Below are 277,235 nucleotides of genomic sequence, written 5' to 3'. Positions count from 1 at the left end.
ATGATCCTTTTGTCCCATTTGAAAAAAAGTACCCGGGGAGAACTCAAAAACTGTTTTTCAATTGCTTATCTGAAGGAGACATCTTGGTACCACTGTGACAACACCCCTCTGCAAGAGAAACAGCACAGAAACATCTCTTAAAGGTATATTGTCATCACAGTAGAAACACTTACTGTTTGTTTTTATACCTTTAGCTCGCTTTCTTTCATTCTCTATTTTTACCCTTCTTATTAATATTATATTAATTGCTGTTTTTAATAATCTGTCGAAACTCTGATCTGCCATCCACATTGGTGCAATTCTACGCCTTTTTCTCAGCCTAATACTTTATGTTGATTAGATTAGATTAGTTAGATTAGATTACTTACAGTGTGGAAACAGGCCCTTCGGCCCAACAAGTCCACACCAACCCGCCGAACCCACCCATACCCCTACATTTACCCCTTACCTAACGCTACGGGCAATTTAGCATGGCCAATTCACCTGACCCGCACATCTTTGGACTGTGGGAGGAAACCGGAGCACCCGGAGGAAACCCACGCAGACACGGGGAGAACGTGCAAACTCCACACAGTCAGTCGCCTGAGTCAGGAATTGAACCCGGGTCTCAGGCGCTGTGAGGCAGCAGTGCTAACTACTGTGCCACCGTGCCGCCCACTTTTATCAGAATTGATAAAAGAATTCCAATTTCAAAGGAAGCAACAATTAGATTTAAGATGGTAAAGAGTCCTCTGGTGCTGTGAATAGTTAACTGAGATTAGTAACCTATGGCTCACATTTACCTGTCCTTGAAACCCTGGTTTATCATCCAGGGGTGAAGGAGTTACTGCTCACTCTAAATGGCCCCTCGCTGCAATTAACAGGTGCCCAATCACAGACTATTGCCACCCCACCTACCTTTCCCCCAGCCCTACCCCCCCCCCACCCCTATTTATTTCTCAGTTCCTTTTCCCTCCCGAGTCCTGACCCAAAATGTAGACTTTCCTGCTCCTCCGATGCTGCCTGGCCTGCTGTGCCTTTCCAGCTCCACTTCTTATTGACACAGACTCATATGTGTCTGTCTCGTCTGGTGGTGTACACATCACCTCTGTGACTGCCAAGTGGCTTCACATCCTGTGATTAACATTCAAGGTGGATCAAAGAAATTTGTAGTGAGATTACTCAACACAGCTCAGACTGACCAGACAAACCCAGACCAGTTTAGAGTCACTTAGTCCCTTTTTCACATGCCAATTCCCAACCTAATACTAGAAGCCTCTACTGGAAGTGCCTTCTTCAAAGCTGCCCTGTCATTTCTATATAAACAAACATCGACTCATCATAGCACAGTGGGAGATGTAAGTGTTGAAAGGAATTTAACAAGTTACTTTTGGAAATCTGAGATGGCTAAATATAAAGACAGAATTTGAAGGCATGTTAGTGTCAGAATTAAATAAAAATGTTTGATTTCTGTTTAAAAATATTATAAGAATATTTTATTAGATAGCAAAATTTCTCTAACTCATGAAAAGATAGAATGTCGGTAATGAAATACCACAATTAGAAGAGAAGATGGAAACATTGAATATTTTATTGAATATATCAGTTTGGGACTTACATTGGTAATAGTGAAGGAAAATGCTGATAAAACTAATGTATGGGATGATGTCTGGATGATTAAAACTTTGAGCCCTATATGAGAAATAAATAGGGGTGGGGGGGGGGGTAGGGCTGGGGGAAAGGTAGGTGGGGTGGCAATAGTCTGTGATTGGGCACCTGTTAATTGCAGCGAGGGGCCATTTAGAGTGAGCAGTAACTCCTTCACCCCTGGATGATAAACCAGGGTTTCAAGGACAGGTAAATGTGAGCCATAGGTTACTAATCTCAGTTAACTATCCACAGCACCAGAGGACTCTTCACCATCTTAAATATAATTGTTGCTTCCTTTGAAATTGGAAGTTGCATACTGTCCAAGGAAAAGGGAACTATAGGATCTTTTAAGTTAATTTGATTTGGTCGTTAAAACACTTGTGCTTAAATGCTAGAAATTAAGAATTAGCAATAGTTTTATAAGAAAAGGTTATTGAATGAGATAATCTCTAGAGAGGCAATGCCATTACAGGTAGGCAGTGACCACTCCCATTTTCAGGTCTGGAGAACCTTGAAAACAAACTGAAATGTTGGGTACAGATCATTACTCCTCAATGTGCTACCGCACTCAATGGGTGAATATTTATATCGATAGTGTGTATGCATTTGGGGTCATAGAGTCATCGAAAGTTACAGCATAGAAAAAGACCATTCAGCCCAGTCAAAAACAACCACCTGACTACTCTAATCCTATTTGCCAGGATTTGACCCATAGCCTTGCATGACTTGGCATTGCAAGTGCACATCTAAACACTTTTTAAACGTTATGCGAGTTTCTAGCTCCACCAACGGTACAGGCAGAGTTCTAGATTCCAAACACTCTGGGCGAAAAAAGCTTTTCCTCATGTCTCATCAAAACCTTCTGCCCCTTATCTCAAACCTTACCTGGTCACTGATCTGTCCACCAAGGGGAAAAGTTCCTTCCTGGCCACCCTATCTTTGCTGCTCAAGACTTGTGCAGTCAACCAAACTATTTTGTTATAAAATGGGACCTTGATCAGGTGGGCTAATAGACAGAGGAGTGCTAGATAGAGTTTAATTTAGATAAATGTAAGGTGTTGCATTTTGGTAAGAAAAATTAGGGCAGAACTTACACACGTTGGGCCCTGGGGAGTGTTGCCGAACAAAGACTGAGATGTGCAGATGCGTAGGTCCTTGAAAGTGGAGTCACAAGTAGACAGGTGGTGACGAAGGCATTTGGCATGCTAGCCTTCATTAGTCAGAGCATTGAGTATAGAAGTTGGGATGTCATGTAGTGGGCTGTAAAGGACATTGATGAGGCCATTTTTGGAATACTGTGTTCAATTCTGGTCTTCCTGCTATAGGAAAGATGTTGTTAAACTTGAAATATTTACAACAGTGTTGCCAATGTTGGAGGGTTTGAGCTATAGGGAGAGGCTGAATTGGGCTGGGGCTATTTTCTCTGGAGCATCTGAGGCTGAGGAATGACCTTATAGAGGCTTGTAAAATCATGAGGAGTATGGTTGGGGCAAAGTGAGGACTGCAGATGTTGGAGATCAGAGTTGAGAGTATGGCACTGGAAAAGCACAGCAGGCCAGGCAGCATCCGAGGAGCAAGGTGTTTTTTCCAGGGTAGGGGAGTCCAAAACTAGAGGGCATAGCTTTAAGGTGAGAGGGGGAAAATATAAAAGAGACCTATGGGCCAATCTTTTCACATGGAAGGGGCTGCTGGAGGAAGTAGTGGAGGTGAGTATAATTACAACACTTAAAAGGCAACTGAATGGACAGGAAGGGTTGAGAGGGATATGGACCACATGCTGACAAATGGGACTAGATTAATTTAAGATATCTGGTAGGCAGAGGCGAGTTGAACTGAAGGGTCTGTTTCATGCTGTATAACTCTATGATTCTTTGATATGCTATCATTCGGGTCAACAGTGATAAAGGTTAAAGTACATCAAAAGGGAACAAACTGCATTCAATTCAGAACTCAGTGGGCAAATGAGGCAGCTAATAAGGCAGTCATAACAGACCCTGAGCATTAGATAGCAGCAGCAGCAACTGGGTTGGAGGAAATAAACATGGCACATTCCCTTAGGGAGATGGAAAGGAAGAGTAAGCGATTTGCAAGAACAATGGGCAGTAAAGGGTGTCTATTACATCTGGCCAAAAGATGAAAGGACGGTAGCATCACGCTGTGGTCAGCATAACCTCATAAAATAAACCACTAAAACACACACTATGGACGGGAAAAAATGTTGGGGAGGATGGGTAGATGCTGGTGGCAAAGAATGGGAGGAGACAGCAAAACATTACAATGACGCTTGGTATGTGCTCAAAATAACCCAGGAAGACCAGTTAAGGTCCAACGTACCTTCAGCCCTGACCAAAGGGACAATGGAGTTAGTTACTAACAGATTTCACAGGGACCTCTCCCTCTAAGCTGAGGAAAAAATATTGTTTGGTCAGAATTAACCAACTTCTGGGTGGGCAGGTGGAAGCAAGTCCCACATTAGATCGTTCAGTGACAAATGCCAGTTGAATAATTTGGAAGTAATCCCTAGATGGGGAACACCATTACAGACACATTTAGATCAGAAAACATATTTTAAAAGGCGCGTGGTTCAATTGCAGCAAATACTTAAGAAGGTGATAGGGTTAGGAATTTTGGTCTTTATTATTAGAAAGCTTAAAATTTGGAAGTCCTGCTTCAGAGTGTTGGTGAGTCTGCTGCTGGAGTATTGTGTAGAAATTTGGCCCCTATATTTAAAAAAAATAATATATTGGCATTGGAGGCTGTCCAAAAGAGATTCACCAGGCCGATTCCTGAGCCAAAGAGGCTGTCTTATCAAGAACAGTTAAACAGCTAAGTCCTTTATTTATTAGAATTTAGCATGAGGGATGAACATATTAAAACTTACACGATTCTGAGGGGGTTGGCATGGTAAATGTTGAGAAGATGTTTCCATTAGTTGGGGTTCTTGAGCTAAGGAACATTGTGACAGGATACAGGGAATAGAGAATATGTATAATTCTCTACAGAGGCTCCATTACTAATAAGTATTTAAAAAGGAGGTAGAAAGATTTTTAAAATAACGAGGAGTTGAGGGCTTTGAGGAGCGGGCAGGGAAAAGCAGTTGAGGACTGGGGCAGATCAACCATTCTCTTACACAATGTTAAGCAGCCTTAAGGGGCCTACCTCTGCTCCTGTTATGTTTTTAAGAGGTTTGTAAGGGGTGGCACAGTGTGGCTCAGTGGGCAGCATTGCAGCCACACAACACCCGGGGCCCAGGTTCAATTCCACCCTTGGCAACTTTCTGTGTGGAGTTTGCATGTTCTCCCTGTGTCTGTATGGGTTTCTGCTGGGTGTTCTGGTTTCCTCCTACAGCCCAAAGTGCAGTTTAGGTGGATTGGCCATAGCATCCAGGGAGATTAGCAATGGGAAATGCAGGGTGTGGATCCAGGTGGAGGGTTGGTATGGGCTGAATAGCCTGCTTCCACAGTGTAGGGATTTTATGTAAGTTTCTGGCAATCAAACAAAAATTTTACATCCCCTACAACCTACAGAGTTTAGGCATGGTAAACAAAGTAATAAGACATTAAAGAGAGCACCGACTGAAGCCATCCAGGAAATGGCACAGGGATGACAGAGATGTTGCCTTAAATCCTAATGACTAAAGCCAACACCCAGTGGATTGACTGAATTAATTCCATTTAAGTTAATGACAGGAAGGGTGATGGGGATATTGCCAGGAGATGCCAGTAAGTAAGTAGGACCCGTGAGACAGCAAGTTAAATGATTCGCAAGAAAACCATGCAAGTGACTGCACAGCGTGAGGCAATAACTTTGAGATCAGCTGATCAACATGACCAGGAAGCAAAGGCAGGAATGGAGCAGGTTGGGGTGTACCCAGAGGAGAAGATAAGGTTATGGTAAGGGTAGTGCTGGGGGAGTTAGGATTTGCACAGCAATGGGTAGATTATTATGAAATGATCACAATTAGTGATAGATACTCCTGTATAGACACAAAAGGCAATGGTCATTGAGAGCAAGTGGAGCAAATAACTAATTGATTTAATTGTTCCAGAATACTTGGTTACAGGAGTAATTGAGGAGAAAGTGAGGTCTGCAGATGCTGGAGATCAGAGCTGAAAATGTGTTGCTGGAAAAGCGCAGCAGGTCAGGCAGCATCCAAGGAACAGCCCTTCCTGAAGAAGGGCTTACGCCCGAAACGTCAAATCTCCTGTTCCTTGGATGCTGCCTGACCTGCTGCGCTTTTCCAGCAACATATTTTCAGTACAGGAGTAATTGAACCATATTAGCCCTGATAGCAATATTTGCTGTGGTGTTACTGCTCCCAAAAGTATTTCCTGAGGAGCTATCAACAAAAAGACAGTTAATATATAATCAGTCTCCTCACTGCCTGGACCAAGGGTAACTAAATCCAACAATAAAACCTCTATTGTGCTTGATTTGTGAAGGTTTCCTCACTATTGCACTAATAGAAGGAGCAGCGAAGTGATTGTGATCTGTTTAAAGTTATGATACACATTTAACTGTGTACAGCTTATCTGCATTGCCACCATAACTCATCTATAGTGAAGCAAAGGTGTTTTGATTTGGACTCCAGTGGTGTGCTGTGTGCCAAAGTGGCCCAGCAGTGAGGTTGGTAAGACTAGGAATGTTAATGGGACAGAGCAACAAACTTACCACAACAAAGCTAATGACAATGTTGGGTTGAGAACGGGGGGCACCAATAATTGACCCACTTTTTAAGCCCAGGACCAGAAAATGCCCAGATCATTAATGATAGGATCAATGTGCAGACAATTCTCTCAAATGATGCAGTCAGGAATAACCTGTGCAGTACTTGTGGATCATGAATACTTGAGCAGAAGAGGGAAAAGGAGAAATGCATTCTTGAAGATGAAGGACCCCACTAGGTAAATAATGTTCATTTGTTTAACCTGTCACAGCACAGGGAGCATAGCTGGACTGGCTGAGAGCCCTAGTTTTGAAACCTGACATAAAATTGATGCAGTAAAAAATGAGGTCTGCAGATGCTGGAGATCACAGCTGAAAATGTGTTGCTGGTCAAAGCACAGCAGGCCAGGCAGCATCTCAGGAATAGAGAATTCGACGTTTCGAGCATAAGCCCTTCATCAGGAATGAGAGAGAGTAGCCAAGCAGGCTAAGATAAAAGGTAGGGAGGAGGGACTTGGGGGAGGGGCGATGGAGGTGGGATAGGTGGAAGGAGGTAGAACGTGGCTGAAGAGTTTCTGTGCAGAGGAGATAACCGGGGGGAGTGCAGTGAGAGAGAGACTCACTGAAATCCTTGTAGAGGGAGGAAGAGAGCTTCTTCAAGGAAGGCATCCTTGTAAGAGGATTCGCAGTAGGTTAAAATCTTCGAGTAAAAAATGAGGTCTGCAGATGCTGGAGATCACAGCTGAAAATGTGTTGCTGGTCAAAGCACAGCAGGCCAGGCAGCATCTCAGGAATAGAGAATTCGACATTTCGAGCATAAGCCCTTCATCAGGAATGAGAGAGAGTAGCCAAGCAGGCTAAGATAAAGGGTAGGGAGGAGGGACTTGGGGGAGGGGCGGTGGAGGTGGGAGGCTTATGCTCGAAACGTCGAATTCTCTATTCCTGAGATGCTGCCTGGCCTGCTGTGCTTTGACCAGCAACACATTTTCAGATAAAATTGATGCAGAATGTGTTATATATGTTAACACCTTAATCATCATTGTTCTGGCAATCCCTGATATACCTGAGCCCATAGCCACCAAAACATTTTATGGAAGAGACAGTATTGTGGTAATTTGGATTATTACACAAGGAACGTTGCATATACAGTAAAGATGGGGAATATAGACAATCACCACTTTACGTAGATGTAAGGTAGCAGCCCATTCAATAGTATGTCCACTTCAGACGTATGAGACAGAAGAAGCTTTAACACATTGGCCAACTGGACAATGGAAGCTAAATGGGCTGCAATGGAACCATCTGATCTTGCATATCTGGGTATGGGGAGATATTGCATTACCACAACACAAAAGAGTATCAATATGGGAACAACCGATCCTGTCTGAAAACTAGCCATGTGGTGTTGTCATATATCAGCTAGGGAGGAAAAGGCAGAGCTGATGGAAACCCACAGGAGGGAAACAGTTAACATGTAGGTAAAGAGAAGCATATAAAAAACACCTGTCACAGTATCTAAGCAGTTCTTCTATACAATACCACCCTGCTGAATACCTTGTAGATATCCAAACCAAGGCCCAGTGGATACGTTGAATGTATTACCCCCTACAGCAACAAGTTAGGGCATTGACTAACAATATCAAACAAATTGATACCACCATGTGGCTGGAGGGCCTGCAGAATGAAGGATCAAAATGTACAGATACACCCATGGATCAGGATAACGGCTTATAGCACAAGAAGGATACACATGGGAAGGCTAGTAGTTTGGAAGTTGGATATGCAAGGTCAGAATGTATAAGGCAAGGACCCATTTTACAGGGATAACCTGTACAGCTGCTAGAACTAAGTAACTTTACAACCCTAAGCTCAATATCTGGGTAGTGTCAATAGGCCGTATAGCAAAATGATAAAAGCGTACCGTTAAGTTGGGCTTGGCAAAGGAACAGAATGGGGAGGTAAAGGGGTTGAATCACTTGAAGCCAGCTAAGAGTGATGGGTTGTTTAACTTAGTTGGCTGGATATCTGGTTTGCATTGCAGAGTGATACTAGTGGACTAAGTTCAATTCCAATACTGGCTGAGGTTACTATGAAGGGCACCCTTTCTCAGCCTTTCCCCTTGTTTGATGTGAGCTGACTGTCAGGTTAAACCACTGCCAGGTCTCTCTAATGAGACAGCAGTCTATGGCAGGACCTTTTAGTTAAGGGTTACATTTTCAGTCATATGGTCAGCATTAGAAAAAGCAAAAGGAAACCAATGGCAAGTTAATAGCGTAGGAAATGCAATGTCAGTAAGATAGCTCCAACCGCAGGTAAAATACAGACAATGCCTGTGTATTCTGTGGGTAAACAGGAGATAACATAAGATACCTGAGACATGAAATATGGGAGTTTCAATAATTAATATTGACATACTTTGTAAAAAGCTCTGAGGTGTCTGTAATCCTGTAGAGTTGGTTTTATATTTCTTGGTAATAAAACTAACTCTAAACACATGAAGATAAGCAAACAGTGGTCCTGGATCTAAGACTCTTACAATTTGTTGAGTTGTCTAACAGCAATATCGAATGAGATGCACATGGTAAAACTGCATGAGAAAATTAGATCAAACTCTCGGTCAAACCCTCAAGAAACTCCCCAAAATTGACACTTAACTGATTTTTTTGGGGGGAAAATTCAGTCTTTAGTGTCAGTGATGGTGAATATGAAACTGTTATTGATTATTGCTAAAAGTCTACCGCCCTTACCTGTGCCATGTGACTCCAGACCCACAGCAATGTGGTTGACTCTTATCTACCCTCTGAAATGGCCAAACTCAGTTCAGAAGCAATTGGAAATGGGCAATAAATAATGTTCACATCCCATAAAAGAATTTAAAGTAATTCTGGGTAATACAGCCCTAGTTTGTATAATCTTTCCTTGCGATTTGATGCTTGGAGATGCACTTTCCAAACCACTGAACAACTGGGAAAACATGGTGAGATTAGAGATTCTGAATGTCTAGGAGAAAAAGAATTTTTCATCAGAGTTTAAAGGATGAGACAAGAATTTTACTTGTGAATGGTGAGAAACCTATTTGCATGTTTTTTTCAACTTATTATCTATTCTCATGTTACCTATACAGTTTCCCATACACCCATGTGATAGAGATCAACTAGATTCCCAATATGAAAGTCAGAATGGGTAATTGGTGGATCCCAATCACCTCTTGATCCCCCTGGCCCTCCAACTTGGCCAGTAGTGCCTGAGACCTCCAGGTATGCTTCACGGTCAGCTGTTCTGATTCTGACATTCCCCACACAGATTCCTTGGAACGGTGACCCAGTCACAGCACTGCGCATTGTTGCTGTTGCGGAGATACAATGAAGGTAAAGAGAAATTGAGGACGAACAGATGTGCAGCAAGCCCAGGATCAGCACCAATCTCTAGGGGATGCAAAATAGTTTCCACAGGAAGAAGTCACAGATGAAAGTGCCCAGGGATGCTGAAGATAGAATCTCTCATACTTAATGCCATGATGAGCAAGTCAGTGTCGCGACAGACTGAGGATGTCCCGCGACATCATCACAGAACTATGCCAACTGCTGATGCGGAACCTGCCATCTGGTGGGTTGGCTGGCCAGCAAGATGACATCTGTTTTGAATATGACAGGCTGCTTTCAGAGATCCAGTGTGTGAGACTTCAAAACCCTCAACCCACAAATGTATCAAGGCTATTACCGATGTTATTTGTGCTAGATCACGGTGCTTCATCTCATTTTCCTGTGATTAGGTCTGTACTACAACCCAGGCAGCAGCTTTGCCAACATAACTGGCTTCCACTAGATGCAGAGCGTTCTAGCCTGGACTAACATTACATTGAGTGCACCATACCCCCAACACAGCTGCCTTCATCAACAGGAAAGGCTTTCATTCCATCAATGAACAAATTATTTGTGATTGTCAGTCCCATAACCTCGAAGTCTGGGAGCTGCCATAAAAGTATACATGACTGTATACTTTCAAGAATTCCCATGTTCCTGCTTCATTTCAAGGGTCAGATGCCTTACAGATGGTTTATTGGGAGATAAAGACCACTATCTGAAACCTTGGCTGATAACTCCATGATACTGAGTGTAGATACAATACAACCCATTCTCCAACCTAGTCCACGGTGGAGTAAACAATCAACTTCCTGCAGATGAGGCTCCAAGACTTGGATTGTTGTGAGGCGGCCTTGCAGCACAGTCCAGACAGAGTGTGCCACATAATTCAAGCCCCCTCTGCCCTATATAGCTGAGTCAGGTAGAGGGGATGAATGGTCACCAAAGAGCTGGAAGAGTGGCAAGGAGGAAGACGATATTGAGCAGGAGGAATACCACCTTCAACATGATGGAGCAGTACAGAATCAGGAACAACAATCCTGACAGAATCTAACTGACACTTGCTTCCAACAGACCAAGACAGCTCCGGTTAGGAGAGCCTTAGACTGAAAATCTTAAATCCCCAGTTCAATCCCAGGTTTCGGGAGTGCGTCCATTCTCTTTGGGAGGTGCTAGCCTTCTGATATTATCACTCGGCTATTATTCCAGAGACCCAGATAATGTACTGGGGGACCCAGATTTGAATCCTGTCATGACAAATGGAACTTAAATTCAATAAAAATCTGGAATTACAAGTCTAATGATAACTGTCAGTTGTCAGGAAAAAAAACCTCTCCAGTTCACTAATGTCCTTTAGGGAAGGAAACTGCCATTCTTACCCGGTCTGTCCTACATGTGACTCCAGATCCACAGAAACATAGCTGACTCTTAATTGACCACTTAGGGATAGGCAATAAATACTGGTATAACTAGCAATGCCCATATATACTAGGAGCCGGGTACAATAATCATTCATTGACTCAAATTTATTGATGTTCAAAAGGCGAGCAGCCCCTTTCTATTCCCAAAAGCAACTGCAGATTACTTTGTTTGTTTTTCTCTCTTCACTTTTACTGTTGTTGAATAAAAGTTAACATTTTTGACTTTTGAATGCCCCCCCCCCCCAATAGTCAGGGGGAAATTGAGGAGCAAATTTGTAGAAAAATCACAGATAGCTGTAAGAATAATAGGGGAGGGGATTTTAACTTTCCAGACATAGACTGGGACTACTGTAATGTTAAGGGCTTGTATGGAGAGGAATTTAAGTGTGTACAGGAAATATTTCTCAATTAAAATGTAGATAACCCTATGACAGAAGGGGCAAAACTCAACCTCCTCTGGGGAAATAAGATAGGGCAAGTGACTGAGGTGTTAGTAGGGGAGCACTTTAGCACCAGTGACCATAATTCTATTAGTTTCCAAATAGTTATGGAAAAGGACAGGTCTGGTCCACAAGTTAAAGTTCTCCATTGGGGGAAGATCAATTCTGACGGTGTTAGACAGTGGCACCACAGACCTGGATTCGACCTCGGGCGACTGTCTGTGTGGAGTTTGCACATTCTCCCTGTGTCTGCGTGGGTTTCCTCTGGGTGCTCCAGTTTCTTCCCACAATCCAAAAGGTTCAGAAAAGGTTAATAAGGATGTTGCCAGGGTTAGAGAATTTGAGCTTTAGGGAGATGCTGAACGGGCTGGGGCTGTTTTCCCTGGAGCGTCGGAGGTTGAGGGGTCACCTTATAGAGGTTTACAAAATTATGAGGGGCATGGATAGGGTAAATAGACAAAGTCTTTTCCCTAGGGTGGGGGAGTCCAGAACTAGAAGGCATAGGTTTAGGGTGAGAGGGGAAAGATATAAAAGAGACCTACGGGGCGACTTTTTCAAATAGAGGGTCGTATGTGTATGGAATGAGCTGCCAGAGGAAGTGGTGGAGGCTAGTACAATTGCAACATTAAAGAGGCATTTGTATGAGTATATGAATAGGAAGGGTTTGGAAGATTGAGTTGGGATATCTGGTCGCATGGATGGGTTGGACCGAAGGGTCTGTTTCCATGCTGTACATCTATATGACTATTACTCTATGTGCAGGTAAGGCGAATTGGCCATGCTAAATTGCCCATAGTGTTAAGTGCATTAGTCAGGGGTAAATATAGGGTTGGGGAGTGGTTCTGGGTGAGTTACTCTTTGGGGGCTGGTGTGGACTTGTTGGGCCGAAGGGCCTATTTCCATACTATAGGGAATCTAATCAAATTTTCAAAAGTTGATTGGGGGAGGTTGTTCACAGCTAAAAGAATGTCTGGCAAATGGGGGTCTTTCAAAAGCGAGATGAGAGTTCAGTGCCAATATGTTCCTGTTAGAATGAAGGGCAAGGCTGGCAGAAGTAGGGAACACTGGATATTGAGGCTCAGATCAAGAAAAAAGAGGCAAATATCGGGTAAAGGCAGCTGGAATCAAGCAACTCCCCTGAGGATTATAGGGGAGTCTGAGTACACCTAAGAGGGAAATCAGGAGGGCAAAAAGGGGAAATGAGATAAGGTAAAGGAGAATCCAAAGAGATTCTGCAAGTATATTCAGGGCAAAAGAGTAACTCTGGAGAGAAAAGGGCCCTTAAAGATCAACAAAGTCATCTATGACTGGAACCACAGGAGATGGGAAACACATTAATATTTTGCATCAGTATTTACTGTCAAGAAAGGCATGGAAGCTAGGGAAGAGATTGTAAGGCCCCTAGCAGAGATACTTGTATCATTGATAGCTACAGGTGAGATGCTGAAAGACTGGAGGGTGGCTAATATTGTGTAATTATTTAAGAAAGGCTGTAAGGAAAAGCCAGGGAACTTGGACTGGTGAGCCTAACTTCATAGCAGGTGAGTCTTTGGAGGGGTTTCTGTGAGAAAGAATCTACATGCATTTGGAAAAGCAAGGACTGATAGTCAGCATGGCTTTGTGTGTGGAAAATTGTACCTCACAAATTTGATTGAGTTTTTTTGAAGTGGTGGCCAAGAAGACAGACGAGGGCAGTGCAGTCAATCTCTACATGGAGCTGAAAATGTGTTGCTGGTTAAAGCACAGCAGGTCAGGCAGCATCCAAGGAACAGGAAATTCGACGCTTCGGGCCAGAGCCCTTCATCAGGAAATCCACACATTTTCAGCTCTGATCTCCAGCATCTGCAGACCTCACTTTTTACTCGAAAAACTCTACATGGACCTTGGCAAGGCCTTTGACAACATACCACTTGGTCGGCTGGTTAGTAAGGTTAGATCACTTGGGATCTGAGGAGAGCGAGCCAACTGGATATACAATCGGCTTGACGGTAGGAGATGGTGGTAGAGAGTTGTTGGACAGACTGAAGACCTGTGGCCAGTGGTGTACCGCAATGATCAGTGCTGGGTCCACTGTTGTTTGACATATATATAAATCATTTGGGTGAGTATATAGGAGACATGATTCGTAAATTCACGGACAACACCAAACTTGATGGTACAATGGACAGATAAGAAGGTTATCTAAGAGAACAATGAGATCTTGATCAACTGGGCTGGTGGAGTTTAATGCAGCTAAATGTATCACATTGCATTCTGCTAAGACAAGCCTGTGCAGCACTTACACAGTTAATGATAGAGCCCTAGGAGTTTTGTTAAACAGAGAGACCTAGGGAAATACATGATTCCTTGAAAATTGGATCACAGCTAGACGGGTTGTTGAAAAAGGCTTTTGACATACTTGGCTTCATCAGTCAGAGCACTGAGTACAGGAGTTGGGGCAAAATGTTATAGTTGTACAAGACATGGTAAGGTCACACTTGCAGTAGTCCATACAATTCTAATTGCCCTGTTAGAGGGAAAATGTTAATAAACTGGAAGAGGTGCGAAAAAAGATTTACCAGGATGTTACTGAGGCTGGAAAGTTTCAGTTATTAAGGTGAGTGTGGATAGGCTGAGACTTTGTTCCATGCAGCATCGAAGACTTAGGGATGAACATAAGAACACAAGAATTAGGAGCAGGAGTAGGCCATCTGGCTCATTGATCCTGCTCCACCATTCAATAAGATCATGGCAGATCTTTTCATGACCTCAGCTCCACTTACCCACCCTCTCACTCTAACCCTTAATTCCTTCATTGTTCAAAAAATGTCTATCTTGGCTTTAAAAACATTTACTGAAGTGGTGTCAGCTACTTCATTGGACAGAGAATTCCATAGATTCACAACCCTTTTTGTGAAGAAGTTCCTTCTCAATTCAGTCCTAAATCTGCTCCCCTTAATTATGAGATCGTGCCCTCTTGTCCTAGTTTCACCTGCCAGTGGAAACATCCTCTCTACTTCTGTCTTATCCAATCCCTTCGTAATTGTATCTGTTTTTACAAGATCCCCCCCCCCAACGTCCAATTCTTCTAAAGTCCAATGAATATAATCCCAGTTTACTCAGTCTTTCCTCGTAAACCAATCCCCTCAACTCCGGAACCAACCTAGTGAACCTCCTCTGCACACCCTCCAGTGCCAGTACATCCTTTTTCAAGTGAGGAGACCAAAACTGTGCACAGTACTCCAAGCATGGCCTCACTAGCACCCTATACAGCTGCAACATAATCTCCCTGCTTTTAAACTCAATCACTTTGAGGATCTAAAATCTGGAATTAGATTGTTGTCAGGAGTAACCATTTATGCATGCTTTTATTCACCACAAAATGGCTTTCTAATGCAAAGTAACATAACAAAATGGCTTCAGGCTGCAAATTAACACTATGTTTAAATGACTTCTCACCATGCTCAAGACTGCATTCCTGCCTTGCTGAGCTAATTAAATCAAAAGATAAAGCAGACAATGGATCCTTCACAATATGGAATTAACTAAGTTAGATAGGACATTACTAACCATCCCAGCTAACCTTCAAATGCAGGTGGGAAGAGATAATGTGTGGTAAACAACTTTTTTCCCAGAAAATATCATTGGGATAACCTGCTGTCCATTATGTCATTTTATTACACTTTATTGGATTTATTCTGTAATTAAGGCTGTACTATTTCTTAAGAAACATATAAAAATTGCCTTTGTCCCACGTGAAATTGCGCAGTTTCTCCAAGGAATACAGAAGCTTTTAACTTCTGTGTTGCTGGACAAACTCGTGTCTGGCGTCATAATAAACAATGAAATCTTGCTGAAGCAGACCACATTCCTGTTGATTATTTGACTGATCATGGAACTGAGAGACCCCTCCCCGGGGTTGAGATCTTCACCTTTAGTGATGAAGGACAAAATTCCATTTTCCTTCCTAATTACCTGTTGTGCCTGCATGTGATTCATGCACAAGGACACCCAGGTCCCTCTGCATAGCAGCATGCTGTAACTTTTTACCATTCAAATAATAGTCCTTTTTACTGTTACTCCACTTGGATGACTTCACTTTTATTAATGTTGTATTCCATCTGCCAGACCTTTGTCCACTCACTTAAGTATCTATGTTACTCTGCACAATTTTGCTCCACCACCCATCTTGGTTCATCTGCAAACTTTGACACACTATACATGGTTCCCAACTCCAAATCATCTACATAAATTGTGAATAATTGCAGTCCCAACACTGATCACTAAGGCACACCATGGGCTACTGATTGCTAATCAGAATAGCACTCAGTTATCCTCATTCTTTGCTTCCTGTTAGTCAACCAATCCTCTATCCATGCTAATACTTTACCTGTAATGCCACGCATCTTTATCCTATGCATCAGCTACGTTGTCAAAAGCCTTTTGGAAATCTAGGTACACCACATCTACTCGGTCCCTGTTGTCCACCGTGCTCATAATGTCTTCATACAATTCCAAAAGATGAATTAAGGATGACCTGCCCTTTATGAACCCATGCTGCACCTGCCCAATAGGACAATTTCTGTGCAGATGCCTTGCTATTTCCTCCTTGATAATGGAGTCAAGCATCTTTGCCACTGCAAAAGTTAAGCTAACCAGTCTATAATTCTCCATCTTTTGTTCACTGCCCTTTTTAAACAGAGACGTCACATTTGCTGTTTTCTAACCTGCTGGAATTGCCTCAGAGTCCAGCGAATCGTGGAAAATTACCACAAATACACTTGCTATATCTCCCACCACCTCTTTTAGTACCCTGTGATGCATTCCATCAGTCCAGGAGACTTGTCTATGCTTAGCTCTATTAGCTTGCCCAACACTAACCCTTCCCTCATAATGCCTTCTTCCAGGTCCTCGCCTGCCTTCGTCTCTTTGTTAATTATGGCATGTTATTAATGTCCTCCACCTTGAAGACAGATGCAAAATACCTGTTCAATGTTAGATTAGATTAGATTACTTACAGTGTGGAAACAGGCCCTTCGGCCCAACAAGTCCACACCGACCCGCCAAAGCGCAACCCACCCATACCCCTACATTTACCCCTTACCTACGGGCAATTTAGCATGGCCAATTCACCTGACCCGCACATCTTTGGACTGTGGGAGGAAACCGGAGCACCCGGAGGAAACCCACGCAGACACGGGGAGAACGTGCAAACTCCACACAGTCAGTCGCCTGAGGCGGGAATTGAACCCGGGTCTCTGGAGCTGTGAGGCAGCAGTGCTAACCACTGTGCCACCATGCTGCCCTAATCTCGGCCATTTCATCATATCTCATACAGAAAGGGCACAGCAGACATGTGGAGACTACTTCAGGAGCAGTTGTTGCGAGTGATGCACAAATTTGTTCCTCTGGGGCAGGTAAGAACAGGTAAGATTAAGGAATCTTGGATGACGAGAACAGAGGAACTTCTCATCAACAGGAAGAAAGCAGCTTATGTAAGGTGAAGGAAGCAAGATTCCTGAAGAAGGGCTTATGCCCGAAACGTCGATTCTCCTGCTCCTTTGATGCTGCCTGACCTGCTGTGCTTTTCCAGCAACACATTTTGAAGCAAGGATCTAACAAATCTTTAAAGGATTACAGGCTTGCTAGAAAGGAGCTCAGAAATGGACTGAGGAGAGCCAGGAGTAGGCATGAAAAAGGCTTGGCGAGAAGGATTAGGGAGAACCCAAAGGCATTTTACTCATACGTGAGGAATAAGAGAATGGTCAGGGAGAAGGTAGGGCCGATCAGGGATAGCAGAGTGAAGTTGTGCATGGAATCTGAGCAGATAGGGAAAACCCTAAATGAGTTATTTGCTTCTGTTTTCATTAAAGAAAGGGACCTTGTTGTGAATGAAAACTTTGAGGAGCTGGGATACAGGCTTGACCAGATCAAGATTAATGAAGTTGATGTGCTGGAAATTTTGGAAAACATTAAGATTGATAAGTCCCCAGGGCCAGACCAGATTTATCCTAGGCTGCTCCGGGAAGCGAGAAAGGAGGTTGCGAAGCCGCTGGCAAGGATCTTTGCCTTCTCACTTTCCACGGGAGTCGTACCGGAGGATTGGAAAGAGGCGAATGTTGTTCCTCTTTTCAAGAAGGGTAATAGGGAAATCGCCTGCAATTACAGACCAGTCAGTCTTCCATCTGTGGTCAGCAAAGTTTTGGAAAGAAGGGATAGGATTATGACTATTTGGCAAAGCATAGTGTGACTAAAGGCAGTCAGCATGGCTTTGTGAGGGGCAGGTCATGCCTCACAAATCTTATTGAGTTCTTTGAGGAGGTGTCAAGACAGGTCGACGAAGGTCGAGCAGTGGATGTGGTGTATATGGATTTCAGCAAGGCATTTGATAAGACTCATTCATAAAGTCAGGAAGTATGGGATACAGGGAGATTTGGCTATCTGGATTCAGAATTGGCTGGCTGACAGAAGACAGAGAGTGGTTGTAGATGGAAAGTATTCTGCCCGGAGGACAGTATTGAGTGGGTCCCGCAGGGCTCTGTTCTTGGGCCTCTGCTCTTTGTAGTTTTTATAAATGACTTGGATGAGGACGTTGAGGGGTAGGTTTGTAAATTTGCAGATGACACAAAGATTGGAGGTGTCGTCGATAGTATTGAGGGCTACTGCAGGCTGCAGGGCGACATAGACAGGATATAGAGCTGGGCTGAGAAATGGCAGATGGAGTTCAACCTGGATAAATGCAAAGTGATGGATTTTGGAAGGTCGAACTCAAATGCTGAATATAGGATTAAAGACAGGATTCTTGGCAGTGTGGAGGAACAGAGGGATCTCGGTGTGCAAGTACATAGATCCCTCAAAGTTGCCACCCAAGTGGATAGGGTTGTTAAGAAAGCATATGGTGTTTTGGCTTTCATCAACAAGGGGATAGAGTTTAAGAGCCATGAGGGGGGGGATCTAAGATGGCGGCAATCTGAGAAGATCACACTGTAGAGCTTCGCATCGCAGCAGGAGCAGGACGGTCCTTTAACCCACCCAACCCAGGTCATCAGGATTTCTTGGGGCGTTGGAAAGATTATGGAGCCCCAAGAAACATTTAAAAATTGACTTACCTGTATTTTCAGCTGTCCAGAAATGCCTAAAAAGAGAGGAGGAGCATCTGAGGCCGGGCCTGCAGCTCAGCCTGCAGCAGCCTTGGAGCCAATTACTCTCCAGGACCTGGTGAACCAGCTCTCGAAATCTCGCAAGATGTTGGGGAAACAGATTGAAGAGAAGCTGGCTCCAGTCTCTCTCATGCTGCAGAAGCATGAGCAGCAGCTGGGACACCTGGAGAAGAGGACAGATGAGGTGGAGCACAGGATCACAGTGGTGGAAGCTGACGCCAGTTCATTTAAGGAACCTTGAAGACGCAGGTTTGTAATTTACCTGACCAAGTGGATGATCTTGAAAACAGGGATAGGAGAAAAAACATTCAGATCATCGGTCTGCCTGAGGGTAAGGAAGGTGAGCGGCTTGCGGAATTTGTTGAAGATTGGCTTCTGAAATTCCTTGACTTGGAGACTGGCATGACAGGATTGAAGATAGAGAGGGCTCACCGGGTCACAGCACGGAGGTCGGGTCTGGGTCAACGCCCTCGTCCTTTCTTGGTACGGTTCCATCATTGCCAGGATAAAGAGAGAGTCATGGAGGCTTCCAGATTTCAGGGGAAGGATCCAAAGGCCCTAATTTACGAGGGGTCTAAGATCATGTTTTTTCAGACTTTTCAGCGGCGGTGATCCAGAAACGAAAATCATATGATGGTGTCAAGAGAAGATTGAAGGAGCTTGGGATTCAGTACTCCCTGAGATATCCGGCAGTGCTTCGGATCACCTCAGATGGATCCATGCATCTCTTTGTTACATTGGAGAAGGCAAGAGACTTTGTGGACAAACTAACCTAATTTAAACAATTGTAGTATGTATAAATATTGTTGCTTGGGTATGTGTTTATCATTCTGTAAAAGAAATGGAGGAAATCCGGTTGGAGCTTTGTTTTTCCCCTTTTTTTTCCTCTATTGATAATAATTTGGTTCAAACTATGTCTGGTTAAGATGTACATTTTAAATTTCTAAGTTAGGACATACCAAAGGATGGGTGAGGTATTTATACCCCCTTTTATTATAAAAGAATGTTTTTTTAAATTCATATTGATATTCTATGGAGGGTTTATTCTTTTTAGCTTGTGCTTGCGATATGGCTCTAGCTGGGAGAGATGAAGGTGGTTGAGATGGTTACATGCCTATTTATGGGCAGTTCGGGACGGGTAGTTGCCCCCTCCGGGCAGGGAGTGAGTTCCCCTACTCAGTGCTATTGGCGCTTTATATGTTGGTTTGTTTTCTGGTTTTTGTTGTTTTTTATTTTTAATAATTGTGTATGTTTGTTAAATGTAGTGGATTTAGTTTATGTAGTTTTTATATTTGGTGGACTATGCGACACTAAGGTTCAGCAATTTGTGGTTTGGGTTCCTCTTCTCTGGAATTTAAATGTAATTGCAGAAGATTATGGCTAATGATTTGATTAAATGGTGTACCTGGAATATCAAGGGAAGTCACTCACCAATTAAGAGGAAGAAGGTAGTCTTGAGTCTTAGAAAGGAGAAGGTGGATATTGCTTTGTTATAGGAGACACATTTAGATGACAATGACCATCTGAAATTACAGCAGAATGGCTTTGACCAAGTTTATTTTTCATCATTTAATAGCACAAGTAGGGGAGTGGCTATATTGATAAGGAAAAATCTCTCATTTAAATTGTTGGAATGTGTTAAAGACACATACGGGAGGTTTGTAATTCTTAAAGCCTTAATAAATGGGGAAGAATATGGCATTTTAAATGTTTATTGCCCCCAGCTCCTCCTCTTAAATTCTTGGTAGATGCTTTTTCTAAACTGATAAGTCTCAAGTCTCGGCACATCATTATAGGGGGAGATTTTAACTGCCTCATGGACCCCACAGTAGACAGGTTGCCTAAAGGTCCCTTGATACCCTCTGCACAAACCAAACAGTCATTGGGTTTGTCTGGGGAATTAGGATTGGTGGACGTCTGGAGGTGTCTCCACCCTACAGGTAGGGATTTCATGTTTTTCTCCAATCTGCACAGATGTCACACGAGGATTGATTTTTTTCTGACCCCTGCGGTAACCCTGGATCTGGTGGCATCCTGTACGATTGGTAATATTGCCATCTCTGATCATACTCCAGTGTACCTCATGGTTAAAATTAAGGATGTTACAGTGGATTCAAGGTACTGGCGAATGGACCCCTTTATTCTCATGGACAGCAAGTTTGTGGAGTATTTCTCTAGGGAATTTCTGGCATTCCTAGACATCAACACAGGCTTGGTTGATAGCTCATCTGTTCTCTGGGAAACTGCCAAAGCTTATGCCAGAGGGTTAGTTATTTCATATTCCACAAGTAGGAAGCGGCAGAAGGGTGAGCAGCAATGTCTCCTTGAAGCACGGTTGAAGGCAGCCGAGAAGGCCTATTTTGACAGACCTTCGTTGGTCAAACTACAGAGGGTTACGGCACTGCGGTCTACACTAAATTCCGTGCTCACGCAGACAGCAAAGAAGGAGCTGCTTTTGCCAAGCAAAGGTTATACGAGCATAGTGACGAGGCAGGCATATACTGAGCATACCTTGCCAGAAAGACAAGTGCCCCACAAACCATTATAGTGATTAGGGAAGGGTCTGGGAACCTAACATGTGATTCTAAAAAGATTAATGTGGCGTTCCAGAGATTCTACTCTAAGTTATATCAGTCTGAGAATTGTGAGGAGGGGCAGGCCAAAATGGAATCATTTTTGAGAGATCTGAAGCTCCTGGGTGTGACTCCCGAATATCAGTCCTTTCTCAATGCCCCATTATCAGAACAAGAAGTGCAGGAAGCTGTGAAGCAGCTTCAGAGTGAAAAGGCGCCCGGTCCTGTGGACTTCCCAGTGAATTCTATAAGGAATTTATAAGTATACTGTCAGGCCCGATGCTGAATATGTTTAATGATTCATACAGTCATGTTTGTCTCCCACCATCTCTGAGAGAGGCCAATATTTCACTTATCCTTAAAAAAAGGAAGGATCCAGAAGACTCTGCTTCATACAGGTCAATCTCGCTCTTCAATGTGGACTTTAAAATCCTCTCTAAGGCTTTTGTGTTAAGGCTGGAGACTGTGTTACCCTCCATTATTAAAGAGGGTCAGACGGACTTCATAAAGGGTCATAGATCCTCCAATAACGTTAGGAGGCTGCTTAACATAGTTTAAGCATGCCAACAGCAGTCAATACAGGGATTGGTGATTTCTTTAGATGCAGAGAAGGCATTTGACCGAGTTGAGTGGCTGTACCTTTTCTATACTCTAGACCGGTTTGGTCTGGGCGAAGTTTTCATAAGATGAGTAAAGATTTTCTACAGTGTACCTCTCGCTGCGGTCATTACCAACAGGGTACAATCAAGCAATTTTAATATTTCTAGGGGCAGCCAGCAGGGCTGTCCCCTTTCACCACTTCGTTGGCAGAGGCCATTCATGGAGATCTCAATATATCAGCTTCAGAAGTGGGGTCAAAATTACATAAGATCTCGCTGCATGCAGATGATGTTCTAATTTTCTTGACAAATCCAGCAGTCTCAGTGCCTTGCCTGATACAATGCATTCACGCGTTTGGCATTTTTTCAGGATATAAGATTAATTTTGCTAAATCAGAGGCTATACCTATGGGTGGTCTTACGAAAGAGTTGGCTCTTGAGAGTGAGTATAGATTCCCATTTAGGTGGTCATGAGGGGGAGGGGGGGTTGTGTATTTGGGCATATTCATTACTTCAGTTCTGGATTGGCACTTCCAGTCTCATGGTTGGATCGGATAGCGCTTATTAAGATGAATATTCTCCCTCGTTTGCTACACCCTATACGGGTGCTCCCCCTGATTTTCAATCAACAAAAACTCAGGAGACTGAACAGTTGGTTCAGCTCCTTTATCTGGCACCGTAAACGGTCCCTCATTAAATTAGCCAAACTGCAGTTGCCTCACAAATTGCGGGGAGTAGACCTTCCGGACATTAAAAGTTACCAATTAAGCTCGCTCTTGACCTATGTAAGTGATTGGGTTTGTGGGGACCCTCTTTCAATATGGCTAGATATCGAAGTCTCCCAGGCAAAGTGCCCCCTTGCTGTTTTTGGACAAGGTGAGGACAGTTAGGGAATATTGCCATAATCCAATAGTCATCAATATTGTTAAAGCATGGAGGACAATTCGGCAGAGGGAAGGTAATATTGGCAAAACATCTTTGTTTACACCTTTAGTGGATATGCTGAGTTTTCAACCAGGTATGATAGATTCAGGATTTAAACGTTGGGCAGCTAGGGGTATATCTTGCATGGGTGATTTATTTGAGGGAGATGTAATGATGTCCTTCAATCAGTTAGTACGGAAGTACAAGTTACCTAATAGAGATCTCTTTCGTTTTTTTCAAGTTAGGGATTTTATTCAAAAAAGGACCACACTTTTGACTGATCCCTACAAATCTGACATAGAAAGAGGGGTACTAAGGGCTAGGAGTACACTCTGTAAGTACTCGATATCACCAATTGGGGGGGTGCCACCTCAGATGAGTCTGATTGACTCTGCAAGATGTAGGAAAGAGAGCTGGGTGTTGAAGTTTCTTCAGAGGCATGGGAGAATATTTGGGAGAATGCAAGGAAGATATCAATTTGCAATAGGACCCAGGCTTTACAGTTGAATATTCTCCACAGGGTCCACTTAGCCCCAGACCGTTTGTCAAAATTTTGTACTATTTTTGTGTGGTTTTGAATTGCATTGTCTTGTATTTGTTGTAATATTTAAAAATCTATTTTTCTTAATAAAAATATATTCTTTAAAAAAAGAGCCATGAGGTTTTGCTGCAGCTCTACAAGTCCCTGGTGAGGCCACACTTGGAATATTGTGTCCAGTTCTGGTTGCCCTACTATAGGAAAAATACAGAGGATTTGGAGAGGGTGCAAAGAAGGTTTACCAGGATGCTGCCTGGATTGAAGGGCTTGCCTTATGAAGAAAGGTTGAATAGGCTCGGACTTTTCTCTCTGGAGAGAAGGAGAAAAAAAAGAGACCTGATCGAGGTATACAAGACAATGAGAGAATTCCTTCTTTATGGTCATTTAAGCGGGCATTGGATAGGCATTTGGAAGTTATTGGGCTAGTATAGGTTAGGTAGGATTCGGTCGGCGCAACATCGAGGGCCGAAGGGCCTGTACTGCGCTGTATCCTTCTATGTTCTATGTTCTATGTTCTATAGAGTCAATAGCCAGAGACTTTTCCCCAGGGCAGGATTGACTGGTACGAGAAGTCAGAGTTTGAAGATATTAGGAGGAAGATATAAAGGAGACATCAAAGATAGGTTTTTTACACAGAGAGTTGCAAATGCATGGAATGCGTTACCAGTGGTGGTGGTGGAAGCAGAGTCATTGGGGACACTTAAGCGACTGCTGGACATGCTCATGGATAGCAGTGAGTTAAGGGGTGCATACGTTGTTACTATATTTTACATTAGGATTAAATCTCAGCACAACATCATGGGCCAAAGGGCCTGTTCTGTGCTGTACTTTTCTATGTTCTATAACTAAATGCCCCTTCTCACCTCGAAAGGATCAACGTTTATGTAAGCCACTCTTTTTCATTTTATATATTTATAGAAACATTTGCTATCTGTTTTTATATTCTGTGCTAGATTTTTCTCATGTTCTATCTTACTTTTCTTTATAGCTCTTTTTGTGGCTTTCTGTTGACCATTAAAGTTTTCTCAATCTTCTAGTTTCCCATTGATCTTGGCAACTTTGTATGCCTTTTTATTCAATTTGGTAGCCTCCCTTATTTCCTTAAACACCCATGGTAGATTACGTAGTTTCTTATACTCCTTCCTTCTCACTGGAATATACTTTTGCTGAGCACTTTGAAAAATTGCTTTGAAAGTCCTTCACTGCTCATCAACTGTCCCACCATAAAGTCTTGTTTCCAGTTTATTTTAGCCAAGTCCTCCCTCATTCTATTGTAATCTCCCTTGTTTAAGCACATGACCCTGGAATTGGATTTTATCTTCACACTGGTACGACCAATTGACATGTAGATTAAAATCCCCCCATGATAACTGCTTTACCATTTTTACAGGCATTAGTTATTTCTTTGTTTATTGCCCACCCCAATGTGATGTTATTATTTGGTGGCCTATAGTCTGTCTATCGGTGACTTTTTCTTCTTAGAATTTCTAATTTACACCTAAATGGATTCAACTGTATTCTCCATAGAACCTACATCATCTCTCAGCACTGCCCTGATGTCGTCCTTGAATTTCAGAGCTGCACCACCTCTCCTACCTTCCTGTTTGTCCTTCCAAATAAGTAGTCTGATACCCCTAGATAGTGAACTCCCAGTCATGACCACCCCCTAACCACATCTCCATAATGGCTACTGAATCATATTCGTTCGCAATGATTTGTGCCGTTAACTCATCGATCTCGTTATGAATACTACAAGCCGTCCCTATGCTAGTTTTCATACCTTCATGATTTCCAACATCTCTAATAATATCTCCTGAGTTCTCCTTCCTTTTTACTTTTATCATAGTCTGCCTTGTAGTAAAACCCTCCTGCACACATGCTGCTTACCTTTTTATTTACCATCATACTTCCTGTCATTTTCCCCTTCCCTTCCCCCCAACTCGCTAGTTTAAAGTCCTAGTAACTACCTTATTTGTCGAGAACACTGGTTCCAGATCAGTTCAGGTGGAGACTTTCCCATTGGTACAGATCCCTCCTGTTCCAAAACGTATGTCAATGCTCCATGAAATGGAACCCCTCTTTCCCACACCAAGGGTTATAATCCGGAGATTATAACCCTTGAGGACCTGTTCCTTAATTTCTTTCCTAGTGCTTGATGATCCCCAAACCAGTCCACCTTCCTAGCCTTGCCTATGTAGTTTGTCCCAATGTGGACCAAGACAACTAGATCCTACCCCTCCTGCTCCAATATCCTTTCAAGCCGGTCAGAGGTGTCATGTACCCTGGCACCATGCAGGCAACACATCACGTGGAACTCCAAATCCGGCTTGCAAAGGATATTATCTGTCCTAATTATACAATCTCCGATAACAACTACTTGTCTTTTTGCTCTCCCCTCTTGAATGATCTCCTGCACCATGGTGGCGCAGTCAACTGGCTCATTCTCCCCACAGTCCTTTTCCTCATCCACACAGGGAGCAAGCACCTCATACCTATTAGACTAGGTCAGAACTGAGGCTCCTCCATTCCTGATCCCCCTACCTACCTCACTTGCAATCACTCCCTGCTGTCGCTGATCACTGACTGATTTGAATTACTTTATCCATCAGGTGTGACTGCCTCCTGAAACAAAGTGTCTGGGTAACTCTTCCCCCTCCCAGATGTACCACTGTTTGAAGCTCAGATTCCAACTCATCAATTCTGATCTGGAGTTTCTCCAGCAACCAATACTTGCTGCGGATGTGGTCACTGCAGTTCCTTATAGAGGTTTATAGAATCACGATGGGCATAGATCAGGTGAATAGCCAAGGTCTTTTCCCCAGGTTAGGGGAGTCCAAAACTAGAGGGCATAGATTTAAGGTGAGAGGGGAAAGATTTAACAGGGATCTGAGGGGCAATGTATCCATCCAGAGGGTGGTGCGTGTATGGAACAAGCTGCCAGACCAAGTGTTAGAGGTGGGTACAACTACAACATTTAAAAGGCATTTGGACAGGGACATGAATAGGAATGGTTTAGAGGGATCTAGGCCAAATAAGGGAAAATGAGATTCATTCATGTTAGGAAACCTGATGGGCATGGATGAGTTGGGACAAAGGGGCTTGTTTCCAAGCTACACACCTCAAGATTCTATGAAGGTTTTCCAGCAAGTGATACTTCCACATTGAACAGTGAGAAGATGTTATGCTATGATGGGTGTCAGAGAAAGAGTTTCCCTCTCTTAGACAGTGTTCTATCATGATATGGCAGTAGAGATGGGGAGTATCTGCAGCCTGATTCTTGTTGCTGAAGTTATAGCAAGTTGATCAGATGATGTAAAATAGCAATACATTTATGAATCTTAGATTCTGTTTGCAGTGAGCTATCCCTGTGTCCCCTACATGCCATCAGAAGCTTTATTTCATTTCCCTCCTACTGTGTATTGTATTTTTCTTGGCTGGCACACAGCTCAAGTTTGAATATGGAGCGTATGGTGGAAATCCCTGAGGTCTATGCAGTGGCAAGGAACTCTGCTGCCAATGAGTACACAATACCAAGGGATCATCAAGGTGTGGTGCATATACAATGAGGCGAACAGTGTAACATTACCTGAGGTAACTCACTGGAGAAAAACCATCCAGGCCACTCCCCGAAATTGACACTTAGCTGAGTTTCGGTACAATTCACCCCTTGATGTTTAGGTATCATGATGACGAATTTACATTGCACTCTCTCCAAGGGCAATACCTCCTTCTTAATGTTCAGTGCCCAGAACTGCTCACAGGACTCCAGGTGTGGTTGAACCATGGCAAAGTGCTGCTCAAACATAACTAACCCTCTCATATTTCATTTCTCAACATATAAAGGCTAGTGGTCCGTTCTTTTTTGGATCATTTTCTGTACTTACTTCTCACAAACATATTAAATGTCAAACATTTTTGCCCTGTCACATTATTGGAAATCACAGCCACCAGCATGTAGCATCTGGTTGGGGTGATTTGCTGCCACCAACCCTCCTACCTATACAAAATACAGAGCAACCTCAATTGTTCGGCATTCGATTATCCAAATTTCGGATTATTCGAACAAGATCGTAAGATGCTTGGCTCAACTGTGTTATCTGGCATTGACTATCCAAACATTCGATTATCCCAACAAAGTACCTCCCACCTGTGTCGTTCGGATAATCAAGTTTCCTCTGTAACTCAAAGAATTGCAGATGCTTTAAATCAGAAATAAAAATAAAAATTGCTGGAAAAGCTCAGCAGGTCTGGTAGCATCTGTGGAGAGAGATCAGTTAATGTTTCCAGTGACACACTCAACCTGAAACATTAATTGATTTCTCTCCACAGATGCTACCTAACCTGCAGAGCTTTTCCAGTCATTTCTATTTTTGTTTCTTCCTATCTCCATCCTAGTCAAGGACCTGTCTAATCATCAGCAGAAGAGATTGGACCATTGGTGATATAAACAGAAGAGGCACTTGTCTTACATAACAAGGTATTTTGTTTCATGACAGCAACAGACAGTTTATATTAACTTGCTCAGCATAATTACTAAGGACTCTTTTGGAGCTGTACAGAATATATTTGCTCTCTTCAGGTAATTGTTCAAAATTGAATTGTCTCCATCCAAAAACTGAGCAACTTCATCAGGTTGTGTGGAGTTCAATGCCACATGAACATTAACTCCTTCAGGTCGTTTACCTCGATATTTAAAATAAGGGTTCAGGAGGGACACCCCTCAAGGCCTGCGGCATGACTCTCCGGCCAAACTCAATGCAGGATCTCTTTATTTAAAAGAATGAGGAGGATTTCTTATTGAAACATATAAAATTATGAAGGGATTAGATAAAATAGAAGCAGGGAGGTTGTTACTACTGGCAGGTGAAACTAGAACTGGGGCATAAGATGTCAGCGGCAGGTTCTTTACTCAGAGAGTGGCAAGGGCTTGGAATGCCCTGCCTGCCAATGTAGTCAGCCACATGAGGGAGATTTAAACAATAAGCACATAGATGATGATGGGATAGTGTTGGGGAATCGGCTTAGATTAGTTCACAGGTCGGCGCAACATTGAGAGCTGAAGGGCCTGTTCTGTGCTGTACTGTTCTATGTTTTATTTAGCCTCAAAATAAGGGGGAGTAGATTTACGCCCAAGGAACTTCTTCTCCCAAAGGCTTGTGAATCTGTGGAATTCCCTGCCCAGCGAGGCAACTGAGGGGCCTTGTTGGATGTTTTTAAGGCAAAAATAGGTAGATTTTTGAACAGCAAAGGAAATAATGGTTTTTGTGAGCTGGTAGGCAAGTAGAGCTGAATCTACAGAAAGATCAGCCATGCTATTATTAAATAGCGGAGCATGCTCGACAGATGGCCTGTTACTGCTCCCATTTCATATGTTTTTTATCATTGTCTTCTTCTGATTGTCATGTTGGAGCAGATGCAGCGACAAGCAGCAAGAGTTAGACACTGCCACCTGGGCGCTGTTGATTATGATTGTGGACCAGTGGCAGGCTTCAGATCAGGCTATTGGTGAGGTTGGTGGGGGAAGTTGTCTGTCACTGCGCTGAGTACCCAGGGTTGTTTAAAGGGTAAGCCATCAGGACTGAGATTAGGAAGAACTTCTTCACTCAAGAGAATTGTGAGCCTGTAGAATTCTCTCCCACAGAAAGCTGTTGGGGCCAACTCGTTAAATATATCCAAGAGGGAGCTGGTCACAGCTCTTGCCGATAAAGGGATCAAGGGGTATGGAGAGAAAGTGGGAATGGGATACTGAGATTGCATGATCAGCCAGGATCTTATTGAATGATGGTGTGGGCTCAAGGGGCCAAATGGCCTATACCTGCACCTATTGTCTATGTTTCTAAGAAACTTGCATCAAAATCCAGTGACTGAACGAAGGTGTGAGGGGCAAACCAGCATTGGGGGGAGACATAACCTGATATAACTGAACAATGAGAGAGGCTGGGGAAAATGAACACGATAAGCTTCACAGAGTGAATATTTCATCCCCATTTGATGGGTGGGAGGTGTTGGGGGGGGGGGGGGGGGGAAATGTGAAAAGACAAGCATTGAATCCCCTGCAGGGTAAATCAAAAGCAGGAAGAGTGCTTTTGTGCTGTATGTAGAGCTGCATGTCACTGGGATCAATGGAATGTGAGGAATGGGTGGGGAAGCCTGAAGGTTTGCCAGAATTCCCAGGGGTGTCTGTTTTGATTCTGGGAAGGGGACAGAAGTTAGCTGTGACTGTGTGTGTAGAGAGGACTGGGAGCTGTCAGCAATCTCCGTCGCTCCAATGAGAGTGAGCAAGGAGACTGGAACACCAGTCACTCACAGCAAGTGCACGAAAGCCCTTTCCCTGGATGATGTTGACAAAGTGCCAGGAGAATAGGGACTTGACTTTGAAGGCGGAGTGATCAGCCACTTTGCGTGCAGGAGGACCTAACAACCTTTGTTTCTAAATATGTAGCGCTCCCCACGCCTGATTATCTTTGTTCGGTTTAATTGATTTTTTGCTCCTGATGCTTGTTCTGGGAGGCCAGCTGCTGCCCTGAGATGTTGCATGAGGTGCAATGCACGGACTGCAATCGCAGCGACCGTGTTTTGAACTCTTTCTCACGATGCATTCGTCAAGTTAAGTATTTGTCCCCTAGATCTGACCTCACCTCTATTGGTGACGTCTCCATCCAGGAAAACTGCAGGATTGAGATTAACCCTTTGCACCCCAGATTTAAAGCTGTACCCCACTCTCTCCTTGGTCATTGCAAAAGTCCCATACCTGCACTCAAGTCTTTGCGAAGTTGCAGGAAGAGCTGCTAATCCTTTCAGATACCCTTCTCTTGCAACTCTTCAAGCTACATTCACCCAAGTGATACCTGTATGGTGCAGTCCACTGTCTCAGTGTAAATCCATCCATTCTCCAGCTGGAATCAGTGTAAACAGTAAAGGCACCCAGGAATTCTGTCTCCTTTGTAACCTGTCTGTCATTACTCGACATTCCTCTCTGGTTCGGAAATTCGAGGCCAACTCCAGAGACTTTGCATATTGTACTGTCACGCCCTTTCAGGAACTGCTGCACTGTTGCAGGTTAATCTGAGGTGTTCCCTCCGCCCTCGCTGCTAAAATAGGCCCCAGAGCAGTCTTCCCAGAACAGCTGTGGAAATTCTCCCTGATTCTATAGGCTAATACCTATCACTTAACCTTGATATCCCTCAAACCAATGATGTGGAAAGCCATGGGAATCTGAAACAAAAACAGAAATAGCTGGAGAAACTCAGCAGATCAGAGCTGAGTGGTTAGCACTGCTGCCTCACAGCACCTCAGACCCGGATTTGATTCTACCCTCGGTTAACTGTCTCTGTGTGAAGTTTGCACATTCTCCCCATCTCTGTGTGAGTTTCTTCCACTTGTTATTACCTCCCACAGCCCAAAAATGCGCAGATTAGGTGGATGGGTCAAGTTACACTGCCCATAGTGTCCAGGGATGTGCAGGTACCAGGAAATACAGAGAGAGGGTGGGGGAGGGGGGGAAGTGTCAGTCTGGGTGGGATGCTCTTTTGAGAGTCGGTGTAGACTTGATGGGCTGAACGGCCTGCTTCCACACTATTGGGATCCTATGAGTCAGAGCTTCCAGCCCAGTGACTTTTCTTCAGAACAGAGTATTACAGCTATTTCTGTTTATCTTTCAAGCCCTTCAGAGACCTCTGTAAGATGCTGTATAAATGTGGGTCTTCCTTGTCTAACAGAACTGCTGGAAAAAAAGTGACAATGGGATGTGGAGCATTGTGAATTTGTTCGGATTCATTAAATGAAGGCTCTTCTTCTCCTGGGTCCAAGTCCAGTTTTGGGTTTCTTGTTCTGGCTTTCTCCCCATACCCTTCTATCCCTTTAGACCAAAGGAATATATCTAACTCCTTCTTGAAAACATTCAAAGTTTTGGCATCAATCACTTGCCGTGACAGAGATTTCCATGGGCCCACCATTCTGTGGGTGAAGACATTTCTAATCTCAGTCATTAGACTGTGATCCCTGGTTATGGACTCCCTGGTCATTGAGAACATCCTTCCTGCGTTTAACCAGTCTGGTCATCAAGCAGACTCTTGAAAACTGAGGACCTTGTCTTAAAGGACTATTTTTTGAAAAAATCATGGGTGTGTTCAGGGTGTGCTCCTGATCTTATTGTCTCTTCTATTTAAAACCCTATAGAGTCAAAATTTCCCAACAAAATATTAGTTCACCTGGAGTGCCACAGCCTGTTCCGTAGAATCAGGGAGTCATTATTATGGGAGAATTATAAGTCTCCAGTTTGGGTGGGGCAGAAGTGTCCATGGCTAAAACCTTACAAACACTTTTGAGTTGGAAAACTGGCAAGGATCCCTGACGTCTGTGTTTAACTGGGACGTATCTCAAACGACCTGGGAACTCCCTGTTGATCAGACAGGCCTGTTCTTTTAACATGGAGAAAGAAAATTAATTGAACTGAGGGATTATCCCTGGATTGGGACTTGCAATGCCAGAGTCATCAGATCAAGAGGACAGCAGGGATTGGTCTGTGATACTGACGGGCTGGAACACCTTTCAATTTGTCAGCCCTCCCTCTCTTTAAGAGAACAGCTTTTGCATTTGTTGTGCAGCCAAAAGGAAGATGTCCAGGCATTGCACTCCTTTGAACTGAACAAAGGCATAAGGGACTCTATTTCCCCAGTGTGTTCTCCATGGCAACACTTTGACTTTGATTTACTTTGCCAACTGCTCTTTCCGCATGCAGTATCATTTTTACTCTCTCTGAATTTTGGTATTCTTGCAATTCTGTTCTGATGCCTGCAATGTGATATGCCCTTTCTTTCAACAGCACTTACGGTCTGAATATATGCATTTCGCTGCCTTGGAGCTGATTCTCCAGGACTCTGGAGCCAATATCTGCTTTTTTGACTTTGATCTGCACATTCCAGGCATCAGCTTTCACTGCATCATGGGAGCAACTCGACCTCAGATGGGAAATCAAAGGAGCAGCACCAGTACCTCCTTTTCCCTCGTCCCCATCACTCGCGCAGAATCCCTACAGTACAGAAAGAGGCCATTCAGCCCATCAAGTCTGCAGCAGCTCTCTGAGGAGCATCTCATCCAGACCCACTCACCCCCATCCCTGTAACCTCACATGGGGCTTTTACCAAGGCTAACCCACCCAACCTGCGCAATTTTGTTTCAGCATGGTCAATCAACCCAACCTGCAAGTCTTTGGGAGGAAACCGGACCACCCGGAGGAAACCCATGCAGACACAGGGAGAATGTGCAAACTCCACACGGACAATTGCCCGAGGTTGGAATTCAACCAGGTCCCTTGGTGCTGTGAGGCAGCAGTGCTAACCACTGAGCCACCATGCCCACACACAAATACACACACACACACACACACACACACACACTCTCTGTTTCACTCTGACACACAATATGGTATTGCTCTGAAGCAGTCTGTCTGCAGATGAACCCTGCCCACTCCCTGCAAGATGCTCAGCATTCAGCTGAGTAAAGTGTGTCCCCTGACAGGGCACTGCCCCTGTTCCTGCTCACCATGTGACCATCCTGTGGATTCCTTCGAAGTCCCCACTGGGGGGGATGCAAATCTGAACAGTACTTCCTCGGAGTGGAAGGACTCCTTTTCTGAGGATGAGGCTGCTCCTCTGGTTACCAATGCCTCAGTCATTGGAAACATCTCTTTATTTTCTCCATCCAAGCTGTTTGTGATTTTGAACACCTCAATCAAATCACTCCTTGCCTCTTTTGCTCTGGGGTGAATATTGTTGCCCTGCAGCCAGAGGCAGAGGGGTGGTGGGGGGGGGGGGGGGGGGGGGTGGGGAGGGGGGTTATGAATGTGAGAAACAATGTGTGGGAGATGGAGCAAAGAGAATATTTTTGTGAAGGATGACCACAAGGGCAGACTTAATTCAATGGATGTACCTGTCAAGGGTGACCATTCTCATGGGAATGTGACAAAATGAGAGAGGGAGAGAGAGCTGTGTGTGGAATTACAGGTGGACAGTACAGGATAAGGTTAGAACAGGCAGACGATGGTGTTGTTTTGCACACAGATGCCACTTCCCTTTCCTACATTGATGACACCATTGAACATCTTGTGGCACTGAATCCGTGGCAGTGGGACCCCCACCCCTCCATCTGTTCATTACCTCCATGATTTCCAACTATAGATGTTTACTCTCAGATGCATCTTCCTCCCATCCACCAGGAATAGTATTAATCCCTTACAACTCCAGGTATCCAGCAGAGCTCAGAGTCTGAGGCATCATTTTTGACACATTGGGACTGCATCAGTAATGTTCTTACCATTGCCAAATGCAGGATGTATGAAACTCCAAGATGGTGCCAGCATGGGAGGTAGTTTTCGGACTCCTTGGTACCTGTCCACTCCAGGGCGGCAGCATTGTTTTCTCTATGTACTTTTCATCATTTTTTTTAACCTCTTCCTTTATTCCTCATCTTTGAGGCCAGAACAGCGTTGGCAGGGCAGTGACTATAGTGTTGGCAGCGTGGATCAGGACTCCTGGTGCCGGACCTTGGACCCTTGGCAGTGGTAGGCCTGGAGCTTGGACTCTCGTCAATGGTAGGCCTGGAACCTGGACTCTTGGCAGCAGTAGGCATGGAGCATGGGCTCTTGTCAGTGATAAACACGAAGCCTGGACTCCTTACAGTGATAGGATCGGAGCCTGAACATTGTCAGTAATAGGCAAGGAACCTGTACCCTTGTCAGTGGTGGGCCGGGAGTCTGAACTCCCAGCGGCAGTAAGCACAGAGCCTGGACTCTTGGCGGAGTTAGAGTCTCCTGGGGTATTGGCATAGTCGCTGCTGTTCACAGAGTGGGACTCCTTGAGGACCAGAGGACCTAACAATGACCTTTCAGAAACCCTGAAGCCATGTTTGAGACCTCAATTTGAACTGAAGATGAACTCTTATCTAATTAATTTACTTTTATCCTTATTGTAACTCAAATGGCACCAGATTGGTGACAAACACATTTTACTCTATCTTCAAGATAAACGAAGTGGCACAGTGGCTAAGTGGTCAGCAACACTAAGTGCCTCACAACACCAGGGAGCTGTGTTCGATTCCAGCCTTGGACACTGTCTGTGTGGAGTTTGCACATTCTCCCCCTGTCTATGTGAGTCTTTTCCAACAGTCCAAAGATGTGCAGGTTAGTTGGATTGGCCATTGACCCATAGTATTTAGGATTTACAGGCTAGGGATAGCAATGGGAAATGCAGGGTTAGTGTAGGGGTTTGGGTCTGGGTGGAATGCCTTTCAGAGAGTCAGTGTGGATTTGATGGACTGAATGGCCTACTTCTACACTGCAGGGATTCTATGATACTATATGTGACAATAAATAATTCATTCATAAAATGATCAATCTGACATATGCGAGGATCCCCCTAACTACTGACATCATCACGCCTGCACACTCTGATTGAGCAGAAAACAGGATTCTAAAATTCTGACCAACTTCAATTCCACAACAAATCCCAATCCGTTATTTCCCAGGTTCCTGACATGTGGGTCTGGAATTTTAAATTCTACCCAGAGGAATATTGCTCCAGTTGTGGGAGAAACTGCAGTGGGGAGGGTAATAAACACTAAATAATCATTAAAATCAATCAGAGAATCAGGAAAAAACCCGTTAGCCACAGAATGGTCCGAAGCTGATCCTCATTGTCACAGGGAGGAGTTGAGGATAACAACTAGATGTTAGCGATTTTTGAGAAGATTTGTAGCTTGGGTTGATGGTAAGTCTGTAAGTTGGTTCGCTGAGCTGGTAGGTTTGTCATCATACTGGGTAACGTCATCAGTGAGAGTCTCTGGTAAAGTGCTGGTGATATGTCCCGCAACTCTATCTATAGGCCTTGGTTTCTTAAGGTGGGTGATGTCATTTTTTTTTCAAGGGGAATTCTGGTTAGAATGATGTCTGTATTTGTCTGGGATAACGCACACATCCTAGGACAGGTGGAACAAAGACACGTATGAGATTTCTTCGAGGCATGCAATTCTAACCAGAACTCCATCAATAAACACATCGATTTAGATCCTATCCACCTCCCCTTGAAATAAAGAACTGGAAATGACATCACCCACTTTGAAAAGAAACCAAGACTTATAAATAGAGAGGTGGGACATACCACCAGCGCTTCACCAGAGACTCTCACTGATGATGTTACCTAGTCATGGTGACAAAACGTCTGAAAGCAAACCTTCAAGCTCAGTGAGCGAACTTACAGCCACAACTAGATGTATAAAGGGTATCAAAATAAATTAATGAAGGAGAAAGGTAAAACTGAAAAGAAAACACATGCAGTTGAAGCTTTTCATCTTGTACCCATCAAGACAGAAGTGCAAGATTGCCAAATTTCAAATGAGGGAACAATGGTTTACATTGCATGAGAAAACGATATTGATTAGTTTGCAAGCAGACTCTGAACGGTCGAGAAGTTGCGATGGGAATTATCTTCCATACTTTTGTTTAACTGGAAAATATACAACGGCTTGAGGTGTCCTTTAAAGATGATAGGGTAAACAGGGAGTATGAGGCAACTATCTTGTTGGCTTGAGGTGTTCCCCCAGTGAGTGTTTGTGTATGTTACACTTTACTCAGTGAGACCAACATATCCTTATCCTTGCAGGTTGTAATCTGGAATGAGAGATGGTGATAGTTGAGGATTAAATGTTTTTTCTGTTCCTTGACTGACCAGAGAACTCTACTGCTGTGTGTTGGGAAGAATTTACAAGTTGATCCTCGACCTATTTAGCTGCTTCATGAAAGCAACTTAATTTGTCCTGGAGTGAGACTTGAACCTGGAGGTTCTAGTGCAGAGGCAGGGACACTACATATTTCACCACAAACCCTTTCTTTGTGAGGACCTGCCTACATAGTCAGTTTTGAACTGGTGGCCTCCCTGCAAGTGTTTGATCAGGTTTCTTCCACATCCTACAATCTTTAGTGTCACAACAAATAGCTCATCACAGAAATTGTCCAGGACAGCTCAATAAGAATACAGAGGTTTACAGCTCAGTCTGAGAGAGATCACGGACGAAATGGTCTGTTGGGTTAGATTAGATTATTTACAGTGTGGAAACAGGCCCTTCGGCCCAACAAGTCCACACTGACCCTCCGAAGAGCAACCCACCCAAACCAATTCCCCGACATTTACCCTTTCACCTAACACTATGGGCAATTTAGCATGGCCAATTCACCTAACTTGCACATTTGTTGGACTGTGGGAGGAAACCGGAGCACCCAGACACGGGGAGAATGGGAAAACTCCACACAGAAAATTGCCTGAGGCGGGAATTGAACCTGGGTCTCTGGCGCTGTGAGGCAGCAGTGCCACCTGCCACCATGTAGAGGATGACAGCCGAGTCCGATGGGTAGAGGTGATGGCAGCTGTCAGTGCAAACAGGAGAGAAGGGGAGGCCAATTGATGTCCATAGTTTTACATTTAACTTTTAAAAGTTTATAACGTGCAGGCTAGGGTTTGGGGGTGGGTCTGAGGAGATTGCGTGGTGATGGACTCCACCAGGTTTAAGCTGTTGGAAAGACAAGTACACATTGAGACAAGTTGCTCTTGCATGCTCTGATAAATCTACATAGCCCAGATCAAATGTAGGCAATGAATAGCAATACACACATTAGCTGTCTGATTCGGCATCGTTGGAGAAATGCAGCAGCCCTGGCAGCAGAACTGAAGAAGGTTCACTGGACTCGAAACAATAATTCTGCTTTCTATCCACAGATGATGCCAGACCTGCTGAGTTTCTCCAGAAATTTGTCTTCTCCTTTGTATGCTTGCCGAGCTTTTCTTAAATCCATTTATTGTTCACTTCGCCCACTCCCTATGATAGCAACGTCCACATACTCACCACTCCCTGAATAGTTATGTGCCTTCTGAATTATCCATTGGATTTCTTGATGACTAACTTATATTGACGGCCTCTACTTACTCTCTTCCCTACAAGAGATAAACCCTGGTTCAATGGAGAGTGCAGGAGGGCATGACAGGAGACGCACACCAGGCATACCTAAAAATGAGGTGCCAACCTGGTGGAGCTACCAAACAGGACTACTTGTGTGCCAAACAGCATAAACAGCAAATGATAGACAGAACTCAGTGATCCCACTACCAACAGAACAGTTCCTAGCTCTGCAGTCCTGCCACATCCAGTCATGAATGGTGGAAAATCAAACAATCCTCACTTGAGGAGGAGGGACCACAAAAATCCTCATCCTTAATGATGTGGCAGTCCAGCACATCAGTGCAAAAGATAAGGCTGAAGCATTCGCAACAATCCTCAGCCAGATGTGTTGAGCACATGATTAATCTCGGCCTTCTCCAGTGGTCCCCAGCATCACAGCTGCCATCCATCAGCTAATTCAATTCATCCCATGTGATGCCAAGACTCACTAGAGACACTGGATACTAGAAAGGCTAAGGGCTCTGACAAGGTTCCGGTAATAATGCTAAAGTCCTGTGCTCCAGAATTTGCTACTCCCTTAGCCAAGCTCTTCCAGTACAGTTACAACACTGACAATGTGGAAAATTGCCCGGGTATGTTCAGTGGACAAAAAGCAGGACAAATCCAACCCGTCCAGTTACTGCCCTATCAGTCTACTCTCAATCATCAGTAAAGTGATGTAAGGTGTCATCAACAGTTCTCTCATGCAGCACCTGCTCAGCAATAACCTGCTCAGTGACGCCCAGTTTGGGTTCCGTCAGGGCCTCTCAGCTCCTAACCACATTACAACCTCGGTTCAATAATGGACAGAAGAGCTGAATTCCAGAGGGGAGGTGAGAGTGACAGGCTTTGACATGAAGGTCTCATTTGATCAGGTGTGACATCAAGGAGCCCTAGCAAAACTGGAATCAATGAGTATCAGGGGGAAAACTATCCACTGATTGGAGTCACACCTGGCACATAGGAAGATGGCTATTGTTATTGGAGGTCAGTCATTTCATCTCCAGGATATCTTTGCAGGAGTTCCTCAGGGTAGTGTCCTAGGCCCAACCATCTTCAGCTGCTTCATCATAAAATGTAGGAGCAGAATTAGGTCATTCAGCCAATTGAGTCTTCTCCCCGTTCGATCATGGTTGATATGTTTCTCAAACCCATTCTCTTGCTTCACCTGATAACTCTTGATCCGCTTACTAATCAAGAACTTATCTAGCTCTGTCTTAAATACATTCAATGTTTTGGCCTCCACAGCCTTCAGTGGCAATGAGTTCCACAGATTCACCATCTTGTGGCTGAAGAAATTCCTCCTCATCTCAGTTCCAAAGGTTCAATGAGCTTCCTTCCATCAGAATATCAGAAGTGGGATATTCGCCGATGATGGCACAAAGCTCAGCACCAGTCATGATTCTCCAGATATTGAAGCAGTCCATGCTTAAGTACAACAAGATTTGGACAATATCCAGCTTTGGGCTGAAAAGTGGCAAGTAACCTTTGCACTGCACACATGCTAGTCAAAGACCATCTTCAATAAAAACACAAATCGAACCATTGCCCTTTGACGTTCAATATTGTCACCATCACTGAAGCCCCCACTGTTAATATGCTGAGGTTACCGTTCACTACAAACTCAGCTGGATTCACCACAAAATGACAGTGACTACAAAAACAGGTTGGAGATTAGGGGAATACTGTGGCAAGTAACCCACCTCCCAGGAGCCTGTCAGCAGTGCAATGAAACACACCCCATTTGCCTAGATAGGTGCAGCTCCAACAAGACTCAGAAGCTCATCACCATCCAGGAGAAAGTGGTGCCAGAGTGTGGCAACACTTGAAGCTTTCCATTGTATACAAGTGACCATAAATCATTCAATTCAATTCAATACTTGATTAGCATCACACGCACAAGCATCCACTCCTCCACCATCAACATTCAGTAGAGGCAGTGTGTGCTGTCTACAAGATGCACTGTAGAAATTTACCAAAGACCTTGAGACAGTACTTTTCAAACCCACAAATATTTCCACCTAAAAGGACAAGGGCAATAAATACAGGGAGCAACACCACCTGTAATTTCCCCTCCAAGCCACTCACCATCCTGTCTTGGAAGTACATCGCCATTCCTTCACTGTCACTGGGTCAAAATTCTGGAATTCGCTCCTAATAACATTGTGGGTGTACTTATTGCACATGGACTGCAGCGGTTCAAGATGGCGGATCAACCCCACTTTTTCAAGGCCAACTAATAACAGGCAATAAGTCCTAGTCCAGCAATGACACCCACAGTTGAGTGAATTTTAAAAATCATATCAGTGTTTTGCATCTGTTAGTGTTTTCTATATGTGGATGTTTTGTATATATTGGTGGTTTGTCTATGCCGATGTTTTGTACATACTGGTATTTTGTATAATGTGTACCTATACATAAGGGAGAAAGAGTGACCGAGGTGGGGAGATGGAAGAAGGATTTGATTGAAGGACACAGAAGCTGAAGAACCTTGTATCTGAGGGATGGGAAACTTGGGGATGACGGGAATGAGGGAGGGAAGACAGACAGAAGGCTGAGAGAGGAGAAATCTCTCTCGGGCCTGGACCCACCACAATACCGAAGAAAATGCCACATGGAGTCACATGAAGATGACAGGGGAGACTCATGGAAGGGGAGATTAACAGAGAGGAGAGTAAAATGGGAGAAACTCAGAAGGAGGAAGAGGAAAAATGAGGGTGTGGAAAACAAACCTTTGACAGATAGACTGAGGGAAGGGGAGATCGAAGCGAAGGGAGACTAAGGGGGAAGAGACTGAGGGAAGGCAGAGACATGGAGAATAGACTGAAAAGAGAGACCAAGAGAAGAAAGACTGAGGAAGTAGGAAATCTAAAACACATACAACTACGTTATGTATAATTATCTATATCTGTGTGAAAGTATAACCCAGTCAATGTAAATGTAGATGTTCCCATGTTTATGTACTCATTTATCTGTGTTTATGTTTAAATGCTCAATATCTGTGTTGATATCAGCACATAGCTAGGTATAAGAACATAATAAAAGTAGGGTTTATACCATTCGGCCCATCAAACTGCTTCAATGACTAATGACTGATGATCTTGAGTTTCAATTCCACCTTGTCACCTGTACCCGATTCTTGATAGATCAAAATTTTATCTCAGTCTTGAATCTATTTAATAATGGAGCATCCACCACTTTGTGGGGTGGGGATTTCCTGAAATTCACAACTTTCTGAATGAAAAGCTTTCTCCTCATCCCAATCTTAACCAAGCGATCCTTTTTCCTGAGTGTGTGTCCCTGAGCTTTAGGTTCCCCAGCCCAGGGGAAATAATCCCCCAGTTTTGGCCTTGACAAATTCCTTCAGATCAGGGTATGTTTTAAAATGAGCCCCTCTCTTTTTAGGTTTATGAGAGAATGGGCCCAACCTCTCATCATAGGACAACCTTCTGATCCCAGGGACCAATCAGTGACATGTACATGGACTGCATCTAAGGCAAATGTATGCTTCCTTTAATATGGAGACTGGAAATGCACATGGTATTTCAGGCATATTCTCAACAAGTAGGATTTATACAATTACAGCCAGATTTCCTTAATCCTTAACTCCAAACCATTTGCAAAAGATCAGTATCCCACTTACCTTCCCAATGACATATTGTATCTGAATGCTAACCAGTTGTGTTCTTTGTATAAGGATACCCAGTATATTTGAATATCAAAATTTTCAAGTTTTTAAAATAAATATTCTGCTTTTCTGTGCTTATAACTAAAGCAAATAATCCCACATGATTCCCTTCCCCCTGCCATCTTGTTGTTCGTGAGGAGGTGCTGGTGCACTGGTTATGTCACTGGGTTCATTATCCAGCATCCTGGGGACATGGGTTGCAATGGTTGAAGGTGAAATTTGAATTCAATATTTTTCTTAAAAAGTGAATTAAAAGCTAATATATTGTTGCTTAGAATCCCTTTTTGCTTCAGTAATGCCTTTTAGAGAAGGAAATCTGCCATTCTTACCTCTGACTCCAATTCTCCATCAATGGCTTAACTAAAAACTGAAAGAACTGTGGATGTTGCAAATCAGAAATAAAAACAGAAATTTTTGGAAAGCTCATTAGGTCTAGCAGCATCTATGGAGACAAATAGGACTTAACGTTTTGGATCAATGACCCTTCCTCAGAATGTTCTCGACCCAAAATGTTAACTCTTAATTGCCCTCTTGGCAATTAGAGATGGGAAGTAAATGCTGGACAGCCAGTAATGCCCAAGTACCATGAATGATTTTTTAAAAATGCTTAGTGAATCTAACTACATCTCTATAGTCCCTATCTCTCATCACATTTACTTTCCCATCTCACATTGTATTGTTAGCAAACTTGAATATGTTACTCAGTGGCTTCATCTAAGTCATTGGTATAGATTGTAAATAGCTGAGGCCCGAGCACAGATCCTCCTGGCATTCCACTCAAGACTGTCACCTTACAAAATGACTCTGTACTTCCTGCCCAGTCATCAACCTTCTGGCCATGACACCATGTTACTCCCCAACTCAATACACTTTTGCCTTGTGTATTAATACTTGATGTGGAACCTTATCTAATGCTTTTTAGAAGTCCAGGTGTTCTATATCTTCTGGTTCCCCTTTATCAACCCTAGTCAGAGTCAGCCAGGGCTCACTTGCTCAAACTTTCACCTCTGAGTCCCAAGTGACTGTGAGTTTCATTCATTTTCCAGGACTGAATACAAAAATCCAGGCTGATACCCCGGTGCAGTACTGATGAAGCACTGCTAAAGGTGTTGCCTTTTGGATAAAACATCAAGCCAAGGCCTATGTCAATGCCCTCAGATATATAAAGATATGAAAGCTCCGAGGGCACTATGCTAAAGAAGAGCTGGGGGACTCTCCCTGGTGTGCTGACCAATCTTTACGCTTCTGTTTGTGGGAGCTTAGTCTGTATTAATTATGTACCATGCTTCCTACGTCACAACATTCTCCACACGTCAACTAAATACTGAATTGACTGTAAAGTATTTTGAGACATCATGTGGTTGTGAAAGGAGTGATATTAATCCAAGCTGTTTCTTTTTCTTTCACTCATTACACCCGCAAAGCCTGCTCTAAGAAATCTGTTCAACGCAATCTCCTTTTCGTAAAAAACATGTTGACTTGGTTCAATTCCATTTTGATTTTCTGAGTGCACTGTCATCGCTTGCATAATGATATATCCCAGAATTTTCCTGACAACTGATGTTAGACCAATAGGCCTGTAGTTCCTTGTTTTCCTTCCTCCCTCCTTTCTTGAATAGCTATGTTCCATTTGCTGAGTTCCAAACTTCTGGACCATTTTAGAATCAAGGGAATTGTGGGAAATCTAAACCCACCTTTTTCTGCAGCTCCCTCTTTTAGAACCCGAGGATGTAGGCCTTTGGTTCCTGGGGACGTCTTCTCTTTCAGCCCATGACGTTTCTCTGACACTTTGCTGATATTAATTACTTTAAGTTTCTCACTCTTAATAGTCCCCCAGTTACCCTCTATTTCTGACACATAATTAGTGTATTCTATTGTGAAGACAGAAATGAAGCACTTGTCTAACACATCTGTCATTTCTTCATTTCCCCATGATAACTTCTCCAATCTCTGCCCCTAAGACATTAAAGTAACGCGGAGGCATGGTGCAATAACTGTACAGAGGCCAGTTTCCGGCACCAAGTCACTCTTTATTTACATGTGAGTGAGTCTCTCTCGCTCCAACCTCCGGGTCAGCTTCTCTGCCCTGAAGCTCACTCTCAGCTACCTTCCCACACCTCCCCCACCCAAGTCCCACCCCCCTCCCATTTATCTCTCCACCCACGAGGCTCCCAGCCTCATTCTTGATGAAGGGCTTTTCCCCGAAACGTTGACTTTCCTGCTCCTTGGATGCTGCCTGACCTGCTGTGCTTTTCCAGCACCACTCTCTTGACTTTATTTACACGTGCACATTTAATGTTCCTGGCTAGTTTACTGTCATTTCTTTTATTTAACATATGTATTGGCTTCAAAAACGTAATAATTACTATTCTTCATCATATTATAACCTTCTCTTTTGATTTATTTTTGAATAGTTTTTTGTGAAATTTTTGAATCATTTCTTTTCCCGCTATTGATTTACCACAATACTTGTTAGTTTGTTTATCCTTTCAGTATTAGTCAGCTCTGTCTCATGTCTATGTTTGTCATTCTTTCCATTCTTGTTTCTGAGGGTTAGACCATGTTCTTCTACTTACGGGCAATGTACTGCAGAGGTTTGCCCCATTGCTGACCAGGAGACACTTAGTGCCTGCCTTCAGGTATATTGGAATTCTAATTTCCCGGATGACAAACTATCTTTTGGCCACATTATAAACTGACCTTTCTCACCCACTGACCCAGAAACACTCTGCCATTTTACCACATGATCGCCATTGTATCTGGATAATTGTCTTTTAGATTATTGTTTTGTACTTGAATATATCACTGTTCAATTTAAAATATAATTTGTATTATGATCAATTTTTCTCAGATGATCTTTTCTTATGACATTGTGAATTAGCTCTACCTTGATGTACAGTACTCAATTTAAATTAGTTTCATCCCTAAATGGTTCCATAGTTTAATATTCACAGAATCCCAAAAGTGTGGAAGCAGACCATTTGGCCCATGTGACCCTCCAAAGAGCATCCCACCCAGACCCACCCCAACCCTGTAATCTTGCATCTCCCAAGGGCAATCCCACTCACCTACACATCCCTGGACATTATGGGCAATTTAGTATGGCCAATCCGCCTAACCTGCGCATCTTTAGATTGTAGGAGGAAACCGGAGGAAACCCACGCAGACACGGGGAGGAGATGCAACCTCCACATCGTCACCCGAGGCTGGAATCAAACCTGGGTCCCTACTGCTGTGAAGAAGCAGTGCTAACCACTGAGCCTCTGTGCCACTCCTTCAGATGATCAAGGTATGACATCATGAGTTAACTCTACTTTGGTCCAAGGTACTCAATTTTAAATAGCTTCATCCCTAAATGGTTCCATAGTTTAATATTCAAGGTAAATGTCACACAAACTTTCAACAAACTCACTTTCCAGACATCTTTAACAATTTTAGTATGTCCAATTGAGATCAAGAGAGAAGTCACCCACAATGTGTCCATTGCCTTTGTTACAAGCTCCAATCATTTCTTGTTTAATGCTCTGTCCAGCAGTACAACTACTGTTTGGGGTTTGGGGTGAGGTGGGGACGGGGGCAGTGGTGACGGTGTCCATAAATTACATGCACTCATATTTCCTCACCACTGGTATTCCTAATCTCTGTTCATACTGATTGATCTACCTGAATTCCTAGCATTTAAACTTAATTCTGCCGCGATTTTTGTAAAGATTTATGGTTCAGGTTGTGGCACTGGTTGTAAGTTTGCTCACTGAGCTGGTCGATTTGTTCTCAGACGTTTTGTCACCATGATAGGTAACATCATCAGTGAGCCTCTGTTGAAGAGCTGGTGTTCTGTCCCGCTTTCTAGTTGTGTGTCTTGGTCTGTGGTGGTGGATGATATCACTTCAGGTTCTTTTTCTGAGAGGTTGGTAGACGGGGTCCAAATCGATGTGTTTGTTGATGGAGTTCTGGTTGGAATGCCAGGCTTCTAGGATTCCCGTGCGTGTCTTTAGTTAGCTTGTCCTACGATGGATGTAGTGTCCCAGTCAAACTGGTATCCCTCTTCATCTGTGTGTAAGGATACTAATGATAGCTGGTCATATCTTTTGCTGGCTAGTTGGTGCCCATGTATCCTGGTAGCTAGTTTTCTGCCTGTCTGTCAGATGTAGTGTTCGTTGCAGTCCTTGCAGGGTATTTTGTATATGATGTTTGTTCTGCTGGTTTAGATTTATCAATAGCTATTTCAGTGGCACAGTGGTTAGCACTGCTGCCTCACAGCAGTGATTCAGGTTCAATTCCTGCCTCAGGCAACTGTCTGTCTGGAGTTTGCATGTTCTCCCCGTGTCTGCATGGGTTTCCTCTGAGTGCTCCAGTTTCCTCCCACAGTCCAAAAATGAGCAGGTTAGGTGAATTAGCCATGCTAAAATTGCCCGTGGTGTTAGGTGAAGGGGTAAATGTAGGGGAATGGTCAGGGTGGGTTGCTCTTCGGAGGGTCGGTGTGGACTTGTTGGGCCGAAGGGCCTGTTTCCACACTGTAAATAACCTAATCTAATCTAATCAATGCGTTGGTAGGTTTGTGGGCTACTATGATGCTAAGGGGCCAGAGTAGTCTGGTTGTCATCTCTGAGATGACTTTAATGTATAGTAGTGTGGCTGGAGTCTCTGGGCGTGTTGTGTCTTCTGGTTTAGGTTTGTTGTTTAAGAATCGGCAGACTGTACTTATCAGTTACCCATTGTTCTTAAATATATTGCATAGGTGTTTTTCTTCGGCTTCTCATAGTTCCTGGGTGCTCAGTGTGTTGTGGCTCATTTAAATAAAGTCCTGATGCAGCTCTGTTTGTGGGTTATTTCTGCTGGTCTGCCCCCAAAACGTATCTGAACTTTGTGAATTGTAGGAGTGAGATGAAGGAGTGTGACATTTGTGTGTGCTTATGGTTGGAATGGTGCAGTTGGAATGGTCAGTACTTTGGGTTGGGATCGTGCAAGTGAGGTTAGAGTGGGAGAGGAGTACAATGGGTGTGGCACTGCGGATTGAGCTGAGGGAAAAGCAACAGACAGAAGAGTTTAGAGCAAGGGAGTTTAAACCTAAGGGAAGGGCTGTTGATAGGAATGAAAGGGTAATCAGGGGTTGTGGAGTCTTGCTTTGATTGTACAAGAGCTGGATTGACTGCACCTGGAGTGCTGTGTGCAGTTTTGGTCCCTTTATCTCAAGAAAGACATTACTGCGGGAGAGCCACAAAGCTCCATTGGACTTGTTCTGGGGATGGGGGTGACTGGCCAATGGAGAGAGATTGGAAAATCTGGGCTTCTATCTTCCAGACTTCTAAAGAGTGAGAGGTGATCTCATACAAGGCTCCAAAATGCTGCAAGAGATAGGAGAGTGGATATATATGTTTCCCCTAGTTGGGAAGACTAGATCCAAGGGATCCAGGTTTAGTAATAAGGGAAATGCTATTTAGGACTGAGTTGAAAGGTCTTTTAAAAACTCATGGAGTTGTTTACCATTGGAAATCTCTACCATAGAGGACTGTGGAGGCTCATTTTTCAGTATGTTTAAGGTTGAGATTACAGATTTCTGATTCCCAAAGGTATACATGGTAATGGGGATTGGGAGTGTAAAAGGCATCGAGTGTTTGGCCAATCGTGATTGTATTGAATGGCAGGATGAGCTCAAAGGGCTGAATGGCTTGCTCCGGTTCCTATTCCTATACAGGAGAAATGAATTTTAGTGGAAAACTGAGAGGATTAAGAGACTTTGGAAGCAGAAAACAGGTGGAGGCTGTTTTTCTTCTTTATTCAGTTCTGCCAAAATGCTTAAGGTTGTTTTAATGTTTTCTTTATGCCTTAATTTAATGGATGAAAAATGGCCCAGGTTCATACTGTTTTCTTGGAACATGCCACTTTTGTTGGCTTGACATTCAAGTAATATATTCAGTCTTATAAAACAACTGTGGTGATATAAATTCATATATGAATGAAAGATGCTGAACATATTTGGGAATACAGAATGAAATGTAGAGCACTTTGGACTTGGTATTTAATATAATTAAATGCAAGATGTACCAGAAGAAAATTAGTTTTTGAAGAAGCTTTGATGAGTTACCATCATCATATAGTTGTTGGAAGTGATGGATGGGGTGTTGATCAAGTGGGCTACTTTGTCGTGGGTGATATTGTCCTGAGTGATTTGGAGCCAAATCCATCTCGGCAAGTGGAGAGTATTCCATCACATTCCTACCTTGTGCCTTGTGAACAGGCAATATAGAGGCATTGGATGAGTTACCAAAGAAGTCTCAGCTTCTGGTCTCCTCTTGTAGCGACAGTATGTATGTGGCTAGTTCAGTTCAATTTCTGGTCAATGATAACTCACAAGTTAATGTTGTAAACTCAACTGATAAATGTTTGGGATGTAGTGATGTCAAAATTGTATAGAAAATGAAGCAGCCCAGCACACAGGTGGAGGGACTTGTTGAGATTCAACAGCACAACCCAAATTAGTTCCACATTTTGCGTCCTCTGCAAGATAAATTAAAGTATAGTTAACTCTGGGGAGGGTGGTACACTCTTCAAGAGGACATTGAATGGAATGGACAGATAGATGGGAGGTGCAATTCAATGCAATGAAGAATGAAGTGATTTAGTCCAGGAGAAAGAATGAGAAGAAGAAACATCAATTAATTCTTAAAGGGGTTCTGGAACAAAGGGAATGGGTATTTGTCTGCAAGTAAATGAAAAGAGGTAGGAGAGGTTGAGAAAGTTGTGAAAAAGACCTATAGATTCCTGGGTTAATTTAAACAAGTCATAGATTACAATATAATCAAGTATATTAACCAAAACATTGGTCTGGCTTGAACTGCATTCAACACCAGGAGGAAAGTTGTGAAGGCAATAGCTGGAAAGAGAATGTTTCCAAGATTTTTTTGGATAAAGTGGAGAGTTTGGGGGGCTGTTCTTCTTGGGGAAAAGAAGATAAAGTGGAGAGTTGATTAAAATCGTGAGGGGTCTAGATCAAGTAGATGGGGCAAGATCAGGGAGAGAAGACACTGATGAAAGATGAATGCGAAAACAACTAAAAACCTTATCTTATGCAGCAAGTATTCATGACACGAAATGCCCTGCCTCTGAGACTGTGTTGGAGGCAGGTTCAACTGGGCTTTCAAAAGAGAACAGGATGCAAAAACAGTCAAGGAACAGTAATTCAATGTGAGGTTTTCCTTCAAGAATAGGACGGCAGTGGGTAGCACAGTGGGAGGTACGGTGGCACAGTGGTTAGCACTGCTGTCTCACAGCACCAGAGACCTGGGTTCATTTCGCGCCTCGGGCAACTGTCTGTGTGGAGTTTGCACATTCTCCCTGTGAATGCATGGGTTTTCTCACGGTGCTCCAGTTTCCTCCCACAGTCCAAACATGTGCAGGTTAGGTGAATTGGCCATGCTAAATTGTTGGGGTAAATGTTGGGGAATGGGTGTGGGTGGGTTGCTCTTTGGAGGATCAGTGTGGACTTGTTGGGCCGAAGGGTCTGTTTCCACACTGTAAGTAATCTAAATAATGGAGCATATTTTTAAGGAGAAAGGTTTAAAAAAGACATGAGGCAATTTTTTTATACACAGAGAGTGGTTTGTGTGTGGAATGAACTTCCAGAGGAAGTGGTGGATGCAGGTACAGTTACAACATTTAAAGGATTTTGAGGTAAGTACATGTACATGAATATGAAATGTTTGGAGGGATATGGGCAAGGAACAAGTAGGTGGGACTAGTTTACTTTTGGGATTATGGTCAGCATGGGCTGGTTGGACCAAAAGATCTGTTTCCATGCAGTATGTCCCTCTGACTCTGGGATGCATTTGAAGAGGAAAAATACTACATGTCTGTGGGGAATATATGAGGTGATAGTGGGACTGAAATAGGTCACACTTAACAGAGGGCTCTCACAGAAATGACAGGTTTTTGCATTGTAAACATTCTGCAAGCCACAGCAAAGAAACAGAGATTTTCAGATCAAACTTGATGAGAATGGAATATGAGAGCCATAATAGGCGGCACGGTGGCACAGTGGTTAGCACTGCTGCCTCACAGCGCCAGAGACCCGGGTTCAATTCCCGACTCAGGCGACTGACTGTGTGGAGTTTGCACATTCTCCCCGTGTCTGCGTGGGTTTCCTCCAGGTGCTCCGGTTTCCTCCCACAGTCCAAAGATGTGCAGGTCAGGGTTGATTGGCCATGCTAAATTGCCCGTAGTGTTAGGTGAAGGGGTAAATGTAGGGGTATGGGTGGGTTACGCTTCGGCGGGTCGGTGTAGACTTGTTGGGCCGATGGGCCTGTTTCCACACTGTTAGTAATCTAATCTAATAGGGGATCTGAGGAGTATGAATGAAGGCAGTGGAGAGGAAAAATGGGCATTGCATGAGAGAGGATGCTGTGCAGATTCACCAGGATATTGCCTGTGCTGGAATGTTTCAACTATGAAGAGAGACTAGATAGGCTGGGGGTGTTTTCAAGAGAGTTAAGACTAGAGAAAAGATCTGTGTGAAGAGTACAAAGTTGTGAGATGCATAGATAGAATCCCACCCCGCACCAGCAAATAACAAGGGGGCACGGTTTTAAGGCAAGGAGGTTTAGAGAGAATTTGAAGGACTTTTATTCACCCCGAGGGTTGTAGACATTCGGATCTCACTGCCTAAATGAGTGGTGGGGCAGGGGCCCTCAAGGCACTGAAAAAAGTATTTAGATGAACCCTTGAAACACCATAGCAAATGAGGCTACGGGCCAAGTTCTGGAAAATTGGATTCAAATAGTTGGATGCTTGTTGACTGGGTTGGAAAGTGTGGTGCTGGAAAAGGAGCAGTATGCTTGCCTGACCTGCTGTGCTTTTCCAGCGTCACACTTTTTCGACTGATATCCAGCATCTGCAGCCCACACTTTATCCTGCTTGTTGACCGGCACAGCCACGATGGGCTGAAGGTCCACTTTCTGAGCTGTTGAAAACTCTTCGCCGAAAAATATAAATATTTGAAGTGGGAAATTGCAACGAGCTAGCACAAGTGCAGTGGGCTGAATGGCCTCTGTCTACGCCATGTACCATGCTACAGGGCACGAAGCGAGTACTGTCGGCGAACTGCTGGTACTTGAGCGGAGCATCCTCCGCGAATGCGGGTGGGGGGTGAAGAGAGAGAGTGTCTAATTATAGTTGTACAACTATTAATTGGCCAAGGGCGTCTCGGCTTTAAGGCAGTGGTGACGGCCGGGTGCCGCCAGGCGGGGTCTCCATGGAGACGGGAAGCGGGAGAAGCGCCGGCGGCGGCTGCTGGGCGACAGACACGGCGCTGAGGAGAGGCAGCGCTAGGCCGCAGCCTGGGCTTCGTATTGAGAGGCCGGCTCCGGGGAGGTGCGGGAGTGCCAGGCAGGACCGACTCTCGCTGCTACTTGAGGCCCAGGCCTAGGCCTGAGGGGGGTGGGGAGGAGAGGGCGGAGTCTCTGACTGGGATTTCCCCCCGCCCCCCATCTCTCTGACAGCCCGAGCCCGGAGCCGAGTGCGGCCGGAGATTGCCGAGCGGGGAGCCGCTCACACTCAGCCAACGATACCGAGGAGCCGGAGCCGGAGCCGGAGCCGAGGCCTCAGGCCCAGGCCGCGGGAACAGTCACCTCCTCCGGCAGGATGGCAGCAAACATGTACCGGGTGGGAGGTGGGTACCGGGCCGCGCCGGGACTCGGGGGGCGGGCTGGACAAACGGGGGAGAAAGAGTGAAGCCGGCGCCGGGGGAGCCGGCCTCTCCAGCCGGACCCGGCTCAGGCCCAAACCCCGCCGTCCCCAGGCTCCCGGCAGCGGCCTTCAGCTTCCAGCGGCGGCGGCGGGAGACCAGCAGCTGGAGCCGCTCTGTGAGGGAGGCGACAGGGTCCCTCATTGCCCCGACAACCCCCCCCCCGGCAATGAATATAACTCCCCCCTCCCCTGACCCTGGGCCTGTCCCTCATCACCCGATCTCACCCCAGCACTTGTCCCCCCACAGGCAGGTCCCTCTCCCCGCAACCCCCCCCCCCCCCCCCGGCCTCCCGGTTCTCGCCCCGAGTCGCTTCCCGCCCCCCATCTGTCTCTCTCCCGTTCTCACAACCACCCGCCTCCTTTACCCCCGTTCCCTCTCCCCTCTCTCCCCCCCCCCGACTCTGTCCCCCTTCTCCCCCCCCCCCCGACTCTGTCCCCCTTCTCCCCCCCCCCGACTCTGTCCCCCTTCTCCCCCCCCCGACTCTGTCCCCCTTCTCCCCCCCCGACTCTGTCCCCCTTCTCCCCCCCCCCGACTCTGTCCCCCTTCTCCCCCCCCCCGACTCTGTCCCCCTTCTCCCCCCCCCCGACTCTGTCCCCCTTCTCCCCCCCCCCGACTCTGTCCCCCTTCTCCCCCCCCCCGACTCTGTCCCCCTTCTCCCCCCCCCCGACTCTGTCCCCCTTCTCCCCCCCCCCGACTCTGTCCCCCTTCTCCCCCCCCCCGACTCTGTCCCCCTTCTCCCCCCCCCCGACTCTGTCCCCCTTCTCCCCCCCCCCGACTCTGTCCCCCTTCTCCCCCCCCCGACTCTGTCCCCCTTCTCCCCCCCCCCGACTCTGTCCCCCTTCTCCCCCCCCGACTCTGTCCCCCTTCTCCCCCCCCCGACTCTGTCCCCCTTCTCCCCCCCCCGACTCTGTCCCCCTTCTCCCCCCCCCGACTCTGTCCCCCTTCTCCCCCCCCCGACTCTGTCCCCCTTCCTCCCTCCCTCGCCCATTCCTCCCCCGCCACTGACCCCCTTCTCCCCGCCTCTCACCTACCCTCCCACTCTATTCGCCTTCCCTTCCCCCCCCCCACGATTCTGTCCCCCTGCTCCCTCCTTCCCTCTCCCCCTCCCCTCTGTCCCTCTCCCCCTCCCGCCGACTGTCCCCCGCTCCCTCCCCCCTGACTCTGTCCCCCTGCTCCCTCCCCTCCCCCTGCTCCCCCCTCCACCCTGACTCTGTCCCCCTTCTCCCAGCCTCCCCACTCCCCCCGCCCCCCAGACTCAAACCCCCTTCTTCCCACTCTCCCCCACTCTGTCTGCCTTCTTGCTCCTCCCCAACTTTGCCCCCCATCTCCCTCCCTCCCTACCCCCCCGACTCTGTCCCCCTGCTCCCTCTCCCACCCACCCCGACTCTGTCCCCCTGCCCCCGGACTCTGTCCCCCTGCTCCCTCCCTCACCCCTCCCCCCTCCCCCAGCCCGCCACTGTCCCCCTTCTCCCGCCTCTCGCCTTCTCCCTACCTCCTTCCCACCCAACTGTACCCCTTCTCCCCCTCCCCCTCCCACTCCCCCTCCCCCGAGTCTGTCCCCCTGCTTCCTTCCCCCCCCCCCCGAGTCTGTCCCCCTTCTCCCTCCCTTGCCACTGTCCCCCCGCCACTGTCCCCCTTCTCCCTGCCTCCCCCCTGATTCTGTTGGCCTTCGCCCCACCTGACTCTGTCCCTCTGCTCCCTCCCTTCTCCCTTCCCCCCCCCCCCCCACCGAGTCTGTCCTCCTCCTCCCTCCCACCCCCGAGTCTGTCCCCCCTGTCCCCCTTCTCCCTCCCTCTCACCTCCCCCCGACTCTGTCCGCCTTCTCCCTCCCCCCGACTCTGTCCTCCTGCTTCCTCCCGCCCCCAAGTGTGTCCCCCTTCTCCCTGCCTCGCCCCTCCCCCCGCCTGTCCCTTCTCCCTGCCTCTCACCTCCCCCCCCCGACTTTGTCCACCTTCTCCCACCCTGACTCTGTCCACCTTCTCCTTCCCTTCCCCCCCACCCCGCCAACTCTGTCCCCCTTCTCCCTGCCTCCCCCCAACTCTGTCCTATTCTTCCTCCCTCGCCCCTCCCCCTGCCACTGTGCCCCTTCTCCCCATCTCTCACCTCCCCCCCGACTCTGTCCCTCTTCTCTCGCCTCCCCCCACCCCCCCGACTCTATCCCCCTTCTTCCTCCCTCACCCCGACTCTGTCCGCCTTCTCACTCTCCCACCCCCCCTCCGTGTCTGTCCCCCTTCTCCCTCCCTTCCCCCCGACTCTGTCCCCTTTCTCCCTCCTTCCCCCCCCCCCCCAAACTCAGTTCCCCTTCTCCCAGCCTCCCCACTCCCCCCGCCCCCCCAGACTCAAACTCCCTTCTTCTTCCCACCCTCCCCAACTCTGTCTCCCTTCTCCTTCTCTCCCCCCCCCCCCCCCCCCCCCCCCCCCAACTCTTTCCGCCTTCTCCCTCCCTCCTCCTCCGGCTCTGTCCGCCTTTCCCCCCCCCCCCCCCCCCCCCCCCGACTCTCTACCCCTTCTCCCTCTGACCGACTCAGTCACCCATCTCCCACCCCCCCCACCCGACTGTCCCCCTTATACCCCCCGAGTCTGTCTCCCTTTTCCCTCCCCCCCCCCCCCCCCCCCCCCCGACTCTGTCCTCCAATCCCCTCCCGGTCTGTGTCCCCCTTCTTCCTCCCTCACCCCGACTCTGTCCGCCTTCTCACTCTCCTCCCCCCGACTCTCACCCCCTTCTCCCCCCCGCCTGACAGTCCCCTTTCTCGCTCCATCTCTCCCCCCCCCCCCCCGACTGACCCCTTATCCCTCCTTCCCCCTCCCTCCCCGACTCTGTCCCCTTCTCCCTCCCTCCCCCCACCGTCACCCCAAGACTCTATCCCACTTCTTCCTCCCCCCTCTCTGACTCTATACCCCTCCTCCCTTCCTCCCCCTTCTCCCCGCCTCCACCCTTCCCCCCCCCCCCAAACTCTAACCCCCTTCTTTCCTCCCTGACTGTCCCCCTTCCTCCCTCCCTCTCTCCCCCCCGACTCTGTCTCCCTTCCCCCCCAACTCTTTCCGCCTTCTCCCTCTCTCCTCCTCCGCTCTGTCCGCCTTCTCCCCCCCCCCTCCCGACTCTCTACCCCTCCGACCGACTCAGTCACCCTTCTTGCTCCATCTCCCACCCCCCCACCCGACTGTCCCCCTTATTTCCCCCCCGAGTCTGTCTCCCTTCTCCCCCCCCACCCCCGTGTCTGTCCCCCTTCTCCCGCCCTCCCCTGACTCTGTCCCTCTTCTCCCCGCGGTCCCCTCCCCCCCCCCCCCCCAGACTCTATCCTCCTTCTTCCTCCCAACCTCCCCGACTCTGTCCGCCTTCTCCCTCTCTCCCCCCCCCCCCCCCCCCCCCCCCCACCCCCCCATCTCTGTCCCTCCCTCTCCACCGACTCTGGTCCCCCTTCTCCGTCCCTACCCCCGACTCTGTCCCTCTTCTTTCCCCCCCCCACCCCCCCAGACTCGATCCCCCTTCTCCCTCGTCCCTCTCTCGCCCTCTTCCCCCTTTGCCCCTGACTCTATTCGCCTCTTACCTCCCTCCCCCGCCCCCTCCCCAACTCTGTCCCCCATCTTCTTCCCGACTCTGTTCCCCTTCTCTCTCCCTCACCTCCGAGTCTGTCCCCCTTCTCTTTGCCTTCCCCCCCCCCCCCCCCAAGACTATATCCCCCATCTCCCTCATCCCCTCCCCGACTCTGTCCCCCCTCTCCCTCCTCCCCCTCCCCGACTCTGTCCCCCTTATCCCTCCCTCCCCCCTCCCTGACTCTGTCCCCCTTATCCCTCCCTCCCTCCCCCTCCCCGACTCTGTCCCCCTTCTTCCTCCCTCACCTCCGAGTCTGTCCCCCTTCTCTTTGCCTCCCCCCCCCCCCCCAGACTATATCCCCCTTCATCCTCCCACCCAACCCGACTCTCTCCCCTTCTCCCTCTCCCCGACTCAGAACCCCTTCTCCCTCCTTCCCCCCCCCCCCCAGACTCTGTCCCTCTTCTCCCTCCCCCCTGACTCTGTCCCCTTCTCCCTTCCTCCCTCCCTCCGACTCTGTCCCCCCTCTCTTCTTCACCCCCTTCCCACCCCCACCAAGACTCTGTCCCCCTTCTCCCTCCCCCCCGACTCTGTCCATGATCTCTCTCCCTCCCTCCCCCCTGACTGCCCTCCCTCCCTCCCTTCCCTCCCCCCCCCATCCCTTCCCCCCCATCCCTTCCCTCCACACGACTCTGTCCCCCCTCCCCCCCAAGACTCTGTCCTCCTCCCTCCCTCCCCCCCCAACTCTGTGCCATTCTCCCTCCTCCCAACCTCCCCAACTCTGTCCGCCTTCTCCCTCTCTTTCTTCCCCCCCCGACTCTGGTCCCCCATCTCTGTCCCTCCCTCCCCACCGACTCTGGTCCCCCTTCTCCGTCCCTACCCCCTGACTCTGTCCCTCTTCTTTCCCCCCCCAGACTCGATCTCCCTCTCTCGCCCCTCTTCCCCGTTTGCCCCTGACTCTATTCGCCTCTTATCTCCCTCCCCCGCCCCCTCCCCAACTCTGTCCCCCATCTCCCTCCCGATCCCCCGACTCTGTTCCCCTTCTCTCTCCCTCACCCAGACTCTGTCCCCCATCTCCCTCCCCCACCCGACTGTCCCCCTTGTCCCTCCCTCCCTCCCCCCTCCCCGACTCTGTCCCCCTTCTTCCTCCCTCACCTCCGAGTCTGTCCCCCTTCTCTTTGCCTCCCCCCTCTTCCCCCCCCAGACTATATCCCCCTTCATCCTCCCACCCACCCCGACTCTCTCCCCCTTCTCCCTCTCTCCGACTCAGAACCCCTTCTCCCTCCTTCCCCCCCGACTCTGTCCCCCCTCCCTTCCTCCCTCCCCCCGACTCTGTCCCCCCTCCCTTCCTCACCCCCTTCCCCCCCCCCCCCCCCCAAGATTCTGTCCTCCTCCTTCCTCCCTACACCCCAGATTCTGTCCCCCTTCTCCCTCCCCCCAGACTCTGTCCGTGATCTCCCTCCCTCCCTCCCCCCTGACTGTCCCCCCCCCCACACGACTCTGTCCCCCTCCCCCCCAAGACTTTGTCCTTCTCCCTCCCCCCCCAATGCTGTCCTCCTTCTCCCTCCCTCCCTCCCCCGACTCTGTCCCCCACTGCCTCCCTCACCCTCTCCCCCCAACTCCCCCACCAAGACTCTGTCCTTCTCCCTCCTTCCCCCCCGACTCTGTCCCCCTTCTCCCTCCCCTACCCCAACTCAGTCCCCCTTCTCCCTCCCTCCCTTCCCCCTGACGCTGTCGTCCTTCTCCCCCCGCCCTCCACCCAACTCTGTCCCCCATCTCCCTCCCTCCCCCAACTCTGTCCCTCACTGCCTCCCTCCCTCCCCCGACTCTCTCCTCCTTCTCTCTCCCTCCCCCCCGACTCTGTGTCCCCCACCCTCCCTCACCCGCTCCCCACCCGACTCTGTCCCCCTTCTCCCCCCCACCCCTTCCCTCCACAACTCTGTCCCCCGTCTCCCTCCCCTACTCCGACTCTGTCCTCCTTCTCTCTCCCCCCTCCCCCTAACTCTGTCCCTCACTGCCTCCCTCCCCGCCCTGACTCTGTCCCTCTTCTCCCTCCCTCCCGACTCTTTCCCCCCTTCCTCCCCCCAAGACTCTGTCCCCCTTCTCCCTCCCCCGACTCTGTCCGCCATCTCCCTCCCTCCCCCCTGACTGTCCCCCCCGCCCGTCCTCCCTCACTCCCTCCCACCCCTTCCCTCCGCAAGACTCTGTCCCCCCCTCCCTCCCTCACTCCCTCCCCCCAAGACTCTGTCCTTCTCCCTCCCTTCCCCCCCCCCAATGCTGTCCTCGTTCTCCCTCCCTTCCTCCCCCCTCGACTCTGTCCCCCTTCTCCCTCCCTCCCCCGACTCTGTCCCTCACTGCCTCCCTCCCCGCCCGACTCTGTCCCTCTTCTCCCTCCCTCCCTCACCCCTCTCCCTCCCTTCCCCCCGACTCTGTCCTCCTTCTCCCTCCCTTCCCCCCGACTCTGTCCCTCTTCTCCCTCCCTCCCTCACCCCTCTCCCTCCCTTCCCCCCGACTCTGTCCTCCTTCTCCCTCCCTTCCCCCCGACTCTGAACTCCTTCTCCCTCCCCCCCCGACTCTGTCCCCCCACGACTCTGTCCCCTCCCTCCTTCCCACCCCGACTCTGTTCCCCCCCCTCCTTCCCCCCCCCTCCCCAGACTCTATCCTCCTCCCTCCCTCCCTTCCCCCCCCCCCCACCACCCCGACTCTGTCCCTCTCCTCCCTCACTTCCCCCCGCCAAGACTCTGTCCCCATTTTCCCTCCCCCTTCCCCTCCCCCAAGACTCTGTCTCCCCCCCTCCACTCCCTCCCTCCCTCCCCCGTCTCTGTCCCCCTTCTCCCTCCCTCCTCCCCCCCCCCCCACAAGACTCTGTTCCTCTTCTCCCTCTCCCCCCGACTCTGTCCCCCTTCTCCCTCCCTCCCTCCCCCCCGACTCTGTCCCCCTTCTCCCTCCCTCCCTCCCCCCCGACTCTGTCCCCCTTCTCCCACCCTCCCTCTGTCCCCCTCCATCCCTCACCCCTATCCCCCTCCCCCTCCCCCAAGACTCTGTCCCCCTTCTCCCTCCCTTTCCCCTGACTCTGTCCCCCACTGCCTCCCTCCCCCCGACTCTGTCCTCCTTCTCCCTCCCGCCCTCCCCCGCCTCTGTCCTCCTCCCTCCTTCACCCTCTCCCCCCCCCAACCCCCTCCCCCACCAAGACTCTGTCCTTCTCCCTCCCTCCCCCCCCGACGCTGTCCCCCTTCTCCCTCCCCCCCGACGCTGTCCTCCTTCTCCCCCCCCACCCAACTCTGTCCCCCCATCTACCTCCCTCCCTCCCCCCGACTCTGTCCCTCACTGCCTTCCCCCCCAAACTCTGTCCTCCTTCTTCTCCCTCCCTCACCCTGACTCTGCCCTCCTTCTCCCTCCCTTCCCCCTGACTCAGTCCTCCTTCTCCCCCCCCACCCAACTCTGTCCCCCCATCTATGTCCCTCACTGCCTCCCGCCCCCCCGACTCTGTCCCCCTTCTCCCTCCCTCCCTCCCCCCCGACTCTGTCCCCCTTCTCCCTCCCTTCTTCCCCCCCCACTCCCTCCCACCTCAAGACTCTGTCCTCCTTCTCTGTCCCTCCCTCCCCTCCCTCCCCTCCTCCCCCCCCCCCCCCAAGACTCTGTCCTCACCACCCTCCCTCCCCTCCCCCTCACCCCCTTCCCCCCCCCCACACCCTCCCCCAAGACTCTTTCCCCCTTCTCCCTCCCTCCCGACTCTTTTTCCCCCTCCCCCTCACTCCCTCCCTCCCCTCTGACTCTGTCCCTCCCTCCTCCCCTCCCCCCCAAGACTCTGTCCCCCTTCTCCCTCCCTTCCCCCTGACTCTGTCCTCCTTCTCCCCACCCCTGTCCCCCATCTCCCTCCCTCACCCGACTCTGTCCCTCACTGCCTCCCTCCCCCGACTCTGTCCCCCATCTCCCTCCCGCCCCGACTCTGCCCGCCTTCTCCCTCCCTCCCCCTCCCTCCCTCTCAACTCAGTCCCTCTTCTCCCCGCCTCCCCCCACCCCCCGATTCTATCCCCCTTCTTCCTCCCGCCATCTCCTTCTCCCCCCGACTCTGTCCCCCTTCTCCCTCCCCTCCTGAAGACTGTCTTCCCCGCCACCCTCCACCCCCACCCCGCCTCCCTCCCGACTCTGACCCCATCTAACCTCCCACCCCCTGACTCTATCCCCCTTCTTCCTCCCTCCGTTCCCCCCGCCTCTGTCCCCCTTCTCCCTCCCTCCCCCTTCTGACCCATCTACCCCCCACCCCCCTCCCCGATTCTGAACCCTTTCTCCGTCCCCTTCCCCCCCGACTCTGTCCCCCTTTACCCTCCCTCCCTCCCTGCCACACCCGACTTGTCTCCCTTCTCCTTCCCCCCGACTCTGTCCCCCTTCTCCATCCCGCCCACCCTCCCCGACTTTGTCCCCATCTGCTTCCCATCCCCCCGACTGTCCCCTTCTCCCTGCCTCTCCCCTCTCTCCCCCCCCCCCCCCGTTTCCCTGAGTCTGACACCCTTCTCCCCCCCGTTCCGCGCGTCTGACTCCCTCCCCCTCCCCACCCACGCGTCTGACACCCTCCGTCCCCCTCTCCCTGAGTCTGACCCCCCCCCCCCCCCCCCCCCAGTCGAGGTTGCCATCAGAGAAAAAGATCCTTCAGCTCATCAATTCAGCACCCATGAAAAGTATCCATGTAACTATTCTAATACCATTTCACAGCACTTAGCCTGTAGCATTGTCTGCCTTGGCATTGCAGATGTACATCTAAATAGTTTGTAAATGTTATGAGAGTTTCTGCCTCTACCAGCCATAAAGGCAATGCCTGTTCCTCTTTTCTCCTTTCCCTTTCTGTGTCTGTGTATCTCTCTGATCTGTCACCCCCTTCCTCTCAGTTCTGGAATTCTGCCTGATAGGGTGTTGAAATGTTATCACCCATCTGCTCCTCTCCCTGTCTTCTACTCAGTAGGCCGCCTCCTACCTTACCTCACTGTGTTTTTGTATAAGTTCACTTCCTCACTTGTGATTTTAGTAGCATTTTCAATACACTTGCGGAGGTGCATGTGTATGGTAGACAGTTAACCCGGGGGTTTGGATAATGCTGTTTGCAGGTGGATATAAGGGTTATGGTGAGCCGAGCTGCTGTCACTTGTGCTATACCAATGCAGTGTTTAATGAATGGGGTAATATGGAAACATGGCACTTTTGAAGAGAGTCAAGTGAATTTGTGTTTTATTAAAACAGAAATTGCTGAAAAACTCAGCAGGCTGGCAGCATCTGTGGAGACAAAGCAGGGTTAATGTTTCGGGTCCAGTTTTGGGTTACTGGTCTCTGATTTGGGTCAACTCTGCTTTATCTCCACAGATGCTGCCAGACCTGCTGAGTTTTCCATCAACTTCTGGTTTTCTTTGATTTCCAGCATCTGCAGTTCTTTGAGTTTTTTTTTTGGACTTGTGTGTGAGTTTCTCAAGAGCTTGTCAATTCCATTGTAGGGATATGCTGATTTGATTTGGTACTTTGTACAAAGCAGTGGTGTAATCTTGTACAAAGCATTGGTAAAGCCTTGATTCAATTACTAATGAGGGATAGCAAGAGACTGTGTTTTAACGTTCTGCTCATCTGGGAACCAATTTAAATTCTGACAGTTGGATACCCATTCTATCCTGACATTGTACTATTTTCATGAATGCTGAACAGCAGTTCATGGCTAGAACATTGCACAAAATTCTTCCTCCTCATTCCTGACTCTATTCCTAACATGCAGTCCATTTTTATATTTAAATTGAGTCAATAACTATTCTGTTCAGGTGCCGGGGGACTTTTACTCAGACACTGTTGAGGTTTTTCATTTTGCGCTCATCAGGACGAGGGAAAATTGTGGACTGCAGATGTTGGAGATCAGCGTCAAAAGTGACGTTGGAAATGCACATCAGGTCAGGCTGCATCCGAGGAACAGGAGAGTCAACGTTTCGAGCATGAGCTCATCAGGAATGTCATTCGTGACGAGCCCCTGCTCGAAACGTCGACTCTCCTGCTCCTCTGATGCTGCCTGACCTGCTGTGCATTTCCAGCATCACACTTTTGACTCTCCTCAGAACAGACTCAACATTGGTAAATTTCAAAATTGTATTGTCGCACCTCTTGAAATTTGGCATTCTTGCATTTGTCCTCGTGAGTCCAAGACATAAAGATTGAACAGATTGTGGAATGGTATTTTTCAGCATCTTTGGAGTTTGGTATTGCCAGGCAACTATTTTGTAGGAATTGTAAATGTTTAAAGTTGGGGTAACGTATCCTAGTAAGTATCAAAGTGGTCTTCAGTTGTGATTTGTCTTGTTGCCCTGGGTGGTTTGGGGACAGATTGGATGTAGGAAGTTGATGGTGGTGGTAACCTGGAATTTGCGAATCTGTGATGTGCCTAGTCACAGCCTTTTGTCATGAAGAATTAGACGATACAGGAAACTTCCATTTGAATTTCACAGTAATAGTTGTCTCTTGGAGCAATGTTTTAAATCATGCCAAATGTTGCCCCTCAATAAAATGTGAAATGGCTTATCCTCAAGTCATCTTTAACCTGTCCCAGCTAGTATTATCTCTTCTCATACTGTGCATCTTTCTTCTCACAAGTCATCTATTGTTGTCTTTTTCCCCAGTGGTGTTCTTTAACAAAGGATATAAACAGTTTGTATGGTTGAAAAGTGGAGTTTTGCTGAGATGTGAAGTTATTTTCGTAAAAAGGTATTTTTAAAAAATACCATTTGTGGGAAACATGTATTGATATTGGGGCCATCATTTATTGCCCATCCCCAATTTCTTTTGAGAAAGTGGTGGTGAGCTGCCTTGAACTGCTGTAGTCCATTGGTATAGGTAGAGCCACAATGCCGTGAGGGAGGGAGTACCAAGTTTTTGATGGAGTGACACTGAAAAAAATGGCAATATGTTTCCAAATCAGGAAAGTGAGCGACCTGGGAGGGAGCTTGCAGGTCGTGACATTCACAATTTTTGCTGTCCTTGTTCCTCGAGGTGGTTGTGGGTTTGGAAGGTGCTGCCTCAGGAACCTCTGAGTTCCTACAGTGCATCTTGTAGCTAGTACACACTGTTGCTACTGATCATTGGCGAGGGAATGAATGTTTGTGATGTGTCAGTCAAGCATGTTACTTCGTCCTGGATGGTGTCAAGCTGCTTATGTTATTGGAGCTGCTCTCAGCCAGCCAACTGGGGAATATTCCATCACACTCCTGACTTGTGCTTTATGAAGATGCTTTGAGTTAGGATGTGAGTTACTCACTGCAGGATTCCTAGCCTCTGACCCCTTTGTAACCACAGCAATTATATGGCTGGTCCAGATCAGTTTTTGTGAACTGGTGACCTTCTGGATGTGATTATTGTTAGTAAGGCCAGCATTTTGCTTCGTAAACCAGTTGAAATCATAAATTGGAACAGAGGAGGTCATTCTTCCCATAGAATCTCCTGTGCTATTTGATAAAATCATGGCTAAGTTTGATGGTGGCCTGAAACCCACTTTTCTGCCTGCCCATCTTAACTGTCTCTTGCCCAGCCTTGAATACATTCTATGTCCTAACTTCTGCACTAGGGAAAAGAATTCCAAAGATAGACAAATCTCTGAGAGTTCAGGAGGAATTTCTTCTTTCTTAAATTTAAAAATCTCTTAATTCTCTTAGTCTGCCTCAGTTCTAGATTTTTCCCAAGGGAATCATTCTTTCAGCATCTTCCATGTTTTCTTTTAAATATATTACTTTTCTAATAATTCTCATTTTCCCATATTGCACATCATCTGCCACAATTTTTTTGCTCAGTCAGTTAACCTATCTATCAGTTTGTGGACTCCTGCATCTTCCTCCCGACTTGCTTTCCTTCTTATCTATGTAAGATTAGCAAATTTGATTATGATACAGTTGACCCCTTAAACCAGGTTAGTAATATAAATCTAAATAGGTGAAGTTTGACTGTTGATCCCTGTGGCATTCTCCACTAATTACAATTTGGCAACCTGAAAATGATCCATTTGTGCTGACTCGCTTTATTGTTAGCCAGCCAAACCTTTTATCCACACTAACACAGCTACCTGATAAAGGTGCAACGCTCCGTAAGTTGGTGCTTCCAAATAAACCTGTTGGGTTATAACCTGGTGTTGTGCAATTTTTAACATTGTCCACTCCAGTCCAACAGTGGCACCTCCACATCATTATCCTCAGCACTGTAAGCTCTTATGCAGTGACCTTTTTATGTAGCATCTAATTAAACGTCTTTTGGAATCAAAACAATTGCATCTCATGGTTCTCTTTTATTCACCCTGTTTGCTTCATCCTCCGAAGAAGTTCCATAAATTTGCCATTCCGAGTTGTATATGTGAAAGCCCTCTGTAGTCTGGGATGAAGGTGCTCCCAAAGTTGAACAAAGTTCCAGGAAAAAGACTGAGTGACAAATTAAGGAACAGTGATCTCGTTCAGGAGGCTAAGGTCATAGCATCAGTAACTGCTTCCGAAGAAGCTTGTTTCTGAGCTGTAGAATCACTTTGAGCTTTGAAATGTAGCAGCTGCCTCCATGTACATGAATGGAGAGTACACCATTCTACTCAGCTGGCTCCTAGCCAGGTCTGCTGCCTGGGGACATGGACTGTTTCATTTTGAGAAATAGCAAATGCAGTCAACTTCAGTTGTCCATAAGCAGCCCCACATCTGACCTTTTATAATGGAGAGAATAATGATCTGAAGTTAGTTAGGCTGAAGGCACTCCTTATGTGATATCCTGGGCCTGAGATGATTAGAGTCTGACAATCACATGCATCTTCTTTTGTGCTAAGTATAATCCTAACCAAATGGAGAGATTTCCATTGGCTCCAATTGTTCAAGAGCTCTTTGCTAAAGGCACGTTAGTCCATTGTGCTGCTTTGCCAGTTGTTCTAAGTTCGGTCTGGCAGCATTATTTTTCAGATATTGACCACTTTGTGTGTTCTTCTGTCCGTGCCACACCTCACTGCATCCTGGGTCAGTTTAGCTCAATTGGCTGGATGATTGGTTTGCAAAGCAGTGTGATACCAGCAGCATCGGATCAATTCCCATCACTGGCTGAGGTTACTGTGAAGGACTCTCCTTAACCTCTTCCCTCACCTGAGGTATGGTGGCTCTCGGGTTAAATAACCGCCATTCATCTCTTTCTGAGGAGAGAGCAGCCCTGTAGTGTGGTAAGACTATGGCGGTGCAACCACATGCCATCCTCCAAGAGACTTGGGATGGCCACTTCCTGTCATTTCGAGAGAGTGGTTGTGGGAAATCAACACTGTTGGAGGCTTACAGCAAAGTCAATCCCAGAGACCTCACAGCTGGACTTCAACTTGATATTAAACATACAAAGCAGTCCTGGCTGGTGTACTTTAACACTAACAAGAATAGTAGAGGTATGGGTTTGAAGTCTAGATGTAACTGCTAGAATTATTTTGGGGCTGGAAGGTCAGTGTTTTTGTTCAAAGTACAAAACTGCTGGAAGAACTCAGGCCTGGTTGCATCATTGGAGACAACAACCAAGTTTACGTTTCGATGTGACTTTCCAAATGTTGCTGGACCGGCTGAATTTCTCCAACACTGTTTATTTCAGATCTCTAGTACTTTGCTTTTACTAAATTGTCTTAGTCTCAATCTGGGGTAGGCAGTCTGAGATAAATGGGTTGTGCTGTGACACTGGAAATTGTTCACAATTTCAAATGGCTGTCAGGCTGTCAAACTGTCTTTCAGTGGGATTGGATCCAAACAGTAAACCTTTTCATGTTGTGCAGTGGATTATGCCCTGTTCTTCCTTGCAAATGCTCTCCGGTGGGTATTGTTGACTCTAATACACAGCCCATCACTGGTACTTCTTATTTTCTTTTTTCCTCCTTTTTTACTGGAGATTGACTGCAAGAATATTGTCAACTAGGAGAAAGTGAGGACTGTAGATGCTGTAGATCAGAGTCGGGAGTGTGGTGCTGGAAAAGCACAGCAGGCCAGGCAGCATCCGAGGAGCAGGAGATTTCTGATGGAAGGGCTTTTTCCCGAAACGTCGATTCTCTTGTTCCTTGGATGCTGCCTGATCTGTGCTTTTTCAGCACCAGACTCTCGACTGCAAGGATATTGTGTTCATATTTTCACCACTAGCTATCTGGATGAGAGCACAGTGGAAATTTAAGTTGCTCTTGAGAAGGTAATAATTAGCCTTGAGCTACTGCAGTCCTATATACCGGAGGGGCACCCATTGTGCAATCAGGGATGGCATTGCTGGCTTTTGACCCAAGGAAGGATCGGTATATTGATCTAAGTCAAGAGAGTTGGTGACTGAGGGTGACTTTTATTCTGATATGTCCACTGTCTTGCCGTTATAACTGATCACGGTTGTTTGTTTTGTAGCTGTTCTGAGGAGCAGCACTATCTTACAGTCATGGTGTGCAAGTGCTGGAGGGAGCTATTGGTTGGACTGTCTCTCACTTAAGTTGCACTGTGTTAGCATGCTCTTTGATCCTGGACAATATCCTTAAATTAAGAATGAGTGAGTTCCTATTGTCAATGAATCTATCTGATGCTCAGTTTTTTGACATTTTGACTGTTTCCTTATGGAAGGATGATGGAATGCTAGCAATGTCACTGGACTTCAGAGGCCCAGGCTAAGTCTACAGCCCACTGTGGAATTTAAAACTAAATTTTGTAATTACAAGCTAGTCTCAGTAAGATTATTGTGAAAGTCCTTCTGGCTCATGGAAGACCTTTAGGGAAGGATATCTGCCATTCTTATCCAGTCTGGCCTACATGTGACTTTGGACCCCACAGTAATGTGGCTGACTCTTAGTTGCATTCTGGAATGGCTTAGCAAGCCACTCAGTTGAAGACCAATCAGGGATGGGCAACAAATGGGACAGCACAGTGGCTTTGTGGGTTAGCACTGCTGCCTCACTGTCCCAAGTTCAATTTCATCCTCTGGTGACTCCCTGTGTGGGCTTTGTACACTGTCCCCATATCTGGGTGAGTTTCCTTCTGGTGCTCCGGCTTCCATCCACAGTCCAGAGATGTGCAGGTTAGGTGGATTGTCCATGCTAAATTGCCCATAGTGTCCAGGGATATGCAGGCTAGGTGGATTAGCCATGGGGATAGATTGGGGGTCTGAGACTGGGTGCGATGCTCTTTGGGGGGGGGATATTGTGGATTCAATGGGCCAAATAGCCTGCTTCTACATTGTAGGGATTCTATAATTCAATAAATGCTGGCCTTGCCAGAGAAAGAATAAAGAAGCAAGTATTCAGTTCAATTTTAACTGTCTCTAATATGATATTTGCTTCTCTTGCCTTGCTGACTCCTTTTTGTGTTCATAGGGAGGAAATCATTCCGCATCTGTTTCTAACTGAGTTCAGGTTTTCTTTGCTTGTAACTCCATGCTTTAGTTGGAGGTGCTGTTCTGGATTTACATCATTTGAGTGTTTGTTTTTACCTGAGACTTCTGACTATTGTAGAGCTGAAACATCTCCAACATACTCACTTCACAGTTGAAATCTGCCTTCTTGATCATGGTATATGTAGACATTTTGAGATGGTTACCACTATGTCTAACAGGTTTTGTGTTCCTTATTGAATACTGCATGTATTTGCTGTTGTTTCATTTGTCCATGCAGCCAAGGCTACAACTAATTTCTGTAGGGCAGAGCAAAGATCTTTCTGAATTGTTTGCATTAATGAAATGGAGATTATCATTTGGAACTTCCTTTCAAAATCTGTCTATTTAATTTGAATTGTGAATGTAGAGAGCCAGCCATGCAGGTCGTCAAGCCTGCTCCATCATTCAACCAAATCTAATCTAATCTTCCTGCATTATTCCCTGTTCCTTGATATATTTGAATATGTAGAACTCTTATCGATCTTCAACATACTGTGATTGAGAATCCACAGCCCCCTTGCATAGAAATATGAAAAATTCACCACTGTCTGGGTCAAGAGATTCTTCCTCATCTCAGTCCTAAATGGCCTTCCCCTTCTGGAAGTAGGTTTGTTCGCAGAGTTGGAAAGTTCATTTTCAGACGATCCATCACCATACTGGATGACCTCTTTAGTGAGCATCCGAATGAAGCACTGGTGGTGTAGGCTGCTTTCTTTTTATATGTTTGAGTTTCCTTGGGTTGGTGATGTCATTTCCTGTTCTTTTTCTCAGGGGGTGGTAAATGGGATCCAAGTCCATGTGTTTAAGAGTTCTGGTTGGAATGCCAAGCTTCTAGGAATTCTCTGTTTGGCTTGGCCTAGGATGGATGGTACAATTACAAAATACCTTGCAAGAACTGTAACAAACACTACATTGGACAAACTGGCTGAAAACAATCCACCAGGATACATGAACATCAACTAGCCACAAAAAGATATGACCCACTCTCACTAGTATGCTTACATGCAGATAAGGAAGGACACCACTTCAACTGGGACAACCCATCCATCCTAGGACATCCCAAACATACGAATAGAAAACGGGCCATACCACCAGTGCTTCTTCCGGAGGCTCACTGATGTTACCTTGTGTGGGTGTCAAAACGTGTGAAAATGAATCTTCCAGCTCGGCGAGCAAACCTACATCCAAAACCTCAACCTGAGCTACAAATCTTTGCAGAATTTTTGTATATTTGACTGAGATCATCTATTGTTTATAAAGTAAACACACATACAAGAATTCAGTGTTGATTTTTAATACTTCTAATCCTGTCAAATGCTTGCTTCTCTCTTCTGACTCTTGTACTAACATCAGCAAGTCAACCTTTCTTGTCCAATGTACTATGTCCAATATTCCAGTAAGTGTCACTGAAAGGTAGATTGATACCAATAGGGTCATTCTCTAATTCTGAGCTCCATGTAGATTCCAGCAGCTCAATTCTGATGTTTCAGTGAGCAACACTGCTGGAGTCTACCTCATTTTATGATTGCAACCCCATGTTTGAACTTCCTTTGGGTTTTTTCTTTATCAGTGCTGCGGTCCCTCATCGAAACCAGATGTACCATGAGTGACAGACGATTGTAAAGTACCCCCCAAATGTTTCTCTATTCTCGACCTGTCAGTAGCCTCTTGAGATAGTTGATCACATCACCACCTTGCCCCATGGCCAGCTGGGTGAGATTGCTATCACCTGACTTCAACTTTTATCTGATTGTCTGCATAGGATCTTCTTCAATGAGTTCTCTTTCTGTTCCCACGCGGTTATTTTGTGGAGCCGCTTGAGGACTGATCCTTGGTCCCTTTCCGTTTCTCATCTGTTGCTGCCCTTTGGTGACCTTACCTGGGAAACAGCTTTAAATTCCAACTGTGCATTGATGACACACATGCCACTTCATCACTAGTTTTCTCAACCCTCCATGGGAGCAAATAGATTTGTCGCAGGAGGAAGCAACCTGGCCTCATGCATTCCCCATTAACCTTTTGCCCTTTGTTTGTGAAAAGTCTATCTACCTCTGCCTTCAAAATATTCAAGGACCCTGCTTCCATTATTGTTTGAGGAGAGAGTCCCAAAGACTGACTGTCACAGTAGCATGTCTGGGTGAAGTGTAGCAATGCTTTGGGTAGAAAAATGCTTTTCAAAATGATAACTTGGGACAAAGTTAATGGTCCACTTTGAAAATGAAGTTTAAGTTATAATTCGCCAAAGGCAAGTTATCTTTTACTAACATGATTTAGTTTTTTTTTGAGGTAATTAGAGTTGTTGAGGATAATGCAGTTTGTGCAATATGCGTGGTTGGTTAAAGTGCCACACACCTTGTCAACCTGGACAGTGACTATAGCAGCATTAATAGAGGTTCACTGAATGACAGAAACAGTGAGTGTTTTTTTTCAGTCTGGAGGATGGTATATGGTGGTATTGCCTCAAGATCAGGACTAGGATCAAGGCGTTTTATAGAGTCAGAGTTGTGCAGCACAGAAACTGACTCAAAAAAGGACTAGTGGGTTAATTTTTTCCCACAGAGGAGGTGCGAGCATGGAATGAGCTGCCAGAGGACGTGGTGGAGCCATATAAAATTAGAACATTTAAAAGGCATCTGGATGTGTACATGAATAGGAAGGGCTTAGAGGAATTTGTGCCAAATGCTGGCAAATGGGACTAGATTTATTTAGGATATCCAGTAGCCATAGGCAAGTTGGACTGAAGAGTCCACGTTGGATTTGTTGCTGGTATGTCCGCCGAGCTGGTCGGTTTGTTGGCAGACGTTTCATCCCCTTCCTAGATGACCTCATCAGTGCTGTGTTCCTCCTGTGAAACACTGCTGTACTGTTCTGTTTTCAATTTATGCGGCGCTGTTTGTGGTTGGTGTTGGTTCTGGGTTTCCATTGCAGCGGTTTGTATATTGGGTCTAGGTCAATGTGTTTGTTGATGGAGTCTGAGGGTGAGTACCCTGCTTCCAGGAATTCCCTTGCTGTTCTTTGTTGGCCTGTCCTAAGATGGTTGTGTTGCCCCAGTCTCTCATGTTCTTGTTGAGCTTGTTGGGTACGAGGGACAGTTGGTCGTGTTATTTGTTTGCTAGTTGGTAGTCATGGGCACAAGTTCTGTCTGTCCTGCTTTGTGCAGCCGTTGCATGGGATTTTGTAAATTACATTTGTCCTGCACATAGTAGATATGTGGTCCTTGGCCAAAAATGGATGTCCCCACAGCTTTGTCCGCAGATACCTGGCAGACAAGCAACACCAAGAAGAGAAGACACCTGCCAATGCACTGGCTACTCTCCCATACATTAAAAACATTTCGGAACTGACAACCAGACTGATCTGACAACTAGGGATCTTGAAAACACAAACCTGCAGCCACTCTCCGACAGCGGCTAACTAATATAAAGGAGCCGATACCCACTACTTGCAGGACAAATGTAATTTACAAAATCCATGTAGCGACTGCACCAAGCACAATATCAGACAAACAGACAGACAACTCCTGACCTGCATCCATGAACATCAACTAGCAACCAAGCAATGTGACCAACTCTCCCTGGTATACATGTGGACAACAAGAAGTGAGAGTTTGGGACAACACAATGATACTAGGACAAGCCAAATGAAGAAGAGCAAGGGAATTTCTGGAAGCACGGTACTCCTGCTCGGACTCCATCAATAAACATGTTGACCTGGCCCCAAAGTACAAACCACTGCGATGGAAAACCGGAACCAGCACCAACTGGAAACAGTTGAAACAAAATCACACCAATTCAAAGCAGAACAGTACAGGAGGCAACACAGCATTGATGTTATCACCAAGAAAAGGGTCAAAATGTCTGTTAACAAGCTACAGATCAACAACGAATCCAACTGTCTCCCAAGCTACCATTTTCATCAAAACTTTAAATTTGATAAGTTTCTTTTGAGATCTTGAGGGGTCAAGACATGGTGTGGAGAGAGAAATCCCTTTTTGGTGCAAGGGTTGAGACCTAAGGTCATTTAAGGTGATGGGTGAAGAAAACATAGGCACACGAGTTTTTTTTTCTGAGTGGTTGTGATTCAGAATGCACTGCCTAATAATGTGTTGTTGACAGATTTAATCAGGTGTTCCAAAGGGCTTGGTTAAACCTCTGGAAATGATAAAAAAAATTGTAGAACTCAAATGAAAGGAATCAACTAGTGAAAATTGATGTGGACCTCGTTAGCCTCCTTCAGTGTTGCAGCCATTTCCTGAATTTATGTTTGTGCTCTTAAGGGTGGGAGGTAACCACATTTTTTGAGAATAGGTGAATATCTGCAATCAGTGTCAACTTCAGTATGGTAGACATGCTCACTGGGGATAAATGCAAACTAGTTATAAAGTTCCAGAGTTTTGTCTGGGAACTTTTAGAACAGTTTGGAATTTGAGTGCCTCATTTTTCTAGCTTCAGATCTGGTTTATATCAAGAACTTTGCATTGAAAAATACTATAAAATGCAATTCAGCCAATGGCTTAATTTTGGTACCTGTCTTTATTTCACAGTCAAATCATTTGTGAAGTAGTTTGGACTGAATTCTCTGCAGTTTTTAACTGCATGGCAATCCTTCAAATTGTAACCATCACAGAAAAGGGAGAAATTGAGAGATTTTCAGTCCAAGATCAGGCTAACTTAAGAGCATGGACATGAGATAAACTGCCTTGATTCTGCCCAAACTCGAATGAGGTCACAAATACAAACCATCAACCATGTAGTAATCATTCAGCCACAGTTGCTCGTAATCACTGGTGGTGCGATAAGTTTTAACCCAGTTTAAACCCAAGATGCATTTGGACTGACTTGCATGAACAAAGAGGCTTGCAGAAGTTGATTGACTTGCATTAAAGCTCCTATAAATAGGTTGCAAGTCATTACTGGGCTGCTGAACTGGAGGCTGTAGGTTGGGAGCTTGACAATAAGGCACTGCTCTCTGATCGGCTCAGTGATCATAAGGAAGAACAATGAGCCGAATTGCAGTTGATTAAGTGCAGTCTTTTGTGAGAAGTATGTCATAGGCTTGACCTTGCTCTGAAGGACCACTCAGAGTAAATTGTAATTTCTCTTGTTTGTTGGTGTTTAGCTTAGCAACATAATGGGCTCAAACAGAGACCAATGTCTGCTTTTTTTCTGGAGGCTGAGAGAGGATTTGGAGATATTGGGGAAACATTCCAAGAAGCTGCCAAGTGTCTACACTAGATTTGTGTGATTACCTGCATAACGCAGCAATCTCAACTAGGATTTGCAGGAACACACTGAACTAATTCACTGATGGAGTGATAGATTGCAGAACAACTGAGAACTGCATCAAATACTCCAGCTTTGGACAGTTGCTGGAGCAAGTGCCAAAGTGATGGTATTGTATGCTGGTTTTCTGGAATGTATTTGTCACTTCAAGGATAGTGTGATTCTTTCACCATTCGATCTCTTATTGTCGGTAGTAGGTGAAGTGCAGTAATCACTAAGTTTAGTTCAATGGCTCTTGTCGGTTTCTAGTACTGTTCCTGTCGCTCTTTGTATTTTTAGCACAGCTGTTTGCTGAAGCTGTTGTAAGTTTCAAATGCTGAGCGCTTACCCTTTCTGATCTGGAATAATACAAAAGTTGCCTTTTTACGTTGCTGCTCGTATGTAGGATGTTTCTCTTTCAAGAGTGGAAGAGTAGATGTCAAACAGGGCTGAGGTGGAAATAGACTGACATAATGGCAAAAAGAAGGTAATCGAAGAAAGCAACGTTTTGTAATTAGGAATGTGTGGGAGCTGAGTTTGCCTTCAAGTTAGATTTCATAGCTCCTGGGCAGGTTAGTAGGATCTAAGCTGGAGGTAGGTATGTGTTGACAGGCGGAGATTGGCCAGTATCAAGTCCAGATGTTCATGGCAATTTGTTAGAATTTGTGGTGAGAGAGGCTGGTCTTCAGCATATACTGCTGACTTTGGGAATAGGGACAGGTCTTTTTAAACAATACTGCTCGCTGGATAGAATTGACTTCAGTCAGTCTTGTGACAACTTGTGGTAATACGTTTATTGCAGCAACAACATGATAGTGAGCTGTGACAATATATTGAGAAGGTTTGGGTTCTGAAATAGTGACACACAATCTGTAGCAATCACACTGTGTTCCTATATAACAAAATGCTTTTCATCTTTGGAGAAGGCAAATTCAATCCAATTCAGGTTGTCAGGGCCATTGGGTCCATTAAGCCTGATCCAATTTATATTGTTCGCTTTGGTATAGGGCTTTTATCCGGGGGGCAGAGGAGGAATTTCAAAAGTATGCAGTTTCAGAGTATTAAGGGAAATGGGAGTAATTTCTTCACTAGATTTTATGGAGTATGTTATCAGAGATAGTGTCTTAGAATGGAATAAGGAGGGTTTGAGGGATCTGATGGGTAAATGGAATGACCTTTTGAGATGATATTGGACTTGATTGCAACTTGTGTACATTTCCCAATCAAATAATTTATAATGTAATTGAAACTAAATTCTCTGGTTGTTTTCAGTTATGTGGTGAGCCTACCTGAGAGTGGATTGTAATTTCTCTTGTTTGTTGGACGTGATTTTTAATTGGTGTTGCTTGGCAATGTAATAGGCTTAAAAGTTATGCTATGTCTGTTCATTCAAGTTGACGAGGCATTTGTGATGTTTGATAAGTGCATGTTTTATTGTGCTCCAAGAAGTTGTGCACTGTCATTACATCCTGGATAATATTCTTAAGTAACTTGTGGCAATTACGGTATTGAACTGGCATGGATACGTTCATGGACACAGCAGTGGATTTTATTTGTATTGAGATGCACTGCCACTCAAGCCAACACATTGTCTTTTGTCTGACCCATAATGGTCAGATGTTCCTACACTGAAGATGCAAAATAAAGTGGTGTTTCTGAAATCCGATCTTGAAGTTCAGACAGTCCAAGATTAACGTTTGTATCTTGTTTTTTTTCACCCTTCAGGATATCCACCTAGCCAATGAATTACTTTTTGAATTGTTGTCATATATGCAATCTCTGATGCCAGCTGATGTTATTGCCAGACAAGTCAGATTCTAGTCTGGAACCTTTACAGATAGACCATATTTCATTTGTTTTGGTTTTAATGAAGTGGTCTATTGCTGAAACGTAATCATCCAATGCTGCAGGTTTTGCTTTAACAGTAAAGTGGAAGTTATTAAAAACAGCAAAGATAAAATCGAATAGTCCAAATTACTTAAAATATAGGTTCAAATATTTTAAACCATTTAATCCCAAAATATTAGTACTTTTATAAATCAGAAAGAAACAAAAACGCTGTTTTTAGTTAGCTAAATACCATTTGTATAATACTTTCACCAGAGTTCCTGTACCTAACTCCTCAGTAGGTTCAAGTCACTTGTGATTTCAGCTTGGAGATTGGAACTGCAGTAGCTTCTTCCTGGAGCTGTCATGCACCTGAGCTTCACTGCACTCCACTTTCAGTAACCTTTTCAGGGTTTTATCCCAACACTTCTGGTCTGGGACTAACAGCTCTTGATTCCAAGGTAATCTAGTTCAATAGCTCTTTCATTTGCTCCTCACGTGCATGCTCTCTCTCATCCTGATCATGAGCCTCCAACAATCACCTCTCGTTTTTAAAAAAGAAAAGCAATATCCGCATAGATTTATGGGAATCTTGAACCCAAGATCAATACTCAGGGGCTTAGTGGTGCATGGGAGTGTCCCTACCTCTGAGCCAGACAACCTGGATTCAAACTCTCTCCTGCTGAGGTGTGTAATAACATCCCTGAACAGTTTGCTTCAGAAGTATCATAAAGAAAAAAAAGTTTCCTTTTTCTACTATATGCTGTGCAGCCACTGAGTGTCTGTGCATGCTGACCAGCATGTGGGTGCAATGACTTGCAGAACCTGGAAGTCACTGCTACAGACCGATCTTGGAGGTCAGGCAACTTTAGAGGAAACCTAGCCCAAGGTAACCAAAATTCCATTTCTCTCTGTCAGGCTCAAATGGAAGCCAAGCAGTACCAATTCAAGGATTGTGTGAAAATCTGATCATGCCATAGAGTCATACAACATGGAATCTGGCCCTTTGGTCCAACCAGTCCAGCCAACCATGTTCCCAAACTAAACTCACTTGACTCACCTGAACTTGGCCCATATCCCTCCAAACCTTTTGGAACTTATTCAAATGTCTTTTAAATGTTATAACTGTACCTGCTTCCACCACGTTCTCTGATAGTTCATTCTATACAACAACCATTTTCTGTGCTTTAAAACGAAAAGTTGCTCCACTCCCCACTTCACCAAATGCCCAGGGCTGTCTCCACCTGTGGCAGGCTGTGCTGATCCAGCGTTGGTCGGTTTAGGCACTTCAGGACCAACAAGTCCAAAATTGGAAGGAAGGTTTCTTCCTCCCCCACGAGACAGTGGAAAAGATTTTCTTCTTCTGTTGTGCTGCAACCCATCTGAATTGCCTAACCTCTGTTGTTTTACCAAAAACTTGCTGTTTATGTGAGCTAAGTGAAATTGAAAGCAGGAAATTTGATTGATTATTATAGCTCAGTCCAGGCTTGCCCCTGCCGAATATTCCCTTGCATGCATTGTCCAGCAGCAGTAGCAATGGCAGCTCACATTCTTCTTTTCCTCCCCACCTGTAAGCTAATATATTGAACCTTCCTCCTGAGACTAGTTTTGCTCTCTGAAAGCCAGTGTGTTTTAATGCGCTCGTGGTAGTTCATGGCTGCACTTCCCCGTTCTAAACATTTGAATTTGCAACAGAAGTAGGCCACTCAGCGCCTCAAACCTGAGTTGTCATTCAGTAAATTAATGGTTGATCTGACTCCATATTCCCACTGACACACAACCTTTCATCCCCCCCCCCCCCCCCCCCCCCCCCAACTTCCTGATCAAAAGTTCATCTGTCTTACTCAGAAATGGTCAAGTACTCTGTTTCTGACTTTTGAGGGAAAATTCCAATTGCTTACAAACCTCTGAGAAGATTTTTGAATAAGCAATGATCTCTTGTATCCAGAGGTGCTTTTGTATACCACTGAACATGTTTTCACCCACTGACAAATCACTCGTGTTACTCTTCTCCTTTATCCTCTGCTGCTAAATCATCAGTGTTTCTTAACTAATAACAAATTTAAGCAATAGTACATTTACTTTTTGAATTGCTCGCATATACCAACACCTCTGCATCTCGTCCATCTCATTTCTCACCATGTGCCTTTGCCATCATGGATCTTCCACATTTGCGCAGATTGTTTGATTTGCCAGACCTTTATTCATGTCATTAACCTATCTATACGCCTTTGAAGCTGCCTCAGGTCCTCTTCACAGCTTTCTTTCCTGCCTATCTTTGTGTCATTGGCAAAGTTAGCAACCATATATCACTCCCTTCACATGTCATTTTATATACATTGTAAAATGTGAAGGCCCTAGTACTTGCCACGAGTACTTTTATTGCCAACAGAAAATGACCACCTTCTACTTTGCTTCCTGTTAGCTAGCCAATATTATATTCATGTAAAAAGTGAGGTCTGCAGATGCTGGAGATCAGAGCTGAAAATGTGTTGCTGGTTAAAGCACGGCAGGTTAGGCAGCATCCAAGGAACAGGAAATTCGACGTTTCGGGCCAGAGCCCTTCTTCAGGAATCAATATTATATTCATGCCAAGACTGAAGGTGTTCTATCTGAATGCATGCAGTATAAAGAATAAGGTAAATGAGCTTGTGGCGTAGATTGACATTGGCAGATATGACATGGTGGGCATCACAGATGTGGCTGCAAGATGGTCAGCTCTGGGAGCTGCATATGCAAGGATACATATCCTATCGAAAAGATAGGCAGTTGGGCAGAGGAGGGGTAGGGTTGCTTTACTGGCAAGAAATGAAATTCAATCAGTAGTAAGAAACAAAGTAGGGTCAGATGGTGTACAATCTGTGTGGGTAGAGTTGAGGAACTGCAATGGTTAAAACTCTGTAGTTTGACTTGTGTAGAAGGCCTCCAAACAGTAGTTACAAGCTAGGGCGAAGAAACGTATAGTTAGTAAGTAAGTAGATGACACCGAAATTGGAGGAGTAGTGGACAGCAAAGAAGGTTACCTCGGATTACAACGGTATCTTGATCAGATGGGTCAAAGGGCTGAGAAGTGGCAGTTGGAGTTTAATTTCGATAAATGCGGGGTGTTGCATTTTGGGAAAGCAAATCTTAGCAGGACTTATACACTTAATGGTAAGGTCCTAGGGAGTGTTGCTGAGCAGAGACACCTTGGAGTGCAGGTTCATAGCTCCTTGAAAGTGGAGTCGCTGGTAGATAGAATAATGAAGAGGGCCTTTGGTATGCTTTCCTTTATTGGTCAGAGTATTGAGTACAGGAGTTGGGAGGTCATGTTGCAGCTGTACAGGACATTGGTTAGGCCACTTTTGGAATATTGATTGCAATTCTGGTCTCCATTCTATCAGAAGAATGTTGTAACATTTGAAAGGGTTCAGAAAAGATTTACAAGGATGTTGCCAGGGTTGGAGGATTTGAGCTATAGGGAGAGGCTGAGCAGGCTTGGGCTGTTTTCCCTGGAGCGTCGAAGCTGAGGGGTGACCTTATACAGGTTTATAAAATCATGTGCATGGATAGGGTGAATGGACAAAGTCTTTTCCCGTGGGGGAGTCCAGAACTAGAGGGCATAGGTTTAGGGTGAGAGGGGAAAGATATAAAAGAGACCTAAGGGGTGACTTTTTCACGCAGAGGGTGATGCGTGTATGGAATGAACTGCTAGAGGAAGTGGTGAAGACTAGTACAATTGCAACATTTAAAAGACATCTGGATGGGTATATGAGAAGCTTGGCTGTCTGGCAGAAAGCAGAGAGTGGGGATAAAAGGGTCTTCCCCAGGATGGCAGCCAGTGACAAGTGGTGTTCCACAAGGCTCTTGAGTCAACAACCTTTTTACTTTATACATTAACGATCTAGATGAAGGAACTGAGGGCATTCTGACTAAGTTTCTAGATGATCCCAAGATGGACAGAGGGGCAGGTACATTGAGGAGGCAGGGGAGTCTGCAGAAGGATTTGGGCAGGTTAGGAGAGTGGGCAAAGAAGTGGCAGATGGAGTACAACATTGGAAAGTGTGAGGTCATGTACTTTGGTAGGAAGAGTACAGGCATAGACTGTTTTTGAAATGGGGAGAAAATTCAGGAATCTGAAGTGCAAAGAGCCTTGGGAGTTCTAGTCCAGCATTCTCTCAAGGTAAAATTGCAGCTTGAGTCAGTGGTTAGGAAGGCAGGTGCAATGTTGGCATCTATTTTGAGAGGACTTGAATACAAAAGCAGGGATGTTCTTCTGAGGTGAAAGTGTTGCTGGTTAAAGCACAGCAGGTTAGGCAGCATCCAAGGAACAGGAAATTCGACGTTTCGGGCCAGAGCCCTTCTTCAGGAATGAGGAGAATGTGCCAGGCAGGCTAAGATAGAAGGTGGGGAGGGGCGATGGAGATGTGATAGGTGGAAGGAGGTCAAGGTGAGGGTGATAGGTTGGAGTGGGGTGGGGGTGGAGAGGTCAGGAAGAAGATTGCAGGTTAGGAGGGCGGTGCTGAGTTGAGGGAACCGACTGAGACAAGGTGGGGGGAGGGGAAATGAGGAAACTGGAGAAATCTGAATTCATTCCTTGTGGTTGGAGGGTTCCCAGGCGGAAGATGAGGCGCTCCTCCTCCAGCCGTCATGTTGTTATGTTCTGCCGGTGGAGGAGTCCAAGGACCTGCATGTCCTCGGTGGAGTGGGAGGGAGAGTTAAAGTGTTGAGCCACGGGGTGGTTGGGTTGGTTGGTTCGGGCGTCCCAGAGGTGTTCTCTGAAGCGTTCCGCAAGTAGGCGGCCCGTCTCCCCAAAGTAGAGGAGGCCACATCGGGTGCAGCGGATGCAATAGATGATGTGTGTGGAGGTGCAGGTGAACTTGTGGCAGATATGGAAGGATCCCTTGGGGCCTTGGAGGGACTAGAGGGAGGAGGTGTGGGCGCAAAGTTTTACATTTCCTGCGGTTGCAGGGGAAGGTGCCGGGAATGGAGGTTGGGTTGGTGGGGGGTGTGGACCTGACGAGGGAGTCACGAAGGGAGTGGTCTTTGCGGAACGCTGATAGGGGAGGGGAGGGAATTATATCCCTGGTGGTGGGGTCCGTTTGGAGGTGGCGGAAATGACGGCGGATGATATGCCGTATGTGGAAGTTGGTGGGGTGGTAGGTGAGAACCAGTGGGGTTCTGTCTTGGTGGCGATTGGAGGGGCGGGGCTCAAGGGCGGAGGAGCGGGAAGTGGAGGAGATGCGGTGGAGTGCATCGTCGATCACGTCTGGGGGGAAATCTGCGGTCCTTGAAGGAGGCCATCTGGGCTGTACGGTATTGGAACTGGTCCTCCTGGGAGCAGATGCGGTGGAGACGAAGGAATTGGGAATATGGGATGGAGTTTTTACAGGGGGCAGGGTGGGAGGAGGTGTAGTCCAGGTAGCTGTGGGAGTCAGTTGGTTTATAGTAGATGTTACAGGGGGCAGGGTACAGCCCAGATGGCCTCCTTCAAGGACCGCAGATTCCCCCCAGACGTGATCGACGATGCCCTCCACCGCATCTCCTCCACTTCCCGCTCCTCCGCCCTTGAGCCCCGCACCTCCAACCGCCACCAAGACAGAACCCCACTGGTTCTCACCTACCACCCCACCAACCTCTGCATACAGCGTATCATCCGCCGTCATTTCCGCCACCTCCAAACGGACCCCACCATCAGGGATATATTTCCCTCCCCTCCCCTATCAGCGTTCCGTAAAGACCACTCCCTTCGTGACTCCCTCGTCAGGTCCACACCCCCCACCAACCCAACCTCCACTCCCGGCAACTTCCCCTGCAACCGCAGGAAATGTAAAACTTGCGCCCACACCTCCTCCCTCACTTCCCTCCAAGGCCCCAAGGGATCCTTCCATATCCGCCACAAGTTCACCTGCACCTCCACGCACATCATCTATTGCATTCGCTGCACCCGATGTGGCCTCCTCTACATTGGGGAGACGGGCCGCCTACTTGCGGAACGCTTCAGAGAACACCTCTGGGACGCCCGAACCAACCAACTCAACCACCCCGTGGCTCAACACTTTAACTCTCCCTCCCACTCCACCGAGGACATGCAGGTCCTTGGGCTCCTCCACCGGCAGAACATAACAACACAACGGCTGGAGGAAGAGCGCCTCATCTTCCACCTGGGAACCCTCCAACCACAAGGGATGAACTCAGATTTCTCCAGTTTCCTCATTTCCTCCCCCCCCCCCCCCCCCCCCCCCCCCACCTTGTCTGTCGGTTCCCTCAACTCAGCACCACCCTCCTAACCTGCAATCTTCTTCCTGACCTCTCCGCCCCCACCCCACTCCAACCTATCACCCTCACCTTGATCTCCTCCCACCTATCACATCTCCATCGCCCCTCCCCCAAGTCCCTTCTCCCTACCTTTTATCTTAGCCTGCCTGGCACATTCTCCTCATTCCTGATGAAGGGCTCTGGCCCGAAACGTCGAATTTCCTGTTCCTTGGATGCTGCCTAACCTGCTGTGCTTTAACCAGCAACACATTTTCAGCTCTGATCTCCAGCATCTGCAGACCTCATTTTTTACTCGATGTTCTTCTGAGGATCTATAAGGCTTTGGTCAGACCACATTTGGAGTATTGTGTGTAATTTTGGGCCACATGTCTCAGGAAGGATTTACTGGCTTTGGAGCGTGTTCAGAGGAGGTTCATGAAAATGGTCCCAGGAATGAAAAGCTTAACATACGAGGAATGTTTGAGGTTTCTGGATCTATACTCGATGGAGTTTAGAAGGATGAGGGGGGACCAATTGAAACTTAAGGAATATTGATTGGCCTGGATAGAGTGGGTATTGGGAAGATGCCTCCAATGGTAGGAGAGTCTAGGTCCCAAGGGCACAGCCTTAAAGAAAAGGGAAGACCTTTTATAACTGAGATCAGGAGAAACTTCAGCCACGGTGGTGAATCTATGGAATTAATTGCAACACAAAGATTGAGATCAATAGGTTTCTCAACCCCATTCTCCTGCTTTCTCCCTGTAACCCTGGACAATCAAGAACCTCTCAGCCATGATTGAATGGTGGAGCAGTTTCGATGGGCTGAATGGCTTAATTTCTGCTTCCATGTCTTAAGGTCTCAATACGTTCCCTCCTATGCCACAATTTTCTGCAAAACTTTAATTTGGTACCTAATTAAATGTCTTTTGGAAATCTAAGTACGTACATCTGCCAGTTCCTCTTTAGGCTGAGCACGTGTTAGCTTGTTAAAGAACTCCAGTAAACTAGTGAGGCATGATTTTCCTTTAACAAAGCCATGTTGTCTCTGCCTGATTAACTTCAACTTTTCTCTGTCATGCTCTCTTTAATAGCTTCAAAGTCTACATCTTCACTATGACAGATGTTAGGCCTGTAGTTTCCTGTTTTCTGTCTCAATTTTTGAAAAACTGATTCATTAATTTCCAATCAAAAGGAACTTTTCCCAAATCTGCAGAGTTCTGTAAAACGGAAGCCAAATATAAATTCTCTTGATAGGCACTTTTAAAATTCTACAATGAAGTCCATTCAAGACCTAAGACTCGTCAGCCCACAGCTCGATCGTCATAATTTATCATTTATCTCATGATAATTTTCTTGAATTCCTCTCATCCTTCCATTTCTGAATGCTTGTTTTTCTAGAATGATACTTGTATTCTGTACTGTGAAGGCCAATGTGGAATATTTGTTCAATTACTTTCTGTTAATTCCACACATTCACTTTCAGTAGGGTTAATGCTCACTTTAACATTTTTCTTTTATTGAATATCTACAGCAACTCTTTTATATTTCTAGCTAGCTCTCTTGCATAATTTGCCTTTCCCTCCTCAGTCTTGTCTGTCTTCACCTAATTTTACAGTCTTTCCATTTCAAGTTTCCAACACCTTTTTAAGTGACCACAACCTAGTGTTGCACTTAAATCTGTAGTTAGCGTGTGCATATGAGAGTTTCATTTTTTTTAATGCCGTGACTAAAACATGGCCTGCCAGAATATTGACAGACTTTGCCTTCTGCAAGATCATCTTATTGCACTTCTGTTTGTATCAAGTCTCTGTTTCTTGGTAAATGAAAATAGTTGTTTCTGCTGCCTGTACCGAATGGCCTTCATTTCTTCCCAGGCAGTGTTGATGCACTGAGCTTTGGAAGCTCTCTGTCTGATGTTGGAGGTCCACTTACACCTTTTGGGGGACTTCTCATGGAGTCCTCGTATATTTACACAACTCCCCTGACTTATATACTGAAGATTAAAAAAAGGCCTCCTGGGAAAGAGTATGGTTTGACTTGAAAAGATATAGGTAATTGCCTGCTGTGATACTGGCATGTCATAGTGTTGAAGATGCTGCACATCCTGAACAGGTTGAGCGTAGTATCTGGCGAGAAGGTCATTTTCCAGACATAAATCTTTCTGATCAAGTAAAGAATTTGCAAGCGGGAGGATTTAGATGGTGGTGGGGGAGATATGTCAGATGGACTTTGCAAGGCAAATGGGTTAAGAATGAGCTGTGATGTGATTTGGTGTGAAGTTATGCAATAGTTGAACAAGACAAGTGAATAGTCGAAGCAGTTTCATTAAGTTTGAGGTGGGAAGCAAAAAGGCCTGGCACAATGAACAAGGGTGCAGGAGTCTGGTGGGCGTCTCCTATGTCATCACGAGGGGTGTAGGGCCACTCAACAACAATGCACCAACAGTATTGCCCATCATATGTTCTGAACTGCTCCCTCCATGTTGCTCTGTTTCTCCTTAGAATCCCTTTGTTATTGTCATTAGTTGTCAGCCTTGATTCCGTTCTCCCCTCAAGTCCTACTACAAAGAATAAATACCTAAGCAAAATCAATTTCAGAACTACGGTACTGTCCTTCAGATGAGACATTAAATTAATGCCTTGGCCACCCCGTTTGGTAAATGTGAAAGAACCCAGGCACAGTAAAGGAGAACAGGATTGTTCTGCTCGTCTCCTGGCCATTATCTGTTCCTCAGTCCTTCTGTTAGGTTACTTGTTAATTATCATTGTTTGGTCTTGAGAACGTGTATAAGGTATGAGCAGGCAGGGAAAGAGTTAAGTTTAGGGTTGATGACAAAGGCTCAGCTTGCATGACTTTGACCAGATGAGAACTTGTAGTAAACAATGAGGTGCTAGAGGCAAGAATGGTCATTTAACGAGGTGAAGAACATCCATTGTGTAATGCCAGATGGCTTAATCTTTTCAGTTGATGCAAAGGTCACCCAATCAGTATAAATATTGCCTTATTTGGATGCTGCTCCCTGTAAAAGACTAGATAATTCCTTAAGAATCTGCTGTTCGAGGGAAGACTGAGAACTCGTGTCCTTGTGTACGTGGGTGATCATTCTGTCTCCAGGGCTTGGAATAAAGATCAGGAAGGTAGAGCCATACTGTGTCTTGAGTGTTTACTTCAACTGATGGGGAAATGGGACGACACTCTCTTATTGCTATGTTTCACTCTCTGGTGCTTTGCTACATTACAAAAATGAAACTTTTTTCAAAAATACTTCATCTTTAATGCACTATGAGGTGTCATTCAGTTTGTTATTTTGGTACTACCTTTGTCAGATGTATTTGAGGTTGAAGCTGCTGGCCAAAGGTTAGGTGGAGGTGATGTCCTTGTGCTAATGTTACCAATAGTGACTCAGTGGTTAGCACTATTGCCTCACAGTGCCAGGAACCCAGATTCAATTTCACCCTTGGGTGACTGTCTGTCTGTTTCCTCCAACAATCCACAGATGGGCTGGTTTAATTGTCCATAATGTCCAGGGACGTGTAGGTTGGATGGATTAGTCGTGGGAAAGGGATAGCATAGTGAGTTGGGTCTGGGTGGAATGCTCTTCAGAAGGTGGTTGTGGGCTCAATGAGCTGAATAGCCTACGTCCGCATTATAGGGATTCTCTGATTAATTCAGAATCCCAAGCTAATCTTCTAACCAATTCCATGATGGCAAATGGGAAAATTTGAATTAAAAAAACCATCTGGAATAAAAAAAATAATGGTTTCTTTTTGACTGTTAAAAACTGATCTGATTCACTAATGTTTATGATTAACTCTTAGCTGTGTGATGGACATTTGCTGGCTTAACCAGCCATGCCCATATCCAATGAATGGATAAATACATTCCCTTTCCAGCCTGCCTCTTTCCTTCCATCCCTCCAACTGACCCCTCCTTCCAGCTACCAACTGGTTTCATTCCTCCTGTCGACCTACCAGAAGAGCTATCACCACCCCACCACTCCGCCCGTCTCTCCACTCACCCCACCCCTGGCTTTTTGTGTGACTCCCCCTTACAATCCTCGCCCCATTTCTAAAGAAGTTTTACACCTGAAATGTTGGACCTCTCCACCTCCTGATGCTGCCTGTCTTGCTGTGCTCTTCCAGCCTCCTGCCTGTCTACTTTGGTTTCCAGTTTTTTTTGTCTCTAACTAAGAATGGGTAAATAAAGCAGTAATAGGTTGAGAGTTAATTATGTTCTTGCATCAGTGATGTGTATGGGAGAGATGATATTGGCATGTTTGGCGATGTTAGGTATAAATGCTGAATTCTGCTACACATGCCTTAATGGAATGGTAACATTATGTCATATTGTTAGATTTTTTTAAATCCAGCGGCCTGGATCAGTGATCAAAGACATGAGTTCAAATTCCATCACTGAAGAATTTAACTTCAATTAAAGCTAAAATAAAAAGCTAGTCTCAGTAATGGGGACCACATAACTACTGTATTGTTAAAAATAAAATTTGTTCAGTAATACCCTTCAGGGAGGAAATTCTGCCTTCATTATCTGGTCTCGCCAATATGTGACTGTGGTATTATCCAAGCTACTCAGTCAGTGGGAGTTAGGGGTGGATGAGTCAGCAATGGCCACATCCTGTAAATGAATAAAGTTTGTCTCCTTGAAGATACTGTTGCACTTGCAGCCTCCAGGTTAAGGACCAAATGTTTACAGCAAATGTTATGGGGATTTAATTACGCAATTCTACCTGTGACACCTTGTTTGCAATTGCAAATTTAAAGTTCTCTGCCTGCGGTACCCTCTGATTTTAACCCTGCTGTTCCATGTGCTGATTCCAATCTCTTGCGTAAGATGCAGTGGTCACTACCTCATCCTGTAGCCTGCACTTCAGTATATCTGAGCAAAGGTGTTTTGCATCACGTTTTTCTTGTGTCAGCAGCTGTTCTAAGGTGATGACTCATCATTCCAGATTCCCTCAGTAGAGGCAGTTGTCCCTCATTGATCTGTTAATATCCTTTTTCTATTGAGAAAAAGTTCTGTTAAGTCTCCTACTGACTTTCTCTACTTCAGTAAGTATTGGTGGTGCAGTGTCTTACTTGCTGGGTTCAAATCCTTCTATGGTGTGTGATAAAGTTGAACTCAGCAAAATGGCAGTTTCTGAGCTGTCAAATTCTTGTGCATATTCAATAACATTAAGCTTGTTACCCTTATCCTGATTGTGGGCTATGCTGTGGTGGTTCATGGCAGTCAAACTTTCAACCATTGAGCAAAATATTTGGAAGCAATTAAACCCAATATATAATGAATCTTTCAGACGATAAAACTATTATCAATGCATTTATAACTGGCCTTCTAAACCCCTTCATAAAGCATTATTTCGACCACTTGGTATTCACCTGTCCCAAGAGGTGACTGTCTTTGTGATCATGAAGAATGAGCCTTGCTAGGCTGTATGTTTAGCTGTCTATTACAAAGAAATAGGTGGGCGGCACGGTGGCACAGTGGTTAGCACTGCTGCCTCACAGCACCTGAGACCCGGGTTCATTTCCCGACTCAGGTGACTGACTGTGTGGAGTTTGCACGTTCTCGTGTCTGCGTGGGTTTCCTCCGGGTGCTCCGGTTTCCCACAGTCCAAAGATGTGCAGGTGAATTGGCCATGCTAAATTGCCCGTAGTGTTAGGTAAGGTAAATGTAGGGGTATGGGTGGGTTTCGCTTCGGCGGGTCGGTGTGGACTTGTTCCGAAGGGCCTGTTTCCACACTGTAAGTCTAATCTAAGTCTTAAAAAAAACATAGAAGGTAAGAAGAGGCCCTTTGAGCCTGCTCTGCTATTCATCACCATCATGGCAGATTGTCCAACTCAATAGCCTAATCCTGCTTTCTCCCCGTAACCTTTGATCCTGTTTGCCCCAAGAGCTTTATCTAGCTGCCGCTTCAGTACATTCAATGTTTTGGCATCAACTACTTCCCGTGGTAATGAATTCCACAGGAATTCTATGGGTGAAAAAATGTCTTCTCATCTCCATCCTAAATGATCCGCCCTGAATCCTCAGACGATGGTTCTGGACACACCCACCATTGGGAACATCCTCCTGCATCTACCCTGTCTAGTCTGTTAGAATATTCTAAGTTTCTAAGAGATTCCCTCCCTCATTTGCCTGAACTCCACATTGTGAAAACAATCCTGATCTAGTCAATCTGTCCTCATAGAGCAGATACACCATCCCTAGAATCAGTCTGGCAAACCTTTGCTGTGCTCCCTAGAGGGCAATGCCATCCTTTCCTCAGAAAAGGATACTGAAACTGCACACAATATTGCAAGTATGGCCTCACCAAGGCCCTGTATAACTGCAACAACACATCCCTGCTCCTGGACTTGATACCTCTTGTAACGAAGGCCAACCTGGCATTTGCCGCCTTTACCACCTGCTGCACCTGCATGGTTACCTTCAGCAACTGGTGCACCCAGGTCCCACTGCACGTCCCTCTCCCAATTTCCATAGTAACCCAGAAAAATCTTACCGGCTGTTGCTTGCACTTTTTGTACTGGTGGATGAAATGTCAACTGGGCAAGTCACCACTTTGAGAATCTCAACAAGGAGGAAGGTTTTGAAGCTTTCATGACTTAGCCAGGAATTGACTGTTGATGGAGCTAAATTGTAACAGGTTTGGGGGTGAGGGAGCAGTCTGGTGAAACTACTTCACTTGAATTTGATGGTCATGGATGAGGGGACCCATGAGAAATACTGAAGTGTGCATGGGGTTGAAAGGACCCCCTTACTAGAATTAAAAGGGCGAGTTTTAGGAAGAAGTGGGATGCAGTGAGAATGTTGTGAAGAGGAAGGTATTGAATGTGAATTGTGGGGAAGGGCAGACATTAAGGCCAAGACTGTTAAGGCATGGCTTTGGATTCGAACAGTCCTTTCTGATTGTTCAAATCCTCCTGTTTTTGTGTTGGAGCCAAGTGCCTTGATTATCCTATCGTCCTCCCTTGACATGCTGCTGATAGTCTGGCAGGAAGTTAATCTGTTCCTTGGTAAAATGGTCTAAAGTGCTATCGGGAGCTATTGGTTTGCTGTAACATGCTTAATGTTTTGCAGTTGGAGGTCGGCTGAGGGAGCATTTTGACTACAAGTGGCAGGAGACTGGGTGTACAAATGTGAATATGCACTCTGCACAGGCCGACCCTTGGAACGCCTTCAGTCTCCTGTTTGTAGCTGTTTCTTTTGAATTGTTGTGAAAGGATTTACGTGAATCGCACTGCAGCAGCTAGCTTTCTTGAGCTTGCATGTTTTAAAAATAACTCTCTGGGCAGCCTGGTGACAAGTGCAAAGGTTCCAAGGTGAGGACTGTGATCCTATTTCTGCTTCACTGGCACTTTATTCAGGGGAAGGAAGGCGTGTGGGGGTTAAGTTTGGCAGTTTCAGCCAAGGTGAGGAGGAAACCACTTTCATCCTAAATATGTACTTTATCCATAACATTTGTAAAATTGAATTACAAAACATGTCAAAGTTGCCAAAGTTCACTCAAGATTGTTACTTTTGATACAAAATGCAAAGTTCCTCTGAATGGATGTGGATGTCCCTAGCTTAGCAAAGTATTGCCCATCCCTAATTGCCCTAGAGGAGGTGGTGGTAAACTGCTGCCTTGAGCCATTGAAGTCATTTGGGTGTAGGGACTCCCTACGCTGTTATGGATTTTATGCTAAAGGAACAAAAATCTAGTTCTATATGTGAATAGGTTGGTGTATAGCAAGAAAGGGAGCATTAAGATGATGTTTCCATATTTTTGCTGACTGTATTTATAATGTACATTTGTATTTCATGTCAGATGCTCCTCTGCATTGAGCTCAAGGGGTTAACATGGTCTGCAGCCCCTCAATGGCCTCCTGAATCCTGTTTGTCGCCCTGCTACAGGAAGCAGATTACTATTGAGTAGTAAACCTGACCAATGCAGCTCCTTTGACAAAGGAGCTGAATACAAGAGATCAAAGAGAAACTGCAGGCTTTGTCAAATGACCACTTATTTCCTCTGCCTCTTCCAGGTTTCCACGGTTGTATAAATACTGCCAGAAACATTGATAACTATTCTCTTCAGTACCATATCCACCTCAGCTCAGTTTATAGACTTCCCCGAACATATTTTACTGTATTTGCTTTTGACTGGAAAACAAAATTGTAAGACACCGAATTTATAGCACAAGTTTACAGTGCGATGCAACTGAAATTATATATTGAAAAAGACCTGGACAAACAATCCAGGTGTTTTTCAATATATAATTTCAGTTGCACCACACTAAACTTTTGCTATAAATTCTGTCTTACAATCTTATTCTCCACGACCGCTTGATGAAGGAGCAGTGCTCAAAAAGCTAGTGCTTCCAAATAAACCTGTTGGACTGTAACCTGGTGTTGTGATTTTTAACTTTGTATACCCCAGTTCAGCACTGGTGTCTGCAAATCTTGACTGGAAAGGCTTCCCATGGTTTTCCTTCTATTTTTAATTATCCACCCTGAATTCTATGGACTTCGCAGCACAGTAAACAGTTTGCCTGGATCATTTTTGCTAATCCCCTTCATAGTTCCTGTGGTTCTTGAAAAAGGTTCTTTACTCTTGCTGAACGATAAGGGTTTGCAGTTGACAAGGCCTGCATTTGTTGTGTAAAATCGCAGGGGCAAGGATCACCACGCTGTGTTACTTTAGTAAGTTAGTATTTTGTTCCAAGGATTTCAGAGTAGTGATTGAATCCAAGATATGCTGAAGGTGTCTGGTGTAAGTTCCTAGATCATGCCACACTTCACTGAGTCCCTGAGTGGGGGTTGCCAAATTCTGACTCAACGCGAGCTACTTTGAAACACTCACGAGTGTCTTTTTCGAGTCTTTATGTTGCTCGTTGATGTTTTGGACTCTAGCATCACCACAGGCCAAGGGCTGGGGTGGTACTGATGTTATGAGTCTCGGGTATTGCTGGTCCTCCATCAGTCTGGAGTCAGACTGATCATGGTGTGGGTGGATCAGCGCCCCCCGATTTTTATTTTATTTCATTTTTTTTTGGTGGGGGTTGGCTGATCTTTCTTTGTCTCCAGCCAGAGCTAACTAATGGTAGTTTCTTCACTTATCATTGAAGAGTTGTGACAATTCGAGCGTCGGTGATAATGTGAGTCTTGATGTCTTTTGGGTGAAGGGATGGAATCTCATTTATGCCCAGCCATTTGCCTCATGCGCCCATCACTAAGCTGAAGTGCTTGGATTCCGAGCCCCTCATCAATTCCTTTATCTCGGCAAAAAGATATTTACATTTTTCGCTTTTCTCACACCATGCCATTTCCAATGCTTTACTGTCATTCTCGTACTCCACTGTGACATCTACTACCACAATCTTTTGATCTTTCTTGAATATAAGATTGGGTTTCCACAGTGAGCCGTCTTTTGCAAATCTGGGCTCCACTTATGATGTCCAGCCATACTTACTGACATGTTTTTGCAGCTGGTCAGTGATCTTATTATGGCATTTTATCTGAGCATTTATGAAAAATGGGCAGCATCCTGAGATGTGAGATTGGTCTCGACTGCCATCTCAAACCTTGGGCATATTTTGTGTCTATTTGGTCTTCCCCTAGATAAGGTGGCTCTTGTCATGTATAAACCGCTGTTTATAAACAGAGAGGATTTCTGTTGAATTGCTGCTTTTAGCCATGAATTAGCGATCTTGTCATATCTAAAGTGCTGGATGCCTGCTCCTTGACATTCCAGCTTTCGCCACTTTTCAAATTCCCACTCTCTCCATCCTGCATACCTGTTGGTCAGTTTCTGTTGCTCGGTGTCTTCCTCCTGAAGTGCTGGCATGATGGCCTGGATGTGGGTCATCGGGTCCATTTCCTCGTCGCTGCCGTTTTGACTGCTCGATAGGAAATCTTCACTTTCTTTAAGGACTTTGTGTTCACGCAGTCCTGCAACAGTGTCTGTATTGCATTCTCCTTTTATACTGAAAGGAGGCCCAAATTATAACATCACTGGACACCTCAAGTGCCTCGTGTTTGCGAACAATCGTGGATGGAATTTGCACCTCCAGTTTTGGAGCGTCCAGACAGCCGTTCCTGTTGCTGATATACAGGACTCCATCAACGGTCTGAGGTGGAAGGGGGAGAAATTCTTTTGTGGCGTTATGGATGATCTGGTCCAGTTTTAGTTGAGCAGTTGACTCTTCTGCCGCCCAGAGGCATGGTGACCCCTGAGTTGGCCTTCTCCAGAGAGCATACCAGACGATCCAGAGCGATGGTAAATAAAATTGGTCAGAGCGCCCTGCTTTACGCCCCCCTCAAAGTCTTTTGGGGTGGGACACTTACCGTTCCCTTCCACCACGATTGTGTTGCCAGTGTAGAGATCTTTGATCAGACCTACAAAGGCTTTGGGGAGTTGTGTTCTCTGTAAAGCTTTGAATAGAAGCTTGTGCCCAAATGAGTCGAACACTTTTGCTAGATCGACAAAGACAACTGCAAGGTCCTTGCGGTTATGCTTTGCTCCGTTAATGATGATTTCGAGGATGACAATGTTTTCTTTGCATTTGGGAGTGTCTGCTAAGAACCCCTTTCGCCTGGTGTTAATTTCAACTGTTTCACTGAGGCATCTTGCCATTATTTTCGTCAACAGTCGTAGCAGCATCAGACCAATAGTTATTGGCTGCCAGTTGTCTGTTTTTTAGGCGGTCTTTATCCTTGCGCTTGGGAATCAAGACCATTTGACTCTTGTGTGCAGTTCTAGTTGCTGTACTATAGAAAGGATATTATTAAACTTGAAAAAGTGCAGAAATCTTTCATGAAGATTTTACCTAGACTTGAAGATTTGAGTTATAAGGAGAGGTTGGATAGGCTGGGATTATTTTCCCTGGAGTATAGGAAACTGAGGGGTGACTTTACAGAGGTTTATAAAACCATGAGAGGCATAGATAAGGTAGCTAGCCAACAGCCTTTCCCCATGGTGGGGGGCAGGGCGGGGTGTCTAAAACTAGAGGCATAGGTTTAAGGTGAGAGGGTAGGGATACCAAAGGGCCCAGAGGGACAATTTTTTTTTTCCCACACAGAAGATGGTGAGAGTCTGGAACAGGCTGCCAGAGGGAGTGGTGAAGGTGAGTACAATTTTTAAGAAACGTTTGGACAAGTACATGGATGGATAGGTATGGAGGGATATGGACTAAACGTAGGCAAGTGAGACGAGATTAATTGTGAAAACTGGATGGCATGAAAAAGTCAGGCCATAGGGCTTGTTTGTGTGCTGTAGACCCCTATAACTCAACAATTCTATGACTCTTTTAGCTACTCCACCTCCCGCACTACTAAGATGTTTAGTCTGAGCACGTGTAATGTTTAAAATGACCAGTTCTTAGTCACTTTCTGGCCATGGATTTGCTAGCCATGGGTCCATGCATTCAGGATGTTGGCTCCAAACCCCATTCTTTCTTGCTCTGTAGTTGACTCACCTGGTCTGATCATGTGGTCTGTTGGGGTACATAGGAGAGTTACACGGGAGCAGTATATGCGTTTTTGTTATCTACAGGAAGTCTGTTTCCTATCCCCTGTGCATATTGAAGATTTGCTATTTTCCATTTTCCTTTTGTTGTTTCATGGGATGTGGGTGCAGAGGCCAGCGTTTATTGGCCACCCTGAATCGCCCTCGAGAAAGTGGTGAGCTGCTGTCTTGAACAACTGCAATCCACATGGTGTCGGGATGCCCACAGTGGTGTTAGAAAGTGTTCTCTGCTTTGACTTTAACAGTGAAAGAACGGTGATACGTTCTGGGTGGTGTGTGGCAATGAGGGGAATTTTCAGATTGTTGTGTCCCCACATATCTGCTGACCTTGTCCTTGTAGATGGTAGAAGCCAGATGCTGTTGGGAACAAGTACGATGTGAGTATCATCAATGTATGAAGCTGGGCTGTGTCCTATTAGGAATAGATTCTAGTGATGCACAGCAGTGGAATCAGTGGATAGGGCCACATGTTTCTTGGCTTGCTCATGGCATTATTAACTTGTTAGCGTGTGGTTCAGTTCAGAAAAGCCAAGTGTTCACCCAGAAACCAGAATGGAGGAGGACAATCAGTCTGTCCTCTGCCATCCATCTCGGGCGCATTTGCACATGTCATGCAGTTGATTTTGAATGATTTTCTTTGCTTCTCTACTTGCTTACTCTGTGAAGGAGATTTTCCTTTTCTCAGTCTTGGCAACTGATGCCTTTTGGCTTAGTAGATCTATAAAACCCTGTCTTGCATTCTCTCTCTCCAATAGTTTTCCAAGCAGATTAGTCCCTGGTGCGTGAAAGGATGAATAGCACCATCTTATAAAGGGCAACAAGGGATGGGCACTACGTGCTGGCCCAACCCGTGGCATCCACCTCCCACGAATGAATACAAAATATCTCTTTGTATTCTGCTGGTTATGATTTGAATGAAATAATTGTGGACTGAGAGTGATGTAATCATATCTGTGTAAAATCTGGATCAACTTGAGCTGTGAAATCACTTTTTATGTTTATACATTTTATCATTATTGGATGCTCAATCCGGAAAGAGTATTTTGAGCGCTGTCATCCTCGGATGAAATACCTCTGGCCGTGCCAACCTGTGATGATGGAGCAATCTGCAAGGATGATCTTCTCAGACCACTGTACAATATGTGTAATTGCTGCATGTTGGTTTAAATGCTGTCCTACCAAAAGCATCTTACTGTGATGCAAGTAACATTATTTTTTCTGAGCTGTGATGAGCTCATCACAAATTGCATGATAACACCAGCTCACTTGTGGGTGATTCTTGTAATAGTCCATTAAAAAGAGATGTACGAGTTTGTACACTTGGTAATAAAGTCTTATTGTCTTAATTCCAGATTATGTCTACTTTGAGAATTCATCAAGCAACCCTTTTCTAATTCGAAGAATCGAGGAACTAAATAAGGTACGCAAATGTAAAAATCCACTATTTAAATGAAAGGGTGCCCCCAATACTTGAGAAACTAATGACCGTGACCATGTGCTTGTCATTCAGGATACTACCCTGCTGAACTGGTTTCAGTTGCTCCTCTTCGTTAGAAATCACACAACACCAGGTTATGATTACTTAGTGTGGAAACAGGCCCTTCGGCCCAACACGTCCACACCGAAGTGCAACCCACCCATACCCCTACATTTACCCCTTCACCTAACACTACGGGCAATTTCGCATGACCAATTCACCTGACATCTTTGGGCTGTGGGAGGAAACCCACGCAGACACGGGGAGAATGTACAAACTCCACACAGTGAGTCGCCTGAGGCGGGAATTGAACCCAGGTCTCTGGCGCTGTGAGGCAGCAGTGCTAACCACTGTGCCACCGGGCTGCCCATAAATAGTCCAACAGGTTTATTTGCAAGTACAAGCTTTTAGAGCACTGCTCCTTCGTCAGATATCTGGTGGAGCAGAATCATAGGACACATGATTTATTGCAGAAGATCACAGTGTCATACAACTGATGCGATATATTGAACGGGTCTAACTTGCTGTTAAGTCTTTCAGCTTTTAAACTGGGTTGCTGGTTTTGATTCATTTAATATGTAAATCCTAGAACTTCTTTCAAGTCACATTCCCGAGATAAGTTAAGGTTTTATAACAAAAGGTGACATCTTGGCTCAGACAGTGCATTAAAGGTGTGAGGTCAGAGTCCGTCTGTATTCCAATCTTGAGTCAGACTCGTTCTATTTCCAAAGTAGGAATTTATAAAATGTTACGGATTGACTGCCTACAGATTGCGTGCTTTTTGGACAAAATACAATGCATCTGCAATAACAATTCTGCAAATGCATGTCATTCCATGAACTTATAGGTATGTGTATGTGGTGGGGAGAGTGTGTGTGCTCTGCACGCGTGCTTAATAGTGTGTGATGGAGTGTGTGTGTGGTGTACTGGGGTCACCTGAGGTGTGACATGAACCGAAGGTCCCAGTTGAGGACACCCTCGTGGGTGCCAAACTTTGCTATCAGTCACTGCTTGGCAACTCTGCGTTGTTGCGTATCCGGAAGTACGCCTTCAAGGATGGTCACCTGAAGATCTGAGACCGATTGTCCCTCTCCGCTGAAGTGTTCCCTGACTGGGAGGGAACATTGCTGGCTGGCGATTGTTGCGTGATTTCCATTCATCTGTTGTCATCGCACCTGCTTTGTTTCACCAAAGTACCATGCCTTTGGGTCATCACAAGCACCCAAAAACACACAAACTTACATACTCTGTCACACAGATCCCCCCTCATATGCGCGCACATCCACCCCCTGCACTCTCACCCATGTACACACCCTCTCCAAGCATATACTCCATCACTGGTGCACAAATGCTATCGTGCATGCGCGCGCACTCTCTTGTCTCTCTCACTCCATCTCGTTCGCTCACTCTCTTGCATGCTTTCTCTTTCTGTCTTGCGTGCGTGTGCTCTTACATGCACGCACGCACATAAGTCTGTGGGGTGAATTTGCATTTGCAGATGCACGCTATTTTGTTCAAAAATCATAAAATCTTTAGGCAGTCAATCCATGTGACATTTTATAAATTCCTACTTTGGAAATAGAATCAGTCTGACTCAAGATTGGAATATAGACAGACTCTAACCTCACACCTTTAATGCATTGTCTGAGCCGAGATGTCACCTTTTGTTATAAAAACCTTAAATTATCTCGGGAATGTGACTTGAAAGAAGTTCTGGGATTTACATATTAATGAGTCGAACCTGCAACCCAGTTTAAAAGATGAAAGACTTAACAGCAATCTAGGTTTGTTCAATACGTCACATCAGTTGTATGAGATTATGATCGTTTGCTATAAATTGTGTGTCCTGTGATCCTGCTCCACCAGGTATCTGACGAAGGAGCAGTGCTCTAAAAGCTTGTACTTCCAATTAAACGTGTTGGACTGTAACCTGGTGTTGTGATTTTTAACTTTGTCCACCCCAGTCCAACATGGGCACCTCCACATCATTGCTCCTCTTAAACTTTTGCTTTTCCAATTGTCGTCTTCTGTTAGAACCTTCTATTAGCCTGAGGAAGCATGATGAACAGTTCAGTGTAGTTACGATACCTCTTAACTTTGTGGCTTGAGTGTGGTGTTCCAGCAGGTACTGTGGTGGTGGAATGTGTGTTACTTGGGTGTTGACGAGCACAGTGATTGTGCGACTCCTTTGCTGCTTCAATAATGCATTTGCCATCAGGTGACCATTACACTGAGTCACTAACTGTCAGCAGAATGTGATGGATTTTGATTCCCAATTTACTGAACTGTAATCCGTCAGGCAGTGGTTGTCAATTTCTCTCTTGTCAGGACTTCCGTGCTTGTTCCTAATTGGCATTTGGTGGTTCCTGTCTAGCCTGTCTGTCCATGAATTAGGAAAGCTTCAGTTTAGCTTTACTACCTACAAGGTGACACATCCTGTGGGTACCAGCTTTGCACATTCATTTGTCAAGCCTGACTGTTTAGGTGAGGTGTCGCAGTACCCATGGTCAGAACCCGACCAGGAGTTTGTATCCTTGGGAGGGCAGCTGATGAGATTCTAACTGTAATCCAATTGCTAAGACTATTGACATTTTAGCCTCGATTTAATCTTTTTTTTAATGTAAAAGATTCAGGACTTCAAATTCTTTGAGAACCTTTCTGTGCAAATGACACCCCTAGTAGTATCTGAATCAGTGGCTTTTGCTTGAAACGTCGATTTCGCTGCGCTTTAGATGCTGCCTGAACTGCTGGGCTCTTCCAGCACCACTGATCCAGAATCTGGTTTCCAGCATCTGCAGTTATTGTTTTTACCCCAGTAGTATTTCAGTTTATTATTGCTTCTATTTCTTGTCATTTATGGTGAACCTGACTGCCTGAAACAATTGTACAGTTGTACCGTGCCTTCTGGAGACCAGATCGTCAGTTGCTGTCTGCAGTGTTTGCATTCTTTTTACAAAGATTATTGCATTGGTAGTAGTAGTAGTAGTAGTAGTACAGAGAAATTCTTACAACTCATTCCTGGGACGAAGTCTGTCATGAAAAAGGCTGGACGGTTTGGGCCTTTACCCGTTGGAGTTTGGAAGACTGCATGGTGATCTTATTCAAGTATGAAATTTTGCGGAAACTTGGAATGTGCACCAGGGAATACCCTTTCTTGTGGAGGAGACTTAAACCTAGGTAAAGAATTGGGGGGGGGAAGGTGTGTGTCAGAGGTGGTGAGGGGTAGGGAGCCCCGCTAGGAGCGGGGAGAGGTGAGGCGGTGCTGAGGCTACCGCAGTCAGACCAGCCTGATCTTACTAAACCGTGCAGGAAGCCCAGAAGTCTGAATAGGCTACTGCTCCAATGTTCTGTCTTTGGATTGCATCTGGGACCCCACAACAGCCTTTATTCTCCCATTTTGTTTTGGCTTTTGGGATTTTCCCTGCTGTGTTAAAACACACTGAATTTTCACGATAGGTTTTCAGAGCTGATTAAAGTGCACTCTAATCCCCTGGTTAACGGCTGCAGCAGATGGAATCCTCTGCTGCTGGCTGAGGAATTGTGTGTCCCTACACACGTGGCACATTGTCGAGCAGCAACCTGCATTGTCACTGAATGACCCCTTTGTCTTTCGAGGGTTTTGTCGCTGCTTCAGAAATGTGGTTTGCATAGATTGTTTTGAAGGATGTTGCAATAGTATACACGCAATAGTATACTCTTCCCTTCAAGACCCCCTGGTGGTCAAAAAAAAGATAAAATCCTGTTCTTGGAAAGATTGTTTTTTGGCGGAGGAAGAAAGAGTTCAAATAGCTGTGTCTGTGGAGCTCATTCTGTGTAATACATAATTCACCCTTTTGGTTTTTGTGCTTCATTTGCATTTATAGTTGTTTCATTGTTTGGATGCATCAGTTACTGTGTAGATGGGCTTGTTACACTGGCTGCATTGTCAATTATTCATGGTATCTATGTAAAGGAACTGAACTGTGTTGCTCTTCCATTCAGGGTATGACTTTTTGTGGGTCTTATGCAGAAGGCAGTGCATAATGTGGCCTTTTCTGTGTTTAGTGTTTATGTATACTTGGATGAAAAGCTGTTTTCTTGCATTACATCTCTCTGCATCAATGCCACTTTCTGTATCAAACCACCTTTTGGGTTCCTTGCAGTGTTTACATGTGGATTCAGTTAAAAAGCTAAAAACGAGTTAGCCTGAAAATTGAAGGAAGTGCCTGGCCTCCAGTTGGCAACTATCCATTGTGGCAAGATTGAAATCCGGAGTTGGTTGTGGAGAATTGCAGACCCAGACCCCAGCAGTGTTTTGCAGCATTCCCTGGAGTAATTGTTGAGTTTGTCATTAGTTGTGATTGTGGCTGCCATTTTTTTTTTAAAGTTGGGAACATTGCTCTTCTTCTTATGTAGCTAGCCTTCGTTCTGACAGTGATGTCTGATTAGCAAAAGGCCCATTGCAAAATCAAGCCAGGAGCTGGCATTGCACCGTACATTAAACAGTTAAATGAATGTGCCCCTGCATAGTATTGTTCTGTGTTCTGCCTTTTATATAATGGTTGATTCTTTCTTGTTAACTTGACATCCTTTAGGCAGACCTTTTTAATCCTCTCATTTGGAAGATGTATTTTTGACATTGTCTTTCAAAGTTGCTATCTCTGAGAAATTAACCATTAACTCACTCAGTAATCTTGTCAGAGCCATTGAAACATGTGGCACTGAAGGAAGTCATGTGACCTGTGCAGTGTGGGTTAATTGGACATCGTCTTCCCAGAAGGGAGAAGGTTGCGAGCTGATACACTTTTTTTTCTGTTTTTGGAATTCTGAAGGGCCTGGACAGTGTGGATTATGATAAGTTGATTTACCTTGTCGAGTACAGTGGTCCCTGAGTATCCGACCTGCACCTGGCAGGAAAATGCTCAACCAGTGTACAGAAACAGTAGTTTAGTGAACCTGTACTGGTTAACTAATACTGTTAACTAATACATGCTCCCGTGTCTGCATGGGTTTCCGTCGGGTGCTCCAGTTTCCTCCCACAATCCAGAGATGTGCAGGTCAGAAGAATTGGGCCATGCTAAATTGCCCATAGTGTTAGGTGCATTAGTCAGAGGGAAATGGGTCTGGGTGGGTTACCCTTCAGAGGGTCAGTATGGACTTGTTGGGCCAAAGGAACTGTAGGGAATCTAATCTGAGATTGTAAGTGTGGTGCTGGAAAAGCTCAGTGGGTCAGGCAGCGTCCGAGGAGCAGGAGAATCGATGTTTCGAGCAAATGCCCTTCATCAGGATGCTACCTGACCTGCTGTGCTTTTATAGCACCATACTCTCGACTCTAATCTCCACCATCTGCAGTCTTCACATTTGCCTAATATAGTACTGAGATTGGTCAATCCATGGAACCAGTTTCTTTGGGAGAGTGGCGGAAACAGTCAATGCTTATTTAGTTGCAGCCATTACTTTCAGAATTTAATCTTTTGGGATGTACATATGAATTGTTTGAGATGTATTGCAGGCTTGAGGGGGAAAATGGCTTTACATTTACAGTTCCCAGAGCGCACTATCATTGGGGCTTTCCTCATGGTATATCTCAATCTGTTGTCGATTTAATTGATGGAATTGATAACTGTGATAAGTTAACACCATTAGCTTTGTAAATGTGACTACGAGGACACTGGAAGATAGACTAATGAATTTATCTTTCCTCATCGCAATAGAAATTTTCACATTGTTATGTTTTAAAAAGTAGCCATTGCATAGGAGAGTAAATACAATGATTAGATTAGATTAGATTAGATTACTTAGTGTGGAAACAGGCCTTTTGGCCCAACAAGTCCACACCAACCCACCAAAGCGCATCCCACCCATACCCTTACATTTACCCCTTACCTAACACTACGGGCAATTTAGCATGGCCAATTCACCTAACCCGCACATCTTTGGACTGTGGGAGGAAACCGGAGCACCCGGCGGAAACCCACGCAGACAGGGGAGAACGTGCAAACTCCACACAGTCAGTCGCCTGAGTCGGGAATTGAACCTGGGTCTCGGGCGCTGTGAGGCAGCAGTGCTAACCACTGTGCCACCGTGCCACCCACAATGGTATGAAACCACATCAGGAAATGGTTAGTAATTATTTACTGAGACACTAAGAAGGTGTATGATTGAGGAAATTAACTTATTCTGAATAGAGAATATGTGAACAACTAGGGTTAGGGAAGTGGTACCTGAAAGGAAGGTCTGAAATCAGACTACCCAAATAAAACCAGATCAGGCCTTTGAAAGAAGAAAGAATGTCAGCATCAATTGCTTATGGCTTAAGTGGTGAGGATGAGGATAAGACAGCTCAGCAAGGCTATCTGTTGAGGGATGCGGAAGTCAGTACAAGGAAAGCAGAGAAGTGATAGTCGGCTGAACCAGCAAGGGGGACCTAGTTTTAGACTGATTTGGAGGAGCTGGTGTTGGACTGGGGTGGACAAAGTTACAAATCACAACACCAGGTTGTGGTGCAATAGATTTAACTGGAAGCACTAGCCTTCGGAGAGCTGCTCCTCCTTTAGGTGATTGTGGAGTGCACAGTTGTAAGACACACTTTATAGTAAAAGTTTAGTGTGATGTAAATGGTCATTTGAACAGACGAGAGACTTAACAAATAATCAAGATATTTTTCAATGTATAATTTCAGTTACATCGCACTGTAAACTTTCGCTATAAATTCTGTGCCTGACAATTGTGTCCTCTACAACCACCTGATGAAGGAGCGGCGCTCTGAAAGCTAGTGCTTCCAATTAAACCTGTTGGACTATAACCTGGTGTTGTGGTTTTTAATGTTTTAGTTTTAGACTGGTGGCTCCCCAAGTCGAATAACCATCTGTTCTCTTCTCCCTCATTCTTGCCTAGCATCTCTGAAATGTGTTCAGTGCTATTCATTTTGAGTCACTCCCATGTTTCAGTAATGACTTGGCGGTGCCGGTGTTGGACTGGGGTGGACAAAGTTAAAAATCACACAAGGTTCATTTGGAATCACTAGGTTTCGAAGCACTGCTCCTTCTTCAGGTGGTTGTGGAACAGAATCAAATGACACAGACTCTATAGCAACAGGATTGCAGTGTCATTGAATGTAATATTAAACAAATTTAGCTGAGATCTTACATCTTTTAGAATGATCATGTTAGTTTCAGTTCCTTGATGTGTAAATCCCAGAACATTTTAAAGTTACATTCTCAAGATAGCTTTTAACAATAGATGCCATCTCAGCTCAGATATTTCATTGAAGGTGTGAAGTAAAAGTCTGTGTGTCCCAATATTAGGTCAGACTGATTCTATCTCTAAAGCGGGAGTTACTGAATTTTACATGGATTTATGCAGTTTTTGAGCAAAATAAAATGTAATTCTGCAAGTACAAATTCACCCTACAAACTTGTGTGTGCACAGTGGGGACAGTGTGTCTGTGTTTGTCTGTGACCGTATAATGAGGTATAAGTCTGTGTGTGTGTGTGGGGGGGGGGGAGGGAGAGAGAGAGGAGAGGAGGTGTGAGAGCATATGAGAGAGGGTCTGTAGGAGTATGTGTGTAAGAGTCTGTATAGTGTAGTGGGCTCACGTGTACTGTGACATGAACCCAAGGTCCTGGTTGGGGCCATCCTCATGGGTACTGAACTTGGCTATCAGCCTTTGCTGGGCCACTTTGCATTGTTGCCTGCCCTGGAGCATGGTCACCTGAAGGTCTAAGGCTGAATGTCCCGGACCGGTGAAGTGTTCCCCAACTGGTAGGGAACACTCCTGGCTGGTGGTAGTTATGCAATGTCCATTCATCCGTTGCTATAGCCTTTGCTCGGTCGCGCCAGTGTAACCTGCCTCAGGGCATCTTTGCCTGCAGCGTATGAGATAGACAACATTGGCCGCGTAGATGGTTGGTGGTGCTCCACATAGAATGGTAGTATCTGTGTTGGCACTCTGACACATCCTGCAGTGTCTGCCGTGACAGGGTTGTATGGTGCCATCCTGAAGGCCAGGCAGTTTGTTTCAGTAAGTTTGATTTTCTCATCACTCTTTCATTTGAAAGATTATTTCTGAATTTCCCATGGGATCTCATGCTCCCTAACTTCTATTGATGGCCTCGAGTTATCATCTACTCCACAAAGTGGGAACATTCTCTCTGTATTCACTCTAACAAAACTTGTCACTTATGAAGACATCGGCTGAGGTGACTTCTCGGCCACGTTTTCTTTTCCAAGAGAAAAATATCAGCCCTGTCGATTCTTTCCAGATACATATTCTCACATGTTTTTGGAATCTTGTACATTTTCTCTCCATTTTCTCCATATCCCATCATGTTATGGTGAGGAGAACTGCATGCAGCAGTGATGAGGAGGTGGTGTAGTGGTAATGTTGATGGGCTAACAATCCAGAAATCCAGATTAAAGATCTTGGAGACTGGCTGGAATTTCATCATGGCAGATAGTGAAGTTTGAATTTAATCAAGTGCTGGAATAAAAGGTGGCCTAATAGTGACCAGGGAGCCAGTGTTGAATGTCATAAAAATTATCTGGTTCACTGTCCTATAGGGAAGGAAATCACTTGCCCTTTCTTGGTCTGTTGTATGTATCGCTCCAGATCCACAGTAGTGATTGACTCTTAACTGCCCTCTGGTCATTTCAGGCTGGACCATGAATTCTGGCCTGGCCAGGGACATCCTGCGTCCCATGGACAAGTAAAATAAAAGATGTAATCTAAAGAAGGCTCGATGCAGGTTTAGCATAACTTATCCCAGTTTAATTCCATCTGAATAAATAAATAAACCTTAGTGGTTGGTTTCTGTTGTTTATGGCCTTGATATTTGGTGATAATTTTGTTTAAGTTTATAATATAAGATCCATTTTGTTCCTTGCCTTTCACCTCGACTTGCATATTCCACGTCATGAGCGTTCTCCCTATCTCTTACTAAAGTATACTTCCCCACAATTATCTGTGCTGAACTTTTATTTGCTAATTATTTACCTATTGGAGTCAGATGTACAGCATTGAAACAGACCTTTTAGTCCAAGTTGTCTGTGCCAACTAGATATCCCAACCCAATCTCATCCCACCTGGCCCATATCCCTCCAAACTTTTCCTATTCATGTACCCATCCTTTTAAATGTTGTCGTTGTACTAGCCTCCGCCACTTCCTCTGGCAGCTCATTCCATACATGCACCATCCTCTGTGTGAAAAGGTTGCCCCTTAGGTCCCTTTTATATCTTTCCCTCTTGCCCTAAATCTATGCCCTCTAGTTCTGGACTTGTCCACCCCAGGGAAGAGACTTTGTCTATTTATTCTATCCATGCCCTTCATGATTTCATAAACCTCCATTTGGTCACCCCTCAGCCTTCGATGCTCCACAGAAAATATCCCTAGCCTATTCAACCTCTCCATACAGCTCAAACCCTCCAACCCTGGCAACATCCTTGTCAATCTTTTCTGAAACCTTTCAAGTTTCACAATATCTTTCCAATAGGAAGGAGACCAGAATTGCATGCAATATTCCAACAGTGGCCTAACCAACATCCTGTTCAGCTGCAACATGACCTCCCAACTCCTGTACTCCATACTCTGACCAATAAAGGAAAGCATACCAAACACCACCTTCGCTATCCTATCTACCTGCGACTCCACTTTCAAGGAGCTATGAACCTGCACTCTAAGGTCTCTTTGTTCAGCAACACTCCTGAGGACCTTATCATTAAGTGTATAAGTCTGCTAAGATTTGCTTTCCCAAAATGCAGCACCTCACATTTTATTCTGCAAGTTTTCTTCCTTAATTTGTTGCAGTCTTTCATCCCACCCCTTATTTAGTGGGATCTACAAATTTGGAAGTTGTTTTTGACTTCAGTCCAAATCATCAGTGTGAATTATGAATATCAAAGGTACCAACTAAGGTCTTTGTGGAACACCACTTTCCACCTTTTGCCTCTCTGAATAACTAGCCTTTATTCCTGCGTTGTGCGCTCTGTCTTGAAGTCAGCCAGCAATCCATTCTGCCACTTGTCACCTGACCACATTCCCTGACCTTATTACTATGTTCTAGGTCATCTTATCAAAGTCCTCTTTGAAAACGCTGATAAATTCCATCTGCAGCATTACTATTTGCTAATCTCTCTTTTCCTTCAAAATCTAGGTGTTAGCCAAACCACGTTTTTTTTTGCATTTCATGTTACTAATTGTAATTATTTTTCATTTTTGAATGTTCTGTCCTGTCCTTTAGAAAGGATCCCATTATCTTCCAACAACGGTTAAACTGACCACAGTTTCCTGGGCATGTTCTGTCTTCCTTCTTAACCACATGAATTGTATTAGCTAACCACCAGTCCTTTGGCATGTTTTTCTGTTGGATCCTAAATAAGTTGTAATGCCACTGTTTTCTCTTAGATTCTGTTAAAATACATAGGATGCAATTTTTCTGGATCAGAGCTTTCTACTTTTAGTTTATTCAATACATCATCTTTATTTAATATTAAAATCACTTGCTCATCCAATCATTTAATATGACTGCCTGATAAACACTAAAGTAAAATAATTAATATGTTTGCTATCTGTGTTACCTGTCAAATTATCATTCTATTTCTTAATGGTCTTACTCCCATCATTGGCTGCCTTATTCTTGTTAATGGTACCTCTAAGATACTTGGCCATTTTTTTCCTCATCCATGTTGGTTCAATTTCCTTGTTTCTGTCTGCCATTTGAACCTTTCTAAAAATACTGCTCTCTAACTTTCTCCGTATTCCCTTTTGATGTATGGTCCTCTGCTGTTACTGTCTTAATTTCATGTTTGCCTCTTTCCTAACCCTCAGTTTCTTAAGTCTTTATTCATCCATAAAGTCTCTCTCATGTTCAATTTGTCCTTTTCTAGTTCATGGAATATGTTTTGCCTGCACTTTGTTAAACACTTTTAAATGTTTGTATTATTGTTGTACATCGTTGTCTGCCAATATAATTGCCCATTGTATTTTCCCCAAGTTCTAATTGCAGCTCATCAGAATCTGCTATTCTCCAGTCTATTAACCTTATTTTATCATAGTTGTGTAGTTGCAATTTCCTACAATGCCTTATCCGCTTCTTACTGAATTATGTAACTTCCCTGCATATTCCATCACTCTTTCGTTAAGTGGTTTATAGATCACACTTATTCAAATGATTTATCTTTCAACTTGATTCGAATGGATTCTTTATCTTGCTGATAGCTTTGTCCATTTTCTTCACTGCTATTAAGTTATCCTGAATTACTTGACCTCCCCACTCTCTTTTCCCTGCATTGCTTAAATGTGTGATGCACTGCAATGTTTAGTTCTTAAGTCCTGGTTTTTTGTTTTGTGGCCATGTCCGAGTAATCCTGAGGTGTGTCTCCATTCTTCGCAATGCATAATTCCTTCCTCCACCCTTATTTTATTGTGGGCATCGTGTGCAGAAATTTCAACTAATTTTTAGTGGGATTTTCCCCTCACTGTTCAACCAGTCTGAGACTCCTGTTCCATGTTATTTCTTCTCCTGTGATTGTCTATCTTTTATTCATTTTTGGGTTCGGGACAATATTAATTGATTGTGCAGCCCTAATTGCACTTGAAAAGGTGTTGGTAAGCTGCTTTCTTGAACTGCTGCAGTCCATTTATCAATGAACCCATAATGCCATTAAAGGAGGGAGTTCTGGACTTACGACCCAGCGACATTGAAGGAACAGCGAGGTATTTCCAAGTCAAAATAGTGTTTGGCTTGGGGGGTAATCTTGCAATGGGTGGAGTTACCATATGTTTGCTGCCCTTGACCTTGTAGAGGTCATGAGTTTGGAAGGTGCTGTCTAAGGAATTCCTGCTGTATTTTTTGTAGATAATACTCATTGTTAGCAGCATCCTATCTACTTTTGTGGTTGTGTCTCCTCAAGATCTATACAATTCTGGAATTGGAAGTTAGTGCCCTGATTGGGCTGCTGATGTTAATTGCAGCATGCAGAACCTTGGAGTGACTTACACACTCGTGTGCATACACAGCTGTGCAGCTTCGAGAGAATGGTAACTGCTGTTACTGAGCATCTCCTTTTTTACTTTAGTGATGGAGAGGGATAATCGTGTGCCGCAGGGCAAGAGCTATAGCTGGGGGCAGGGAAATTATGATGCAGTGAGGCATGACTTAGGATGTGTGGATTGGAAAAACAGGCTTCAAGAGAAGAACACTAATGAGATGTGGGGAGTGTTCAAGGAGCAGCTACTGCGTGTCCTCGATAGGTATGTACCAGTCAGGCATGGTGTAAAGGGCCTTGTGAGGCAGCCGTGGTTTAGTAAGGAATTGGAGTCCCTTGTGAAAGGGAAGAAGGCGACATATGTAAAGATGAGGCGTGAAGGTTCAGTAGGGGCGATTGAGAGTTATAAGGTAGCCAGGAAGGAGCTAAAGAGGGAGCTAAGAGAAGCGAGAAGGGGACATGAAAAGTCTTTAGCTGGTAGGATTAGGGAAAACCCAAAGGCTTTCTATAGGTATGTCAAGAATAAAAGGATGACTAGGGTAGGTATCGGTCCAGTCAAGGATAGTAGTGGGAAGTTGTGTGTGGAGGCGGAGGAGATTGGAGAGACATTAAATCAGTACTTTTCATCAGTATTCACTCAGGAACAGGACACTGTTGCTGATGTGAATATGGAATCACAAATAATTAGAATGGATGCCCTGGAAATATGCAGGGAAGAGGTTTTGGGAATATTGGAAAGGATGAATATAGATAAGTCTCCTGGGCCTGATGGCATTTACCCCAGGATCCTATGGGAAGCTAGGGAGGAGATAGCAGAGCCATTGGCCTGGATTTTTATGTCGTCGTTGTCAACAGGAATAGTACCAGAGGACTGGAGGATAGCGAATGTGGTCCCATTGTTCAAGAAAGGGAGTAGGGATAGCCCTAGTAACTATAGGCCAGTGAGTCTGACTTCAGTGGTGGGCAAAGTCTTAGAGAGAATGGTAAGGGATAAGATTTATGAACATCTGGGTAGGAATAACGTGATCAGGGATAGCCAGCATGGTTTTGTGAAGGGCAGGTCGTGCCTCACAAACCTTATTGAGTTCTTTGAGAAGGTGACCAAGGAAGTGGATGAGGGTAAAGCAGTAGATGTTGTGTATATGGATTTTAGTAAGGCGTTCGATAAGGTTCCCCATGGTAGGCTAATGCTAAAACTTCGGAGGTATGGCATTGAGGATACATTAGAGGTTTGGATTAGGAATTGGCTGGCTGGAAGGAGACAGAGGGTAGTAGTTGATGGATTATGTTCATCTTGGAGCGCAGTTACTAGCGGTGTACCACAAGGATCTGTTTTGGGACCATTGCTTTTTGTTATCTTTATAAATGATCTAGAGGAAGGACTTGAAAGCTGGGTAAGCAAGTTTGCGGATGACACAAAAGTCGGTGGAGTTGTGGATAGTGAGGAAGGAAGTGGTAGGTTACAGCGGGATATAGATAAGTTGCAGAGCTGGGCGGAAATGTGGCAAATGGAATTCAATGTAGCTAAGTGCGAAGTCGTTCACTTTGGTAGGAATAACAAGATGATGGATTACTGGGCTAATGGTAGGCTACTTGGTAGTGTGGATGAGCAGAGGGATCTTGGTGTCCATGTACACAGATCTCTGAAAGTTGCCACCCAGGTAAATAGTGCTGTGAGGAAGGCATATGGTGTACTGGGCTTTATTGGCAGAGGAATTGAGTTCCGGAGTCCTGAGGTCATGTTGCAGTTGTATAAGACTCTGGTGCGGCCTCATCTGGAGTATTGTGTGCAGTTTTGGTCGCCATACTATAGGAAGGATGTGGAAGCTTTAGAACGAGTGCAGAGGAGGTTTACCAGGATGTTGCCTGGAATGGTAGGAAAATCTTATGAGGAAAGGCTGAGGCACTTGGGGCTGTTCTCATTGGAGAAGAGAAGGTTTAGGGGAGATCTGATAGAAGTGTATAAGATGATTAGGGGTTTAGATAGGGTAGATACTAAGAACCTTTTACCGCTAATGGAGTCAGGTGTTACTAGGGGACATAGCTTTAAATTAAGGGGTGGTAGGTATAGGACAGATGTTAGGGGTAGATTCTTCACACAGCGGGTTGTGAGTTCATGGAATGCCCTGCCCGTATCAGTGGTGAACTCTCCTTCTTTATGGTCATTTAAGCGGGCATTGGATAGGCATTTGGAAGTTATTGGGCTAGTATAGGTTAGGTAGGATTCGGTCGGCGCAACATCGAGGGCCGAAGGGCCTGTACTGCGCTGTATCCTTCTATGTTCTATGTTCTATGTTCTATCTCTGGGAGTGGGAGTGGATGTTTTCTATGTGCTAATCAACGGGGTGCTTTGTTCTGGACTGTATCAAGTTCTTGTGTTGTTGGAGTTGCACTAATCCAGGCAAATGGAAAGTATTCCATCACACCCCTGATTTTGCTTTCTAATGTTCTGTTTACATTGAAACTGTTGGTATTTGTTGGAGATCTCCCGTCCTATTAGTTTAAGATGTTTTCCATCTCCCAACTTCCCCTTTCCACTTGAGCTTCATGGAATGACTCCCAGCCCCCAACCAACCCACTTCCATACATCTTTCTGCACGTGATCTTTCTGCTCCTATGCCAATTTGCACAAATTCAGGCAAAAATCCAGCTACCAGATGATATCCTGAACTCTTACCATCAGGTTTCCAGTAGACTGTGGTGATGCTGCTCCTTTTAACAAGATTATGTTGTCTCTCACCACCTTTTTTTCCCAGAGAGGTCATAGAAGACACAGACTCCAAAAAGTCAAAGTTTGTAGGGTTTTTGGGCCAACTTGATTATCACTAGCAGATACTACCTTAGACAAAAGGCTTTCAAGTTTTTAAAAAAGCACTTGTACAATGAAAGGGGAGTGGCCAGTTCTCCCAGCTCAGCTTTTCCCTGGTTTAGTCTGGCTATTCACTGAAAGCAATCAGGCAAGTATTGAAGCTGCTGGACCCAAAGAAGCAGGTCCATGCTGGTACTCTCTCTCTCTGACATCTCTTCTATAAGACACTGGGTTTGATTTTACCTTTTGTGCCAAGGAGTGTTTCTGGGGATTGTTGCAAATATTGGAACAGCATCATTTTCGGGTAGGTTAAGTTATTCCGTGTTCTGTTCTCTTTTGTTTGTGTTTCATTTGGTAATCATGTAAATAAATACAAGTTTGTTTAAAATGAAGTGGTTTGACCAGCTGCATCTCCTGGAATATCCACTATACACCTGCTTAAAACAATTCGCAAAGTTAGGTCTGGGCTACTTTCTTGAAATGTTTTGAGGTGGTTTGGCTTGCTCCATAACAACCGTATTTGAGATTCTCATTCTTTGCTATAAGAGGACAGTTTCTATTCCATCAATTATCCTGTCCTCTGTAACTACCATTCTTTATTCTTGATTTGGAGATGCCGGTGTTGGACTGGGGTGTACAAAGTTAAAAATCACACAACACCAGGTTATAGTCCAACAGGTTTAATTGGAAGCACACTAGCTTTCAGAGTGATGTTCCTTCATCAGGTGATTATGGAGGACTCGATCGTAACACAGAATTTATAGCAAAAATTTACAGTGTGATGTAACTGAAATTATACATTGAAGCCTTTCATCTGTTAGAATACAGTGATAGTTTCACTGTTTTCATGTGTAAATCACACAACCTTTCTTTAAAAGTTGCATTCTCGGGTTAGCTGTTAACAATGGGGATAGCTAGACAATATGTTGAAGGTGTTAGCTCCCTGTGTTCAGGTACAGAGAATACAGGGGGCTAACACCTTCAGCATATTGTCTAGCTATCACCATTGTTAACAGTTAACCCAAGAATGCAACTTTAAAAAAAGGTTTTGTGATTTACACATGAAAGCAGTGAAACTATCACTATATTCTAACAGATGAAAGGCTTAACAGACAATCAATTTTTCAATGTATAATTTCAGTTATATCACACTGTAGAATTTATAGAAAAAATTTATGTGTTAGGATTGAGCCCTCCACTACCACCTGATGAAGTAGCGTCGCTCCAAAAGCTAGTGTGCTTCCAATTAAACCAGTTGGACTATAACCTGGTGTTGTGTGATTTTTAATTATTTATTCTGATCTTCTGGCACTAGGCAATCTACTATGTCACTTTGTCTTAATCTGCATTCTGGCTATCCTCCCTGTGGTCATCCTTTTGTGACCTCTTGATGCAACACTGTGTTCGCACTGTTGGTCAAGACCCATGGGGTTCCTTCTCAGTTTCTCCTAATTCCCTGCTACCTGACTCCTGTGCTGTTGCACACTCCCAGCCCTGAAGTTGTGTGCTTCTCCCTCTTCTGGACGATATATTCTGGATAAAACTACGTAGAAACTGTTCCCCTTGTTTCCTCTGTCAAATTCTCTCTGATACTCTCTCCAATTCAATGATTCTGAGCCAAGAGTTATTCAAAAGTAGAGACTTGTAAAGGCCCATTTGCTTGGGATGGTCTCACTGCTCTCACATTCTGCTGCTTCAGATGCCGTGGTGGCAGTGACTGATGTCGAAAGAAGTTGACAGTCATTGTAATGGGGAAGGGTTTGAATTGGGAGCTTGGATGGGATTTGAATAAACCACCACTGTTGTTGATCCTGGTCCACATTTGCCTGTTTCTTGATCTGTTTGGATGTTGTCTCAATCCAGTGGGATTTACAATCTCTTTGTCTACTTCCAGCTTTGTAGGTGCATTTTACCAGAGCACTGAGCCACGTTTGGATCATTTTTCATGCTAACAATTTGAGTCTGCCCTTTCCCACCTATTCTACTCTTACCTTGAGCTTCTCAAGTATTAAGTTCCTTCAGTGGTTATGAACAATTGATAAAGAATAGTTTAGGAGGTAAAAACAATGACTGCAGATCCTGGAAACCAGATTCTGGATTAGTGGTGCTGGAAGAGCACAGCAGTTCAGGCAGCATCCAAGGAGCAGTGAAATCGGCATTTTGGGCAAAAGCCCTTCAGGAATACAGGCAGTGACCCTGAAGCGTGGGGGGATAAGCTGGAGGAGGGTGGGGGGTGGGGAGAAAGTAGCATAGAGTACAATGGGTGAGTGGGGGAGGGGATGAAGGTGATAGGTCAGGGAGCAGAGGGTGGAGTGGATAGGTGGAAAAGGAGCTAGGCAGGTCAGACAAGTCATGGGGACAGTGCTGAGCTGGAAGTTTGGAATTAGGGTGAGGTGGGGGAAGGGGAAATGAGGAAGCTGTTGAAGTCCACATTGATGCCCTGGGGTTAGGTTAGATTAGATTAGATTAGATTACTTAGTGTGGAAACAGGCCCTTCGGCCCAACAAGTCCACACCGACCCGCCGAAGCGCAACCCACCCATACCCCTACATTTACCCTTATCTAACACTACGGGCAATTTAGCATGGCCAATTCACCTGACCCGCACATCTTTAGACTGTGGGAGGAAACCGGAGCACCCGGAGGAAACCCACGCAGACACGGGGAGAACATGCAAACTCCACACAGTCAGTCGCCTGATTCGGGAATTGAACCCAGGTCTCAGGCGCTGTGAGGCAGCAGTGCTAACCACTGTGCCACCATGCCGCCCCAAGTGAAGTTAAAGTGTTCCAAGGCGGAAGATGAGGCGTTCTTCCTCCAGGCGTCTGGTGGTGAGGGAGCGGCGGTAAAGGAGGCCCAGGACCTCCATGTCCTCGGCAGAGTGGGAGGGGGAGTTGAAATGTTGGGCCACGGGGTGGTATGGTTGATTGGTGTCCTAGATGTCACAGTAGAGTGAACAACCAATGGGGAACTTCAAGCCAGCATCTACAGGAAAACAACACATACAGACCAAATACTGAACTACAGAAGCAATCATCCCAACACCCACAAACGAAGCTGCATTAGAGCATTATTTAACAAGCTACCACACACTGCAGTGCAGAGGAAAACTACCTACACAGTGTATTCAAAAAGAATGGGGACCCGATGAACACAGTCCACCGATTTCTCAGCAACAAACCCCAACAAGCTGACAAAAAAATGTCCAGAAACCCTAGCCACTCTCCCCGACATCAAAGGCATCTTGGAAGTGGCTACCAGACTACTCAGACCTCTTGGCGTCATGGTAGCCCATAAACTCACCCATACACTAAAACAGCAGCTAATGAACTTGAAAGACCCTAAAAAGACGGCCAGCAAAAATAATATCATTTACAAAATACTTTGCAAGAACTGTAACAAACACTACATTGGATAAACAGGCAGAAAACTAGCCACCAGGATACATGAACATCAACTAGCCACAAAATGACGACCCACTCTCACTAGTATCCTTAATACAGATAAGGAAGGGCACCACTTTGACTGGGACTAACCCATCCATCCTAGGATAAGCCAAACAGAGACACACACGAGAATTCCTAGACACATGGCATTCCAACAGGAACGCTATCAACAAACACATTGACTTGGATCCCATTTGCCATCCCCTGAGAAAAAGAACAGGAAATGACAACACCAACTCAAGGAAACCTAAATGCATAAATAGAAAGTGGGCCATGCCACCAGTGCTTCGTCTGGAGGCTCACTAATTGTTACCTAGTATGGTGATGAAAAGTCTGAAAGCAAACTTTCCAGCTCAGTGAGCAAACCAACATCCAGAACCTCAACCTGAGCTACAAATCTTCTCAAAACTCACTAGGAAGAGCAAAGTGCTGGACAAATTTAGTTCTGCCATCATCTGTGGAGGAAGAAAACCATTCGCGTTCTCAATTTTGAGTTACAAAGAAGAGTCTCATTCAATTCAAAATGTTAATTCTGTTTCTCTTTCCCTGCAGATGCTGCCAGTCCCACTGAGTTTCTCCATTTTCTGTTTTCATTTCAGTTCTTTGGCATGCATGGTATTTTATTTCTGAAAGGAGGGAGAGAGTGAAGCTGTCAAATAGGGACATAGAGTTGAGCCCATGCTTGGCATTGATGGCAGTGATTTGAGGAGATTAATTGATAACGTCTGGCCAAGGAGCAAAGAGCAGCTCCCATTGCTTGCTCTTTTGTCCTAAATATGATAAATAATCCAATCACGCCAGCACCAAAATAAAAATGAACTCCGCTGAGCCAATTCGGCAGGTTAGAGGAGTTGAGAAGCTAGTGAGGATGAATTGCAAGTATTTGGGTTTTGAATGTTTGACTGAAATATTGACATATTTGAACCCTCTGTGGCCTGCTGTGTTAACAAACACTGTGCATTGTAAAGGTTGATGTGAGCATGCAGTCTGCTAGCCTTGAATTGTGTAAGCGCCTGGTGAATAATAGATATCTTGTATGTTTTCACCAATTGCAGACTGCGAACGGCAATGTTGAAGCAAAAGTGGTTTGTTTCTACAGAAGGCGAGATATACCGAGTACTCTTATTGGACTGGCAGACAAACATGCAAGTAAGTGTTTTGCCGACTTATTGCATTCTTGTGTGTTTTTATTATAACTTCAGAAAGGGAGCAATAATTAGTGTTCCAATCTAGCTCTCTGTTTCATCTCTCTTTTATTTATTCTTAAATAATTATTGGAGAAAACTTGAAACTGAAGACCTAAGTAAATATTGGAGCTGTGCCTCTGTTGTAGGAACAAACATGAAATCTAGCCGGAATCATGAGCAGATAATTTTAGATTTTAAAACTTGGAATCAAGCACTTTTGTGGTGCTGTTGGTATACTAAGTATCTGATAAATTTGTAATATCCGGGGTGGACTGGCCCTTTTACCCGATTGGAGTTGTATGGTGGTAGTCGCCCTTGGTATTAGGCCGCTAGCAAACTGATCACTCTGTTCTAGAGGAAGAACAACACAGATGTCTTATCTGCACACTCGGACAAGGAAATTTAGGGAACTTGGGACAGTGGGAAGCTCACGTGTTCAGCAGGGAATGTGTTCACTGGATGTAATGAAGCTGCTCTTAATGATTTAATTCTCTTTAATATGACCATTTAATGACAGTGAACATGTTTATCTTGATAATCTAATCATTATTACTGACTCTCTTCTGATTTGATTGTTTCACCCTCACCTGTGTTCTCACCTTGTCTGTTTCATGTTCGTATTCCCACTTTTGTTCTGTGTCTACCTTGCTTTACTCTCTCTTTCCTTCACCTCCCCACCCCCGTCATGCCCCTCTCCGCCTGCCCACACCCCCCTTGTGCATCTCTCCTCACCTGCACCTCTTTTGTTGTGCGTCTCTCCTCCTCCCCACCCCCACTGTCGTGTGTGTCTCCTTTCCCCAGCACCCCAGTCTCTGTCTGTATGTCACTCGAGTGCGCTCTCGCCCTTGTTTCCCCCACCCACCCATTGATTTATGGTGTCTCATCTCAAGGGAGATGCAGTGAAAAGTGTTCTGCTGTAATCCAGTACCATTTTGAGGCACAAAAGCGTAAAGAGAAAGCACTTACATAGAGTTCATCCTCATTGGCTGAGGTCCCAAACATGGCTCCAGGACTTATGCATGGTCTCTGCTCACAGCCTTCCCTAGCCAGGATTCCCACTCCCACCCTTTCTGCAGCTGATGCCTCACTGCAATTCCCTGGAGTCCCCGTATTGAGCCACCAAAGCCAGGAGTCTTCACTCTGGCCTCCCCACAACGGAGGGATGTTGAAGGAAAAAATTTAAAAAAGAGAAAAAATGAATAGGGGAGAGAGAGAGGCAAAAGAATGTGGCTGGTCTGGAGCGGATGGGCCAAATGTTCCAGTGCCACCAGCCATCCGCTCTCCCCTTAGTGCCGCAGGGTAGTTATAACCTGAAACTTTTATTTGTGAAGTTTGGTATGGATAAACATTAAATGTGGGAAAAATTCTCAGATGAATTATCTGGAGTGCACCAGAAAAATACAAGCAACTTTAATACTGATGTTCAAAAGAGAATGGATCAGTTCTGAATTCAGGAACTTGTGTGGTTGTTTTTGTGAAGAGCAGAGAGAAGACATATTGTATTGGTTCTTTATCCAGTGATGATGGCTAAAAGGCTATTACAGTACAGAAAGAGGCCAGTGATTCAAGTTATGCAATAATCATTGTATTCCTCGCTCTGTTCCATTATGGTATGATCTGCCTGGACAACACAGAGCAAAACCCTTCACTGTACCTAGGTATATGTGACAATACTAAGTCAAATCAAAATGAAGAGAACACAACCCTAATTTATATTGTATTTCCTTGCAATCACAAGTGCCATTTTTGTAAATGTCTGCCATACTCCCTCCTGAGTGAGAACACCTTTCCTTACATTGTGGTGCCCTGTACCGCAGATCTGGTCAAACCGGGGATATCCTGCAGCCATTGGGCTCCCAATCCTCTTCCCCTCGGATTGTAGATGTTACTTGTTGTACTCCAGCTGCAAGAAAGCTGGCCCCTCTGGTCTTTTGAGGAGAAAGTGAGGATTGCAGATGCTGGAGATCAGAGCTGAAAATGTGTTGCTGGAAAAGCGGAGCAGGTCTGGCAGCATCCAAGGAGCAGGAGAATCAACGTTTCGGGCATGAGCCCTTCTTCAGGAGCCTTCTTCCTGAAGAAGGGCTCATGCCCGAAACGTCGATTCTCCGGCTCCTAGGATGCTGCCAGACCTGCTGTGCTTTTCCAGCAACACATTTTCAGCCCTCCTCTGGTCTGGCTGGCTGTGCTTTGTATTTCTATTACCTGCCAAGTGTCATGTCGAAACAAAAATAGAAATAGCTGGGAAAAAGTCCGCATGGAAGGAAGCTTCTGTGGAGAGGAAGCGGAGTGACCCTTCTTCAGAACTGGTTTCTGATTTCCAGCATCTGTAGTTTGTTCATTTTAAAAAGTGTCATGTTGACTTGGAACAATGTGTAAAATTGCTGATTTTCTTGTGCTGTCAGCTTTAGAAGATGGTGTCACTGACCCTTCAACAGTGATCTGAAGAAATCTTACAAAGGTTTGAATTGTGACTTGGCGAAAAGGTGGAGGAACAGGGGCAAATATCTGTAATATAGTTGTTTCTGGGAAGATTTCACACCATGGAAGACTTTTTTTGGGGTGGGAAAAGAGAAATTCAAGTCTCTTTGAAGTGAAAACAGGGCTTTCCTTGAGTGGGAGCTGAGATTGCTTAGCATGTGTATGGCACAATTGCTATCACACCCTTCAGACCTTTTAAGGAAGGATAAAGCAGCTTGCCCTGGTTTAGTGTCCCTATAACAATGCCTTGTGCTTCCTGTCAGATCTGCTTATCAGCATAGTAATCATTTCCACAGGACGGAGGCAGAGACCAGATTGGCCCAGCATCACGTGACATTCAGCAGCAGGTTTACCTGCCAGCTACCATTTCGTACTGTCTTTAGTGCTGTATTGACAAGAAATGAGATGAGGATAGTTAATGGATGCCATTCAGTGGAGCATTCAATATTTCATTAGCCTTGATTGCTGTCTCAGAAAACTCAAACTCACCTCCCATATTGTCACTTTTTTGTGTTTTAATTTAAGAAAACATATATTGTGGGTCAGATTTAAGCTGATGTGGCCCACAAGTTCCTGCCTTGTGCCTTGTAACAGTGGGCCCGGATGTTTACTGCAGACCAGTGGTTGCACGTTACACTTTTCACAATTGGTTTAAGATTTGAACAGATCTGTTGTTGATCAATGCTTGCCTTTCTGTTTCTCCATCCATGCTGCACGCACGGCCAGATGTCTGTCACTGGAATGTGACAATTTTTCCTGGTGTTCAGCCATTGGATGACTTGACAGTTTTGCAGCGCTTGAAGAAATTTGCTGCACTTTGAGAACTGCGGAGAAAGTTTTCAGGAGATTCCTAAAGCTGATGGGAAGAGTCAGCCAAATCTAGTCCTTCCACTTGTGGGATCTTGCTGTATGTAAGTTGGCCCTTTCCAACACTGCAGCAGTGACTATACCTCAATGTGCTGAATTGCCTGTAAAGCACTGTCGAAATCGGTCTTTTATTACCTCAGTTACAATCACAACAAGGTTCTCTGGTCCAAACCCTGCTTTGTGCTGTTTCTTGGAGAAGAAAGCAACTCCAACCCACTGCCCATCCCTCATTTAATTTCTCAACACAATGGTGGCCCTTCCTCGCTTTTGCCACCCAGAAGCTGAACCTGGGGTCATGCTTGTTCCCTTCATTTAAATGATAGTGAGTTTAGTCTTCTATTTGCTTTACCTTGGTTTTATCCTGAATCCAAGGAAAGGAGAGTGAAAGATATGTTGTTCCTGGTATCTGGCCCTTCGGTGTTTTTTCTGGGATTTTTGGAGCTGTTGGGGGTTAGGGTTTCGGTGAGGGGAGAGTGCTGAACTTCATTCATTGTTGGTGAAGGTAACGAGTTCCCACCATAATCGGGCACTCCCCAATTCATTCATTGTTTGTTCATTGGTGGGGAATTTGTACCAAGCCTTTGCCATTCAGAGAGCCAGAGACTGCTGATGTCAAGGAGGGAGTCTATCCCTGTCCTCAGCTGCCATCCCTACCAGTCCTCCTGACTTTCCTCGATTAAGACCAGGGCTGTCTGAATGGCATTGTATCTGCTGTTTGAGAGTTAACAGCTTGAAGGCTTTGATGGTAGTAAGTTCTAAAAGGAACAGCTCCTTAAATGTCAACTTAACTGAGTTCCATTCTTCTTCTGCCCTCGGTTACTCGTCATGCTGTATCTGAACAACAAATCCTTACTTCACTCAGCAGCATCATTCCCCCACACTCTTCTCTGCTCTCCAACTCTGCACATTGAATTCCTTTATGTTGAATCTGCTGTGTTGGCTGTTGAAGATGAGATGTAACTTTTTTTAGCGAGGGATGACCAGCACTGTCTATCCAAGTTAAAGGCATATTGCAGGTTACTGATACTTTTATTACAGCTTTATTTGCCAGGTGCTTTCCTGATTTTCAAGTATTACTCATTCAATGACATGCATTGTCCACGAGGCATGGAAAAATTAGCAGAGGACCCACTTTAAGGTGGATCACTACCACATTTTTCATGTTGACAATGCTTCTGTGTGAGGCAAGAAAGAAATTTTATGAAACTAAATAAATGAATTTTCAAAATCAACTAATGTCTGGAAACTTTCAGCTGTAGAGGAAGAGTTACACAGCACTAACACTGGATGTTTTGAGTAATTGTCATTTGTCTAAGGTACTATGAATAATCAAAAGCTGTGCCGGAAGGAGATTGAAGGTTACCCTGTCTCTGGGGGTATGTCACAAGGGCATGGGAGTTGGCTGCAGTGGCTGAGGTGAGAGTCGGTGAATATACTGGGTGGCTGAAACTGTGGTTGGTAGAGGTGTGTCTCTTCCCCAGGACACTGCTACAGTCAAGAAGGCATGCAAACATCCCTACTTCCTCAGAAAGTTTAAGGAAATTCGGCATGTCCACATTGGCTCTTACCAAGCTTTGTAGATGCACCAGAGAAAATGTGGATGCATCACAGCTTGGTATGGTAACTGCTTTTCAAGATCGCAAGCAATCAAAGTTGTGATTGCAGCCTAGTCTTCACACAAACCAGTCTTCACACAAACCAGCCTTCATTGATTCCAACATGATGATACTTTCTTCCACCGGGCAGACGATACAAATGTTTACAAACACAGGCCAAAAGATTCAAGAACAGCTTCTTCCCTATTATCTGACATTTCTGAATGGACCCCTCATATATTTGAGTTGATCTTTCTCTGCACACTCTGAAGTTATGACACGATATTCTGCATTCTGTTCTGTTACCCTGATGTACTTATGTAAGGTATGATTTTCCTGGATAGCACACGCAACAATACTTTTCACTTTGTCTTGGTACATGACAATAATAAATGAAACCAAGCGATGAGCGGAGACATCAAGGAGAGAAATCTTGCAGGGAGAAGTAAATGAAAATGACTTCTGTTGGCCTCTTTTTAATTAGTGGGAATGCAGTTCAATCACTGTCATTGAAGTGATAATTTTGATTGACTGGTCTCATGTCCAATGCTTGTGTTGTGTGCAGAGAAGTTTCATAAAATGTTGTGGGGGTTCTTATAGTACATTTGAATCAGCAGGATGTGCAGCTGATGTCACAGCTTTGTTTGGTGCCGTTTCTAGCAACATCCTTTCCTAAACTAATGTGTGAAAGCTTCTGCTTTCAGGGAGGGAAATTGTTGCCTGGTGTCTGCATCAATCTGAGACTTCGATCTGCTTGGTCTGTCCGTCCAAAATTGCTGCCTGGAGACTCCACTGTTGCTGCTGTTCTTCCAGAAGCTTATCCTGCTGCCCATGTAACCAATGGGAACTGAACAAGAACAGAAACCACGTGACCCAGTCTCCCCTGAGTTGAAGCCCCGATAGGCTTGGTGTCTGATGGATTAAGGAAGAGCGAGAGATCTTTGAAGATACCTTAACCTTTTGTGGTTGGGAACTTTTTCTCCTTGTCAATGGATAGCCATTTGCTTGGTTTGAGCAACTGAAGCTAAGAGACAGTGAACAGAAGAGCAGTGTTCGTCTTGAAGCTCCTTTGTATTAATTGTGTGGGGAGGGAATTTTGAAGTCCCTGCTTTACTACACCTAGCACCTTGATCATACATGTGTAGCTGGAGCACTAATTAACCTAAAACACAAAGCTACTTAGGGGGATATTTATTCAGCGGTCCCACAAGCAGCCATTTGTAAACCAAAAATATATTGGGATTAGATGGCCATGTAATCGAAATACTATAGAACAGATCCAGTTGCTGTGTTGACCAGTTGGAACTGTTCTTTTCCTCCAAGCTGCGGTGAAGTTTGTGTCTCTTTCTCTCGCACATGCTTCCAGCTTTCTCCTCCTATAAGTTCCATTTGAACTGGCAGTTGACAGTTCCTTCAGATAACTTTGTCCTCTGTGAGCTTGGTGTCAGCAGAGTACGAGACCTTGAAGAGTTACCACAGTGTAAGTCTACATTTTGGAAACGATCAGGGTAGCAGTCCTGCCTAATCTTTTTATTGTTCTCTTTTTTTTTTTGCCCCCTCCCTTATTCTGTAAAAACCTGCAGGAGACTCTGCAATGAGAGTTGTAGAGAGGCTGTCAATCAGTGCAATGCAGGTACCTTACCCCAGCTGCCCATCCCAGTAGCCCATCTAAATATGCTTCTGCTTTGCAGCTTTAAATCGGTTTATGCACCAGCATTGTGTGTCAAAAATTTCCATAGCTTTTCGCCTGAGGGCACACTTTTTTGCCATATTATTAATTACGGGGGAGATGATGATGGGATGTTAGTTGGAATATCCATTGATGGATTCCAGAGACATTGACTGGAGAAATTAGGTTCTTTCCATGACACTTTTTCATTGGAAGGTTGGGGTGATGTGTTCTTCCGAAGTCTGAAACGAATGGCCACAATCCCACTTTGCACTGCCCATTATATTTTCATTTGTTGAGCAGGCACGCACATTGTTATTGGGTGTGACTGAGTTCTGTCCACTGTCATCAAGGGAGATGGAAATCAGGGACTTTTGCTGGGTCAGTGATGGGGTGTTGGTTCTTTGTGCTGGTACAATGGCTTCCAACATTGATCTCAACTTCAGGAATATTAGCCGGTTTTCTGGAAAAACGCAATTGATTTGGAGTGCTTCCTGGTGGGTTTTTGAGGATGGGAATATTTGTGACACTCATTTCACAGAGCAGAACATTCTTCAATGTGGGAAATGCTGGAGAAACTCCAGTCTGGCATCATTTGCGGGCACAGGAACAGAGTTAACCTTTGGAGTCTGGTATGACATTTTAGATTACTTAGTGTGGAAACAGGCCCTTCGGCCCAACAAGTCCACACTGACCCGCCGAAGCACAACCCACCCATAACCCTACATTTACCCCTTACCTAACACTACGGGCAATTTAGCGTGGCCAATTCACCTGACCCGCACATCTTTGGACTGTGGGAGGAAACCGGAGCACCCGGAGGAAACCCACGCAGACACGGGGAGAATGTGCAAACTCCACACAGACAGTCGCCTGAGGCAGGAATTGAACCCAGGTCTCTGGCGCTGTGAGGCAACAGTGCTAAGCATTGTGCCATCGTGCCGCTCATTTGTTCAGTAGCAACAGGTATTTTGCCTTTATATCTCTGATACCTACCTTTTATGGTGGTGTTTCATTATAATTCTGCATTGTTGTGTAGATGCTGCAGAACAGTGAAGCAGGGTGTAGATGAGGGCCATTTGAGCATGATGAAGGCTTCTTGCTCTTCAGCAATATTCCAGATCAGGTTAACCTGAAATTTCACACTTCAGCAAGTGCTGCTGGATTTTGAGACTAATAGGTTAACGTCCTGTTGTTTTGAGTGGCTTGGTGGGTAAGTTGTCTTCTGCAGAAGGAACTGTTGATTTTTTTTTGTTGTTGGTGATTTCATTGTTAAGATGGATTGCCAACTGCCCTGTCTTCTGTCGATTTGGGACAGCAGCATCACTTCTGGAAATAGTAATCCTGTAGGTCAATGCTGCTAATGAGTGTCCTACTTTTGACCTTGAGCAGTGATGCTTGTGTCAGCAACTTGGATGAATTCCTGGATTTGGTGCTGGGCATGTGCCCTGTATTGACATTGGACAAGGCTGCAGTAAATGACAAGTATATCCAAGTTGCTTGGTCAAATCAGAGCACAGTAATCCTAGTTAGATAAGAGTAAGGCACATGATGGGGTTTTCCCCTTAAGTGGGTAAATTGAGCTGTTTCACCATTTGTTGTTTGTTTGCCATTTGTACAGGCCAAGAGCTGGATAATTGTGACGCAATACTACCGACTGAGGTCCCTGATGTTCCACAAGAAACACTGCCTAAAACTGGTGAGTAAATTCCCATCTCTGGTAGTTTCGGGCTACAATCCGCGGATGTCAGGACCAAGTTTTACTTAAAACTTCTTAACTTTGCACTTTGGACTGAATGGACAGACCATAATGCTGCAGTTGCAGAGACAACGAGATGAATCCCAGATGTAGGAATTTTGACTGAGATTCTACTCTTGACCAAGGCCAAGGTGTTGCATGAAGTTTATTGCCCTTGTGACTTGGCCTCTGGGACACCCAGACCAACCAACCCAACCACCCCGTGGCTCAACACTTTAACTCCCCCTCCCACTCCACCAAGGACATGCAGGTCCTTGGACTCCTCCATCACCAGAACATAACAACACGACGGTTGGAGGAAGAGCGCCTCATCTTCTGCCTGGGAACCCTCCAACCATAAGGAATGAACTCAGATTTCTCCAGTTTCCTCATTTCCCCTCCCCCCACCTTGTCTCAGTCGATTCCCACGAACTCAGCACCGCCCTCCTAACCTGCAATTTTCTTCCTGACCTCTCCGCCCCCACCCCACTCTGGCCTATCACCCTCACCTTGACCTCCTTCCACCTATCACATCTCCATCGCCCCTCCCCCAAGTCCCTCCTCCCTACCTTTTATCTTAGCCTGCTGGACACACTTTCCTCATTCCTGATGAAGGGCTTATGCCTGAAATGTCGAGTTTCCTGTTCCTTGGATGCTGCCTGACCTGCTGCGCTTTAACCAGCAACACATTTTCAGCTCTATTGTGGACCTGCTGTTCCAGCTACAATAAGTTTTGCTTCCATTGACTAGATCAGTTGTACATGGATACTTATTTTCCTTGCCAGCCTACCTAATGGGCTCTTGTGTTGCCTGTTCTGTTTTGTTCTATTTTTGTGTGCTTCATAGAAAACCAAGCTGACATTTACTGGCTGCTAGAAGTAGTTATTTTGAATGCATGTTTCAGGTATGATATGAAAATATCTCTGCATCAAAATGTGTGCTAATGACTATTTTGAGTATTAATACTCTTATGTTTCTTATGCTGTTAAAATGTTGTCTTGACTGGCGAAGTATAGTCCAAAATGGATGTGTTTAACTGTTCTGTCCCATTGCCTACTGAAGATTGCAGCAGAGGCTGGAGTCTCAAGCCTGCAGCACCTAAAAACAAAAGCACTGCAAAGTATTTGGTGCACTTTGAGATTTTTTCAATGTTAGGTAGGCACTGTATAAATGCAGTCTCTTTTTGCGTCTTTCCCATGTGTTGACCGTAGCTGGGCTTTGAATGGCAATGCTCTCTGGTAACTCTCTGTTCAGTGTGCCTGTAGTGAACGCTTGATTTTTTTTCCCAATCAGCATTATTTTTGTAGGGGACCACTGCTGTCGCAGTTACATGACTAACAAAAATTAATTTTCATAATTGGAGGAAACCATGGAGCAAAGGGCAACAACTGACATGGAGTGATCACTCTGGAGGTCTAAGCTTACCTATTTTTGAACTGAGAATACCAAGCCTATTATTTCATAATGATGAGAATTAGGAACTGTGGATAAATTTGTGTCCTGTCCCAGTATCTCAACAAAGCGTGTATCCAGGTGCAACAAGTGACAAAAGACTAATGAAATACGAAAGGTCGCAGTTTTTCAATTGTACAGATCCTGGCCCTTTGAAGTGCTGTTTAAGTTCAGCATGGATTCACAAAAATTGTACAGAGGTTAATGGATTAAATAATGAGAATAGATTCTGTAGACATTTAGATTACTTACAGTGTGGAAACAGGCCCTTCGGCCCAACAAGTCCACACCGACCCGCCGAAGCGCAACCCACCCAGACCCATACCCCTACATTTACCTAACACTACGGGCAATTTAACATGGCCAATTCACCTAGCCTGCACATCTTTGGACTGTGGGAGGAAACCGGAGCACCCGGACGCAGACAGTCGCCTGAGTTGGGAATTGAACCCGGGTCTCAGGTGCTGTGAGGCAGCAGTGCTAACCACTGTGCCACCGTGCCGCCCAACATTATTTCCATTCACTTCAGAATCGAAGATTTGAGTGATTAGACTAGACTTAGACTAGACTTACAGTGTGGAAACAGGCCCTGGAACAGTGTGGAAACTGGCCTGAGTGAAACATTGAAAACCTTTTGTGGCTTCAGTAAAGTTCATGCAATGTACTTTGTCAATCCTCGCTCAGATCATTTCAGAGTGAAGTCAGGAGCACTTTAACATTCAAAGGGCAATAAAAACCTGGACTTGCCTCTCAAAGGTTGTGAATATAGTGACAATGGAAGATTTCATGCGTGCCATGGGCAGAGGAATTAAGAATGTTGGAGTGAGAGCTGTGAGGGCACCCAGAGTGTTACAAAGGGTGATAGACTGGTTAAACGATTTGACAAAAAAAAGTGGCAAATGGAATATGATTTGGGGCTGTGCAAAATATTCACGGTTTGGATAGCAAAGATGCAACAGTAGGTGTCAGGGTAGAAACTTGTGCTTTGGATACTATATTGTAGTTGAGTGAGAAAGTGAACATGGACTGGGTACCCCACAGATCCATATTGTGCATGTCAGAGTGATAAGCAGCAACTCTTCAACCACTGAAGAGTTAATCTTTGTTTTGAAAACTTAGAACACATCTGAAGAAGTGAAAGATCATCAGCTTGAGATTTGACAGGGAAAGGTGAGTTAATGTTAGTATTCAGAGAGGTTTGGTATGCTTTATGTGAATCTCAAAGGTAACATGCGAGCACAGCAAACCATTAGGAAGGAAAATGTTATCTTGTTCTTCATTTCAAAAGATTTAGCATATGAGTGAAATTTTGCTGAAATTATATAGGACCTTGGAGTACGAGTCACACCTCGAAAGCTATACACCGTTTTGGTCTCCTTGAGTGCCTCAACCAGAATGCAATCAAGGTTAATGAGAGAGATTTGAGCACAAGAGGATTGTGTTCTGAGGAGAGGTGGAGCATGATGGTTGAAAATTTTGTAGCGTTTAGAAGACCTTTTGGAAATGTGTAGGCTACTTGGAGAACCTGACCAGGTAAATCCCTGCACGAGTGTTTTAAGCTAATGGTCATAATTTCTGAATGAGATGGTCAGCAAATTGCAGCTGAGATGAGAATTTATTTCAATTGAATGGTTGTGAATCTTTGGAATTCTGTTTATGTGGCTGCTCGATTGACCGTTTAATAGTAAATTATTGAACACTAAGGGAATCTAATGATATGGGAATAATGTGGTAGAGTGGAGATTGTTTAGAAATTAACTTGTGATTTTGAAGGTGAAGCAACCTGATGGACTTTAGGAATGTTGAATTGTTATTTTTATTAAACCTTGGATTGAAATTTGGTCTGTCAAATTGGGCTCGCTGCAGTGAAGAAAGCTGAGTATCTTTGTTGATTCTCCATGTATCTCCCTATCCTGTTCCAGTCGGGTACCTTCCTATTACTGTAGTTGGCAATGACGCACTCCACAGGCTTGCAACTGAGTTTGGGACTTTTAATCTGTCTTAGGTTAATAAAATGGGGGACAATGAGTGGAGAGACGAGATGAACATTGTTCCACTGCCTTGGTGCACAGTACATGGAAGAAACATTGCCTTAGGAATGGGGGAGCAGCAGGGACTTTTTTTTTGGTCAAGGGTTTTGACATTGGTCATAAAGTATTTTCCACTTGAAGCATCCAGCATATCCCTGATGCTATAGAATGTGGGTCGAGATTGAAGCTCCCTTCATTTAAGGATGATACAGATCGTTGCATTAACCTTTGGAACACGGAAACTATTTTCAACGTAGAGCTTGTCAAAGAGGATTGGAGCAGCAGATTGTATGTATTCCTTGGTGGGTCCCTTTTAACTGTGATTTATAGCCACCTCTAGTCATACAATGTATCAGTATCTCTGAAGAGTTGCAAGTGCATTATGGAGTTTACAAACTGAGGTCTGGCTCTTGACTGTCAAACTAGTAATGGAGCTCCAGTGCCCCAAAGTGCTTTGTTTTGGTCTTCACCTACTCTGAGCACCCTGTAACTTTTTTTATTGCGTCTTTAATTGCAGAGGACCTGGAGGAGGAGATGGAAACAGAAACAAACCTGGATGGCCCACAGCAGTTGACAGAGAAACAGCAACACCAGCTCAAACATCGAGAGCTGTTCCTATCACGCCAGCTTGAGTCCTTACCAGCAACACACATACGGTCAGCATGAAATATTCTTATGAACTATTATTTTTATGAACTATACTTGCTTTTGCCCTATCCTCTCTTTCAGTCATGTACAAGGTGGGAAGCCCCTCCTTTGGGAACAGCGTACCCAGGCAAGAAGCTGTTGGAAGCAGCATGAAGTCTTGTGGTGCTGTACTATAATTAATCCATTTATTCGGGTAGTCTGCTGCCTTGTCACAAGATGCATTAACACATTGTATCTTGGATGAATGATATCCGAAGCCAGTCACCAGGCCATTTATCTTGCACAGCCTTAAGGTTGCCCTTCGTTCATTTAGATCCAAACTTTGATTGTAGTCTAAAAGATAGCTTCACATGCACCACCACTTGGACATAAAGAGAACAGAATGTAAACCCACCCAATATTTTGCTCTCCAATATGACTTTCATTCTCAGGTTTTCCAGAGCAGAACTTTGCCACTAGGAGTTTAAGGGTAGATTTTCAAATGTCTGAGAGTTGGTCTCTTCCATCAATAGCCTTCCCATTAGAGTCATAGAATTATACAGCATGGAAACAAGCCCTTCGGTCCAACTCGTCCACACCGACCAGATATCCTAAAGTAATCTAGTTCAGTTTGCCAGCACGTGGTACATATCCCTCTGAATCCTTCCTATTTGTGTACCATCCAAATGCCTTTTAAATATTGTAATTGTACTAGCCGCCTCTACCTCTGGCAGTGCGTTCCAAACACTCAACTCTCTGCGTGAAAGAGTTTCCCCTCAGGTCCCTTTTTAAATCTTTCCTCTCTCACCTGAAACCCATGCCCTGTAGCTTTAGACTCACCTGCCCTGGGAATAAGACCATGGTTATTAACCCTATCCTATTCCCACAGCCTACTCAGCCTCTCCCTTTAGTTTAAACCCTCCAATCCCCAGCAATGTCTTTCCTTTGTAGATCTTTTTGAACTTTTTCAGGTTTCACAACACCTTTTCTGTAGCAAGGAGACCAGAATTGAATGCAGTGCAGAGGAACCTCGATTATCCGGCATTTGATATCTGAATATATGATTATCTGGCCAAATCGCAAGGTCCCGATGCTTGGCTAAACTATGTTATCTGGCATTCGGTTATCTGGAATTCGATATGAAGTAAATACTCCCTGCAGGAGCCCTTCATCAGGAACTCGAATTTCCTGTTCCTCGGATGCTGCCTGACCTGCTGTGCTTTTCCAGCACCACTCTAATCTTGGCTCTGATCTCCACCATCTGCAGTGCTCACTATCGCCTCATCAATGTCTTGTACAGCTGCAACATGTCCCAACTTCCACACTTAATGCAATGACCAAAGAAGGCAAACCTGAAAAATGCCATTTTCACCACCCTGTTTACCTGCAACTCCACTTTCAAAGAATTTTGCATCTGCACCCCAAGTCTCTTTGTTTGGCAACACTATGTATTAACACATTGAATGCTACAAACTATGTATAAACTGCTTGCACAGATTTTTTTATTAGTTACTATTTGCATGTGGCTGGACAAAGTCATTCACGTATCAAGTTTCACTTTTGTTTTTACTGTAGTATTACTTCTAACTGTTGAATTAGCCATCTAATAACAGATTTTTGAGCTGCATAAATTGCATGGTTCCAGTTTATTACTGGACCAGAAGAGTATAAGGTTTCCTTAGAAACTGTTTCTTTTCCTTGTGTATTTTAGGAATGACTGTCTTGTTGTGATGTAACTGTCCTAATTTAACTTGCATCTGGAGCAGAAAGGGGATGGGTGTAGGGATAGGGGGTGTGCAGTCAATGTAAAGTTGGTAGGCAGGATGGAAAGGAAGATGTTTTCCAGTGTGTGGGTCAATGACAAGATTATGACCCTGTTGTTAAATTCTGGTAATGACAGAAGGAAATGAAATGCTTTGAGACTGTCCCCCTCATTCATATTCAATTATTCAACATAAGTGAGGGATTGAACCAACTCATTTCCTCAGTGTCTGCTTCAGTCCATTTAGTCAGAGGATACATTTACCAACTGAGTCAGTGAAAGGAGTGCACATGCCAGGTGGCTTGGGCGAAAGGGACGAGGTGAAGAGTACAAAGAGAGAAAAAAAAATTGCTGGTCTCTGGCCTCCAACAAGACAATGATAATCCAATTTGATTCCTCCTTTCAATGCCTTTGGCCTGTTAAACAGAATAGTTGAATGTATTAAGATTTCCCTTTATATACAAAGACATCTGCTGCTTTGAGTGGCATTGAGGTAGGAGATCAACCCTGATCTATGATTGTGGAGTGGGCTTTGCTGACTGGCCCAATCTTGCTCCTGTGATAGAGACTGGTATGGTTGCTTCCGTCGATACTGCCATCAGTTTGAAAAGAATTGGGAGGCAGGAAAGAGAATGCAGTTACATTTGGTAGACCTCATTGTTTTTAAATGTTAGTATGATTCTCTCACGATCAAAGCAAGGTTAAGTCATGTACATTTTCTCCAATAATGGAGAAAAGCAAATTGTTCCAAATCTGTGTAAACAACGTGCTCATCCTTCATCTCCAATTGCAAAATGCAGGTATGAGGCTAATAAAGATAATGAAAAGTGCAAAGACGGTTAAAAAGGATTCAGTGACCTATTTTGTTGGAAGCCTTCTATTGTGGGATATGGAATATACTGAAATGCTGAGTTAGGTTATGGTTTGTTTGGCCTACGTGGAAGTCGAAGATTTGGAGGCCCACAGAGACACACGGAGTTCCAGTCACAGTCCAAGCAACATTGACTTGTTGGTGGAGAAAGCTTGAGGGGTGAAATAACCTGCTGTTGCTCCTGTTTCTTATTTACTTGCATGAACTTAGAGGTAGTTACCACACAGCTGAAGAATGTAAAAATATGGGACAAAAACGACAATCTTTTAATTCTACGTTTTGTGGGTCTGGTGACTAGGTTAATCTGACTGTAATAATGCATGGTGTGGACAGGAGTATTATAGGGAAAAAAATCACAAATGGATGGAAACTGATTTTGGGGCAGCAGTGATAATGAAGGGGCATTTGCAAATGAGGAACAATAGCATGAATATCTCACTTGTGGGTACCGTGTACCTCAGATGCTTGGGTGCTTTGTGATGAAAGTCCTAAGGAACAAAATGCAGTCAATAATGAGCTTGGCAGTGGCATGAATTAGTGATACAATGAAACAAAGGAAGCAGGAGTCTAATAGAAACAGATAACCTCGGATCGTGAAGTTTTGATGGCTGCAATAAATTTGAGGATAAACTACGAGGAGACCAGAAAAATGCAAGTACTTTGACTTTTTGAGTTACTCTGAGATACCTGCGAACCAGCTTTGCTGTGTAAGTTGATTTGTGTGGGAAAAGTCTTTGTGGATGAGACTTGAAGCTGAAGTGACACTAGTTAAGAAGAGTTTTAAATAACAGTTGGATAACTCAAATGCTTGAGTGGGCTATCTTACAGCTGGAAAAAAAAATTCAAATATTTTTAGCTTTTTTGGCTACATAACAATGGATGTTGATCAACTGTTCAAAAAGCTGCATTTCTGCAAAGTGATACTAGTTAGAGCTGCATAACCAATGTGGATTCAGAAGGAAAGCCGTGGGTCCTATTGAAAACGGCCTGTATCTGGCTTTTTTTTTAGTGAGACCTGTTTTGCTGAAACAAGTTGCTTTCAGATAAAAAGCAGATCTCGCCATGCTTTATTGATATCTTTAGGAAAAACCTTCAGGAATCTATGATTTCTGATGAGGCAGAGCTGCATATTTGGAAAGATGTGCTTAGGATTTGAATAGAACTTAAAATTTGGAACCTGGCTTGTGGGCTTTTAAACATATCAGTTTAGATTCTAACCTGAACAGATGTGAAGCAAGTTTAAAATCAACAGTGCTATTGACAGATTATTACTCCAATCATTGTTAATTGTCCCAAGTACTCACCAAAAGGTGAGGAACTTCAATTATATGCATACAGGTTCCTCTGTATACGAAAGATAACAAGAGAAATTGTCAAGTTTGATTGGTCAGTTGGACCCATTGTGCACTTAGAATGGGCCAGATGCTGCTTTTGATCTGTTGAAGTTAAATACTGTGATAAATACCCTGAAATCTAGAACATTTTATGGGCAAGTAAAATGTTAAGGTTTAAACCTGATAAATGCACAGTTAATTTTCCATCCATAAGTGAGCTAAAGAACATGGAACTCACTACGTTGCTTCATATTTTATTTCTGTTGATAACCTAGTGTAGCTGGTTTCATAATATTTCTTTCAGTGAAAATGGAAAAGGCCCTTTTTCTTGGAAAGCTAAAAAGAAAAAAAATGTTTAAAGGTTTGGACTGCAGGTATAGACTTTGAGACAGTGGTATTGGAATTTTCTTTCTCTGTCAACTGCAACCCTGCATTTCTTTCATCAAAATCACCCCAACCCCTAAATACTATAAATGACCATGCAAACCTATTCAGCTGTCTGTCCTTTGTTGATATACTGCATACCTTCTCTTGGACCTCTGAATTTACGTAGGGATCACAATCATTAACTGAGATCAGTGTTGTTCATGCCAGTTATTAATCTAAATAAGTGTTCTGAAATTTGTAGATGGAACAGCAAAGTGAAGTATGTTGGGAAACTGCTCCACTTATCCCTTTGTTCAGTTTTGTTACATCTGTGACTGTTTTCAGTTATTTTACAGTAAGTTTTAAACATGTCTGAAGTTTTTAAAACCAATTATACAGCTCTGCACATAGCCAAATTGAACAAGATCAGTTCAATATCAGCTCTGTTACATAGAACTGTACAGCACAAGACCAAGCCCTTTGGCCCACATTGTTGTGCCAAACATGACGCCAAATTAAACTTATCCCTTCTGCCTGCTCTTCGTCCAAAGCCCATCATTCCTTGCATGTTCATGTGCTAAAAATCCATTCAAACACCCCTGTCTCTATCACCACTCCTAGCAGCGCGTTCCAGACACCTACCACTCTGTGTAAAAATAAACTTGCCCCTCAGATTTGCTTTAAACTTTCCCCTGTCATCTTCAGTGCATGCCTGCTAGTATTAAACATTTCAACTCTGGGGACAAGATTCTAACCGTCACTCTTTGCTTTTTCTGAAGTCAACCTGCAACTTCATTTGGGCTGCATTTTGATCTTCAGACACAAATATACACACACAGGAATAAACTGAAGAGCTGCAGTTTATTATCATGGCCTCAGTAATTTGCAGATGCACTCAGATTCTTTGTAAACAACGATTGCAACTACTTGAGTCAGAGAAGTCAGCTTCTAGATGAGTAATGATTTCCTTGTATCTGTTGGTTTATACTATAGTTTTTCGTTTGCCGTCACGCCCTGCCCCTCTCCCTGCAACCCCGCCCCCGCCCTCACCCTCACTTTCAGAGATCTGCAAAATTCTGCTAGTCTGCACGTGAAGCTCTGCTTACTGTGAAAGCTTTAGACGTGGAGTATTATGTTGACAAGTACAGTTTTGATAATGGAACAGCCAAACTACCTCCTCACACAGAATTATTGGATTGTTACTAAAGTCATAGAATCTGTTTTACAATTTCTTCTAAGTGTACAATTAGTGCCGTTGCCCACTTATCAAGGCTGCATTATCCAGCATCTATCCTACTTGACCAAAAGACTTTTTTTATTTGTACATATTGAACAATTTAATATCCACATCATTTAGGCATCAAAGTCACAATACAGATGAGACTGTGTTTTAATGCCTCCCCCACCTGTGTGTTGGGAGGGAGACTTATAAAAGATATGCACTTTTTTTTTGATTTCCCTGATTAATCAGCATTTTCTCCCAAGTTTTCAAAATATGTGCATGTTGGGCCCACTCACAGCTACATCTTTTGCTGGTGCCTCAGCATTCCAGTAAATATAAACCCTGTCCAGTAAGAGGTACTGGACAAAAGGAACAGCATGAATTAGTTGACCTCTTTGCTGACATTGCTGCAGCAGCAGAGCTCGGTTACTAATTTGGACTGAATTTGTGTAGTATCCTGCTTGGGCAAATCCTGTTTTAAGTGGAAAGTTGAGGGTCCGTGGCCGATCGTTCTACTGAGTTCTTACAGCCAGCCAATTCCCAGACGTGAATTCTCTTGAAGTTTGACTTCAATTAAAGACTATATATCAAGTATTGGATGGATACCGGCAATTGGAATCAGGCATGAGTATCCGTGTATATGTAGTATTCACAGGAGGGTTCTGAGCCTAATGCGTGTTCTTTCTGCTGGTTTCAATTTGAATGTTTGCCTGCAGTAGGTTAAACTTGCTATAGGCCCCAGAGTTCCAGGGTTAATTTGTATAATAGGCTTTATGTCTCACTGCATTTCAATATAACAAGCTCTCTTTGTGTCCTCACAGAGGTAAATGCAGTGTGACTCTGCTGAATGAAACTGAAGCGGTCTTTTCGTATCTGGAGAAAGAGGTACGATTTCTTCTTTTTGACATTTTTCATGAGAGGAAGTTCAATAAACTGCACAGGGAGCAGTGACGTGCGTTCTCCAATGTTCCCTGAGCTTTGTCAGTGTGCATTAAAGTGTGTCTGAAAAAGTATGCGTGCAACATGGGCTGCAAGTTTGCATAAGGGTGCGTAAGCTGGATGAGTGAATGCATTTATCAGTCAGCAATATATGCCTATACCAGTTATCATATTAACAATCAGCAAACTTAAGGTGTGATAATAGGTAGTGGAACGTTAACAACCAAATATGCGAAAGGAGAAGACAAAAAATAGAAATGGTTGGAAAAGCTCTGCAGGTCTGACAGCATTTGTGGACAGATTCAGAGCTAACGTTTCGGGTCAAGTAACCCTTACTCAGAACCGGGTCGTGAGAAAGGAATGTGTTACAGGCAAGAAATGTGACCACCTACAGGATGTACATAAGCTGATGCTACTGCACTATGATTTCAGGTCAGCATGCAGATAGGACTGGTTACAACTTAACCCTGAATTGCTGCAACCTTCTGCTACTCCCTTGTGCTGAGGGTGATATTCATGGTGAAAGAATTTCTCATCCTAAGAATAAAAACAAATTGCTGGAGGAACTGGGGTCTTGCAGCATCTATGGAGACAAAGCAGAGTTAACGCTAGTGACTCCCTTCAGAACTGATATTAACTTGGAAAACGTGATATATATGCTGAAGGTTGGGTGAGTGGATTGGGGAGAGGTAAAAGGAGTGAGCAGATAGGTGGAGATGGAACCCAGAGAGTGAGCATGACATTTAGGAATGCAAGGGATGGATGGTGAAAAATGTTGAAAATGGAGACCATAGGTCTCATGTCCAAATATGTGCAGGGTAGGTGGTTAGGCCACATTAAATTGCCCATAGTGTCCAGGGGTGTGCAGGCAAGGTGGATTAACCATGGGGAATGCAGGGATAGCATTGGGAGTAGGATGCTATTCGGAGGGTTGGTGTGGATTGGTGGGCCAAATGGCCAACTCCACCACTATAGGAATTCTATTATTCTATGATAAGTCGGTGAAAATGGATTGGCTGTGCTGTATGCAGCTGAAGTCATGATAGGACCTGGGGTAACAGGATAGATAAAGGACATGCATGGGAGCTGTTCATGCTCTAAAGTAGAGTTCTGAAGGCTGCAGAACCATCAAGGGGAAAATGAGATGCTGTTCTTGCACTGAGCCTCTTTTGGAGTACTACAGCAGGCTTGAGAGACATCTTCCAAGAACTTTAGTGTGTCGAATACAGACATCCCTGTCTACCTATGTCAACCTCTTGCACTGTCTAATGTGAGTCTGAGCATATTATGGCATCATGCTACTGAATGCACTTGCCTTCTTGATAGGGTTTCGTTTCCGATATTTGGCCGGTTGCCTTTTGGGAAAAGGTTTGACAAGCTCAGCTTGTGTCCGATCCAGTTCAGTAACAACTTTACTGAGATGTGAATGTTGTTGACAGGATGAATATGGAGAGATGATTCCTCTAGCAGGAGAGTCTAGAGTTGCCGTTCAAAAATAAGGGGTTATTCATTTAAGACAGAGATTAGTTGAAATTTCCCCTTGCTCAAGATTATTTAAATGTTTAGAGCTCTCCTCTTCAAAAGGTAGTGGAAGCAGAATCTTTGAATCCTACAACAGAGTTGGCTACGTTCTTGTTAAGCAAGGGGGTAAAAGGTTAGTCGGGAAGCGGGCATGTAGAATTGAGTTACAATCCAGTCAGCTATGGTGAGCTATTATTAAATGGTGGAGTGGACTCAAAGGGCCAAAGACCTTAGCAAGTTCTGAGAAGATTTGCAGTTTAGGTTAAGGTCCTGATGTAAGTTTGCTCACTGAGCTAGAAGATTTGTTTTCAGACATTCTGTCACCATACTAGGTAACATCGGTGAAGCGCTGGTGTCATGTCCCACTTTTGATTTGTGTTTAGGGTTCCTTGAGTTGGTGATGCCATTTCCGGTGTTGATTTTTTTTCTCAGGGTGGTAAGTGGGGTCCAGGTCGATACTTGTTGATCAGAGATCCACTTAGGAATTCTCGTGCATGTCTCGGTTTGGCTTGTCGTGGGATGGATGTGTTGTCCCAATCAAAGTGGTGTCCATCATGTGTATGGAAGGATACGAGCGATAGTGGGTCATGTCTTTTTGCAGCTAGTTGATATAACTACCCTCTGGGGGGAAAAGAACAGGACATGACATCACAAACACAGGAAATGACCTCAACACAGGAAATGACATCACCAATCCAAGGAAACCTAAATACATACACAAAATAAGACATAACATCAGCACTTCACTGGAGGCTCACTGATGTTACCTAGTATGGTAACAAAATGTCTAAAAGCGAATCTTCCAACTAAGTGAGCAAACTTACATCCGTGACCAAAGGCCTTCTCCTGCTCCTGATTATGTTAAATTCTAGAAAGAGTTTGAAATTTATTATGCCGGTCAGAGAGGTGAAGCAGTCAACATTGTAAAGATGTTCACACATGCTTGCACATTTATTGAATCTCCTGGTGGGTATGTGTGCAAATCTTCTAGTTCCATTTCCTTGTCTCAGTTTCTTCTGATGATAGAAAATAGAAACTGAGACTCACTGCATCAGAAATGTTGTCTCGAGAGAGAGCCAAAACTCACTTTTTAAAAAAAGTCAAATTTTGGAGAAACAATAGCGAGATAGTTTAATGAACATATTTCCATTTTAAACAGCCTGTAAAGAGTCTGTAAAAAGAGGATTTGATTGAGATTGTGTATGAATTTCACACTGTTTAGAGTTGACTCGGGAATTCCTTTTAAAGTGGAAAGGAAGTGTCCAGGGGCCCTGGAATCCCTCACGTGGGTGAGAGAAACATTTATTATGTTGAGCTGGCTCTCTGAAATGACCCTTTTTTTGTTTTTCTCCTTCCTTTCAGGATTCCTTTTTTTATTGTCTAGTTTATGATCCACAGCAAAAGACTCTTCTAGCAGATAAAGGCGAGATCCGTGTAGGTCCCAGGTACCAGGCAGACATTCCGGATTTACTAAAAGAAGGTGGGTGACATTTGCAATTGGCCATTCTTTGGGTTTAGTCTAGGAATTGAATATTCAGAGGTGTCAAGATTTTACTCTTGCCTCATTTAAAGTATGTGGGTTGGGAGAAAGGTGAAGGAAGTGTCAGCAATCCAGCACAAGATGGTTATTGATGCACTTGGGTCACCTAGTTGAATCTCTTTCCCTCCCACCATTTTATTTGAGAGAGTAAGGAAGGCAAAAGAGGAAGCAGGATTTTCTAGACTTTTAGGTTAGAACTTGATGTTAGAGTTTGGCCATCTTTTATCTCCTTTTACTTTTAAACATTTCAACCAAGTAGCCACGTTAGAAATGTAAGAGCAGGATTGGTCATTCAACCCACCAAGACTGCTCTTTTGTTCGTTAGATCACGGTTCATGTGTATGTCAATTCTATTTCCCTATCTTAACTCCAAAATCCATCACCATGGGCGGCACAGTGGTTACCACTGCTGCCTCACAGCGCCAGAGACCCGGGTTCATTTCCCGCCTCAGGCGACTGACTGTGTGGAGTTTGCACGTTCTCCCCATGTCTGCGTCAGTTTCCTCCAGATGCTCCAGTTTTCTCCCACAGTCCAAAAATGTGCAGGTTAGGTGAATTGGCCACGTTAAATTGCCCGTAGTGTTAGGTGCAGAGGTAAATGTAGGGGATTAGGTCTGGGTGGGTGCGCTTCGGCGGGTCGGTGTGGACTTGTTGGGCCGAAGGGCCTGTTTCCACACTGTAAGTAATCTAATCTAAAGACTATTCCCAAACAGAATTTGGTCAGTCTGTAGGTCACGTTGACACACTGCTTCCCCAATCTATCAATCTATTTCTTTAAAATGGAGGAAAACAAAAAGCTACAATAAAAAAGGGACTTTGGAGTACTTGTGTATGATACACAGAAAGCTAGCACACAGGTGTAGCAGGTCATCAGGAGGGCTCATGGAAGGTTGACCCTTCTTTCAAGGGGGTTGGCTGGAGTTGGGAAGTCTTACTGCAACTACATAGGTGCTGGTGAGACCACATCTGGAGTACTGAGGGCAACTTTGGTCCCCTTAATTCAGGAATGATGTTTTATTGGAGGTTATTCAGAGAAAGTTCATTAGGATGATCCCTCGTATAGAGGGATTGTCTCATGAGTGAAGATTGAACAGATTAGGAGTCTATTCACTGGAGTTTAGTAGAATGAAGGATGATCTCCTTTAAACATAGGATTCTCAAAGGGCTTCACAGGAGAGGACGTTTTCACTTATTGGAGAATCTAGGACCAGAGGGCATAGTCTCAGAATAAGGGGACTCCATTTCAAGACTGCGATGAGGAGGAATTTCTTCTGAGGGTTGAGAGCCTTTAGAACTCCTTGCCTTAAAGAGCTGTGGGGCCAGAGTCTTTGTGTATGTTTAAGACTGAGAGATTCTTGATCAGTCGGGGAATCAGTTACAGGGAATGGGTAGGAAGGTGGATGTGAGGAGTGTTGGATCAGCCATGATTCTGTTGAATAGCAGAAAAGACACAAAGAGCTGAATAGCCTTTTCGTCTTCCTATTTCTTTATGGTCTTGGACCTTTTCTTTTCTTTTTGTGCCCGATTGCACAGCTTTCATCCACCTAAGCTGAGAAAACTCAAATTTTCTTTAAAAGTCCTCCACCTCCACTTTCCTCCTGCAAATTCTTCTCAAGTTTCAACAGTTGTGACCAAGTTTTGGTCACCTCTTCCAGTCTTTCATTCCTTGGCTTGGAATTCTTCTATGTTTGGCTGACCCGTGTAAGGTGTCTGTTAATTAAAAACTCTACTGAAGTACTTCATAAGTCCTGGAAGCCTGCAATGCTGCCTTACGTACAAGATCTTTATCTGAGGTCTTATCTGTCCCCTCCGATAAACGTAAAAGATCTTGTACTACTCTTTTGAGCAGGGGAGTTATTCCTGCTGTCTCAATCAGTATTAATCCCTCAACCAGCAACAGGAATCTTAATGACCATATCATCTATGATTTTATCTCATTGCTGTTAGTGGGAGCTTGCTGTGTGCAAATGACTACATTTCCAACAATAGCACCGATACTCCAAAAGTACTTGATTGGTTAGAAAGTGCTTTAGGGCATCCTGAGTTTGTCAAAGGTGCTGTAAAAAGGCACGGCTGACTTTTTTTAAAAATGATTTCTTTTTTGGGAAACCAACAAAAAAAAATGGAATGCAGGTTGATCAGATCAGAACGACAGCAACTAGCATTGTGGGTCTGAGGGTCTTTAAGGAGTACTTGCTGAAGCCAACTGTGCAGTATGTAGCACTGAGAAGGAGTGTTGGATTGTATAGGCAGAGGGTTAAATCCCAGGAAGCAAACAAGGTATTGAAACAGCCCTACCTGGGTCACAGTGCAGTTGGGCATTAGAGACACCACAGAAAATGGCAACCAAAATGAGCTTATCTGCTCTAAAGAGAAGATATTCAGTTGTTGAGCATTCTCGAGGAGGTGGATCAGCAGAATAACTGGTGACGTGATTGAGGATTGCCATAAATTGTTCCAGTCCTGTTGCCAGATGCACTGTTTTGGCTGGCCCACTCTTACATTCATTTGTTCTGATTTCTTATGCATGTATTTGGTTCCTTGTGCCTGCTGCACCTTCAATAAGATTAATCATGCACCTTAACCCTCTTTTTCATATCCCTAGATTTCAGTAGTGTCCAAAATTCTTTAATGTCTGTCACAAATGTATTCAACAACCAAGTCTCCACAGCTGTCTGGAGCAGAGAATTCCAGTTCATTCTTTTGAGCCAAGTAATTTCTATTTATCTTGTAGTTGCCAAATTCCCTTCCGGAGAATGTGATCCCTCATTTTAGATTCCCTGTCAAGGGAAAACTCTCCCAATATGTGTTGTTGAGCATTTTAGAAATATGCTCCATGAGCTGATTTCAAATACTTGAAAACTTCAGATGGTACAGGCTATTGTACTCATCATTCTTCATAAGATAATCCTGTCATCCCAGAAATCAATCCAGTCAACCTTGGATGCGCTTCCTGTGAAATAGATACATTTCCACTTGGACCAGAAAACCAAAATTATACATAATACTCCACGTGTGATTTTGCCAAAGCACACACTAATTGGGTTGGCTTTCCTTGCAACATGCAGATGAGGTTTCAGTAGTTTGTCCACTGGGCATCTAGTCCCCACTGAACACAACATTCTCCTGTCTGCCTCTTAAAGACCATTTAATTGATTTCTCTTTACACGTTATCACAATTGTTTGTAATTGTTTTTATTGTTAGTTATAAGAGTCGTACAGCACAGAAACAGACCCTTTGGACCACCTCATCTATGCCGTCCAGACATCCCAATCTGACCTAATTGCATTTGCCAGCATTTGGCCCACATCCTTATAAACCCTTCCTATTCCTGTACCCGTTTAAATGTTGTAATTGTACCAGGCTCATCCAGTTCTTCTCTCGCTCACTACCCTCTGCGTGAAAATGTTACCCTTCAACTCCTTTTTAAATCTTCTCTGTTTCACCTTAAACCTTTGCCCTCTAGTTTTGAACACCTCCACCCTAAGAGGAAGACCTTGGCTAGTCATCTCTATTCATGCCTCTCATGATTTTATAGACCTGTTTAAGGTCACCCCTTAGTCTCCATTCCAGGGGGATCGTCGCAGCCTTTTCAGCCTGCCTTAAATTTTATCCTTGTTGTGTCTCAATTTTACCACTTTGCTTAGTGAGTTCAGTCCCAACTGTGTACTTTCCAGAGTGTCTGCACAGGCCCATCCACTCCTATACTTTGCTCTCTCCACTTGTCTTTGATGTTTTTTTTCCCTGTTTTACTTATTCAGATCAAGAGGATGAAAGAGATCAGTTAAAACTTGAAGTAAAAATCTGGGATCCGGACAACCCCCTGACCGACAGACAGATAGACCAATTCTTGGTCCTTGCACGGTAAGCTGTTTCTGCAGTTTTATAGGCTTGAGACCTGTTTGTTCTGATTGTCTTGCTGCTCTTTTATAATACGAGCATTTGGGTGTGGTGGAGAAGTACTGCTCAGTCAACGTACAAACTTTTTAAAAGTTCTATCTGGAGTCTTTTCTATCAATTGCTATTGCAATGACAGTGCTCATCCTCCTAGCTATAGTCAGAGGGAATTGTGCTGGACATTTTTGGCAGCTTGGACAAGGGCATTGTTTTTCAAAACTTCTGAACAGTGATTTGACAATATGCACAGCTTCTGGTTCGTCTGTTGGGAACTTAGCACAGGCACCAACCTTGTCTACTTGTGTCGCTTCTGTATCAAAGCCCTGAACTGCATTTGTGGTTGTCAGCAAATTATTTCTCTCTGTCTCACTGCCAAAAAGAGAAATGCTCCTGGAGTGCTATTTATGCAGAGCACAATTACTTTGTTTGTTTAGGATTCATAGAATTGCTACTCGTGATCGGTCAAATGCTGATTCATGTGGAACTGCACTATCACTTTAAGAGAGTAAGTCGGATGACACTTCTCGGTTGGATTTGATTGTAACAATTTATTCCTATCTCTCCTAGATCTGTAGGTACATTTGCTCGGGCCTTAGATTGCAGTAGTTCCATACGACAGCCAAGTCTACACATGAGTGCTGCAGCTGCCTCTAGAGATATCACACTGGTAAGGAAGAAGCAGTTTTTACGATCCTTCAGTACATTGCAATTGTAACATTGATTCCTGAAGTGATCTCATGTACTAAAAACTGGATCAATGTGGAGACTACTTGTTAGGCAATGAATATGTCTACCATGCTTCTAATCATAATTCGAGTTTAATTCCTGCATGTATTAACAAACTCAGTCCTGATAGAAATGACCGTTACACAGCCCTTGCACTGCACCCTCCATTGTGTTGTGTGGCATTATCATTGTGTTAAATGGGATAGTCTTGAAATAGCAACACAAAATTGTGTATCCATTAAGGTGCTGTGGGCCATCAACAGCAGCAAAATTGTAATCTGTTACGTCAAGGTCTGGCATCTCCATCACTTTACTGTCACCATCAAGGCTGGGCCATTGGCCCTGATGCAATGAAGAATATAGGGTGTTATGCCAGGGATGCACCACCAGATATACCTAAAAATGAGGTCTTGATTTGGAGATGACTGGGGTGTCCAAGGTTAAAAATCTCTCAATACACAAAAAAATTAGTTGGACTATAACCTGGTGTGGTGTGATTTATAAAAATGTATGGTGAAGCTGCAGGAGAGGATAACTTCCATTCCAGATAATGAAAGTAGCATGCCACAGACAGCTAAGCAATTCCACAAGAAACTGATCGTGTTTAAGTTGTGCAGTCCTGTCACATTAATTTGTGAAGAGCAGTGGGCACTTAGCTCACTAGAGGAGGAAGTTCCACAAATATTACCACCTACAATGATGTGAGAGCCCAACACAACAGTGCTAAAGACAAGAAGGAAACATTTATAGTCATATATGTGGTGCGTGAATGATCTACGTTAGCCTCTTGGGTCTCAATAGCACAGATGTCAATTCAATTCAATCCACAAGATACCAAGAATTGGCTGAAAACACTGTCCATAGCAAATATCCTGACAACATCCCAGTAAGTAGTACTAAAGACTTGAGCCCAGAACTAACTGGTACTTTAGTCAGAAAATTGCTCTAATATGACCTCTCCAAAAAAAATGCAGGATAAATCCAGCCTGATCAATTATTTGCTTATCAGTCCACTGTCCATCATCAGCAAAGTGATGCAAGCTGTAGTTGACAGATCTGTCAGACAGTGCTTGTAGCAATAATGTGCCTGCTGATGCTCTCCTTGGGATTTGCCACGGCCACTCAGCTGCTGATCTCATTACACACTCAGACTAAGCAAAGGCAAAACAACAGAACTTGAGATTAGAATGATTGCCTTTGGCATCAAGGCAGCATTTGACAGTGTGGTGTCCAAGAACCTGAGCAATGGGAATCAGGAAAATCCTTAGACATGTTTTTTAAAAAAAGCACAAAATAATGTGGGCTATGATTGTTGAAGGTCATTTATCCATACCTCGGAATTCACTGCAGAGTTTCTCAAGCAAGTGTCCCAGACCCACCCGTCTTCAGCTGCTTCAACAGCCACCTTCCCTCTATATTAAAGTCAGAAGTAGGATGCTTCCTGATGGTTGTACAATATTCAGTACCATTTGTGATGGTTCGGATATTGAATGCATCTATGTCTATAAGCAGCACTCAGGCTTGGGCAGATTCAAATGACAAATGACACTTAATCCTCACAAATACCAGACAATCTCCAACAAAGTAATCTAACTATATTGACATTCGAAGGTATCACTGTTGCTGAATCTCCAAAAAAGTCCTGGAAGTTACCGTTGACCAGAAATTGAACTGGACTAGTCTTATAAATATGAGAGCAGGTCAGAGACTAGGAATCCTGCAACAAGAAACAAGTAAGACAACCTGTGACACTCCAGAGCAAGTCCTCCTCCAACAAGGCACACGTTAGGGTGTGATGGAATACTTCCCACTAGCCTGGATGAGTGCAGGTCCAACACATGACTCTTAACACTCCATGAACTCGACCAGACCAATCAACCCATTTGGCCAGCACCAATTTATATATTTACTCTGTCCACAACTGGCGTGGTAGCAGAGCACTTTATATTCTGAGCTTTGCAGACTGATTGCAGTTGCTTGCTGTGCTCGGGGGTCATTGTAACTTTGTGCTCCTTGTCCTGCTGAGGGGATATTGTAACTGAGTAGGTGCACATTTGTTGTCTTGTGTGGATGGAAGTATTGACACTCATTCTGTCTGCTTGCAGTTTCACTCAATGGACACATTGCATAAAAACAACTACGATGTGTCGAAGGCAATCTCAGCATTGGTGCCGCAGGGAGGGCCCGTACTCTGTCGGGATGAGATGGAGGAATGGTCAGCCTCTGAAGCCAATCTGTTTGAGGAGGCCCTAGAAAAATATGGCAAGGATTTTAGTGACATTCGACAAGACTTTGTGAGTATAGCCTGAAATTATTAACAATGAATATCCAAGGAGAAGACCTTTTAAGTCTGAGTTCTGTAACTATCTTATTACTTGAGGTTAATTAAATCCTTAAATCTATTTTGAATGAGACATCTCTTGCTTTAAGTGTTGATATGTCGGCTCTGAATTCCTGGGTGATGCACGGAGCTGGTTTAACCACTGACTTTGCACTTCTCAGTTGGAAAATATTGGGCAAGTCTTTATTTTACCAGTGTGTGGTACTGTTTGTGGGTACAGCGTCAAATAAACCACATTCTATCTAACCAAAAGCCCTTAAAGCTGATGAAGAGTGGATACACTGAGGGAGACATGTAAATTCTGAAAGGAAAATGAGATGCGAATATGTAGTGTGCTGGGGCTAAATGCTGTACAGTAAAATTGGATATGGGGAGCAAACAGAGTTTTGCATACAGTCCAAAGCACCATTTTTGAAGTTATATTTCTGTTCTGCACCCTTCACCATTATAGATATAATGTGAAGTTGAATTCTTGCAGCTACACACTGTGCCCCAATTTGGTGTGATTAAAGTGCACGTTGATGTATTGTAGTAGCAGAGCGTCACTAACATGCATAATGTGAGGTTGCTTAATCAAGAAAACCTTTCCAGCCAACACACCGCTTCCTGGGTATTCTCATTTCCACACTAACTGTGGGCTTTGGGGCTATGGTAATCAGAAGTTATCGTTCAAATGGTACCTCAGTACCTGTGGCATAATCTATGACTGTAATATCAGAGACACCACCATTTGAATGAAGTCAAGACCTCATCTTCCAGTTCAGGTATATATAAACATGGCAGGGATTTTGGTGATCTGTCTAGTGAGTGAATAATGTTGGAAACATTGAATTTTATTGTTATTCAGGATTCAGAAATGCTTTTTCTTTGTTGCAGCTTCCGTGGAAATCATTAACCAGTATAATTGAATACTATTACATGTGGAAAACAACTGACAGATATGTACAACAGGTAAGTGATTCTATACCTTTATGGTACTGAACATTGTCAATAAACCAGTTATCTTCTCACTGCCTGGCATGATCCAGTTGACTGGCTTCTTCGTTGTTGTCACTGGGCTTATTTGGCATATTGTTACCAAATCCCACCCTCAAGCCATAATGTTGTATGATGTGATTCTGATGCATTGGTCTTCCTAATATGATATAATGGAGAAGAATGAACAGGTAACGTACTTAAAAAAGGGACTGCATAGTGTTGAGGTACAGAGGAATCGGGGTGTCCTTGTATGTGAATCACAAAAAGACAGTGTGTAAATACATGAAATCATTAGGATTGTGAGTGGGAGGTGGATGATATAAGTAGGGAAGTCTGGCTTAGTTGTATATAGGATATTTACCAGGCTGGTGGGACTGACATTTGAGGAGAGATTAACTAGGTTAGGATTGTTTTTGCTGGAGTTCAGACAAGTGAGAGGGAACTCCTAGAGACTTACCAAGTTCTAACAGGACCAGACAGAGTAGATGCAGGGAGGATATTCCTGTTAGTGTGTGCATCCAGAACCAGGGGTCACAGTCTGAGGATTTGGAGTGGACCATTTAGGAAGGAGATGAGACATTGCTTCACCCAAAGAGTTGTGAGCCTCTGGAATTCATTGCCACAGGAAGTAGATGATAGCAAAACATTGAATGTATTCAAGGGACAGCTAATTAAAACACTTGGGGTGAATGGGACCAAAGGTTCTGGGGTGAAAGCAGGAGCAGGCTGAGTTGGATGATCAGCCATGATCATGATGAATGGCAGAGCAGCCTCAAAGGGCCAGATGGCCACCTCCTGCTCCTATCTTCTACGTTTCTGTATTTGTGAAACAACACCCAAGAAATTGCATATTAGTTTGCATATCCTCTTTGTTTGCGGGTTATCCATCAGGAGCAGTTCAGAGAGTGGGTGTATTAAAGGTAAGGCTGGGCAGGCTGAGTCTAATCTCAGGGTGTATGGAATTCTGTTTCTTTTTGAAAGCAGTGGAGACTGGGTCACCAAACATACTCATGCCTGAGTAGGACAGATTTTTGATCAACATGGGAGTTAGATGTTAATGGGAGGGCAGGCAGGAAAGTGGCATTAAGGCCGCAATCGGGTCTTTTATTGAACAATAGAGCACGCTCGACAGTCTCTGAATGGCTGACTCTAATTTCTTATAATCTTTGGATAACTCCTGCTCATTAGATCACATTAGCCTTATAGGCCTATAGATTTGTTCCCTTTCAAATATTTATCCAAGTCTCCTTTTGAAAGTCACCATTTAATCTGTGTCTAACACCTCTTCAAGCAGCTCCTTGCAGGTCATTATCTGGATAAAGAAGTTCCTTCTGGTTATTTTGCCAGTTTTCATAAATCTGTGTCTTTTGGTCACTGACCCTCATCTCCTCATTGAAAGCCTGCCATTTTGAGCATTTCCATTCATATATCTGCTATGGGAGCAATTCCAGTTTCTTGGGGGGTCTTGATATTAATTCATTAACCAGTATTGTTAAAACTAGTACTGACCTGTGTAACACCAGCATCCCCTTACAAAGGTTTGAGGGCTTTCTGCAGTTGCAGCTGGAATTGTACTATCACCATTTTCAAGCAATGCTGTGCTAGTGATGGGACTGCTGTTCCGTTTAGGTTCTGTTTAGTGGTGGTGTTGGCACTTCATGCTGTCTACTTTGTGATTTACTGTTACTTCCCAACTGTCCTCACCTGTGAGCAAAACCATTGTCATTGCTGTTGCCCCAAATGAACACCTTAAGTCATTCGTCACAACCTGTGATACGGGACTGTATATCAGGGAGGGGGTTTTGAGTTTAGAAATAGCTAAGAAGGTTTTGAGGTTCAGGGTATGTATCCTTTGCTCAGGTGGAGTAAGGAGTGGGTCTTTGGAGCTCAGGAGGTATTGGGCTGTGGGTTTTGGGATTCAAGAGGGATTGGGAATGGGCTTTAGGCTCAGTCTGATCATTGAATGTTCCTGTGTGTCAAACAAGTTATGGGAAAAAGATTGCAATGCAAGGATAGTCAGAGATTTTTCCACTTCTTCTGCCTTGGGCAGCCCTAAGGTACCCCCATCCCACTCCTGGTCCCACTTTTTGGTGGTTCCTATGTTCACAGGAAGCTTTTTTTTTGCTTCCCTCTGTTCCTCGTCATAGGGATGCAGAGGCAGTCTAAGCTGCTGTTCTGTGATGGTGAGTGAATTACTACAGAAGAGACTTATTACTGCTTTCATAATTAAAAATCTGCACCGCAGCAGCATCGTATGCAGACCAAAGAGAAAACCGCTGTCCCAACTCTACCTGTGCAAGTCGTTTTGACTCCGTGTCAGGTACCTCATATCCTTCTCAGGTACCCATCAAGGTGAAGCTCAGCAGGGGTTGCAGCAATATATGTGTTTGTGGTGGTGCTTTGGTACAGATGTCCTGTGGATATAGCGTCCAGCGATTTAAATCTTCATGGATCCCAAGTGCTATTGTCCAAGGCAGTGATCAGTTGTGAGCAGTGGCATTTTGAAGAATAATCTGCCCTCCAAATATGAGTTTTTAATGCATGGGGAGGTCATGATGTCGTGGTAATATCACTGGACAAAAAATCAGAACCCTAGGTTAACAGTTTGGAGACATGGGTTCGCATCCCCACCATGGCAGATGGTGAAATTTGAATCCAATGAAATCTGAAATTAAAAGCTCTTCTCATGATGGCCACTTAACCATTGCCAATTGTTGTAACAATCCACCCAACTGGGGTCACCCGTGTCCTTTCGGGAAGGAAATCTGCCATCAGTACCTGACTTGACCTGTGTTGTGACTCTTAACTGCCTCTGAAATGGACACTCTGCTCAAGGCAATGAGGGAAGAGAACCAGATACTGGTTTGTCAGCTATGCTCATATCTCTCAAAACGAGAAAGGAAATAAAGTATCAGTCAGGAAGGGAGTGCTGGCTAACCAATATCATTCTGTTTTCACAGAAACGTTTGAAAGCAGCTGAAGCAGAGAGTCGACTAAAACAGGTGTACATCCCCAACTAGTAAGTACTCCCACAAATTTTGTCACCTTAGTGAAAAAAGAATGAGGTGTCATTGTCAAGAAAACTGGGTGGAACTGTAATGGAAGGGAACAGTTGCCACTAATCCTAGGCTGAATCCACTCTCACCCATGAGACAGATAATTCTATGTTCGATTTAACACAAGTTGTTTAATAACATTTTGCAAGTTCTCTAAGTGGAGGGAGTGTCAAATAACCTGTGGTCCAGTCTTTACTTGCTGGTGACATCCTTGCTTTCTCAAGGATGTTGGAGTTGGAGCCCATAGTGTTTTTGAGACACTGATCCATTTTAAATATTATTGCATGTTGTAATGCGAGTAGATGCTTACCTGCAAAATCTTTCTACTGACTCTAAATTTTCTTTCTTTGTTTCTTCTGAATGTTGCATCTTGAAATACAATTTCATGGGTTCCCTCGCCATGTAATCTTTCTATATGTGTGAACAGTAATGATTGTCAGAAGGGTGGTTCGTTGTGGGGAGCCTGTTTGAACCAGTTGTTTTGTCTGCTCTCCATCTTGTACCCATTCTTTCGGGACTGGTATTTTTTTGATCAGTATATTTGTGATTTTTGGCAGCTCAGCCATTAAGAGCATTGTTTTTCTGTTTGCAACTGTAGAGCCTGAAAGTAAGATCCACATCACCAGTTTTGCCGCAGTGAGATTCATTTTGTGCAAGATGTGGTGTCATGCTAATCAGATGCCATCACCCTGTCTGTAGCTTTCAATTTTCGTCACTTTTATTTTCTTTAGCAACAAACCAAACCCTAACCAGATCAATGTGAATAACACAGTCAGCAAACCAGGAATGGTGAATGGAGCTGGGTTCCCAGGACAGAATGGAGGAGCTGGCAGGGCTTGTGAGAGCTGCTACAGTAAGTAGACCATACTGCTGTTCCCTATGTGCTCGATGCTGATGGTAAAAATGCCATTTTGTGATGTGTCTAAGAGCAGAAAATGCACACGCATTTAGGAATTTGCTTGGCCAGTGAACAGGATTGGAGACCCTTGGGCTCTGGTAAACTGTCTGGTTCAATCCTACATCCAAGCTATTAACGGACAGTGCAGGATTATTTTCAGTAAGACATCAGGTACCAGTTCCTAGTAGAATAGCTAGTTGACACCTGATTGAACTCAGACATTGCTAATTGCACTTCTGGACACTTCTTCTAACCTCTTGCCACTGATATTTTGTGTGGCATTTTCCTTGCTGTGAAGATTTGCTAATGCAAGTTAAGGAAACCTCTTGGGGCTAGGAGTTCCTTTCAATTTAGTATAGTGAATCAGGAAGAGACCTCTCACCTCTGCATTGATTTTCAATTGAACTCAGAATGCCTCAAACAAAAACAGAAATTGTGGGAGAAACTCAGTAGGTCGGACAGCATTTTCAGGTGACTAAGGAAATTTCAGCATGTCCACAAAGGCATTTTGCAATTTTTATAGATCACTATAGAAAGCATCCTATCCAGATGCATCACAGCTTGAAATGGCAACTGCTCTTGCCAAGACTGTAATAAACTAGAGAGTCGTGAACACAACCCAGTCCATCATGCAAACCAACCTTCCATCCATTGACTCCATCTATACTTTCTGCTGCCTTGTAAAACGACCAACATAATCGCAGATCTCTCCCATCCTCTTCTGTCGGGCAAAAGGTATAAAAGTTTAAGTACACTTTTTTTAATGAACAGATTCAAGAACAGCTTCCTCCTCCTCCTATCGGACTTTTGAATGGACCTCTCAAATGTTTATGTTGATCTCTTTCTCTGCACCTTCTCTGTAGCTGTAATGCTCTATTCTACACTCTGTTCTGCTACTTGATGCATTTTGTAAAGTACAATCTGCCTGTACAGCATGCAAAATAATACTTCTCACTGTACCTCGGTACATGTGACAATAATAAATCAAATCAAAATTTGTGGAGAGCAAGCTGTTTTAGCATTTCAAGTCCAGTGACCCACCTTCAGCACGGAGATCATAGAAATGTACAGTATGGAAACAGACCTTTTGGTCTAATGTGTCTATGATGACCAGATATCCTAAATTAATCTGGTCCCATTTTCCAGAATTTGGCCCATATCCCTGTTAAACCCTTCCTATTGATATACCTAGGCAAAGGCGGCACAATATACTGAAGACAGGGTGAACTGGCTAAAAGGAACCAGGCAGAGATAGAGCTCAGAGGGAGAACAACAGTTAAGGAGACCAAGGGATGAATGATATTATGCTAAGGAGAAAGAAAAGGTGATAATGGGGAGGAGATATGGTAAAAATGGGTTGGATGTGCTGAAAGCAGCCCATGTAACAATATAGCCTCTTATCTGGTGGGAGGGTAAAGGGACATAGAAGATGTTCAGATTGTAAAATTACTGAAATGGAAGCTGACATTTCTGGAGAATTTAACATGTCTGGCAGCATCTGTATTTGTTTCAGACCTCCAGCATCTGTAGTCCATTGTTTTATCTAAAATTATTAAACATGATATTGAGTCCTGGTGGCTGCAGGGTCCCCAAGTGGAAAATGCAGTGGTGTTCTTCCAGCTTAACTGAGCCTCAGTGGAGCATTGCAGCAGGCCTGAGAATGGAATTGCTGGCCAGGATGCATGGTGGTGTGTTCAAGTGGCAAGCACCTGGAAGCTGAGGATCATTTTTCTGGACAGAACATACATGTTCTGCAAAATGGTTGCCTGTCCTGATTTCATCTCCCTATGTGGAGGAGACCACATTGTGATGAAATGCCTCCTCTGTCTTCTGATTGTAAGGGATGCTATGTTTGGTTGCTACTTAGACTACATCTGAGTGGTTATAGGCTAAAGTTGCTACCAATAAACATGGAGGCAACATACTGCCTGATTAGATTAGATTAGATTACTTGCAGTGTGGAAACTGGCCCTTCGGCCCTACAAGTCCACACCGACCCGCCGAAGAACAACCCACCCACACCCCTACGGTTACCCCTTACCTAACACTACGGGTAATTTAGCATGGCCAATTCACCTGATCTGCACATCTTTGGACTGTGGGAGGAAACCGGAGCACCCGGAGGAAACCCACGCAGACACTGAGAGAATGTGCAAACTCCACACAGTCAGTCGCCTGAGGTGGGAATTGAACCTGGGTTCCTGGCGCTATGAGGCAGCAGTGCTAACCACTGTGCCACCGTGCTGCCCACCTGATTGGGACTGGAGCATTCATTTCATGGGGGAGTCTTGGCTGAGGCTGAATGGAACAAGTTTCTCCAGCAGTCTTGAAGTGCCTTACTTCATACTCAACCCGCATTGTAGTTTCTGTGGGATTGTTAAATGGGCCGGCAGAGAGAAACACTTTCTGTGGCCAACCCATGCTGTACCAGCCCAGGACTGAAGAGAGAGTTTTACCTGTACTTTACTCAACCTTGGTGCCTGAAGTGGTAAGTGGTCCATCCATCTGCCTCTGGTATCTTTTAGGTTCTGCTGCAGCCTTACCTGGCATCCTGAGCAATTACGTTATCTGTGCCCCTTGCTCCCCCACCTTGCTCCAGTGAGGCTCAGCTAAGCTGGAAGAACATCACTGCATTTTCCACTTGGGGACCCTGCAACCACCAGGACTCGATATCAAGACTTTCTTAATAAGATGACCACAGATGCAAATAATGCTGAAGTGAGAGATCTGTTTCTGGTACTTTTGTCCTGCACTCTGATAAATGCAAGAATACCAAATTGCAAACCATCAGACCGTTTATAGCGCAGCAGGAAAGGAACTGATTGCTTGGCAAGTTGACTCTGATTGGCTCAATTGTTACCATGGAGAAAGCAATAGAAAAGTATGGACCCCCCCCATCCCCGCTAAGTATTTTCAATAATACAAGACACTAGAACCTATTCCTTTTGTTTGCAGTTAGCAGATTCCAGTGTATTAATGCATGTCACTTCTAGTAAGTGTGAATGAGTAAGGTTACAAGCTCAATTAGTTATCTTAAATTGGTTGTTTGTGTATGTTAGTATAAGGATTAGGCAGAGTACAGACCATACTCTGACAACCCATGTTTGTTAAACTCAAAATAAAACATCTGTCAATTGTGTGGCGAAGATGCTCCTTTAACAAGGTTGTGCAGTCCTTGGTTGTTTTTCCCAGAGGTCGTAAATGACACAGACTCTGAAAAGTCTGCAGGTTTGAAGGGTTTTAGCACCAAGTTGATAATAGCTAACAGAGACTGCATCAGGCAGAAGGCTTTCAAGTTTTTCTTTAAAAAAGACTTGTACTATGAAAGACGTGTGGCCAGTTCTCCCAGTTCAGCTTCCCCTGGTTTATTTTCAGCATTTGTGTGAAAAAATGACTGCTGGACCCACAGGAGTAGGTCCAGGCTGGTACTCTCTCTTTGATTTCCGACCTGTCAGAATTTGTTTTATTTTACCTTTTGTCGCAAGGGGTGTTTATGGGTATTATGACAAGTATTTGGAACAGCGCCATTAAGTTGGGATGATCTGTTGGATTTTCGGATAGGATGAGTTATTCGGTGTTCTGTTTTCTGTTGTTTGTGTTTCATATAGTATTCTTGTAAATAAATTCTGTTTTGTTTACAACTAAGTGGGTTGACCAGCTGATTCTCTCCAGCCTCTCTTGGCAGCATGGTAGCTCAGTATTTAGCGCTGCTGCTTCACAGTGCCAGGGATCTGGGTTCGATTCCAGTTTTGGGTGACTGTGTGGTCTTTGCATGTTCTCCCTGTGTTTGTGTGGGTTTTCTCTGGGTGCTCCAGATTCCTCCCACAATCCAAAGGTTTGCCGTTTAGGTGTATTGACCATGTTAAATTGCCCATAGTGTTCAGGGATATATGAATGATGTGCATTAGTTAGGGATAAATATAGGATGGGGAGTGGGTCTCAATGAGTTACTCTTGGGAAGTTAAGTGTGTACCTGTTGGCTGAAGGGTCTGTTTTCACACTGAAGGGGTTCTATTCTGTTCTATGGAATATCCATTTTACATCTGCTTGAAACAACGAGCAAAGTTAGGGTCTGGGCTACCTTCTTGAAATGTTTTGAGGCGATCTGGTCTGGTCCATAACAATTGGGATTCTGCAATTGGACAGCAAGTATTGCTCAATCAGTCATTCAGCACTCACTCCTTCTTGGTATCGATTATTGAGATTGTTTGTTTGAAATTTGGCATTCTTGCATTTGTACTGAAGTGAGCAAGAAAGAAGTCCTCAGCAACTTGTTTCTCTTTTCAACTCCGTTCTAGTGCTGTACTACCAAATGACTGTGTTTAATCCAACTAATATTCAAGATATTGCAGTACCGTTGGCAATGATCTTTTCGTCTTCACTGTCAACGGGGGTGGTACCAGGGGACTGGAGAGTAGCGAATGTTGTGCCCCTGTTCAAAAAAGGGAATAGGGATAACCCTGGGAATTACAGGCCAGTTAGTCTTACTTCTGTGGTAGGCAAAGTAATGGAGAGGGTACTGAGGGATAGGGTTTATGAGTATCTGGAAAGACACTGCTTGATTAGGGACAGCCAGCACGGATTTGTGAAGGGTAGGTCTTGCCTTCCAAGTCTTATTGAATTCTTTGAGGAGGTGACCAAGCATGTGGAAGAGGGTAGAGCAGTGGATGTAGTGTACATGGATTTCATTAAGGCATTTGATAAGGTTCCCCATGGTAGGCTTATGCGGAAAGTCAGGAGGCATGGGATAGAGGGAAATTTGGCCAGTTGGATAGAGAACTGGCTAACCGGTCGAAGTCAGAGAGTGGTGGTAGATGGTAAATATTCAGCCTGGAGCCCAGTTACAAGTAGAGTTCCGCAGGGATCGGTTCTGGGTCCTCTGCTGTTTGTAATTTTTATTAATGACTTGGATGAGGGAGTCGAAGGGTGGGTCAGTAAATTTGCAGATGATACGAAGATTGGTGGAGTTGTGGACAGTGAGGAGGGCTGTTGTCGGCTGCAAAGGGACTTGGATATGATGCAGAGCTGGGCTGAGGAGTGGCAGATGGAGTTCAACCCTGCCAAGTATGAGGTTGTCCATTTTGGAAGAACAAATAAGAATGCGGAATACAGGGTTAACAGTAGGGTTCTTAGTCAGGTGGAGGAACAGAGGGATCTTGGGGTCTATGTACATAGCTCTTTGAAAGTTGCCACTCAGGTGGATAGAGCTTGTAAGAAGGCCTATGGTGTATTAGCGTTCATTAGCAGAGGGATTGAATTCAAGAATCGTGAAGTGATGTTGCAGCTGTACAGGACTTTGGTTAGGCCACATTTGGAGTACTGTGTGCAGTTCTGGTCGCCTCACTTTAGGAAAGATGTGGAAGCTTTGGAGAGGGTGTAGAGGTGATTTACCAGGATGTTGCCTGGAATGGAGAATAGGTTGAGTGTTCTCGGCCTTTTCCCGTTGGAACGGCGACGGATGAGGGGTGACTTGATAGAGGTTTATAAGATGATCAGAGGAATAGAAAGAGTAGAAAGTCAGAAACTTTTTCCCCGGGTACAACAGTGTGTTACAAGGGGACATAAATTTAAGGTGAAGGGTGGAAGGTATAGGGGAGATGTCAGGGGTGGGTTCTTTACCCAGAGAGTGGTGGGGGCATGGAATGCGCTGCCCGTGGGAGTGGTAGAGTCAGAATCATTGGCGACCTTTAAGCGGCAATTGGATGGGTGCTTAATCTAGGATAGATGTTCGGCACAACATCGTGGGCCAAAGGGCCTGTTCTGTGCTGTATTGTTCTATGTTTCTAGGGGGATATTATTGCTATCTTGCCCTTAACGTATGCTTGCCTGTATTTGTATCATTCACATATTGATGGCTTGCCTTAAACGATTCTTGTATGCGACCAGAGCATTTTGAAGATGCACACTTTGCAAGTTCATGTTTTTCATTTCTGTTTATCAGGCAACCATTCCAAAACTACACTGACCCCCCCCCCCCCCCCTAAAGTGGAAGGCTGGCCTTCTAAACCAGTCACTTCGGGCACATGAAATGGCAATTGCTAGCACTTGCTGAGTTGTATTTAAACATCAGTGCCCAGAGTCAGTGATGTGTTACCACTCAAGACAGGTTGATGCTTTTTATTTTGTTTTTCCTCTTCCCCTAACACCCTAGCAACCCAGTCATACCAGTGGTATTCATGGGGCCCTCCGAATATGCAGTGCAGACTGTGTGCAGCTTGTTGGAATTACTGGAAGAAATATGGTGGCCTGAAGATGCCAACAAGGCTGGAGGGTGAGAGACCTGGACCTAACCGTAACAGCTCGGTAAGATGTTACAATTTCCAGGGAAGCCATTAGTTAAGGAATTTCTTCACGTCGATAAATCTTTGAGCTTCCACAGTGCCCCGGGGTGGGATATTCCATTGGTTGAGCAGAATTAAGATTGTAATTGATTAAGGGCGCAAGGGGTATAGAGTGTGTGTGTGTGTGTGTGAGTGCAGATGTGTGGCAGGATCAATGGGCTGAATGGTTTCCTCTTGTTCTTGTGTTCCTGACGGAAGGAAATTTTAGGGGCAACATTGAGATTGTATTGAAGGTTTTTGTTTGATTTCAGTGGAGTGACATTTTCTTCCTAGAAAACTGAAGTAACTGTGACTCAGGAGTGTACAATAGTTGGGGGAAAAGAAACAGATTCATGTTTGCAAATCAGGGAAGGTAAAGGTGAGAAGTTTGGCAAGATGTTTCCTCCCAACACTTGTAAAATGTTATTAGGCACTGCCATACATCAGCCAGTACAGACCCAAATAAGAGACAATTGGAGAGAGATTAGATTTGGGAGAGTGAGATTGGAAGTTTGGTTAATTTATGATGGAACTGAATTGTATTGCTATTTGGCCTATTTTTTCCTTTTGTTAATTCTTTTGTACTTGAAGCTTCAGGTTTAAATCTGCTTTTCAAGTTGACCTTGGCCAGAAGTGGGGCAGGGAAGCAGGGAAGTGGTGAGATCCCTGGAAGATCTCCGCACAGAAGATAGTATTTGCAGGGTCTGTAGAAGTGTTTTTAATTTTGAAAGCACTGGCAGGTTGTGTATGAACAATTCTCAGCCTATTACAAACAGCCCAAGGGAATGTTGTTTTGAAATAATATTCCTGTTATGCCACGTATGACCATGACTAACCAGTGATATCTAGCAGCATGCCCTTGGGCTGTCCATATTCCAGCCTGTGCTTTCAAAGTTCAGAACATGATGTGTAACTTTCGATGTGATTCTGTGTTTGGGCAGCACTTGCAGAAAAATCCTGACTCATGAACAACCAATTTAAGTTTATCATTTGAACTCATTATGGCTCACACATAGTAGCTCTCTGTACTCCTACACGGAGATCTCTGCAGTAAAATGAACATCTCCTGGCATCAGACCTTTTAAATTAATGCATGGAAAATGAAAGCCTCCATGGCAGTGACTTAACCAGTTAGCTTTCCTCATGAGTATAAATTATTGCTATCTCTGAAATTCGACCTTCTTGCATCTGCCCTGATGAGTGCCCGATTAAAGGTTTCAACAGCATTTTTCAGTATTACTCAAGTTCTGTACTACTGAGGGACAACTTGCCTACTGTTCTTACGGCCATTTCCATAGATTTGTTTATCCTGCCTGCCTAATTTGAAAGCTTAGGTTTCCTCTATTCAACTGCTTTACTATACATTTTTGATGTTCTGGCTGCGTCACTGTTTCCTGAATGTAGAATGTCGTTGAAGTCTTGATAGTTTCTCTTATGGCTTCTGCAGCATTAACCTTATCCTTGGATTCAATGTGAACTACAGAGGGAGAGGCTGTAATGCTTTTATTTTGTTCCATGTTTTAAACTTCTAATGCGAACTGCAGAGTTGAAACTATAAGTAAACTGTATTGTGTGCAGTGATGAATGTATTTCCTAACTGTGACTGTTCTTATCTTATAGAATCCCCATGGGTATTGGGTGAAAAATGCCAACCCCAAGTTTACACTGAAGACACGGCAGGCATTCTGTCTTCAGACAACGAGACTCACTAAAATTGCACGGTATTTCTGTCAGAACCTGTTTCGCCCACGGCAGGCAGCACGGCGACCCTTCATACCAATCAACAGTGCGGCAATCAAGGCAGAATGTGAGTCCCTCCAGAAATGTAATGGGTTTCTTCTCTGTAACTGGCCACTCGCTGAATACTGTAACTGAACTCTTCCAACTCTTCTCAACTGCAGCCTATCCAAACTTTGCTGCCCGTATCCTTACTTGCATGTGACTCTTTCTCTGTCCCCTGTTTACATTGAGACACTCGTTTATGTCTGGCACAGTTTTTAAATTCTCGGACATGTTCAAATCCTTCCAAGGCCTCGCTCAACACACGGAAGGTTGAAACCGATGGATGCTTGAAGTTGGGGTGAGGTCAGATCAGCCTTATTGTTATTGAATGGCAGAACAGGCTTGAGATACTGTATGTTCCGATTTTGTTTGCTTTTTGAGGAAGTTAAAGTGAGTGGACAAAAATATGGCAAAAGTGGAGAAAAGTGAGTTTATCCACTTGGGTAGGAAAAACAAAAATACAGAGTATTTCTTAAATAGAGAAGAGTTGGAAAATAGTGAGCTTCAAAAATACTTGGATGTTCTTTTCATGAATCATTTGGGAGTCAACATTCGGATTCAGCAGCCACTTACGAACGTTAATGATATGTTTGCCTTTATTATAAGAGGGCTTGAGTTTGGGAGTCCAGGATGTCTTGCTGCAATTATATAGAGCCTTGGTGAGATCATATTTGGGAGTATTGTGCAGTCTCTTTATCTGATAAGTAGTCGAAGGACTCAAAATCGAAGCAGTTAAATGCGTGGCTACAGGGATGGTGCAGGAGGGAGGGATTCCGGTTTCTGGACAACTGGGGTCCTTTCTGGGGAAGGTGGGACCTCTATAAAAAGGATGGGCTACACCTGAACCTGAGGGGCACCAGTATCCTTGGGGGGAGGTTTGCTAGTGCTCTTTGGGAGGGTTTAAACTAACTCCGCGGGGGCATGGGAACCAGGACTGTAGCTTTAGGGTACAGGACCTTGAGTGTAGGGAGGTTAGGAATAATGCAGCGATCTCTAAGGAGGGTGCCTGTAACCAGAAGGGTGGATTGAAGTGTGTATACTTCAATGCCAGAAGTATAAGGAATAAGGTAGGTGAACTTGCAGCGTGGGTTGGTACCTGGGACTTCGATGTTGTGGCCATTACAGAGACGTGGGTAGAACAGGGACAAGAATGGCTGTTGCACGTTCCAGGGTTCAAATGTTTTAGTAGGATCAGACATGGGGGTAAAAAAGGGGGAGGCGTGGCATTACTTGTCAAAGATAGTATCACAGCAGTGGAATGGACGATGGAAGAGGACTTGCCATCTGAGGTAGTTTGGGCTGAGGTTAGAAATAGGAAAGGTGAGGTCACCCTGTTAGGTGTTTTCTACAGGCCTCCTAATAGTCCTAGAGAAGTAGAGGATAATATTGTGAGGATGATTCAGGAAAAGAGTGAAGGTAGCAGGGTGGTTGTTATGGGGGACTTTAACTTCCCAGATATTGACTGGGAGAGCTATAGCTCGAGTTCATTAGATGGGTCGGTGTTTGTACAATGTGTGCAGGAGGGTTTCCTGACACAATATGTCGACAGGCCAACAAGAGGGGAGGCTATATTGGATTTGGTTCTAGGTAATGAACCAGGCCAGGTGTTAGACTTGGAGGTAGGTGAGCACTTCGGGGACAGTGACCACAACTCGGTGACTTTTACTTTAGTGATGGAGAGGGATAATCGTGCGCCGCAGGGCAAGAGCTATAGCTGGGGGCAGGGAAATTATGATGCAGTGAGGCATGACTTAGGATGTGTGGATTGGAAAAACAGGCTTCAAGAGAAGAACACTAATGAGATGTGGGGATTGTTCAAGGAGCAGCTACTGCGTGTCCTCGATAGGTATGTACCAGTCAGGCATGGTATAAAGGGCCTTGTGAGGCAGCCGTGGTTTAGTAAGGAATTGGAGTCCCTTGTGAAAGGGAAGAAGGCGGCATATGTAAAGATGAGGCGTGAAGGTTCAGTAGGGGCGATTGAGAGTTATAAGGTAGCCAGGAAGGAGCTAAAGAGGGAGCTAAGAGAAGCGAGAAGGGGACATGAAAAGTCTTTAGCTGGTAGGATTAGGGAAAACCCAAAGGCTTTCTATAGGTATGTCAAGAATAAAAGGATGACTAGGGTAGGTATCGGTCCAGTCAAGGATAGTAGTGGGAAGTTGTGTGTGGAGGCGGAGGAGATTGGAGAGACATTAAATCAGTACTTTTCATCAGTATTCACTCAGGAACAGGACACTGTTGCTGATGTGAATATGGAATCACAAATAATTAGAATGGATGCCCTGGAAATATGCAGGGAAGAGGTTTTGGGAATATTGGAAAGGATGAATATAGATAAGTCTCCTGGGCCTGATGGCATTTACCCCAGGATCCTATGGGAAGCTAGGGAGGAGATAGCAGAGCCATTGGCCTGGATTTTTATGTCGTCATTGTCAACGGGAATAGTACCAGAGGACTGGAGGATAGCGAATGTGGTCCCATTGTTCAAGAAAGGGAGTAGGGATAGCCCTAGTAACTATAGGCCAGTGAGTCTGACTTCAGTGGTGGGCAAAGTCTTAGAGAGAATGGTAAGGGATAAGATTTATGAACATCTGGGTAGGAATAACGTGATCAGGGATAGCCAGCATGGTTTTGTGAAGGGCAGGTCGTGCCTCACAAACCTTATTGAGTTCTTTGAGAAGGTGACTAAGGAAGTGGACGAGGGTAAAGCAGTAGATGTTGTGTATATGGATTTTAGTAAGGCGTTCGATAAGGTTCCCCATGGTAGGCTAATGCTAAAACTACGGAGGTATGGCATTGAGGATACATTAGAGGTTTGGATTAGGAATTGGCTGGCTGGAAGGAGACAGAGGGTAGTAGTTGATGGATTATGTTCATCTTGGAGCGCAGTTACTAGCGGTGTACCACAAGGATCTGTTTTGGGACCATTGCTTTTTGTTATCTTTTATAAATGATCTAGAGGAAGGACTTGAAAGCTGGGTAAGCAAGTTTGCGGATGACACAAAAGTCGGTGGAGTTGTGGATAGTGAGGAAGGAAGTGGTAGGTTACAGCGGGATATAGATAAGTTGCAGAGCTGGGCGGAAATGTGGCAAATGGAATTCAATGTAGCTAAGTGCGAAGTCGTTCACTTTGGTAGGAATAACAAGATGATGGATTACTGGGCTAATGGTAGGCTACTTGGTAGTGTGGATGAGCAGAGGGATCTTGGTGTCCATGTACACAGATCTCTGAAAGTTGCCACCCAGGTAAATAGTGCTGTGAGGAAGGCATATGGTGTACTGGGCTTTATTGGCAGAGGAATTGAGTTCCGGAGTCCTGAGGTCATGTTGCAGTTGTATAAGACTCTGGTGAGGCCTCATCTGGAGTATTGTGTGCAGTTTTGGTCGCCATACTATAGGAAGGATGTGGAAGCTTTAGAACGAGTGCAGAGGAGGTTTACCAGGATGTTGCCTGGAATGGTAGGAAAATCTTATGAGGAAAGGCTGAGGCACTTGGGGCTGTTCTCATTGGAGAAGAGAAGGTTTAGGGGAGATCTGATAGAAGTGTATAAGATGATTAGGGGTTTAGATAGGGTAGATACTAAGAACCTTTTACCGCTAATGGAGTCAGGTGTTACTAGGGGACATAGCTTTAAATTAAGGGGTGGTAGGTATAGGACAGATGTTAGGGGTAGATTCTTCACACAGCGGGTTGTGAGTTCATGGAATGCCCTGCCCGTATCAGTGGTGAACTCTCCTTCTTTATGGTCATTTAAGCAGGCATTGGATAGGCATTTGGAAGTTATTGGGCTAGTATAGGTTAGGTAGGATTCGGTCAGCGCAACATCGAGGGCCGAAGGGCCTGTACTGCGCTGTATCCTTCTATGTTCTATGTTCTAAAATGTTAACTCAGCTTTGTGCCCACAGATGCTGCCAGACCTCCTGAGTTTCACCAGCAATTCTGTTTGTGTTTAAGGTTCCAGTATCGTTTTATATTGGAGTCTAAGAATATAAGGATAGACCATTTAGAACTGAGATGAGGAATTTGTTTTCCACTGAATAGTGAATCTTTAGAAATCCCTGCACCAGATGGTTCTGGAGGTTTCCATCTTTGAGCATATTCAGGACTGAAATTGAGATTTTTAAATTTTGAAACTGGGGATAGTGCAGGAAATTGGTGTTGAACTACAAGACCAGCAGGATGATGGGAACCTGTGGTGTAGTTCCAATGCATGGATGGATGTGAGAAGGGAGGACATGGGCAGGATTTCAGTCACACGAGTGTGCTGGCAGACAGGAAGCTGGTTTGAAGGGTGTCTCCTTCAGTGCCAGGACTGTGCAGAATAAGGTAGGAGAGCCTGCAGCATGGATACGTACCTGGGACTTCAATGTTGTGACAATTTCGGAGACATGGATGGAGCAGGGTCAGGAATGGATGTTGCATGTTCCAGAGTTTAAATCTTTCATTCAGGTCAGGGAAGGTGGTAAATGATGGAGAGGTGTGGCTTTGATAGTCAAGGACTGTATGATGGTGGCTGAAAGAACTTTTGACAAGGACTCACCTACTGAGGTGGTATGGGCTGAGGTTAGAAACAGGAAAGGAGAGGTCACACTGCTGGGAGTTTTTTGTAGGCCTCCGCAGATTCCAGGGAGGTGGAGGAGAGGGTCAGCAAAATGGTTCTGGTTAGGAGTGAAAGGAACAGGATGGTCATTACAGGGACTTTAACTTGCCTGACATTGACTGGGAATGCTATAACTCTAGTACATCGGATGGATCAGTTTTTGTCCAATGTGTGCAGGAGGGCTTCCTGACACAGTATGTCGAAGGGCCGACGAGAAGGGAGGCCCCACTGGATCTGGTGCTTGGCAATGAACCAGGCCAGGCATTTGATCTAGTTGTAGGTGAGCACTTTGGAGAGAGTGACCATAATTTGGTTACATTTAGTTTAGCGATGAAAAGGAATAGGTGCATGCCACAGGGCAAGGGTTCTAGATGGGGGAAGGGCAATTATAATGTGATTAGGCAGGACTTGGCAGGCATAGAATGGGATAGCAAAATGCAGGGGATGGGGACAATTGAAATGAGCAGCTGGTTTAAGGATCAGATAGTGCGTGTCCTTGACAGGTATGTCCCTATCATGCAGGGAGGAAGTGATAAGGTAAGAGAACCGTGTTTTACTAAAGAAATTGTATCCCTTGTTAAGCAGAAGAGCGAGGCTTAGATGTTGAGATGAGATGGTTCCGATGAGGTGATGGTGAGTTACAGGTTAGCTAGGAAGGATTTAAAGAGAGTTAGGAAGAGCAAGGAGGAGACATGAGCAGTCTTTAGCAGGTAGAATAAAGGAAAACCCTAAAGCTTTCTATAGGCATGTGAGGAATAAAAGGATGACTAGGGTGGGAATGGGGCCAGTCAAAGACAGAAGTGAGATCGGAGAGGTGCAAACAAACATTTCTCATCTGTTTTCACTCAGGAAAAGGAGAATATTGTAGAGGAGAAGACTGAGACACTGGCTGTGAGACTATAAAGGATTGAGGTTAGTAAGGAGGTGGTGCTACCAATTCTAGTGTGCAAGTCCCCTGGGCCAGGAAGCTAGGCAGGATGGCAGAGCCTTTGACCTTGATCTTTGATTGTCTACAGGTTTAGTACCAGAGGACTGGAAGATTGCAAATGTTGTGCAATTCAAGAAGGGCAGCAGAGATGACCCAGGTATTAAAGACCAGTGAGCCTTATGTCTGTAGGAAGCGTTTTGGAAAGGGTTATAAGAGAGGATTTGTAATCATCTAGCAAGCAACAATTTGACTGGATATGGTCAACATGGTTTCATCAAGGGCAGGTCGTGTCTCTCAAACCTCATTGAGTTTTTTGAGAAGGTGACCAGGTGGATGAGGGTAGGGCAGGGCATTTGACGTGGTGTACATGGACGTGGTGTAAAGCCTTTGATAAGGTTCAAAATGGTAGGCGTTTGGAGAAAATGTGGAGGTGTGGGATTGAGGGTGATTTAGCAGTTTGGATTAGAAACTCTCTTTCTGTAAGAAGGCAACGAGTGGTGATTGATGGAAAATATTTAACCTGAATTCTGATTACTAGTGGTATGCCACAAGGATCTGTTTTGGGACCACTGCTGTTTGTCATTTTTATTAATGACTTGAATGCAGGCAGAGATGAATGGGTTAGTAAGTTTGCAGATGCCACTAAAGTTGGTGGAGTGGTGGACAGTGGAAGAATATGGCAGATTCCAGGGGGACGTGGATAAACTGCAGAATTGGGCTGAAAGGTGGCTAATGGTATTCAGTGCAGCTAAATGTGAGGTGATTCACTTCAGGAAGAATAATAGGAAGGCAGAATACTGGGGCATTGGAAAGATTCTTGGTAGTTTGGAAGTGCAGAAGGATCTTGGAGTCCGTGTACACGGATCCCCTGAAAGTTGCCATCCAGGTTGATAGTGCTGTTAAGAAGGCGTCCGGTGTGATAGGTTTTATTGGGAGAGGGATTGAGTTCCGGAGCCTTGATATCATGCTGCAACAGTACAAAACAGTAGTGCGGCCGCACTTGGAGTATTGTGAACAGTTCTGGTCACCGCATTACAGGAAGGATGTGGAAGCATTGGAAAAGTTGCAATGGCGATTTCCCGGGATATTGCCTGGTCTGCAGGAATGGTCTTGTGAGGAAAGGCTGAGGGACTTGGGTCTGTTCTCGCTGAAGAAAAGGCGGCTAAGAGGGGATTTAATAGAGACATACAAGATGATCAGAGGACTGGATAGGGTGAAGAGCGAGAGCCTTTTTCCTAGGATGATATCGACTTGTATGAGGGGGTGTAGCTACAAATTGAGGGGTGATACACTGAAGACAGATGTCATAGGCAGGTGCTTTACTCAGAATGGTAAGGGTGTGGAATGCCCTGCCTGCCAATGTGGTTAACTCAGCCACATTAGGACATTCAAACGGTCCTTGGATAAGCACATGGATGATGATGGGATCGTGTAGGGGGATGGGCTTGGATTAGTTCACAGGTTGGTGCAACATCAAGGGTCGAAGGGCCTGTTTTGCACTGTATTGTTCTATATTCTATCACCGTGATCACATTTGAACAAAGTTGCTTGATGGGTGTTAACAACAAGCAGCTGGTCCTGAACAGCAAAGCAGAAACAGGTGGTCAGTTCAGCATTCCGGAGATGGTGACCAGAACTCCAATTGTACCTGTCCACCATTGTCACTTGGGGTCTGAGCTCTCTCTCAAACAACTCCACACCGAATTGTGCGCCAGAATCATATTGTTACAACACTGTAATTAATGTAGTCACCCTCATCAATGCCGTCTAAGTTGCATGTTTTGCTGTTTGTGGTTCATTTAACCCTGTTGGACTCTAGGACATGTATGCAATACGAGGACAGATGCTTTCTTTGAAATCTCTTCTGTCACTTCAAGCAACTCTTAAATGCCACTCAGCTATTGAAAACTGTTGGCCTACCTATGAACCATGATTCCCCTTGCCCCTGAGATTCATTTCACAGTCTGTTGCCATTGACATTGGAGACTGAGGATTGGGGATGTGTTTAATAGAAGGTACAAGTTTTAAACGTGCAAGTAAGTGTTGCTCCCTGTTAAAGCTCAGTAAAGATTGTGGTGCTAATAAAATCCAACATTACAGTCATACTGCAGGCAGGGCCGTATTGTTCTTAAACAGTTCTGAGCTCCCTCAAAGTTCTGACAAGGGATTGTTTTCCCCAGTTCTTCAGATATCTCTCACTTTCTTGGAAACTAATGTGTTTTGATTAGTTCTTCTATAAGGTGTAGGACACTGATGGGGTATGGGCTGTCACTGCCAAGGACAGCATTTGTTGCCCTTCCCTAGTTATGGCTGCAAATGTGTTGCTGGTCAAAGCACAGCAGGCCAGGCAGCATCTCAGGAATAGAGAATTTGACGTTTCGAGCATAAGCCCTTCATCAGGAGTTCCCTAGTTATGGCCCATCTGCACCAGTTCAGAGGACCAGTCAAATGATTATTGATGTGGATCTGAAGTCACATAAGGCCCAGAATGGGGACGAATGGTAAGTTTCCTTCCCCAAAGGATGTCCATGAACCATGCTAGTCTCTATATCAGGATTTCATGGTTATCATTACTTGGAAAACAATGGCCTGGAGGTGTTATTGCTGAACTAGTAATTCAGAGACCCAAGTTCAAATCTTGCCAGTTAAGAGTCTAATGATGATCCTTTGCCAATTGTCAGCAAAACTCCTCTGGATCACTCCTGACCTTTCGGGAAAGAAACTGCCATCTTTACCTGGTCTGGCCTACAGTTGACTCCAGACCCACAGCAATGTGGTTAATTCTTAACTGCCCTCTGAGCAATTAAGAATGGCCAATAAATGTTGGTCTAGTCAGTGACACCTTCATCCCGTGAATGAATTTTAAATATTGATTTATTTATTAAGTTGGGTTCCACCATTCCTAATTGGAGGAATTTGTACTTGTCAAATTTTTCTTCAAGGAATGTAAGGCCAACATTTATTGCCAATTAGTAAGAACCTTGAGCAAGTGGTGATGAGCTGCACTATTGAATTGCTGCAATCCATGGGTGGCGATAGACCCACAGTTCTATGTGGAAGGGAACTCGATCATTTTGACTCAGTAACAGTGGAGAACTGGTGATGTAATTCAAAGTTAGCATGGTGTGTGGCTTGGAGGAGAGACGTAATCCCTCTGAACTTTCTGTCCTAACAGGAGAGCGATTCCAACTCCTCCTATCTCCACAGAGCCCAGGTCCCTCATCCCTGGCACCAGTGCCCAAAATTCCCTCTTTGCTGATTTTAGATTTTGGGCAAGAGATGCAGGGGCAGTGTTGGAAAGAATTTTTTTTCCCCCACGTTAAGTAATAATAATAACCTGTAACTTGCTACCTATAAAGTTGACTTTTAACAGTCCTCTGGGCATTAAGGGGTGACTAATAAATGCTGGCCTAAGCCAGTGACATCCACATCCTGTCAATGTAAAAATCACTAAGTATTAATTAGTGAAAATGGACATGATGACTGTTTTCAAAATGAAATTGGACAACCACTTGGAGCAAACAAACTTGGACTCCAGGGACAGAGCAGTTAAAGGACTGACTGGATTGTTCCACAGAGAGTTGGCAGGTACATGAAGAGCTGAATGACCACTTCCTGTGCTCTGAGTTATGCTGTTACCTTGACACCCTTCCAAAAGAATTTTGCCCAGAATTCAGGAGAATGTTTGAGCTTGAGGCCTAACCAGTGATCCATAACAATTTAGTGCAACTCCCTTGCTTCTGCCTTTTATCTCCTCTATTGCGAAGGTTGAGAATCCACATAACTTTATCAACTTCCTCTGCCATCTTTAAAAGTTGTGTATGTTCATCTCTTGGCCACTCAATTTTAACCACCTCCCAGCATTAAAACCGTACTGTTTAATTATATTTCCTTAGAAAACGCTCCTTTGCAAGGTATTTCTCTGTGGTAGCTGCATTTCTGTCCAGTCTGTGTATTGGAATACGAGTGCTATACCTAGCTTTTGAAATGTTTGATGGAAAACATTTAAAGGGCCAGTTTTGCTTCTTTATTTATGAGATTATTCTTTCGTACCTGAATTTTATAATTGAGTGCAGATACTTGCAGAATTATATGCCAGAATAATGTATTTTATCATTGGCTTCTCCCATTCCCCTCAGCAACCTGTCCTAGTCCACTCATGGCATTACAAATTACGCTGCTGCTGATGTGTGTTATGATGAATGTTTTGTTGGTTCCTGGTTCACAGTTTGACCGAACTGAAGTACAACTATGTTGCTATCCTTGGCTCCTGCTAACATGGCATTCTTATCCTCATAGGCACTGCTCGACTTCCAGAAATCGGGGAGAAGGCAATTAAGCTCAAACCTTTCATCAGGAAGTCATTGGAATCCATAGTCAAGTACCTGGGTAAGCAATCACATGTACAATCTAGTTCACTAACTTATGACTCATGTACCAAGTTTCATCTGTACAAACTTCACTGGGAAGTGGTGGCATTGTGTTTATGTCACTGGGTAATTTACATTCAATTGTAGCAAACTTTTAATTAACCAGCACCTGTGGGACCAGGAGTGTACCACGTGATCAAGAGTTCCTTCCAGTCAATGTAAAGCATGCACAGCGTAATAGAAATGTAATGCAGGGGGTATATGTGTTGCTTGTTATACCTTCTATTTACAGTATAAATCTCTTGAATAGTAATACAACCTTTGCCTGAAATAAAACTTAATGGCAGAGAGCTTTCTTATTCAAACTCTCAACTGACTACTCCAACATTGTGGAGATCATGATAATGCAGTAAACTTCCTGTATTTCAGATGTATAATTTTTGCTGGTTTATCAAGGGTGCCAGTTTATAAGATGCTGTTGAAATGAAGTTTGCTGTAATAAAATCTGGAATTGAAAACTAGTCTCAGTAAACCCAACTTGTCCTTTCAGGAATCCTACATGTGACTTGAGACCCACAGCAATGTGGTTGACTCTTAACTGCCCCCTGAAATGACTTCGCAAGTTTATTTGAAGGACAAATAGGGATGGGCAATATGTTAATCTTGTCAACATGTCCACATCCCATAAATACATAATTGAGTTGCTCATGACACAATGTGTAATCTGTCACGAGCAGATAGTAATGGGACCTGAAGGTTGGACAGATGGTTCACATCCAGGAACCATGTGTCTCACCACAGGAAAATTGGAGATGCCAGTGTTGGACTGGAGTGGACAAAGTCAGAAGTTACACAACATCAGTTTATAGTCCCAACAGGTTTATTTGAAATCACAAGTTTTCGGAGCACTGCTTACCCGATGATTTCACATAAACCTGTTGGACTATAACCTGGTATCATGAGGTGTTATTTGTACTGTGTTTTGAACAATGAGCATCATACCTGATTGACACCTTTTCCAGGTCACTTGTACAGTGTTCATGCTCTAGAATAAGCACCCACTGTTCTAGAATTGAGAAGGAGCTGACAGAGGGTGAAAGTACCACTGCATGACGACAGGTTGACTGTATTCTTCCCATTGGCAAGAATGTCCTACTCAAATTTGTTTAAGTATTATGATTCAATTTCTCCAGCAATTGCCCATAGCAAAAAAAATACAAGCCCCTAGTTCAGCCAAGACTCCTGAGTACTTCCATCATTTTCTGTTTCAGATTTTCAACATCTACAGAACGGTTTTGCTTCTAATTAGGGGAAATATCAGCCAGGTGTTCTGTGTTTGGTATTGTCTGACCGTCTTACTCATGAAGTGGGTAACACTCTGGTGTGATGCAGAAATTGTACAGCAGGCAAGACCCGTACTTGTAATAATCTGTGGGACTGTTGGGGTTGTAACTGAATACATTATGAAACATATTCCTTTTTACCCTGCAGAGCTCCATCCGCCTGTTAAGACTGTTCCCAGTCTGCCTGTACATTCAGCCAGTGTGACTCCTGCCAAGATGCCCCCTGTCTTAAACCATGGTTCTCCAACTATTCTGGGCAAGCGAGGATACGAGCAGCACAATGGCATTGATGGTCAGTATATTGTAAAGAATAAGCGGGTATCTGGGCAGCTCAAGTACCCACTTTGGCAGTCCTTAGCTGTAGTTCCTGACAACATCCTTTGTGATTTGTAAACACGAAGTTGGTGATTATCAGAGTTGTAGTGATGGGCATGTGGGACATGAGATCTCCTTAACAGTAACATGTTCACGCTGACTTCAGACCAAAGATAGTGACTTGGGTGCCCAGCTTGAGGCTCTCGACCATTGAGCTGAAATGATTCCATTTCTTGAATCGGAATACATGCTTTCACTTGAGTTGACATGACGTCAATATCCCAACAGTTCTCCCATTCATGCTTCTCAGTTTGCCGACAACTCATGTTGCAGCTCAGACTGCGTGAAGTGCTTGTGTGACTGAGAAGCTCCAGCTCGTATCTACGAGTTTACAGATGGTTTGCCCTTGCTCACTTCAGTTAGGTCATGTGTCAGCTTAACTGTACGTGGTATTCTATAATGTTCTTCATCACTGTCTGTTGGTCCTTGTTTACCAGGCACTATGAAGAAACGTCTGTTGATGCCGTTTAGGGGTAAGACAATCGCGCAGTCGTGCTCACGGCTACACGCTCATCGTGAGTGCTTTGTGTTGTTGCTCCCCTTGCAAACCACCCCCTACCCCTTTCGGCTTTGATAACCTCCAAAACAGCCGCCTCATGGCATTTATTCGCTAATCAGCTTGAGAACTCCAAAACCCCATTGAGGCTTCTGCTGGATCTTGTGAAGGGCATGTTGAATGACTCTGATATTTCCATCTGAGTTTATGCAGTGAGAGACACCTTCGTAAAATATGTGGGAACAAATTCCTTCTGCATTCAGGATCACGTGGTTAGAGTATGTATTTCCACTCACGAGTACTGTGTGCTGCTCCCCAGTTTCAATAGGTCCAAGCAGCCTTAACTAAATTCTAGAAAGAGTTGTTTCTTTGAGGTGTTATTTGTACTGTGCTTTGAACAATGAGCATCAGACCTGATTGACACCTTTTCCAGGTCACTTGTACGGTGTTCATGCTCTAGAATAAGCACCCACTGTTCTAGAGTTGAGAAGGAGCTGGCAGAGGGTGGAAGTGAAGGGTCTGAGATTGGCAGATTACAGGCTCAGCCTGTCCTTGTGCCAGAGTTCCTGCAATAAAACTTCAGTCACAAAGATCTTGCACAGCCTAGAAATATTGGTCTAATGTCTGGGCTGCACTCTTGCACACTCTTTGGCAGAATAGCTAATAGTGAAGTGGGTGATCACTTACACAGAGCAGTTGATGCTTGTCCAGTCCAGCACAATAAGTGAGGAACATTCCCGGTAATTGTCAGGCCACAGTGGAGAATTTCCTCTCCCCTGGCTGGTCTAGGCAAATGGGATACTGAGCACTGTAAACCAGAAAGTTTCTGGTTCTGTCCTACTTTGTGCTGCAGTAACTAGTCAAAAGAGGCTAGTGAGGTGCTGCAATTGGTCTGGGTAAGCTGGGATCAGGATTGGCCAGAGTTTCTGCTCATGGCCTCTGTCCATAGCTCAATTGGGACAGTCCTTAAGAGTACCTGAAACAAAGGCTGGATCAGCACAGCTTAGCTATTAATGCCCAATATCCTTTTCACACTGGGATGGCTCTTTGGGTGAACTGGCTCAGTAGGACTGAGTTGTTGTCAGCTTCCTGATGTCTGTGGAACTAATTACAAAGTCCACCAGAATCTTCGCCATAAAGAATAGGAGGCTGGCAAGATCAGACTCAGGCTTCAAACATGGACTCTGTCTTGCAGTAGATGCTGGGGTGGCTGGGGATGGATTTGCAGACCTGAAGCTATTTGAGGTTTTGGCAGTGATGGTGAGGGGTTGAGAGAATTGTGGCTGCTTTTTAAATTAATCTTCGCCTGGCTCTTTGAGGTGGGTTGTGGATGTTTTGGAGTGTTATCGGTATGCCTCACTTGTTTTCTCAGATCTGTGACCCATTATGTGTACAACAATAGAAGCTGCAAGGCGGTTATATGATTCAGTGGCACCCAGTCCTCATGATTTATGCAACTGCTTTTAACTGCCTTGCTGTTTATTATTGTGTGTGTAATGTATACCATGCAGTGACTTTGCTATTCAAATCTTTTAATGAAGTGGGCACCAGCTTCCCCCACTCTTTGCAAACCACGCGATGACCTCGGCAGCGGTTATGTGAAGGGCAGTTGCCTGTAAATCACGGAAGTATATGTTGGTCACTGTATTGTATGTGTTAGTGCATATTCCTGCTTGGTTGTCATCTTGTGCCTGTTAGCTGGTTGTTATCCTGAGTCTGAAAGAAATGTACTGTATTTTGATTTAAGAATGACTTAACTCAATTTGGGCAGCTCATTGTTGCATAAGGCAGACCAGTGTCCATCAATTCAGCATCTCCTCTTTGTTCAACATCCGACTGCCTCTTCCATCATTGTGCTGTTTTCATCTGATTCTTCCTGCAAGTTTTGAGGGTCAGCATCAAGGAGCCTAGATCATGCGTCTTGGTTCAAGTTAATCTCCTCTATTCTGCTCCAACCTCAAAACATGGTCCTTCACTGTACCAGTAACATTTCCTCAATGTCCTGTGTCTGTTTGGGGTGAAATTGACAATTTGGAGTGATTTGAGCTTTGAGCCATTGGTTCATCTCACGTGGGATCCTTCCAGCCAAGGAGGTTTCATTATATTTGTCAAGACTGACCTTGACCCATATCTCCGGGTTGACCGTTAGCACTTAACCCCCTGCTCTGACACTCGGCCCTACTGAAATATCGAGCAATTTTCCAGCCAGCATAATATTTATCAAACAGTAAGGTATTTGAAGCTTGTATGAGATGATTATTTGGGGAGTCAACAGCAAGCTTTCCAGCTCCCTTTGGTATTGTGGAATCTGTGCATGCTATAATCTCATGGTACACTGGGTTGTTTTTATCTGGCACACACTTGTAGAATCAGCACAATGCAGCTATCCCACTGCCACCCCATATCTCACCTCAGGAGAGCTGGAACGTTTTTGAAATCAATCTGCACAGATTGGGCTCTGACTCGAAAAGTAGAGATGGTCAGTGAATGAATGGGGTGGATAAGTAAGTGACACCTGCTTTGTATATCATCACTGCCAATCCTTTTCAACAGCCACTTGTTCCAGCTGTCCTAGGGTGATGTATCTTGGAACGGTGCCCCATTTCACAGCCCATCTTTGAGACTGGAATCAGCCTTTTGCTTCAAGGCCGTTTATTAGAGAAGCGGGAATTTCTCAGTTCAAAGCTAGATGGTAGTCTGTGGAAATGTGGGGAATTCTTTTGGGACTGTTGCTGTAGCTGGCAGCAGTACTACATAATTGGGGTCTTCACTCATTGGGGATGATTGAGAATATTGGTGGGAGTTCATTAGTTGGGTATAAATGGTGCTTTCTCAGTTCTACTTGATATAAATCCATCCCAGTTTGGGAATTTACTAACTCCACATGGAAAGATATTAGCCTGACCTGATCAAACTCCACGATATAGTAAAGTTTTAAAACTCATGTGATGCACTTTTTCTTCAAGGAATTAATGAGAATTGAATAATTCAGTAACTGTCTGACAGTGAGCGTTAACTCCAGGACTTCTGTGCGAGACTCAGCCTCTTGAATTTCAGTTCAGAAGTTTTGTTCAAATAAATTGAAAAATTTTAGAACAATGGCCGACAAGTTGTACGTGTGTGTAATGAGCTGCCAGAGGATGTGGTGGAGGCTGGTACAATTGCAACATTTAAGAGGCATTTGGGTGGGTATATGAATAGGAAGGGTTTGGAGGGATATGGGCTGGGTGCTGGCAGGTGAGACTAGATTGGGTTGGGATATCTGGTTGGCATGGACGGGTTGGGCCGAAGGGCCTGTTTCCATGCTGTACATTTCTATGACTCTGAGGGGAAGGGGAATGAGAAATGTGCTGTGTGGTTAAGGTGAGCTGAGAATCCAGGCAGTAGTCCATGGATCTGAAACTTGCGGTGCTAGTGAGATTGTGCAGTTGTTAACCTGATGAGTACAACAAACCAGAGGAGGTGGGGACTGGTCCAATTAAAAGACAAGTCAAAGAGTGTTCATTCCTTAGTACCTAATTATAGTTGACAATTACCTTCCACTTTGCAGGAGAAGAATCTTGCTCTTTCCCCCGCATCGTGTGGGGCGGCCACCGTGTGGGCGGCACGGTGGCACAGTGGTTAGCACTGCTGCCTCACAGCGCCTGAGACCCGGGTTCAGTTCCCGACTCAGGCGACTGACCGTGTGGAGTTTGCACGTTCTCCCCGTGTCTGCGTGGGTTTCCTCCGGGTGCTCCGGTTTCCTCCCACAGTCCAAAGATGTGCGGGTCAGGTGAATTGGCCATGCTAAATTGCCCGTAGTGTTAGGTAAGGGGTAAATGTAGAGGTATGGGTGGGTTTCGCTTCGGCGGGTCGGTGTGGACTTGTTGGGCCGAAGGGCCTGTTTCCACACTGTAAGTCTAATCTAATCCCTTCCCCATGTCTACCATGGTGACTGTCCCTTGTGTTCAGAGATCTCAAGCTCAAGCTCCCCATCCTTTTAGGCAGTTGTGGGATGGTTTGTTTCCTGCCACATTCCACAAGAGTGACGTTTGAACCTTGCATCAACTTTATTATTATCTCTCAATATGGTAAACTTCTTACCACATTTTAGCTGTCTCTCTATCCAATTTCAGCAATGACCTATTGACACACCTATCCCAACCCTGGTGCTGCTCTGTTTCCTGCCTCTCTGTTTGGAGATTTGATACCTCAGTATTCTGAAATTAAGCCCTTATGTACAAAGTTCACTGTTGAATGTAATCTGAAACTCTGGCAATGCTTTTGCCTATTCTCCTCTCCTGCATTTAATTCCATAAGCACGACTTGCCATTGGGAGTCTCGCCAACGATTGAAAAGTACATCGAGACTGATGCTGTTCATATGCAGTCAGCATAATTGCTACTTACAGCCAAGCAATCAGGAGAATTCATCCCAGTGATGTCCCCTCCTGTAAGCCCTGAGTATCAAACATCCCAGTGATGTCCCCTCCTGTAAGCCCTGAGTATCAAACATCCCAGTGATGTCCCCTCCTGTATGCCCTGAGTATCCATTCCACACAGACCCAGTGACACAGCTTGAAGGGGATGTCCTAGTGCTATTGTCTTGCTTCCTGTCTCAATCAGGGAGCAAACCTGCGACCGGTCTCAGAAGAGGTCTGTGCCTGAACTCCAGTACATTGTTTTCACACACAGCATCTTTGGTGAGCTCAGGGGTAATGAAAACTGAGAGATCTCTGGGTGTTCAACTCAGCAAAACAAGGAAGACACGTCAGAATAGGCAATCTGTCAGCGTGGCATTGTCATTTATTATGAATTTGATCATTAGCACTGAGGCTTGGGTATTCAAATACACTTCATGTTAAGAATGTCCATCGGAGCCTGGGTGCAAGGTCTTTGAGGTGAGGAAGATTCAGTCACACACGTCAGACTGGTTTTTCCAGAGGCTGTATGACTCTTTTTTCCCATGGACCCGTGCATGTGTGTGAGAGAGTCTGCAAACAGAGTGGGGAATTGTACATCCTTCTGTAATCATCAAATACTTTACTGATTCTGTTTTTCTTTTATGTTTAGCAAATCATGGACAAGTGAGACAAATGGTAAGTTTTTTTTAAACAAATGGTGCATCTCTTAATTTTGTACAGTTTTTCATTTCTTGTGGTAATGAGAGCAATTCCACTTGAGGCACTGTCACCATAGAACACTCTCAGACTAGGTACATCACAGCATTAGGGAGTCAAGTGGACTTCAGGACTCGGGTACATGATGAGTACTGACAAGTGTAAGTGCCTTAACCATCCCAGACTTTGCAATGCTCATTCCTATTGTATCCAGAATAATTCCAGTAATCCCAAATCACGAGAATTGTGCAGCCAGTCAACTGCTCATCTGGAAAATCCCCAACATTGAGGAAATTAAGGTAATAAATATGGGGAGAGGAGAAGTACTGGAGAAACTTGAGGGACTAAAACCAGCCATTCCCGAGGACCAAAGAGCCTGCATGTCAGCGTTTCTATAGAGGTAGTGGATACACTGCCATGATTTTCTGTAATTCTCTCATTTCCAGAGTAGTCCCAGCAGATTAGAATTTAACAAATGTAGCACCACCTTTTGGGAAAGGAGGGAGAGAGAAAACTGGAAACTACAGGTCACTTAGCCTGACATCTGTCAAAAGGAAAGAACTGGGCTCTATTAACAATGCCTTAATAATGTACTTACGACCCCAAACTATGATTATATAAAAATTTGATTTGCTCTAGGGATAGCTGTTTGGCAAATTTGAGTTTTTGAATACGTAACTAATGGGATGGATAAAGGGGAAACCAGTCGATATCCTGGGCTTGGATTTCCAAGTCTTATTCACTGAGGTACAAATAAGAACTACTGGAGCTAGGATGGTATACAGTATTGGCACAGATGGAACATTTGGTTAATGAACTGGAAGCAGTAGGAACAATCGGGGTATCTTCACGTTGGTGAGCTGTAATGGAGTGGTGCAACGATCAGTTCTGGGTCCTCCGTATATACAATCCATGTTCGTGACTTAGTCAAAGAGATCTAAAGTAATATGTGCAAGCTTGCCGATGTTAGAAAGCTGGATAACAATATAGCCTGCAATTAGGACCAGGGGAGGCTGCGAAGAGAAACGAATTGAGTGGACAAAATAATCATCGATGGAGTATATTTTGAAAAAGAGAGAGATTACTCTGATATATGAAGAGAGACAGATGGTTGAGGATGATATTCACTGCAGTTTAGAAGAGTGAGATGGTTCTCACAAAAACCTCTAAAATTCTAACAGGACTAGACAGGGTAAATGCAAAAGGGATGTTTCTGATGACCAGGGAGTCCAGAACCAGGGTCTCAATCTAGGGGTCAGTGTAAACCACTTGGGACTGAGATGAGAAATGTATGCATCTAGAAAGTGTTGAGCCTGTGAAATTCACTACCACTGAGCGGATGAGGCCAAAACATTTTTGAATGTTTTCAGCAAGGAATTGGATTTAGTTCTTAAGGTTAAAGGGGTCAGAGGTATGGGAGAAAGTCAGAACAGGGGGTGGAGTTGGATGATTAGCCATGATCATGTTGAATGGCGGACCAGACTCGAAGGGCCGAAAGACCACCTCCTATTTTCAATGTTTCTATTCAATTCGGTCATGAAAAAAAACTTAAACATTGTAACTGTCTGTGGTCATCTAGACATGGATGTACTTGTACAAGAAACTCAAAGATAGAATGCAGAAACATCAAGCTAATAGGAAATCTAATGCCATATTGGCCTTTTTATAACAAGGGGATTGGTGTACAGGAATGAAGATGTCTTTAAATTAGATTCCCTACAGTATGGTAACAGGCCAACAAGTCCACACCAACCATTCCCCTACATTTATCCTGACTAATGCACCTATCACTATGGGCAATTTAGCATGGCCAATCCACCTAACCTGCGCATCTTTGGAGTGTGGGAGGAAACCGGAGCACCCGGAGGAAACCCACACAGACAGGCGCCCAAGGCTGGAATCGAACCCGTCAATGGCGCTGTGAGGTAGCAGTGCTAACCACTGAGCCACCATGCTGCCCCATTTCAGAAATGTTCATGATTAGATTAGATTCCCTAATCTTGACCCTGTTGCACAGGACATAATTCAAACCAATCTTGGGATGCTGTGCTTGATTTTCATCCCCATTCAGGAAGGATATACTTCCACTAAAGATGGTACAGTAAAGGTTCACCAGATTAAATCCTGGGATGGGAAGGTCACCCAATAATAAGGACCTGAGATAGTTGGGTCTATGTTCTCTGACATTTAGGAAAATAAGAGAAAGGGTTTCAACAGTGAGAGGTTACTCACATTGTGTGTGGATTCTAGAAATTAGCACAATCGCTGGATAGGGGGACAGTTATTTCCGACTGAGATGAGAAAATTATTCACCTTATTAAAGGGTTGTGAATCTTTAGGATTCTCCACCCCAGAAGTTTGGGAGTGCTCCTTCATTCAACGTATTTACAACTGAAATAACTTTTTGCTGTCTCTGGGTTCAAGGGATCTGGGGAATGAGAAGAAAATGGATCTGAAGCCCTAAGAGTAGCCTCAATTGTCTTGAATAGCGGAGCAGTCTAGTTGGGCTGAATTATCTACTTTTTCTTCTGATCTTCCTTGGCAAGTTGTAGACCACGTTCTTCAGATGTTTGCACTTGTGTTCCAAGTTTTCATTCTCTGCTGTTTGACAGTTCCACATGGGGATAGGAGTTTGGTTCGAAGTGCGAATGAGTAGGTTTATTGCCAATCAATGAACACAAGCACAGGATAGAGGCTGATGCTCCAGTGCAATACCCCTGGAACCCATCAGAGGCTGCCTCTTCCTAGTGCTACAGCCAATCATGTGTCTGTTTACGTGCAGGCGTCTTTCATATAATCCCCAAATGTATAGCACCATGGTGGAAATCATTTGGTCTCCGGTCTGTTCTTGCAGTTTCTCTCTCCCTTCTTTCCTCCCTCTTTTGCTGGTCCATGTCTTGTATTTCTGAATACTAATTGTTTGTGTCCTGTGACAGACTGCCATTAACAGGGGTTACATGATTAATGGGAAACCATACTCAAGAAACTCCAAAGTGCTGAAGCCGGGGTCCCTTCCCCCAATGAAGGGCAGGAGGATGAACTGGATCGACGCACCAGATGATGTTCTTTTCATAGCAACGGATGAAACTCGGTAATGACTGAACTTGCCCTATGATACTGGCAACATCCTGTGTCTGTGGAGTACTGAGCTTAGTGATGATCTGTTTGTGTGGCCTCCCATGAGCAACTTTTAATTTTTTTGTGAGAAGTGGGTATTGTTCATTAGGCCAGTTCCCTCATGTGCCATAAACAACTTAGCAGATTGATGTGATTTAGCACATGTTATGCCCCTGTGAAATGATCATGTGAAAATCAAATCCAACCAAAGAAAGTATGCTACCAATTGATTGTACTGGACGTTTGTTGTAAAAATACACATCGCAGATTTGGTCACTGATTCAAAGTGTCATCCCAAAACCAGCTGACGACAACGTGAGGATTAGTAGGGATGGAGACCTTGACAAGAAATAGGCTAGCAAAAGGACTAACTCTGAGGAAGGGTTGGGAAACAAGAATGAGAAATGTAAAACTGAGTAAGTTCTGCAATTTATGCCGTAACAAATAGGAGGAGGCCATTCAGCCCCTTGAGCCTTATCTGCCATTCGGTAGAATCATGGCTGATGGAACATTCCACACACTGTTTCCTTCCCCATAAATCACCTGCTGATGCATCTTTCTATCTCAGCCTTGAGCATGTGCAAGGGCTCTGGCCCCACAATTCTGTGTCAACGAGTTTCAAAGACACCCGATCCTCTGGGAAAAGAAATTTTGCCTCATCCCTTAATTCTAAGGCTACCTCCTCTGGTCCTAGGCACTCCTGTGAGGGAAAACATTCTCTCCGAATTTACCCTGTCAAGCCCTTTAAGAATCCCATCACCTCTCATTCTTCTCAACTCCAATGAATAGAGTTCCAAACCTTTTAGCTTTTGCTCATAAGACGATCCCTCCATATCAACCATTATCATTCATGTTTTCTCATGTGATACTCCATTTGCCAACTTTTTGTTCACTCGCTTAACCTGTCATTACCTCTCTCTGTAAACTGTTTGTATCCATCCCAGGGCTTGCCTATGTTTGTCTCCTGCAAATATGGCTGCAGTACATTTGCTTCCTTCCAAGTCATTCATATATATCGTAAACAGTTGCAATCCAGCCAGAGGACGTATCTGCCTTTAACCACATTAGTTCGTCAAAATACCAGTTCTGTCAAGATGGGGATGGTACTTAATTCCTCCCCTGTATTCCTTAGCATTAGTGGGATGTTTGATGTATCTTCCACCATAAAGGCTGCTCCAAAATAACTGTCTAATTCCTCTGCCATTTCGTTGTTTCCCATAGCCATCTCTCCAAATTCATTTTCTAAGGGGCCTATGTTCACTTTGACCCCGTCACTACTTATATATTTAAAGGCGTTCTTATTGTCAGTTTTTATATTCCTCACTAAATTGCCCTCTTTTCTTCCCCTTTTACTATCTTTGTGGTCTTTTTGTTTCTGAATTTATCGTAGTCTTCAGGGCTATCACTAACTTTTGTTTCCTTATGATTTTCCTTTCAACTTAATGCTGTTCTTAACTTGCTCAGTCAGCCATGGTTTTTTATCCCTCTCTTAGAATCTTTCCTCCTCTAGAGTTTTTGAAAAGATTTGTAGCTCAGGTTGTGGAAGAGGTTGTAGATTTGTTCGCTGATACATGTGTCACAAACCTAAAGAAGAAAACACAACACAACCAAACACAAAAGTGACCATGCTATACATCAAAGAAATATCAGAAGTGACTTCCAGACTAAACCGACCCCTAGGAATCTTAGTGACTCTCAAATTGACAAACACCTCTCACCAGCTCCTCTCTAAAGTTAAAGACCCAACACCCACATCCAACAGGATGAACATTATCTACAATATATCCTGCAATATATCCTCCACATCGTACAAACAGGAAGAAAACTGACTATACAAGTGCACTAGCATCAACTCACCACTGCTGACACAGCCAGTACACACTCATTTCCAACCCCGCAGACCACGAAGGACACATTTTCAACTTGGACAATGTAACCATTGTAGCAGGGGCAAAATGGAGAGAATTCCTTGAAGCCTGGCAATCCAACCAGAAGTCACTCAATAAACAAATTGAACTGGACCCCATTTGCAAACCACTCAGATACAGAAACGGCAGTACCAAAAAACAGACACACAAATATCAGATGGGACAGACCACTAACACTTTATCTAAGAGACACTGATGCTGTCACCTAGTGAGGCGACGAAACATCTGCAGAAAACCACACCAGCTCAGCAAACAAATCTATGACCTCATCTTTCTTCCGTGGTAGCATGTATTTTTGCTGAGTCATGGGTTACCTCCTTAAACATCATGCTTTACTGTCTTTCCTGCTAATCTATCCTCTCGTTCACTGCAACCACCTATCTTTGTTTCGTTGTAATTCCCCTTATTTAAGTTAAACAGAGTTGTTTGCGACTCAAGTTACTCTCACTCAAAATGAATATTAAATTCTGTCGTGTTATGATCACTACTAGGGAGATCTTTTACTCTGAGATTTACAGAATGGGGAGTGATCAGCCAATGGTCAGTTTGCTTCGAGACAAAATGGGAAGTGGTATGGTCAGGATGATTCAGGAGTAGGTTAGTTTGCAGGTAGTTGATTTGGTCTCAGAAGCTAGACTATCAGCTTTCTGATCAAACCTGAACTGAAACCACTCTTTCAGTTGGAAAGTTTGTCTGTTGTACAATTTGCAGTTTTATTTAGTATTGTCTTTTTCCCTTTGAAATTAGGAAAGTGCGTAAGATGCTGGGTCCTGTCGATATGAAGCGGGCAGCGCGTCAGCCCTACAGACAGATTCTAATTCGACAAGGACGTGCATCTTCTGCATCGCAACAACCCAGGCAGCCCATGAATGAAGAACCAATTGTCATCGAGGATTAATGCAAAGTGGAGTTTTAATAAAGCAAGAGACTTGTAGTCCCTGTTATACTTGAACCTTCAGTGCGCATGAAGTAGAGCTCCTGAACTAGACTCCAAATCAAGTGCTTGTCAGCCTCACGTTTAAGATCAATTTGAAGGATTATTATTTGAGTTAGATTTCCAATGTCCTTCCAGAGTGGACAGTGGCAGTGGACAGAGTAGCTGATGGCTACAGTTAAAGGCAGCTCCGACAGCCTCTTCCACCCCTTCTCGGTGGCTACTACCTTTGTTTTTGTTCCTGCAGGAAGCGGAGCTGCCTCGTGATGTTATTTGCGAACCTGAATGGCCTGTGGTTCTCTTTGTTCTTTGAACTATCCTCTTGCTCCAGTCTGTGCTGCTGGGGCTCCCAGAACAATGTGGTTGTCTATGGCTTGGTAAAAGGTTTTTTTTAAAGAAAAAGAAAAGTAAAGAAAAAGATTTTAAGAATTCCTTTTATTTTGAGAATTGTCTGTAATAGTTTAAGGAGGTGCCGTTTCTCCTCGGTTTAAGAAGCAAGTTTTGTTTTTATGAACTGGTTGGCGTGCAGTTAATGCAGTGCATTGTTTTTGCATGTTACACTGTATATTGTATCCTTGAACCCATTTAAAATGGTGCAGTTTTCCAGTGGAACCGAAGAGGGAAAAAAAACTTTCTTAAAAGACTTTTTTTCATGTATGACCTTGAATCTTTTCATCACTTGAGATTCGTTATTGCAAGTTTCACAGTGAATAATTATGTACAAAATATTTTTCCATGTTTCTGACTTGGGTTGTGTTTGAAGCACCCTGATTTTCACAGTGAGATATATTCCTACTACAAGGTTCTATAGTTTAGTGTGCTGATATGTACATACACTGCTAATGTAGTTGGTAAGTTAGTGTTATTCAGTCATTCCATAGGATTCAGGGAGGGGCAGTGGATGTAAAGTTTTACTGATTCTCTTTGTAACAGCTTAAGGACGTGCAGTGTCCCCACTGGGGCAACCTGGACTCGGTGTCCCTCTTGGAATAGTCAAATGAAGCTCATCCTTAGCCATACAAAAACAATAAAGCATCAACTGAAATCTCTCCAAGTTACTTTCTTCTACTTCAGTGTTTTATTTTGTCAAGTGCTCTTTGGCTATCTTGTGATGCATGTGGCATGTTTTCTTTTCAGTGTCTGTGTGAAGCCCTTGCACCTTGTTCCAGGGCAGCCTTCACACCTTTTCTGAACCAATGTCACAGCTTGAAACATTACCCACAATGAAAGAAATGGGAGTGCGAAAACACAGCTATAGGCCAATTAGCCCCACAGTCCGTTCGGAATCCGACATGCTTACTGAAAGAGATATAAAAACTGTCCTTTATTTTAAAGGGGTGTGACCAGGAGGTAGATGAAGGGAAACCAGCATTTAATCTACCTGGATTTCAAAAAGCATTTGATAAAGGAGGCAAAGTTAGCTGTGAGAAGGAAGCACAAAAGCTCCAAAGGGATGTAGGTTAGGTTAGTAGGAGAGGATGTAGCAGATGAAAAATAATGTGGGAACATCCTATCCACTGCAGGAGGAAGAAAAGAAAAGCAGTGTTTTTTTTAAAGTGAGAGATCGGGAAGTGTCAATATTCCTAGAGAGCCAAGTGTTATTATATGCCAGTCACAGCAAGTAATTACATCACATGGTATGTTAATTAATTTGTATTGCAAAAGTTATTGCAATGTGAGTAAAGAAATCTTAACTGCAGTTGTATAAGGCTTTGTGAGAGCACACCAGGCGTATTGTATACAGTTACAGATCTCCTCTAGAAGGATGAATTTGGAGGGAGTGCAGTGAAGATTCTCTGGACTGATTCCTGGATGACACGATTGTCCATTGAGGCGAGATTGAATACAACAAACCCAAATTCCATAGAATTTGGAGGAATGAAAGATGACTTCATTGCAACTTGGGCTTCACAAGTTAGATCCTGAGATAGGTATCTGTTTGCAGGTATTTGGAGCATAGGGCCCCAGTGTCCACTTTAAGCTTCAGCTTGGACTGGTTGGGCCGAAGGGCCTGTTTCCACACTGTAAGGAATCTAATCTATTTAGAAGCGAAATATTTCTCCACACAAATGATTGCAAATCCTCCATTCTGTTCGGCGAGCTGTAGATGATTTGCCATCGGCAATACTTAAACCAAACTCAACAGAGTTTTAAAATTATACAAATGGAATTGAGGGCTGTGGAAATGGTGGGGTTGAAGCAGATTTGAAATGCCGCATGGCTTACTAATCATATTTCCACATTCTTACATAGCTTTCGTTTCCCCCCCCCCCAGGGGAAAATATTTTCTCCAAATCTCCCCAGTTAAACCCTTTCATATTGTAAAGATTTCAATGAGCTATCTCCTTAGAGTAAGAGGAGCCTGGCTTGTTCAGTCTGTCCTGGTGGTGATAACCTCTAACCTCAAGGTATCATCTTTCTGAATCCTGTTTGTAATATCTCTGATGCCTCTATCACTTTTGTAATGTGGAGTCCAGAAGTGGGCGCAGCTTTCTTGAACATGGGCTGAAGAATGTAGTTTTAGTTTAACAGAACTTCCCTGATATTCAGTCTTGCTCCCCTTGAAATGAACTCCATTGCTGTGCTCATCTTTTTGTAGATTTCTGAACTGATTTTTCTACTTTTTAAACATTAAGTTCCTAGATCCGTTTGCTGCTCTATTCCAACTTATTTTGCAAGGAGTGAATTACCTCTTTACCCTTTCCAACAAACGCACCTTTGCACAAATCTCTCTTGAAATTAATTTGACAATTTTATAAGCTTTGGTTTTATATTTACACTAGTTACAATTCTATCACGTTGGTGGCTGTGAAGCCCATTGAGTCACCTTGTGGTCATGCAAAATGCTACAGAAATGCAGCTTTATCTTTTCCTGAAATCAAGGTTGATTCTAGGGTTTGTAGAATTATCTTGAGAGATTGAGGAACCTGGGCATGTGTTCCCTGGAGTTTCAAAGAATGTGAGGCCATCTCAATGGAACTTAGAAAATTCTTTCTGGATTTGACAAGGTTAATGTAGATAGGATGTCCCGCCAACTCCAACAAGGGGTGGGGTGGCAGCAGTGTTAAAATGCAGTCTAGGTCACTTAAGACTGAGGTGGGGAGAAATTTCTCCATGGCAATGGTGAATCTTTGGAATTTTGTACACCAGAGGGCTGTAAACACTCAACAGTTGAGTATGGTCAAGACACAACCCTATTGAATCTGGGTAAGGATGATTTCAAGGTATACAGTGATAATTGGGGAAAATGACTGAGGTGGTAGATGAGCTTTGATCTGTTTAAATGGCAGAACAGGCTCAATGGGTCAAATAGGTAAATATCTGGGGCAACTAGGAATGGGTAATAAATGCTATCCAGCCAGTGACGCCCACATGTCACGAGTGAAGTGTGACAAAACAACCTACTCCCATTTCCTATGTTATTATTTCAAACCACATAGAAATATACATTTCATGGTGATGTATTGCATTTTGTGGATTAAGCAATTTGAATGTAAGAAAATTAAATGCACAAATGTCTTTGATAGCGTGCTAGTCATAAATATGATTTCCCAGTCAAGTGTCAATAAATGTAAACCGAAAAGGCTATAACTTATCTTTGATTTCTAATGTCAGGCCACCTTTTAAAATGGTATTCTTAAAGGCATGAGTTTTCCTATTTTCAACACTGCTGGTTTAAGGGTCAGCAGTACAGGTACAGTAACCAAGACTCCAGTAGTGAACAACAGTCATCCCTTCGAAAATGAAATGGTTAAAATACTGTAAACCAAAACCATGCTTTGATTATCACTTTTTTCTGCTAACGTGTGGATGATGTTGGGAAAAGAGAGAACGGTTTTTTGCTTGTTTGCTTAAAACGTGCCTAAGACCAAGCATGTAAAAGGATATCCCTACAAAGAAAATTCAGACTCACCATGATTTTAGTTAAATCTTTTATTCATGTTTTGTAATTATAGTTAAAACTTCTCGCTGTCCACTTATTTTAGTAACTCAAAGTAGTTTTACACTTGATAGATTCCAAGAATAGGATGCCTCCAGTTGTCATGGTGATGACCTTTCATCACTGATTTCCCATCTGGTTGAACCACAATCAGCCCCCAGCTGATCAGGTGCTATTCACGATCAAATTTTAACTCTTTGCAAAACCCTTCTAAATCTTCTAAAAAGTGGATCAGAAGCTGATGTAGCAAAACTTAAAATCTCCTTCAGAATTTTGGCACACAATGTTAAATGGAACTTTATAAACACTTTGTGTTTAACTCGATATAAATCACATTCACATTTTCTGATATTTAACCAATACACAGTCACCTTAGAGTGAATGTTGAGTGTAATTAATTCTGACACGTTATTGACGACTCTGTTATAAGGGATGGATTCAGTGCCAATATTTTTTATGGGATGTGGGCTGTGCTGATGAGGCCAGTATTGTTCTTGCAATTTCAGAGGGCAGTTTGGAGTCATTGCTGTGGGTCTGGAGACACATTGACAGCAGATTTCATTCCCTAAAAGACATTAGTGAACCTGACTTTTACTTTTTTTTGCAACAATTGTGACTTATTGTCACCATTTGTGGGACTGCTATAGTACTTTAAATTCTACAAGCTCCAATATGTTGTGATTTGAATCCATCCCAAAGCATTAGCCTTAGCCTCTAGATTCTTAGGTTACTACATTATTGTCATCCTTGTTACAATCCAATCTCACTCAGGGCGTTGTCATAGTGCTTTGAACTCAGTCAAATTATGAGAGATTTATGAAGGATAAAATAAGCAGATGTTCTTAATCACAGACATAAATGCTCCACTTTGTAATCAAATCTTAGTTTTGCTGATGTTTACATTGTATTTGCTAATGATAGGCGATGCCTCTTGATTTAAGAACATTAATGGACCTCAAAGGCCATCTTTTCAGTGTTGCAGTGATGATCTGTCTGTCATCTTTAAACTTCGGCAGGTTTCCATTTCCAGAGTATAATGAGAATCCTCGTCAAGTAGTTGGTACAGAACATGAGCATAGCTGAAAGAAACATAGAACAGTACACTACAGAACAAGCCCTTCGGCCTGCGATGTTGTGCTGAACAATTGTTCTAGCTTAAGCACCTATCCGTGTACCTATCCAATTGCCACTTAAAGGTCACCAATGATTCTGACTCTGCCACTCCCACAGGCAGCACATTCCATTCCCCCACCACTCTCTGTATAAAGAACCTACTCCTGACATCCTCCCTATACCTTCCACCCTTCACCTTAAATTTATGTCCCCTTGTAACATTGTTGTACTTGGGGAAAAAGTCTCTGACTGTCGACTCTATCTATTCCCCTGATCATCTTATAAACCTTTATCAAGTCACCCCTCATCCTTTGCCGTTCCAATGAGAAAAGGCAGAGCACACTCAACCTATCCTAGATACATACTATTGAAGTTTATCCTGTAGCATTCATGGTCTTAGAGACGTACAGTATGGAAACAGACCCTTCGGTCCAACTCGTCCAGGCTGACCAGATATCCTAATCTAATTTAGTCCCATTTGACAGCACTCGGCCCATATTCCTCTAAACCCTTTGTATTCATATACCCATCCAGGTGCCTTTTGAATGTTACAATTGTACTGGCCTGCATCATTTCTTTTCGCAGCTCATTCCATACGTGCACCACCTGTGTGACAAGGTTACTCCTTCGGTCTCTTTTATACCTTTCCCCTCTCACCCTAAATCTATATACTCTAGTTCTAGACTGTCCCACCCAAGGGAAAATACCTAGTCTATTTATCCTAACCATGTCCCTCATGATTTTATAAATCTCTATAAAGTCACCCCTCAGCCTCTGACACTTCAGGGAAAACAGCCCTAGCCTATTCATCCTCTCCCTGTAGCTCAAACCTTCCAACCCTGGCCTCATCCTTGAAAAGGTTCAGAAAAGGTTTACAAGTTTCACAACATTGTTCCAATAGGAAGGAGTCCAGAATTGCAAGCAGTATTCTGAAAGTGGCCTAACCAATGTCCTGTATAGCTGCAACATGGCTTCCCAATTCCTGTACTCAGTGCTCTGACCAATAAAGGAAAGCATACCAAACACTTTCTTCACTATCCTATCTACCTGCGACTCTAGATACTTTCAAAGAAATGCGAACCTCCACTCTAAGGTCTCTTTGTTCAGCAACAGTCATCTGGATATAATTGCAAGAATGCCAAATTTCAAAGACTGCAACAATTTATACTGTATCTAGTTGGATGAGAGGTTGGTTGATTACTCCAGGTTTTTCTATGGGAACATTTCATTCTGTGCATTAACCACTTTAACACTTACAGAACAATTCTGATAATTATGCTGACAAGTTAAGTTAAATGCCTCTGTAACACATCTGGGAGCTATATGTAATCTCTCACTGATTGATCTACAGGAAAAGGAACATGACCAGGCATCAGCCTTGTTTGCATTAAACAAATGGGCTGGAACTTCCCTAATGCATTCATGAATGCCTTAACCAATTTACCAACCAGTCTGCACCCTTTTCTCATGGTATAAATTATTGCTCCCTTTGGAATTTCATTTGCTTACATCTGTCCTCCTGAGTGCAAGATGTAAAGTTCTAGAGCATTTTTTTTTAGAACAACATATGATCACCAACGATCTGAGCTGGTCCACCACATCAACGTGACACTCCAGAAAGAAAAACAATGTCTCTACTTCCTCAGGAAGCTAAGGAAATTTGACATGTCCCTAAAGACACAGCAACTTTTGTAGATGCACCATAGAAAGCATCCTATCCAGATGCATCAGTGTGCTATGACAATTGCTCTTCCTAAAACTGCAAGAAATTACAGAGTTGTGAATGCAGTCCAATCCATTATCTCCATCTGTACTTCCTGCTATATCAGGAAAGCACCAACATAATCAAAGATCCCTCCCACCCTGGTTATACTCTCTTCCGCCTTTTTACAGTTAGAAGATATGAAAGTTTGAATACATGTGCAAAGAACAGCTTCTTCCCTGCTGTTATCAGACTCTTGAATGGGCCCCTCAAATGTTAATATCTCATCTCTCTCTCTCTCTCTCATTGAGTTTATTGACATGGCTGATCTGTTTCTCAACACTATTCTCCTGCCTTCTCTCTATAACCCTTAATCCCTCCCCCCACTCCCAAATTAATCAAGAACCTAACTACCAGTCTTAAATACATTCAATGACTTGACCTTCGCAGCCCTGTGTGACAATGAGTTCCACAGATTAGCTATCCTCTGGCTGAACAAATCCTCCTCATTTCAGTTCTAAAGGATCATCCCTTCACTGAGCAATGCCCTCAAGTCCTAGTCATCCCCACGATTGGAAACATCATCTTCACATCTAATCTGTCCAGGCTGCTCAACACTCTGTATATTTCAATGAGATTTCCCCCCTTGTCCTTCTGAGCTCCATCATCAGCCACCATCCTCAGATGCTGCTCATATAACAAGACCTTCATTCCAGCATCATTATTATCCCATCCCAATCATTACTTAAACCTCCAACATCAGCACATCCTATTCCTTCTCTAACAACACTATGGGTGTACCTACTCTCCAAGGACTGCAACAGTTTGAGAAGGTGATCACTATTATCTCCTCAGAGGCAGTTGGAAATGGAGCCAGCTAGCGATAATCACCTCCCAAGGAGAAATGCATCATCCATCAATCTAACACCAATGGACGTTTCATGGAGTCAAATGGTCAGATTTTTCTGGCTTTCAGTCACTGAATGCATCCTCATAGAATCCCTACAGTATGGAATTAGGCCATTCGGCTTATCAAATCCACACTAACCCTCTGAAGGTCATCCCACCCAGACCCATTCCTCTTACCTATTCCTGTACCCTTGCCTTTCCTACAGCTAATCCACCTAACCTGCACATTTTTGGACTCAAGTGACAGTAGGTAAACAATGATGAATAGAGATTTTTTATTTAATGCAAATAAGTAATTGAAGGTTGTTATGGAATGAAAAATTTAATTTAGTTAGATTTATCTGCAGCAATGTTGAAGAACTGACCAACTCCAATTTAAGTGATAAAGTGACATGCAGTGCTGTCAACATTTGGAAAAGTAAGGAACCAACTATTTCCTATCCTCCAGCATGTCTGTAATTCACAGCGTTTTTATAACTGCTGAAAAGTATTCTCAGGCAATGCAAAAAATGCTATGCTTTAACGTTCCATGATTTTTTCTCATGTGTTGCTTGCTCTGGTACTCTGGAGATTTCTCGATAATTCTATGTCAGGTAATTCCGCAATGGTAACCCTAACTGTGAGTTTAAAAGTCTGGAAATTTGTGGACATTCCAAGGACTTTGTTTCCAATCGTTCAGAGCAGGAGCAAGAGTAAGCCTGTGAGTTGTGAGGTGGTTATGCAACACATACAGAAGGGAAAACCAGTAAAACTTGCAAATGACATATGGTGTAGATATTTCCAATCAACTTGTTCAAGAATGTTACGACATACATCTGGATCAGGAGCCTTCTAACCAAGAGGTGCCTTTCTGGTGCCAGGATCAAGGATGTCTCAGAGACCTTGCAGAATGTTCTCAAGAGGGACCAGCAGGAGGTTGGAACCAATCCCATAGGAAGGGAAAAAGATGAGACTCTGAAGGGAGAATACAGTTAAGGCAGGAATTTAAAAACTCAAAGGTAGTAATATCTGGATTACTCTGGGTGCTATGAGTTAGTGAGGGTAGGAATAGAAGGATAAAGCAGATGAATGCATGGCTGTGGAGCTGGTGTATGGGAGAAGGATTCACATTTTTGGGTCATTGGAATCTCTTCTGGGGTAGCAGGACCTGAATTGGAAGGGGACTAATATACTGGCAGGGAGATCTGCTAGAGTTGCTCAGGAGGATTTAAACAGGTCAGGTGGGGGTGGTGGGGTGAGAGTAAGGGAGATAGTGATGAAAGAGATCAATCTGAGACGAGTACAGTTGATAAAAGAAGCAAGTTAAACAGTCAGGGCAGGCAGGGACAAAGCAGAGAACAAGGTAGGACTGATATATTAAACTATTTATTTCAATGCAAGAGGCCTAACAGGGGAAGCAGATGAACTCAGGGCATGGTTAGGAACATGGGACTGGGACATCATAGCAATGACAGAAATATGGCTCAGGGATGGGCAGGACTGGCAGCTTAATGTTCCAGGATACAAATGCTACAGGAAGGATAGAAAGGGAGGCAATAGAGGAGGGGGAATATCATTTTTGATAAGGGATAACATTACAGCTGTACTTATGGAGGATATTCCCAGAAATATATCCAGGGATGTTATTTGAGTTGAACTGAGAAATAAGAGAGGGATGATCACCTTATTGGGATTGTATTATAGACCCCCCAGTAGTCAGTAGGAAATTGAGAAACAAATTTGCAAGGAGATCTTGGTTATCTGAAAGAATAATAAGATGGTTATGCTAGAGGATTTTAACTTTTCAAACATAGACTGAGACTGCCATAGTGTTGAGGGTGTAGATGGAGAGAAATTTGTTAAGTGTGTACAGGAAGATTTTCTGATTTAATATATGGATGTACCTATTAGAGAAGGTGCAAACCTTTACCTACTCTTGGGAAATAAGGCAGGGCAGGTGACTGAGGTGTCAGTGGGGCAGCACTTTGGGGCCAGCGACCATAATTCTATTAGTTTTAAAGTAGTGATAGAAAAAGATAGACCAGATCTAAAAGCTGAAGTTCTAAATTGGAGGAAGGCTAATTTTGATGGTATTAGGCAAGAACTTTCGAAAAGGTAAAAACAATGACTGCTGATGCTGGAAACCAGATTCTGGATTAGTGGTGCTGGAAGAGTACAGCAGTTCAGGCAGCATCCAAGGAGCAGCGAAATCGACGTTTTGGGCAAAAGCCCCTCATCAGGAATAAAGGCAGAGAGCCTGAATTGTGGAGAGATAAGCTAGAGGAGGGTGTGGGTGGGGAGAAAGCAGCATAGAGTACAATGGGTGAGTGGGGGAGGGGATGAAGGTGATAGGTCAGGGAGGAGAGGGTGGAGTGGATAGGTGGAAAAGGAGATAGGCAGGTAGGACAAGTCCGGACAAGTCATGGGGACAGTGCTGAGCTGGAAGTTTGGAACTAGGGTGAGGTGGGGGAAGGGGAAATGAGGAAACTGTTGAAGTCCACATTGATGCCCTGGGGTTGAAGTGTTCCGAGGCGGAAGATGAGGCGTTCTTCCTCCAGGCGTCTGGTGGTGAGGGAGCGGCGGTGAAGGAGGCCCAGGACCTCCATGTCCTCGGCAGAGTGGGAGGGGCAATTGAAATGTTGGGCCACGGGGCGGTGTGGTTGATTGGTGCGGGTGTCCCGGAGATGTTCCTTAAAGCGCTCTGCTCGGAGGCGCCCAGTCTCCCCAATGTAGAGGAGACTGCATCAGGAGCAACGGATACAATAAATGATATTAGTGGATGTGCAGGTAAAACTTTGATGGAGGCAGATGTTTGCAGGTAAAATGACCCTTGGAAAATGGGAAGCCTTCAGAAATGAGATAACGAGAGACCAGAGAAATTATATTCCTGTCAGGGTGAAAGGAAAGGCTGGTAGGTATAGGGAATGTTGAATGACTAAAGAAATTGAGGATTTGGTAAAGAAAACGAGGGAAGCATATGTCAGGTACAGACAGGATAGATCGAGTAAATCTTTAGAAGAGTATAAAAGCAGTAGGAATATACTTAAGAGGGAAATCAGGAGGGCAAAAAGGGGACATGAGATAGCTTTGGCAAATAGAATTAAAGAGAATCCAAAAGGTTTTTACAAATACGCGACGGGTAACGAGGGAGAGAATAGGGCCTCTCAAAGATCAGCAACACGGCTTTTGTTGGGAGCCACAGAAAATGGGGGAGATACTAAATGAGTATTTTGCATCAGTGCTGATTGTTGGAAAGCACATGGAAGATATAGACTAAAGGGAAATAGATAATGACATCTTGAAAAATGTCCAGATTACAGAGAAGGAAGTGCTGGATGTCTTGAAACACATAAAAGTGGATAAATCCCCAGGACCTGATCAGGTGTACCCTAGAACTCTGTGGGAAGCTAGGGAAGTATTGCTGGGCCTCTTACTGAGACATTAATATCATTGATAGTCACAGCTGGAAGACTGGAGGTTGTCTATTTAAGAAAGGTGGTAATGACAAGCCAGGGAATTATAGAGCAGTGAGCCTGATGTCGGTGGTGAGCAAGTTGTTGGAGGGAATCCTGAGGGACAGGATGTACATGTGGTTGAAAAGGCAAGGACTGATTAGGGATAGTCAATATGGCTTTGTGCGTGGGAAATCATGTCTCACCAACTTGATTGAGTTTTTTTGAAGTGTCAAAGAAGATTAATGAGGGCAGAGCAGTGGACGTGATCTATGTAGATTTCAGTAAGGCGTTCGACAAGGTCATCATGGGAGACTGGTTAGCAAGGTTAGATCTCATGGAATACAGGGAGAACTAGTCATTTGGATACAGAACTGGCTCAAAGGTGGAAGGGGATTATGATGGAGGGTTGGTTTTCAAATTGGAGGCCTGTGACCAGTGGTGTGCCACAAGAATTAGTGCTGGGTCCACTACTTTTCGTCATTTATATACATGATTTGAATGTGAGCATAAGAGGTATAGTTAGTAAGTTTGGTGATGACACCAAAATTGGAGGCGTAGTGGACAGCAAAGAAGGTTACCTCAGATTACGATGGGATCTTGATCAAATGGGCCAGTGGGTTGAGGAGTGGCAGATGGAGTTTAATTTAGATAAATGCGAGGTGCTGCATTTTGGGAAAGCAAATCTTAGCAGAACTTGTACACTTAATGGTAAGGTCCTGGGGAATGTTGCTGAATAAAGAGACCTTGGAGTGCAGGTTCATAGCTCCTTGAAAGTAGAGTCGCAGGTAGATAGGATAGTGAAGAAGGTGTTTGGTATGCTTTCCTTTATTGGTCAGGGTACTGAATACAGGAGTTGGGAGGTCATGTTGCGGCTGTACAGGACATTGGTTAGCCACTTTTGGAATATTGCGTGCAATTCTGGTCTCCTTCCTATTGGAAGGAAGTTGTGAAACTTGAAAGGATTCAGAAAAGATTTACAAGGATGTTGCCAGGGTTGGAGGATTTGAGCTATAGGGAGAGATTGAATAGGCTGGAGCTGTGTTCTCTGGAGCATTGGAGGCTGAGGGGCATGGATAGGATAAATAAACAAAGTCTCTTCCCTGGGGAGGGGGAGTCCAGAACTAGAGGGCACAGGTTTAGGGTGAGAGGGAAAACATATAAAAGAGACCTAAGGGGCAACGTTTTCACACAGAGGGTGGTACGTGTATAGAATGAGCTGCCAGAGAAAGGGGTGGAGGCTGGTACAATTGCAATATTTAAAAGGCATCTGGGTGGGTATATGAATAGGAAGGGTTTGGAGGGATATGTGCCAGGTGCTGGCAGGTGGGACTAGATTGGGTTGGGATATCTGGTCGGCATAGATGGGTTGGACCAAAGGGTTTCCATGCTGTACATCTCTATGATTCTAAGAATGAGGTGTGTAATCTGTTGCTTAAACTGGAGATAAGAGGCAGCATTTACAACTTTGCATGCTTTAATCTTTTAAGACCAATCTAAATTTGCCCGTAAACAGGGTAACACTACCCCTGCTCATGACTCCACCCCCATTCCCCCCACCACCACACCCACTCCAGTTACAGGTTCCGTCCCCACTCCCAGCTCCACACCCACACCAGATCCCAGCTCCCAGCCCTGCCGAGTTTTCACCATCCCCCCAGACCTCCCCCTCACTGAGGATGGACAATCAGTCCTCAGCAAAGGACTCAGCTTCATCCCCCTCCATCCACGCATCAATGAATTTAATACATGCGGTGACGTCGAACACTTCTTCCGTCGTCTCTGCCTCCGAACTTATTTTCACAATCAGGACTCCCATTCACCTTCCGAGGACCCCTTCGCCCACCTCCAACACACTGCATCCACCTGGACACCCCGCGCTGGCCTATTACCTGCCCTCGACCTCTTCATTTCCAACTGCCGCCGGGACATTAACCGCCTCAACCTGTCTACCCCACTCCAACCTCTCACCCTCACAACACGCAGCCTTCCAATTCCTCTGCTCCAATTCCAACCTCACCATCAAGCCAGGGGATAAAGGGGGTGCAGTGGTAGTCTGGCGCACTGACCTCTACACCACTGAAGCCAAACGCCAACTCGAGGACACCTCTTCCTACCGCCCCCTCGACCATGACCCCACCCCCCATCACCAAACCATCATCTCCCAGGCCATACAGAACCTCATCACCTCAGGAGATCTCCCACCCACAGCTTCCTACCTCATAGTCCAGGAACCCCACACTGCCCGGTTCTACCTCCTTCCTAAGATCCACAAGCCTGACCACTCTGGCCGACCCATTGTCTCAACATGTTCCTGTCCCACTCAACTCGTTCTACCTACCTCGACATTGTCTATCCCCCCTAGTCCAGGAACTCCCCACATACGTTCGAGACACCACCCACGCCCTCCACCTCCTCCAAGACTTACGTTTCCCCGGTCCCCAACGCCTCATCTTCACCATGGATATCCAATCCCTCTATACCTCCAACCACCATGACCAGGGCCTCCAAGCCCTCCGTTTTTTCCTCTCCAGACGTCCCCAACAGTACCCTTCCACCGACACTCTCATTCGTTTGGCCGAACTGGTCCTCACCCTTAACAATTTCTCCTTCAAATCCTCCCACTTCCTCCAGACCAAAGGGGTAGCCATGGGCACACGTATGGGCCCAAGCTATGTCTGTCTCTTTGTTGGCTACGTAGTACAGTTGATCTTCCGTAATTACACCGGCACCACTCCCCACCTCTTCCTCCGCTACATTGATGTCTGCATTGGCGCCACCTCGTGCTCCCGTGAGGAGGTTGAGCAATTCATCAACTTCACCAACATATACCACCCTGACCTTAAATTTACCTGGACCATCTCTGACACCTCCCTCCCCTTCCTGGACCTCTCCATCTCCATTAATGATGACCGACTTGACACTGACATTTTTTACAAACCCACCGACTCCCACAGCTCCCTGGATTATATCTCTTCCCACCCTACCTCTTGCAAAAGTGCCGTCCCGTATTCCCAATTCCTCTGCCTCTGCTGTATCTGCTCCCAGGAGGACCAGTTCCACCACAGAACACACCAGATGGCCTCCTTCTTTAGAGACCGCAATTTCCCTTCCCCTGTGGTTAAAATTGCCCTCCAACGCATCTCGTCCACATCCCGCACCTCCGCCCTCAGACCCCACCCCTTCAACCATAACAAAGACAGAACACCCCTGGTGCTCACCTTCCACCCGACCAACCTTCGCATAAACCAAATCATTAGCCGACATTTCCACCACCTCTAAAGAGATCCCACCACCACCCCACCCCTCCCCACCCCTTTCCGCCTCCCGCAAAGACCGTTCCCTCCGTGACTACCTGGTCAGGTCCACACCCCCCCTACAACCCACCCTCCCATCCTGGCACCTTCCCCTGCCACCGCAGGAACTGTAAAACCTGTGCCCACACCTCCTCCTTCACCTCTATCCAAGGCCCTAAAGGAGCCTTCCACATCCATCAAAGTTTTACCTGCACATCCACTAATATCATTTATTGTATCCGTTGCTCCCGATGCGGTCTCCTCTACATTGGTAAGACTGGATGCCTCCTAGCAGAGCGCTTTAGGGAACATCTCCGGGACACCCGCACCAATCAATCACACCGCCCCGTGGCCCAACATTTCAACTCCCCCTCCCACTCTGCCGAGGACATGGAGGTCCTGGGCCTCCTTCACCGCCGCTCCCTCACCACCAGACGCCTGGAGGAAGAACGCCTCATCTTCCGCCTCGGAACACTTCAACCCCAGGGCATCAATGTGGACTTCAACAGTTTCCTCATTTCCCCTTCCCCCAACTCACCCCAGTTCCAAACTTCCAGCTCAGCACTGTCCCCATGACTTGTTCAGACTTGTCCTACCTGCCTATCTCCTTTTCCACCTATCCACTCCACCCTCTCCTCCCTGACTTATCACTTTCATCCCCTCCCCCACTCACCCATTGTACTCTATGCTACTTTCTCCCCACCCCCACCCTTCTCTAGCTTATCTCTCCACGCTTTAGGCTCTCTGCCTTTATTCCTGATGAAGGGCTTTTGCCCGAAACGTCGATTTCGCCGCTCCTTGGATGCTGCCTGAGCTGCTGTACTCTTCCAGCACCACTGATCCAGAATCTGGCTTCCAGCATCAGCAGTCATTGTTTTTACCTAGGTGTTAGATTCTATCAATGTTCACACAGTGAAACTGAAACAAGAATTGCTGGAGAAACTCAGTTAAAAATCACATAACACCAGGTTATAGTCCAACAGGTTTAATTGGAAGCACACTAGCTTTCAGAGCGACGCTTCTTCATCAGGTGATAGTGGAGGGCTCAATCCTAACACAGAATTTATAGCAAAAATTTACAGTGTGATGTAACTGAAATTATACATTGAAAAATTGATTGTCTGTTAAGCCTTTCATCTGTTAGAATACAGTGATAGTTTCACTTCTTTCATGTGTAAATCACAAAATCTTTTTTCTAAAGTTGCATTCTCGGGTTAGCTGTTAACAATCACTATTAAAAAAAAGTTTTGTGATTTACACATGAAAGCAGTGAAACTATCACCGTATTCTAACAGATGAAAGGCTGAACAATCAATTTTTCAATCAATAATTTCAGTTACATCACGCTGTAAATTTTTATTATAAATTCTGTGTTAGGATTGAGCCCTCCACTATCACCTGATGAAGGAGCATCACTCTGAAAGCTAGTGTGCTTCCAATTAAACCTGTTGGACTATAACCTGGTGTTGTGTGATTTTTAACTTTGTACACCCCAGTCCAACATCAGCAGCTCCAAATCATGGAGAAACTCAGCAGGTCTGGAGAGGGACCCGAAAAGCTAACTCTGTCTATTCCCTCCACCAGACCTGCTGAGTTTCTCCAGCAATGTTTGTCATTATTGCAGATTTCCATCATGCACAATTCCCTGTCTCATTGTCTAGGTGGTTGAATGCCACTTGTGCCAGTATCAAAGATGGCGACCCAGCCTAGACTGTTATCATTGGCGAACTGCGCACGCGTTGCCGGCCGGAAAATGATTGACGCACCAATAAGCCAATAGATAAAGGGCCAATGTGGGGCAATGTGACCACTGATGACCAATGAACGCGAGGGAGCGGGATCACGCTCTCAGCGGGTAAGATGGCGGCTCCGTTGAACCAGCAGCAACAGCAGCAACAACAACAACAACTGGCGGCTGCCCAGGCCCAGCAGCAGCAACAGCAACAACAACAACAACAACAACAACAACAGCAGCAGCAGCAGCAGCTTGTCCAAGCCCAGCAACTGGCCGCAGCCCAGGCCCAGGCCAGTCAGCCGGCACTCACACAGCAGCAACAGCAGGCCCAGCAACAGGACGACCCAGTCGCTAAATTCAAACTCCTGATTCCACAGCTGAAGGACTCTCTGCAGGTATCCACCCGGGAGGGCCAGTTTATCCATGGTCACCTGGAGTCAAGGGTCAGGGGACCCGTGGTCACCTGGAGTCGAGGGTCAGGGGACCCGTGGTCACCTGGAGTCGAGGGTCAGGGGACCCGTGGTCACCTGGAGTCGAGGGTCAGGGGATCCATGTCACATGGGGTCAGCAGATCCATCATCATTTGAGGTCAAGGGTCAGCTAGATGGCGACTTGTTGGTGGTTGGTCACCTTTCAGGAGTCAGGGTGTTAGATACTTGGTGCAACAGTTTCCAACTTCTGACCTGCTATTGGAGCTGCAGTATTTATAGAGCTGGTCCTTCACTGGCTCGTGGTAGATGAAGCTGATGGGTGGTAATTGGTGGGTTTGAATTTGGCACCCTTTTTGTGAACATTATACCTGGGTAATTTTCCACATTGTCAGGTAATGCTGGTGCTGTAGTTGTACAGGAACAGCTTGGCAGCTTTAAAATAAAACTAAATAGTTGGGGAGGAGGGTTCAATTGAATGAAAAGTTATAAAAAGTTAAAGGGGCTTGAAGCCTGCACAGAGGTTATTAAAGTTTCCAGAACAAGTAATAGGACAGAGAGTATGGTAGGGGTCTAGAATCTAACTTAACGCACAACAGATAAATGGACAACTACGAGAAGGGGGACATTAATCATGGAGGACTTCAATATGTGGACGGGGAACATAGAACAACGCAGAACAGGCCCTTCGGCCCTCGATGTTGTGCTGACCTGTGAACTATTCTCAGCTCATCCCCCTACACTATCCCATCATCATCCATGTGCTTATCCAAGTTTTGTTTAAATCTCCCTAATGTGACTGAGTTAACTACATTGGCAGGTAGGGCATACCACACCCTTACCACTGTCGTGAGTAAAGAACCTGCCTCTGACATCTGTCTTAAATCTATCACCTCTCAATTTGTAGTTATGCCCTCTTGTACAAGCTGTCGTCATCATCCTAGGAAAAAGACTCTCACTGTCCATCCTATCTAATCCTCTGATCATCTTGTATGTGTCTATCAAATCCCCTCTTAGCCGCCTTCTTTCCAGGGAGAACAGACCCAAGTCTCTCAGCCTTTCCTCATAAGACCTTCCCTCCAGACCAGGCAACATCCTGGTAAATCTCCTCTGCACCTTTTCCAATGCTACCACATCCTTCCCAAAATAAGGCAACCAGAACTATACACAATATTCCAAGTGCAGCCGCACTAGCACTTTCTATAGTTGCAGCATGATATTGTGACTTTGGAACTCAATCCCTCTACCAATGAAACCTAACACACCGTATGCCTTCTTAACAGCACTATCCACCTGAATAACAACTTTCAGGGATCGATGTACATGGACTCCAAGATCTCTGCACATCCACACTACCAAGAATCTTTCCATTGATCCAGTACTCTGCCTTCCTGTTATCCTTCCCAAAGTGCATCACCTCACATTTAGCTGAATTGAACTCCATTTGTCACCCCTCAGACCAATTCTGCAGTTTATCCAAGTCCCCCTGCAACCTGTAACATTCTTCCAAATGGTCCACTACTCCACCGACTTTTGTGTCATCTGCAAATTTATTAATCCTCTAAGTCATTTATAAAAATGACAAACAGCAGTGGTCCCAAAACAGATCCTTGTGGAAAATCAGGTCGGTAGCGGATCTCAAGAAAAGAAATTTGTAGAATGTTGATGAAATGGTTTTTTTGGAGCAACTTGTGGTGGAGCCTAATAGGGAACAGGCAATACTGGATCTGATGATGTATAATGAGGCAGGCTTGATGATGGAACATAAAGTGAAGGAACCCCTGGGGACAGTGACCATATTATAATAGAATTCATGCTGCAGTTTGAAAGGGAGAGATTGGACTCAGATGTAATGGTATTATAATTGAATAAAGGTAACTAGACAAATATGAGGGTGGAGCTGGACAGTGTTGACTGGAAGGGGAGCCCAGCAGGGAAGACAGTGGAACAGCAATCGTAGGAGTTTTTGGGGTAATTCGGGATGCACAGTGGTAATACATTCCAAAGAAGAAAACCTACTAAGGGGAGGAACATGCAGCCATGCCTGATAAAGGAAGTCAGGGACAACATAAAAACAAAAGAAAAAGCATACAATGTGGTGATGATTAGTGGGACACCAGGGGATTGGATAACTTTTAAAAAACAGCAGAGGACAACGAAAAAGTAATGGTGGGGGGGGGGGAGCGAGAAGATGAAATATGATGGTAAGTTAGCTCGTAATATAAAAGAAGCTTGCAAGAGTTAATTTGAGATACAGTGTGTTCTGATATAAAACGATAGTTCCGTTCCTGTGCGATTCTGTGTTATAAGAAAATCATATAATAGCAGCACCATTTAAACCAATGGGACCAGAATTGCATTATGGCCAATACAAGTAAGGAAGGTTCGCATTCGACAAATAATAGTCTAAATTCTTCAATCACGTTATAGTCAATTTGCATTGAGGAAATGCACGTGATAGCAGAACTGACTGTGTATGAAAGTTAAGCGTGGATAGTGAGCTGTTGGAAAATGAGAGTGGAGAAGTAGCAATGGGACAAAGAAATGGTGGAGGAACTGAATAGGTACTTTGCATCAGCTTTCACAATGGAAGACTCCAGTAGCATCCCAGAACTTTTAGTGAATCAGGCAGAGCTGTGTGTCGTGGCTATCACTGAGGAGAGCACAGTTGGTGAAGCTGAAAGGCCTGAAGGTGGATAAATCACCAGGACCAGATGGACGCTGCTCCAGAATCCGGAAGGAAATAGCTTTGACAAGATTATAGAGGCGTTGGTGATGATCTGTCAGGAATCACTGGAGTCAGGGAGGACTGAAAAATGGTGAATGTAACATCCTTGTTTAATTGAGAAGGGAGACAAAAGCAAACTGCAGATGCTGGAATCTAAAGTAGACAAGCAGGAGGCTGGGAGAACCCAGCAAACCAGGCAGCATCAGGAGGTGGAGAAGTCAATGTTTTCAGGTATAACCCTTCTTCAGGAATAGAGATGGGGTAGAGGATCTGGCAGGGGTGGGGTTTGAGTGGTGAGAGGGGTGGAATAGTGAGGTTGTGATAGGTAGATGGAAGGGAGGCAGAGGACAGGAAACTACAGGCCAATTGGCCTGACCCTGGTTGTTGGTAAGATTTTAGAGTCCATTATCAAGGATGAAATTATGGAGTACTTGGAAATGCATGGGAAAATAGGGCTGAATCAGCACGGCTTTGTCACACGGAAGTCTCGCCTGACAAGTTTGTTGGAAATCTTTGAGGAGGTAATGAGCAAGTCAGACAAAGGAGAGCCAGTGAACATGACTTGTTTGGATTTCCAGAATGCCTTTAAAATGCCTCCATGCAGGAGGCTGCTAAGTAAGTGTCCGTGGTGTTCGAGGCAAGGATAGAGGATTGGCTGACTGGCAGAAGGCAGAGAGTCGGGATTAGGGTTTTTTTTCAGGATTGCATAGAACATTACAGCGCAGTACAAGCCCTTCAGCCCTTGATGTTGTGCCGACCTGTGGAATCAATCTGAGGCCCATCTAACCTACATTTTTCCATTCTTGTCCATATGTTTATCCAATGATCATTTAAATGCCCTTAAAGTTGGCAAGTCTACTGTTGTTGCAGGCAGTGCATTCCACACCCCTACTGCTCTGAGTAAAGAACCTACCTCTAACATTTGTTCTATATCTATCACCCCTCAATTTAAAGTTATGTTCCTTCATGCTAGCCATCACCATCTGAGGAGAAAGGCTCTTCCTGTCCACCCTATCTAACCCTCTGATTATCCTACATGTCTCAGTTAAGTCACCTCTCAACCTCCTCCTCTCTAACAAAAATAGCCTTAAGTCCCTTAGACTTTCCTCATAAGACCTTCCCTCCATACCTGGCAACATCCTAGTAAGTCTCTTCTGCACCTTTTCCAAAACATCCACATCCTTCTATAATGCGGTGACCAGAACTGTACGCAATACTCCAAGTGCAGCTGCAGCAGAGTTTTGTACAGCTGCAGCATGACCTTGTGGCTCCAAAACTCAATCCCTCTACCAGTAAAAGCCAACACACTGTATGCCTTCTTAACAACCCTATCAAACTGGGTGGCAACTTTCAGGGATCTGTGTACCTGGACACCAAGGTCTGTCTGCCAATCTACACTGCCAAGAATCTTACCATTAGCCCAGGACTCTGTATTCCTGTTGCTTCTCCCAAAGTGAATCACCTCACACTTTTCCGCATTAAACTCCATTTGCCACCTCTCAGCCCAGCTCTGCAGCTTATCTATGTCCCTCTGTAACCAGCAACATCCTTCTGCACAATCCGCAACTCTACCAACCTTAGTGTCATCCGCAAATTTACTAACCCATCCTTCTACACCCTCATCCAGGTCATTTATAAAAATGACAAACAGCAGTGGCCCCAAAACAGATCCTTGTGGTGCATCACTAGTAACTGAACTCCAGGATGAATATTTCCCATCAACCACCACCCTCTGTCTTCTTTCAGCTAGCCAGTTTCTGATCCAAACCGTTAAATCACCCTCAATCCCATGCCTCCGTATTTTGTGCAGTAGCCTACCATGGGGAAGCTTATCAAATACCTTACTTAAATCCATATGCACCACATCATTCGCTTTACCCTCATCCACCTGTTTGGTCACCATCTCAAAGAACTCAATAAGGTTTGTGAGGCATGACCTACCCTTCTTGCAGCCTGTGACGAATGGACCCAGGGGTCAGTGTTGGCGCCATAACTATTCACGTTATTACATTAATCATCTGGATGAAGGAACTGAGGACATTGTTGCTAAGTTTGCATATGACACAAAGATAGGTGGAGAAACAGGTAGTGTTGAGGAAGTGGGGAGACTGCAGAAGGACTTGGACAGGCTGGGAGAGTGGGTAAAGAAACGGAAGTGGACTGTAGTGTGGGATAGTGTGAGCTTATGCACTTTGGTGTGCGGAATAGCAGTGTAGACTATTTCTACATGGCGATAGGCTACAGAAATCTGAGTTAGGAGCCCGTATTCAGGATTCTGTTAAGATTAACATGCAGGTTCATTTGGCAGTTAGGAAGGCAAATGCAATGCTGGCATTCATTTGAATAGATCTAGAATACAAGAGCAGGGATGTGCTTCTGAGGCAGTATAAGGCTCTGGTCAGACTGCATTTGGAATATTGAAAGCAGGTTTGGGCCCTGTATCCAAGGAAGGGTGTGTTGGTGTTGAAGGGGGCCCAGAGAATGTTTACAGGAATGATCCCAGGGATGATCCCAGGGATGAAGGGCTTGTTCTGTGAGGAGCGATTGAGGACTCTGGGCCTGTCCTTGATGGAATTTGAAAGGATGAGGGGGGATCTGATTGAAACTTATAGAATACTGAAAGGCCTGAATAGAGTGGATGTGGAGATGATGTCTTGACTGGCAGGAGGGACGAGGACCTGATGACATAGCCTCAGAGTGAAGACTTTCTTCAGTCAGAGAGCGGTTAATCTGTGAAACTCATTGCTACAGAAGGCTGTGGGGCCATGTCATGGAGTCTATTTAAGACAGAGAGAGAGAGAGGTTCTCGATTAATAAAGGAAAGAGGTTACAGGGAGGAGGGGTTGAGAAACATATGAACTAAGATTGAATGACAGAGCACTCTTGATGGGCTGAATGGCCTAATTTTGCTCCTATATGTTATAACCTGTGGCTAGTTCTAGTACTTGGATGTTGCAAGGTCCCAGAGCCTTTGTAATATCAAATGCTTTCAGCTCTTTTTTTCATATCACGTGGAGTGAATTGAATTTGCTGAAAACAGGCAGCTGTGATGCTAGGGACCTCTCGGGGAGGCCACGATGGGTCCTCCACTCAGCATGTCAGGCTACCGATTAACACCCATGTTTTAGCCTATCATTCGCACTGGCGTGCTGGGCCTCCCCACCATTGTGGATGGGAATATCTGTGGAGCTGCCTCCTGCAGTGAGCCATTTAATCGTCCATCACCATTCACGACTGGATATGGCAGGACAGCAGATCTGATCTGTCGGTTATGGGATTGTTTAGCTTTGTCTATTATGATCTGTTTAACACACACACAGTCCTCTGTAGTAGCTTCACCAGATTGATATCTCATGCCTGGTGCTGCTCCCTGATATGCCTTTCTATACTCTTCATTGAACCAGGGTTGATCCCCTGGCTTAACAGTAACTGTAGAGTGATGAGCCACTTAAGTGCAGATTGTGTTTGAATGCAGTTGTGCTACTGATGGCCGACTGCCTCCTGGATGCCCACTTCACTTTTGAATTACTGCATCTGGTTGAAGTCTATCCCATTTAACACAGTCATAGTGCCGTACAAAATGATAGAGATCAGTTTCAATGTGAAGGTGGGGTTTTGTCTTCACAAGGACGGCACAGTGATCGTTTTTATTGAAACTGGATTGATGATCGTGCGACACACAGGATGGTGCGGACAAGTTCCAGAAAGGAAGGTGGTGGAGGGGGGGGTGCGTTTCCTCTTGTCCATTCCCTTCCCACCTGCCGTAAACTCAGTCTAGCATCTGTGTTCTTTAGGACACGACTAGTTCAATCAGTGCTGCTGCTGCCAATGAGTATCAAAGCTTCCAACCAGCATCCATTCTGTGAATCCTCCAAGTGGTATTCAGCATGGAGGAGTATTGATTGACCTGCTGAAGGGGCGAAGGTTCCCTTTCCCCTGTTTGACCTCATGCTTGAGAAATCGTGCATTCTGGAGTCAATGGTGAGCATCCCCAAGGGGTCTTGCTCCCAAATGTATGTCTCTATGCCACCATCTCTGTAGTGCTCTGTTCTGCTAGTGAGATCGGACATACCTTTAGAACATGACCTGATGTCGCTTAACTAGTCTGCAGAATAACTCTCCCTGTTTCAGTACAAGCCCTGAGATCTTATTGAGGAGAATGTTGGCTCGTCTGTATGGTTTTAATGCTAGTTCTCTTTTCTGTCCATCTTGGTTTTGAATTAGTGAACCTGATGGCTCTTCATGACAGTTTAGTCGTTTCACAATTCTCATTAGAAAGATTTAGAAAGTGAAGGTGTAGAGTGCAGGCAGAAAATCACTGACACTAACTTTTCCTGATTTGTTGAATGAGCGAAATTGAAATTTCCCAGCTCCTCGGGTTGGATTGATCTTTACCTAGCTGTGTCTCTCCCTGTCGGAGTTACTAGTCTAAATTAGAGTGGTGCTGGAAAAGCACAGCAGGTCGGGCAGCATCTGAGGAAGAGGAAAATTGACGTTTCGGGTAGGAGTCCTTCATCAGGAACGGCTCTTGGCGGAAATGTCGATTTTTCTTGCTCCTCAGATGCTGCCTGACCTGCTGTGCTTTTCCAGCACCACTCTAATCTAGTCTCTGATCTCGAGCATCTGCAGTCCTCACTTTTGCCATCGGAATTACTAATCCACTTTCCTATTGTCCCCTATATACTTTGTCGAGTTCTCTGATGACTTCATGTTGAAAGTAAGTTCCCAATAAAAACAAATCCTCGTCTTAAAAGTCTGCATCTGACCAAGCTCAGGGTGTTAGGAATGGTGGTAGTGGTCATTAAAGATGATAATGTTGTTTCAGTGAGTTCTGTGGACAGCATTGTCACTGCAAATTGTAGCTGTAAGTTCTCTGCACCTCTATAAATTTCACTGCAGCTCAAAGTGTAGTTTAGACCCTTAACCTGAGTTGGAAGTGATTGTAACCCGTGTTAGAGGCATGACCACCTTTTTTGGTTGTTTCAGCCTGAGGGGCAACAGATTCCCCATTAACTGGTTTGTCATGTTATGTGAAAGGCTATATGTTTGTGTGTGTGTGTCTGAGTGAGAAAGAGACTGTTGGTGAGTGAGAGAGATCCGAGTTGAGAGTGTTTGTATGGGACAGAGAGATTTTGTGTATGTAGCATGATTGGATCTATCCATCTCACAGTGAACTTTGTGTCTACTTTCCAGAATCTCATGAGGATTGCAGCCCTGAACTTGTCTCAAAACACAACCATTGACAATGGACAGTGAGTATCCTTTTCTGTAAGCATATAAGGACAGGGGTGTCCTCCACTTCTTAAGGTGAAGCATCTTAACTGTATGAGCTCTGTTCTGAGTTGCCTTTGAGCTTGTTAAGATGGATGTGTGGTCCAGAAGCTGCCTTTTCGAGGTTGCATTGACTGACATGAGATGGCTGGGTGCGTTGCTGTCGATGTATGAGCACTACAACAATCATTCCAGCAGGTGGCGCACTGGGGATGCGTTTGTACTGACTCTGCAACAGCCATCATCATCTAAATGGAAGGCAGAAGAGGTTCAAAGGGCTGAATGGCCACCTCTTGTTCTGATATTCTGACCCATCGGGGTCAGAAGGAGAGTGGGCTGCCGTGTTGTTACTGTCAAATCCTCAGTGCTGGTGATAGGGCCATGTCTTTATACCCTGTGACAGCAGAGCCAATTAGTTGAATCCTCAATCTCAATGTCCTTTCGAGATACACAAATAGACAGCACCTGCTAAAGCATTCAGCTCCTCAATCTTGACCACTGTTCAATAAGGTCCCATTAAATCTGGTTTGAACCTCAACACCACCTTCCTGTCTAACTACCTGTAATCTGAAACCTCTCTGGTCAGTCAAAAACCTGCTGGTCACTTTATCCAGTGGCCAGCTCACTTGGAAGAGAATTCCACAGACTTAATGACCCTCGAGAGACAGAAAAAAAAATTCCCTCATCTCTGTTTTAAGTGAAAGATCCTTTGTTTTTAATCTGTGTCCCTTCGGTCTAGTCTCTTCTCTGCAAGGGGAAATGTCCTCAGAGCATTCAGTTTGTCAAGCCCCCTCAGGATCTTAAATGTTGCAATAAGATCACCTCTTGCTCTCCTGAACTTCTGTGCACTATCAGCCCAACATTCAAAATCCCTCCTCATTCATCCTAGAATCAGCCGAGTGAACCTTTTTTCTGAATTGCTTCTGATACAGTTACATCACTTTGTCAGTCAGAAACCAAAATGTAAACAGTACTTCAGGTGTGAGCTCACCAATACCCTGTACCTATTTTTGTATTCCATTCCCTTTGTGATAAACAACACCATTTCAATTGCGTTCTTAATAACCTTCTGTACCTGCATTCTAACTTTTTGTGATCCATGAACCAAGACACCAGCTTCCCCTGTACTATTGAGTTCAGCAATCTCTCTCTCATAGAGTCATAGTGTCATAGAGACAGCATGGAAACAGACCCTTCGGTCCAACCCGTCCATGCTAACCAGATATCCCAACCCAATCTATTCCCACTTACCAGCACTTGGCCCATATCCCTCCAAACCCTTCCTATTCATATACCCATCCAGATGCCTCTTAAATGTTGCAGTTGTACCAGCCTCCACCACTTCCTCTGGCAGCTCATTCCATACACGTACCACCCTCTGTGTGAAAAAGTTGCCCCTTAGGTCTCTTTTATATCTTTCCCCTCTCACCCTAAACCTGTGATATACTCCTTTTCTATTCTTCTTGTCAAAGTGGGCGAGTTCACATTTCCTACTTTTTAACTCCACATGCCACATGTTTGCCCACTCGCTTAACCTGTTATCTATATCCCTTTGCAGCCTTCCTGTGTCCTCTTGAAAACTTAAACCTTCTGCTAATATTTTGCGATGTCAGCAAATTTAATAATTTCATATTTGATCCCTTCATTGAAGTTACTTCTCTAGATTGTAAATAGTTGAGACCCAGCATTGATCCCTGTGGCATTCAGTTACAGCTTGCCTATCTAAAAGTGAAATGTTTATTTTGATTTTCTGCCCCCCTCCGTCAGCTAACGGATCCTCTATCCACACTAACACATTACACTTCCCATGGCATGAACTCTTACTTTGTGAACAAAAACAGAAGTTGCTGGAAAAGCTCAGCAGGTCTGCCAGAATCTGTGAAAAGAAACCAAAGGATCCCTTGACCCTTCCTCAGGACCTCCGGGTCCTGACTGTTCTCAGTGTTCTGAGGAAGGGTCACCTGACCCAAAAAGCTAACTCTGATTTCTCTGCACAGATGCTGTAAGACTCGCTGAGCTTTTCCAGCAACTTCTGGTTTTGTTTCTTTCTGATTTACAGCATCTGCAGTTCTTTCAGTTTTTATTTTGTTAAGTTACCTTTAGTGTGGCATCTTATGAAACTGCTGGATCAGGTAATTTTAATGTTAACTTTAAAACTGGGATAAATCTTTGTTAGTCGAGAGTGTGGTGCTGGAAAAGCACAGCAGGTCAGGCAGCATCTGAGGAGCAAGAGAATTGACGTTTCGGGCATACACCCTTCATTAGGAACATCCTCAGCAAAGATATTCTGGAATATGTGCCAAAGACTAACTAAACAGTTAGGCCACAGCTCAACCATCATCTCATTGAATGGTGGAACAGATTCGAGGGGCTGAATGGCCTACTCCTATTCCTGTGTTCCATGGATAGGGTAGGGGCTTCTGTGAAACCTGTAATCTGGAAAATGTCAGTGAGGACAGAAAGGGGTTAATTGCAAGATGAAGGCAGATGGAAAGGTTAAATTATGGAATATCATCCCAACACCCAGCACTGTGCTCTGTATAACCTCTACGAGGTGTTAGTAACTCATCCAGAGAAAATCAGAAACAGTGGACAATTCAGAGTTTGTCATCTCCTGGTGCTTAATTCCAGTTCGCTTCTGTGGCACTGACTTTCCACCCAGTAACACCAGGCTTTGTGAATTTAATCAAGGGCTGATCTGATCAAAACTGTAACCCCTTCTTGCTCTCTGCAGCAACACCCCACCCCACCCCATCATAACCATAAATCCCTTAGCACTTAAAGCTCTGTCTAGCCATGCAAGTCTGTTAAAAGCTGAGTAAATCTCCCTATGCACAATGTCCTGTCAGATCCTTTCAGATAAGTGTGTGATGCTGTGAGGCACCATGCTTGGAAAATTGTCCCCCTTTAGATTATAGAGTCATAGTTGTCGAGATGTACAGCTGGAGAACAGACCCTTCTTAGAACCGAGGGTCTGTGAGGAACCCTGGCGTTTTGTAGATTCTGAATGGAGAAATACTGCCACCAGCTGGCTACAGGGGGAATGTACAGAGGCTGAAGTTCCTTGTTAACACGTTCCACTGGCGCAGAATGGAGAGACAGTTAGTTGGAATCAATTCAATTAATTAACTGTCATTTTTTTTTACCCTTTAGGAAGAGCAGTGACACAGCCCTGCAACGGTTTGATAAGAGTTTGGAAGAGTTTTATGCTCTTTGTGACCAGGTAGAGTTGTGCCTGGTGAGTATGACTGGATTGAAGTGTGGTTTTGTCCGGGTGCTCTTTACTCTGCCTAATCTGCCTCATTATTTAGGTCTCATTTTTTGCCATCTCAGTGTACCTTTCATACCTTAAGCTGCTTTCCTGCCTTGAGTTTGTGATGTCAGTCCAACTATTGGTTACTTAAGCTGGGAATTCCTGTTATAAGAAGCGATAGCATTATCTTTGCAGAGTGAGTGCTGTACATTCAGGTACAATGTCAGTCTGACACAGGGAGATTAGATTAAATTCTCTGCAGTGTGGAAACAGGCCCTTCGGCCCAACAAGCCCACACTGCCCCTCCGAAAAGTAACCCACCCAGGCTCATTCCCCTACCCTATATTTACCCCTGACTGATGCACCTAATGCTATGGGCAATTTAGCATGGCCAATTCACCTAAACTGCACATCTTTAGATTGTGTGGGAGGAAACCGGAGCACCCAGAGAAAACCCACTCAGCCACTGGGAGAATGTGCAAACTCCACTCAGACAGTCGCCTGAGGTTAGAATTGAACCTGGGTCCCTGGTACTGTGAGGCAGCAGTGCTAACCACTGAGCTACCGTCTTGCCCAATGGGATGTGGGATGTAGGTGTCGCTGGCTGGTGAGCCACTTCCTTGAGTCGCTGCAGTCCATTTGATGTAGGGAGACCCACAATACTGTTAGAGAGGGAATTCCAGGATTATGACCCTGTTATGGTGACTTGACGAGAATTTACTATCGTTCCAAGTTACTTTAGATCCAAAATTAGTTCCATGGCAGGAAGCGAGGAGTGTTGTATAACTGGTGATTTAGTTACTGAAAGGCCCTTTTAACAGTGAATTAAATGTCTGTGCCATGATTAAGCTGTTTGGAGATTGTATGAAAATTAATTGGCTGCTTGAGAATTGGGAAGAAATTTGTAGACTGCAGGAAGATATTAATGAACTGGTCTTGCAGTGTGAAAAGAGATTTATTGACAAGAAGACGTTGAGTGCTCTTCTGGAGTACTTAGTCCAGTTCTGGTCACCCTGTTTTTGGAAGGATATTATTAAGCTGGAGAAGGTTCCAAAGAGATTTACCAGGATGTTCCCTGGAATGGAGAGTTTGAGTTATAAGAAGAGGCTGGACAGGCTGGACTTTATTCCCTGGAGAGTAGGAAGTTGAGGGGTGACCTGATAGACGTTTATAAAATCATGAGGGGTATAGATCAGGTGGACGACAGGTGTCTCTTCCCTAGGATGGAGGATTTCAAGATTAGGGACATATTTTTAAGGTGTGAGGAGAAAGATTTGAAAAAAGCTGTGAGGGACAATTTTTATACACGGAGAGTGATTCATGTGAATAAAGACATTTGGATAAAGACATGAATAAGAAATGTTTGGAGGGATCTGGGTCAAGTGCAGCCAGGAGGGATTAGTTTAATTTGGGATTATGTTCGGCATGGACTGGTTGGACCGAAGGGTCTGTTTCCGTGCTGTATGACTCCGTGAAGAGAATTATGAGAATTCCCAGCAACTTGGAGTAGTGCCGTAGGACATTGAGTCACCAGCTGAAGGGGAAGGAACACAGTGTCTTCAAAAAGAGGAAACCTGCTCCCTCCACCAGCACCGCACACTCTCAGGTATTGGATGACATTGTTGACAGTGCGGACCAATTGACCTCGCCTCCCTCCACCCCACCCTCCACTCCCGCCACCTTCCCTAGCCGCCGCAAGAGGTGTAAAATCTGCGCCCACACCTCTACCCTCCTCCATCCAAGGCCCCAAAGGATCCTTCCACATCCAGCAGAGATTTTTCTGCACATCCAAACCCTCTCATTTATAGTGTCTGTTGCTCTCGATGTGGGCTCCTCTACAATGGGGAGACAGGATGCCAACTTGCGGAGCATTTCAGAGAACAGCTCCAGGACACCCGCACTAAACAACCCCACCACCCCCTCCCACTTTGCTAAGGCATGCAAGTGCTGGGCTGCCTCCACCGCCAAATCCTTGCCACCCGACGCCTGGAGGAAGAACACCTTATCTTCCGCCTTGGGAACCTTCAACCATACGACATCCACACTGTTGGGGAGTCAGTACTGAGGGAATGCCACACTGTCGGGGAGTTGGTACTGAGGGAACAGCAAACATTCAGGGAGTCAGGACTGAGGGAATGGCACACTGCCAGGGAGTCAGTACTGAGATGGACAGTTTGCCCATCTCCCCCTCCCCCACCTTATCCCAGATCCAACCCTCCAACTTTGCACTGCCCTTTTGAACTGTCCTACCTGTCCATCTTCTTTCCCACCCATCTGCTCCACCCTGTGTTCTGACCTATCACCATCACCCCCACCTGCATCTACCTATTGCCTTCCAAGCTACCTTCCCCACCCCAGTTTCCATCCCCCACCCATTTTATCTAAGACCCTTGCCCCCATTCCTGATGAAGGGCTTATGCCTGAAACATCGCCTTACCTGCTCCTCAGATGCTGCCTGACCTGCTGTGCTTTTCCAGTGCTTCCCCTTTCATCCCTGACTGTGCGCAGGTCCCTCAGTACCGACTCCCCGACTGTGACATTCCCTCAGTACTGACTCCCTGACAGTGTGGCATTCCCTCAGTACCGACTCCCTGACAGTGTGGCATTCTCTCAGTACCGACTCCCTGACAGTGTGGCATTCCCTCAGTACTGGCTCCCTGACAGTGTGGCATTCCCTCAGTACTGGCTCCCTGACTGTGGCATTCTCTCAGTACCAACTCCCTGACAGTGTGGCCTTCCCGCAGTACCGACTCCCTGATAGTGTGTCCTTCCCTCAATACTGACTCCCTGACAGTGTGGCCTTCCCTCAGTACTGACTCCCTGACAGTGTGGCCTTCCCTCAGTACTGACTCCCTGACAGTGTGGCCTTCCCTCAGTACTGACTCCCTGACAGTGTGGCCTTCCCTCAGTACTGACTCCCTGACAGTGTGGCCTTCCCTCAGTACTGACTCCCTGACAGTGTGGCCTTCCCTCAGTACTGACTCCCTGACAGTGTGGCCTTCCCTCAGTACTGACTCCCTGACAGTGTGGCCTTCCCGCAGTACCGACTCCCTGATAGTGTGGCATTCCCTCAATACTGACTCCCTGACAGTGTGTCCTTCCCTCAATACTGACTCCCTGACAGTGTGTCCTTCCCTCAGTACTGACTCCCTGACAGTGTGTCCTTCCCTCAGTACTGACTCCCTGACAGTGTGTCCTTCCCTCAGTACTGACTCCCTGACAGTGTGGCCTTCCCTCAGTACTGACTCCCTGACAGTGTGGCCTTCCCTCAGTACTGACTCCCTGACAGTGTGGCCTTCCCTCAGTACTGACTCCCTGACAGTGTGGCCTTCCCTCAGTACTGACTCCCTGACAGTGTGGCCTTCCCTCAGTACTGACTCCCTGACAGTGTGGCCTTTCCTCAGTACTGACTCCCTGACAGTGTGGCCTTCCCTCAGTACTGACTCCCTGACAGTGTGGCCTTTCCTCAGTACTGACTCCCTGACAGTGTGGCCTTCCCTCAGTACTGATTCACTGATAGTGTGACATTCCGTGAGTTGTGACCCTCAGGCTGTGCTTCCTCGGTGCTGATTCTCTGTGAATGGTCGTTCCTGTGTTTTATACTGAAGTTGCTGGAGGGTAATGTCTACCCTGGACCTTGTGGTTCAGAGGAGGTGAATAGTTTGCACTGAGCTAAAGCTCACACCTGGTCATTGTGGTCTAGAGTCAGCCAGACATCCCACTGGCCTTTTCCAGTGTCCAGTAGTGTGCTCTGAGGCCAGGAGCTGGCGAAAGCTGCTTTGCCTTTCACATGGATTAGCTCAAGAAGTGGGTTGTCTGACCTGGGTCTCTCTTCCTTTTTCTGGTGACTTCCTCTTCTTTTACAGAGACTGGCCTTCGAATGCCTTTCCCAGAGCATCGACAGTTCCAAACACTCCCCGAACTTGGTTCCCACAGCAACCAAGCCGGACACGGTGCAGACAGAGAGCCAGTCGTACACTCAGTACCTCAGCATGATCAAGTCGCAAATCTCCTGCGCCAAGGACATTCACAACGCCCTGCTGGAGTGCTCGAAGCGGATAGCCAGCAAGGGCCAAATCTGAACAGCTCTGCGTTCCTGTTCAGGTGTTTATCCTCAGATGTGTGATTCCAGGATCGGAGCTCGAACTGCCACAAGGTCTCGTGTCTCCTGGTGCTTTCAGACAAGGTCGTTGTGGGGGCGGGGAGGGAGGGGGCCAGCGTGTAACGTCTGGCCGATTCAGTGTGCACATTCTCTCAGTTCCTCCACCCTCTTAATTTGTGACTGACACACTCTACTCCTGTTTGTTGAACTGTGGCTTGGGGGGGGGGTACGGTGTAAGTGTGGAGCTAGGAGAGTGTTTACAGTAAGCAGCCATTCTGTCACCAGCATTCTGTATAGTCTGAGTGTGCAGCATTCATTACCTTTGTACATATTCAGCTTGTCCCCTTAGCTACGTTTAGCAGCATGTTCTGAAACAGAAATGCACAATTCCTAAAGAATTATGACAAAGACTTGCACTTTGAGCTCCATATGTTCGGACTGAGGGAGCAGGGCACCTCCTGAGAGAGGATTGGAGCTGACACTGAAATTCAGTTCAACTGTAATTTAATCCCATTCCTGAAAGATTGCAGGACGGCTCAGGCCATTCAACCCTTATGCTCTGTTCTATCATTCAATTTGAAACTAATTGTTACCTTGACTCCTTTAATCTCCAACCTTCCTTTATCTTGACAAAAAAACTTCCAAACTCAAGCTGGACTGTCTTAGTTGATCCCAGCATCCAAAGTCCTGCGGAGAATTGAGTTCCGGATATCCATGTCCTGAAAGGTTTCCTAACTTTGCCCCAGAGGGGCATCCCTCTAACTTATCACATTTAAACCCTTGTTGTGCTACCCTCTAACCAGATGAATTAATTGACCCTCCAAAATGATTTTATGATTGCAAAGCCCTTGATTAAATTACCCACTCAATCTTTTAAAACTGAAGGGAACAAGGGTATGGATTATGCAGTGCTGAGTCTTGTCGAACCCCCACACTGTCAGGCAACTTGCCTGGATTGTAGGAGCTGATCCATCTGGCTCAGTTGGTCACTAGACCAGCACATAAACCCATTTGCAGTCACTTCATGTTTTCCCTGACTTCCCTTGGTATAGCCATCGATACATGATTCCTCCTCCCCCACCCGGCTGTGAAATTATTCAGCAGAAGTGAGGAATCCAGCAGCTGGTGCAGTGGCTGCTTCAGAGTTAACCCCTGATCTGCCATTGAGGTGGACTCAGACCTGGCTGATTCCATCCCAGGTCTCGTGGGAGGGATAGATTCCCCTCTGGAATAAGAGCCAGTTGAACTTGGTCTCAGTGCAGTCAGCAAGGAGAGATTCTGGGCTTATTTCTCTTGAAATAAAATGTACAGTTAATGTGAGCATTTCTACCGAGTGGCATGTTTACATCTCACGCCTTGTTGGTATCTTGTGCAGTTTACTGTTGACTAACATTTCATGAAATAAAGGATTGTTTGAAATTATCGTGATAATGGCTGCTGAAGATTGGTTTAAATGGTTCAGTTGAATGTCTCTGTCTCTCTCTCTCTGTCTTTTCCCTTCTTCCAGGTCACTTCTCTTTTGAAACCACTCAGTTTCTCTTTCTGACCCCAGCATGAGCTGATGTAAATGAATCTGTCAGCAAGTCATCATCACCCTCTTCTTCAAATCTCTTTACAAATCATTCATAGAATATTGAATCCCTACAGTTCAGAAGCAGGCCATTCGGCTTATTGGGACCACAACAACTCTCCCAAGCACCTCCCACCCAGACCACACCCCCCTACCCTTTCCCTGTAACTGTATTCCTCATGACTAACCCACCCAGCCTGCACGTCCCTGGACACTAGGGGTAATTTCCCATGGCCAATCCACCCTAACCTGTATATTTTTAGACTATTGGAGGAACTGGAGCAACGTGAAGGAAGCCCATGCAGACACTGAGAGAACGTGCAAGCTCCACACAGACAGCGACCTGAGGGTGGAATTGAACCCGGGTCCCTGGCGCTGTGAGGCAACAGTGCTAACCACTGTGTCACCCCATGCTGCAGCTCCAATCTCCCTTCCCTCACTGAAATGCTTCAATCTGTTGTCACTGTCCAAATCCATGTGCATCTTAGCACAACTCCATGTTTAAAGCTTAATGATCTGTTGAAGGAACAACACGGTCTTCTCAGGTATGCTTTTCCTGACTTGGCACTATGTCACTGTCCTTTCTCTGTGACTGGGTGGAACATCCAAATTTTAGGCCTTGTGGGTGTAGGCAAGGCCTGACCAAGTGTGGTGGTATTTGTTGCTATTATGGAAATTGTCTGGGAACTGAAGTTGTTCAGTCGATATGTTGAATTGGTATATCCTCTATCAGTAGATAGGCCAGAAACAAAGTTAAGAAGTGAGCACTATTCCTGATGAAGGGCTTATGCCCGAAATGTCGAATTTCCTGTTCCTTGGATGCTGCCTGACCTGCTGCGCTTTAACCAGCAACACATTTTCAGCAAGTGAGCAAGTTACCCAAATAACCCCAATGCAGTATCACTTACCCAGGCTAGCAGAGAGTATTGCATCACACTCCTTGATTAGTATGTCATGGATAGGGTTCAGGGAGTCAAAAGGTGAGTTTTTCAGCACTGAGTGCCCTGCCTCTGACCTATGCTCAGCGTTACAGTATTACCTGGCTGTCATAGCTATGTTTGTGGTTGATGGGACCTCCAGGGTGTTAAAGATGGGATTTTTGATGATAGTTATTCCTTTTGTCTGTTGGAGATATTCATGGCCAACAAGCACTGACGATTACTTCAGTGAAAGGGCTTTTGCCTGAAACGTTGATTTTACTGCTCCTCGGATGCTGCCTGAACTGCTGTGCTTTTCCAGCACCACTCTAATCTAGACTCTGGTTTCCAGCATCTGCAGTCATTGTTTTTATCTGGTTTATTCAGTTTATCAGCTCAAGGTTATGTGTTGTCCAAGTTGTACTGTGGCCATGTGAACGGTGTTGAACATTATGTGATCGGTAAAGGACAGCCTACTTCTCACCTTACACTGGGTACGGTCAGTGTTGAAGCAGCTGGAGATGGTTGGGCCCAGGACAGCGTTGAGGAACTCCTTCAGAGATGACATGGGGGGGTTGGCCTCGAACAAAGTCTTTGGAGCTGGAGCTTCAACCCCAACAGAGAATTTAACTCCAACTCTTTATAGAATCCCCACAGTGCAGAAAGAGACCATTGGCTCAGCACTGACTCTCCAAAGAGAGTCCCCTATTGACTTCAATTTCGCTAAAGTTCTTCAATGCCAGATTTAGCCAAATGTAACGGTGATGTTAGGGGCAGCTCCTTGCACCTCGCCTCTGCAGTTCAGCTCTTTTGTCTAACTTCAGACCAAGATTGTAATGAGACTATGAGCTGAGTAACCAAGTGATGCCAAAGTGAAGCATGAGTGAGCAGGTTATCAGAAAGTATACGAGGTAAAAACAATGACTGCAGATGCTGGAAACCAGATTCTGGATCAGTGGTACTGGAAGAGCACAGCAGTTCAGGCAGCATCCAAAGTGCAGCAAATTTCGCTGCACTTTGGATGCTGCCTGAACTGCTGTGCTCTTCCAGTATCAGAAAGTATATGCCACTTGACAGTACTGTCAACAGCCCTTCCAACACCTTGCTGGGTCAGGGTGGTAATTGGCCAGGTTGGATTTGTCCTGTCTTTGGTGTACAGGACCCCCCTGGGCAATTTTTTACATCGCTGAGTAGATGCCACTGTTGCAGTTGCACTGGAACAGCTTGGCCAGGGGTGTGGTAGGTTCTGGAACACAAAACTTCAGGACTATAGCTGGAATGTTGACAGGGCCCATAGCCTTGGCAGTATCCAGTGCCTTTGACCATTTCTTGATGTCACATGGAGTGAATTGAGTTGGCTGAAGACTGGGGACCTCAGAAAAAGGTCATTTACTTGGCACATTGTGCTGAAGGTAGATGTAAGGATGTCAGCCTTATTGCACTGAAGAGCTGGGCTCCCCCATCACTGAGGATCGGGGTACTTTGACAGCTGCCTTCTTTGACAAGATATTTAATTTGGATGTAAGGTAGCTTGCTGAACTGGTAGGTTTGCTCTCAGACATTTCCTCACTATACTCGGTAACACCATCAGTGAACCTCTGATGAAGCACTGGTGGTAGGGCCCACTTCTTGTGTATGTGCATAAATAAATAATACATAAATAAAAAGCGGGCCCATACCACCACTGCTTCACCGGAGGCTCACTGATGATGTTACCTAGTACGGTGGTGAAACGTCTGAAAACAAACCTTCCAGCTCAGCGAGCAAACCTACATCCAGAACCTCAACCTGAGCTTCAAATCTGCTCAAAACTCGCTAAGATGTTTAATTCTCCAGCAGCATTCACAACTGAAAGTGACAAGGCTACTGAACTTTGATTTGATTCCAAGGTTGTGGAATCCCTCGCTGTCTCACAACCTAACACCTGATACGTGTAGTCCCATGTTATACCTTTCAGCTCATTTCTACAGCGCTGCTGCTGGGAGGTGTGAGATGTATTCCAGGAGCATTATATCTGAGTGTAACTAGGGATTCGTAGGCCCATTGTAATGGATCAGTTGAGAGAGCAGGACTGAACTAATTGACCCCACTGTGTACAGTGCTGGCTTTGAGACATTGCACAATTCACTGACTCAGATTACAGCAGTAAACAGACTGTACAGTACAGCCTGTTCCTCAGCTGTGGAACAGACCAAGCCCGGGGCGCAATACAAAAAAAACGTGCAATAAAAAACATCCAGTTGCTGACACCATCTGGAACCCGTACTCCCAGGAATGCCTTTTTGTTCCAGTCTTTTGCACAATTTCTGACAAAGGGGAAATTCCCAAACTGCCCAGCCCTTGAAATGGAAAATCACTGACCCCAGGCTTGGTTTCATTTTTATTCATTGCCAAGCATCGTGGTGCAAACTGGGTCAGACTGTCTCTCACTAAGGCACAGACTGTGTTAGTGCCAGTGCTGTCTCTCACTAAGGCACAGGCTGTGTCAGTGCCAGTGCTGTCTCTCACTGGGACACAGACTGTGTTAGTGCCAGTGCTGTCTCTCACTGGGATACAGGCTGTGTTAGTGCCAGTGCCGTCTCTCACTGGGATACAGACTGTGTTAGTGCCAGTGCTGTCTCTCACTAAGGCACAGACTGTGTTAGTGCCAGTGCTGTCTCACTGGGATACAGGCTGTGTCAGTGCCAGTGCTGTCTCTCACTGGGATACAGGCTGTGTCAGTGCCAGTGCCGTCTCTCACTGGGATACAGACTGTGTTAGTGCCAGTGCTGTCTCTCACTAAGGCACAGACTGTGTTAGTGCCAGTGCTGTCTCACTGGGATACAGGCTGTGTCAGTGCCAGTGCTGTCTCTCACTGGGATACAGGCTGTGTCAGTGCCAGTGCTGTCTCTCACTAAGGCACAGACTGTGTCAGTGCCAGTGCTGTCTCTCACTGGGATACAGACTGTGTTAGTGCCAGTGCTGTCTCTCACTGGGATACAGACTGTGTTAGTGCCAGTGCTGTCTCTCACTGGGATACAGGCTGTGTCAGTGCCAGTGCTGTGTCTCACTGGGACACAGACTGTGTCAGTGCCAGTGCTGTGTCTCACTGGGACACAGACTGTGTCAGTGCCAGTGCTGTCTCTCACTAAGGCACAGACTGTGTTAGTGCCAGTGCTGTCTCTCACTAAGGCACAGACTGTGTTAGTGCCAGTGCTGTCTCTCACTGGGATACAGGCTGTGTTAGTGCCAGTGCCGTCTCTCACTGGGATACAGACTGTGTTAGTGCCAGTGCTGTCTCTCACTAAGGCACAGACTGTGTTAGTGCCAGTGCTGTCTCACTGGGATACAGGCTGTGTCAGTGCCAGTGCTGTCTCTCACTAAGGCACAGACTGTGTCAGTGCCAGTGCTGTCTCTCACTGGGATACAGACTGTGTTAGTGCCAGTGCTGTCTCTCACTGGGATACAGACTGTGTTAGTGCCAGTGCTGTCTCTCACTGGGATACAGGCTGTGTCAGTGCCAGTGCTGTGTCTCACTGGGACACAGACTGTGTCAGTGCCAGTGCTGTGTCTCACTGGGACACAGACTGTGTCAGTGCCAGTGCTGTGTCTCACTGGGACACAGACTGTGTCAGTGCCAGTGCTGTCTCTCACTAAGGCACAGACTGTGTCAGTGCCAGTGCTGTCTCTCACTAAGGCACAGACTGTGTTAGTGCCAGTGCTGTCTCTCACTAAGGCACAGACTGTGTTAGTGCCAGTGCTGTCTCTCACTAAGGCACAGACTGTGTTAGTGCCAGTGCTGTCTCTCACTGGGATACAGGCTGTGTCAGTGCCAGTGCTATGTCTCACTGGGACACAGACTGTGTCAGTGCCAGTGCTGTGTCTCACTGGGACACAGACTGTGTCAGTGCTAGTGCTGTCTCTCACTAAGGCACAGACTGTGTTAGTGCCAGTGCTGTCTCTCACTTGGATACAGACTGTGTCAGTGCCAGTGCTGTCTCTCACTTGGATACAGAGTGTGTCAGTGCCAGTGCTGTGTCTCACTGGGACACAGACTGTGTCAGTGCCAGTGCTGTGTCTCACTGGGACACAGACTGTGTCAGTGCCAGTGCTGTCTCTCACTAAGGCACAGACTGTGTTAGTGCCAGTGCTGTCTCTCACTGGAATACAGACTGTGTTAGTGCCAGTGCTGTCTCTCACTTGGATACAGACTGTGTCAGTGCCAGTGCTGTCTCTCACTTGGATACAGACTGTGTCAGTGCCAGTGCTGTGTCTCACTGGGACACAGACTGTGTCAGTGCCAGTGCTGTGTCTCACTGGGACACAGACTGTGTCAGTGCCAGTGCTGTGTCTCACTGGGACACAGACTGTGTCAGTGCCAGTGCTGTGTCTCACTGGGACACAGACTGTGTCAGTGTCAGTGCTGTGTCTCACTGGGATACAGGCTGTGTCAGTGTCAGTGCTGTCTCTCACTGGGATACAGACTGTGTTAGTGCCAGTGCTGTCTCTCACTGGGATACAGACTTGTCAGTGCCAGTGCTGTCTCTCACTGGGATTCAGGCTGTGTCAGTGCCAGTGCTGTCTCTGACAGGAGCAGGGGGAGGTGGGCTGGGTGGTGGGGGCCAGTGGGGAGTGGGCTGGTTGGTGGGAGGCAGGGGAGCAGCCTGGGTGGTGGGAGACAGGGGAGAGGGCTGGGAAGTGGGAGGCAGGGGAGTGGGCTGGGTGGTGGGTTCTGGATTAGTGGTGCTGGAAGAGTACAGCAGTTCAGGCAGCATCCAAGGAGCAGCAAAATTGACGTTTCTGGCAAAAGCCCTTCATCAGGAATAAGGGCAGTGAGCCTGAAGCGTGGAGAGATAAGTTTGGGGAGGGTGGGGTGAGGAGAGAGTAGCATAGAGTACAATGGGTGAGTGGGGGAGGAGATGAAGGTGATAGGTCAGGGAGGAGAGGGTGTAGTGGATAGGTGGGAAAGGAGATAGGCAGGTCGGACAAGTCCGGACAAGTCATGGGGACAGTGCTGAGCTGGAAGTTTGGAACTAGGATGTGGTGGTGGAAGGGGAAATGAGGAAGCTGTTGAAGTCCACATTGATGCCCTGGGGTTGACGTGTTCCGAGACGGAAGATGAGGCGTTCTTCCTCCAGATGTCTGGGGGTGAGAGAGCAATGGTGAAGGAGGCCCAGGACCTCCATGTCCTCGGCTGAGTGGAAGGGGGAGTTGAAATGTTGGGCCACGGGGCGGTGTGATTGATTGGTGCGGGTGTCCCAGAGATGTCCCCTAAAGCGCTCTGCTAGGAGGCGCCCAGTCTCCCCAATGTAGAGGAGACCGTAACGGATACAATAAATGATATTAGTGGATGTGCAGGTAAAACTTTGATGGATGTGGAAGGCTCCTTTAGGGCCTTGGATAGAGGTGAGGGAAGAGGTGTGGGCACAGGTTTTACAGTTCCTCCGGTGGCAGGGGAAAGTGTCAGGATGGGAGGGTGGGTCGTAGGGGGGCGTGGACATGACCAGGTAGTCACGGAGGGAACGGTCTTTGCGGAAGGTGGAAAGGGGTGGGGAGGGAAATATATCCCTGGTGGTGGGGTCTTTTTGGAGGTGGCGGAAATGTCGGAGGATGATTTGCGAAGGTTTGTAGGGTAGAAGGTGAGCACCGGGGTGTTCTGTCCTTGTTACGGTTGGAGGGGTGGGGTCTGAGGGCAGAGATGTGGACAAGATGTGTTGGAGGGCATCTTTAACCACGTGGGAAGTGAAATTGCGGTCCCTATGAAGGAGGCCATCTGGTGTGTTCTGTGGTGGAACTGGTCCTCCTGGGAGCAGATATAGCGGAGGCAGAGGATTTGGGAATATGGGATGGCATTTTTGCAAGAGACAGGGTGGGAAGAGGTGTAATCCAGGTAGCTGTGGGAGTCGGTGGGTTTGTAAAAAATGTCAGTGTCAAGTCGGTTGTCATTAATGGAGATGGAGAGGTCCAGGAAGGGGAGGGAGGTGTCAGAGATGGTCCAGGTAAATTTAAGGGCAGGGTGGAATGTGTTGGTGAAGTTGATGAATTGCTCAACCTCCTCGTGGGAGCACGAGGTGGCGCCAATGCAGTCATCAATGTAGCGGAGGAAGAGGTGGGGAGTGGTGCCGGTGTAACTACGGAAGATCAACTGTACTACGTAGCCAACAAAGAGACAGGCATAGCTGGGGCCCATACGTGTGCCCATGGCTACCCCTTTGGTCTGGAGGAAGAGAGGGGATTCAAAGGAGAAATTGTTAAGGGTGAGGACCAGTTTGGCCAAACAAATGAGAGTGTCGGTGGAAGGGTACTGTTGGGGACGTCTGGAGAGGAAAAAACAGAGGGCTTGGAGGCCCTGGTCATGGCGGATGGAGGTGTAGAGGGTTTGGATATCCATGGTGAAGATAAGGTGTTGGGGGCTGGGGAAACGGAAGTCTTGGAGGAGGTAGAGGATGTGGGCGGTGTCTCGAACGTATGTGGGGAGATCCTGGACTAGGGGGGATAGGACAGTGTCGAGGTAGGTAGAGATGAGTTCAGTGGGGCAGGAGCATGCTGAGACAATGGGTCGGCCAGGGTGGTCAGGCTTGTGGATCTTGGGAAGGAGGTAGAACCGGGCAGTGCAGGGTTCCCGGACTATGAGGTCAGAAGCTGTGGGTGGGAGATCTCCTGAGGTGATGAGGTTCTGTATGGTCTGGGAGATGATGGTTTGGTGATGGGGGGGTGGGGTCATAGTCAGGTGGTGGGTGGCAGGAGAACGGGCTGGGTGGTGGGAGGCAGGAGAGCGGGCTGGGTGGTGGGAGGCCGGGGGAGCAGGCTGGGTGGTGGGAGGTGGGGAGTCGGGTTGAGCGGGCTGGGTGGTGAGAGGCGGGGAGGTGGGGGAGCGGGCTGTGTGGTGGGAGGCGGGGGGAATGGGCTGGGTGGTGGGAGGCAAGGGGAGAGGGCTGGGTGGTGGGAGGCGGGGGGAGCGGGCTGGGCGGTGGGAGGCGGGGAGGCAGGGGGAGCGGGCTGGGCGGGGGGGGAGGACTGGGTGGTGGGAGACAGGGAGGCAGGGGGAGTGGGGTGGGTGATTGGAGACGGGGGGGGCAGGCTGTGTTGGGAGGCGGGGGGAGCGGGATGGGTGGTGGGAGGCGGGGGGAGCGGGATGGGTGATACGAGGCGGGGGGAGCGGGATGGGTGAATGGGGCGCCGGGGGAAGCGGGCTGAGTGGATGGGGGGCCGGGGGAAGCGGGCTGGGTGGTGGGAGGCGGGGGGTAGCGGTCTGGGTGGTGGGAGGCGGGGAAACGGGGGGAGTGGGCTGAGCTGTGGGGGCAGCAGGGGAGTGGGCGGTGCAGGGGGTGGAGCGGGCTTAGTTGTGGGGGTAGGGGGGCGAATGGACTGGGCTGTGGGGGCAGGGGGAGGGGACTAGGCTGTGGGGACAGGGGGGCAGTGGGCTGGGCTGTGGGGACAGGGGGGCAGCGGGCTGGGCGAGAGGGGCCAGGGGGAGGAGGCTGGGCGAGAGGGGGCAGCGGGGGAGTGTGCTGGGCTGGGCTGTGGGGGCTGGGGTGGCAGGGAGCAGGCTGGGCGAGAGGGGCATTTTTCAAATTCTGGTTGGTGCAATGAGCGACATGCACCCTGAGAGATGCGGTTCTCAACCCCAAAACCTCACAGGAGGTGGGGGTGGCTCGGGTGTGTCAAACTGACCCCTGTCTGTCCAGAGATTGACATTGGCCCTGTCCCCACTGACCCTCTCCCACAATCTGGGCTTAGCTTGGAGCTATCCTCTCGGTGCCCTTTCGAATGGCAGGGCGGTACTCTCTGTAAGAGGCTGCTGCTGCTTCACCTTCAACCCTGCCCAGACACACCTTTGGTGTAAAGGTTTGCCCCTCGGTGGCAGATACCCCCATTGGAGAGCCCCCTGTGAAGGGATCCTGGCGGAGAGTCCTGCACACTGTTATCTGTAGGCTGAGTAAGCTCACCAGATGCCAGTCCATGTTACCTGGAGGAGACACTGTTTCACGTAAATGTGGAATGTTTCCATTTTAATTCTTTTGAAGGTGCTGCTGCTGCTTCAAGTCTGGCAGCACTTTAGCCTCATGCTCCTGATGGCCGGGCTCCCCGTGTGGGGAGAGGTGGATCTGTCTGAGGCCATACTTGAGGCTGTGGCCCTGGGCCTGGCCAAGGTGACCATTAACAGGGGCAGGCAGCGGGCTGAGGAAGGGCTCGTCGTTCCTGACTGCTCCTCTTTCACGTTTACGTCCGCACTCGGTTGTCTCTGGACAGGGAACACATTCTGCTCACCAGAACACACACTGCGCACTCAAGGCCTTTTGAGACCAATGGGCACACAGGGGCTGGAGTGCATCATCAACCCAGTCACTGTTAGTTTAACTTAGTTTCTGTTTCATGATATAAGGTTCCTTTCAATGTTTGGTTTGTGTTTTATTTCTATGTAATATTCCAGCAGGCGCTGTTTCAATTTATTTTTGACTTGCACTTTTAAAAAAAGTGGCATGAGTCTTACTCGATCTCACCCCGTGCTGTCCCTATCCTGGGAGTATTTGGTGGGGGACAGTGTAGAGGGGGGGTCTACTCTGTACCTATCTCAGTGCTGTCCCTGTCCTGGGAGTATTTGGTGGGGGACAGTGTAGAGGGAGGGTCTACTCTGTATCTATCTCAGTGCTGTCCCTGTCCTGGGAGTATTTGGTGGGGGACAGTGTAGAGGGAGGGTCTACTCTGTATCTATCTCAGTGCTGTCCCTGTCCTGGGAGTATTTGGTGGGGGACAGTGTAGAGGGGGGTCTACTCTGTATCTATCTCAGTGCTGTCCCTGTCCTGGGAGTATTTGGTGGGGGACAGTGTAGAGTTGAAAAATGTGGTGCTGGAAAAACACAGCAGGCCAGACAGCATCCAAGGAGCAGGAGAATCGACGTTTTGGGCATAAGCCCTTCTTTGGTGGGGGACAGTGTAGAGGCAGCTTTACTCTGTATGTAACCCCGTGCTGTCCCTGTCCTGCGAGAATTTGGTGCGGGGACAGTGTAGAGGCAGCTTTACTCTGTATCTATCTCAGTGCTGTCCCTGTCCTGGGAGTATTTGGTGGGGGGACAGTGTAGAGGCGGCTTTACTCTGTATCTATCTCAGTGCTGTCCCTGTCCTGGGAATATTTGGTGGGGGGACAGTGTAGAGGTGGCTTTACTCTGTATCTAACCCCGTGCTGTCCCTGTCCTGGGAATATTTGGTGGGGGGACAGTGTAGAGGCGGCTTTACTCTGTATCTATCTCAGTGCTGTCCCTATCCTGGGAGTATTTGGTGGGGGACAGTGTAGAGGCAGCTTTACTCTGTATCTAACCCCGTGCTGTCCCTGTCCTGGGAATATTTGGTGGCGGGACAGTGTAGAGGCAGCTTTACTCTGTATCTATCTTAGTGCTGTCCCTGTCTTGGGAGTATTTGGTGGGGGACAGTGTAGAGGCAGCTTTACTCTGTATCTATCTCAGTGCTGTCCCTGTCCTGGGAATATTTGGTGGCGGGACAGTGTAGAGGCAGCTTTACTCTGTATCTAACACAGAATCACAGTAGTGTTGTGGTGCAGGGGAAGGCATTTGGCCACATTGTGTCTGTATTGGCACTCTGAACATTTTGACTTTGTGGCAATTTCCCCTTCTCCACACAAAGTGTTTCTGTTTGAATAAACGTCTGAGCCCCTTTAGAATATCTCAGTGAACCTGCCTCCACCAGAACACCAGTGTTGTCAAAACCTGCACCCACTCACTGTTTGACCACCTCACGTTTGTTTCTTTTGCAAAACATTTAGAAGCCATGCCCTCCTTTGCCAATGGAGAACTGGTTCTCCCTGGCTGCTCCACCTAGACCCCTCACAATTTTCGAGACTTGAATCACATCTCCCTCAGCAGCTCCTCTCCAACAAAACTGCCCCAACCTCTCCAGTTATTGTCACAGTCGAAGTTTCTCATCCCCAAGATAAATATCATCAACCTTTTCATGTCTCTCCAACCTGTATGCAATCTTTCTAATGTGTGTGGTGCCCAGAATGTGACTGAGGTCAAACCAGTGTGTTATGTAAGTTCTTCATGATGTCCATGTTCCTGTGTTCATGTGTCTCTATTAATGGAATCTGGAATACTGTCTGCTTTATTCACAGCTCTCTCTACCCATTAATACTGCCCCTAATAACCTATAGAGTCACACAAGCATGGATACAGATCCTTTGGTCCAACCAGTCCATGCCGAATATAATCCCAAACTAAGCTAATCCCACCTGCCTGCTCCTGGTCCATATCCCTCCCAACCGTTCCTATTAATGTGCCTATCCAAATGTCTTTTAAACATTGTAACTGTACCCACATCCATTGTTTCTTCCACACATGAACCACCCTTTCTGTTAAATATTTGCCCCTCGTGTCTTTTTTAAATTGCTCTTCTCTCCCCTTAAAAATATGCCCCCCCCCAGTCTCGAAATCTCCCATTCTAGGGGAAAGGTGCCAATCATTAACCCTGTCTATACCCCTCATCGTTTTATAAACCTCTGTAAGGTCACCCCTCATTCCTGATGAAGGACTTATGCCCAAAATATCAATTCTCCTGCTCCTCGGATGCTGCCTGACCCGTTATGCTTTTCCCGCACCACATTCTTGACTCTGATCTTCAGCATCTGCAGTCCTCACTTTCACCTAGTTGAAGTAAGTTCCAGCCTCTCTTTATACCTTAAACTTTCCGTTAGCTCTTGTACACTCAGGTTTCTTTGCTCCATTCAGACTACTACCGTTTATTTATACTGTCTGTCCATGCAGTTTGAATCAAGATATATCACCTCTCACATTTCTGCATTAAACATCATCTGCCACCCCTCTGCTCATTCCAACAACTTCTCAATGTCCTTTTAGAGTTCGACACTGTGGTCCTCACAGTTTAGCAGGCTCCCAAGTTTTGGATGGACCGCAAACTTTGAAATTGTTCCCTGTATGACAAGATAATGTCCTCTATATAATATATAATCAGGAAAAGATAGAGTCCTGATATAATCTTCTGGGAAACCTTCCTTCAGCCTGGAAAATATTCATTAATCAATCTTTCGTTTCAAATCACTGAGCTAATTTTATATCCATGTTGCTAATGTCCCTTTTATTACATGATGTATACATTTCCTCACCAATCTGGTGTGTGGTATTGTTTCAGATGTCTTTTGGAAGTCTGTGTACACCGTGTCAACAGCTTTGCCCTCATCAACCCTCTCTGTTACCTTTTCAAAAACTGCAGTAAGTTACTTTGACACAGCCTTTCCTTAACATTGACATTTCTGAATTAAGCCACATTTTTCCACATGGCAATTAATTCTATCCTGACCAGTTGTTTCTGGAAACAAAAACAGAAATTGCTGGAAAAGCTCAGCAGATCTGGCAGCATCTTTGAAGCGAAATCAGAATAACCTGGGTCACTCACCCCTAAAAATGTTAACTCTGATTTCTCTCCACAGATGCTGCCAGACCTGCTGAGGTTTCCCTCTGTTTTGGTTCCTCCTTTACAGCATCTGTAATTCTCAGTTTTAATTGTTTCTAGAAGTTACACTGGCAAGCCCAGAGTTAGGCTGAACTCATAATTACAATCTTTATTCAACAACAGCATGATGTTTCAAACTCTCTCATCTTCCAGCAGCACTCCTGAATCTGCAGAAGATTAAAAGGCAGTTGCCAGTATTTCTGCAATTTCCACTCTCTCTCCACTCAGTATTCTTCAATACATTTCACCTGATCGAGTTCCTTATCACTGGCGGAGGCAATGGCCTATTCATATTATCACGAGACTATTAATCCAGAGAGCCAGGTAATGTTGTGGGGACCCAGGTTTGAATCCTGCCAGAACAAAGGTTGGAATTTGAATTCAGTACAAAAACTGGAATTAAAAAAGACTAATGGTAATCGTGAATCCATTGTCGCTTGTCATAAAAAAAACCCGTCTGGTTCACTAATGCCCTTTAAGGAGGGAAATTGTCATCCTTACCTGGTTTGATCTAGATGTGACTCCAGACCCACAGCAATGTGGTTGATTCTAAACTGCCCTCTGGGCAATTTGGGATGGGCAATAAATGCTGGGCTAGCATCCTCATCACATGAATGAATAAAAACAACTTTAAGTACCAACAGCTTATCCAATACCACCTCCTTAGTATTAAACCCTTCTAGTGACTGAGCTTTTGCCTGGGTAGCATTAACCTTGTATGTAATAGACAGATGCAACATATTAATTTAATACTTTAGCCATTCTCCCCTTTCTTGATCCTGATCAGCCCTTAGTGTTCCTTTTACTCAACCTTTTACTATTCATCTGTTTATAGAAGACTGCAATTTCCCTTTAGCTTAACTGCCGGTCTTTTTCATAATCCCCCTTTGCCTCTCTTTTTTTGACATCTCTCTTCTGAACTTTCTGTGTTTGGTTGGATTCACGATTGTATTTACTATCATAAGCAGATGTTTGCTTTTTAAATTTATTTTCCCTATCCGTGCTGTACCTGCCCTGGGGATGTTGATTGAGTGAATATCAATGAGAGTTCTCTGGTGTGTGATTGCAAATGGGTGTCCGAAACCTGAGAGTTTGTGCATCAACCCGAAACATCGACTTCTCTGCCCTCTGATGCTGCCTGGCTTGCTGCATTCTTCCAGCCTCCTCCCTGTCTACCTTGGATACCAGCATCTGCAGTTATTTTTGTCTCTACATCTCTATGACTCGATAATTGGCAGCTCAAACTGGACAATGAATCTGATCAGCAGTGACCTGAAGGTGGCGATCATGTGCAGTGAATGCAAGTCTCTCTCCAGTATCTCTCACCATCAGTCTGATATTAGAACTGAAAACAGTAATGGGGATAAAAGACCTCATTTATTTTGAGAAAAGTACTTTATATCATGTAATTGAAGTGCAAGAAATTAAAAAAAAACAGAGAGCTATGAAATTTAGTCTCAATATAGAGAAGTGCTACATCTGATTTAAAAGACTTGCAAAGAACTGGGCTCCCAGTTCATGCTAAACACTATGTCCTACACATTGGCCTGAGCTTCCTTGCATTGATGGGTGTTGAATAAAGCCAGGCATAGTTTCCCAGGCATAGATCCCTGAGGAATAGGATTCTCTGTGTTCTCCCCTGTTGTTTACGGGAGGTCGTCCCAGCCACAATTCCACGCTTGCTAACGTCAACTGGCTATAAAGACTTCCATTTACCATAAATAGCTGTGTAAAAATAAAACGTTCACGTCCTTATTTTAGATCAAACGTCACGGGGTGACCTTTCTGTGGGTAACACTTTCGAGAACTTGACTTTCAGAATCGCACAATAGTTATAGCACAGAAGGAGGCCACTCAGCCCGATGTGTCTGTACTGACTCTTCTAAATGATCAGTTCACCTTGGGCCAGTCCCCGGCCTTCATTCTGTAACCTCGCATCTTTCAGATAACCCAACTCGTTCTCAATAGCCTCGGTTGGCACTGCCTTCTCACTCTCGGGCAGTGCATTCCACATCCAAACCACTCAAGCCCTCATTGCTTCTAATTAATTTAAAACTGTGCTCTCTTTTCCTGATTCTTCTCACAGTGGGACCACTTTCTTCCTCTCTACTCTACCTGGACCCCTTCTGATATTGAACAACTTGATTAAATCCCCTCTCAGCCTTCTCTCTCCAAAGAAAACAGTCTCACCTACTTCCATTCACCATGTTACTGAAGTTCCTCATCTCTGACTTGACTCCTCGATGGCTTCACATTTTGCAAGTGCACACAAGTTCGATTTAGTTTCAACTGAGATCCAGAAATTCCTTTGTATAGTAACAACCAGAACAGTCTTTTCCCCAAGGTAGTGGAGTCCAAAACTAGAGGGCATAGGTTTAAGGTGAGAGAGCAAAGATTTAAAAAGAACCGAAGGAGCAACTTTTTCACAGAGGGTGGTGCATGATTGGAACGAGCTGCCAGAGCAAGGGGTGGAACCTGGTACAATTGCAGCATTTAAAAGGCATCTGGATGAGTATATGAATAGGAAGGGTTTAGAGAGATATGAGTCAAGTGCTGGCAAATGGGACTGGATTAGGTTCAGATATCTGGTCAGCATGGACGAGTTGGACCAAAGGGTCTGTTTCTGTGCTGTACATCACTATGTAGCACTGTTCAGATTAATTATCATTCAGAATAACTAGTAATTTAAATTGTAAGAAAATGTACGTATATGAGTATATTAAGCATGAATTTGCACAGATTCATTACCATTAGAATTTTACACATACAATCATGTAAGTCAGATCGCTGGGATTACACTTAAATCCTGAATTTTGTGACCTGTGTGATTCAACTCGGCTCAAGTTTTACATGACGTATATAGAAAACTAGAGTCTTTTAGATGAAAAATCCTGCAGCTGAGCTTTATGCACGCTTTTCAGTACTGGTCATCTCAAAGAGCTTTGTGGCCAATGATGTGTGGACAGGATTGGAGTGTACAGGATTGCCAGTCAATTTGGATGCAGCAAGCTCCAACCCACAACAATGTGATCAGAACCCGGGTAACTTTTCTTTGTGATTTTTTTTTGAGGGATAAGGATTGGACAGGACTCCAGGGACAACTTCCCTGCTCTTCTCCAACATAGCACTATGGGATTCTTTATCAACATCCCCATAATAAACCCTTAGTTTAAACATCTCGTTGAGAAGGGGAGTGCCTTCAACAGTGTAGCACTCCCTCAGCATCTTTGATCTTTACAACTCAACTTCTGGAGAGGGAGTTGAATCTGTTAACATGTTATTTAGAAGCATGGTGGCTCAGTGGTTAGCACTGCTGCCTCTCAGCACCAGGGACCAGGGTTCAATTCCAGCCTCGGGTGACTGTGTGGAGTTTGCACATTCTCCCTGTGTCTGTGTGGATTTCTTCCCACAATGTGCACGTTAGGTAGATTGGCCATGCTAATTACCCAGGGATGTATGAGCTAGGTGGAGGAGCCATGTTAAATGCAGGTTTATAGGATAGCGTAGGGGGTGGTCTGGGTGGGACGCTGTTCAGAGAGTTGGTGTAGACTTGATGGACCGAATGGCCTGCTTCCCCACTGTAGGGAATAGCCATAGCTGGTATTACAGGCACTTTATTACAAAGAACTTAGATAATATTTCTATCAAAAACCTGACTTCTGAGCGGATTAGTTGTCTGAGATGGAGCATTTCAGCTATGACAAGAGGCTGGATAAACCTGAGTTTCTTTGGATTACAGGAGATTGATGGCGGAACTTTGATGGAGCTGTGTAAGATTATGAGCGGCATGACAGTGTTTTTTAAAATTCACTCACGGGATTTGAGCATCTCTGGCCAGGCCAGCATTTATTACCCACCTCTAATTGCCCAGAGTCAGCCACACTGCTGTGGGTCTGGAGTCATGTGTGGGCCAGACCAGGTGAGGATGGCGGATTTCCTTCCCTAAAGGTGGTAGAGAATCCAAATGGGGCTTTTCCCCCGACAATCAACAATAGCTTCATGGTCATCATTAGATCCTTAATTCCAGAATCTTCATTGAATTCAAACTCGACCATCTGCTGTGGCGGGGTTTGAACCTAGGTCCCCAGAACATTGCCTGAGTTTCTGGGTTAATAGTCTGGCAATAAGACCATGAGGTCCATACCTCCCACTGTCTGTGAATAGAAAACCTAAGTCGAAGGGTCAAGAACAAGGGGGGAGGGCACACTTTTAAAGTGAAAGGCAGGAGGTTTAGAGGGGAAGTGAGCATCTAAACATGGATTGATTCCCGCTTTCAATCTACTCAAAAAGCAAGCAGCCCCGGGATACAGAATTCCAAAAATCTCTTCATCTCAGTTTGTAATGGGCTGACCTCCGAATATGAGACCGTGTCCCCATGTGTTCGCAACACTCCAGCCTGTGGAACCCAGCCTCAGCATCCACCCCAGTCAGATCTACTCAGAGTCTCGTAACTTTCAATGAGGTCATGATTTGGAGATGCTGGTGTTGGACTGAAGTGTACAAAGTTAAAAATCACACAACACCAGGTTATAGTCCAATAGCTTTAGTTGGAAGCACTAGCTTTCGGAGCGCTGCTCCTTCATCAGTTAGTTATAGAGGACACAATTGTAAGACACAGAATTTATAGCAAAAAATTTACAGTGTGATGTAACTGAAATTATACATTGAAAATACCTTGATTGTCTGTTGAGTCTTTCATCTGTTCGAATACCATGATAGTTTCACTATAAATTCTGTGCCTTACAATTGTGTCCTCTATAACTACCTGATGAAGGAGTGGCACTCCGAAAGCTAGTGTACTTCTAGCCATGGAACTATAACCCGTGTTGTGTGATTTTTAACTTCAATGAGATCAACTGTCATTTTGTTAAACTCCTGAGGATATAGACCCAGCCTACTCCACCTATGAAGACCCTTTTCCTCCTGGAATTAATCAGGTGGATGAATGTTTGCTGCTCCTCTACCAGGGTAACTAGATCCTTCTTCAGGTACAGAAACTAAAACTGATCTCAGTCCTGACCAAAGACCTGACTAGTTGCATCTTCCGTTCGGATCCCTTTGCAGTAAAGGCCAGTGGATCATTTGTCTTCCCAATTGCCCACTGTACCCACATACCTCGGTGTTCTGCCAGAAATACCCCACTCCTTCAGAACATTAATATTTCATAGTTTCTCACAATTTAGAAAAATATTCTGATTTCCTATTATCCCTGCCAACCTCCCATCTCCCCATGTGATTGTCCATCTCCTATCTTGATGCCCACTTGCTGTGCCCCTTGGGCAGCTGGTTTGTAATCTCCTCACAGCTCAGCGCCACAGCAAGCTTTTGCAGCATCAGCAAGTTTGGAAACATCCCACTCCAGCCCGTGATATTGATTGTAAATGGCCAACACCGCTGCATAACCCAGTCACAGCCTACCACCTTTAAAATGCCCCTTCTCTCCCTCCTGTCTACTGCCGGTCTGTTAATCAATCCTCCATTCATGTCGCATGACTCCCTATCAAGTCATACTCAGACTCCGAGCTGTAGTCATAACGGGATGTAACAAGAATGAATGAATGGTTGAGGGGTATGTTAAAACAGTAATTTTATTGAATATAATGATGGCAATAGTATAATGATTCTAAAGCAACTATAAATGACAATACAAATGATAATATATTTAAAGAGAAATGAAAAGAGGGATAATTTTATTGAAAGCAAGAAAAGCATCATAAAAGGAAGAAATGTAACTTTACTGTAGTACAGATATTAACCTCAAATTGACCCACAATCCAAAATGGTAAAATAACCCTAACTTAGGTCTGTCAACATTAAGTCTCTAAACAGAATCTGCTCTGGAAAAATTCAGCAGGTCTGGCAGCATCTGTGGAGAGAAATCAGAATTAACATTTTCAGAAATCAATTTTTCTAACTGGCCTTGGGCACATAAAATTCATCAAGTCTCTGAATTGCTGCACACAGGAGTGAGTCATTCGATCACTGTCCCCTCCCTCCCTCCATAGTCTCCAGTGGCTGACTGTTGACCTCTCAGCTGCAGTCCTGAGTTCTGGAAGCAGCGGGTGACTTTTAGCCAAAGTTCTGGCTCAATTCCAGGCTTTCAAGTCACCCACCCAGACTGCCTCAAAACAGGAGGTCTGAGTGAAGCATGACTCTTATCTGTCACAGACATAATAAAGTCTGCAAGTGTCACGAAGCTCAGGCTGTTGTTCGTCCTTGCCAACTGCAGACTTTCAGAATTGTTCACTCCAATAAAACTGAAGTCCTACAGAAAACGCTGGAGAAACTCAGGAGATGTGGTAGCATCTGCGCAGCGATAAACAGAATTAATGTTTCAATTTGATTCTTCTTTGTCAAAATACTCATCTGATGTCCCCTTGAATGCCTCCATTAACTCTGTCTCTGCCACAGTACCTGGTAGGGCTTTCCAGACACTAAATACTCGCTGTGCGAAAATATTTATTATTTATTCCTTTTGCAAAATACCTCCTATTTGTACCCTCCCATTCACGATCCTTTTATGACAGAAAACAGTTCCTCTCCATCCTGCCAATCTTCTTGATTTCAAACATTTCTGTCCAAACTCCTCCTCGCCTTCCCCTCTCAGAATAAGTAAAATCCTCCTGAGTTCAATTTCTCTGCGTAGCTGAAGTTTCTCATCCCTCGGATCAAAGATACGTGTGTAGGAAAACGAGATTACAAAGGGCATCTGGGTGCCTTTGGGTCAGCATGGACAAGATGGGCCAAATGGCCCCCTTCTGTGCTGTACCGTTTCTATACTTCAAGCATTCTAACAAGTAGCACATAGAACTGTACACAGCACTGGAGCTGAGGTGCAACTAGAGTTATAGAGGTCTACAGCATGGAAACAGCCCTTTGGCCTGACTTGTTCATGCCACCCAATTTTCACAATTAATCTCATTCCATTTGCCTACGTTTGGTCCAGATCCCTCCACATCTATCCCATCCATGTACATGTCCAAATGTTTCTTAAATTGCACTCACCTCCTACCTCTGGCAGCCTGTTCCAGACACACACCATCCTCTGTGTGAAAAATTGTTCCTCTGGACCCCTCTGTATCTCTCCCCTCCCACCTTAAATCGATGCCCTCTAGTTTTAGACTCCTCTACATGGGGAAAGGCTGTTGGCTAGCTACCTTTATCTATGCCTTTCATGATTTTACAGACCTCTATAAGGCCATCCCTCAGTCTACTATGCTCCAGGGAACAGTCTCAGCCTATCCTTGTAACCCAAATCTTCCAGTCCAGGTATCATCTTAGTAAATCTTCTCTGCGCTCATTCAAGTTTAATAATATCTTTTCTGTAATAGGGCGACCAGAACTGCACGCAGTACTCCAAATGTGGCCTCACTCATGTCCTGTACAGCTGCAACAAGACATCCCAACGTCCATACTCAGTGCTCTGACTGATGAATGTAGGCATGCCAAAAGCCTTCTTCATCACCCTGTCTATCCTTGCCACATTTTCAAGGAGCTATGAACCTGTACCCCTAGATCTAGAGTCTTATACGTGTTCAGAATAACGACCTGACCCCTATCAATGAAACCTCTACACATTATTAACTGCTCAGTCAATCTGTCCTTCCATCTTTACTGTCTTATCCACTTATATACCCAGGTCTGTCAGCCTCTGCAAAGGGTAATGGCCTTCATTTTATATGAACTTCTCCCAAAATTCCAAAATCACAACTGATGCAGCCTACTTCTTTTCAAAATGGGGGAGGGAGGAGATGGACCATCCTATGCAGTGTGTCCGGATCACTAATGGTCCCTAGACCTCAACATGGACCCATTTCTGGCCTGCAGCCTCATATCCTGCATGGCTGTAGTTGCCACTGGGTCAATTCTCATGCTAAACCTGGTGGGGGTGGGATTCAAATGTGAGGCAGAATGCCCACATCTGATTTCCCCCTTACCCACCACAACAAAAAATAAAGCAGCCTTGAGAGAGGCATCAGTTGTTATACACTGGGAAAGGACTCTGTTTGCAATGCTAATGTACTCTGACATTAACTTTACTGTCAGTGCTCCAAGAGATGATTGGATTACAGAGAACGGTAACCTGCACGCTGTGTATTCGAATGTGAAGAGAAGATTTACAAGACGTGCTGAGATCGAGGCTTCACCCGGAGGCCCACAGAAGATGTTACCCAGTAGGGTGACAAAACATCTGGAAATGAACCTTCCAGCTCAGCGAGCAAACCTACATCCACATTGGGGAAGGGCTTTCCTTGGATAAGGCCGGGATAGAGATGCAGCAGACTTGGACCAATCTAGATCCGAGTTTCCCAAAGTCAGGATGGGGACCACAAGTGGAGTTGCCAGCTCTGAGTCAGCAGTGGTTGTCATGGAGCTCTGATTGAGCTGTCCAGCTATCCCCCCTGCTCTCGCTGAGGGCCCACCACAATGCTCGAGCCTCAGAATTCCCATGAATGGAAAATGTTGGGAAATGTAAAACGTTGGAGTAGTCCTTCCAGCCCTTCAAGCCTGCTCCTATATTGTTTTGGCCTGAACCTCTTGCTGTGGCCGAGAATTCCACAGGCTCACCATAGAATCCCTACTGGATGGAAGCAGGCCATTGGGCCCACAGAGTCCGTATTGACTCTCTGAAGAGCATCCTACCCACCCAGACCCATCCCCTAACCTATCCCTGTAACCCTGCATTTTCAATGGCTAACCCACCTAGGCTGCATATCTCTGGAGACTGTGGGTAATTTCCCATAGTCAATCCACCTAACCTGCACATCTTCGGACTGTGCGAGGAAACTGGAGCACCCGGTGGAAACCCACACAGAGAACGTGCAAACTCCAAACAGACAGTTGCCCAAAGGGTGGAAACAAACTCGGGTCCCTGGCGCTGTGAGGCAGCGGTGCTAACCACTGAGCCACTGTGCTCCCACTCTCTGGACATTTCTCCTCACCTCAGTTCTAAGTGGCACACCTCATATCTTCATGTGATTCTCTGCTTCTGGGCTCCCTGGTCATCAGGAACATCCTTCCTGTGTTGACCCTGTTTTTGGCCAATACAACACCTTGCTACCTGTTCCAAAACACATGGACCTCTCCAGTTACTTACAGTTGCATGGGGATTTCATTCAGTTTGTTGTTACCGGGTAGATTACGGTGGGGGTGGTTTGCTCTTACCCAGCCCCTCTCTCCATATCCACCCTGGACATCCTAGTGACTCGGTGAGTCAAGATGACTAGAGATGTGGTCATGGCTGCAGTGGGTAAGTTAGACATAGAACACAGAACAGTACAGCACAGAACAGGCCCTTCAGCCCACCATGTTGTGCCGACCACTGATCCTCATGTATGCACCCTCAAATGTCTGTGACCATATGCATGTCCAGGAGTCTCTTAAATGTCCCCAATGACCCTGCCTCCACAACTGCTGCTGGCAACGCATTCCATGCTCTCACAACTCTCTGTGTAAAGAATCCACCTCTGATATCCCCTCTATACTTTCCTCCAACCAGCTTAAAACTATGACCCCTCGTGTTAGTCATTTCTGCCCTGGGAAATAGTCTTTGGCTATCAACTCTATCTCTGCCTCTCGTAATCTTGTACACCTCAATTAGGTCCCCTCTCCTCTTCCTTTTCTCCAATGAAAAAAGTCCGAGTTCAGTCAACCTCTCTTCATAAGATAAGCCCTCCAGTCCAGGCAGCATCCTGGTAAACCTCCTTTGAACCCTCTCCAAAGCATCCACATCTTTCCTATAATAGGGCGTCCAGAACTGGACGCAGTATTCCAAGTGTGGTCTAACCAAAGTTTTATAGAGCTGCAACAAGATCTCACGACTCTTAAACTCAATCCCCCTGTTAATGAAAGCCAAAACACCATATGCTTTCTTAACAACCCTCTCCACTTGGGTGGCCATTTTAAGGGATCTATGTACCTGCCCACCAAGATCCCTCTGTTCCTCCACACTGCCAAGAATCCTATCCTTAATCCTGTACTCAGCTTTTAAATTCGACCTTCCAAAATGCATCACCTTGCATTTATCCAGGTTGAACTCCATCTGCTACCTCTCAGCCCATCTCTGCATTCTGTCAATGTCCCGCTGCAGCCTACAACAGCCCTCAATACTGTCACCGACACCTCCAACCTTTGTGTCGTCTGCAAACTTGCTAAACCATCCTTCAATCCCCTCATCCAAGTCATTAATAAAAATTACAAACAGTAGAGGCCCAAGGAAAGAGCCCTGTGGAACACCACTCACCACTGACTTCCAGGCTGAATATTTTCCTTCTACTGCCACTCGCTGTCTTCTGTTGGCCAGCCAATCCTGTATCCAGGCAGCTAAGTTCCCCTGTATCCCATTCCTCCTGACCTTCTGAATGAGCCTACCATGGGGAACCTTATCAAATGCCTTGCTGAAGTCCATATACAACACATCCACAGCTCGATCCTCATCAACTTTTCTATTCACATCCTCAAGGATCTCGATAAGGTTTGTGAGGCATGACCTGCCCCTCACAAAGCCGTGCTGACTGCATTTAATCAAGCCATGCTCTTCCAGATGGTCATAAATCCTATCCCTCAGAATCCTTTCTAACACCTTACAGACAACAGACGTGAGACTTACTGGTCTGTAATTTCCGGGGATTTCCCTATTTTTTTTCTGGAAGAGAGGAATTACATTTGCCTCTCTCCAGTCCTCAGGTACGACTCCAGTGGAGAGCAAGGATGCAAAGATCTTCGCAAGTGGCGAAGCAATCACATTTCTTGTTTCCCAAAGCAGCCGAAAACAAATCTGGTCTGGGCCTGGCGATTTGTCAATCTTAATGTTTGACAACATTTTCAGCACATCAGCTTCCTCTATCTCTATCCATTCCAGCATGCACTCCTGCTCTTCAAAGTTCGTTTCTTTCGTAAAGACAGAAGCAAAAAACTCATTTAGGGCCTCCCTTACCTCCTCAGACTCCACACACAAATTCCCTATGCTATCCCTGATCGGCCCTGCTCTTTCTTTGACCATTCCCTTATTCCTCACATAAGTGTAAAATGCCTTTGTGTTCTCCCTAATCCGTTCTGCCAAGCCTTTCTCGTGCCCCCTCCTGGCTCTCCTCAGACCATTTTTGAGCTCCTTCCTCACCTGCCTGCAATCCTCTAGAGCTGAGCTTGACCCTAGCTTCCTCCACCTTGTGAAAGTACCTTTTTCCTTTTGACGAGAAGCTCCATTGCTCTCATCATCCAAGGTTCCTTTATCTTACCACTTCTTGCCTGTCTCAGAGGGACATATTTATTTATCACTTGCAACAACTGTTCCTTAAAAGTTGTAGTATCTTTCGCCGATGAACCTTACAGCTGTACCCACTGCTGGACCAGGGAATACCATTCTCACTATGACTCTGAACAAATACCCAGGCCAGTGTCCTTTATGCTGACTCTGCTGTATCTAAGGGCCATGCTGACCTTCATGGGCTTCACCTCGCAGTATTGCCTCCAGCTGGAATCTGGGCTGTGGCTGCTGAGTGTCTGTACTGCACTCTGGAGCTAGCAGTGTCTGGATCAGTGCCTCCCAGTGAGATGGTGAGACTGATGTATGAAGAGACACTGGATTCACTGGGACTATATTCACTGGAGTTTGGAAGTATAAGTTGGGGGGGGTGCGGAGGTGTTTAAATTTCAGAGGAACCTATGGGCCAAGTGCTGGCAAATGGGACTAGATTTATTTAAGGTATCTGGTCAGCATGGACGAGTTGGACTGAAGGGTCTGTTTCTGTGCTGTACATCTCTATGACTCTATGGGGTAAGTGCGGGGAGGGTATTCCCGATGCTGGATCAGTCGGTACTGCAGTCAGTTCCTGAGTGGGGACCACAATAGAGCAAACCCCCCCCTACTGGGGTCAGTCGGGAAACCTCTCTGCTCTGCTACACGGTTAGTAAGTAGCACCTTCTGCTGCTATCACAAGCAGCGCGATTTCCCTTCGGTTGTCACACACAGATGTTTGTCCTTTGTCTTTGAGTGGTTGTCCAACCTGCTTGGTGTGGGTTTGATGGTAGCTGAGGTCCTCAGGTTTCCTGGAGTTCACAACTTCACCTCAGGGCAGGGATCCGATGGCTTTATCAACCTGTATGACAGAGGGTTTTTGGGGCCAGTCTGGAGACTAAGCTACAAGATTTATGGTGGATTTGGGTGGTTCAGCACATCCCCTGATTTGTTCATCCAGCAGTCTTTAATAACGCTCTTAGCGAGTTTTGGGAAGATTTGTAGCTCAGGTTGAGGTTCTGGATGTAGGTTTGCTTGCTGAGCTGGAAGGTTCATTTCCAGATGTTTCGTCACCATACCAGGTAACATCTTCAGTGAGCCTCTGGGTGAAGCACTGTTCATGGTTCCTGCTTTCTATTTATAAAAACCCAAATATATAAATAGAAAGTAGGAATTATCAACAGTGCTTCTCCCGGAGGCTCACTGAAGATGTTAGCTATTAGGGTGACGAAACGTCTGGAAATGAACCTTCCGGCTCAGCGAGCAAACCTGCATCCAGAATAAAGCTTTATCAGCAAGCACGTATTCCCCTTCAGTGCAGAGAACCGCACGTGGCTGTTGTGAAGGAGACCAATGCACAATCTTCAAAGCTCTATAGCTAGCGCTGATGTAGTGGTAAGACTGGTTAGCACTGCTGCCTCACAGCACCAGGGACCCAGGTTCAATTCCAGTCTTGAGCGACTGTCAGTGTGGAGTTCACACGTTCTCCCCGTGTCTGTGTGGGTTTCTTCCGGGTGCTCTGGTTTCCTCCCACAGTCGCAAAGATGTGCAGGTTAGGTGAATTGGCCATGCTAATTGCCCATAGTATTCAGGGGTGTGTAGGTTAGGTGCATTAGTCAGGGGTAAATGTAAAGTAGGAGAATTGGTCTAGGTGGCATACTCTTCGGAGGGTCAGTATGGACTTGTTGGGCCAAAGGGCCTGTTTCCACACTGTAGGGATTCTGTGAAGCTCTGTGGCTTGTAGGGCCTCCCTGCAGCCCCAGTCCACTCTCTTGGGAGGATTTCTGCAACCCTGGACAGAGCGTTAGTCCCTGGCCACACTCTGCACCCCTCTCCTGTCACAGGGCCATCGTTGGTTTCTCTTGTGCGTTCCTCAGACATCCTTGACCTCTTCACTATCGTCCCTCGGGATTTCTTTGGAGGATGACTGTTCCTCGGGTCTGGGCTTGTCCTGACTGCAGCCCTCTGCAGATCCTGCTCTCTGCACCTCCAGCTTTCTTGAGGGTCAAGATTTACAAGGAGATTGCCAGGAGTGTTTGAGCTATAGGGAGAGGCTGAAAAGTCTGGGACTGTTTTCCCTGGAGCGTTGGAGGCTGAGGGGTGATCTTATAGAAGTCTATAACACCATGAGGGGCATGGATAGGGTGAATAGGCAATGTCTTTTCCCCAGGGTAGTGGAGTCTAATACTGGAGGGCTTAGGTTTAAGGTGAGGGGGAAAGATTTAAAAGGGACCTGAGGGGTAACTTTTACCACACAGATAGTGGTGGAATGAACTGCCAGAGGAAGTGATGAGGCTGGTACAATTACAAGGCCTCTGGATGGGTATATGAATAGGAAGGGTTTAGAGGGATATTGGCCAAATGCTGGCAAATGGGACTAGATTAATTTAGGATATCTGATCAGCATGGACAAGTTCGACAGAAGGATCTGTTTCCATGCTGTACATCTCTATGACTCCATTACCTTAATTCTATGCCTCTAGTCACTGATCCCTCCAACAAGGGGAAAAGTTTCTTCCAAAGACCTTAAGTATGCCTCTCTAATAACACACATCCCAATCATGTCCCCACTCAATCTCGCTTTCAGAACAATGACCTGAGTCTGTCCAATCTCTCCAGCTCAGGTAGCATCCTGGTAAATGTCCTCTGCACTCTCTTCCATTACAATCATACCCTTCCTGCAATGTGACATTCCAGAATTGCTCACAATATTGCAGCTAAGCAACATTTTTGTACAGTCTGGTGCTGACGACCTTAATTGTGAATATTCTGGTTCCTCGCCATTCTCTCAATGGGGAAAAAAAGAGTCTGACAAAATCTCCACTAGATCCTAAGTCTCACGTTAACGTACTTTGCTGTGATCCCACCTGCAGCTGAGGCAAATAAATTCCTCCTTTAACCTCTCCAGGGTACTGGTCTTTCCTAAAGTGTCTTGCAAAGTCAGGAGCCCAGGGAAAGACCCAGCAGAACTTGGGATTGACATTCTTGTCATACTGGAGTTCCATTTTGAAGAGTACATAGAATATAGGATGTTACAGAGTAGTACAGGCCCTTCAGCCCTCGATGTTGCACTGACCTGTGGAACCAATCTGAAGCCAATCTAACCTACACTATTTCATTCTTGTCCATATGCCTGTCCAATGATCATTTAGATTAGATTACTTACAGTGTGGAAACAGGCCCTTCTGCCCAACAAGTCCACACCGACCCGCCAAAGCGCAACCCACCCAATACCCCTACATTTACCCCTTACCTAACACTACGGGCAATTTAGCATGGCCAATTCACAATGCCCTTAAAGTTGGCGAGTCTACTACTGTTGCCGACAGTGCATTTCTACTACTCTCTGAGTAAAAGAAACTACCTCTGGATTTGTCCTATATCTATCATCCCTCAATTCAAAGCTATGTCCCCTTGAGGTAGCCATTGCCATCTGAGAAAAAGGTTCTCACTATCCATCCTACCTAACGCTCTGATTATCTTATATGTCTGAATGAAGTCGCCTCTCAACCTTCTTCTCGAACAAAAACAGCCTCAAGTCCCTCAGCTTTTCCTCTTAAGACCTTCCCTCTATACCAGGCAACATCTTAGTAAATCTCCTCTGAACCCTTTCCAAAGTTTCCACATCCATCCTATAATGCAGTGACCAGGACTGTACACAATACTCCAAGTTGGCCGCACCAGAGTTTTGTACAGCTGCAACATGACATCATGGCTCCGAAACTCAGTCGGTCTCCCTATAAAAGCTAACACACCATATGCCTTCTTAACAACCCTATCAACCTGGGTAGCATTTTTCAAGGATCTATGTACCTGGACACCGAAATCTCTCAGCTCATCTACACTACCGAGAATCTTACAATTAGCCCAGTATTCTGCATTTCTGTTACTCCTTCCAAAGTGAATCACTTCACACTTTTCCACATTAAACTCCATTTGCCACCTCTCAGCTCAGCTCTGCAGCTCTGTAACCTACAGCATCCTTCGTCACTATTCACAACTCCACCGACATTAGTGTCATCCGCAAATTTTACTAACCAATCCTTCTACACCCTCATCCAGGTCATTTATAAAAGTGACAAATAGCGGTGGCCCCAAAACAGATCCTTGCGATTCACCACTAGTAACTGAACTCCAGGATGAATATTCCCCATCAACCACCACCCTCTGTCTTCTTTCAGCTAGCCAGTTTCTGATCCAAACCGTTAAATCACCCTCAATCCCATGCTTCTGTATTTTCTGCAATAGCCTATCATGGGGAAACTTATCAAACACCTTACTGAAATCCATATACACCACATCAACCGCTTTACCCTCATCCACCTGTTTGGTCACCTTCTCAAAGAACTCTAAGGTTTGTGAGGCACTACCTACCCTTCACCAATCAGTGTTGACAATCCCTAATCAATTAATTCCTTTCTAGATGATTATAAATCCTATCTTTTATAACTCTTTTCAACACTTTATCCATTACTGAAGTAAGGCTGACAAGTCTATAATTTCCAGGGTTGTCTCTACTCCCCTTCTTAAACATGTTGGACCAGTATGTACCATTGTTAGAAATGGGGAAAAGTGTTGTTTTTACAGATATAGAAAAAGCAGACAGAAAGGGGTACAGCAAGAGAACTATTAACTCTGCAGGTATTTAGGGAAAAGTATCTCTACTTTTCAGGGCATAATTATGGATAATTAAGTCCTAACTTTAATGTAGATTTGTGAAAGAAAATAATTTCTTTTACCATAATGTTTAAAATAACAGTTTTAGCAAAAAGCTAAGATTACTGAAACATATAAGTGAAGCACGAAAAAGATACATTGTTGAGATGTATGTACAAGAATGGAATGTACCTATGGACAATGAAAGAAGTTACAAAGGGGAACATGGAGATAAGAGTTTAGCTTTATGACAGCACGGGCAAGGGGGAAAACTGCCAACTTGGAAAGAAGGGGGCAATGGGCATGGAGCATAGATGGGCAGAGGCAGAATAGTAAGAAAGATTGGGTAATGTAGGGATTGGAAGAGGTGACCTCACGTAGCTCAAAAGTATAACTGTGTAATAGTTTGAATAATCATCAGTTCAATTGCTTTCTGCAGTTGGGGTCCTTTCTTGCAAGATCGTAGAATAAATTGTCTTGTTTCCAGCTTTGGTGGTCTCGTCTAAATTTTATTGATTTTTGTTTCTAACAGATTTGGGGGCTCGTCCTGGGATCCCAAGCTCCGGTCGCTCGGCAATTGTTGGGAAAACGGAGAAGATACACCTCGCTGATTTCGGCGGTCTTTAGTTTACTTCTTTGCCGTGGTGGCTCGGGCAAGCGCGATCCGGACTGAGAGACCCTGGAAACAAGACGGGTTGAGACGCAGCGGGTTCGGTCGGGTAACTCTTGTGCACAGGATCCAGGTAAGAAAAAGGTCTTGAATAAGTATTATCCTGGCGACCGGGGTAAGCAACAGTAGTTGCTGCCATCACCGCGGGGCGGAGCGCGCTGACACGCGGCGGGTTTGGTCGGGTAACTCTTTTATACAGAAGATATATATCTCCGGGCGACCGGGGCAAGCAACGGTTGTTGCTGCCATTGCCGTGGACTGGCATACGGCAGGTTTGGTCAGGTAACTTTTGTGTACGGAAGACCCATGTAAGATATATCTGTATATCTCCGGGTGACCGGGGCAAGCAACGGTTGTTGCTGCCACCATTGCCGTGGGACAGGGCACGCTGACACGCAGCAGCTTGGTCAGATGAACTCTTGTGTATACAAGACCCGGGTATCCGGGCAGCTGGGATAGGTAGTGATAGTTGGCTAGGGCAAGCAACGGGGTGGTTGCTGCCAGGTATTGCTGCAGGACTGGGCGCATTCGACCAGGTAACTCTTGTGCACAGACCAAGGTATGGAAATGGACCTTTAAGTATTGCCTTGGTGGTTGGGCAAGTACGAGAAGTACGGGGAATTGGCATCACATAAATTAAGGTACTTAATTGGCTAAATTAATCTGATGAGTGAGGTGTCTACCTGATTCAACCACCCAGCCTTAGACCAGTTGTTAAGAGGGGAAATCCCCCACCCGAAGGTCAGGACCCTTAAGTGGTTGTGGACACCAGTAGGGTTAACTAAATTACATAAAGAAACGGCCGAGTATTAGTTGTTTAAGTGTCGAAGGTGACATGAGAGGGATGTCCGAGGACCACATCCCAATGGACAGCCCTTTAGGAAAAATCTTAAGAGATTGGAAGGACAATCCTCGGACGTGAGGAAATGATTAAAAAAAAGGTAAAATGTCAATTGAAAACAGCCTTATAGTCAGGAGGAATCAGATTGTGCTTCGTGTCAGAAGGGCTAGCAGCTGAAGGGTTACTGAGGGTACACTGCATAACTAATTTATAGCCAGGCATCCAGAAAAATATTCAAAACCTAGAGGAGTCGTTGTGGGAAGCTCAAAGTGTCTGTGTGTGTGTGTGTGTGTGTGTGTCAGTGTGTGTGTGAGAGAGAGAGAGAAAGGAGCTGTACAGCTAGTAGAAAGTTTAACCCTTTGTGATTCAGTCTGAATGCACATTTGTTTGTTGGTGATTGAATGTTCCCTGGAGGTTGAGATCCAGGATTGTTTTGAATCTGATTTCTGTTATGGAAATTTTAACATGATTTCTTTTAAGGTTGAGGATTTTACAGATTATGAAATAAAATGTTAACTCCTGCTCTTTTTACAGGCCATGACTGCCTTACTATCAGTTTCTAACTAATCTCTTTTATCCTTACATAAAAGCGATTTGTGCAGGACAGTTGAAGTCTCAGTTCAACATTAGATTGTAATAAATCAAAAACAAAAAATCCTATGGTTAAAATCGGTGACCTTGGATTCGTCCATTGTTCATGCATTAGAAGTTTTTTTAAACGACTGATAGCATTGTAATTGAGCAATGACTGGTCAGAACTACTTAAGAAAACTGGTTTTGGATCAAGGGACTAAAACTGGGTAATTATAGTGGATTTCAAAGTTGGGAACTGTATGCATTTTACATTTTAAATATTAAACACTGAATAAATGAATTTATTTTAAATATATATATATATAATTTACACACACACACACACACACACACACACACACACACACACACACACACACACACACACACACACACACACACACACACACACACACACACACACACACACACACACACTTCCTAAATGTACACTTAAGAACAGGCTTTAAAGTTAGACAAGCATAAATTGATAAATTATATTTGAGATTACAGGGAGCAAGAAATATTGCAATATTTCTTTAAAAATCATGGTCTAAACAAAACATTGGGTAATAAAGAAAAGGACAAAACTAAAAAAGGGAAACCAGAATGGTGGCAGGCAGCATGATGAAAATAAAGGGAGGAGATGTTAAGGGGCCTGGTGGACAGGAACAAGGGTCAAAGTGGAAATCCCCACAGGCGGGATGTTATTAATGTGGAAAGACAGGTCACTTTAGGAGAGAGTGTCCTGATCCGAAAAAGGAAGTAAAGGCAATGCCGTTTATGAACCTTGATGAAAAATAGGAGTGTCAGGCGTTCCTGCCCCCGGGGACCCACCAGGAACCCTTGATAAATTTAAAGGTGGGACCTTACAAAGAGGACGTAGTTTTCCTAGTCGATACGGGGGCAGCAAGGTCATCCTTAAAGTTTAAGCCCAAGGGAGTGGGAACGAGAAAGTTAATTGGATTATGGCGACAGTTTTGTGATGAGAGGCATGAAGAGTCAGTTTTACGTTCATGATGAGGTATTGCCACCAAATTGGGGATTGAATTAACTGCAAATGGTGCTGTGGAATCTGTTGAGGTTCTTAAAAATGAATGTGCTCGAGCAAAACAATTAGAGAAACAGAGTGAGAAGTCGCAAGTGACTGATAAACAAACAGAACTGCGTGATTAAAGTTGTTAAAATGTTTTAGTCACTTGTTGTGTTGGCACCCTGAATTATATAATTAATAATTAATATTTGTAATAAATCAATTGTGTTAGCCTGAATCAATATTAACTGGCAGGATTCCTTCACACATTCTCAGTGACCTGTCATATTGATTCATGGTTAATTTAAAACAGGAACTGCATTAATTCATTGTTATTTAAAGAATGGAAAGATACATTACTGGCCAGAGTGTGTGCAGGCAGTGACAGCAACAGCCTTATTGGTGGAGGAGAGTCGGAAACTTACTTTAGGGGGAGCCTTAATAGTCAGCACTCAACATCAGGTACGGACCAGACTAAATCAGAATGCAGGACAATGGCTCACAGACTCTAGGATCTTGAAATATGAGACAATCTTAATAGAACAGGATGACCTTGTGTTAGTCACAGACAGTTGCTTGAATCCAGCTGCATTTCTGTGGCGGAGAGAGGGGTGTGGCCCTTGGCAATCCAGAACATGACGGCCTTGATATTACTGAATATCAGACTAAAGTGCGAATGAACTTAAGAGATGTACCGTTGCATGCAGGAGCTCGGTTGTTTATCGACGGGTCCTCCCGGATGATTGAGGGTAAAAGGCACAATGGATATGCTGTAGTAGACGGGATAGAGGGAAGCGTTATCGAGGCCGAAAGACTGCCTAACGGCTGGTCAGCCCAAACTTGTGAACTCTATGCCCTAGAAAGAGCTCTCAGAACCTTAGAAAACAAAAAAGGAACAATATGTACAGACTCCAAATATGCGTTTGGAGTCATATAAACAGACATCAGGAAGGGAATGAACCGGAAGTAAGGAGAAATAGACTGGTCGATGAGGTAGTTAAAGAAGCGGCCCTGAATCCACAAGGAGCAGTGATATACTCCCTAATACCTACAACTTCAGATCTTCAGGGTGCCCCGTTGTTTACTACAAAGGGGGAAAAGGGACTAAAAGATTTAGGAGCTGCAAAGACAGCAGGTGGAGCAGCCTTATAGTGGTTAGTACCCCCCCCCAATCAAGTCAGAACTGTGTTAAACCAAAAGGCAGGGAGATGGTTGACGAGGCCATCCTGATGGAAGAAGATGACCTGGTGTTAGCAACAGACACCTGTCTAAACCCAGCTACCTTCTTATGGAAGGGAGAACCTCTAGACAAACGAGAATTAGAACATGACTGTTTAGATATCATAGAGTATCTAACCAAAATTAGACAGGACCTGAGAGATCTACCTCTACATGACAGGGATAGATTGTTTATAGCTGGATCATCGAGAGTAGTGGAAGGAAAAAGACACAATGGATGTGCAGTAGTTGACGGTAACAAAAACCAAACAGTGGAGGCAGACCGGCTGCCTAACACATGGTCAGCCCAGACCTGTGAATTGTACGCATTAAATCAAGCTTTAAAAAGCTTAGAGAATTGAGCTGGGACAATTTACTGATTCTAAGTATGTATAAAATAATAAGGGAAGGGCTCAAAGGAGGAAGGAATCTAGGAGTGAGACCCTTCCAAAGTATGCAGGTGGATTACACCAAACTACCCCAGTGGGAAAGCAGAAATACCTGTTGGTCTTAGTAGACCACTTAACTGGGTGGGTGGAAGCTTTCCCAATGTCATTAGCCACCTCAAAAGGTGTGGTGAAAACCCTCCCTGAACATATCATCCCACGATATGGAATAGTGGAAAGTATAGATTCAGACCAAGGTAGCCATTTTACTTCCAAAATCTTACAAGAAATAATGGCAGGATTAGAGATCTCTTGGGAATTCCACACTCCTTGGCACTCACCCTCCTCTGGGCGGGTGGAACGAATGAATCAAATCTTAAAGAAGCAATTATCTAAGCTAGTCCTAGAGACTCAATTACCATGGACAAAATGTTTACCTATCGCATTGCTACACATTAGGACTGTTCCTAGACATGATATAGGCCTCTCTCCTTATAAGATGATGTTTTGGATTACCTTATTTGGGTGGAAGAGGGGAATTACCAACTGTAGAGTTCAGTGATAAGTTTTTAAAGAACTATATTGTGGCGCTTGGCTCTTCCTTGTCTGTCCTTAGGAAGAAAGGTCTGTTGACCCAGATACTTCCACTTGAGTTCGACAACCGGGTGATTGGGTCCTGATCAAGACCTGGAAAGATACCAAACTCCACCCGAGCTGGGAGGGACCATTCCTAACCCTCCTGACTACTGAGACAGCTATCTGAACTGCTGAGAAAGTGTGGAGTCATCACACTCACATCAAAGGTCCTGTGAATGCCCCATTGTCAGAGTGGCATGCTCATCCTACAGACAACCCTCTGAAAGTTAATCTGAGAAAGAGGGAATGAACAAAGATAAAAGACTCTTTTAATGTTTGATGATCTTTTTTGTATTGATTGTAAGGGTTGCGTGGACTCACCTCTCCCTGGCGCCTAAAAGATTATTTTAGGGTGATAGGCAGGGTTCAGAGATGGGTGGGTACTGGTATATTATTATGACGTTAGTAGTACTAACTGTTCAAGGAAGCAGGAAAAATCACTTCACTACACTATGCCAAAATTATGCCAACCAAGAGGGACTTGCCAACTGTTAGGTCTGTGCAGAGGTCCCACAGCATGGCGAATCTGGGACCCCCACCTCGGTAATACTGCTTACCAAAAGAGAAATGTACGATGTACAACAATTTGACTCGGGCTTAAATAATACAAAGTGGGAATCTGAAAGGAGCAAATATAACTTTGCGGGATGGTTCCCAAGGCCAGCCCTGAAAACCCAGGGTGTTATCCATAGCCTTAGAATTTCCCCACCGAAAGGAGCAGTAAATACCACCTGTTTCTGTAATCGGAATGACGCCGCACCCTTCCAATTAGGAAAATCATCTTGCGTCCATACCAACCAAGCCACTGCCACGAACACTCCCCAAGTATTGAACGGGACATATTGGGTATGTGGTCTGAAGGCCTATCCATTTATTCCCGGGGAAAAATACATTCGTGTGACCGAATGTGTGGAGATAAATGCATGTAATGAAATTGATGAAGCATTGCCTTCAGACAAGAAAGGCTAGAGTGGCTGCTGTTACCTTGCTTATATAGTCCCTCACCTCCGAATAGAAAAACATGAATCCAACCTAAGAAAGGAGGGGGGTGATAAGATGTAAGACCCGAGAGGTCCCCAAAGGAGACCGTCTGCTGTGGACCCTACTCCCAAACTACAGCACTACAAGGGCAGGGATGGAAATACAGAAACTGGCTGCTGCCCTTGAAAATGTAATTAATGATACCACCGGCACAATGGGAGAAACTCCATCCCAAATATCAGCCGTAATCACCGAAATGATAGCAACAAGACTAACAGCTTTACAGAATCGAATGGCTTTCGACTATCTCTTGGCCGAAAAAGGGGGAACTTGTGCGCTGATTGGTAAGGAATGCTGCACCTTCATCCCAGACACCTCTTCCATAGTGGAAGATAAGGCAGAGAGTAGCAGATTACTCCTGGAGTTTAAAAAAGACAGACTTAGAAGGACAGAAATGGCAAGATTGTGAACCTCTGCACCATAGAGTGAAAAGAGGTCAGAAAATAAAATTGCAAAAACAACAAATGGTAAAAGGAAAGAAATGGGGGAGTTGTTAGAAATGGGGAAAAGTGGTGTTTTTACAGATATAGAAAAAGCAGACAGAAAGGGGTACAGCAAGGGAACTATTAACTCTGCAGGTATTTAGGGAAAAGTATCTCTACTTTTCAGAGCATAATTATGGATAATTAAGTCCTAACTTTAATGTAGATTTATGAAAGAAAATAATTCCTTTTACGATGATGTTTAAAACGACAGTTTCAGCAAAAAGCTAAGATTACTGAAACGTATAAGCGAAGCACGAAAAAGATACATTGTTAAGACGTATGTACAAGAATGGAATGTACCTATGGACAATGAAAGAAGTTACAAAGGGGAACATGGAGATAAGAGTTTAGCTTTATGACAGCACGGGCAAGGGGGAAAACTGCCAACTTGGAAAGAAGGGGGCAATGGGCATGGAGCATAGATGGGCAGAGGCGGAATAGTGAGAGAGATTGGGTAATGTAGGGATTGGAAGAGGTGACCTCACGTAGCTCAAAAGTATAACTGTGTAATAGTTTGAATAATCATCACTTCAATTGCTTTCTGCAGTTGGGGTCCTTTCTTGCAAGATCGTAGAATAAATTGTCTTGTTTCCAGCTTTGGTGGTCTCACCTAAATTTTATTGAATTTTGTTTCTAACACCATGAACTAGTTTTACTGCATTTTCCTTCTGGGTTGCTAATTGTGACTGGCTCCATTCCTGCATGTGAAACTCTGTAAATCCCACTTTAGAAATAGAACCAGTCTAACTCAACAGTGGGACACAGGCAGATGTCACACCTTAATGCATTGTCTGAGCTAGGATGGCACCTATTGTTAGAAAAGTTAGACCTATCTTGAGAACGTAACTTAAAAGAAGTTCTGGGGTTTACATATCAAAGAACAGAAACCAACACATCCCATTCTTAAAGATGAAAGACTTGATCTAAAATTGTTTAATGTATTATCACATCTCCATGACACTGTACTCAGTTGGCTATAAATTCTGTGTCTTATGATCTTAGTCTCTACAACCACCTGATGAAGGAGCAGCGCTCTGAAAGCTTTTTTTTATTTCAAAAATATACTTTATTCATAAAATATTCATAAAATATTTGATACACCGTACATTTGGTAATGCCATACATATGTCAACATTTACATACACAGCTCAGAATTTTCATTATTACATACAGATCTGTGCATTTCTCACTCACATATTGAGCTTAGGCATCAGCAGAGCAAAAATGACTGCAGGGCCCCCTGATCTTCTTTAGACAGGCAGATGTTAAACGGTGATCTTTCCCCACCGCGCCTTGGCGGCAGCTGCCCCAAGCTTCAGCGCGTCCCTCAACACGTAGTCCTGGACCTTGGAATGTGCCAGTCTGCAACACTCAGTCGGGGTCAACTCCTTCAGCTGGAAGATCAACAGGTTTCGGACCACCCAGAGAGTGTCCTTCACTGAGTTGATGTTCGTCTCGGTGTGCGTCCCGGGGAACAGGCCGTAGATCACGGATTCCGCGTCACGGCGCTGCTCGGGACGAACCTCGACAAATACCACTGCATTCCTCTCCAGACTTGCTCTGCATAGGCACATTCCAGAAGGAGGTGTGTGACAGTCTCTTCCCCCCCGCAGCCACTTCGAGGGCAGCGTGCGGTGCGGCTGAGAGTCCGGGCGTTCATAAATGATCTCACAGGTAGAGCCCTTCTCACCACCAGCCCAGCCATGTCTTGGTGCTTGTTGGAAAGTTCTGGCGATGAGGCATTCTGCCAAATTGCTTTGACAGTCTGCTCAGGGAAGCACTAGACAGGATCCACCCTCTCCTTTTCCCGAAGGGTCTCAAGGATGCTACGTGCTGACCACTTCCTGATGGACTTGTGGTCAAAGGTGTTTTTCTTCAAAAATTTCTCCACGAAGGACAGGTGGTACGGAACGGTCCAACTACTCGGAGCGTTCCGCGGCAGCGAGGCCAGGCCCATCCTTCGCAACACCGGGGACAGGTAGAACCTCAGTACGTAGTGACACTTGGTGTTTGCGTACCGGGGATCCACGCACAGCTTGATGCAGCCACACACAAAGGTGGCCATCAGGGTGAGGGTGGCATTGGGTGTATTTTTTCCCCCGTTGCCCAGATCTTTGTATAGCGAGTCCCTTCAGACCCGGTCCATCTTTGAACTCCATATGAACTGGAAGATGGCCTGGGTGACTGCAGCGGCACAGGTTCTGGGAATAGGCCAGACCTGTGCCACGTACAACAGCAATGACAGTGCCTCACATCTGATGACCAGGTTTTTTTCCCGTGATGGAGAGCGACCGTAGCCTCCATCTGCCCAGTTTCTGCCTCACTTTACTGATACGCTCCTCCCAAGACTTGGCGCACGGCCCAGGCCCCCCCGAACCAAATACCCAGCACCTTCAGGTGGTCGGTCCTGACGGTGAAGGGGATCGAGGATTGGTCGGCCCAGTTCCCGAAGAGCATGGCCTCGCTCTTGCCTCGGTTTACCTTGGCCCCCGAGGCCCGTTCGAACTGGTCACAAATGCACATGAGTCTGCGCACGGACAGCGGATCCGAGCAGAAAACGGCGACGTCATCCATGTACAGGGAGGCCTTAACCTGCAGGCCCCCACTGCCAGGAATAGTCACCCCTCTCAGGCTCGCATCCTTCCTGATGGACTCGGCAAATGGCTCTATGCAGCACACAAACAAGGCAGGTGCTTCCAAATAAACCTATTGGACTATAACCTGCTATTGTTTGATTTTTAACTTTGTCCACCCCAGTCCAACAGAGTCACCTCTAAGTCATGACTCCATTCCTGGGAGTTTCATCACATGACTTGCTCCCATCCTTGTACACCTATGGGTATACCTATGGGTATACAAACAAGTGCTTGTGGGCGGCACGGTGGCACAGTGGTTAGCACTGCTGCCTCACAGCGCCTGTAGACCCGGGTTCAATTCCCGACTCAGGCGACTGACTGTGTGGAGTTTGCACGTTCTCCCCGTGTCTGCGTGGGTTTCCTCCGGGTGCTCCGGTTTCCTCCCACAGTCCAAAGATGTGCGGGTCAGGTGAATTGGCCAAGCTAAATTGCCCGTAGTGTTAGGTAAGGGGTAAATGTAGGGGTATGGGTGGGTTGCGCTTCGGCGGGTCGGTGTGGACTTGTTGGGCCGAAGGGCCTGTTTCCACACTGTAAGTCTAATCTATCCCAACTATTGGTTGGCTGATCTGTCCATCTTTGTGATGCACTGCCATCCTGCACCAATCAGGAAGCACAAAAAGACTCATTCCCACCAGTGGATGATGGTTAATTAATAATCTAGTGGCCTGAATATCCCCTCCTCCTAATTCAAACACTTCCATATCTGCAGATAGCTCAAAGGAAACAATAAATTTTTAAAACCTTTATTAATATTAAGTGGCTGTTTTTTGTTGTACAAAGGCAGGCACTAGGGAATTGATCAATCCTGGAGAACACAGGCCACTCTTGAAGAGGACGAGCAATGTTAGTGCCCTGAATTGTGCAGGACATTCCAGATGAGGAGCAAGTGAGGACTGTAGGTGCTGGAGAGCCAGAGTCGAAAAGGGTGATGCTGGAAAAAGCACAGCAGGTCAGGCAGCATCCGAGAAGCAGGACAGCCGATGTTTCGGGCATAGACCCTTCATCAAGAATCTGAGGAGACGGGAAAGAGGGCTGAGAGATAAATCGGATGGTGAGGGTGGGGGTTAGGGGGAAGGTAGCACCCTCCTATTTATCTCTCAGCCTCCTTTCCCCTCTCCTCAGATTCTTGATGAAGGGTCTATGCCTGAAACATCGACTGTCCTGCTCCTCGGATGCTGCCTGACCTGCTGTGCTTTTCCAGCGCCACCCTTTTCGCCTCATATTCTAGCTGAGGCCTAACTGGGTTCGTTGACCATAATATCCTAGCTTCTGCCTCTATTTATGAACCGTCCCCAAAAATCTTGGCCAACAGCTTTCTCAACCCGTCTTGCTACTTGCAGTGACAGCAAACAGAAAAATGTGGATTTGTCCTGGTAGCTCAGTTGGTTTGGGGATTGAGTTGCTGTCACCGCCTGTACGTTGCTGACTAACTTGTTCTCTCAGGTGGGAATGTGAGCTCAGTCTCATGCAGCAGTAGTCTTACAGAAACCAGATTTCGACATAACACGAGATTAGTTTTGTTTTGTCACTAATGCCACAATGATCACTAACAGCAAGCACTCAGATTAAAAACTGTCGGGTTCTGTTTCTGTTCAGGCTGCAACCGTCAATCCCAGGAGGCCTCAGAGTTGCTCGCCTCTTCCCAAATCAAACCCAGTTTGGCTCATATTTGCACCGTCTTCCATTGTGCTGGATGGGTGGGGTTTTACAATGTTTGTTTTTGCATTAAATCAACATTTGTGATTGGTTAAACACTCTCACGGCTGAACAAGGTTTTTAAAGAAAAGACTTGCATTTATGTAGCGACTACCGAAGGCCTAGAAGGAAATGAGGAACTCTCGGATTGCGTTGCAAATTTCCCGGTGCCAATCTGCACACAGCACGTTCCCACAAACAGAAATTCCACAGCTAGCAGAGAACCTTGGTTTTGTTTTTGGAATGTTGACTGAGGCGTAAGTGTTAGCTAAAAATGTGTTGCTGGTTAAAGCACAGCAGGTTAGGCAGCATCCAAGGAATAGGAAATTCGACGTTTCGGGCATAAGTCCTTCATCAGGAATGAGGAGAGTGTGCCAAGTAGGCTAAAATAAAGGGTAGGGAGGAGGGACTTGGGAGAGGGGCGATAGAGATGTGATAGGTGGAAGGAGGTCAAGGTGAGGGTGATAGGCCGGAGTGGGTTGGGGGCGGAGAGGTCAGGAAGAAGTTTGCAGGTTAGGAGGGCGGTGCTGAGTTGAGGGAACCGACTGAGACAAGGTGGGGGGAGGGGAAATGAGGAAACTGGAGAAATCTGAATTCATTCCTTGTGGTTGGAGGGTTCCCAGGCGGAAGATGAGGCGCTCCTCCTCCAGCCGTCGTGTTGTTATGTTCTGCCGGTGGAGGAGTCCAAGGACCTGCATGTCCTCGGTGGAGTGGGAGGGAGAGTTAAAGTGTTGAGCCACGGGGTGGTTGGGTTGGTTGGTCCGGGCGTCCCAGAGGTGTTCTCTGAAGCGTTCCGCAAGTAAGCGGCCTGTCTCCCCAATATAGAGGAGGCCACATCGGGTGTAGCGGATGCAATAGATGATGTGTGTGGAGGTACAGGTGAACTTGTGGCGGATATGGAAGGATCCCTTGGGGCCTTGGAGGGAAGTGAGGGAGGAGGTGTGGGCGCAAGTTTTACATTTCCTGCAGTTGCAGGGGAAGGTGCCGGGAGTGGAGGTTGGGTTGGTGGGGGTGTGGACCTGACGAGGGAGTCACGAAGGGAGTGGTCTTTGGGGAACGCTGATAGGGGAGGGGAGGGAAATATATCCCTGGTGGTGGGGTCCGTTTGGAGGTGGCGGAAATGACGGCGGATGATACGCTGTATACGGAGGTTGGTGAGGTGGTAGGTGAGAACCAGTGGGGTTCCGTCTTGGTGGCGGTTGGAGGAGCGGGGCTCAAGGGCGGAGGAGCGGGAAGTGGAGGAGATGCGGTGGAGGGCATCGTCGATCACGTCTGGGGGGGAATCTGCGGTCCTTGAAGAAGGAGGCCATCTGGGCTGTGCGGTGTTGGAACTGGTCCTCCTGGGAGCAGATGCGGTGGAGACGAAGGAATTGGGAATATGGGATGGAGTTTTTACAGGGGGCAGGGTGGGAGGAGGTGTAGTCCAGGTAGCTGTGGGAGTCAGTCGGTTTATAGTAGATATCTGTGTTGAGTCGGTCGCCCGAGATAGAAATGGAAAGGTCTAGGAAGGGGAGGGAGGAGTCTGAGACAGTCCAGGTGAATTTGAGATCGGGATGGAAGGTGTTAGTAAAGTGGATGAACTGTTCAACCTCCTCGTGGGAGCACGAGGCAGCGCCGATACAGTCATCGATGTAGCGGAGGAAAAGGTGGGGGGTGGTGCCAGTGTAGTTGCGGAAGATGGACTGTTCCACATATCCTACGAAGAGACCAGGCATAGCTGGGGCCCATACGGGTGCCCATGGCAACTCCTTTAGTTTGGAGGAAGTGGGAGGATTGAAAAGAGAAGTTATTCAGGGTGAGGACCGTAGGATATGTGGAACAGTCCATCTTCCGCAACTACACTGGCACCACCCCCCACCTTTTCCTCCGCTACATCGATGACTGTATCGGCGCTGCCTCGTGCTCCCACGAGGAGGTTGAACAGTTCATCAACTTTACTAACACCTTCCATCCCGACCTCAAATTCACCTGGACTGTCTCAGACTCCTCCCTCCCCTTCCTAGACCTTTCCATCTCTATCTCGGGCGACCGACTCAACACAGACATCTACTATAAACCGACTGACTCCCACAGCTACCTGGACTACACCTCCTCCCACCCTGCCCCCTGTAAAAACTCCATCCCATATTCCCAATTCCTTCGTCTCCGCCGCATCTGCTCCCAGGAGGACCAGTTCCAACACCGCACAGCCCAGATGGCCTCCTTCTTCAAGGACCGCAGATTTCCCCCAGACGTGATCGACGATGCCCTCCACCGCATCTCCTCCACTTCCCACTCCTCCGCCCTTGAGCCTCGCTCCTCCAACCGCCACCAAGACAGAACCCCACTGGTTCTCACCTACCACCCCACCAACCTCCGTACACAACGTATCATCCGCCGTCATTTCCACCACCTCCAAACGGACCCCACCACCAGGGATATATTTCCCTCCCCTCCCCTATCAGCGTTCCGCAAAGACCACTCCCTTCGTGACTCCCTCGTCAGGTCCACACCCCCCACCAACCCAACCTCCACTCCTGGCACCTTCCCCTGCAACTACAGGAAATGTAAAACTTGCGCCCACACCTCCTCCCTCACTTCCCTCCAAGGCCCCAAGGGATCCTTCCATATCCGCCACAAGTTCACCTGTACCTCCACGCACATCATCTATTGCATCCGCTGCACCCGATGTGGCCTCCTCTATACTGGGGAGACGGGCCGCTTACTTGCGGAACGCATCAGAGAACACCTCTGGGACGCCCGGACCAACCAACCCAACCACCCCGTGGCTCAACACTTTAACTCTCCCTCCCACTCCACCGAGGACATGCAGGTCCTTGGACTCCTCCACCGGCAGAACATAACAACACAACGGCTGGAGGAGGAGCGCCTCATCTTCCGCCTGGGAACCCTCCAACCACAAGGAATGAATTCAGATTTCTCCAGTTTCCTCATTTCCCCTCCCCCACCTTGTCTCAGTCGGTTCCCTCAACTCAGCACCGCCCTCCTAACCTGCAATCTTCTTCCTGACCTCTCCGCCCCCACCCCACTCCGGCCTATCACCCTCACCTTGACCTCCTTCCACCTATCACATCTCTATCGCCCCTCTCCCAAGTCCCTCCTCCCTACCTTTTATCTTAGCCTGCTTGGCACACTCTCCTCATTCCTGATGAAGGGCTTATGCCCGAAACGTCGAATTTCCTATTCCTTGGATGCTGCCTAACCTGCTGTGCTTTAACCAGCAACACATTTTTAGCTGTGATCTCCAGCATCTGCAGACCTCTTTTTTTTTTTACCTGAGGCTTAAGTGTTGTCCAGGAAACCAGGGAAGGTCTCCCCTGTTCTTCATTGAACTAATGCTTTGAGGGTCTGTTGACTCCGTGTGAGTGACCCCTGTCTCCTACTTTATCCCGCTCACTGCCACACCACCAAAATGCTCTACTCTGTGTGCCTCTTCTTGCCTCACTTGGTTGCCTTGCTTGATGCCCACCCCATTTACTGCCCAGTTTGTACCCCCACTGCCTGGCACAATGGTTTTCATAAGGGGTAGATATTAGTCTGAATTTGACACCGGGTCTAAAGAGGTAATTACACGACAGGGAGCCATGTCAAACAGTTCGGTTTTGTCTCTTGAAGAAGACTGAGAGGCAGAAAAGTGGAAATAAAGGCAATACACTGAAGGCGGTTTAGTCAGGTGAGGAAGTCAGCTGACAAGGCCTGAGTCACGCTGTGTCATTGCACACATCAGACTGAACTGTTTCCAGTCAATGAGTCAAAACTGTTTCAGCTTCATAACTGTTGCCAAAAATGATCAAAAACACTATTCCTTATGTAATCCAATTCCAGTCAGTGTGGGTTGCTCACCTGCCAGCTGATGCAGCCCCGTGTGGTGGCGGGATGTACTGTTGCAGTGGGATTCCTGTGTCATTGCTATAGTGATCAGAAGGTCCACCTCCCGTGCGTCAGCCTTGCTGGGAGGGAACACAGTCACTCTGTTCGCCACACCTGCTCTTCACTCAAAGGTGATGTCAAACGGACCTAATGCAGGGGCGAAACTGTTATTAAATGTGAGCTCACTTTCTCGGTCTATGGACGCAGTGCCGTCCCCCCGCCATTGTTTTGTTTCAGATTTCCAGCACCTGCAGTATTCTGTCTGTCGCAGAGGTCATGGTCCCTTCCCTTTTGGCATTACGTTATGTAGCAGTTTTCACAAGAGAACCTAACGGGGTCAAAACAGTCAGGATACATAACAAAGTGAAGGTCAATGTGTGCAGGACCCATACCCCAGTGAGAGTCAGTGTGTGTGTGTGGGACCCCATACCCCAGTGAGAGTCAGTGTGTGTGTGGGACCCTGTACCCTAGTGAGTGTCAGTGTGTGTGTGTGGGACCCCATACCCCAGTGAGAGTCAGTGTGTGTGTGGGACCCATACCCCAGTGAGAGTCAGTGTGTGTGTGGGACCCTGTACCCCAGTGAGAGTCAGTGTGTGTGTATGGGACCCCATACCTCAGTGAGAGTCAGTGTGTGTGTGGGACCCTGTACCCTAGTGAGTGTCAGTGTGTGTGTGGGACCCCATACCCCAGTGAGAGTCAGTGAGTGTGTGGGACCCTGTACCCAAGTGAGAGTCAGTGTGTGTGTGGGCCTCCATACCCCAGTGAGAGTCAGTGTGTGTGTGTGGGACCCCATACCCGAGTGAGAGTCAGTGTGTGTGTGGGACCCCATACTCCAGTGAGAGTCGGTGTGTGTGTGGTACCCTGTACCCCAGTGAGAGTCAGTGTGTGTGTGGGACCCATACCCCAGTGAGAGTCAGTGTGTGTGTGGGACCCCATACCCCAGTGAGTGTCAGTGTGTGTGTGGGACCCCATACTCCAGTGAGAGTCAGTGTGTGTGTGGGACCCCATAACCCAGTTAGAGTCAGTGTGTGTGGGACCCCATACCCCAGTGAGAGTCAGTGTGTGTGTGAGACCCCATACCCCAGTGAGAGTCAGTGTGTGTGTGGGACCCCATACCCCAGTGAGTGTCAGTGTGTGTGTGGGACCCCATAACCCAGTTAGAGTCAGTGTGTGTGTGACCCCATACCCCAGTGAGAGTCAGTGTAGTGGACCCATACCCCAGTGAGAGTCAGTGTGTAGGACCGATACCCCAGTGGGTGTCATTCCCATGCTCACTGCTCCTGATTATCCAAACACAGCTCCCTCTTTCTTGTTGCTGCAGCCACTGGGATTGGATGTGCAGGAGAGGGTGCTGGGGAGGTGACCTGTGATGGGGCGAACTGGTGAAGTTATCCTGGCGAATGGGCAGAGTTAGCCTGGTGGCTGGCAGAGTTACTCAGGCGAATGGGCAGAGTTACCCTGGCGGCTGAGTTGCATTCTGAGAGACTTTCTGCAGGCAGCTTGGTGAGCACCCCGTGGTGCCCGGACCTGGTGCCCGAGACATGACAAGGGTCGGGCGGCAGCAGGCCCTCCTGTGGGTTGGTACAGCCATGAGCAGGCAGTGACCATGGCCTTTCAGACAATGTGTGTCCTTACCCATCACTGACCACATTGGTTTTGGAGTATTTTCAACTCCTATTGCATTCAGCATATTAACAGGAGAGGGCAGGACCTGTTACACTGCACACAGAGAGGAAGAGGCAATCGGAGCCTGAAATAAAGAATGTGAGGAGGTGGATAATCTGGGCACTGCTTATCTTCATGACAAAGCCCTGAATATGATTTTGATGGGCATTTTCAGGAAGCACTTTGCAAAGTCTTTTGACTCTAGTTACAGAAACAAAGATTCCTGGAAAAGCAGTACTTGCATTGCATTGCATCATTCTTACGTAGGAAAGCATTAACAATTCCTTTTGGTAAGGTTGTACAAACAACAGAGTTTGGGAGAGAGATTTATTTAAATAAATTAACATGCTATTTCATCCATACCATCTTTGGTATTGGTGCTATTTTGTTTTTCTGGAGCAGAAAGCCGTAATAAATAATTTGACGGAAATACGAATGTCGTGTTACGGTAACACTGAATTGGAATGATACCGAGGGAGGAAGTTTGATCAGTTTGGTTTGTACAAGCTCACTGAATGTGTGGAAGGATTTACTGCCAACCCCTCAATTTTGTCCCTGTAATCCTGCCCTTTCGTTCTACTTCACTGATCACCTAACGCCCTCTTAAATTTCTTATTTGATCCCGGTGGTGCCTTCCAGACCCTCACCACTTGCTGCATAAAAATGTTTCTTCTCACGTCACATCTCTTCCATCCATGAATCACTTTTGATGTGGGCCCTCTTGCTCTTCATCTGTTTAGATTAGATTAGATTCCCCACAGTGTGAGAAACAGGCCCAACCAGTCCACACCGTCCCTCCGAAGGGTAACCCACCCAGTATGGGACCCCAGTGAGAGTCAGTGTGTGTGTGGGACTCCGTACTCCAGTGAGAGTCAGTGTGTGTGTGTAGGACCCATATCGCAGTGAGTGTCAGTGTGTGTGTGGGACCCTGTACCCCAGTGAGAGTCAGTGTGTGTGTGGGACCCATATCGCAGTGAGTGTCAGTGTGTGTGTGGGACCCCATAACCCAGTGAGAGTCAGTGTGTGTGTGGGACCCACATCGCAGTGAGTGTCAGTGTGTGTGTGGGACCCCATAACCCAGTGAGAGTCAGTGTGTGTGTGGGACCCATATCGCAGTGAGTGTCAGTGTGTGTGTGGGACCCCATAACCCAGTTAGAGTCAGTGTGTGTGGGGGGCCCCATACCCAAGTGAGAGTCAGTGTGTGTGTGGGACCCCATACTCCAGTGAGAGTCAGTGCGTGTGTGGGACCCCATACCCCAGTGAGAGTCAGTGACTGTGTGGGACCCTGTACCCCAGTGAGAGTCAGTGTGTGTGGGGGAACCCATACCCCAGTGAGAGTGTGTGTGTGGGACCCTGTACCCCAGTGAGAGTCAGTGTGTGTGTGGGAACCCATACCCCAGTTAGAGTCAGTGTGTGTGTGTGCGCACGTGTGTGTAAGCCGCACCCCAGTGGGAATAAGAGTCCGTGGCATCTTTAACTCAGTGTCCTACACTCCACTTTCAGAGTGTCAGCTGATCTCAGTTTATAAAGGGAATTGAATGCTGCTGACTAATCAGTCAATGGTGTTAACTTTTTCAACCAAACTATGACCTGAGTCTCAGGAGGACATTTTTCTTCAGAGAACTCATACCCAATTCCTGTGCTGGAAGCTCTGCATTTCCCACTCTGTCCCCAGCAGGAGCAGTGGGCTCTGCTGGAATACCGATAGTCCCACCAAACTGAGGCACTAGGAAAGTTCAGCACTGGGAGCTCAGTTAGTGGGGGATGGTTGGTGGGGAGGGGGCGAGAGGGTTCTTGGGTGTCTCACTCAAGACATGGCCTGGTGACCCAACAGGAAGGTCTCCCTTTCCCCTCTCTCTATACCTTACACCAGCCCCTGCAGCTAGAACCAGCGGGATGACTATACCATGTGAATGTCTTTCGCTGTTGCTGATAATTGGAGGTTGTGGAGGTTTGAGATAAGTTGGTCAGTATTTGACCAATTAAAGGGCGTTAATAGGCCCAAGGACAGGCAGGCTGTCCAATCCATTCCCGAACAGGGTGCAATCCCAGATCAGCCAGACTCAGGATAGCCATTCGCTGGATTTAATGTACCATCCTGCTTTTTAACCGCCAGCTGGGGGAGCGTGAATCCAGCCCTTACAATCTCCCAGTGCAGAGAGAGGCCATTCTATCACCCCAACACCTTCCCTATTGACCCTCACGCCTCTGCTGTTCAGATATTTACCCAGTGTCCTTTTACAAGACACTACTGGCTCTGGATCCACTGCCCTTTCTGTTGGCCAAGCCATTTCAGATCAACCAGTGTAAAAGGATAAATTCTCCTCCTGTCCACCAGGGGGCTTTGACCAATTATTGGTGCCATCTGTTTGTTTGCCCTCCTCCCAGAAGCCTCTGTTTCTCTTCGTTCCATCCCTGCAAGGGGCAGGGGTGTGGTGGGCTTGTCGCTGATGTCACTGTGTTAGTAATGGGGGCTAATGCTCTGGGGAACAGGGGTTCAAGTCCGATCGCAGCAGCTCATACAGCGTAAATCTGGCGTAGAAACTTATTCTTGGTGATAGTGACCATGACAGTATCCTCGATGATCTTGAATCCCATCTGGCTCACTCACACCCTTTAGGAAAAAGGAATCTTTTGTCTGTTCTGGTCCTGGGAGAGTTAACACTGATGGTTGCATTAAGGTCCACCCAATCTGATAAAATGTCCTGATAATCTGATAAGGACTAGGGTCTGTGGCGCTGTGGAGTCCGTGGACCATGTGTATATTGGGTGTGGGCATCTGCACTCCCTTTTTGATTTTCTTAAAAACCTTCTCCTCCGCTTTTGGTTGCACTTCAGTCCCACGATCCTGATCTTCGGGCATCCGGTACGGAGGAGGGAGGGAGGTCTGAAGACCTCCTCGTGGGTCTGCTCCTGGGCCTGGCCAAACTGGCCATAAACAGGTCCAGGCAGCGGGCCGTGGAAGGGGGTCGTTAGGGCCGACTCCCTATCCCTCTTCCACGGTTACGTTAGAGCCCGGGTGTCCTTGGAGAAGGAGCACGCGTTCTCCACCAATACCTGGAGTTGTTCAGGGAGATGTGGGCGCCGCAGGGAGTGGGGTGCATTATTTCCCCCTCCAACTCTATTTTGATTTAATCCCTGCCCTCCCCTTCTCTGTTTGATCACACAGCACTGCATTTGTGAAGGGCACTTGCTTGTCACTGGCCACTCGGGTGTTTCCTTTCTTCCTGGTGGTGGAAATTGAATAAAGATTCGTGCACCTTGTGTCTCTCACTGTGTCTCACACCTGCAAACACACACACACCATGGGTGCTGGGGAAATAATAAGCACTACCGCAGTTAGGCGGGAATGTGGGGGGGATAAAAAAAGGAAGAAAATAGATAAGGACTGGACTGGGGAAAGGCTTGTTATCCTCAGTCTCCTGCTGGTTTTGGTTTTAATATCTATCCTGATGAACAGAACTTGGAATAAACACAGGAAATGTTGGAGAGATTCAGCCAATGTGATTGGATTCATTTAGTTTCGGATCTCTAGCATCACTTTACCTTCACTCGAACGGAATTTGCTACCGTGCAACCAACTCCATCTTGGTTAAGGTAAGAACTTGTTCCCAGTAGACTCCCATATGATTCCCACTGGACCCTGTTGAGCCTGTCGTAGATATTGGCAGCTCTGTACCCAGCCACATGTTGGTAGTGATTGGCATTGCCTGGTCTTCCCTACGTGACTCCAGTCCCGCAGCAACATAGGTTCTTAGAACTACCCTCTGAAACGGCTGAGCAAGCCATTCAGTTTAAGGGGCAGTTAGGGATAGGCAATAAATTGTCCTGTGAAAGAACGAACGCAGGTTTGAAAATGCCTCCATTAAACCCCCCTGCTTAAAACAGAGGGATTGGAGCCCCTGAAGTCTCCAAGTAATCGATCTGCCTCGTTCCCAAAGCCATCAAACAGTCAGTGTCCCCTCAGATTTCTTCGCAAATGAACTAGATACAAAAAGCTCTAGAGAGATTCACAAAAGTCTTTGTTTGTTGACACAATATTTCCAGTTGTAAAGCCAGGGGTTCCCTATCCGATTTTTAACAGCCTTGTCGGGTTATTCTCCCACAGCCGTTCAGTGGTTACACACACCCCCAGGTCTCATTGTTCCCGCTCCTGGTCTAAGATCAATGATGGGCCTTTTGAGAAGCTGCCTGCCTGTAACTGACCATTCCTCAATTAGTCTGTAAATTACTCATTCCTGATGTGAAATTACGTGTTCTCGCATTCAAGAAAGCGCATTTTCAGTTTTAGGTTCATAGCCACAGACCAGAGCTGTGCGAAGAGGGGCCTCTTTGTGGTTTGGACTTTTGTCTCCCCCGCACCTCAGATATTACCAGCAGTTGGAGGACGTTCATTGTTCCAAGTGCTGAAATGATGGTAGGTAGCAGGGAGGCCTGGATCCCACTCTCAATCCAACCACCACGCATTCCCCACCTCTATCTGACACATAAGGTGACAGAACGCAACCATCTTCAGCTGCTTCACCAACGACGTTCCCTCCATCGCGAGGCCCAAACTGGGGTCAATCATCAATGACCTGCCCAATATTCAGCACCATCTGCGTCAAGAACCAGACATTATCTTGGCTGGGGCTGACAAGTCAAGATTAGAGTTCCTGCTCCTCGGATACTGCCCTGACCTGCTGTGTCAGCGCCACTCTGATCTTGACTCTGGTTTCCAGCATCTGCAGTCCTCACTTTTGCCAAGTCAAGATTAGAGTGGCTCTGGAAAAGCACAGCAGGTCAGGCAGCATCCGTGGAGCAGGAAAATCGATGTTTCGGACAAAAGCCCTTCATCAGGAATCTTTTGCCTGAAATGTCGATTTTCCCGCTGCCTGACCTGCTGTGCTTTTCCAGCACCACTCTAATCTCGACTCTGATCTCCATCCGTCCTCACTTTCGCCTAGTTGGGCTGGCAAGTGGCAAGTCGTGTCCGCCACAAGCAAATACCAGGCAATAATCTTCTCCAATAAGAGAGAATCTAACTATCATCCCTGGTAAATCTCTGGTGTTAGCATCACAGAATCCCAAAATATCCTTTGGCTTATCAGTGACCAGAAACTGAAATGGGCCAGGCACACAAACACAGTGGCTAGAAGACTAGGCCAGAGACTGGGAATCCTAACACACCTCCTGATTCCCCAAAGCCTGTCCACCATCTCCAATGTCATCCGGATAATGTCTGTGTTGAGTCGGCCACCCGAGATAGAAGGGGAGGGAGGAGTCTGAGACGGTCCAGGTAAATTTGAGGTTGGGGTGGAAGGTGTTAGTAAAGTGGATGAACTCACCATCAACTCACCACCTACAAAGCACAAGTCGGGAGTGTGATGGAATACTCCCCATTTGCCCTGGATGGGTGCAGCTCTGACAACACTCAGGACGTTTGTATCTTTGATTGGCACACCATCCACCTTAAACAATCAAAAACACTCAAAACAACTGCGGATACTGGAAATCAGAAACAGAAACAGAATTCGTTGGGGAAACTCGGCAGGCCTGGCAGTATCTGTGGAGAGAAAGCAGAATTAACGTTTCGGTTGCAGTAATCCTTCAGAACGTTCTGATGCTGCACGGATGCTGCCAGACCTGCTGCATTTTTCCAACAATTTCTGCTTTTACGCCTTAAACAATCACTCCCTCCACCACCAATGCTCTGTAGCAGCGGTGTGTACCATCTACATGATTCACTCAAAGCTCCTAGGACAGCACCTTCCAAGTCCACAACCACTTCCATCTAAAAAGACAAGGGCAACAGATACAAGGGAAAATCACCACCTTCCACCTCCCTTCGAAGTCGCACAGCATTCAGACTTGAAACCAAATCACGTTCCTTCAGTGTTGCTCAGTCAAATTCTGGGAATTCCCTCCCTAACATCACTAGGGGATATCCCTACAACACATGGATTGCAGCAGTTCAAGAAGATAGCTCACCACCACCTTCTCAAGGGGAAATTAGGGATGGGCAGTTAATGCCAAACCTATGAACAATGTCCACATTATAATGAGAAAAAGGAAACAGATTTAATAACAGCTCGAGTATTCAGGCAGGGCAGTGTAATTAAGCTGTTAAGGTGTGTAAAAATAACCCATCTGAAATGTTAATCTCTTCCTCTATAGTCAGTGACAGAAGAACAAATTGATTAAGTCACATGGGGTCAATGAGGGTTATCCTAGAACATCAGTCTGGACTCTGGCAAAATTGTAGAAAATGAGAATGTAGTCTATTGATAAAGGAGTGTTTGACAGTGTAGGGGGAGCTTTACTCTGGACCTAACTATATGCTGGCCCTGTCCTAGGAGTGTTTGAAGGGGACAGTGTAGAGCGAACTTTGCTCTGTATCTAACCATGTGCTGTCGGCGCAACATCAAGGGCCGAAGGGGTCTGTTTTGGGCTGTATTGTTCTATGTCCCTGCCCTAGGAGTGTTTGATGGGGACAATGTAGAAGAGGCTTTGCTCTGTATCTAACCCTATATTGTCACTGTCCTGGGAATGTTTGATGGGGACAGTGTAGAGGGAGCTTTACTCAGTATCTAACCCTATATTGTCACTGTCCTGGGAGTGTGTGATGGGGACAGTGTAGAAGGAGCTTTACTCCGTATCTAACCCTACATTGTCACTGTCCTGGGAGTGTGTGATGGGGGCAGTGTAGAAGGAGCTTTACTCTGTATCTAACCCTATATTATCACTGTCCTGGGAGTGTGTGATGGGGACAGTGTAGAAGAGGCTTTGCTCTGTATCTAACCCTATATTGTCACTGTCCTGGGAATGTTTGATGGGGACAGTGTAGAGGGAGCTTTACTCAGTATCTAACCCTATATTGTCACTGTCCTGGGAATGTTTGATGGGGACAGTGTAGAAGGAGCTTTGCTCTGTATCTAACCCTATATTGTCACTGTCCTGGGAATGTTTGATGGGGACAGTGTAGAGGGAGCTTTACTCAGTATCTAACCCTATATTGTCACTGTCCTGGGAGTGTGTGATGGGGACAGTGTAGAAGGAGCTTTACTCCGTATCTAACCCTACATTGTCACTGTCCTGGGAGTGTGTGATGGGGGCAGTGTAGAAGGAGCTTTACTCTGTATCTAACCCTATATTATCACTGTCCTGGGAGTGTGTGATGGGGACAGTGTAGAAGGAGCTTTACTCTGTATCTAACCCTATATTATCACTGTCCTGGGAGTGTTTGATGGGGACAGTGTAGAAGAAGCTTTACTTTGTATCTAACCCTATATTATCACTGTCCTGGGAGTGTGTGATGGGGACAGTGTAGAAGGAGATTTACTCTGTATCTAACCCTATATTATCACTGTCCTGGGAGTGTTTGATGGGGACAGTGTAGAAGAAGCTTTACTCTGTATCTAACCCTATATTGTCACTGTCTTGGGAGTGTGTGATGGGGACAGTGTAGAAGGAGTTCTGTTGTGTATCTAATCCAGTGCTGATCCTGTCCTGTGAATGTTGGTTAGAGGCAGTGAGAGAGAGCTTTACTTTCTGATTAAAAGAGTAGAGGGAGTGCTAAACTCTACCTGACAGGTTAGGGGGGATTGACCAGAGGAAATAGCTCATAGTGACCAGGGATGTGGAGGCTGTGTGATGCACCTGTTTCTGGGAGTATTTCATACAGACAGTTCTATTTTGTGGACAAATATACCTGTTTGTGGGTTTTATTTAGAAAGCTGAGAAAGTGCCTGTGGGACTAACTGTGATACTGTTGGGTCTATTGATTTTTAGCTGCGCAAGTTCCCTCATTCGTGGTTGAGAATGTGATGCCTGGACTCAGCTCTGTTACTGTACAAGTGGCGTCTTCTGTGATCAGAGGAGAAGGCACTGAGCTGTAAATACTTCAAAGCAGATGATCAGTAACGAAAAGGAGCAGTTAAACCTCAGTGGGGAAACCCCATTCTTAACTGGGTGACTGAGGGCAGCCTGGAGTGGTGGGTTTTCTCCTGTGTCTGCAGAGTCATGAACAGTTCAGGACCCAGTATCCTGTCTGTCCTTATTTTCACCCATGTTGTACTGGGAAACATCTCTGCCTCTGGTCTGCAGATTTCTCACTTCTCTTTTCATACTCTTTCGACTCTAGTTTCTCAGAATCAGAGTGCAATACCCATCCCCGCTGCTGAGGATCAACGGTCAACTGGCATCACAGGAGCCTTTTATCCGTTTTGGGGACGGTACCCAGTTCTTAGCAGGCACACATGCCCATCATGGGTCAGAGTGCGGGCTCCCAGTCATGGTGGTGACGGGGGAGGGGAGCGTTGATGACCTAGTAGTTGTTATCACTAGACAATTCATTCAGAGTGCAGCTAATGCTCTGTGAACCCAGCTCCAAATCCCACCTTAGCAGATAGTAAACGTTGAATTCAACAAAATTAAAATCTGGGCATAAGAATCCACTGCTAACTGTGAAACCATTGCCAATTGTTGGAAAAGCCCATCTGGATCATTAATGTCCTACAGGGAAAGAAATCTGCCATCCTTATGTAGTCTGGTCTACGTATCTGGTCTGGGGTGGCACAGCGCCCACGCTGATGCCTCACAGCGCCAGAGACCGGGGTTCGATTCCAGCCTCAGATGACAGTTTGTGTGGAGTTTACACATTCTCCCTGTGTCTGCATGGGTTTCCTCCCACAGTCCAAAGATGTGCAGGTTAGGGTGGATTGGCCTGGGGAAATAGCTCATAATGACCAGGGATGTGTAGGCTAGGGTTATGGGAATGGGGTGGGTGTGGTTGGAATGCTCTTCAGAGAATCGGTGTAGACCTGATGGGCCGAATGGCCTGTTTCCATTGCTCCACACCCACAGCAATGTGATTGACTCTCAACTACCCTCTTGAAATGGCCTAACAAGCCCTGCAATTCAAGGCAGCTAGGGACAGGCAGCAAACCCAGCGATGCCCATGTCCGGTGACTGAATAAGAAAGACAGATTAGGGATACCATCCCTACTCCAGGATGTGAGCACCAAAACAAACAGGGCTAAGGGACCTGCTGCAGCACCTAGAGAGTGCTGCATTTGCTGAAGATCAGGTTTTCAATGACTATTGTAAGTTGGCCCTGTCTGCTCTGTCACAGATCCCATGGCAGTATTTTGGACATCACTAAAACAGATTTTCTGGTAATTACTGAAATGACCCCACAGAGGCCAGTATCCCATCACCAAGTCACCCTTTATCTACACTTGACACTGGACCAGCTCCCTCAGAGCCAGCTCTCAGAGTGAGCAGAACCTCTGACCCTCCTGTTTATATCTGTCAACCAGGGCTCCCTGATGAGAGCAGGTTAACAGCCCCAATCAGGGAACTCCTATTCTGTGAGGGCCACCTGGCTGACCTTGTTATAGTCACTGCAGTTACCCTTCTTTCTTTAGGATCTGTGTGTTCTTGGCCAGACCAACATTAATTGCCCATCCTGAATTATCTTTGAGCTGTCTTTTTTTAAGTTCACTTTTGGAACGTGGCTATCTAGTGTTAACTGGCCATCCCTAATTGCCTTTGAGGTGATGGTGACGAGCTACCCTTTTGACCCTGTCAGGATACAGATATCCAGAAGATTAATTTCCACCTGATTGTGTTTCTTGGACTCAAGTGGTTTCTTGAAAAGAAAGGGACATTCTCCCCAGCTGGCTGGAGGGACTCCCTGATCACAGATTGAGGCCCATTTCCTGGTACCCAGGGAGAATAAAGCCACCTGCACTGAAATTATTATTGGAACCCAGCAACTGAGTCAGCGTTAAGGAATTCTCTCCTTCCATTTAATTCACACTCATGTAGAAACTTCGCTATATTGGCAGATTAAAGAGCATCCCCACCCCTCCCCCACCAGTCAGCCATTTTGGAAAGACGGTGGAACCAGACTCTAGGATACACACTGAACTATATTTCAGGCGCTGTTTTAGACTGGAGTATAACGAAGATCTGATCATTTCTCTTTTTCTACCTGTCCCTGCCAGTTTCTCTTAACTTGGATCAGTCAGATTTTCCTCATTTGGGATCCCTGAGGGAATCTATGGCATGTTGGTCCACTTTATGTTGGACTTCTGCTATAATTCCAAATCAGGATGGTGTGCCGCTGAGAGGGAGGTGGCTAGTGGTGCCCACCACTCCCTCCCAAGCTGCCTGCCAGACTCCGAGTTTCCCTGTGCTCCGATCAGTATATTGAGTTCTGGCTTCAGGGGAAGGAAAATGCAGTTAGAGGGTGGTGTTTCCATGCATCTTGCCGTCAGTGTCCTCCCACTGGGTTGGCACAGTCTGTGGGAACTTGCTGTGTACAAGTTGGCTCCTATGTTTGCCACATCCCCTCAGAGAAACAACCTCCCTGACTGTGGAATGTTCTGAGCCCAGGCCCCATCCGTGCTTGGCTATCCCTGGAGAGGAAGCACATGAAGCTCACCAGAACAGTTGAGGCCCTTCGAGACAGACCTGCGATGTATCAGCAGCACCAGTAATGCTATTTTAATTTCATCAGTTTCTGTATTTATCATGTAAGATTCCATTCAACTGTTAACCTGTGTTTTAGTTTGATACAGCGTCCAGCAGGACATTTTAACCTTTCCTTTAACTTTCTGTTTATAGCAGTAGTGGAGGCATTCTGCTCCATCTGGCTGCATGCTGTCCCTGTCCTGGGACTGCTCCAAGGGGATAGTGTAGAGGGAGCTTTATTCTATATCTAACCTCGTGCGGTCCCTGTCCTGGGACTGTTCCAAGGGGATAGTGTAGAGGGAGCTTTATTCTATATCTAACCTCGTGCGGTCCCTGTCCTGGGACTGTTCCAAGGGGATAGTGTAGAGAGAGCTTTACTCTGTATCTAACCCTGTGCTGTCCCTGTCCTGGAAATGTTTGATGGGGAGAGTGTAGAGGGACCTTTACTCTGTATCTAGCCCTGAGCTGTCCCTGTCCTGGGAGTGTTTGATGGGGACAGTGTAGAGGGACCTTTACTCTGTATATAACACAGAGCTGTCCCTGTCCTGGGAGTGTTTGATGGGGACAGTGTAGAGGGACCTTTACTCTGTATCTAACCTCGTGCTGTCCCTGTCCTGGAAATGTTTGATGGAGAGAGTGTAGAGGGAGCTTTACTCTGTATCTAATCCTGAGCTGTCCCTGTCCTGGGAGTGTTTGAAGGGGGACATTGTAGAGGGACCTTTACTCTGTATCTAACCCTGAGCTGTCCCTGTCCTGGAGAAAGTGGGGACTGCAGGTGCTGGAGATCAGAGCTGAAGATGTGTTGCTGGAAAAGCGCAGCAGGTCAGGCAGCATCCAAGGAGCAGGAGAATCGACGTTTCAGGCATGAGCCCTTCTTCAGGATTCCTGTATCTAACCCTGAGCTGTCCCTGTCCTGGGAGTGTTTGATGGGGACAGTGTTGAGGGAGATTTACTCTGTATCTAACCTTGTGCTGTTCCTGTCCTGGGAGTGTTTGAAGGGGACAGTGTAGGGGGAGCTTTACTCTGTATCTAACCCTGTGCTGTCCCTGTCCTGGGAGTGTTTGATGGGAACAGTGTAGAGGGAGATTTACTTTCAATTTAAAGCAGTAGAAACACAAAATAGAGAAGCAGATGTGGGCCATTCGGCCCTTCAGCCTGCTCCACCATTCAAAATGATCATCCTACTCAGTCCCCAGTTCCCCCTTTCTCCCCAAACCCTTTAATCCCCTCAGCCGTGTGTCTCAGTCACTGCTTCTTGAGAACCGTCAATGTTTTGGTCTGAAACGCTTTCCATGGCGGAGAGTAGCTGCTGAATAAATTGAGTAACTCTGCTCCTTACACAACCACAGACCTCAGGGTGACGTCAGGGCCATTTCTTGGCCGGTGAGGGCATGAGTTTTGTCGTGAAACCGCAGATGGCGCTAACCTTCGGGCCCGTGCGAGAATGTGTCGGCGGTGTCTTGGAGTCGGACTGAATTGCTTGCAGTGTCGGGAAACAGCGGCATTCTGTTAGCTTTCCGTTTCCTCGCCCCCACCCCCACCTCCTCCCCTCACCCTCCCTCACCTCACCACCGCACCCCCCCCCCCCCCCCCCCCCCCCGCCCCCCATTCTCCCTACCCTGTCAGTTCCTGGTACTTGCCCTGAGTGAGTCACCCTTACCAGAATCTGATAGTCTGGGACCGACCCAGCCTGATCACTTCTGCAAATCCTGCAGCTTCTAAACCATCGTCAATTCCTCGTGCTGCTGCTGCTTTGTGAACACGGTCTCACCAACTGAAAAGCTGCCACTGTTCACCGTCCTGGGAGACACACACTTCAGTTTCCAGAATCAGCTCTCAGGCTGGGCTTCTATTTGAAACTCTTTTCCAGGGCGTGGATGTCACTGCCTGGGGCCTGCATTTACTGCCCATCTTTAATTGCCCCTAATTGCTGCGGGTATGGAGTCACGTGTAGGCCAGGCGTCATTCCTGATGACAGCCTTTTGCCCAAAACGTTGATTTTCCTGCTCCTCGGATGCTGCCTGACTGGCTGTGCTTTTCCAGCACCACTCTAATCTTGACTCTAATCTCCAGCATCTGCAATACTCACTTCTGCTCAGGTTTCGTGACAGCCAGTGTGGTTTGATCACTAGCCAGAGCAGGATTGGTGACATTCAGTGCAATGTTGTTGATAGCCAGTACAATGTTGACACCAGCCAGTGTTGATGGTAGTTAGCATTGTCAATAAACAGAGCAGGATTGTGACAGCCAGCATAGTGATGTGGCAACCAGTGCAGTGTTAGTGACAGCCAGGGCAGTGCTGTGGGTAGTCAGTGCAGTGTTAGTGACAGCCAGGGCAGTGCTGTGGGTAGCCAGTGCAGTGTTAGTGACAGCCAGGGCAGTGCTGTAGGTAGTCAGTGCAGTGTTAGTGACAGCCAGGGCAGTGCTGTGGGTAGCCAGTGCAGTGTTAGTGACAGCCAGGGCAGTGCTGTGGGTAGTCAGTGCTGAGTTGGTAACAGCCAGAGCAGTGCTGTGGGTAGCCAGTGCAGTGTTGGTAACAGCCAGGGCAGTGCTGTGGGTAGCCAGTGCAGTGTTAGTGACAGCCAGGGCAGTGCTGTGGGTAGCCAGTGCAGTGTTGGTGACAGCCAGAGCTGAGCTGTGGGTAGCCAGTACAGTGTTAGTGACAGCCAGAGTAGTGCTGTGGGTAGCCAGTGCAGTGTTAGTGACAGCCAGAGCAGTGCTGTGGTTAGCCAGTGCAGTGTTTGTGGTAGACAGTGTAGTGCTGTGGGTGGCCAGCGCAGTGTTAGTGGCAGACAGTGCAGTGCTGTGGGTGGCCAGTGCAGTGTTAGTGGCGGACAGTGCAGTGCTGTGGTTAGCCAGTGCAGCATTTGTGGCGGACAGTGTAGTGCTGTGGGTGGTGTTGGGGTGATTACACTACTAGGGTGTTTAATGTAGGGCTAGGGAGGGTAATACTATTACTGCAACAGACACTTCTAGTTCCAGCCCTGAAACGGTTAATAACAGCCATGCGGGCTGAAGCTGGCAACTGCATGACTACCTGTCTGGAGCTCGCAATTGATATACATTTTATTAATTAAATCATGGAGCCTGTAACTGCCAGCCAGTGTCAATTGTTCCATCGAAACTCATGATTGATAAAGGAACCTGTAACTGTCAGACAGTGTGAATTGCTCTATCGGAACTCATAGTTGAGAAAAGTACCTGTTAATGTACTTGCTGAAACTATTGATTAAATCACGGAAAACGACTAGCCTGTCAGACACATAGTAATGAGAGTTGACTCTCTAAACAATGAACTATTGATTACGGGATCAGAACCGCTGGCCCCAGGACGTCTGTGCCATTGTCAAGCACAGCAGGAGCTGGACAGGCACCTCGATGCGGCCAATGGGAAGACGGATCCCATCGCGCGCAGATGAACGGACCAATGAGGAAGGCGGCCAAGGAAAATCTGACCGGGGACTCCAGGCAGCGCGAAGTATAACTGTGCCAAGTCCGAACGGGGGGGGCAGAACCCTTCTCCAACGAATGCATGCTTGATAATTCGTTGTATCGTTTCCCAGTTAAGATTCTGTGAATAAACGACAGTCTGCGCCAAACTAAAGATGCCAGTGTGGGTCTCTCCTTCCAAAAGAACACGCAAAGATGGGACCCCGCGGGTCTGTCATAACAGTGGCCAGTGCAGTGCTGTGGTTAGCCAGTGCAGTGTTAGTGACGGACAGTGCAGTGCTGTGGGTCGCCAGTGCAGTGTTAGTGGCAGACAGTGCAGTGCTGTGGATAGCCAGTGCAGTGTTAGTAGTGGCCAGTGCAGTGCTGTGGTTAGCCAGTGCAGCATTTGTGGCTGACAGTGCAGTGCTGTGGGTGGCCAGTGCAGTGTTAGTGGCGGACAGTGCAGTGCTGTGGTTAGCCAGTGCAACATTTGTGTCTGACAGTGCAGTGCTGTGGTTAGCCAGTGCAGTGTTGGCAACAACCAATGCAGTTTTAGTGACAGCCAGAGCAGTCCTGTGTGTAGCCAGTGCAGTGTAGATGACAGCCAGTGCTGGCCTGTGGGTACTCAGTGCAGTGTTGGTGACAGCCAGAGCAGTGCTGTGGGTAGTCAGTGCAGTGTTGGGAACAGCCAGTGCAGTGCTGTGGGTAGTCAGTGCAGTGTTAGTGACAGCCAGAGCAGTGCTGTGGGTAGTGAGTGCAGTGTTGGTGACAGCCAGAGCAGTGCTGTGGGTAATCAGTGCAGTGTTGGTAACAGCCAGTGCAGTGCTGTGGGTAGTCAGTGCAGTGTTGGGAACAGCCAGTGCAGTGCTGTGGGTAGTCAGTGCAGTGTTGGGAACAGCCAGAGCAGTGCTGTGGGTAGTCAGTGCAGTGTTAGTGACAGCCAGAGCAGTGCTGTGGGTAGTCAGTGCAGTGTTAGTGACAGCCAGAGCAGTGCTGTGGGTAGTCAGTGCAGTGTTAGTGACAGCCAGTGCAGTGCTGTGAGTTGTCAGTGCAGTGTTGGTAACAGCCAGAGCAGTGCTGTGGGTACTCAGTGCAGTGTTGGTAACAGCCAGAGCAGTGCTGTGGGTAGTCAGTGCAGTGTTGGTAAGAGCCAGAGCAATGCAGTGGGTAGCCAGTGCAGTGTTGGTGACAGCCAGAGCAGTGCTGTGGGTAGTCAGTGCAGTGTTGGTGACAGACAGAGCAGTGCTGTGGGTAGTCAGTGCTGAGTTGGTAATAGCCAGAGCAGTGCTGTAGGTAGTGAGTGCAGTGTTAGTGACAGCCAGAGCAGTGCTGTGGGTAGTCAGTGCAGTGTTGGTAACAGCCAGAGCAGTGCTGTGGGTAGTCAGTGCAGTGTTGGTAACAACCAGAGCAGTGCTGTGGATACTCAGTACAGTGTTGGTAACAGCCAGAGCAGTGCTGTGGGTACTCAGTGCAGTGTTGGTAACAGCCAGAGCAGTGCTGTGGGTAGCCAGTGCAGTGTTGGTAACAGCCAGAGCAGTGCTGTGGGTTGTCAGTGCAGTGTTGGTAACAGCCAGAGCAGTGCTGTGGGTACTCAGTGCAGTGTTGGTAACAGCCAGAGCAGTGCTGTGGGTAGCCAGTGCAGTGTTGGTAACAGCCAGGCCAGTGCTGTGGGTAGTGAGTGCAGTGTTGGTAACAGCCAGAGCAGTGCTGTGGGTTGTCAGTGCAGTGTTGGTAACAGCCAGAGCAGTGCTGTGGGTACTCAGTGCAGTGTTGGTAACAGCCAGAGCAGTGCTGTGGGTAGTCAGTGCAGTGTTGGTAACAGCCAGAGCAGTGCTGTGTGTAGCCAGTGCAGTGTTAGTGACAGCCAGAGCAGTGCTGTGGGTAGTCAGTGCAGTTTTGACAGCATCCAGTGCAGTGCTGCAGATAGCCAGTGCAGTGTTGTGGGTAGTCAGTGCAGTGTTGGTAACAGCCAGAGCAGTGCTGTGGGTAGTCAGTGCAGTGTTGGTAACAGCCAGAGCAGTGCTGCGGGTAGTCAGTGCAGTGTTGGTAACAGCCAGAGCAGTGCTGCGGGTAGTCAGTGCAGTGCAGACACTAGCGTTTTCCTTTACTGGCAGTGCTGTGTGCATGCTGTTTTCCTGGCAGTCAGGGTTGGGTTTGTATGGAGGTGTCAGAGCTGGACAATCAGATTCATACCTGATTGACACTGACTACGTGACACACCCTGTTTGTTGAATTTCTGCGATTAAGACACATTCTGCAATGGTTAGGTAACTCTTGGCACACTGCTTCCATAGTGACTCACCCAAACAAAGTTCAAAACAACACAAACAGAAGGAAAGGAGGGTAAAATTCATGAGGATTCTCATGATCAGTAGGGTCAATCTCTCTCTCTCTCTCTCTCTCTCTCTCTCTTTCTCCATGTTTCTCACTTTCCCAATCCTTTTGTGTTGTTTTTCTCTCTGTATCTCCATCTAAGTCTGTCTCCCTCCCTTTGTGTCCTTTAATCTCTCTCTTTCATTCTGCCTTTATTGGGCTCTTGTCTCTCATTCTCTCTTCTTTTCTGTCTGACCATTTATTGCTCTCTCCTCTCTTTCTTTCTTGGTCTCCCTGTCTCTGAGTCTATCTTTTTGTGCCCCTGAATCCCTGATTTCCTCTCTCTCTCTACTTTTCACCCGACCTGTTCACATATCCCTTTATATTTCTCCTTTTTTTTTCTGTATCCTTCCATCTGTCTCTGACTAATTCTCCTGCTGTTTCTCTCTATCTGTCTCCTGGTCTGCTCTCATTTGTCTCTATCCCTCTATCTTTTCTCTCTTTTGCAGTCTCACTCTCTCTATTTCTCTCACTCTCCCAAGCTCTCCCTCTCAGCCTCTGCCTCTCCATCTATCTGTCTCTAGATCTAACTTTTATTCACTGTCTGTCTCTCATCTGTCTCTTTCACTCTCTATTCATCCCTCTCTCTCTCTTCCTCTCTGTCTCTTTCCCTCCCTAACCCTATGTAGGAGCTGGATAAATCTAAGGTGTTTCTGGTGTCAGTCTCAATGGACACTTTGTGAGATTGACCGCAACAAGCCAGAGGGTGGCACAGTGGCTCAGTGGTTAGCACTGCTGCCTCACAGCAACAGGGTCCCAAGTTTGATTCCAGCCTCAGTCTGTGTGGAGTTTGCGCGTTCTCCCCGTGTCTGTGTGGGTTTCCTCCGGGTGCTCCAGTTTCCTCCCACAATCCAAAGATGTGCAGGTTAGGTGAATTAGTCATAATGTTAGGTGCACTAGGCAGAGGGAAATGGGACTGGGTGGATTACTCTTTGGAGGGTCAGTTTGGGCTGAAGGACCTGTATCCACACTGTAAGGAATCTAATCTAATAATTTCACCCTCCCATTAGTTCAGGGAGGAAGGCAGCTGGAGATAGTCTGGTCTGAAAGTTCCACTGTAATTCTGGGATTTATGACACTAGTAAGGCATAATTTATTGCCCAAACCTGAGAGGAGCACCTGGGGTATCGGCCCTGGAACAAGGATGGCATATTTAGAACATAGAACATAGAACATAGAACAATACAGCACAGAACAGGCCCTTCGGCCCACGATGTTGTGCCGAACATTTGTCCTAGCTTAAGCACCTATCCATGTATCTATCCAATTGCCGCTTAAAGGTCACCAATGATTCTGACTCTGCCACTCCCACAGGCAGCGCATTCCATTCCCCCACCACTCTCTGGGTAAAGAACCTACCCCTGACATCCCCCCTATACCTTCCACCCTTCACCTTAAATTTATATTCCCTTGTAACACTTTGTTGTACCCAGGGAAAAAGTCGCTGACTGTTTTCTCTATCTATTCCCCTGGTCATCTTATAAACCTCTATCAAGTCACCCCTCGTCCTTTGCCGTTCCAATGAGAAAAGGCTTATGAGCACTCTCAACCTATCCTCGTACGACCTATTCTCCATTCCAGGCAACATCCTGGTAAATCACCTCTGCACCCTCTCCAAAGCTTCCACATCTTTCCTAAAGTGAGGCGACCAGAACTGCACACAGTACTCCAACTGTGGCCTAACCAAAGTCCTGTAGAGCTGCAACATCACTTCACGACTCTTGAATTCAATCCCTCTGCTAATGAACGCGAATATACCATAGACCTTCTTACAAGTTCAATCCACCTGAGTGACAATTTTCAAAGAGCTATGAACTTGGAACCCAAGATCCCTCTGCTCCTCCACCTTACTAAGAACCCTACCGTTAACCCTGTATTCCGCATTCTTAATTGTCCTTCCAAAATGGACAACCTCACACTTGACAGGGTTGAACTCCATCTGCCACTCCTCAGCCCAGCTCTGCATCATATCTAAGTCCCTTTGCAGCTGACAGCAGCCCTCCTCACTATCCACAACTCCACCAATCTTCGTATCGTCTGCAAATTTACTGACCCACCCTTCGACTCCCTCTTCCAAGTCATTAATAAAAATTACAAACAGCAGAGGAGCCAGAACTGATCCCTGCGGAACTCCACTTGTAACTGGGCTCCAGGCTGAATATTTACCATCTACCACCACTCTCTGACTTCGACCGGTTAGCCAGTTCTCTATCCAACTGGCCAAATTTCCCACTATCCCATGCCTCCTGACTTTCCGCATAAGCCTACCATGGGGAACCTTATCAAATGCCTTACTAAAATCCATGTACACTACATTCACTGCTCTACCTTCATCCACATGCTTGGTCACCTCCTCAAAGAATTCAATAAGACTCGTAAGGCAAGACAAGTCTTACATGTTTCCTTTACTCAAGTACGGACCTGAACTGGTTGAGTTCTTGCCCCTTCAACCCCAAATGCCAGGCCAGGCCTACTGACAGACTGGTCAGAATGCTAGCCATCTGGAGCAGGCCGCAACAACAACTTGAATTTGTATTGCACCTTTAACGCGCTTCACTTCGGACTCTGACACTTAGCCACGCAGGGAGAGGTTGGGGGAAGTGACTCCCCCTCGTGCTCTCTCTCTGATTCCCACGGGTCCAGGGGAGCCACCTCCTGCTCCCTCCATTAAACAGCAGAGCATCCAGCCTCCCCTCCTGCCACTTATATAGTGGTAAGGGCAGCTGGCGATGGGATGACACATGGGTTGGAGGAATTCTGGGAAAATGGACAACAGGGTTGGGAGGTGGCGACATATTTAAGGACCTGGGAGAGGAAAGGAATGGGGTTTGATGGAGTTGTCACCCACTCCTCAAAAAAGCCAACCATTGACCCCTCTGTCTTTGCTCATCTGATTTTTGACCTCTCTTTCATCTCTCAGGTCCTTAAACGTGTCATTGCCTCCCAACCTGTTGGCCCTTTTCCCAGAACTCCTCCAACCAGTGTGTCATCCCATCGCCAGCTACCTTTATCACATGTATAAGTGACACCTTATAAGACTGTGACAAATGTTTTGCACGTCTTCTTCAGTATAGACCTGTCTACCTTCAGCAGGGCTATCATACCATCCTCCTCGGAGCCCTGTCCACTGCTATCCAGATCCATGGGTCTGCTATGTCCATTCTTAACTATGTACTCACAGCCAGAGAATCGCTTGTTGTTGGGATGTGGCTGTTGCTGGCTGGGCCCAGCATTTATGACCCATCTCTCATTGTCCCTTGAGAAGATGGTGCTGAGCTGCCTTCTCAAACTGCTGGAGGGTGTGTGATGGGGGGTGTTCCAGGATTTTGATCCAACCGACAGTGAAGGAACGGCATTGCATTTCGGTGTCAGGATGGTGAGTGGCTCGTAATGGAACACGGGGCAGGGGCAATGTTCCCATGTATCTGCCACCCTTGTCCTTCCGGATGGAAGGGGACATGGGTTCAGAAGGTGCTGTCTGAGGAGCCTTGGTGAGTTGCTGCAGGGTATCCTGTAGAGGGAACACACTGCTGCTCCCATATATCTTGACCTTCTGGTCAGTGAAGGTCAGGGGTCTTTGGGAAACACTGTTGAAGGAGTCTTGGTGAGTTGTTTCTTGTAGCTAGTACCTTCCAGTATGTGTGTGTGTGTGTGTGTGTGTGTGTGTGTGTGTGTGTGTGTGTGCGCGAGTGTGTGTGTGTGTGTGTGTGAGACGGTGTGTGTTTATGTGTGTGTGTGTTTGTGTGTATATGTGTTTGTGTATGTGATGGTGTGTGTTTGTGTGTGTGACTGTGTGTGTGGTGTTTGTGTGTGTGACTGTGTGTGGTGTGTGTGTGTGTGTGTGTGTGCGCGAGTGTGTGTGTGTGTGTGTGTGTGTGTGAGACGGTGTGTGTTTATGTGTGTGTATGTTTGTGTGTATATGTGTTTGTGTATGTGATGGTGTGTGTTTGTGTGTGTGACTGTGTGTGTGGTGTTTCTGTGTGTGACTGTGTGTGGTGTGTGTGTGTGTGTGTGTGTGTGTTTGTGTGTGTGTGTTTGTGTGTGTGTGATGTGTGTGTGAGATGCATGTGTGTGTGTGCATGTTGTGTGTGTTTGTGTGTGTGTGTCTGATGTGTGTGTTTGTATGTGTATGTGTGTGTGTGTATGTGTGCGATGTGTGTGTGTGTGTGTATGTGTGTGATGTGTGTGTGTGTGTATGTATGTGTACGGTGAAGGAGTTGGATGGGTTGCATTGCCGTGAGTGGGGCTTAAGCCTCTGGAACCCTGTTGAACCCCAAAAGACGATGCTCTTCCTTCAGCCTGTCCCTGCCACACGACACCAATCCCTGACTACCACAAAGGCCTAGGTTTCTAATGGTGGATGGAGTATGGGTAAACCTGAAAATCTCACCCCTCCCAACCACCACAGGCCTTGTGCTGTCAGCTCAGGACCCACAATTCCCAGGGTGGAGGGAGTTCTTTGCCAAAGTGAAGGGGGAGCCACTGAAAGTGACGCTGATCGCTCACTGGAACAATCCAGAGACCCGGGGCCTGCTCTGTGGAGACAGGTTCAAACCCGGATCAGCTGTCATTGAAAACCAGGCCTGTCCTTGGCCTATGTGGGACTCCAGGCTCCATCAGCGGACTGTTAACTACCCTCTGAAAATGGCCGAGACTCCTTCCAATGCGAGGGGCAATTGGGGACGGGCAACAAGTGCTGGGCCTGCCACAAACAGCAGCATTTCAGCCCGTGGGACCTTCCTCAGTGTTCTGGCCAGCAGGTGAGAATGGATCAATAACCTTTGCACATCCCAGGAGCAAATCCATCCCAAAAATGACAGCTGGAGCGAGAGCAGAATTGTTATTGCCTTGACTGCCTTCGCCGGGTGGAGCATTGACTCAGGGGTTACAGGAGATTGCATTCTCCATTTAATCACTGACTTTCAGGAATAATTGCATGAGCAGGTCACACTTAATCTATTGCGACATCGCTCGCTGTGTGAGAAAAACTCCTGACTGATCTGATCTGAAAACGAAGCTCGAAGCGATGCCTGGATCCTGCTCCAGCTCCAGGTCAATCTGTCGGTGGAGGGGAGGGGTGGGGTGGGGGCTCTGGGATTCCTGAAAGCCTTGTGACGCTGTCTGACGGCACTGTTTACACCCACAGTTCGATTGTGGGAATATCATGAGATGTATTGGGTGAGTTATACAGGGTCCCCCTGCTCCCATCTCACCCAGAGATCTGCAGCATTTGGAGGTAACACTGTAAGGAGATAGGAGATAACATAACCCCCTCTATTATAAACACATGCCTGGGCTCCAAGTGCAGAGCAGGAGCTGATGCCATATTCTGGAGGCTGTAATTCCCATACCAGGTAATATTCCAGGTGTTTGGGCTGATGCTGGTGGATTTGTACTTGGCTATAAGCTCAGGGTCCATTGAGAGAGTGCCAAATCCCTTCAAGGCCTATTGTACAATGTCAGGTCCAACTCCGCTCTATAGAGTTGACAGTAAAAGCTACATTCACAAGGCATTGCTCCCCCTCATCCATCTGCCTCCTTGATATTTCGCTGTGGAGTGATGTAACAGCTTCACAGAATGCAACTCATTCCATACGATAATTGGAAATTTGTTGCGACACGCGCTAGCATGTGTGTAATTTATTGCCCCACTGTTCTGCTTTGTTTGAATGACTCAGTCATTCTTAAAGGTCTCAGACACAGCACTTCCTGAACAGCAACGTTCCAGCACAAGGTGACCAGTCCCAGGCGAAACGACGGCTCAAAATCTTACACTGAAAAGGCAACGCAACGGTGACATCATGCTATAGAGGCTTGATCAGATCTCCCCAAATACATAGACATGTATACACACACACACACACACACACACACACACACACACACACACACACACACACAAATAC

At 45.6% G+C, this 277,235-nt stretch overlaps 2 protein-coding genes across 4 annotated transcripts; both read left to right on the top strand.

Moving 5' to 3' along the window:
- The first annotated feature begins 50,234 nt into the window (after positions 1-50,234).
- Positions 50,235-177,625, top strand: LOC132836779 (metastasis-associated protein MTA1-like). 3 transcript variants are annotated; one of them, XM_060856240.1, is made up of 21 exons: positions 50,235-50,628; positions 91,843-91,910; positions 111,243-111,336; positions 119,605-119,682; positions 123,721-123,859; positions 130,207-130,270; positions 133,208-133,325; positions 137,148-137,250; positions 137,851-137,950; positions 140,115-140,303; positions 141,227-141,301; positions 144,289-144,347; positions 145,116-145,237; positions 151,434-151,585; positions 153,223-153,409; positions 163,210-163,299; positions 164,772-164,915; positions 165,436-165,471; positions 170,546-170,571; positions 173,529-173,683; positions 176,385-177,625. In XM_060856240.1, exons 1-21 carry the CDS (start codon positions 50,601-50,603, stop codon positions 176,533-176,535), a joined length of 2,178 nt encoding a protein of 725 aa, XP_060712223.1. In that variant the 5' UTR covers positions 50,235-50,600; the 3' UTR covers positions 176,536-177,625. The 3 variants fall into 3 exon arrangements, with proteins under 3 accessions (XP_060712223.1, XP_060712222.1, XP_060712224.1); XM_060856239.1 differs by having other exon boundaries at positions 165,436-165,513; XM_060856241.1 differs by lacking the exon at positions 165,436-165,471.
- A 15,180-nt stretch (positions 177,626-192,805) lies between these two features.
- Positions 192,806-209,910, top strand: med29 (mediator complex subunit 29). The gene is made up of 4 exons (XM_060856056.1): positions 192,806-193,092; positions 201,047-201,105; positions 204,278-204,362; positions 208,244-209,910. The coding sequence occupies exons 1-4, from the start codon at positions 192,823-192,825 to the stop codon at positions 208,457-208,459; spliced, it is 630 nt and encodes a 209-aa protein (XP_060712039.1). The 5' UTR covers positions 192,806-192,822; the 3' UTR covers positions 208,460-209,910.
- The last annotated feature ends 67,325 nt before the right edge of the window (positions 209,911-277,235 follow it).

Source organism: Hemiscyllium ocellatum, chromosome 47, assembly GCF_020745735.1.
Source record: "Hemiscyllium ocellatum isolate sHemOce1 chromosome 47, sHemOce1.pat.X.cur, whole genome shotgun sequence".
Taxonomy (NCBI): Eukaryota; Metazoa; Chordata; class Chondrichthyes; order Orectolobiformes; family Hemiscylliidae; genus Hemiscyllium; species Hemiscyllium ocellatum.
This window is presented reverse-complemented; position numbering and strand designations above follow the sequence as displayed.

What these genes read in the sequence shown, in the direction of transcription:
- LOC132836779 (XM_060856239.1), top strand. Translation starts at nt 50,601, where the DNA reads ATGGCAGCAAACATGTACCGGGTGGGAG. An exon ending in AGAAACACTGCCTAAAACTG is followed by an intron (nt 119,683 to 123,720) that starts GTGAGTAAATTC and finishes CTTTAATTGCAG; the next exon opens with AGGACCTGGAGGAGGAGATG. An exon ending in GACCTAACCGTAACAGCTCG is followed by an intron (nt 151,586 to 153,222) that starts GTAAGATGTTAC and finishes CTTATCTTATAG; the next exon opens with AATCCCCATGGGTATTGGGT.
- med29 (XM_060856056.1), top strand. Translation starts at nt 192,823, where the DNA reads ATGGCGGCTCCGTTGAACCAGCAGCAACAGCAGCAACAACAACAACAA. An exon ending in AGCTGAAGGACTCTCTGCAG is followed by an intron (nt 193,093 to 201,046) that starts GTATCCACCCGG and finishes TCTACTTTCCAG; the next exon opens with AATCTCATGAGGATTGCAGC. An exon ending in ACAACCATTGACAATGGACA is followed by an intron (nt 201,106 to 204,277) that starts GTGAGTATCCTT and finishes TTTACCCTTTAG; the next exon opens with GAAGAGCAGTGACACAGCCC.